General features: G+C 61.2%; 6 protein-coding genes across 17 annotated transcripts in view; 4 read left to right on the plus strand and 2 right to left on the minus strand.

Annotated features, from left to right (window-relative positions):
- Positions 19404 to 117575, plus strand: JAKMIP3 (Janus kinase and microtubule interacting protein 3). 6 transcript variants are annotated; one of them, XM_013981817.2, is made up of 23 exons: positions 19404 to 19632; positions 51751 to 51969; positions 64548 to 65045; positions 74372 to 74587; positions 75920 to 76039; positions 76567 to 76713; positions 76871 to 77002; positions 77831 to 77866; positions 78652 to 78711; positions 80499 to 80627; positions 81304 to 81432; positions 82276 to 82359; positions 83708 to 83770; positions 85767 to 85865; positions 86611 to 86709; positions 86784 to 86843; positions 89353 to 89418; positions 90139 to 90207; positions 90296 to 90373; positions 94046 to 94249; positions 95840 to 95905; positions 98175 to 99056; positions 115020 to 117575. In XM_013981817.2, exons 2-22 carry the CDS (start codon positions 51835 to 51837, stop codon positions 98331 to 98333), a joined length of 2649 nt encoding a protein of 882 aa, XP_013837271.1. In that variant the 5' UTR covers positions 19404 to 19632; positions 51751 to 51834; the 3' UTR covers positions 98334 to 99056; positions 115020 to 117575. The 6 variants fall into 6 exon arrangements, with proteins under 6 accessions (XP_013837271.1, XP_013837281.1, XP_013837268.1 ...); XM_013981827.2 differs by lacking the exon at positions 19404 to 19632 and adding an exon at positions 19732 to 19832; XM_013981814.2 differs by lacking the exon at positions 19404 to 19632 and adding an exon at positions 33463 to 35386.
- DPYSL4 (dihydropyrimidinase like 4) lies at positions 119715 to 133998 on the plus strand. Its single transcript, XM_003483576.4, has 14 exons — positions 119715 to 119968; positions 123049 to 123137; positions 123580 to 123764; positions 125618 to 125782; positions 127259 to 127320; positions 127402 to 127482; positions 128642 to 128710; positions 129023 to 129143; positions 129620 to 129776; positions 130041 to 130182; positions 130762 to 130932; positions 131115 to 131294; positions 132649 to 132814; positions 133146 to 133998. Exons 1-14 carry the CDS (start codon positions 119930 to 119932, stop codon positions 133235 to 133237), a joined length of 1719 nt encoding a protein of 572 aa, XP_003483624.1. The 5' UTR covers positions 119715 to 119929; the 3' UTR covers positions 133238 to 133998.
- Positions 134763 to 218392, minus strand: STK32C (serine/threonine kinase 32C). Of its 4 annotated transcripts, none has more exons than XM_021073875.1 (12): positions 216535 to 218392; positions 170442 to 170497; positions 147977 to 148128; positions 145769 to 145942; positions 144695 to 144732; positions 144516 to 144605; positions 144022 to 144125; positions 143351 to 143467; positions 142268 to 142393; positions 142062 to 142193; positions 136344 to 136411; positions 134763 to 135366 (listed from the first exon to the last, which is right to left on the minus strand). In XM_021073875.1, exons 3-12 carry the CDS (start codon positions 148093 to 148095, stop codon positions 135222 to 135224), a joined length of 1113 nt encoding a protein of 370 aa, XP_020929534.1. In that variant the 5' UTR covers positions 148096 to 148128; positions 170442 to 170497; positions 216535 to 218392; the 3' UTR covers positions 134763 to 135221. The 4 variants fall into 4 exon arrangements, with proteins under 4 accessions (XP_020929534.1, XP_003483625.2, XP_020929533.1 ...); XM_003483577.4 differs by lacking the exon at positions 216535 to 218392 and adding an exon at positions 213475 to 213745; XM_021073874.1 differs by lacking the exon at positions 216535 to 218392 and adding an exon at positions 212906 to 212993.
- Positions 221543 to 250077, plus strand: LRRC27 (leucine rich repeat containing 27). 2 transcript variants are annotated; one of them, XM_005654153.3, is made up of 11 exons: positions 221543 to 221678; positions 222766 to 223067; positions 225854 to 225984; positions 229508 to 229566; positions 237044 to 237196; positions 238870 to 239230; positions 239925 to 240068; positions 242403 to 242499; positions 245570 to 245688; positions 247111 to 247240; positions 248287 to 250077. In XM_005654153.3, the coding sequence occupies exons 2-11, from the start codon at positions 222828 to 222830 to the stop codon at positions 248431 to 248433; spliced, it is 1581 nt and encodes a 526-aa protein (XP_005654210.1). In that variant the 5' UTR covers positions 221543 to 221678; positions 222766 to 222827; the 3' UTR covers positions 248434 to 250077. The 2 variants fall into 2 exon arrangements, with proteins under 2 accessions (XP_005654210.1, XP_020929536.1); XM_021073877.1 differs by lacking the exon at positions 221543 to 221678 and adding an exon at positions 221727 to 222414.
- Positions 254293 to 267029, minus strand: LOC110256841 (basic salivary proline-rich protein 2-like). 2 transcript variants are annotated; one of them, XM_021073882.1, is made up of 2 exons: positions 259732 to 267029; positions 254293 to 255414 (listed from the first exon to the last, which is right to left on the minus strand). In XM_021073882.1, exon 1 carries the CDS (start codon positions 264007 to 264009, stop codon positions 263068 to 263070), a length of 942 nt encoding a protein of 313 aa, XP_020929541.1. In that variant the 5' UTR covers positions 264010 to 267029; the 3' UTR covers positions 254293 to 255414; positions 259732 to 263067. The 2 variants fall into 2 exon arrangements, with proteins under 2 accessions (XP_020929541.1, XP_020929540.1); XM_021073881.1 differs by having other exon boundaries at positions 254293 to 255691.
- The window catches only part of PWWP2B (PWWP domain containing 2B), a 21870-nt gene continuing 5259 nt past the window's right edge, over positions 258064 to 274674 (plus strand). Inside the window, exons 1-2 of one of the 2 annotated variants that reach the window (XM_021073880.1) lie at positions 258064 to 259376; positions 267036 to 268318. In XM_021073880.1, the coding sequence (XP_020929539.1) occupies positions 258634 to 259376; positions 267036 to 268318 (2026 nt within the window). In that variant the 5' untranslated portion in view covers positions 258064 to 258633. Of the gene's footprint in view, positions 259377 to 267035; positions 268623 to 274674 lie in introns of both variants that reach the window. The other variant, XM_021073878.1, reaches the window with a different exon arrangement.

Raw genomic sequence — 274674 nt, forward strand, 5'->3', positions numbered from 1 at the left:
ATTCCCAGGAGACGGACATCTGACCACATGCCTGTCCGTGCACAGGCCTCCAGCGGTCAAGCCATCAGCAACGCAGAAAGGCTGAGAAACGGTCACAGCCCGGAGGAGCCAAGAGACCAGAGACCGGATGAACGCTGGCGTCCAGGTCTCCTCCTGGGGCAGAAGGATGACATCAGGTAAAAAGGGGACAACAAGAATAAAACCTGCACTTTAACGGTAACGTGTCCGGGTTGGCTCGTTAATGATGACGCACGCACACCTCGATGGAAGCGGTTAGTAATGGGGAGACCGGACCCACGGCCATGCTTCGGATCACGTCCGTAACTCTTCTGTAGATCTAAGGAAGTCCTACCAAATGACAGTTATTAAAAGTAATACATGGCATGCCCCCTGTGGCACAGTGGCTGCAGGGTCTGGTGTTGCTGCAGCTGTGGCTCAGGTTTGGTACCTGGCCCGAGGTGTGGCCAAAAAAAACTTGCAGCAGGTGGAAGACGTTAATTACGTGATGAGCAGCCTGTATCCGTGACAGAAGCGCCTGCAATTCTGAGAACTGGCCTCAAGGAAATGGGACCAGACCCACCCTGGAACAAAGACGAGCTCTACCTGCAACAATCTGGGTGAGGCTGGTCAGACCACCCACAACCGACTTCACAGCGAAGGTCAGACTGACAGAGCCGTTTCTGCACGTAGCCCCTCCCTCCCGCTGGGAAAGCGCAGGTGCACTGGTTGTCAGTGGCGGAGGCTGGGGCAGAGGAGTCTGTTCTCAGCCCCGGATCCACCTTCTCCCCCGGTTGCCAGCTTCCAAGGTAAAGCGAACTTTCCTTTCCTTTCCTACCAATATTTGTCTTGTATTCTTTGAGAGTCAGCAGCCAGACCTGGGTTCAGTAACATAAGGTTGGTTTAATGGTATATGTATTCCCCATGTCCGTGTGTTTGTTTCTTTTCTGAACATAGGTTCATTTGTGCCGTATATTAGATTCCAGATATAAGTGATATCATTGACAGAACATTGTAAATAAACTACAATAAGTAAATAAATTTTTCTCTTCAAAAAAAATAAACCCAATAGTATATTTACATGTCGACGGCAGCGCTGGGGATCGAACGAACATGCGTCCTGGTGCTGCAGACACACCAGCAATGCCATTGCGCCACAGCAGAAACTCCAAGATTCATCATCATTTTAGATGCAGGTAATTATTCAGGGCACCTCCATAGCATAACACACCCACACACACCGAAAACAGGCTCGGTGAGCTGGCAAGGGGCAGACGTGCTGGCTGATTCATCTTTGGGTAGAAGACCGTAGTAGTTTTTGCTGACGGCTCAGCTCCCAAAGCCCTGCCTGAATCCCAACTTCTGGTTTATAGGAACTTAAAATGCCAGGTCTCTATCCTCAGCCTGTCTCCCGGCTGGGAGGGGAAGAGGAGCTCCAGCTTCCCGGGGGTGGTGGCAGTCGCAGGCTCCAGTGGCTGATGGGGCTCCAGGGCCCTGGCCATGGAACAAGCGTTTCCACTTACTAACTGGACCGGGAGTCCAGTCTGACTTCAGCCCTTCTGGCTGTGTGACTCCCCTCCGTCCCTCCCATTTTTCAGGGCTAGCCCTGGAGCCTTTCCAGCGATTCTGTGCACCCTCCAATATTCCTTCAGGAAATTCCTTTCCCACGGACATCAGCCGGAGCTGGTTCCCACCACTTGCTACTAAGAAGTCTTTACCAGAAGCATCATCCTTACTGTGAAAACTAGCTCAGCCCCTTAAGTGTGTGACAGGCCAGGGTGCCATGACTGTTCTGACCTGGAGGCTTGAGGCAACGCAGGAAGGCAGGAAAGAGAAACCAACATTATCTCTATTTCTTTGTGTGTTTATGTATTTACTTTTGGCGGCACCCATGGCATGCAGAATTTCCAGGGCCGGGGATCGAACCTATGTCACAGCTGTCACCGGAGCCACAGCAATGACAACACCAGATCCTTAACCCACTGATCCACCAGGGAACTCCAGAGAAATGAACTTTTTAAAAAATTTATTTATTTATTTATTTATTTATTTTGCATTTTAGGGGTGTACCGGCAACATACGGAGGCACCCAGGCTAGGGGTCCAATGGGAGCTACAGCTACCAGCCTACACTACAGCCACAGAAACGCAGGGTCCAAGCCACATCTGTGACCTACACCACAGCTCAGGGCAACGCCAGATCCTTAGCCCACTGAGCGAGGCCAGGGATCGAACCCGCAAACTCATGGTTCCTAGTTGGATTCGTTTCCGCTGCACCACAACGGGAACTCCCAGAAATGAACATTTTAAATGGCAAAAGGGAAAATGCAAAACTGTCACTGTTGACCCTCCTTCTGTAAGTTCCATGAGCGTAGGAATTTTTGTCTTTGAGGTTCCCTGTTACACAATGAACACCCAGAACCAGGCCTCACATTTGGTAGGTGTTCAGGTAACCTTTGCTAATGAAATCAATGAATGAACAAAGAATAATACAATTGTTTACCTAGAAAATTCAAGATAAGAGTTCCCTGAGGGCCTATCAGTTAAGGATTCCGGGCTATCAGGGCTGTGGCTAAGTTTCCATCCCTGGCCTGGAAACAAACAACCAGAAACAAACAAAAAAAAAATGCCAGACAATCCATGGAGTCTTTAAACAAATAGGAATCAGCAAAATGTGTGTTGTCAGCACATAAAAATCAGCTGCTTTCGAGCAATAAGCTGTTTGCAAATGGAAAGCGTTTATAAGAGCAACAACATAGCATCTAAGAAGCAACGTAGAATTGATCAAGATACAAAGAAAATCTTTGTATTTTGCAGGAAGATTTGAAAAGACGCTGTGAATCATTTGTAAAGACGCAGCCTGTGCTTCAAGGAAGACGTTGCTGGGACGCGCCTGGGAGAGCCAAGCCTGGGTCACCCTGCTGCGAGGCGCACGCAACTCCTGACCTTGGCTCTTCAGACCCCTCTGCTCTCACAACCACCCGGTGGGGGGGCTGCCGCTCGGTGGCACACGAGGGGGGTATGGGTCCCTGAGTGAGGGGAACCTGGGCGCAAGGGAGGGAGGGCCGCTGTGATGCTCAGAGCGGGCAGAGGGTCAGCCCGGGGAGCGTGGACGAGCCCAAGGCAGCCCCGGGGATGGGAGCCGGCTCCTCACAGAAGACAGACGCCAAAGCCGGCGACGAACGTTTGAGATGTCCCACGGGGAGGGGGTGTGAGGGGCCGTTTCCCACCCTCAGCCGTGACAGTCGCTGGGCCGGGGGTCTCTGTCGGTTTCAGCCCCGACCCCCGACCGCTCAGCTGCACCGTCATCTTCTCCGTCATCGGCCGCTGGTTCAGCCCCGCCAGTGCCTAGAGGGCCCTGGTCCCCTCCCAGCGCTGCGCCCACTGGGGGCCCCCCCCGCCCCCGCATCGCAGCAGAGAAGGGAGGGGGGGCCCCCCGCTGTGCTGTGCAGACCACCTCTCTGCGCCCTGGTCCCACGAGCCTTGTCAGCGCTGGGTGACGCTGCCCGCCCTGCCCCAGGTCGAGAGGGCCCGGCTGGGAGGTGTCTGCTGGCCAGGTGGGCTCTGGGCTGGAGAGCCCGCCTGGGCTGGTCTGGCCCCTGCCTGGCAGGGTCACAGAGGCAAGCAGGAGGCTGGAGGCAGCCGTCTGGAAGGACGGCACGCAGCCCTGGCCCCCGGGACCCAGGTGAAAGGCGCAGCCTCAGAGCCCCAAGGGACAGCGTGACAGCCTCAGGGGCCCGGGCGGTGCAGCCCCTGCGCTGACCCCGGGGAGGTCAGGCTGTCACTAGGGAGGGGCGGGAGAAGAGTCGCTTCCCCGAGGTGGAGGAGGGCTTGAGGGTCATCCCGGCCAGGGCACAATAGTGGCCTGAAGGCCGAAGGGGCCGCGTGACCCGCAGGTGACTAGAAAAGTCTTCTCTCGGGGAGGGGGACCGTCGCGGAGGGACTAATCAGGTTCCCCGCCTCCCTGGTGCCCTGGATGCTGCTGGGGCGGGGCAGCAGAATAGCACGAGTGACACTGACCTGCGGCCAGAACCTCAGGGAGGGACTGTCCCTCCCGCCCAGGGCTCCTCGAGGAAACGCCATCCTGGCCTCGGAGCCGCCCTCTGATCGTGCTACTGTTCCCGGGCCTCTTCCTGGAACACGCAGCCTTTTCCAGGAATCCCCAGGGACGCCCCGCTGTGCCGGGCTGTTTTTAGGAGCCACTGGTGATGAAATGCTTAGAGCCATAAACAGCGTGCACTCGCTGGGGCCAGTTTGTTCCAGCTCACGTCCCGAGGTTGAGAAACGGGACACTCCCCAAGGAGAGGGGGGCTTTGACGGGAGCCTCGCTGCACCGCGCTTGCAGAAAGCTTCAATCAGGGAGGGCCCGGAGAGGAGGCACCTCCAGGGTCCGGGCGGGGGGCTGGCTGGGCTGTGGATCTGCCCTTTTTACAGGAAGCAGGAGCTCAGATGCTTCTCTGCCGTGACCAGCAAGGTGGCCAGGGACCCACACGCCTTGCTCATGCGGCTTGGCAGCAGGCCAGCTGCCCCCACACAGCAGAGACCCTCTGATGGCGAACTCAGGCCCCACTCCAGGCCCACAGCTGGTAGGGGGCCCAGGGAAAGGGGGCTGGGGCCCCGTGAGGGCTGAGCTGCTGGGTCAGAGCAGCCCTAGGTCAGGCCCTCGCTGGGTCCTTGATGCTCTGCCCCACCCAGAGGGCAGAGGGCTTAGCGCTGGTGAAGCGCTGGGAGGCTTGACCAGGAGGAGCCTGAGGCCCGGGGAGGTCCAGTCAGGAGCTGCGGTTTGAGAACAGCCCTTCCTGGCTCCCGGGCTGGTCCCACGGGCTGGTCCCACTGCACGTTATCCCCACAAAGACAGGTACAGCTAAGGGGACCACTGTGAGAAGCCAGGGACCGCTGGCTGGAGAAGGCGGGGCTGCTTCAGTCAGACCAGGGTCAAAGGGCCAGAGCCAGACTGTCCTGGAGCAGCGGGCAAGGATCTGCCCCTCGCTGGAAGCCCCTGGCTGCCCCCTGGGGGGCAGAGTTCTCCCCAAGGCACTGAGACCTTGTCCCCAGGCTCCATCCCTGCATCCCAGCGAGTAGTGGGGCTCCTTCCAGGAGGCACTGGAGGGGCCCAGGTGGGGAGGTGCAGGGAGGCCACAGTGACATTCGTCAGCACAGTGAGGCAACGTCGCAGGGGACAGGGCTCCCAGGGGACAGGGCTCCCGGGAGACAGGCTGGGGAGCGGGGGATGCTATTTGTCGAATCTGGAGCCTATAGGAGCCGCTACGCAGGACGGGGTGGGGAGGCATCCCTCAGGGCTCAGGTGTCAGAGGTGGCTTGGAGCACGCATCCAGGAGCAGATGGACACAGACTGGGGACAGTCAGGACACAGCAAGCTGGGCAGGAACACAGCTGCTGGATGCTACTGGTGCAGGTCTGTCCAGAGGGCAGGTGGGGGACAGAGGCCAGGACAGGGAAGGGTGCTGAGGATCTGAGCCAGTGGCCAGACGCACGCAGGCAAAGAGGGCGGGCAGGGGCCCCCAGCCGTCCCCACAGCTGGCCCAGAACCCCAGCAAAGGCCGGTTCTTCAGCTGGAGGGAAGTGCAGAGGTCACGGGGACACAGTGGCAGTGCTGGTGGCCCAAGACAGACAACCTGAGGGCTTCTGTCACAGTGCACGCCAGGGAGCATGCATGCACAGGGCCTGGCGTGACGACGCAGGGGGCACGTCCACGCAGGGTCCTGGGAAAGATGCCTGCAGGTGAGGGGCCTCTTCCCCATCCGACCTTCCTGCGCGGCCTCCCTGGACCGCGAGGAACCCGCCACGCTTGGAGCCCGGGTGACATCTGCTAGATAAACGGCTTACTGACAAACCAGGTTTGTCCTCTGGAAACCGTTGACTCCACGGCAGGGTGACGCTGTCCCTGAGGTGGCTTCCGAGATGGAGGTGGCCAGAAGGGGGTGGGCACCGCGTGTGGGTGTCGACTAAAAAAATACAACCCCCGAAAGCCGAGAGTCAATCTTATTTGGGGTGAAATGAGGACGTGAGCCCAGGAGACAGCATCTCAGGGAGCCCCGAGAAACCGTCCGAGGAGGCGAGGGGGGAGCCAGGATCTAGGAGTTTTTGCACCAAAGGGAATGTGGTGGGAACAATGGGTTTACAGAAAACCCGGTTTATAGAAAACCCATTTCTACGGGAAGACGGACGGTCAGGGCCTCCTGGAGCCACTCCTTGGATGCGCCTCGCTGGGGGCCAGTCTCCTGGGTGCCTCCCCTGAGCGCCTCCGGCTCCCTGGCGCCCCCTTGGGAGGGGCCGCTCTCACGGATGACCCCGACAGCTTTTGTTTTGCCCACGAACTGCGGCCCAGCAGGCGGTTATTCGACAGCGCTCTGGAATTCCGCCCCAAAGAGGAGAGGGGGCCCTCGAGTCCGCTGTCCTGGGGGGGCTGCGGCCAGGGACGCGGGTCACAGGATCTGCTGCTGGTCTCGGGAAGGTCACTCCTCGTCACAGACCTCTGTCACCCGGACGGATTTTAGTGTTTCTCTAGATACGAGGAGATGCAAGAATTGGGCTCATCAAGGCTTCGCCTAAAAATGTCCAACTCTCTAAGACCTGCTCCTCCCGTTTTCCCAGAGCACAGAGCCTCCCTCCTCGTGTCCGCCCGCAGCTCCGCTCGGGGGCTGCTGTGGGTGGGCAGCGGCCGTGGCTCACGTCTTACTCCACGTAGAGGCTGATGGCAGGTGCCAAATGCCCGTTCACACAGGGACGCGTCCTCCTTCCTGAGAAAATCTGGTTTCCGTCCACCGGCTCCATCCTGTCCAAGGTAGAGGAGTGTCGACCGCAGTTTCGTTCATAACAGAGGCAGATGGGAGAGGCCGCAGCGGCCTCAACAGAAGGGAAACACACCATGGAAAATCCGCCCGCCAGGACGCAGTCCAGAAACAGACGGGAGCTGCCGGTCCGGGCCGCGGGCTGGAAGCCGAAAGACCACTTACGCGGCCTTCCAGGCTGGGCTCATCTGTGGTGAAAGATACCAGAACGGTGGCCTCTGGGTGCGAGGGGCAGCACCCAAGGGAAGGGGTGCCAGGGTGCTCCGGGGACCCTCTGGGCCCTGATAGGGTCGAGATTACACAGTGCAGCCCACCGGGGGTGCTGGGCAGACGAGACGGGTGGGGGGACAGGCAGGGGGGGCAGGAAGCCAGAGGGACACCGCCCAGCGGGGCCTGGGCAGAGGGCGGCGTGACTGCCCACCTTTTAGGGGCTCTCTGGCAAGGGTGGGGCAGGAGCGCTCCCCAGGGACAGCAAGAATCCAGGACAGAAAACCCAGCCAGGACAGAAAAGGTGGAAGCGTCAGATCTGAAGGCAAAGCCGTTTTAAGACACGCTGATAGATTCGTCACGGGGGTGAGAAAAGAAAGGAAGTCTCAGGACTGCAAGCCTGTGGTCTGTGCCACAGGGAGGGTTTCTGCCGGGAAGAGAGGCTGGGAGAAGCCATGAGCCAGCCTGGCCGGGGAGGGGCGGGGGCTGGAGGTCCGCAAGGCTTAGGCCCTGGGCGTCCAGGCGGGGCTGGAGGGCCGGATGGGCTGGGAAGGGCTGAGAGACGTGGGACAGGTGGGCAGGGTAGAGGCCGAGGCGTGGCGGGTGCGTGGGTTGCGAGCTGGGAAACGAAGAGACGTGTGGCAGGTGCAGACCGAGCTGACGCTGGGCTGGGAGGAGCAGAGAAGCCCCGAGCCGCCTGCGGGTGAGGAAACAGAAGCCTGGAATGGGCAGTGCCTGTGCGGAGGCCACACAGCACGAGGCAGGCTTCCAGCACACACCTGCGAGGGCTGGTACCCACCACCATGCCCGGCCCTGGTGGTGGTCCTGGGATGTTCAGCCTTTGACCCCACACGCCTCACCGTTCCTCTGTGTCGCTGGGTTGTGCAAGACCATGTCAGCTTTGACAGGTGAGCATACCTGTGACAACGCCCAGCGGCTCCCAGGTCCCTGCGCCTGCTGCCCCTGGTGGGGTGCTCCCGCCCCCAGACCCCTGCGTGGCCCCCACTTCCTCCTGCTCTCTCGAATGTGACCTGTCCGGTCAGCTGAGCTCCTTGTGGGCAGCACGACGCCCCTCCCTGCCGTGATGGCTGGGTCTCCTAACCTGCTTTATTTATCCTGCATCACTGTCTCCCCCACGCACGCATCAGCTGACCCTTTAAACACCTCTCTCACCATCCGTCTTTGCTGCTGGGACGGACGCCCCATGAGGGCCGAGTTTAGACTCGGTCAGTTCTCCAGCGGGTGTCGGAATGACCTGACATCCGGGTGTCTTCACTCCGGGGGCCGGGGGTCTCCTGTGTGGGGCTGGTTCGCTTCAGTTCATCTGTGTTAATTACAGCGAAATCCACTGCGAGATGGACCACCCAGAGCCTCTGACATTTGGTGTTGGAACAGACAGGGAACACGTGCGCAGCTCTCCGTGTTTGTCCCCGTGGACATCTGCTGTCTTAGCCGCCCACGGCTCTCCCTCCTGGAGTTGTTCTGGATACGCTCTGCTCTCCACCTCGACCACAGGTATCGTCCCAGAACCCCTGCAGACAGGAGGCGCCTTCGTGCTGGTGTCCTTGCGCAGTGGGCATCCAGGGGCTGCGACAGCCACCGCCCCTCCACCTGGAGGAGCCCACTTGGACAGAAGTCGGAGGGCGGGCGGGGGAGGGGACGGGGAGGGACAGCGTCCTGGGCGCCTGGATTCACCCACCGCCGGTCCTGCTCCTTAGCGTCCGGCCAGCACGTTTGCTCTTGAGCAGAGCACAGCTGAGAGCCACACCCTGACCCACAGCAGCTGCGTCCAGCTGTTGTAGCCAGAGGACCAGGTGCCCAGGGCCTGCGGGGGGCGGAGAGCTGGGGTGACCCCGCCTCCCCTCCCCAGGCTGCGTCAGCACCGCCCCAGCCCCCGCTCGGCCCCCCAAGCCCAGCCAGGCCCGCCCCAGGCGCTGGTCCGGGATGCTGCTCCAGGACGCTGGTCCCACGTGGCATGGCTCTGGTTTTAAAGACTCTGGCATTTAAGCTAATGGATTTCAGCAAATACATCTTTCAGAATAAGATGTCCACACTCGCTGCGTTGAGAGACTCTGGGCCAAGCCTGTACGTGGCGGCTGGAGGCAAGCCGCGCTCTCCTTGGGCCTCAGTTCAGCATCTGGAAAACGGGCTGTTTCTAAACTTCCCTCCATTCTGGTGATTCTTGGCTAGTGTGGAAGGTTCCTGGTTTTCCGCTGGCATTTTTCAAAAGTGGGATATTTGATGTAATGCAAAAAGTCTATAGATCATGCATGTACCTCTTAAAGAAGAATTATAAAATAAATACTCCTGCGGAGTTCCCGTCGTGGCCCGGCGGAATCGAATCCGACTAGGAACCATGAGGTTTCCGATTCAATCCCTGGCCTCACTCAGTGGGTTAAGGATCCGCCACTGCCGTGTGCTGTGGTGTAGGCCGTAGATGCGGCTTGGATCTGGCGTTGCTGCGGTGTAGGACGGCAGCTGTAGCTCTGATTGGACCCCTAGGCTGGGAACCTGCATATGCCACGGGTGTGGCCCTAAAAAGCAAAATAAATAAATAAATAAATAAATACCAGTGGGACCAGCACCCAAGTCTGGAAGAAAACCCAGGGGACCCGGAAGCCCTCTGTAGGCTCCTCCCTGGGGCCCCAGCCCCTCCTCCAAAGGCGACCACTATCCAATTCGGATGGTAACACTTCCTCGCATTCTGTGAGTCTCACGTCTGTCGCCTTATAAACCCGAGCAGGTTCACTGCGGCTTAGTTTTGACTTCCGTACGGTGCCCTGCAGCCGGGGAAAGACGGACACGATGGACGGCAACCCAGGACACACGGCAGGCATCGAGCTCCTCTCTCTCTTTTTAACTGGGGCACGTGACTCTCGCGACCGCCCTCCTTCGGAACCGGGATGCTTCGGTTCAGCAAGAAGAGCAGTGATGCTCGTGGGTTTGCCTGTCTTATTTCTCCAACCACAGGATTTTCTGTCATTTTATTGCGATGGTCATTTCACCCGGATGATCTTGCTGTGGCCTTTCTTCCTTTCTTTGGCCACGTCCTCAGCCTGAGGACGTTCCTGGGCCAGGGGTCAAACCCGAGCCACAGCAGTGACGATGCCAGATCCCTAACCACTGAGCCACCAGGGGACTTTTCTTTCTTTCTTTTTTTTTTGGTAGATACTTTTCACCAGCTTCCAAAAGTTCCTTTCTGAGTTCCTGTCCTGACTCGGGTAATGAACCCGACTAGGATCCATGAGGATGCCAGTTCAATCCCTGGCCTCACTCAGTGGGTTAAGGATCCGAGTTACCACACGCTTGTGGAGGTCGAAGATGCGGCTCGGATCCCGCGTTGCTGTGGCTGTGGTGTAGGCCGGCAGGTGCAGCTCCGATTTCACCCCTAGCCTGGGAACTTCCATGTGCCACAGGCATGGCTCTAAAAAGCAAAATGTAAATAAATAAATAACAAAAAAAAATTAAAACCATTCCCTTCTATTCCAAACACATGCAGGAGTGTTTGAAAGACCCACTTTGGGCTGAACTTACCCTGTCTGTTGTGTGTTTCCCCCATTTCGTCAAAGCTTAGGTCTTTGAAATTATGAATGGATGTTGAAATTCGTCCAGTTATTTTCCTGCCTTTATTTTCCCACGAACGTTGACTCAATCACAGACGTGAGTGGCATCGACCTGTGGTGCTTCTCTCCCTCACTGTGCTTATCGGGGTTTGTTTTTCTCAGCAAGTTCCCCGGGGGGGGTGACCCTGTCTTCCTGTATCCGGAAGAGGCTGTGGAAGATTTATCTTTTGTTCCTGCACTGTTGGTGGGAGCTGCTGTCTGTGCTCAGACTTTGATTTGGGAGAAGATTTTTTCTTTCATGACGGATTCACAGTGTTTTTAAGAATCCACTTTTTTCTGAGTTAATTTTGCTACATTTCCAGGAATTTATACATTTCACTTCCAATTTTCAAATTTATTGGCCTAAAATTTACATACCTTTCTCTCTCTCTCTCTCTCTTTTTTTATTTTTTTTCTGTCTTTTCTAGGGCCACAGATACATACAATCAATCCCACTTTACTAGAATTTTATTTTTTTGTCTTTTAGGGCCACACCCATGGCATATGGAGGTTCCCAGGCTAGGGGTCTAATCGGAGTTTAGATGCTGGCCTACACCACAGCCACAGCAGCACAGGATCCGAGCCCCGTCTGCGACCGACATACACCACAGCTCCCGGCAATGCCGGATCCTTAACCCAGTGCGCAAGGGCAGGGATCGAACCCGCAACCTCATGGTTCCTAGTCAGATTCGTTAACCACTGAGCCCCAACGGGAACTCCTCACTCGCTGTCTCTCTTTTTTATTTTAAATACCTGAAGCATTTAAATAACCGTGTCAGGGCCTTAGGAGTTGCAGGAATGTTTGAAAGACCCTCTTTTGGCTGAACTCACCCTCTCTGTTGTGTGTTTCCCCCTGTTTCACCGAGTTTATTGGGGCTTCTTTCCCTTTCCTTTGGGTCTGGTTTGGTTTGTTTTCTTCTAAGTTCCCGAGACAGATGCTTCGCTCCTTATTTTTCCACTATTTTCTCCTGTCATTTACAGTCAGGCGTAAAAACTCTGAGTGCGGCTTTCGCTGAGTCCCACAGGTTTGTTATTTAGGATTTTCGCCATTTCTCATTTAAAATCATTTTCTAATTTTTATCATGCTTTATCCTTTGACCAAAGTGTGTTTATTAATGTCCAACCCATGGCTATATTCTAGTTCTCTTTTTGTTACTGCTTTCTAGCTGAATTGCGTCATGATTGGAGAAGATATGTCCTGTATGATTTCAATTCTTCCAACACTTTTGGAGACTTGCCTAGAATATGGTTGAGCTTTATCCGTCTGTTTATTTTCAGGGCCGCCCCTGTGGCACATGGACGTTCCTGGGCCAGGGATTGAATCCGGCTTCCGCAGTGACCCAGGCCACTGCAGTCTGATTCTTAACCGGACCACAGTGGGAACTCGGCGTTGCTATTTACGGAAGGGCTGCTTTGGCTTGAAAATGATGATAGAGAACAGGCTTCTGTGGGTGTCTAGTAGACCAAGTGTGTTAATGAGATTCTTCAAATCTCTATGTGCTTACGGTTGATTTTTTTTGTTCTAGTAATTATTGAGGCAGGCGTGTTAATTTCTTCTACTATGGTACGGATTTTTCTATTTTACTTTATACTTCTGTCAAGTTTTTTTGTTTGTTTGTTTGTTTGTCTTTTTGCTATTTCTTGGGCCTCTCCTGTGGCATATGGAGGTTCCCAGGCTAGGGGTCCAATCGGAGCTGTAACCGCTGGCCTACACCAGAGCCATAGCAACACAGGACCCGAGCCACGCCTGCAACCTACACCATAGCTCATGGCAACGCCAGATCCTTAACCCAGTGAGCAAGGCCAGGGATCGAACCCGCAACCTCATGGTTCCTAGTTGGATTTGTTAACCACTGAGCCATGACGGGAACTCCTGTCAAGTTTTGACTTAGATGTTTTAGAGCTATGTTTTTACATGCACATACACTTAAAATTCATTTATCTTCCTGATGAATTGAACCCTTTATTATAAATGACTATCTTGGAGTTCCCATCATGGCTCAGCGGTTAACGAATCCAGCTAGCACCCATGAGGACGCAGGTTCGATCCCTGGCCTCGCTCAGTGGGTCAAGGATCCGACGTTGTTGTGAGCTGCGGCTGTGGTATAGGCCGGCAGCTGCAGCTCCAATTCGAGCCCTGGCCTGGGAAACGCCATATCGCGGGTGCAGCCCTAAAAAACAGTAAATAAATAAATAAATAAATAACCGTCTTTGTTTCTAATAATTCAGGTTGCTGTAAAGTCTATTTTATCATATGTTAATGTAACTGCACTGGCTTTGGGGGTTGGGGTGGTCTTTGTCTGGTGTGCTTTTTCCTATCTCTATTCTTTTTGTTGTTGTTGTTGGTTTTTTGTGGTTTTTTTTTTGTCTTTTTAGGGCCGCACCTACAGCATAGGGGTCAAATCAGAGCTGCAGTGCAGGCCTGCACCACAGCCACAGCAATGGCACATGGAACTCCTCTCTCTCTCTCTCTCTCTCTCCCCGAGCCCCATCTGTGGCCTACGAGGTAGCTCACAGCAATGTGGGATCCCTAACCTGCTGATTGCGGCCAGGGATGGAACTCGCAGCCTCACGGAGACTGGCTGGGTTCTTCCCCCCCCGAGCCACAGTGGGAACTCCGCTATCTCTGTTCTTCAGTTTTAGGATGTGTCTTTGGTCCTGAATAGTTTTCGGAATTGTAGTTTCCGTTGGTTGCTTCCCCTTGATGTCTCTTATCTACAGCAAGTCTGCTGACCACATGTGCTGATTTTTTCCCGTTATTTGGGGAGAAGGCTACTTCACTGTCTTGGTCTGTGCGGGACACTGACAGGTCAGGACCATAGACAGGTGGCTGATCTACAGCAGACGCTTACTTCTCACAGCTCTGGAGGTCAAGGTTCTGGCAGATGAGGGTCTGGAGAGACCCCTTCCTGGTGCGTAGGCTGGGTCCTCGTGGTGGAGGGGTCTCTGTTCTTAGGGCACCAGTCGCATTCATAAGGCTGGACCTCATCTCCAGAGACCCCTCCAAGCACCATCACACTGGGCGTTAGGTTTCAACAAGTGAACTTGGGGCCACGAACGATCAGCCTATAGCACTTGAATTCTCAGCACCAAAAAAGAAAAAAATTCCCATTGCATTCTTCTTTGTATTTTCCCTTTCTTTCTGGCTTTCTTTCAGGCCACACCCACTGCACATGGAGGTTCCCAGGCGAGGAGTCCAATCGGAGCCACAGCTGCCAGCCTACCCCACAGCCACAGCCACACAGGATCCGAGCCACGTCTGCGACCTACACCACAGCTCACGGCAACGCCGGATCCTTCACCCACTGAGCAAGGCCAGGGATGGAACCCGCAACCTCATGGTTCCTCGTCAGATCTGCTTCTGCTGAACCACGACGGGAACTCCCGTTCTTTCTATTTCTTTGCTTAGATCTTCTCCCTTCCCATTTTTCCGGCGTGTTTACTCGTACGTGTTGGAGCATTTCTGTAATGCTTGCTTTTGTCAGATGATGCGCTTTGTGAGACCATCCCCCACCTCTGTCGTCTCCGCACTGCTGACCGTCAGAGCTTCACGTTCTAGTTGAGATGCGGTCTCGCCAGGGTGGGTGCTTCAGGTTGGCGCCCTGGACGTGGTGGCTCTGCTGAGACTCCAGTACTGTTCACGTTCTATGGAGATTGTTGCCGTATTTCGTCTCATCAGGCGTTTGATGCAGGTGAGTTGAGACCGAAAGCTCCCTTCAACCAGGCCAGGGCTGCTGGGGTCCGACCCCGAGTGCCCGTCCAGTGGGACCCAGCCCAGCCCGTCACACTCTCCCGAAGTCTGTGGCGCACTGTCCCGGCCTGGACATGCCCGTGCAGCTCGGGGACGGTCCTGGGCACTCACGACAACTTCCTGAAGTGGCTTTTCTCTTTACGCGTCTCCCCAGTGCTTTCCCGCTTCCTGGAGCATCTCCTTCTGGTTATTTTTGCCAGAAACCTGGAACTGACTTACCTGCAGCATCCTGCACTTCTGACTTCTGCACCTGCATCCTGGGCCACGTGGGAGACAGGACAGAAACAGCAACTGGCTCAACCCTCCTGGGGCAGAGTCCATCCCCCAGTTGGAGAGGGAGATGCTCCTTTGGGGCGTGAGGCCTCTGTGGCCCCTCTTGTGCCGCCAGCCCCCGTGGGCGATGGGGCCAGGGCACAGCAGAAGGCAGAAAAGGGAGCCCTGGGGAGGGGGCACCCCTCCTGCTAAGCCCTGGGAGAGCCTCCTCCGACCGCGGAGCCAGAGCTCAGGCTTCTCCTGGAGTGAGACGGGGCCGCCTCCAGGGCAGGGGGGACTCAGGCCACACAGATGACAAGAGAAGCATGGAAACTCACCACCAATTCGGGGGGCTCCAAGCTCTGGCTGTTCCCCCAGTCTACCTGCTAGAGTTTCCTTTTCTGGGTCCTCAGAGAGCTGCAGCTTTCGGTCCAGAGTGTGCAGCTGCAGCCGGTGGGGAGCGGGGGGGTCGTGCTAACCCACTTTGCCCAGAGCCACGAGTGGTTTTCTCCCCCCAACCCCACCCCAGCTGGCTTTCCTTTTTTGCTTTGGGGGCAAGCCTGCAGCCTACGGAAGTTGCGAGGCCAGGGATCAAACCCAGGCCACAGCAGTGACAACCCCAGATCCTCCTCAACCCACTGGGTCACCGAAAAAGCCCAGCGTTTCCTTTTTTTCTTTTTGGGGCTGCACCCCTGGCACATGGAGGTCCCAGGCTAGGGGTCGAATTGGAGCTACAGCCGCCGGCCTGCGTCACAGCCACAGCGGCACCAGATCCTTAGCCCACTGAGGGGGGCCAGGGATCGAACCCACATCCTCATGGATACTAGTCGGATTCGTTTCCACTGAGCCGCAGTGGGAACTCCTAGGGTTTCCACTTTTAGGTACATTTTTAGCCTGGTAAATCCTCACATACATTTGAAGTGTGTTTTGTGTTTTATTGTCTTAATTTGCTGCTAGAGATCCTGGACTGATACAGTTTTATGTCACAAAATTTTGTCATGTTTCTGTACCTTCGTATTTACACTTTTTAACTCGTGTTGAACTAATTTCAAGGTTCCAGGGCAGTTGTCACAGCAGTGACCACTCATCTGCGCCTCGTCCTCGATGGCCTCTGCCTTCTCTGTCTGCAAACACCCTGCTCGTTTGTTGCAGGTTAGCTGCCGTGTTTCTGACAGCCACCCCTCATCAGAGTAAAGGCGCTCCTCCCCCTCCCTGCACCTCCCTCTAAAACGTGCTTCCTCCCACCTGTGGTGCGGATGTGGTGGCCGTCTCACTTGTCGCCTGTGTCACAGAGGCTGAAAACTTAAACCTGATGTTTCTCCGACGCCCTTGCAGCTAGGGTTCCAGATGCAGGCCTGTTCCCACTAATCAATGAAGTTGAACAAGATTTGGTGCAGAGTGGGGTTACGTGTGAGCATCCATTTAGCTGCTGTGGCTCTGGCAGGAGAGGCGGTGTTCTGGGACTGAGCGTCGTGGCTTCCCGGCCCCAGCAGTGCGGCTGGGGAGGTGCCATCATGGAGCCACATGGGGCAGTGGCTGCCGAGCTCCCCTGCTCCCTGACTTTGTGGTGTTGTTGCTGGAGGAGGCACTGGAGACTCAGCCTGGCCCCCTCTTCCAGCCCTTCAGTGGTTTTATAAGCACTCAGTTGCTTGGGGTAAATTCATCTCTGCTAAAAATAGAGTTATTTCTATTACATGCGACTGACCCGTGACCATTCTGCATCAGTGGTTCAGGCAGCAGTCCTCAAGAGTGGGAGTCCGACTCGTGACTCGGCCTGGCTGACTGTGAACGGGAGGATGGGTGAGCAGTGACTACAGCAGCTGGTGGTGAAGCAGCCACCTGCCGTCCCCCCTGCGATGACGCGGGGCGAGGCGGCAGCGGAAGGCAGGGCTCGGCAGACCCTGCGGCCCTGACCTTGGGCAGGTAGCACAGACACAGGAGTGCGAGGACGCGGGGCCGTGAACTGGGATGATGGCATTTGGGAGCAGCCGGATAATGCTGGGACCTGAGCCCCGAGGCCCCCAGCCCCCGAGTCTCCCATAACCTAATGGTCTGAAGAGCTTGGTCCCACCGGGGGTGGGGGGACGGCCCACCGTGGCCTCTCGGGAGGCGGTGGAAGGGCATCCCTGCCACCTGTCCTGGTCCTGGGCCCTGAGGCCCGTCGGGTACCAGCTCCAGGGACCGAGTACACACTCTAAGCTGAGCAGAGTGGCCTGCCACGTCAAAGGAATTGCAGAATTTGCTGATTTATTCGGCAGAATTATGGGGAATGTGTAGAAACGTGTTCTAAGGGTCCTGAGTTGTGGCGGGAGCCATAGCACGTTTTAAAAACGTCTGAATTTGACCGTTTCGGACTTAGTGAGACTTGTGAGCATGGTACAAAGAATTATGGCATACCCTTCACCTAGATTCCCCCAAATATTCATGTTTTTCCACACTGGCTTTATCTCTTTGTGTACACATTTGTGTGTGCCTAGATAATTTTTTTCTGAACCACATTAGAGTAAATTACAAGCCTGAAGCCGTTTCCCGGTAAATACTTGATTGTGTGTTTCCTAAAAACAAAGATATGCTCTTATGTAACCTCAGTATAACCACCAAAATCAGGAAGTTAACATGGAAAGAATGTTACTGGCTCGTCCAATTTTCTCCCTGTCCTAAGGACGCTTTTTTTTTTTTTAAATGGACTATGATATAGAAGGAAATTTATTAATAAGTGATATATTTTTTTAATTTTTTTATTTTCCCACTGTAAGCAAGGGGATCAGGTTATCCTTACATGTATACATTACAATTACATTTTTCCCCCACCCTTTGTTCTGTTGCAACATGAGTATCTAGACAAAGTTCTCAATGCTACTCAGCAGGATCTCCTTGTAAATCTATTCTAAGTTGTGTCTGATAAGCCCAAGCTCCCGATCCCTCCCACTCCCTCCCCCTCCCATCAGGCAGCCACAAGTCTCCAAGTCCATGATTTTCTCTTCTGAGGAGATGTTCATTAGTGCTGGATATTAGATTCCAGTTATAAGTGATATCATATGGTATTTGTCTTTATCTTTCTGGCTCATTTCACTCAGTATGAGATTCTCTAGTTCCATCCATGTTGCTACAAATGGCATTATGTCGTTCATTTTTATGGCTGAGTAGTATTCCATTGTGTATCTATACCACATCTTCCGAATCCAATCATCTGTTGATAGACATTTGGGTTGTTTCCATGTCTAAGGGAGCTTTTTGCAGGGAAAGTCGGCCTCGGTTGTGACTGGGGCTTGTTTCTCCTCAGTCTCCTATTGAGAATAATTCCTCAGCCTTTGTTTTTCAGGATCTTGAAGTTTTATTGCAAGATAACAGCTCTTTTGGAGAAATGCCCCTTGATTTGAGTTTGTAAGATTAGATTCTTGGGCAAGAATATGACAGACATGAAATTATGTGTGTGGTTTTCTTTTTCCTTCTCATAGTCTGAGGCATTTTTTTTTTTTTCTTGCTGCAGCTTCATGTGGGAATTCAGCTCCCAGACCCAGGTCTGAACCGGGGCTGCAGTGGTAAAAGCACCAAATCCTAACCACTAGACCACCAGGGACTTGATTTTGATCTGTTCCATTTCCAAGGTTAACGTCCATGTCGAGGTTAGGTTACTGTCTGCCTGGCTTCCTGCAGGAACGCTGCTTCCCCTTGGTGAGGGTTCAGTATCCTGGGGGAGACAGGTACTCGGTCACAGCTTAGTCTCCTACACGTTGATGGGTTCCTAGGGGGATGCGGATGCGACTGTTGGGTTGCGCGACACGGGGCAAGGACGTGCGGAAAGAAGTCGCTGATCGAGGACTGACAGGCCTTCTGGAACAGGCCAGGCCTGAAAAGATCTGCATTCCATGTGCACCCGCCCAGGTGTCCCCGCTGTGTAGGACACCCGGGACAGTCGGGGGAGAGGATGGCCCATTCTGCAGGTGTTGGCCAGCTGCCCTGCCCAGTCTCTGTCTTTGCATGAAAAGCCCACGAAGGAAGTGCGGGTGGTGGCACGGATGCAACAGCCCCCGGGGTTGACCGCATGGATCTCCCTGCCAAGCCCATCTGGCGCCTGCCGCTGCCCAGGGCTCAGACCACCAGCACCCAGACCAACACAGAGCAATGGGCCCCCAACCAGCCACCCAGCAGTAAATAGGTCTGTCGGACCTCACTCAGTAGATCTTACCCTGGGTGTGGCTTTCCTTCCCTGCCCACCAGGAAGACCAGCCCGGGACTTACCAGAGTGCCCTCCCCACGGTTACACTAACCCACCCGCAGCTGCCTCTGACCGAGGCACCAGGGAAGGGCGGCGGGGCCTGACATCCGCGGGGCCTCTGAGTCTTGGTGGCGTCCGCTGTCCAGGAGGCAGAGAGGAGGGACAGTCAGGTAAGGAGCCCAGGCTGCCAGCGGGGAGGATGCACCTTGAAGGCGCAGGCTCTGTGCTCCCGGAGAGGTTCGTAGCCAGCCGCCAACCAGTAAACGGTACTGGTTTTCCTGTGGCCGGAAAACTTGGGCTCAGGACAAAGTGGGAGAGGCCCCCTCGCTCCCTAAGGGTCCTCCTTGGCTCTGTGCGTGTGCAGCTCTGGGAGCCGCTGGTTCCTAAGTCTTGGTGTGGGGGAAGGGATTCATTCCCGGGGGACATTTCGCCCTGTACCCAGGGCTTCATGAATGGGACTGACCCTTCCTGCTGCCGCCCTGCTCCCTGCCTCTCCTCCAGCGACTGGGAGGAGTGGGTGGTATTCTTCCCACCCCAGGGATGGGCAGCAGGGGCGGTGACGCTGGGATCCCGGCGCCAGCAGGCCCCGGAGGCGCGGCTTAGCTGTAGATTTGTGGATCTGAGTCGCCGGCAAGGACATGGTTTGCTCCACGCGAGGCTGCAAAAGCTCCTCTCTGCCAGGGCGGAGAAAGGCGGCATCTGGAGATGGGAAGCCGCGAGTTAATGGTTAAAACACCCACGTGCCGCGATCCCATGCTTCTTCATGGCTGCTAATCTCCGACACGAAGTGTGGGTGAGTAATTCTCACCAGGTCCGGCGCCCGGGGCCGTGCGGGCCGAACCGGGCCGGCCTCTCCCCTCCCCCCGGCCCCCCTCCCCCGGCCCCGCCGCCGCAGCCGGGTTATTTGCAGCAACGCGGTTGGTTTCGCGATCTTCATAGACCCGCAAACGCGCTCCTTAAAAGAACAGGATGGGCAGAAGAGGAAAAGACGAGGTGGGGCCGGGGTGCCGCGGGGCCGCGCGCCAGGGCGGGGAGGGCGGGGAGGGCCGGGGTTTGGGGCGCCCGCCCGCCCGCCGTGACGCGCGCCCCCCGCCCGCCGCAGCGCCGCCGCAGCGGCTGAGCCGGGCCGTCGGACGCCGCCGCCCGGAGCCCCGGAGCCGCCCGCCCGCCCGCCCGCGGGGAGCCTCGGTGAGCAGCCCCGGCCGCCCGCGGCCCCGGCCCCGCGGCAGCCCAGCCCGGCCTCCGCGCTGCGCCCGCTCCTGGCACCGTGCGTCCCTGGCCGAGGCGCGCTGGGCGGCGGGGCGGCCGGGTGGCCGGGGGAGGGGGGGGTGGCAGCGCAGGCTCGTCCCCGCTCGCAGCCCGGAGATGGCTTGGGAGTGGCCCGGAGGTGGCCCGGGAGTAGCCTGGAGGGGGCTCGAAGGTGGCTGGAACTGGCCCCGGGGTAGCCTGGAGGTTGCTGGCGCTGGCCTAGGGGTGGCCTGGGAGTGGCATAGGTGGGCTTGAGGTGCCTCAGGGTTGGTGGGAGGTGGCCCAGAGGTGGCCTTGAGGTGACCCGGAGGTGGTCCGGGGTTGCCCGGAGGTGGCAGAGCGGCGGAGGGGCGGAGGTGGGAGAACAGGGGTCCTCTCTGCCTCTCCAGGCGCCCCCCGCGGGTCATCGGCCCCCTCCCTGGCTCGCGCTTGTTTCCTGGGAACCGGCGGGGCGCGGAGGCAGGGGCACCGGCCTGGGCGCGCGCGGGGACTGGGCCCTGACTGTGCGCGCAGGTGCTCGCGCCCGGGGACTTGCGCCTCCGGGGCCGCGACTCGGAACTTCCTCGTCGCGAACGGAGCCGCCGCCCTCAGGAAGGCGCAGCCTTTGCGATTTTTGCATTTAGTTTGATTTTTGTGTGTGTGTGTGTGTGTGTGTGCGTGTGTATGTCCTTTTTTTTTTTTTTTTTTTAAATCTCACACGTCCCCGTTCGCGGGGGTGGCAGCGTAGATGCCCAGAGAATCAGAAGCTACAGAATAAAGGGATTGACTGGGTGGCAGGAGTCAGAGAGGAGGCACCGGCCTCCACAGTTTTCCCCAAAGAACCTGGACGTCCCTTTGACCTTGCATCGCGGGGTGGAGCGGTTGGCGTTCCCAGCAGTTCCTTCCTGAGGCACATCATAGGTCTGGATGCATTATTCTACTCCTGCAGTGAGGGAATGGTGCAGGCGTCTCTGTTGGGTGGTGTCTGCAAATACAGGGAGTCCTGCTCGTACCGGCAGATCTGACGTGCAGAACAAGGCCGTATGGGAAATGCCCTCTCTGCCTTCGCTGCCCCTGGGGGAAGCAGGGCTCTGCGTGGTGCCCAGAGGACCACTCTTGGAGGCTGCTCTGCCTTGGGGATGGTGGAGGGAGACGGTGCCAGGTGTCTGCGAGGGCTCAGGACTAAAAGCCAGGACAGGGGACCATCCTAGCCCTTTGTGCCTTTCTGAAGGCTGACTGTGCTCATGGATTAAGATGCGACTTGGCCGCCACCTGCAGGGTCCCCCCAGGGTCCCCCCCCCCCCCCGTTAATGGCAGATAGAGCCCTGCTTACTTGCTTGTGAACGAGGAGCAGAATGTCTCCTTTAGAGTGTTTGCTGGAGGCACCGACACAGCATTGATGTGCTTGCAGGTGGCAGCGGCATCGCAGTCAACAAGTTTTAGGGTCTGAGGTTTTGGTTTACATTCATGATACTTATAAGATCTAGGCAATTGTGAACCATGGCATAATGATAAAAAAAAAAAAACAAACCTTACAAAAAAGATAAAGATGACATCCCCCTGTGGCTCAGTGGGGTATGGATCTGGCGTTGTCACTGCAGTGGCCTCGGGTTCCTGCTGTGGCTTGGGTTCGATCCCTATCCAGGGAACTTCCGTATGGCATGGGGCGCCCCCCCCCCAAAAGAAGAAAAAGATGAGAAAGAGGAAATTTGTGATAAAAAGTGACCCATTACAAAGCACCTGCTCTGTGCCAGGCACGCTTCTGATTTCTCTACCTGTGTTAAGGTGTGTAGGTGTGGCCCTGAGAGGAGGACCAGGCTGTAGGAGGCCCAGGTCAGGCCTGAAATAGAGGTGGCACTGGGGAACCAGGCTCGGAACACATCCTCAAGGAGCCTGCAAGGGAGGAGGGGCCAGCCTCGAAGTGACTCATCTGGAAGTGAGAACCCAGAGACCTGGGCGGGGAGGTCCTTGTTCTGAGCCCCAGACGAGCGAGCATCCCCTGGCTCCTCCCCTGTTAAAGATTTTTTTTTGGTAAGTTTTACGTTTAACTAGTTTTAGAGTTACAGAAAAGATGCAAAAAGAGCCTGGAGAACTGTAGGTTTCTCTGGCGTTAACATCTGAACCATCCTCCTGGAGTTTGTGTCAGAACGAGGAAGTTAATTAGCATTCACGGGACCGCAGCCCCTGCTCGCTCCCCACCAGTTCCCACTGACGCCGGGACCCCACGCTGTCCTGCCTCCTTGTGCTCTTCCGATCTGTGAGTCTCTCCTTGTCTTTCATGGCGTTGATGCTTTTGAAAACTAGGTACTGATTGGGCGTTTGACCAAATGCCCCTCCGTCTGAGGTTCTCTGTCTGGGAAGGAGGTTATGCGGTTTTGGCCAGATCCCTGCCCCCACCTCGCAGCGCCCACGTGCCCATCGTCACGAACCGCGTGCCCACGGCTCATTGGTAGTGACATCAGGCTGCGTCGCCAGGTCCTCCGCTGGGAAGTGGCTGTCTTTCCATTTGTAGACATGGGGCCTGCTCCTTGATGCCTCCCTGGCGGTGCCAGTGTCGCGTTGTCACGGCGGCGTTTGCTGTCGGAGCTCCCGTGCCGTCTTCCCTTCCTCGTTGCCGGTTGCCGTTGTCCCGGCAGAGAGGGCCGGGCCCTCCTCGTCCACGTCCTTGCTTAGTTGTTCCTGTCGGGAGGGACCTGTGGAATCAGCGGTGACAATATTCAGTCCAGCCGATGGTTCCGGTTCTGGCTCCAGGGACAACCCCAGAGCGCCCCTCCGCTGCTGGGCTCGCCACATTTTCTTTTTCTTTTTTTTTTTAGGTTAAAATATGTATATTTTTTTCATTTTCTCACTTTCTGGAACCACAAGACGTTCCAGGCTTGGCTGGTTCCAAAACCCTTGGTTCCTGGTTTCTTTCATTGAGGTTTGTTTCTTTGTTTTTAGTGTCTGCTGTTGTTCCTCTGCTTCTGCGTTGGTTTTAAATGTCTGGTCCTAGTCTGATTCTTTTTGGGGGGAGGGGTTGATTTAATTGCATTTTTTGTTTTGGCCGGGGATCGAATCTGAGCCACAGTAGCAACCGGAGCCCCACTGCAGAGTCAATGTCAGATCCTTAACCCTCTGCGCCACCAGGGAGCTCCCACAGCGTGCTGGTGGATGCCCTTATAAACTGAAAATGATCCCCACAGTAGCATCAGCTATTCTTTCCATCTTGTCACACGGTTGCTCTTTCTCTTCTGTGGTGAGAACACTTGCGGTCTGCTCACTTGGCAGTGCCCTGCCCTCTAATGGGGTCTGGGCCCTTTGGTTCCATGAGCCCCTTCCTGAGTTGCATGAGGAACCCTCCTGGCCTTCATTCCTGTACCAAGCATGGCTTTCGTCTTTCGGTGGCCGTCCACTAATTGGTGCCAGCCCCACCCCCTGGCCTCCCTGCGCTGGGTGGGGGCTGGGAGCAGGTGGGGGAACTCCTGGCATTTGCTGAGGTTTCTCCTTTGCCTCACAGAGCAGCTTTGCCTGCGTCCGGGTCCCAGCCCTCCTCTCCTGTGTTTTCTTCTGTGCCCTTTTGATGGGACCCTGATGGTCTCAGCCTCCCGTGCTCTCTGCCCTGAGAGGCTCATCTCACGCGCACCCCGGGCAGCCGGACCCGCCACTTCCCCTGGAAGCCCCAGGTCTTTCGGTGGGAACTGTTGTCTAAAATCCCACACAGCCTGTGCCGGGGGCTCCTGCTACTGGGTTGCTCACGACTTCCCAGACTTTCAGAGGACAAGACTGGAAACAATTCTAACACCAGATATCATGATTTTATACCAGAAATTTAAATTCAAATTTAAGGCTGTGGATTATTATTTCTTTCATTTGGTATTTGTCTCCTTTCTCTCAGGCTGGGATGCTTGGCTCCTGATGACATTTGTAAGGTTATTTCTTTGCTTTGTTCTATTAGTTTCAAGATAATATCAATGTGTTAAAACATTGTGGTTGGTAAAAAAAGTTTGAGGATTTCCTTGTGGTGTGTTTTTTTTTTTTTTTTGCATTTCTTTCTTTTTTGAAATGAATATGATTACTTTGTTGGAGATGCAGTTGCCTGCAGAGATTTTTTTGAAACATTTATTGAAGTCTAGTTGATTTACAGTGTTGTGTTGATTTCTGCTGTACGGCGAAGTCATTAGCTGCGCACGTGCGCACACATATATTCGTTTTCATCTTCTTTATTTTATTTTATTTTTTGCTTTTTAGGGACTCACCTGTGGCATATGGAGGTTCCCAGCTAGGGGTCCGTTCAGAGCTACAGCTGCCGGCCTACACCACAGCCACAGCAACACCAGATGTGAGCCACCTCTTCAACCTACACCACAGCTCACAGCAACGGATCCTTAACCCACTGAGTTAACCCCGGTGATCATGGATCCTAGTCAGATTTGTCTCCACTGCACCACAAGGAACTCCTTTCATATTCTTTTCCATTGGCTTATCAGAAGATACCGGATACAGTTCCCTGTGTTTAGGGAACAGCACGATAGGGCCTTGTTTATCCATCCTGTGCGTACTCATTTGCATCTGGTAACCCCAAATTCGTAGTCCACCACCCCTCCACCACTTCCTCCATCTGCCTTCCCCCCGCAACCACAAGTCTGTTCTCTACATTTCTTTGTGTTTTTAATTCTCTAGGTTCATTGGTTTCAATTTATTCTCACATTGTAGAAGTTGCTTTGGGGGAGTTCCGTCGTGGCTCCGTGGTTAACGAATCCGACTAGCATCCATGAGGACGTGGGTTCAATCCCCGGCCTCACTCAGTGGGTTAAGGATCCCCTGTTGCTGTGGCTGTGCCGTAGGCCGGCGGATACAGCTCCGATTGGACCCCTAGCCTGGGAACCTCCATATGCTGCAGGTGTGGCCCTAAAAAGACAAAACTAATGAAGAAGTAAAGAAAAGAAAGGAAAGAAAAAAAGCGATGGCTTTGCTCTTCTGTCCTGTTGATGCAGGTCTGTTTTAGTTCCCTGCTGAAACAGACCCAGAACCAGGAGCAGAAGGGCTTTCGGAGCAGACCAGCCTCATCTTTGGCTTGTAACCGGCTCTCTCTTCCGTTGGTGATGGGTTTAGGGCTTTTGACGTCGGTTTCCTTTCCCGGCCACGGCGGCAAACGCCCATGTCTTCCCTCGTCCCCTCCCCTGCCTGGCGATGGGGCGGCCTCGGCCAGGGCCCCGAGGCGCTGCTCGTGGGCTTCCTCGGGGCTGGGTCTCGGCCCGTCCTGTCCCCGTGCAGGCTCTCCCTCCCTGCGGGTGGGTTCCCACCCGTCCCAGGCTCTCTGCCCGAGGACCTTTGGCTGCTTTCTGGTCTTTGGCCGCGGGCCGCGGGTCTGCACGAGGGGTCCTGTCCACTCAGGGTTTTCGTGTATTTTCAAGCGTGTCGTGGGCCAGCGTCTTATAAGTGGGCTTTCTAGGCCGAAAGGACAGTGCGTGCGTGGCTTTGCCCAAGTGCCCCCGGGGTGGCCCTGTCCCGCGGCCCGTCCTGCCTGCTTCCACCACCTCCCAGGTGACAGTGTCGGCACACTGCGGGGGGGGTCCTGGGGGGGGTGGCCATCGCCGTGTGTTTGTGTCATGTCTCTCTCACCGGGGCGGAGCTGGGTGGCGTCTCGTCTCTGGGGCTCTGGGCCTCGGGTTCCACGAGGACGGGGTGTTCGCGCCTCGGGCCGGGTTTCCGCGGGTCTCTGGGCGGGTGGGGCTCTTTTCTCCTCGGTGTTCCGGGTTCCTGGTATCTGAGCCCTGACCTGTGAGAGCCGCGGCCCGTGTCCCCCGGTCTGTCGTGCGCGGTTAATGTGGCTGTGGGAGCATCGCCTCTTGTCGTTGGCTTCTCCCCCATGTGTCAAAGCACCTGCTTGCCCTTTGCCTGAGGCGGACCCTCCTGCGCAGGGTCCCGGGGCGGGGGCGGTGTGGGGAGAGTGGCCGGCAGGTCGAAGCCCCTCCTCTGGAGACTGGGCCCCGTTGGGGCTTCGACGGTGACGCCGGGAGGCACCCGGGCGGGTGGCAGTCCCAGATAGGCCCCTTGGAAGCCTTGCCCTCGGGACGGGTACCCTGGCCGCCCAGCTGCCCAGCCGCCCTGTGTAGGAAGCTTCTGGAGGGCCTCCTGAGCTCGCAGCCCCGGCCCCCTGCGCACCCCTGGCAGGGCTTGGCCTCCAGCTGCGCTCAGCCCACCCTCCTGACCACACAGCCCCCAGCGAAATACGGGTTCTAAGCCCGCACGTGGCAGGGGCGGGGGTCGTCTGTTGAGGCGACAGTTGTGATGGGAGGCGAGACAGAGCTTTGTCGTCTTTTCGTGGAAGATGTTTTGGTTTTTTGGGTTTTGTTTGTTCATTTCGTTTGGTTTTGGCTGTGCCCATCGCACGGGGAAGTTCCCTGGCCGGGAATCGAACCTGTGCCACAGCGGTGGCAATGCCGGATCCTTAACCCGCTGAGCCAACGGAGAACGGCCCTGGAAGACGTTTTTAATTTGGTTTTGGCTGTTGCGGAGTTTTGTTTTCTTTTTCTGGTCGCTCCGTTTGTGTTGAGAGGAAATTGGGGGAGGTTCCAAACGACGCGGGCCCTGCCCCTTGGCCTGCAGCTCAGAAGCGTTTTTCTAAATTCCCACCTAATGGCTCCCCTGATGGATTCGGGGTGAAATCTCTTGCGCTGTCTCTCCGGCTGTCGCCCCCACGTTCCCCCGCTCCTGCCTGCCGTGCAGTGACCCGGGCTCTTCCTCTCTTGTGTTTAAGCGCCGCGTGTTCTGTGTTCTGCTGTTTCCTGGTCCCCGTCGGAAAACAGGCGGAATTCACTTCTCAGGGGCTGCAGGGAAGCCGGACCCGCCTCCCACTTAACACCGGACTCGGGCGGCTCCTGCCCGCCCTGACTTGCCTGCTTTGTGTTTGGCGTCTCGTTTCTGCTAGTTTACCGCGTGGCACTGCCGGACCAGTGTCGGTTTTACCATCTTGGTTTCCCGTCTCTGCCCACGGTTAGCGCCCTGGCCGCCTTTCCGTTCTTTGGGCTCCGCGTGGGCCCTGGCAGACCTCTTGCCGCCTTTGTGGGGAGCGGGCACCCACGCTCTCGGGGCCCTTCTCCCTCTTTCTCATCTCCTGCCTTCCTTTCCTTCTCCTCCTTCTTTTTTTTTTTTTTTTGGTCTGAAAAGTTTTTTTCTTTCAAGAACGAGGGTGAAATATATTTTTACTGGGCATAGAATTCTTGTTTGACTGGGTTTGTTTTTTTGTCTTTTTAGGGCTCCACCCTCCGCATGCGGAGGTTCCCAGGCCAGGGGTGGAGTCGGAGCTGCACCTGCCGGCCTCCAGCACAGCTCAGAGCAGCGGGATCCTGAACCACCCTGAGTGAGGTCAGGGAGCGAACCCGCATCCTTGTGGTTCCTCGTTGGAGTCATTTCTGCTGTGCCACTCGGAGACTCCCGGCAGGTGTCTTGCGGGCTTGTTTAACCCTTTCTCCCACTGCTGCTCTGACGAGAAGTTAGTTGTCAGCCTCACTGTCTTCGCTTTGAACAGAGACTGTTTTCTTTTTCTCTTTGGCAGATTTTACTATTTTCTCTTTGTTTCTTTTTTCCTCGCGTTTCGTTACCATTTGTCTTGATTTTGACCTGCTTTGTATCGTCGGATGGCTGTCTGTCATCAAGGGCAGAGGCTTCTCGGTCGCATCTGCAAATTTGCATCCAAGTTTTTCCTCTCGTTTTCCTCCTCAGAGACCTTCCCATGCTGTCTCTCTCCTCTGTCTTGTGCATTCTGCCCTTCCTGGGGTCACTTCTGGGTCATTTCTTCCCAACTGTCCTCCAGATAACCAGTTCAGGCTGTTGCTTGGGATGCATTGTGTCTTTTTTTTTTTTTTTTAATCTTGCAGCATTTGCAGCATATGGAGGCTCCCAGGCTAGGGGTCGAATCGGAGCTGTAGCCACCGGCCTACACCACAGCCGCAGCAATGCAGGACCCGAGCTGCCTCTGCGACCTACACTGCAGCTCACGGCAATGCCGAATCCTTAACCCACTGAGCAAGGCCAAGGATTGAACCTGCAACCTCATGGATCCTAGTCGGATTCGTTTCCGCTGAGCCACGCTGGGAACTCCTCCGTTGTGTCTTAACTCCAGTCGTTGTATTTGTTTTCTAAAGGGCTCTCTGTCTTACTCAGGTTTGGGAAGTCATGTTGCATCATCTTCTACCCCACAAAGTTGCATCAAGCTTGTCACTTGTTTCTTTAAAGAAATAGAAGGAGCCCGTCACAGGGCACTAGGGGTGGGGGGTGGTGGCGCCCGGGGACTCTGCTCTCTGCTCCATTGTGTCCTGAACCCAAAACTGCTCCAAAAAGCAAAGCCTGTTTAAAAATAGAAAGAGCTGTTGTTTCGTACGTGGTGTTTGTTAATTCCCGTCTGAAGGTCGTGTGAGTCTCTTGCTATTTTTTAAACTCAGTTCTTGCTCATGTGCTTGGTGCGCTGGCTTCCCTGGTGTCAGTAGCTGCATGTTAGTCATTGCCCTTTAACCATTGTCTGTGGGTCTCTCTGAGGCCTCGGGGGAACAGCCCTTCTCAGACAGGGTCACCTGTGCCCCTGGCGGGCAGCTGGGCACCTGCTTGGCACCACTGCAGACCACTTCTCCACCCCGAGGCCCCTGTTCCACTCTGGGCGCACCTGCTCCACAAGGGCTGCCTGTCGGCCCCACTCCTCAGGGCTGGGGTTTAGGTGTTTTTTTGTTGTTTTTGGTTTTGTCTTTTTAGGGCCACACCTGTGGCATATGGAGGTTCCCAGGCTACAGGTCAAGTTGGAGCTGCGGCCGCTAGCCTACACCACAGCCACAGCAACACAGGATCCGAGCCTCGTCTGTGACCCACACCACAGCTCATGGCAACATGGAGCCTTAACCCACTGAGTGAGACCGAGGATCGAACCTGCATCCTCTTGGATGCTAGCCAGACTCGTTTCTGCTGAGCCACGATGGGGACTCCAGGACTATTTTCTTCCCCCTTTTTCTTCTTCTGCCACTGCTGCTTCCCACCATAGCAGCCTTCTCTTCGGCCCTGTGGAAAGGCGTGGGGGATGCAGGGGTGAGCACAGCTCTTGGAGAGCCCTGGGGCTTAGCCCTTCGGTCCCAGCTTAGTCCTGGGTGAAGCCCCACTGGGGCACGTGTTCTCTCATGTCCCCTCCACGGGGACTGATGTCTTTAGGCTTGTCCCCTCCATGGGGGCTGATGGCTTTTGGTCTTTCCATAATCTGCCATCCCTCTGTCCAGGCTGCCCTGGGACTTGGCTTCTCAGGGTCTTCGTGGCCTTTCGGGGAAGGCGCGTGAGTTGCAGGGGAGCCAGCCTGCCGCTGCCTGAGGAGCCTTCTGAAACGTGGAGTGTTGCACACCGCGTGGAGATGTTGCTTTTTGTCCAGAGTGGAGCCGTGGGAGCAAAAAGCTGACTGTCTTTTTTTTTTTTTTCCTTTGGCTGCACTTTGGATGCAGAAGTTCCGGGGCTGGGGGTGGAATCGGACCCGCAGCAGTGACGATGCTGGATCCTTAACAGCTAGGCCACCAGGGAACTTAAAAAAAAAAAAAGCTGGCTGTTCAAAGTAGGACTGCAGCCTTGAGGCCACGTCGTTGCGGTTTTTCAAGGTCATTTTTGGAACGACCATGGGTGGACCAGGGGACGGCCATCCGTGAACTTGGAAGAGCATGTGGGCTGAGGCGTCTGCACCCTGAAACAACCTCTAACCCCAGTGCCCAGTGCCGGTGTCAGCCACGACTCAGAAAGCAGCAGACCAGTTGGGGGGGGGTCAGTTAAGGTGGAGGGGCTCCCTGGGAGAGGCCTGTCGCCTTTCTCCCCTGAAAACCCTCCACCAAGAATTTATTTATTTGTATTTATTATCATTATTATTGTCTTATTAGGGCCGCACCTGTGGCCTACGGAAGTTCCCAGGCTAGGGGTCAAATCGGAGCTGCAGCTGCCGGCCTACACCACAGCCACAGCAACGGGGGATCCTTAACCCACTGAGTGAGGCTAGGGATCGAACGCGAAACCTCATGGATGCTAGTTGGGTTCGTTAACCACTAAACCACCACGGGAACTCCCACCAAGAATCTTAGCGATGGGTTGTGTGAAGCCACCGCGGAGCTCCCTCTGAGGACAAGCTCAGGAAGTAGCTCTGGGGTTAATGTTTCTTGCAATTGGTGGTCGCAGGGGGTGCAGAACAGCACATAGGGGGCTGGCAGACCCGGAGGCAGGTGATTGGGCTGATGGGCAGGCGGGCGGGTGAGTCCAGGCAGAGCCCCCACCGGGCAGCCCAGCCAGTGGCACAGGCCTGCAGAGCTGATGCCCAAGCCAGGGCACCGCAGCCGCCACTCAGGCCTGGTCAGCTGCCCCGCGGGCGGTCAGGGAGCTGTCACCCGGGGGCCCGAGAAGGAGCAGCGTCGCGGAGGGAGCCGCCCTTCCTCACCCAGGGTCCTGCACCCCCAGGTCGGCTTGGGGGACGGGGGACCCCTTGGGGCGCTGCAGGGTCCCGGCTGCCGTGGGGCTCACAGGGCAGGCTTCTGGGCACCACCGGCCTCTCTGTTGCTCCTGATTCTCCGGGAGGCGGTGCACAGTCTTGCTCAGCAGTGGTGGCTCTGCTGTGACCGCGTCCCCAGGAGTCGTGCGGGGTCACGCAGGTGGCCGTGCGTGCGGGCGCCTAGTCGCGAGAAGCCCCCGCAGAGCAGTTGGCTCGACCAGTGCGTGAAGCAATTCAAGTCCAACACCTTGTTTTAGGGCAGCAGTTGGGAAATGGAAGCAAAGCAGGTGTTGCCAGGAAGCCCACAGGCCGTGGGGGGAGCCGCCCGCCCGCTGCTTTGACCACGGCCGCTCTGCCTTCTCAGCCTGCAAAGAAGTGCCCTCTGAACTTGGGGCCCTGGTCGGCGGGGGCCTGAGCTGCCCCCTCGTTCCTCTCTGCCCCCAGCTCTGCAGCCCGCGGGGTCCCTCTGTGCCGGCCAGCAGCGGACCTGGCCTCCCCTGGGGGGTCCTGGCCTCAGACCCCCACCCCTCGCGTCTCTCAGACGCCCCCCCCACTGATGCCCGGGCGGCATCACACCCACCTCTCTGCTGCCACTCCCACAGGCCCTGCACACACCCCCACCGCACGCTTTTTCCGCTGGGGACCGTGGGTGGCAGTGCCCTGGGCTGCCCACCCCTGGTGGCATCACCTGCCCATCACCTGCTTGTTTGCGGTCAGTCAGCGCCTGTCTTTTCAGAAGCCCGGCTCAGAGTGAGGTCAGAGGGGGTCAGAGCAGGGTCAGAGCGAGGTCAGAGCAGGGTCAGAGAAAGGTCAGAGTGGGGTCAGAGCAGGGTCAGAGTGATATCAGAGCAGGGTCAGAGTGAGGTCAGAGCCAGATCAGAGCGAGGTCAGAGCGAGGTCAGAGCAGGGTCAGAGTGAGGTCAGAGCCAGATCAGAGCGAGGTCAGAGCGAGGTCAGAGCAGGGTCAGAGCGAGGTCAGAGCGGGGTCAGAGCGGGGTCAGAGAGGGGTCAGAGAGAGGTCAGAGAGGGGTCAGAGAGAGGTCAGAGCGGAGTCAGAGCGGGGTCAGAGCGAGGTCAGAGCGGGGTCAGAGAGGGTCCGAGTCAGGTTGGCCTTGTCGCCGGTGGGCGAGGTGACTCTGAGCCTCTTTCTCACTCGGGAGCCCGGCTGTGCTGGGCCAGGGCGCTGCGGGCAGGGCTGCGGGGGTGGGTGGGGGCTGGGCAGACCCGCACTTCCCTCCAGTTTAAATGCAACTGCGCACAGCCCTCCCCGACATGTTCCTGCGGAAAAACCGCCCTCGGGGGGCCTCGCAGTGTAGCCGCTGCGTCCATGAGGGTCTGTCCCGGGTGCCCCGGTCCTTTGACACTCCAGACGCACCCCTTCTTCCCCCACCTCTCTCTTGCCTCCCCCACCCCCCGACTGGTAGCCGCTGGTTTGTTCTCTGTATCTGTGAGTTTGCTCCTTTTTTGTTTTATTCACTAGCTTGCTGTCTTTTTTTAGATCCCGCATGAAAGTGTTATTATAGCGTGTTTGTCTTTCTCTGACTTACTTCACTTGGCAAAATGCCCTCCACGTCCGTCCGTGTTGCTGCAAATGGCGACATTTCATCCCTTTAGTGGCTGAGTGGTGGCCACTGCTGCACGGGCCGTCGCCTTTACCCACGTGTCCACCTGCTGCTCCCCGACCCTCTTGTCTTGATCCACCGCAGGGGCCTCATCCACCAGCAGTGGAGCCTTCACCATGCTCCACGGTGAGCAACCCACTTCTGGAACCCTGCCCTGGGCTCCAGAACGCTGCCCGCCCTGGGTACCAGGAGCCCCCGAGGCTGCCCTCTGCACCAGTTCTCTCGGTGAGGTCCTCCCAGCACCCACCCCCCGCAAGGCAGCCCCAGGACAGGCCCATGTCGGGGCGAGGCCCCAGGGAACAGGAACGGGGGGAGCGAGGCAGGGATGGGAGAGGCCCCGCAGCCGGTGTGAACACTTCGGGGTGTGACCCCACTGGAGCCGAGCTGAGGAAGGACAGACGGGGGCTTGCGGCACCCGGACGCGGCCGCACAGGGCGGTGTCAGGACCGAGTGGACGAAGCCCCGTGCTTGCACCTGCGCCCGCACGGAGCCCTGGTGGCCCCATCCACCAGCCGTCGTGCGTGTCCTTCCTGGCCTCTTCGTGACCTCACCCGCGGCCACCTCCTCCGCCTCCCCGTGAGGCCGGTGGTAGGGCCTGGCGCTGGGCGCCGGTGGCGGGAACAAGGCAGCTGTGTCCTGTCTTCGTACCATGAAAGGGGCGTCCTCTCTGGTGCAGCCTGGTCACCGCCCCCCCCAGCTCCCCAGCGTGAATGCGCCTATTCTTTGCTGTGGCTTCTGAGGACACACGTCCGTGACTGCCCAGCACGGGGTGCTGTGTTCACTTGCACACGGGCGCTGAGGGGCAGGGACAGGGCGGGGTGATGTCCCAGCCCGAGGACCCCCTCCGCACACCCGCAGCTGGGGAAGGTCCCAGGGCAGGGGTCGAGCCCCACTTTTGGTTCTTTTGTGTATAAATAAGCCCAGACGTGGGGCTGCTGGACCACGGGGCGATTCTACTTTCTGCGGAGCCGAGCGGCTGTTTTCCCTTCCAGCCACGTGCGCACAAGGGCGCCGCTGTCTGCACAGCCCTGCCGCCGCTGACCGCTGTTTTGACTTGCATTGTCCCCGAGGAGGAGTGATGCCAAGCATCTCGCCGTGAGCTTCTTGGCCGTTTTGCTGTTTCCTCTGGAGAACTGTCTGCAAGTCCTTTGTCCGCCTTTTGGAGCTGTGGCCTAGGAGTTCTCTGTATACTCCACGTACTAATCCCTCCTCAGAAAGGTGATTTGCAAATACTTCCCAGTCCATGGGTTGCCTTTTTACTCTGTGGATAGTGTCTTTTTTTTTTTTTTTTGGGCCACACGGAGGCAGATGGAAGTTCCCAGGCTAGGGGTCGAATAGGAGCTACGCCACAGCCCCAGCCCCAGCCACAGCCACAGCCATGTGGCTCCTTAGCCCACTGAGCAGGGCCAGGGAGTAAACCCACCTCCTCACGGATGCTAGTCGGGTTTGCTACCCCAGAGCCGTAGCGGGAACGCCAGTCGTGTCTTTGAGGCACAAACGTTTAACCTTCCTGAAGTCGACTTGTCGATTTTTCTTCTCACTCTGCCTTTGGTGCCACGTCCGAGAAGTCATTTTTAAGATCAGCGTCCTGAAGCTTTTGTCCTGTTTTCTTCCAAAAGTTCTCTTGTTTTAGATCTTACCTTTAGGTCCTTGATCTGTTTTGAGGGAATTTTTGCCTGCTGTGTGAGGCGAGGGCCCAGCTGCACCCTTTGCAGGTGGACACCCTGTTTTCCCGGCACTTTTTGTGGAAGACGCTGCCCTTTCTCTGAACGGTCTTGGCTCCCTGGTCCAGAGTGACGCGTCCGTGTGCAGGAGGGTTTATCTCCGGGCTCTGCCTTCTCTTCCGTTGGCCTATTTGTCCTTAACGCACACGCTTACTTTCAAAATTAGACATGTGAGCACATCCTGCACACACACACGTTGCAGCTGGCTTCGAAAAATGTTGATTACGTGTCGGGAGCCTAAGGCCGTGTCCTGGTACGTGTGCGTCCCTGTTTATGTAAATTGTCTCTTGGACATTTAGGAGGCTTCCCGTTGCTCACTGGTGGGTTATGGGCACGTTGTCACAATCGTCCTCAAATGGGCTCTACTTAGGGTTCTCAGCGCCATGCCTGGCACGGGGTCAGTGGCAGGAAAGGCACGTGTTCAGCAGCCTCTGCACAAACGCCAGTAACAGTGTCACTTCCTTAGGACACGTTCCTAGAGGTCACGTTTCCGGGCTCGAGCAGCGCACCTGCTGCCCCCCTCACCTGGCTCGGAGCCGCCCTGAGAAGGGAGGTGGGGCCTGGGCAGACCCCACAGACGGCGAGCCTTCCTGCTTCAGGGCCCAGCCGTGCCTGGGCATCGTGTAGGGTTTGGATCCTGGCTCCAGCCCTGCCGGGGGGGTGGCCGCGGCCACATCACCCGACCTCCCCTGGCCGGCAGTGTGGCTGCAGGGTCTGTCGTGCAGGGCCATGATCGCAAGGCCGTCGGGATCCCAGTCCTGTCTCCTTGGTCAGCTCAGAGGAGCTGGACTCCCAGGGCCTCCAGCGTGGAAGTCGGCTGGATTTACTGAGGCAGCCCCTGCGCTCATCCGTGCATGGGTGATGCTGGCCTCCTTGGAGTCAGGCTGTGTCTTGCTTCCCCAGAGATCAGTGCATGCCAACCCCCTCTAGCCCCTCACCGTTAAAATAAAAAAGCCCTTGCAGCGGAGTTTCATTCATGTGACTGAGTCAGAGCCGCATAACCGCAGAGGGGGTTCTCTAGGGAACTGAGGACCGGAGGGCTGTCCCAACGCCCCGGAGGCGGAGGGGCGCCCCGTGGCGGGGGTCCCCCATCCCGCGGCGCCCACCTGGCTTCTCCCGGAGGGTGAACACAGCAAAGCCGCCTTCGGATGCCCGTCTCCACGGCTGAGCCCTCCCAGCGGCAGCGCCTCCGCTTCCCTCCCCACCCGGCGTCGTCCACGCAGCCTCCAGGCGGAGCGCGAGGCTGGAGCCGCTGAGCGGCGCTGGGCCCGCGAGCCTCCCGACGGCGGCTGCTTAGAGACGCAGGCAGACGCTCCCTCCCCCGGCCGCGGCCGCCGCGTGGTAAATTCCATCGGAGAAGCGGCGGCGCGAGCGCTTTGCTGAGTCACAGAACCGGGAGCGACTGCCGCCGCCGGGCGGAGTGCGGCCGAGCCGAGGGCGTCCCGGGCGGAGGAGCCTCCCCGGGGCAGAGGCGCCCGGGCCCCAGGGGCTGCGGGAGTAAGTGCTTCTGGCTCGCGGCTGCGGGGGCTCTGCGGGGGCTCTGCGGGGGCTTCGCGGGGTCTGGGTTGGGCACAGGTCTTCCCGGAATCGGCTTCTGTATTTGGCATGTGCGCAGACGTAGCCAGAGGCTCCCGGGGGTGGGGCGGGGGCTGTGCCATCTTCTGTGTGCCAAGGACCTCACCGCCCCGTTTCACACCCAAGCGCCCGCGTGCGTTTGGGGGAGGGCCGGGCTCGGCTCAGGAATCTGGGTTTTTCTCCTTAAACCCAGGATTTGTCTGATCCCTGCTACGCGCTGGGGCTGGTTCTCACGCAGCCGTGGGGCGGAGAGAGGCTGGGCGTGGTGAGAACCGGGCACAGCCCGCAGGCCCCGCGGGGCCCCGTTCTGCTTCCAGCTGGTTTCTGTTTTAATAACAGGCGTGTTTACGCGCCCCCGCCCCTGCCCTGGCCCGCCTTTGGTGGGGTGCTGTCCTCTCCTTAAACCTTCATCAAGAATCTCAGCTGCCCATCGACAGACTTCAATTCCCACGCTTGGGGCTCGGGTGTTTGGAGTCATGGCAGCTTCTGAGCTGATTTCCAGCGCTTTTCCTTGAAGGAGGCGGGTGTTTCTCGTCATGCCCCAGTTTCACCAGTTCACAGGAAGTCGGGGTGCATCAGGGTGGCAGGCTGTGGTGGACAGAACACCCCAGGGAATTTGACGGCCCGTGAATTACTTTGATCGGAAAGGGATGTGGGTGAGATGAGCTGTCGCTGTCAGTGCGCCAGGCGGTAGGTGCTTTTGCTGCTGCCTCGGATCCTGAGTGTGGGGGGACCGGGCTCTGTCCAGTTCCAAACCCAGATCGGAGCTGTGGACCTAAGGCTGGATGGGCTCGATAGCAAATGCTCCCTTATTCCGAGGGGCGGCACGGCAGGAAGGTAAAGCCAGCCGTGGCACAACCTCGGTTTATCCACGGCGCTGCCAGCCAAAGGCCGGCCTCCGGGGAGCTGCCCTGGGGACTTCGGGGCGTGGTTGAGTACAAGCCCCGCAGAGGATGGCAGCTTCCTCCCTTCGAGGGCTGAGGGCACCTGGGCACCTGCCTGGGTATCTGGCCCCTCCCTCGTCGGGTGACTAGAGGGCGTGCCTGATATTCCATCCAGGCCACACGCCAGCTCCGTTCCTGTTGCCATGGAGACACCCTGGAAGAGCCGCTGCTCTGAGGTCCTGTCCGACAACAGGGACCAGTGGGCGGGAAGGAGGGGGGATTCCTCTCCAGCCCCCTCGTCGGGGAACTAGCCGCCCTGAGCTGGCGACTGTCCTGAGGGTGTTCTCGGGGGTTGACCTCGACCGCGGGCTTCTGTGAGCTGGACCGATGCTGGGTCTCTTTGGTTTTCCTTGCTCCTTAGTTTCTAGACGGTGACACCCGACGTGAAGTGGGGGTGATGCTCGCTCTGCATTCGGACCCAAAACGGCCCTGTTAGCCCAGGGATTGAAGAGGTCCAGGGCTCGGCCACAGCGACCATGTATCTTTTGGGACTGACACCCCCCATCCTCTTCCTTGAACCTGGCGGGTGGGTTTCCCGTCTCAGAAGCACTGGTCTCAGCGCCGCAGACCAGATGGGGCCCGTCCTGCTTGTGGAGGGACCCCCCTCCCCCAGCCTCCTCCCCGAGGGCCCCCAGGGGCTGGGCCAGGGCTGGCCGCCCCTTCTGACCCCTCAGGACGCCACCCCACAACAGACCCTAGCTGCCATTTTCCAGGTGGCACAGCCGACAAGCTGTGGTCGTGGGGACCACCTCGGGGACATAGAGGCCTGGACTCAAGGACCTCCTGGCCTCAAAGTGAAGCCGGGCCCCAGGCTGGCAGCGGGAAGGCAGCCCACGCCAGGATTCTGCCCCCCTTGGGGAGGCCCTGGAGGTTTGCAGCCGAGGGACTCTGTAGATCAGGCACCTCCCGGGTGGGTGGTCTCCGGGTATGGTGTTTAGCTGTGGCCTGTCCCTGCCCCTGTGGCGTCTGGCGCTGTGGGCTGAGCTGCGGCCCCTCCTGAGCCCCGGCCACCTGACGGGGGGTTGACCCCGTGTGCCGTGGACTTTGAGGAACCCCCTGGGTCTTTCCACCTGTGGAGGGCTCTGTGTGAGCGCCCGGCGGGGGGCTGGGGGGCTGGTGGCCTGGAGGGGCCCGAGCCTGCGTCCTGCCCCGGTTCACCTGGCCGCCGCATGGTGTCACGCTGAGCCCCGTGCTCCCCGTGGCGGCGGAGGGTCAGAACGCGAGGGCGTGGGAACCGTCACCCCCACACCCGGGCCCCCCACGGGCCCCTCCTCAGCGCCGAAGTCTTTGGAAACAGACTCTAATCAGGAAGACGTGCACTGGTCCCGAAGCACCAAGGGGCATGTGCCCCCGTTGGGCACCTTCAGTCTGAGGTTCATCTCAGCTTGGGGCCCCTGGGTGTGGCAGCTGCTGATGCAGTTCAGAAGTTTGTATGTTTGTTTGTTGTCCTTTTAGGGCTACACCCGCACCGCATGGAGGTTCCCAGGCTAGGGGTCGAATGGGAGCGGCAGCCATCAGCCTACACCACAGCCACAGCGACGCGGGATCCCTAACCCACGGAGCAAGGCCAGGGATGGAACCTGCATCCTCGTGGAGGCCAGCCGGGTCATTAACCGCTGAAGCCACGGCAGGAACTCCATTTCTGAAGTTTATTAAAAAGCAAAGGTGGGGAGTTCCGTTGTGGTGCAGCAGAAATGAACCCACCTGGTATCCATGAGGATATGGGTTCGATCCCTGGCCTCGCTCTGTGGCTTAAGGATCCTGCATTGCTGTGGCTGTGGTGTAGGCCAGTGGCTGCAGCTCCGATTGGACCCCAAGCCTGGGAACCTCCATATGGCGCGGGTGCGGCCCTAAAAAGACAAACAAATAAGTGAAAAGCAAAGTTGGCTTGTGCCGTGCTCTGCTCTCAGGGCGGGAAGAAGGTGAAGGCCAGACAGGACGGTGATGACGCTGGGCGGGGAGCCTGGTAGCTCCAGGTGCTTCCCGAGCCCTTTGCTAACCCGCGTCCAGGCGGCGCGCGTTCGCTGAGCCCGGCACGCGGGCTCCTGTGGGCTCAGGCCTGGCGGGCTGCAGGGGTGGGGTCCCAGCCAGTGTGGAGTCTGGCCCCACTGCAGGGTCCCCCGCCACCAGCCCCGGAGAGAGACTGGCCGACGGCTCCCCTGCGGTCGCTGTCCCCTTCTCCTGGCGCCCGCGTGCTCCACCTGTGATCCGCCGTCTAAACGGCGCTGTCCTCCTCTGAGAGCGCGGTTTCTACATCCTTCCGGTCACCCACGGCCACGCGTGCCCTCTGCCCAGTGGGGCAGAGCTGGCTGCCCCGGGAAGGCCTCTCGCTTCCTGTCATTCGTGCATGTGTTATTATTTCCTGCTCATCCGGAGCAGGAACCCAGCTCTGAAGCTGGCCCAGCCTCTGCCTCTTCACATGTTCAGGGCTGTTCGTTGGATGTAGGAAGAACTTCGTGCTCACGGCTTTAAAAAGTGCCCAGAGCCTCCGGGGGCATCCCTGTCAGGGCGGGACCAGCGCTCTGGGTTGGGGCAGTTGTAATATTTGCTGGAGGAAACCTGGAGAAGACAGAGCAGGTGGTGGGAACCAGAGCCCCACCTGCCACTGACGTGGGAGGTGAGGTTTCCTCCCCGTCCCACCCCCGGGCTGGCCAGCATCGGCTCCGTTACCAGCCCGCAGAGCCGCTCAGGGTCTTTTCTGGGCACTGGGGGGACATCGTGGCCAGGGATTGAACCCACATCCTCAGGGGCACTATGTCTGGTTCTTAACCCACTGAGCCACAACAGGAACGCCAGGATTCGGAATGGCCTCTTTGGGATAGAATCTGAGATATGAAATTCCTAGTTAGTAGCACTTTGGAGCTCCCGCTATGGTGCAGTGGGTTAAGAATCTGGCAGTGGCGTGGGTCGCTGCGGAAGCCTGGGTTTGATCCCTAGCCCGGTGCAGTGGGTTAAGCATCCCACGCAGCTGTGGTGTAGGTGGCAGCTGTGGCTTGGATTTGATCCCTGGCCCAGGAACTTCACTTTCTACACGTGTGGCCGAAAAAGAGAGAAAAAGCAGAGCACTTTAGGATTTAAAAATTCATATTATCAGAGTTCCTTTTGTGGCTCAGCAGTAGCAAATCTGACTAGCATCCATGAAGACATGGGTTCGATCCCTGGCCTCGCTCAGTGGATTAAGGATCCAGCATTGCCCTGAGCTGTGTTGTAGATTGTAGACACGGCTCAGATCTCGTGTTGCTGTGGCTATGGTGCAGGTAGGCAGCTGTAGCTCCGATTCGACCCCTAGCCTGAGAACTTCCATATGCCATAGGTGTGGCTCTAAAAAAGCCAAAAAAAAAAAAAATCATATTACCATATTGCTTTCCAAAAAAACCACTCTAGTTAACCTGTCTCATCAATGATACCAAAAGCAACCGATTAGCACATTCTTTATGGCTTTTAACCTTCCTTGTGTAATGTTTAAATATGATGCGTTTGACAGTTCGCACCTGCCAAACCATCGCTGCTGAGCTTCTTTTTCCTCTTTGCTTTCCTTCCCTTCTCTGTCCGCCCCCCCCCGCCCCCGCCCCAGGCAACCTCTGATCTCATAATACACAGTTAATATTTTCTGGAATTGAGGGAATTCCCACTGTGGCTCAGCGGTTACTAACCTGACTGGTATCCATGAGGATGTGGGTTCGATCCTTGGCCTCGCTCAGTGGGTTAAGGATCCAGTGTTGCTCTGAGCAGTGGTGTAGGTCGCAGATAAGGCTTGGATCCTGCATTGCTGTGGCTGTGGTGTAGGCCAGCAGCTGTAGCTCCAGTTCAACCCCTAGCCTGGGTACTTCCATGTGCCGTGGGGGCAGCCCTAAAAAGTGAAATAAATAAAGTAAAATAAAATAAAATAAATTTTCTATAATTTCACGAAAATGCAGTCGTATAGTATGGTTTAGTTCAGATCTTTTTCCACTCCGCATAATTTTCTGAGATGTATTGTTGCGTGTATCAATAGTTTATTATTATTATATGTATATTGTTTATTGTCTCCAGAGATTTTACTTCCACGTGTGTTAGAAGCCCTCTGGCACATTGTTCCAAGTTTCGCTTTGAATACTCTGTTATCTTTTAAAGGGACGGAAAGCGAGGAAGGGTCTAACACATACCCTCGTCTTGACCGCTTTGAACATCCTCCGTCCCCTTGCGTAGAGTCCGTTTTTTTGTTTTTTTGTTTTTCGGCTGTGCCCTCGGCCTGTGAAAGTTCCAGGGCTAAGGATCGGACCTGCGACACAGCAGTGACAACACCAGCTCCTTAAGCGGCTGAGCCGCCAGGGAGCTCTGACTCCGTTTTCTAACAGATGCCATTTCTTTGGCCCGAGCATTCCTTTTGCATGTTTGATGGTGCAGATCAGCCGGCAGCAAATACTTTCAAACGTTTGTTTGTCTGAAGTGGGAAGGTCTGTGGGGTGACAGCTTTAATAAAACATAGCTCGCGATTCGCAGAGCTGGGCCACTCTCACCGTGAATTTCCCTTCCCCCGGAAAGAACGCCTGTGCCTTTAGCAGCGACTCCCCGGCCCGTGTCGCAGCCCATGGCGACCGGGAGCCTGCTTTCTTCCACCGCAGATTCGCTGGTTCTGGGCCTTTCCTGTACGTGGGATCACACGCTGTTTGGCCTTTTGTGTCCGTCTGGCTTCCTTCGCTGAGCATCGTGCTTCCGAGCGGCGTCCACGGGGTGGCCGTGACATGCTTCCTTCCTTGTCACCGCTGAGCCGTCGATGGCCCGGGACTGCCGGGACCCCAGCGGACGGGTATTGGGGTGTTTCCACTTTTTGCCTTTACGGCTCCGAGGTCTGTGTGGACAGATTTTTGTCAGTTCTCTTGGGCGTATCTCCGGGGTGGCGTTCCTGGGCCACAGGGTAACGCTGTGTCTGAGTGTGTGAGGCCCCTCCGGGCCGCTGGCGGGAGCAGCTGCTCGATTTACTGTCCCAGCGACAGGGTGGCCCGATTGAGCCACATCCTCGCCAGCACTTGTTCTCTTGCGTTTTCTGTGGTTTGCTTTGGTTTCGACACTGGCCATCCCACCCGATGGGAGGGCATCCGTCAATTCCCGCATTTTTGAAAAGTGCACTTGCAGAGCCCAGGATTCGGGGTTGGCAGGTGTTCTGGTTTTCGTGTTGGGCTGGGGCTCGAAGCTGCCCCACGCATCCGAGGTGTCCTGCCGTCGTCTTGCCTGGTTTCTGGCAGGAAGCCTAATGCTCGCCTTCGTTCTCTGGGCGCCCCTTCCCCAACCTTCCTTCCTTTTAGGATTTGTTCTTTACTGTGGGTTTTCGTCAGTGGGTTATAATATGTCTGGGTTTAATTTGTCTTGGCTGCGTATGTGTGAGCTCCTTAGGCCTCTGGTTTGCTGTTTGGTGGATTTTGCGCAGCCCTCTGTCATTCTGTTTGCTTGCACACTTCCTCCCCGTTCTCTGCCTCTCTTTGCTCCGTGACCGTCGGCGCGTCCGCTAGGCTGCTGGCCGTGCCCGGGTTTCGAGGCTCTTTGTCTTCGTGATTGGCACTATGAGCTTTCCCTCGGCCTGGGCTCACACTCCCTGCCGTTCCTCGGCGCCGTCAGGTCCACAGATGAGCCGAACCGTCCGTCACCTCCGCTCCCGGGTTTATTTATCTCGTGTTGTCCGTGCGCCTTTCTCGCAGGTCCGTCTCCACTGTTGTCCATCTCTTGACCCGCCTGTCCGCCTGTCCCACTAGGTGCTAAATGTATTGATCAGAGCTACTTAGATCTTCTGTCTGGTAGTTGCAACAATGTCGCGTCTCTACTGATGGCTTTATTTGTTGACAATATGTGGTTTCCTTGCTTTTCTCTGAGTCTTGTCATTTTTTCATAGTTTTGTCTTTTGAGAAAAATTAAAGTGTAGGAGTTCCTGTTGTGGCTTAGCGGAAACGAATCTGACTAGCATCCATGAGGACCCAGGTTCAATCCCTGGCCTTGCTCAGTGGGTTAAGGATCCAGCATTGCCGTGAGCTGTGGTGTAGGTCACAGACACACTCAGATCTGGCGTTGCTGTGGCTGTGGTGCAGGCCGGCAGCTACAGCTCCCGTTTGACCCCTAGCCTGGGAACCTCCATGTGCCTCAGAGGTTAGACCGAAAAACAAAAGGATAGTTGATTTACAGTGTTTTGCCAATTTCTGCTGTACAGCAAAGTGCCAAGTCTTATAATTTTTAATTGAATGTCAGACATCGTCTACCCAAGAGCAGCAGGGGTTGAGGGGATAATACCTGCCTAGAAACGGGCCCACCCATCTGTGTGAGTGTGTGGGTTTGAGTCAACCCAGGTGGTAGCCCAGGTGGCTCAGGATTTGTTGTTTTTGTCGTTACCCCCCCTCGGTGGTGGCCTTTTGCTGCATGCGGTGGGGTGCCCGGTGGTGGGGAGGGAGGTTATATTCTCTGTTCCTGAGTCACCCTCAGCACCTGCCCGCCCTCCCTGCCCCTTGCTCCTCGCCCGGGTCCAGGCTGCTGCTGCCTGTTACAGGTGCACACGGCTGGCTTGTTCGGGCGAAGGGGCTCTCCCTTCTCTGGTCCAGCCTTAGGGTCAAGGCCCATGGGCCTGAACTGGAGGGGGGTCTCCTGGGCCCTCCTGCCCCTCCCCCAGCATCCAGGCTCTGCTTTGAGTCTGCAGGGTCCTGAGCCAGGGCCCCTTCCCCACCAGGGAAGGTGGCCTCCACGCCTACCCAGAGGCAGGCAGCTTCTCCTAGTTCCCGGGAAGGAAGGAGGTAGGGGTCCCCCCACCCGTAACCCTGAAGACAAGAGGTTTTGGCCAAGGCTCTTACTGGGGGTGAAGGAAAGGCCTGGGCAGGGGAGGGTCCTGTACCCGTCTAGGCGGCAGGACAGCCAACTGCCCCTTGCCCCCTGTGCCCGGGGAGCAAAGCCCATCTCACGTCTGGCGCCTGCAATGCCAGGCTGCCGCCCTGCCCCCGCTCCGCCCTCAGGATGTGCTGAGGGTGGACCCCCCCCCCCCGACTGCCCACGACTTTCCCCTGAGCTCCGCCCAGGCCACCAGCCAGGTGCCTTGTCTCCTTGGTCGGATGTGTCCCTGTTCGGTTCTCGGGACCCAGCCCCTTACGGGCCCACGACAAGATGCGATTTGCTAGACTCTGCGGCTCTTTCTTGTTTCCGGCGGGGGGTGGGGTGGGGGGCGGACGTTCTCCTGCGATTTTCTCCGTCTTAATAAACAGGGACTTCTCATACCTGTTCAGAACTACTTCTCTTTCCTTTTGTAAGTGACCTCTCTCGGTAGTTACCTGCTTCTCTCGTGAGCTCTCCGCTTCGCTGTTGAGTTTCACGATCTCCTAATACAGTCCAGACGCTTTTTCGCTGGATTTACTGCACACACATCGTCTCAGCTTGTTTTTAGCTGCTTCGCTGCGTCGCGTTGGTGATAACGGGTGGAAGTTTTATGCAGTGGATTCTATTGATCTTTCCTTGTGTGAATTCCTTTTATGGCCTTTACGCCTAGAAAGTCCTCTCTCTGGAGATTTGAGAAATGCTCATTTCTGCTTCTCCTCAATAGTTTTATTTTTTTATTAAAATTTTTTTTCTTTGCTTTTTAGGGCTGCGTCCTTGGCATATGGAGGTTCCCAGGCTACGGGTCGAATCAGAGCTACAGCTGCCGGCCTACCCCACAGCCACAGCCACGCCGGGTCCTTAACCCAGTGAGCAAGGCCAGGGATCGAACCCACAACCTCATGGGTCCCAGTCGGGTTCGTATGCACCGCGCCACGACGGGAGCTCCCCCGCAAAGTCTTAACACTTTGGCTTTTCACCCTCAGTTCTCCTTAGTCCATTTAGAATTCTACGTTAGAAAGGTTTGTTTTTCTCTCACGGAGCGTCTGCGTGTGACAGAACCGAGTGGCCTCCTGCTGCTTAGCGGAGACTGACATTCGACGTGGCCACCAGGAGCCGTGGCCCGAGCTGCCCGTTGGGACCCGGGTGCTGTCTGCCCCTCCAGCCGTTCGGTTGGGATGTAGGGCGGTGCTCTGTGGCCGGGGGCGGGGAGCGGGCAAGCTGCTGGACGACGCGGCCCCCGTGCCCACGGCCCACCCGGCGGCACCGCCTTCTCCCTCCTGCTCGCACGGTGGCCTTGGGGGCACTTCCCTGTGACAGGTGGCAGAGGAGAGAGGACTTGGGCCTGGCGTAGGGATGGTTCTGCCTACACGCAGGCGTTGCCTCGGCCCCCTGGGGACAGGGCTCGTCCGTTTTCTGTTGCTGCCACAATCAGCGCTACTGGGAGAGGCACACGCGTGTTACCTTACAGCCCCGGTCAAGGCGAAGATGGCCCTAAGCTGGAAGGAGGCAGGTGTGGCCCTCGGGATCTGGGCCCGTTTCCTTGCTGTCGCAGGACCGACGTGCTGTCTCCCCGGGCTGTGGTCTGGGGCCACACTGAGCTCCGGCCCGCTCAGCCCTGGGCGGGGCTGCCTTCTCCCTCTCGGGCGGGGCAGCGGCGCGGTAGGGCTTCCTCCGGCCTGGGCCCTTGACCTTGGTGGGAGAGGCTCTGCTCGGAGAACGCACGTGGTTACCTTCGGCCCCAGGGACCATCGGGACAGCCTCCTGCCTCCAGCCGTCAGCGCGTTCACAGAACCCCTTTGGTCGTGTAAGGCGACGCGGCCACAGGCTCCGGGAGGACGTGGACAGCGTTGGGACCACAACCTGCCAGCCACCCGGAGTGTCCACAGTGTCACCTCTGACCTTCTCCCCCGGATGAACAGTTTGTTCTGCTGGATGGAATGTCTTGTTTCTAAGAAAACGTAGTTTGAAATAAATGGTTTTCAAGGATAAAACGTCAGGGGGCTGCCGCTTTCAAGTTTGCAGGAACGAGTCGGTTTCCGCAAAAATCTCCCGACAGCAGCACTTTGAGAGTGTTTTTGCTGATACTCAGTGTACGCTGGCTAGTGGGAGAGACGAGCCCAAGCCTGGGGCTTGGAGTGGATTCTGAGCAGGAGAGCCTGAACCCACAGCAGGAGGTTCTTGGGCTTCCAGGGGAATTGAAGGTCCCTTGGCAGCTGCCAGAGCGAACAGACCAGCAGCACCTCCTGAGCGCTGGCCGCGCGTGTCCCTTGGGGCCGGCACTGGACGGCCCGCCTACGAATGCTAGTTCCCAGGCGGCTGCCCGGTGCCCACATGGGTGCCCACCAACCGCCCACACACCTGAACTCCTGGAAGTCCTGCCGTGGGAACGCATATCATTACCTGGGTACGTTAGACGCTGTCCTGTGCGTCTCCTTCTCGCCCTGAAGGGCCGTTTCAGGAGGCACACTGTCTGGCCCGGGCGGAGCTGGTCCCTCTGGGCTGACACGGCCAGGGCCCTCCGGCAGCTGTCTGGCCACCTTGTCCTGCTGCTCAGAGTCTTTGAGGCTTTTTGTTTCTGTGCTTCGGTCAGTCCACCGCCACCCCCCCCCGGCTTGTGTGGACATCTAGGTGCAGTTTTTCCTGTGCCTGCGACAGAACACTCGCCACCGGCCACGGTAGCCTTCTCCTCTCATTCTGCCGCAAGATGCTGGTGCTGAGGTGTCTTCCGTGAACGAAGCATTTCCTGAACTCCTCTTCTGGCTGCAAAGGAGGCTTGGAACTTGTTCTAGGAGCTCCCCGTGTGGCTGAGCAGGTTAGGAACCTGCTGCAGTGTCCATGAGGATGCGGGTTCGATCCCTGGCCTTGCTTAGTGGGTTAAGGATCCAGTGTTGCCGGGGTTGTGGTGCAGGTCACAGATGTGGCTCAGGTCTGGTGTGGCTGTGGTGCAGGTCACAGATGCAGCTCCGTTTGACCCCTAGCCCGGGAGCGTCCGTATGCCGCATGCGCGGCTGTCTAGAGAAAAAGAGAAAGAAAAAAACCTGAGCTTGCTCTACAGCCATTGAACCCTCGCGACTGGGTGGAGAGTGAGACGGCCTGGACTCTCGATGGCAGCAGGACTTGGAGGCCTGGAGACGAGGAGACCTGGGGCGGGGGTGGGGGCTCCTGCTGCTGCTGTGGGGCCCAGACGGCAGAGGTGATGGGGCAGGGCCCGGATGCGAGGGCGAGGTGGGCAGGGCCGGGGAGGGGTGTGTGGCCCCGTGGGGTGGCGTCACCCGTACCAGCCTGGGCCGAGCGGCAGCCCTGGCCCACAGGCGAGGGGGTAGCAGTTTTGCTGCGTCCCAGCACGCTATGACCACACGCCGAGCCCGTCGTTCTGTCCAGGGCTCTGGACGTCTCTGATGCGAGGTGACTGTTCAAGGCTCTGCTCATCTCCGATGGCTGTCCCACTCCGTTCCTGTTGGCCTGTCAGAGCCCTTACTGTGCTCTGGGTCCCCTCAGTCCTGGTGGCATCGCTCTGCTCTGCTCTGGGTCCCTGCCATCCTGGTGGCATTACTCTGCTCTGCTCTGGGTCCCTGCAATCTTGGCTTCAAGTCCACTTGAGGGAGGGCTGCTGGTCGGGGAGCTGACTCCTCTCGCAGGGACCTGGCCGTCCCCTGTGGTAGCCAGTCCTGGGCCATCGGAACGTCTGGGGGCCCTTGCTGGGCCTAGGCAGGATCGGCCCCCAGGGCGGTGTAGGCCCGTGAGCCACAAGGCTGGCCCTGAGCACCTGCATCCTGGGCCTTCTATGCGGCATTCACGGTGGCAAAGGCCCTGCTGCCCACGGGACCAGAGGGCGTCCAGCCGTGAGACGCGCCCCCGTGGGCACATAGGAGGCTCGGGCAGGAGTGGGCTGCAGAGACCACGGCGCCCACCAGCTGCCCCTTTCTCACCTCGGCTCCGCAAAGACAGCCCCCGCCGCCGGCAGGTGGCGGGGCACCCACCTGGGGAGAAGGGAGGGCTTTGGCCAGAGCCCCCGCCGCCAGCCTGCCGGCTTATGCGGAGATGCGTTTCTAGCACAGTTTCACCTTTCGTATTTAATGATTTATCAGAACTGGTGATGTATTAGTGCTACATCTGAGTCCCTTGTCTGGCCAGGAGAATCGCCACCATAGCTCAACCTGGAGACATTTTTATAGCCTCAGTGTGAAGATCACAGTGAAAAATTAAATTTCCTTTATAACATGTTCTCCTGCTCTAAAGATGTGAGCGGGCGATCCCTTAAAGGCCTTCAATTAAAAAAAGGATTCCGTCGGGGGCGCCAGGTATCCTTGCTTCGCGTTTTCCGCGTGGTCGGTAGACTTTCACAAAGGGGGGTCGTGTGAAGACCCCTTGGCGGGCGTTCTGGACACATTTTTAAAATGGACGATGGTGCGTTTCAAATCGCTGTCCCCTTTTAGATACTTTTTGTGGCTGTGTTTCAAGTTCGCGAACCTTTTCTCTTGCGGCGGCTCCTCTGCTGTGAATGCCACCCAGCGTATTTCTCAGTTCGGACTTTGTCGTTTCGTCTCCCTGTTACTGATTTGGTTCTTCGGAACTCATGCCGCGTCGCCGGGGCGTGGGGGGGGATCCATCCTGGCTGTTGTAACGTCCTGCTCTGTGGAGTCTTTTTTTTTTTTTTTTTTATCTTTTGTCTTTTTAGGGCCACACCCGCACATATGGAGGTTCCCAGGCTAGGGGTCCAAGCGGAGCTATAGCTGCCTGCCTACACCACAGCCACAGCCACTCAGGATCCAAGTCGCATCTGCGACCTACACCACAGTTCACGGCAGCACCAGATGCTTAACCCTCTGAGCGAGGCCGGGGATCGAACCCACGTCCTCAGGGGTCTCTGAGCGAGGCCGGGGATCGAACCCACGTCCTCATGGGTACTAGTTGGGTTCGTTACCACTGAGCCACGACGGCAGCTCCCTGGGCTGCGGGCCCTTACACGGTTCCCCCCTTAGGGCTCATTCCCAGCTTCTTCGCCTGCCTGGTGGGTGACCAGATGCCAGACGGGACGATTTTACCTTGTTGGGACTGAGGTCTTTTCGTCCTGTCGAGTGTTCTGAGCATCACGCAGGGTGCACTTGCGTCGTCGGGGAAGGGCTTTCCTGCAGGCTCTGAGTCGGAATCAGGTGGCCTCGCCGCTGCCACAGGGTCTCAGGCCCGCAAGGGGCGTCCCCCGGCCACGTGGTGCCCTGGCTGTGAGGAGAGCGGGCCTGGAGCAGCTCCGTGTCCTGGGGGACACACTCCCTTGGGACCCCAGTTCCCTGACTGAGAAGGCCTCCTGGGCGCGTCGGGTTGGCGCGTGGAGACGAGGGGACTGGGTGCGCTCCTGCCCCTTCTCCCGCACCCGGGGCTTCCTCAAGGGCGCACGGGCCTGACTCAGCCGCAGGGATCTAACCATCCGGAACTGTGACACAGGGTCTGATGACGGTGCCTCCAGGTATGAGGCTGCGGCTGGGGCACTGTCCCCGAGGCCCAGCAGACGACACGGCCCCTGCCCCCCCCACCAGCACCGTGACCCCTGACCTGAAGCTGAGTGGGCAGGAGCCCCAGGCTGCCTCTGAGTCTGGGGGCTGTTCTGCACCCGAGGCCCATGCAGCGTGGGCTGCGGCTCCTGTGCCGCCCTGCAGACCACCTGCTCCGACCCCGCCCCTCCTGCCCCCAGCCGCTGCTTCCAGAGGACAGCGATGCTTCCAGGCAGGAGTGACCGCCAGGCGCCAGAGCATTCAGCAGAGCCCGAGGGCTGCAGAGGCTCCCCGGAGGTCAGGGAGGGGCTGTTTGAGGCGGGGATGTGAGTTCGGGGCTGGGGATTGGGGGGTGGGGTCAGCCACCCAGAAAGGAGAGGAGCTGGGGGGAGCCGGGCCAGGGGGGAGGTGGCTGAGAGGCAGGGGGCAGCCGTGCAGCCCCGGACGTGTCTGCACTGAGCAAGCTGCTCCTGTGTCCCCACGGGAGGGACGGGCAGGCCCCCTGGTCCCCATCCTGACCCTCAGCACCGCGTCTCTGTGACCTGTGACCAGCGTCCCTGCCCATCAGCCTCTGAGAGGGGCAACCTGGACGGACAGCCGGACTTTGGAGGTGGCCCTGAGGGTCTCGGCCAGGGACAGAGAGCCCCCGGGTCCTGACCCAGGCTTGCCCTGCGCAGACGGTTAGCAGGTCTGTGCCCAGTGGACGACGCACTATGTCCCTCTCCGACAGCCTGCTGCGGCCGTCAGGCCTGCGCCCCCGCTGGCTCGTCGCAGGTCTCCTGGGGCAAGAGCACGCAGCCCAGGACGCTGTCCAGGTTTGCCTCAGGGGCCAAAGCCGCTGGTGTCCTTGAGGGGCAGGTGTGGGGACTCTGGCTGAGACCTCCACCCCCAAGGCCTCTGCCTGCCGCTGGCCGGGCTCTTCTGTCTCCAGGGTGGCAGGAAGCACGTGGGAGCGTGTGTTACGTACACAGCATCCGCAGGACTGGACACTGCAGCTGGTGCCTTGCCCCGGTGGCCGTGTGTGCGACAAGGCTGTGAGGTGCAGAGAAGCACATGAAACAGACCAGGAGACCCCAGAGCTTCCCGGACAGGGGGCTCTGTCACTCTCCTGGGATCGCATGGTGGCTCCATCCACCCAAGTGCTTGTCATCCGAGAGCACAGAGCTGGCCCCTTTAGTACAAACAGGACATGCGGGCGGGGGGAGGTCCCCTTTGCCGCCCTGCACAGTCGCCCAGTCCAGGGCCCTGCGGAACGAGCACAGCCCGGGCAGCAGGAGGGGACCTGGGGGCTCTGGGGGCACTTACGCTGTTCACACCCAGAACGATGACGTCAACACACTTGCCGTGTCGGTGCCCAATTGCTATTGGAGAAAACCATGAGCTCTGCCTTTGGGAGATGCCAGGCTGGGGCTGGAGATCCACCGCTCCTCGAAAGCTCTCGGTGCAGGAAGCTAGTGCCAGGGTGGGGCCTGGGGGCGGGCAGGGGTCCGAGCCAGCCAGAGCCGACATGTCTACAGAAATAAGTGAAGGTGGATGGGGGTCCAGACGGAGCCAGAGGCCAGGCTGGGGGCACGGAACCGGGGGGGGGGGGCTCTGCTGTCTAGCAGGGGCTGAGTTTCAGGGCCCTGGGGGCCCCCCCAGGGCATCTACCTCAAACATACCTGCTCTCAGTTACGTCTTAGACGGCTGGTGATGCTGCCCTCCCTCCAGGAAAGGCCTGCAGGGTTTCATTTTAAAATAAGTGAAAAATGGAGTTTCCTGGTGACGCAGCGGGGTAAGGATCCAGGGCTGTCACAGGGTTAGACCCCTGGCCCGGAAACTTTTGCATGCTGTGGACACGGCCAAAAAGGACAATAGAATCAAGTAAAAACTAAGAAGCCCCTTTGGAGGAAACGCTGCGTAAACAATAGCAGGACAGAGTGAGGCCGGCGGGTCACGCAGGCGAGCAGAATTCAGTGGGGGGGACGCAGGGAGGCGGGAGGCTGGGGCCAGGGGCGGCTCCAGGAGGTTGGTCGGGAGGCAGCTGTGGAGACAGACTGGAGGGGCCGTGGGGACCGAGGGAGCTGGGCCGAGGTCCAGGGGAGGTGCCGTGAGACAGGCCTGGGGACGCTGCGGGCAGAGGTGGGGCCAGGCCCCTGCTCAGAAGGCCGAGGGTGGGCCCATCAAGCCCCCGACCCAGAAACGCTGGCCAGTTGGTCTCAGTGGCCCCCCAGGACCTCCCAGACCAGGCCTTGAAGAGTCTCACCAGGTGGATGGGACCGGCTGCCAGCCGGGCTCAGGGTGTCTGAGGCACAAGATGGTGGCCTCGGGGGACAGGGACACCCTGGTGTCTCTGAGCAGCAAGCGAACAGGCCCAGGGATTCCAGGCAGTGCGTGAGGGCAGGACTCAGGCCCGTGCGTTTGGACCTGCGTGAAGGTGAAGGGCGCACACCTGTCCCGCACTTGGTGCTGGGCTGGGACACGGCGGGGGTGGGGCAGCCTGGCCCGCAGGCCGCGGGATTCAGCCTTGGTGCCGGCGGTGGATGAGCCGGCCTGGTGGGGCCTCGGCTCGTGGGGTGGCCGAGCGTGCGAGCTCGCCCCTGGCGCTGGCTCAGGTCCGAGGGCTGCGGGCGTGGTCCCTTCCGCAGTGGTCTGTGGGCCCATGTCCCAGCCTCCGCTCACTTCCATGTCCCTTCTGCGCCCTCTGTGTCCCTTCCTTGTCTGAGAAGCATGTGTTTCACACCCGTCAGGCGCCACATGTGTGAAAGCCAGGCCTTAAAGTTGGGGTCTTGTTCCAGAGGGCGAAGAACAAGTGCTTACTGTGCCTGATTACGTCGGGGCGGAAACAGGGTCTTGCCTGTGTGCACATGTGTGCATGCGTGTACTGGCGTGTGCATGTGTGTGCACGCATGGTCTTGTGTCAGGTGCCGTGGGGAGGGCAGGCGGCCCCTGTGGCCCTGGCTGTGACCGGGGCCCTCGGCGGCATCCTCGGGGCAGTGCCCGCCTGCCCGCCCAGCGCAGCCTGCCCACCAGGCGTGTCTCCCTCCAGGTGAGAGAAGATGTAGACTCGCTGCCGTGAGCACAGCCCAGCGCAGACAGCAGCCCGCCTGGGCGCCCGCGGGCCACCCTCACCATGTCCAAGAAGGGCACGGGCAGCCGAGGCAAGGGGGACAGGGCAGAGGCCCTCGCCGCGCTGCAGGCCGCCAACGAGGAGCTGCGGGCCAAGCTCACCGACATCCAGATCGAGCTGCAGCAGGAGAAGAGCAAGGTGGGCCCCTCCCCTGCACCTTCCTGGGCCCCCAGGGTCTGCCCAGAGCCCCCGGGGGTGGGCAGGTGTCGGGGGAGGAGCCCCCAGGTGTCCCGGAGTCCCTGGGGCTCCCAAGGCAGCTCAGGAGCGGGCAGCGGGCTCCAGACCACAGACAGGGGAGCAGGTGGGTGTGCGCCTGGCCCTGTGGAAACAGCCCTGGTTCTCAGCACCAGGCCCAGGGCCCTTGTCCAGCCCTGGAACGCGCTCTGGCCCCTGAAGCTCTCACAGTGGAATTTAACCCAAATATAACGCCCGGCCTGCCCCTCTGCTGGAGAAGAAAACAGCCAGGCCCTGGGCTTCCAGCCCCCAGGTATGGGGAGCAGCTCTAACTGACCTCAGAAACCAGGACCCCTGACCACAGTGGGACCCCCTGCCCCGAGACCTGCCCTCGGGAATCCTGGCAGCCTGCAGGGGGGCCAGGCTTGTGCTGAGGGGGCCTCTGGGGAGGAGCCTGGGGGCCTCCACACCGAGCACCAGGCCCAGCCTGGGTGGCCATCTCTCTGGCCCACACCTCCTTCCCGCCCTCCCTGCCACCCTGTCCACTCCGCTCAGCCCTCCCAGGAGCCCCTAGGATGTGCACGGGCTCCTGGTGTGGGGGGGTGCGCCGAGAGCGGGTCGGGGGAGAGGGCGGCCTGGGGGGGCTGAAGGTCCCGGGCTGCAGGCTGGCGGGTGTGACGCCCTGGCCTTGACGTCGGGAGGCCGAGGGGGGAGGGACCGGTGATGGGCGGCCAGTGGCTCCCTCTGAGCTACAGGACCTCCTGGCCGAATCACAGGGGTGCTCTTTCGAGACACGTGATGATTACGAAAGTTCAGATTTCAGTGTCGGTACATGAGCGGCAGGACCAGCCCTGGCCCGCCACTTACACGGCGTCTGCGGCTTGGTTCCAGAGGCGCCATCCGAGCCACTCAGCACGCGGCCTTTTACAGACAAAGCGAGCAGGTGGTCCTGGCCACTCCCACCTTAGGTCCTCTGCTCTGAAAAGGGGACAGAAGTTGGACCTTCTGGTGGTGCCAGAAAGGAAACGCCCTCGAGCCCCAGGCGCAGAGCCTCTGGCACGGATACTAGCAGGCAGCCGACCCCGCGGCCGCTCCCATGGCCAGGCCACCTCGATGGGCCTGCAGGGGAGTCAGAATCCACCAGGGACCCACGGTGAGGACCTGGTCAGCACTGCCCTGTGCCCGGCGGTCACAGAGTCCGCAAGGCCAGCCCGGGGCCCACGCTGCCTGTCTGGAGCGTGGGGTGAAGGCACAAATGTGGTGACCTGGGCCGGAGAGGTGTCTCCAGATGCAGAGGGCACCCATTCTGTGCCCTAGAGGCATTCGGCCCCCAAGCACTTTGTCCTGTGACCACACTGCAGACGCTGTGTGGCCAAGCCGAGGACGCCACGCTGGCCCTCCCCCTGCAGATGAAGGAGAAGAGGAGCTGGCTTGTTGAGACCCAAGGACAATGAAACCTCTTATTTTATTGGTAAAAATACAACAGTGATTACCTTTTCAGCGCAAAGAAGCAGCACATGCTGGAGAATTCTACCACGGAACCACCCATGCGCCAAGCAGCACGTGCTAGAAACCACTACTGGTCCCTTTTGCCAAAGCTCCAGATTCTGTGTGCCACTGGCAGCAGCGTCATGCGTATTTCACATGCAGCTTGATCAGAGCCCATCCCTCCCGCCGCAGCTCACGGCGGGGGCGCCGGCCCCTCACTGGTCAGCAGGCCGAGTCTGGCCGAGTCCGAGCTCGTGGCTCAAGGCAGACAGGAGCCCGGGCCGGCGTCTGAGGTGTGTTATGTACACAAGGGGACTCACCGTTATTTGAAAAGATGATATAAGCTCTTAGTTCAAAAGCCCAAAGAAAAGAAGAAAAGGCCCAGCTAGGGAGCGAGCCTCCTTTCTCTGAGCCTGCGCGCTCGGGTCCCAGCGGGGAGTGAGCTGCCGTTTCTTGAACACACCTGAGTCCCGTGTCCAAGCGCCAGCGGCACACACAGTTCTGCTCTCTTTTCCGGCTTCCTTTCCTGCGTGTCCGGGAGACCCGAGCTCCTCGGGCCCCTGCGTCCCACGACGAGCTCCAGCACACCTGGCAGCTGCAGGAGAGCATCCATGTCCACACATCCAGGGCCACGTGTGCAGGAGGGTGTGCGACAAGTGTGACAGCGATCACGCTGGGGCCCGTTGAGAGCACAGAGGGCCTTTCAGGGCGGCGGACGCTCCAGGAATCAGATCAGCCTCGAATCTGCGCGGGGCTGGTCTGCTGGCAGGAGGAAGGCTGCTCTGGCCACACCAGCCACCGGCGCTCCTCCCCGCAGACCCTCGTCGTCCCGCCAGGAAAGGACCAGATACCTTTTCCCCTCTGCCTCTGCTTCTTTCTAGTCGAGGTCCCCAGAGTGGCTTCCAGACCCCACTGTGCATCAGAGTTCCTTTGTCTCCTTAGAAACACGAGGCCCTGGAAGACAACCTACCAAATGGGAGGAAGTATTTGCAAATGATATGACTAATAAGGGGTTAATACCCAACAGATATAAACAGCTCGCACACCTCAACATCAAAAAACACACAACCTCATTAAAAAATGGACAGAAGAAGTTCCCATTGTAGCACAGTGGAAGCGAATCTGACTAGCATCCATGAGGATGTAGGATCGATCCCTGGCCTCGCTCAGTGGGTCAAGGATCCAGCGTTGCTGTGATCTGTGGTGTAGGGCATAGACATGGCTCAGATCTGGTGGTGCTGTGGCTGCGGTGTAGGTCGGCAGGCACAGCTCCAATTTGACCCCTAGCCTGGGAACCACCATATGCCGCAGGTGTGGCCCTAAAAAGACAAAAAAAAAAAAAAAAAAAAAGACCTGGAGAGCGCCCACTTCGGCAGCACATATGCTAAAATTGGAACGATAGAAGATTAACCTGGCCCCTGTGCAAGGATGACATGCAGATTCGTGATGCGTTCCATATTTTTATTCTATGATCCCACCGTCACCCTAATACCAAAACCAGACAAAGAGACCACGAAAAAAGAAAACTATAGGCCAATATCTCTGATAGAGTTGCAAAAATTCTCAACAAAATTTTAGCCAACTGAATCCCACAGCGTATAAAAAAGATCACACACCACGACCAACTGGGATTCATCCCAGGTTCACGAGGACGGCTCCACACACACAAATCACCGTCATCCACCACATGAACAGAAGAGAAGTCAACAACCACATGCTCCTCTCAATAGAGGCAGAGAAAGCATTGGACAAAGTCCAACATCCATTCATGGGCAAAACTCTCACCAAAGTGGGTATAGAGGGAACATACCTTAACAGAATCAATGCCATTTGCGACAAACCCACAGCCAATATAACACTCAATGGAGAAAAGCTGAAAGCCTTCCCACTAAAATCTGGAACAAGACAGGGATGCCCACTCTCACCACTTTTATTCAACATAGGACTGGAAGTCCTGGCCACAGCAATCAGACAAGCAAAAGAAATCAAAGGCATCCAAATAGGAAGAGAAGAGGTAACACTGTCACTGTGTGCAGATGACATGATACGATATACAGAAAACCCTAAGGACTCAACCCAAAAACTACTGGAACTGATCAACAGATTCAACAAATTAGCAGGATATAAGATTAACATCCAGAAATCAGACCCATTTCTGTATACTAACAATGAAATATTAGAAAAGGAATACAGAAATGCAATACCTTTTAAAATTGCACCCCCCAAAATCAAATACCTGGGAATACACCTGCCCAAGGAGGTAAAGGACTTATATGCTGAGAACTATAAAACATTCATCAAGGAAATCAAAGAGGATGTGAAGAAATGGAAAGATATTCCATGCTCCTGGGTTGGAAAAATTAATACTGTAAAAATGGCCATACTACCCAAAGCAATCTACAGATTCAATGCAATCCCTATCAAATTACCCATGACATTTTTCACAGAACTAGAACAAACACTCCAAAAATTTATATGGAACCACAAAAGACCCAGAATTGCCAAAGCCATCCTGAGAAATAAAAACTAAGTAGGAGGCATAACTCTCCCACACTTCAGGCAATACGACAAAGCCACAGTCATCAAGACAGTGTGGATACAGACCAATGGAACAGAATAGAGAAGCCAGAAATAAACCCAGATACCTATGGTCAATTAATCTTTGACAAAGGAGGCAAGAATATAAAATGGGAAAAAGACATTCTTTTCAGCAAGTATTGCTGGGAAACCTGGACGGCTACATGCAAATCAATGAGACTGGAACACACCCTCACACCATGCACAAAAATAACCTCAAAATGGCTGAAAGACTTAAATGTAAGACAAGATACCATCAAACTCCTGGAAGAGAGCATAGGCAGAACATTCTCTGACATCAACCTTTTGAATATTTTCTCAGGTCATTCTCCCAAAGCAACAGAAATAAGAGCAAAAATAAACCAATGGGACCTCATCAAACTGACAAGCTTTTGCACAGCAAAGGAAACCAAAGAGAAAACAAAAAGACAACTTACAGAATGGGAGAAAATAGTTTCAAATGATGCAACTGATAAGGGCTTAATCTCTAAAATATACAAACAATTTATACAACTCAACAGCAAAAAAGCCAACAACCCAATGGAAAAATGGGCAAAAGACCTGAATAGACACTTCTCCAAAGAAAATATGCAGATGGCCAACAAGTACATGAAAAAATGTTCAACATTACTGATTATTAGAGAAAAGCAAATGAAAACTACTGTGAGGTCCCACCTCACCCCAGTCAGAATGGCCATCATTCATAAGTCCACAAATAACAAGTGCTGGAGGGGGTGTGGAGAAAAGGGAACCCTCCTGCACTGTTGGTGGGAATGTAGCTGGTACAAGCACTATGGAGAACAGTATGGAGGTACCTTAGAAACTGATAAAAGAACTACCATAGGACCCAGCAATCCCACTGTTGGGCATCTATCCGGACAAAACTCTCCTTAAAAAAACACATGCACCCACATGTTCATTGCAGCACTATTCACAATAGCCAAGACATGGAAACAACCCAATGTCCACTAACAGATGATTGGATTAGGAAGATGTGGTATATATACACAATGGAATACTACTCAGCCATCAAAAAGCCAGAATAATGCCATTGCATCAACATGGATGGAACTAGAGACTCTCATACTGAGTGAAGTATGTCAGAAAGAGAAAGACAAATTCCACATGATATCACTTATATCTGGGATACCATAAGGCACAAATGAACCTTTCCACAGAAAAGAAAATCATGGACGTGGAGAACAGACTTGTGGTTACCAAGGGTGGAGGGAGTGGGATGGACTGGGAGAATGGGGTTCATGGAAGCAAACTATGGCCTTGGGAATGGATAAGCAATGGGATCCTGCTGTGTAGCCCTGGGAACTCTGTCTGGTCACTTGGGATCGAGCCTGATCATGTGAGAAAAAGAATGTACACATGTATGTGTGACTGGCTCACCTTGCTGTGCAGTAGAAAATTGACAGGACACTGTGTACCAGCTATAACAGACAAAATAAAAGTCATTATAAAAAAATGAAGGCATAAAAGCCGAAACGCGTGTGGATGGCCAACAGGCGCATGAGGAGATGCTCGTCACCACTCGTCTTCAGGGAGATCGAATCGAAACCACAAGGGGAGGTCACTTCACACCTGCCAGGATAGCCATCATCGAAAAGACCGCAGGTGGCAAATGTTGGGGCGGGTGTGGAGAAAAGGGAGCCCGCGGACACTGTTGGTGGGGATTTAAATCGGTGCAGCCACGTGGGGAACAACGTGGGTGTTTCTCCAAAAACTAAAAATACAATCCCATATGACCCGGCAGTTTCACTCCTGGATATATTTTTGGGAAATATATAATTCAGAAAGATACATACACCCCACTGTTCATGGCAGCGTTGTTTGCCGTCGCCAAGTTATGAAAGCACCCTCAGTGTCCATCAGCAGAGGACTGAGTGAAGAAGATACTGTTCAGCCGTAAAAAAGAACGAGATAATTGCCTTTTGCAACCACATGGATGGCCTTGGAGGGCATTATGCTAAGGGAAATAAGTCAGAGAAAGACAAACACTGTTTTATATCACTTATACATGAAATCTAAAATATACGACAAACTAGGGAAGAGAACCACAAAGAAGCAGGCTCACTGATACAGAGAACAAACTAGTGGTTACGGGGGTGGGGGGATAGGGTTAGGGGATTAAGAGCTACCGACTATTACGTATGAAATAAATGAGCTGCAAAGACACATCGTACAACATAGGAAGATGGCCAATACTTTGTAAAGACGGTAGGTGCAGTATAACCTTTAAAAATTGCCAATCGTTATGTTGTAAACCGAATCTACAGCAACTGTACTTCAAATTTAAGAAGAAGAGGAGGAGTTCCCGCTGTGGCTCATCGGTAATGAACCCGACTAGTATCCCTGAGGATGTGGCTTTGATCCCTGGCCTCACTCAGTGGGTGAAGGATCCCACGTTGCCGGGAACTGTGGTGTAGGCCGGCAGCTCCAGTTCAGCCGCTAGCCTGGAAACTTCCACAGGCCGCAGGTGCTGCCCTAAAAGGGCCAAAAAAGAAAAACGAAGGAGGAGAAGAAAACGAAGAAGACCATGCAGGGCCCATGGCCTCAGCTTGGACCTGCAGGATTGACCTCTCGGAGCCCCGGGCCCGGGTGTTCCGGCTGCCCCCGCTGCTCTGAGGCTGGGCCACTCTGGGCTTTGCTGCCTCGAGTCGCCCCCCCAGAGACTCAGCCGCCAGTCCCGCCTGGCCCCGCAGCCATCCTCCCGCCCTTCCCCTGCCTCCTGGCTGAGCCGAGATGCGGGTGGAGGGCACGGAGGGGCTGAGGGGGGACCTGCCATCCCAGGAGCACCAGGTCTCCTACATAAAGGAACACCCAGGCGCTGCAGGAGGCAAGGGCTGTTCAGTGGTTTCTCAGCCTCCGTGGGCTGTGTGGCGTCCAGAAGCAGGGTGTGGAGTGGGGGGCAGTGGGCAGGCGTAAGGGGTCCAGGTGGACCAGGCACAGCAGGAGCCCCCAGCCACGGAGACCCAAGCACATTCCCTGAGCCTCCCCCCGACGTCATTACCTGCCCCGGCCCCCACTCCCAGCTCCCACCGGGGCCTCCAGCCACACCTGCACCTTCCCGGCCAAGCATCATTTAAAAACATTCTGGGTTTGGAGTTCCCGCTGTGGCAGAACAGGATCCGCGGCGTCTTGGGAGCGCTGGGACGCAGGTTCAAGCCGGGCCCTGCACAGTGTGTTAAAGATCTGGCGTCGCTGCAGGTGGGGCTTAGGTTGAAACTGTGGCTCGGGTCTAATCCCCGACCCAGGAATTCCTTATGCTGTGGAGCAGCCAAAAAAAAAAAGACTCTAGGTTTTAAAATCTGCGTGTGCACACATACTTGTGTGCGGTGATAGCACAGCGGACAGGCCGGTGCCCAGCCCCAGGCATTAGCACACGCTGTCATCTCAGAGTCAGGATGAAGGAGCTGGAACCTGGCAGACCTGTGTCCACCCTTGCTTCCCGCCACGGTCCTGGGTCCCAGCCCCGCCTCGCCCCATGCCCACCTCCCTGGGGTGGGACGGAGAATGAGGGTGCTGCTCTCACAGGGCAGCTGGGACTGGGGTGCGGGCTCCACAATGGGCTCAGCTCAGGGGAGGTGCCCCGTGGTCCCCGATGAGGCCCAGGGGGCGGGGTCCTCCGTTCCCATCCCCGCGTCACAGCCCTTGGTCTCCTTGCTGGGGCAGGGTGGCGGTGGGGACAGTGCCCCGCCATGTTCTTTTCAGCTCTTGCCTGCATTTGCCTCCGAGCCCTACAGTCAGGTCCATGAGAGCTGCGCCTGATTAACCTCTGAGTCTCTCCTGGGAGGGTGGCTCTGGGTGGCTGCGAGCAGGGCCACGCCCAGCACTGCGGGGAGCACCAGGGAGCCCGTGGTTCCCTCTGCTCCGCCCAGAGACGGAAGCTTTACCCCAAACACACGGTGGATGGTCTGGTCCGTCTGCAGAATACGTGCCCACGCCGTCACGGAGGACGTGCAGGAATTGAGACCTGACAGCAAAGAATAAAATGATGAGGGGCCCAAGGGAGGGGCCTCATGGAAGCCCCACCCAAGGTCGCACGAAGTCGCCTAAGAGAGTGATGGGCTGGGGTAAGAGGAAGAAGAAACAATCGCAGCCACACGAGGTCACCTGGGTTCCGTCACAGGCTCCAGGTGGCTCCGGCAGAGGCTGGGCCCAGAGGCCTCACTGCCAGCGCCCTGGGTCCCTCCTGCAGGCTGTGCCCCAAGTCGCAGTGTACCTGGAACTGTGTGAGGAACAGAGCAGATACACCCAAGCACTACACCTGCTGTTAGGAAACACTCCAGTCCTAGCTGGGAGGAGGGACCTTGTGTGGGACTCCAGCAGCCCCTCCAACTCCAGGCATGGACTGCCCCTCAGGAAGGAGTCACCGAGTACCCTGCCCCCAGGACCACGTCTGCGTGGAGGGAGGCGGTTTCACTTCTAGGTAAAACCCTGCCCACTGCTTGGGGACCCCGCCCACTCCTAGGGGGAAACCCCGCCCACTCCCAAGTGAAATCCCTCCCACTCCCAGGGGAGGCTCCTCCCACCCCAGTGGGAAACCCAGCCTCTATCGGTTAGGCCCCAAACCCAACCCTAAATCCCAGTTAGGCCCCAGACGCCTGTGGGAAACCCTTCCCACTCCACTGCTCCTGAAGCGCTGGGCACCAGCTGGAGGGTGGCCGTGAGCGCCAGGCCTGCGGTGCCTCTGAATTCAACCTGAATGGTGGTTTAGCGGAGGGCTGGCAGGCATCGCCTGACAAGTTCAGGGGGACATCAAGAAAGCCATCGAAGCCACTGGAGCTCTTCGGGACAATCAGGTGGGCGTACAAAGGAGACGATGCAATGCGTCAGGGCTCCAAGAGCGCAGGGGCAACCGCAGGTGCAGACCGCGCCGCCGCCGCCGCCGCCACCGCCACCGCCAGGAACCGGGAGGGGACGGGCGCTGGCAAAGCCCGCGTTCTCAGGAGTCGCAATTCCTAGGCCTCCTGTGGCTGCTGAAGGCCTGTATTCCAGGAGCGTTGTGTGTCCCGTGCAGAGGAAATGAGTCGAGTAGACGGCCAATGCGGACAAAAGAGTAAGCAGGGAATAGCCTAAGTCTGTCACCTCCCGAGTTTCCTTGGGAACAAAGGTTCTCAGCGTGAAAATGTGGAGTCACAGAGGCCCTTCCGCAGAAGTGAAGTGGAGGCCCTGCGTTTGAGCTGGAGATCGTACGTGCCCGTGGGAACTTACGTGTAAGTAAGTTTTATTATGTATATGTTAGATACTCTGTCCAGCTCTGTCTCTGGAAAGGCCTTACAACCAAGACCACACCTGGAGCAGGAGCAGCCCTAGGGCCTGTGACCGTGAACTTCTGTTTCCCGTTAGAAGTGGTCAGGGCGGCCGGAGAACATTCGGGGCAGGAAATGCGCACGTGCGCCTGGAGCGTCCCGAGGGCCTGCTGGGGTCCTGTCTTGTCTAAAGGATTCACAGGCCTCGCTCGGCTTCCATGAGGGAGAGATTGGCACAGAATTGAAACATCAACCACGTTTAGATCCACCTACTCTTAGTGACACAGCTGGTCCGTTCCCTTCTGAGGCTGACCAGGAAGCGACACATCCCCTCGAAGACGCAGTGAATCCAGGAAAAGCCAAGCGTCTATCTGCCTTTGCACTGGGCAGCACCCAGCCTGAAGGGAGGAACCGCTCGGCCAAGCGCAGGCCGCCCTCTGGCCCCCGGCTGCCCCACCTGCTCGCCAATCATGTGGCAGCCTGCTGCCACATCCTCTGACCCCTGGAGGCATGAAGGAGGCGGTTACGGGATCTCAGCGCAACCTCCCAGCTGCTTCAGTGGAACAGTTTCCTTAGCAAGTTTGTACAGAAGCGCTGTGCAAAGATCGAGTTGTGGAGAAGCTCTTCAAGCTCAGCCGTCCAGGTCTCTTGGGTTGGTTCTGAATTTTCAGTGTCATCTGGGGCCAGGGGCCTTTGACCACCCTGCTTCCCACCCACTGGGTGACCGCCGCTCCTGCCCACTGGGCTCGTACACCTGCGTGCCCCCCTCAGCCCTCTCCACGCAGAGGGAGCTTGGCGGGTCAGCCTGGGCGCCGAAGGGGAGGACCTCACCGCCCCTCAGCGGGCGGAGCTTCAGAGAGGAGAGGCCGGTGAGCAGGTGGCAGAGATGGAGATGACAACCAGCCCACTTAGCCTCTCAGCGACTTCCCAGGGGGCCCCCGGGACGGGTCCTCACGCTCCAAACTGCAGGTGCGCAGGGCCGGCCTGACAGTCCCCAGCGCTCGGAAGTGGTTTGCTTGTCCCTCTCTCCGCCAGCCGCCAGCTCCCTTCCTGTGTAGCTCCCAGTCACCGCGCGCCGTCATGGAGGGTGCTGGTCCCAGGGGACCCCAGCCGTGCTGTTCATGCCCGTGCCCTCAGAGTCGACTCCACAGGGATGCCGCATTGGGCGGGAGGGCAGGGGTTCATTTTTCACCAGGCTCTCCTGCATGCGTGATGCTGGCTCTGGCACCTTTTCTGCAACAGAGTCACAGGTCCCCTGTGAAGGGCGACCAGGAGGCGGGTGTGGTCTCCACCTTTGCTCCAGCCAGCTTGGCTCGGAGTCAGGATTAAAGCCCATCTAACCCTGAACTGTTCTGCTGATAAGTTTCTTTCCTCCACTCCCACTGAAACACAGCAAAAACCCCTGCTCTGTGATACAGGCTGCATCCTTTTCCCTTTCTCCGCTGATTTCCCGTCCAGGGAGCCGTCGTGAAGGTGAGTGGTGTGTATTGACAGGAAGGAGGCTGGGCTCTGGATCTCGGATGCTGGTGGCATTTCTGGCTCAGCCACGTCCAGCTGCTGGACCTGCTGTGCCGACCCTTGGCGTCCCCGCCATCGCGGGGCAGCTACACCTCCCACCCTGAGCAGTTTCTAAAATGGCACCGGCGGTTTCCCCTAGAGAGTCACCACCCCACACAACTGAGAAACACCACCACAAATCTTGCTTTTTGTTGATGTCTTGAGCTGAATTTAAACTGGAGAAAGAGCAGCTCCTACAGAAGACGAATAAATGCCTGTCTGCTGTCAGCATTCGACCCCAGTCCAGCTCTCCCGACAGCCGGGCCAGTGCTCATCCCACCGTGTACAGGGGGACGGTCGGGGGCCCCAGCTACTAGAATTTCTCCAAGCACTGGTGGGCCCGAGCCATCCTGAGGGGGTCTCAGTCCTGAACCCCGCTCGATAGAACTGCCCACCAGCAAGCATCAGCTGAGTGAGTCGGTGTCACAGTCTGTCCCGATGGGGAATGATCACAGCCCCCGCCTGCTCCCGGGAAGCCCGCTCCGGCGGGGGAGGGAGAGAGCTCAGTCACAGAGAAAAAGAAATCAGACACCTTGGGGAGTAACTGCTGTGAAAAAGTGACACACAGTAATGGGGTCAGTGCAGGGGGCCCAGGGCCCGCCCGCTGAGACTGGGGGAGGATGCCCGGGGCAGCAGCCTGGCCTCCAAGCAGCATGAGCCAGATCGGTGGAGGAGGCGCACGTCCAGGGGCTGCGGGGTCGGCGTTTACACAGCTCTGCGGGGCAGGAACGCAGAGGCTCCGAGGAGGGGGCTGGACCCATGCCTCATTCTCCCGAGAGGATGTGCCCTGGGGGGCGGTGAGAGGTTGTGTGCATGGTACCCTTCCCAGGGGCCATGGGAGGCGCTGCTTTTATTCTAAATGCACTGGAAGCCAGAGAAACGTACACAGAGCGTGAGCTTCGTGCTTCCAGAGCTGCCTCCGTGGAGGGTGGACAGCGGGGAGGGGCGGTGGGAGGGGTGAGGCCTGGGGCGCAAGGGCACAGGAGTGGGTGACCCTGCAGGGGGCGTGGCAGGGCTGCAAACTTGGGTGTCCACCCCTCTGCCAGCAGGTAGCCCTGGGGTGAACCTGGATCCCAGCCACTCCTTCATTCCCTAAATAGATCGTGAGCACTGACCTCACGCCACATGGTGGCGGCTGGGTCACTCAGCCCCAGGGTCAAAGCTTTTGGATGAACATCAGCCATTCAGTAAAAAAAATCAGAGTGTCCCCCAAACCTAGATGCCAGACATCAGGTAGACAGACGCGCAGCTGCCTGCGCTGGCTTCTCGACCTGCCCAGAGTGTCGCAGCAGGTAAGCTGGCACCCCGTTATTTGGGCTGAAGGAGGTGGGGCCGAGGCGTGCTCCCCACAGGGCTGAGCCCGCTCCCTGGAGGATTCATTTGAGAGGTAAGGGTTTCACCCCCGGGCCGTCTCCTCCATCCTGCTCTCCCGCCAGCAGTGCTTCCAGGCTCGACGCCTGCGGGACTGTGTTCACACTCGCCACCGACGAGGCTCGACTCGGTTTTCAATCCACGTTTATTAAGGAGGCATTCTTCCGTGGAAGATGGCTCCCAAGGTTGCAAGAGAAAAAAAGCTTCCCCAACTGTGAGCTGGGCTTTCAGGGAGCGCAGGGCTCGGCTCACAAGCGACCCGGGTGTGGCGGGGCCCCTGTCTTGCAGGTCAGCCGGGTGGAGAGGGAGAAGAACCAGGAGCTCAAGCAGGTGCGGGAGCACGAGCAGCACAAGAACGCCGTCCTGCTCACGGAGCTCAAGACCAAGCTGCACGAGGAGAAGATGAAGGAGCTGCAGGCCGTGCGGGAGACGCTGCTGCGGCAGCACGAGGCCGAGCTGCTTCGGGTCATCAAGATCAAGGACAACGAGAACCAGCGGCTGCAGGCGCTGCTGCACGCCCTGCGCGAAGGCGCCCCCGACAAGGTGCGCACGGTGCTGCTGTCCGAGGCCAAGGAGGAGGCCAAGAAGGGCTTCGAGGTGGAGAAGGTGAAAATGCAGCAGGAGATCTCGGAGCTGAAGGGCGCCAAGAAGCAGGTGGAGGAGGCGCTCACCATGGTCATCCAGGCGGACAAGATCAAGGCCGCGGAGATCAGGAGCGTGTACCACCTGCACCAGGAGGAGATCTCCCGCATCAAGAAGGAGTGCGAGCGGGAGATCCGCCGGCTGGTACGTGCACGCGGGGCGCAGGGCGCGGCCAGGGCAGGGGCGCGGGCGGCAGCGTTGGGGGAGGGGCGGCGGGGACGCGGGGCGGGGCAGGGAGCAGGGGGCGCAGGGCCGCGCTTGGGCTTTGCTCGCAGGCAGGCGGGGAGGGGGGTTCCTCTGCGCAGAGCCCCTCCCCGCCGACTGAGGGCTCCAGAGAGGCGAGGCTGCCACAGACGGCAGGATGCGGTTCAGAACTCACCCCAACACCGGCTTTCCTCCCCATTTCCAGCGTGGCCAGAACCACACACCCAGGAGGGGCCCTCCCTCTGTCCCCCCCCCCCCCCCGGGGTTTATGGAAAGTTCCCTTTCTTACAGCCAGGGTGAGCCTAAGACAAGCGGGGCGGAGCGGGGAGGTGCTTGGTGGGGGAGTCGCACAGCCACACCCAGCCGGTTCTGCAGCTCTGCGCCCAGGTGACTCTGCGAGGGGAGGCCAGAGGCCCTCCTCCTGCCCCAGCTGGGCGCTCTCTGGGGAGGCCGTGTCCCTCTCGGCAGGTTGGGACGTCAGCAGGTGCATCCTCGTGGCTCCAGAGCCCAGGTGCCTGATGTCCTCAGAGCCCCTGTGCTGAGGGCGACCAGACCACTCAGCTTTGTGAGGGTGGCCGGGTTCTCCTCACTGCCTGGAGCCGGGACCCCCCCTCAGGCATTCGGGGGAGTGGAGCCAGGCACCTGCCAGGTGCTCAGAGACCCAGCTGGCGTCGCCACCAGCCACCCTTGGGACACCCAGATGCCACTCCCTGGGGTTCAGCCAGCTTTCCAACCATCAGGGCCGAGCCCCAGGCCACCTTCCCCACCTCTGGCTTCCAAAGACCATCGTGCCAATCTCTCAAAAGGTGGCAGCCATTCCGGACCCGCGGCCCAGAGGACGCGGGGAGCTCTGTGTGCCCGTGGGGGCCCTCACGTCGTCACCCTGGATGGTCCCCTCTCTTTTCAGAATGTCCGCTGTCCTCTCCCCCTGCTCAGCTCCCCATCCATCCCTGAGCCACGTGTTGGGCTCCTTAACCAGAGGCCGATTGCAGAACCTCCGCTCACTGTGGTCCCCCCGCCCCTGCCGGCAGCTCTTCCAGCTGGTTCTTCTGGGTTTTATTCCAGATTGTCAAGAACATGCTTCAGCGTCTCCCGCTTGATTTCTCAGGTTTAGCTCCTCCTCTGCTCCCCCGCCAGCCCCCCAAATTCCATTGGCCAGGTCTCAGCAGGAACCCAGCCCACCCCATACAGGTGTCTGGGGAGGCTTCAGGGAAGGCTCCGTTCACAGAGGGGTGGGTGGCCTTCTGGAGGCCCAGGGGCGGCCCCAGGGAAGGGGCCAGAGCAAGCGCTGTCCCCGTGGGCGAGGGCCACGGCCCAGGAGGGGGCTCGGGGGCAACGCAGCCAACCGGGGGGAGCAAACACCCAGAGCGCCCCCTCCTCTCAGCTCCGGCCGTCCTGCTCCCCACGGCCAAACCAACTAGGGGCTCGACACCAGGGCCAGCTTCCCTCCCGGGCACGGAGCTGAGGGGGGTGCAGTCCCAGGAGACCCCCAAGACGCATCTGGGCTGAAGTGAACCGTTTGTGCACCGCTTGCCGTGTAAAGAGCCATTCCCGTTCTCACACTCACCACACTCACCGTTAGGTCCCTTCGAATTGGTGTTTTCATTTGCTGGGTCCTCCGGGTGCCTCGCGCTGCTTCGCCCTCAGCTCCCGGGGCCCGGGTGTTTAGGAATCCGGTCCGCGTGCCTTTCCCCGGCGCTCCTGCTGCCTCCGCCCTCGCCGTCCTGGGAAGCCCTTGCCTCCCTCCCGAGTCGCAGCCCCCCGTCCTCCTGCTCCTTGATGGATGCCTCTCATCTTGGGCAAACACCTTCTCTAAGAGCTCCCTGGACACTGAGAGGACGAGAAATAAATTGTGTGTGTGAACGTTTTATTCTAACCTCTCAGTGGATGTTTTAACTCAGTATGGAATAAGGGATGGAAACTTGTTTTTATCAGGAACTTGACGGTATTTCTGCCTTGTCTTCTGACTTTTAGTATTGCTCTTTTTTTTTTTTTTCTCTTTTTAGGGCCTCACCTACAGCATGTGGAAGTTCCCAGGCTGGGGGTTGAATCAGGGCTGCAGTTGGCGGCCTACACCACAGCCACAGCAATGCGGATCCTTAACCCACTGAGCGAGGCCAGGGATCGAACCTGCGTCCTCACGAAGAGAGTGATGGGTCCTTCTCCCACTGAGCCACAACGGGAACTCCTAGTCTTGCACTTAAGAAGTCGGAAGGCCTTCTGATTCCTGGCCTTTCCTGTGGCCCTGTCTCCTGTCCCCACCCTGCCCCAGCAGTTACGGGGCATTGTCCCTGAGCTCAGAGCCTCACTGAAGCTTCGGGTGGATGTGCCTTTGGCATGAGTGTTCATCCAACATGCCAGGTGGCCAGGCCCTTTCTAACTGGAGCCACGGCCGTCAGCTCTGGAGGCTTTATTCTGCGTCCGCCTGAATCCTTTGCTCCCCTCTCTTCCTTCTAGAACCCGTTAGGCAGAGGTTGGGCCTTGAAGCTCATGCTCTGATTTTCTTATTTTTCCCTCTAACCTTGGCTTTTGGTTCTGTTTTCTAGGACATATTCTCAACTTTCTCTTTTAACTCTTCTGTGTCCTTTTAAAAGCATCTCTGCTAATATGCATCTCATTTTCCAAATGTTTGTTCTCTAAAATAAAATTTTTGTCATTCCCTTCTTACTCATAAATGTAATGTCATCTCTTATTTTTCTGAGGATAATAATTCCAATTTTTTAAGCGTTTGGATTTTTTTCTGTTCCTTTCCCTGTCCATTCTATCTCAGAGTCCTTTTTGCTTCTTTTCGTTCTGGCTGCTGTCTCCTCTCATTTCCTTGAGTGACAGGGACACCCCCCCCCGCCTCGCCCCCGGTGACTCACTGGCTCTGGGCCCTGGGTCTGTGTGTTTGGAAGCGGAGGCTTTACTTGAAGGTGAACTGGAAGAAATTCTGCCGTATCGTTGGGGACTTTCCTCCTTTCACCTTTTTTGGCCTTTCTCTACTGAGGAATTCAAGTCAGGACCCCAGGGCAAAAGAGGAAAGGAAAGACTTCAGATTGGAAAGGAAGCATTGACAACTGCCTTTTTGCAGGTGCCATGAGTTTGTATGTAGAAAAAGCCCCTGTTCCCCCAAATGAACAGTTGAATGAGCTCGGCACAGTTTCAGGACAAGAAGCAAAATGCAAAATCAGCTGTATTTCATTTCCCCATGCCAAACAATCCAAATGAAATTTGTGGCGATGCCGCTCATAATGCGAAACATAGGCAGCACGTGGGAGTAAGTTTGACAAAAGATGCGCGTACGCTGGGAACCGCACGCCGCGGCTGAGGGGAACCGAGGAGGAGCTGAACGGAGGAGGGTGGGTCCCCGTCCGCGGACGGGGCGCCCGGTCTCTTGGGATGCGCCTCGCTCCGTGGCACGTGACAAGCAGACACGCGGGGCCCCTCCAAACCCAGCAGCCCTCCTTGCAGGCTGGAGAGCGGGTTCTAAAATTGGCACAAACATGCAGCGTCTTCCCCTGGGGGCTCTGGGGGCCGTCTCTTTGCATCTCAGTGATACCTTGTGATCTGAAGCTTTCATTCTAAAGGAGTCTAATTTTGAGTCTTTTCCCTTGGGGTTGGTGCTTATCGTGTGCTGCTTGAGAAACCTTTTTATTCTGAAGCTTGAAGACTCATCTTTTTAAAACTTTATCATTTTGTCTTTCATGCATAGGTCTTTGCCCCAGTGCAGTGTGTGTGAGTGTGTTGGGGTGTGTGTGTTGGTGTTGGTGTGTGTGAGTGTTGGTGTGTGTGTGAGCATGTTGGTGTGCGAGCGTGTTGGTGTGTGTGTCGGTGTGTATGTGAGTGTGTTGGTGTGTGAGTGCTGTGTGTTGGTGTGCATGTGTTGGTGTTGGTGTGCGTGAGTGTGTGTGTGTTGGTGTGTGTGTGAGCGTGTTGATGTGCGAGCGTGTTGGTGTGTGTGTGTGTCGGTGTGTATGTGAGTGTGTCGGTGTGTGTGTGTCGGTGTGTGAGTGTGTGTTGGTGTGTGTGTGGGGGGGTAAAGGCCCAGTTATGTTTTTTCATACGGATACACAGTTGTCCTAACAACCCTCACCAGAAAGACCATCCTTCTGCCCGGTCGACGGTGCCCCCTCCGTCTCGCAGTAGGTGTTCGTATAGGACGGGGCTTTCTCTTTGGCGCCATCGTCTGTCCCCCCTCAAAAGCCCACCTTATGCGAATCACGCCCGCTCTCCCGCGAGCCTGCACTTCTGGAGGAGTGAGTCCTCTCCCTTCTTCAGGACTCAGCCCTCAGGTTTCCATGGCAACCTCAGCATCATTCTTCCTAAACAAAATACGGCCGGAACTTTCCCTGGGCTCATACGTAAACGGTTGAAGGATACATCTCAGTAGAGAGGGAGCACGATTCTCGGACAAATGGACCCGGAGCGCGTGCCAGAATCTTTATCTAACTCATTAACTGATGAGAAACAAGTAGGATGTTACAGCTGGTTCAAACAAAGATTTGATCCGAATGCGTTTAGGTCCCTCCCTGGCAAACAGCATCGGTTGCACGTCTGTGGGCAGGACGTGTTTGCGTTGCTGCCAGCTTTCCCCAGGGAAACGCCTGTCCCTGCGGAGTTGCAGGAGGGCCCAGGTCAGACAGCCCTCAGAGGGCCCAGCCCTCCTGGAAAAGGGACCAAACGTTGGTTGTTTGTTTCCAAGTCTTCACAGTTTTCCTCTTTAGAATTGTAATTACTTGGGGGAATCTCCTTTAGCCATCATTTCACGCGTGTGAAATGGTATATCCAGATCTAGATCTCACGGATCCGTCATATGTGTATTACTGAAGACGTCCATGCCTGAAAGCGAGAAAAACAATACCTCCCTTTTGAGGCCGCCCACCCCCTCCAAGAGGTGCACAGCTGGGGAGGCAGTGGGCCACCTGCTGCATTTCCCACCCTGTCCACCAGGTGTCGCTGTTGGAGGCCCGTCCCCAGGGTGCTGCCCTGCGGGACTGAGGACCAGAGCCCCTCTGTCCCCCTTGGCCACTGTTCCCATAGCCCAACCTATTACAGAAGATACAAAATAATTTCCCCAGCATTTCTGGCGTATCATTGACATACATCACGGTGTATGTTTAAAGGAGAGCGAGGTGGGTTGGCTTACATGTATGAGAAATGATTAACTCCATAGGTTTAGTTAGCATCCGTCATCTCACAGAGTCAATAAAAGGAAAAAACCCAAAGAAAAAAAGGAAAAATGTTTTTCCTTGTGATAAGAACTCTTAGGATCTACTCTCTTAATAGCTTTCGTGTATATCACTATATAGCAACGTTCTGTCTTGCGTCCTTTAAAGCAAATGATGAATAGCACTCGTGAAGAGTTCCCTGCTGACTCAGCAGGCTAAGGAGCTGGTGGTGTCACTTCTGCGGCTCAGGGAGCTGCTATGGCACTGCTGAGATGAGGGTTGCTTCCCTGGCCCAGGAACTGTGCCTGCCAAGGGTACGGCCAAAAAGTAAAAAAAAAGGAAAACCCGGGGGGTCTCAGCCGCTTGCCCGGCACGCAGGAGGCACTCCTAGAGGCGGCCACAGGGAGGGAGCCAGTGCCCCCACCCGCCACCCGTGAGCCCGGCAGCCCGGCCCAAGCTCCCTGCCTGGGCGCAGTGGCGGAGGAGGGTCGTCCCTTCCTTGCGGCACTGTTCCCAGGGGCCCTGGCTCCGTCTTCCGGCTCGGGGCTCTGGCTGGTGAGGCAGCACCCCGCACTCAGGGCCGACGCCCTGTAACCAGGCCCGTGCGCTGGCCTGGCCGCGGGATCTGGGAGCGGAGGCGGAGGCGGAGTCTGACGCCCCAGCCTGGGGCTTGGGGGGCTCGGCTGGGAGCTGGAGCTCCAGGGCTTTTTCAGAGAAGGGAGAAGACAGGGGTGGGAAGAGGGGGTGGGAGCAGGGCTGGAGCAGAGGTGGGGGAGGTGGTCCAGAGGCGCACCCGCCCCCCTGCAGGCCCGGGAGCGGGTCTGAGAACGGGACCTGGCTCAGAGGGGAGGCGGGCCGGGGGCTGCCAGCCAGCCGGCGTCGGGGCACTGGGGGCCGAGGCAGCATGCAGTCCCAGGCCCCAGGACAGCCACGGTGCCGCGGGGCTCACCAATGCGGGATGACGGCGGGCTCAGGGCTCCCCGTCAGAGAGACCCTGGCTGTGGTGGCCTGCGAGGGAATTTGACACCCCCGGCTCCTCGCAGACGTCGGGTACAGAGTCGCTGTTTCTCCGGCCGTGTCCCTGGCCGCCCTGGGTGGTGACAATGTCCCTGGGCTGGAGGAAGGCACGTGGCTCTGGAAGGTCAGGGTCCGCGGGTGCCCAGGGGACTCAGAACCCGGCCCCTGACCCAGAACCAGGGCGTGTGGGCACAGCCGCTGGCACAGGAGGGACCATGTGCCAGCCAAGGGCCATCGCAGGAGCCCGGCCATGGCCCAGGCTCGAGGACAGAGTGTGGGGCCGTGGGCAGCCTGGCCCGGGAGCTGTGGAGGGTGTGGCCATTCTGGGCCTCCGTGGCCATGTGTCGCCGTCTCCCAAGCAAAGAGCGCTGCTCGCGGAGGGGCCTGAAGCGCCTGCACCAAGGAGGGGGGTGGGACACGGGGAGCGAGAACACGGCAAGAACACAGCAACCCCCCGTGGCTGGCATTTCTGGCCAAGCCGCTGCCCGCTTGGCCCAGCCCTTCCGGCCCTTGCCCTCTGGTTCCAGCCTGTTGGGGTCTTCTCGGGTGTGGCTCGAAGGGCTCAAGGGGGAGGCTGTGGCCATCTGTGGCCACTCAGAGAGCCTGCAGCCACCCTGTTGGCCCTGGTGAGAGGTGAGACAGTCCCTGCTGGCCAGGCTTGGGCAGGAGCAAAAGGACCAGGCTGAGCCACCCGAGCCTGGAGTGCCATGCCCTGCTGAGGCCCTGCTTTCACCCAGGACCCCAGGTGGGGGGGGCACACAGGGGTCTCACAGGGAAGCTGCTTGGAGGGTGGGGATGCAGATCCAGCAGGCACAGCCCCCACAGAGCCAGGGCGTGCAGGTGGAGCGGCTTGCTCAGAGGCTGCTCAGATCAGGGGCGCCCCTCCCCGGGGTCTCTCATCAGCATGCCGGGGGTCTCAGGAGGTGACTGCGGCCTTAGGACCTCCCTGGACAGGCCTGGGCCTGTAGTGTTGGCTCAGCCCCGCAATTCTGCAGCGAGGCTCCCTCGGGTCTTACGGTAGTGGAGTCTGGAGTCCCCTCTGTGCCTGGCTGCACGGCGTCCCCGGAGAGCCTTGGTCCGGGGCAGCTCGGGGCTGCTGGCCAGAAGTTCATTCTGTCAAAGCGAGTGGGCAGGGCTTTGCTCTGGCTTCCTGGGTGAATGCAGGCAGGTCCCCGTGGCCCCAGCCTCACCTGGCTGGTGACATGCTCTGAGCACAGGGCTGCTGGAGGCGTGGAGAGGCTGTGACTCTGGGCCCCAGGAGCAGCTTCAGGCAGGTTCGTGCTGTGTCATTATGGAGTCTGGGGCATGTTAACGTGTATTCACTAAAATACAAGCTCAGACGGTTATGAAAACGTCTATAAACCTGAGGAAGTACAGGCACTATTTCAGCTTTCTCGAAAGAATGAGAAAGCTGAAATAGTCGGCCCCCACGGTTGTCTAGACAGTGAGTTAAAGGGGGATTCTGACAAACAGCAGGGATGGGACCGAGGCGGAGGCTGCTCTGAGCTGGCTGGGTTCTCGGAAGCTCGACTGTGGCTCGGAGGGACCGCCCGCCTCTCCCACACTTGCGTCTTCAGGGGAGATGGGTTCCAGGTGAGCGGCCGCAAGGCGGGCGAGTCCTGACCCAGAGTGGAGCCTGGAAGAGTCTGGACATGAGTCTGTTTCAGAAGCAGCGTCCTCCACCGTGGGGACCGCATCATCCCAGTCCCGGGGCCCAAGGTCTCCCCAAGGTCAGCCCCGGACCAGATGCGGCCCAGCCCTCGGCTTGCTTATCTGCTCTCTGGGACACGGCCTCCCGGAGCGGGGGTCCTCACCTGCCCCGTGGCGGGGAGGGGTCCCTGGGGGGATCTGCCACAGCATGGGTGGTTCTGCTGGGGTTGTCGATGGCGCCTGGGATGGGTGAACACTTTTCAGGGGGACCTCAGCCCTGGGCAGGGTGGTTAGACCGTCACGGCCAGCTGAAGGCCAGTCCCAGTCCCCCTTCTCTGCCTGCTCCAGGCCATGGGCGTTTGGCCACTAAGGCTTCCCGCTCCTCCGTGCAGTGCACTGCCTGCCCGTGGACGCTGTGGTCTGGGCTGACCAGACGTCTGGACTCTGTCCCAGGCTGACCTCGGCAGATGGCAGGCTTCTAAGGTCTCCAAACCTTAAACAGCAAGTACCGCAGCAGTCTCCCATCCTGCTCTGCTGTGTGAAAATGTGTTTTGCACAAGCCTCCCTCTGAATCTAGAGTCTGTCTGAAGAATGGGCGGTGTGGGGCCTGTTCTGCCTCCACCCGACCCCAAGGGCAGCGGCCTGTGCTTTGGCCGAGGTCAGGGAGGCGCTCGTGGAAGCGGACAAGGGTGCAGAGAGAGGGGCGGCGGTGTCTGCAGGGGCTGGCGGCGCTGGAGGGAGAGCGGGGAGGGCCGGGCCCCCCTCCCGCCTCCAGTCCGGGTGGGTCAGGTGCACTGGGCGCTCGCACCTGGAGCCTGGTCATCCCCGCCCCCAGCCCACGCCTTGGCTCAAAGGAGGAGGACGTAGAATGAGGCTTTGCCGGCAAGCAGTGGGCCAGCTGCCCTGCTTGCTGTCCTCGGAGCCAAGAGAGGCGAGTCCCACACACTGTCCAGCCGTCCTGGGCCGGGTGCCCGCGGATGGAAAGGGGCTTCTACTTCATATTCACAGCTGGCCTGTCTTAACACGAGCCTTGCTGATCCTATCACGGGGTATGGGGGCCTTGGGGAGTCCCCCTAACATGCAGCAGAAGGCCGGAGGCGAAGGTGGCCTCTCTGGACCCTGTGGGAAAGTGCCAGCCCTGTGCCACCGAGGGCCCCTGCAGGCCAGCCTGGGGGAGGGGGAGTCCTGCTACAAGCCCAGGGGGGCTGGGACAGGGTGCACGGTGTCCAGGCAGGAGCCTGGTCAGAGCTGGGGCGCTGTGCCGCAGCCTGGACAGTGGGGCTCGCTGCTCCGGTCCAGGGCCCCCTGCTTTGCTTCCGGTCTCTGAGCCCAGGATGCATCAGGGCCGCCCCTCCCGATGCTTGTGCATGTGTGTCTCTCCGCCTGTTTCTATGGTAACTGCAGATCTGTACCTGCCTGCGTGTGTGATTGTGTTCTTTCTCCTTGTAGATGGAGGAGATAAAATTTAAAGACAGAGCAGTCTTCGTGCTGGAGAGAGAGTTAGGGGTTCAAGCCGGGCATGCTCAGAGACTGCAGCTCCAGAAAGAGGCTTTAGATGAGCAGCTGTCCCAGGTCAAAGAGACAGAGCGGCACCTGGGCAGCCCCAGACGGGAAGTTCCTCAGGCCAGCGGTGCAGGAGACGCCTCAGACCACTCGGGAAGCCCTGTAAGCACCTCCCAAGCTTTGCCCGGCCGACCCGATCATGGTTGGTGCCGCGGGCACTCGACTCTGGCCCTACGGGCAGCCTCTGGGTTGTCCAGAGCCCAAGCCCTCCTCCCTGGGGACGCAGACCGTGTCTGCAGCCGGCCGGCCAGCGGGCCCCCAGCTTCTGGGCTAAGGGGCCTCGAGACTCCTGTCTCCTCCTTTCGCTGCTGATGTGGCCAGCACCGGCCTTCGCCGGATCCTTCCACGGCCCGAGGCTCCAGGCTTCCAGCTGCGCCCGCCTGCAGCTGCTGGGCCCCCCGCTGCCACGGGCCCGGTACCTGCAGGGGGTGTCGAGGCTGCCCTGCTCCACTGCCACACGCCCTCGGCTTTGCCTTGCGGCCCTGGAGGCCCCTGCTCGCTGCTGCTGGCCTTGACCCTCCTCGGTGGTCCCCAGTGGCCCACCCATCCGCCACTGTGACTGCGCCACTTTCCGCTGCTCCTGGGGCTGCGCGACTGGGTGGGGCTGTGGCACCCTCTTCTCCTCACAGCGGCTCCTTCCTCATTCAGAGCCCCCTGGGGGCTCCGGGAACCGGGAGGGGCGCAAACCCCACAGGCCTGGGGGGCCTCCCTCGCCTCTCCTGCACCTGCTGAATGAGGAACCGTCCCTTGTCCTCCCTGGACATGCGTCTGTTTGCCCTGAGGACAGAACTGCGCTGGCTGAGCCAGCCATAGGACAGCGACATTTTAAGACTAGAACGTGACATTGAATGATCCTATTACAGGTGGCTTGACTGAATTAAAACCCTGGATAGATCCTGTTAACCCCAGAGAGGTGCTGAAACCAGATCAAAATGTCTTCATTGATTTTTGGATGAAGTTCGAGTGGTCCCCAAAGTGACCTTTCGAAACTCAATTTGAGGGACCAACTCTTGACAGTCTTAAGCTGACCTCTGTCTGTGTGCACGTCACAGTGCCAGGGAGTCAGGCCCCCCACAGCGAGGGCAGGCCCCTCCCTGGAACCCGCTGCGGCCGTGGCCCCCTGAAGGCTGCTGCTGGTTTCTGCTGCCTTCTTGGCGTCACCCGCCCGCGGCCCCTGCCTCTGCCCGCCCTCACCCACCACGTCTGCACACTCCCTGACGTTTCTGCTCCTTCACTCTGTCCCCAGCGAGCAGTTTGCCGTCCCCACGGTGCTCAGGGCAGCAGGCGCCCGCCTCCAGGAGGGTCCACACCCGCCCCCAGCCATTCGGACTCGAGGGCGACCGAGGGGCCGTGGTGTCCGCGGTGTATCGGGATTTGCAGAGATTTGCATGTCTGTGTCTACGAACAGTTATTTGCAGTTGATTTTTGTTTTAGGAACAGCAGTTGGACGAGAAGGATGCTCGGCGCTTCCAACTTAAGATCGCGGAGCTGAGCGCCATCATCCGGAAGCTGGAGGACCGCAACGCCCTGCTGTCGGAGGAGCGGAACGAGCTGGTGAGCAGCCGGGGTCCGAGGGCCTGTGGCTTGGCGGCTGCGGTGCAGGGGCGCTGGGGCCTCCTCTTCGAATTCCCCTGCCGGGAGGCGGGTGGTGGCGACGGGTGGGACATGTGCCCGGGCCCCTTGGACGTTTCCTGTAAAACTTTATTAACCAAACCAGGTCGGGGGGCAGGTGCGGGCCTCAGGCGCGGGCTGGCGGCTTCCTGCTCTGCGTCACTGGGCAGAAATTCTCAGTCCTGGCACGTGAGAGGTCCTTGCCCTTCGTGGCACCATCGCCGTCAGTCTTATGGCCACAGAAGTTGCCTGGCGACCTGCGGCACCCGGCCGTGCGCGTCCCATGGTGTCCGGAGGGGTCACGGGCTGATCGGTTTACTGCAGCTTTATGGGCAAGCGTTGCGCTGGCCCCGGGCTGCTGCCCTTCGATGTTCTTGGGGCTTGTCTGCTGACTTTACTGCCGGGCTGGAGACTGCTGGTTCCTGGTCACTCGTAAGAAGCCCTGCTGCGTAACTGACTTTGTCTTCCAGCTAAAGCGCTTAAGAGAGGCCGAAAGTCAGTACAAGCCCTTGCTGGAGAAGAACAAACGCCTGACTCGGAAAAACGAGGACCTGTCTCACAGTTTACGTCGGATGGAAAACAAGTTAAAGTTTGTCACTCAGGAGAACATAGAGATGGTAGGGCCCCGCCCGTGACCGCCCCTCCCACACGGGTCCGGTGACCGGGGCGGGGCGGGTGACAGGGCCGCTGGGCCGTCGGGTGGCCGGGAGGACGCTGCTGCCCTTCGCCGGGTGGTGCTCACCCCACGCGCCCTGCGCTCTGCTTGGTTTTCAGAGACAGAGGGCTGGCATCATAAGGAGACCGAGCTCCCTGAACGACCTGGACCAGAGCCAGGACGAGAGGGATGTGGACTTCCTGAAACTGCAGATCGTGGAGCAGCAGCACCTCATCGACGAGCTGTCCAAGGTGCCCGCCCGCCCTGTCCCTCCCCACTCCGCGGCAGGTCCCCCGGCGCCCGGCCGGGCCTGCCCCCCGGCCCCGCCAGAGCGCTCCGCTTCGCCCCCTCTGGACCAGCGAGACCGCCTCGGCAGCCCCGGGCGGGACGGCGCAGAGGGGCTCACACCTCTGCTCTCTTTGGACCCTGCGGGCGCTGGCAGGGCCCCATACAGGGTCCTTGTCCCGGGGGACTTCTGGTGTCTCCGGCCCCTCCCTCGGCTGTCCTCACGGGGCTCTGGCTTCTTCTCTGCGCACTCGGCCACCCGGCTCCGGGCTGGGCTCCTGTCAGCGTCCATGTCGTCATGCCTGTTTCCAAACGAGCCCACGGTCCCGGGTTCTGGGGGCTGGGGTGTGAGCTTATCTTTCCTGGGGCCCCATCCGCCAGCCACGTCCTCCCCAGGCCCTCGTCAGCGGCATCAGCCCATCGTCCCGTTACCCAGCTCAGGGCGCTTTCTGCTTCCTCTTTGGGATCCGACCGACTCCACGGTCAGAGCAGTTCAGAACAAGCTGCCTCGGCACTCTGCGCCCTGGGGACACAGAGGGCGCTCTCGGTGGCTGGCGTGGCGCAGGGAATGTATGGGGGAGGGTGGTTACAGGGGCATGGTCACCCTGAGCTCCTGCAGGTTCTCGGTGCCCTTGGGGGCATCGGCTCAGGGAGGGAGCAAGGATGGGGGGCAGGAGGCGGTGGGGGGGCCCCCTGATTCGAATCGGGAACTGGAGAGGCTGGGGCCGGGGGGCTCTGGGCTCCCCGGGGCAAGGTCTGTGCTCTCGCGGCTCCAGCTCCTTCTCTCTCCCCAGACCCTGGAGACGGCGGGCTACGTTAAGAGCGTGTTAGTAAGTGCACCCGGCCGTCCTGGGCGGTGGTTCCTTCCCGTCAGACACTCGCGGCCGCCCTGCACCCTGGGTGGGTTTTGTGACTGCTGTGCTGCCAGCCAGAGGCTTTGCCTGGTGGCCGAGGAGGCTCACACAGAGGCCAGGGACATGGCAAACGCCCCGGTTGGCTTTTGGCGATGCCCGCGGGAGCTGCCACTCTGGTCATTATTCAGGGCTGGCTCCCCTCTCCCTGGGCCCTCACCCCATGGCTTCTCCACCCCCAGCATGGACCCTGGCCTGAGCCTGGCTGGCTCCCCCTGGTCCCACAGCTGCAGCCCAGCTCCCTGGAGGAACCAGCTCATTGGTCTCCTCACGTGTGGGCGAGGTCTCTCCACTGTGCCAATGCCCTCCTGCAGACACATCTGCTCTGAGAGAGCAAGGGGGGGGCTGGCCCTCCACCCTCCTCGACTTTCCATTTCTGTGTGTACTGCTCCACCCTGCCCTGGAAGCTCCAGCAGACTGCGGAGGAAGCTCCAGCACAGGGAGCTCAGAGCCACCCAACGTGCTGAGAGATGCCCCATCCAACCCTCAGCAAACCGCCCTGAGCAGACTCTGCGGCAGTGTCTTTGGACAGTGGGCCCGTCCCAAGGTCACCTCTAGTCCCTTGATGATACAGGCAATAGCCAGTCCCAAGGTCGCCCTTGGTCCATTCAGATGACGCACAAAGATATTAATTAACCTACGTGTTTGAAACAGACAAGAGCTGTTCAACTACTCAAAAAAATCTTCTCAACTGGTTTTTGCAGGAGCGTGATAAGCTTTTAAGATACCGGAAACAAAGAAAGAAAATGGCAAAACTGCCCAAGGTAAAGGAGAAAGCATTGACACGTGTATTTGAAAAAGCCGCTTCATAGGAATGAGACTCTTCCTTTAGATGTGAAAAAAAAAAAAGATTTTATTATCTCTAAGAGTTGTTATTATAAAATAACCAAAACAGGACCCAAAGTAATTATTCTGTTCATGTTTTAAATTAAAAAACCCTACCTTGTTTCCCTTAAATTCCCAAGAGAAGATGTGGATTCATGACAGTAACGAGAAGGAGGAGGCGTTAGCTGTGGGCCCCTTCCTGGCCTTCCCACCCCCCGGGCCGGGTCGGGTCTGGTCCTGGTGGACAGACCACCCCTGCCCTGTGTCCTAGAGAGGCCGTGAGGGGTGCGGGGCCGCGCTCCTCAGATTATTTAGGGTATTTAGGGAATACCTGAGGCCCAACGGCGCAGCTCTAAGAGTGGACCGACTGGGGGAGCCCCACCCTCTATGCCTGGGCCCCCGACGTCCAGGTGCCTCCGAGACGGGAAGAGGGAGAAGCCGGGTGTGTGGGGATGAAAGGCCGGGCACGGTCAGTGAGCAGGATGCACCCGGGGGCTGGGAAGGACGTTGGCCGAGGAAGCCTGGAGCTTCGGCTCCGGTGCCCTCTGGCCTCTGAGGCTGGTCAGCATCTGTGAGCTGGGACACAGGGGGCCGAGGGGGCTGCCGCAGGAGGAGGTCCAGCCGGGGTGGCGGGGGGATGCTGGGCCATCTGGTCTGGAGTTAGGGAGCACGTCAGGGAGATGTGTGCGGTTGTGGAGAGAGCAGGTGTCGGACACAGGTGACGGGGGGAGGCCGGCTGGCTGGCGTGCTTGGGGCAGGATAATCACAGGCCACAGGGCCCCAGGGGGCTGGGCTTTGGAAAGTCTGTCTGTGTTTGTTAGTCTGCTCATTTTCCAGCCACTTCAGTGGAGAAGTGGAGGCTGGGGAGCACTTCCGGGAGGGGCCAGGGCCCTGCAGGTGGGCGGTCAGCGCCCAGGTGGCCTCTGCACTCAGGCGGGGTGGTCCTGGGGAGAAGGGGAGGCTGAGGCCGCAGGACGTCTGGGGAGGGGTCACAGTGCCCTGCGCCGGCGTGGGGCCGGGCCCTCCAGCCGTGGTTTGTGCAGCCCAGGGGGTCCCGGGACCCCAGGCAGGAGTGTCGTTGGAAGGGTCAGGCACAGGAACCGGCGGGAGACCTGGCGACAGAGTCAGGGGCGCCAGGGAAGTGACTGAGAGAAGGTGGCGGCTTGGCCGGGGCCTGGGGTGGCCAGAGTCAGAGCTGAGCCTTGGGAGTGGCCACTCAGGCAGGGCTTCTCAAACTAGCTGGTGAAGGACCCATTTTTGCTTTGGTTTTTATTTTTATTCCAGTCTGTCCAGAACGGATCCGTTTTAGGTCCAGCAATGTTTTCTTTTAAGTGTAGTTGATACACAGTGTTGAGCCAATTTCTGCTGTAAGGAACTGATCCTTTTTAAACGAGTTACTGGAATGTGACCCGGTGCTGAAGCGCAGGCCCGTCTTCTCATCCTGACCGTGGCTTGGCCCCCTGAGACCGCTGAGAGGGTCCCATGGGGGTGCCTCGCCCCCACCGCGAAGGCTGAGCTGCCAGTGCGGTCCCCCCGGCTGTGTGCCACTCCGCCCTCCGCCAGCCCTTGACGGCCCCCCTGCCTGAGGCTGGGGTGGGGGGAGTCGGGACAGAGGCTGGAGTGTGCTGGGGGGCGCCAGGCAGCTGGCCCCACGCTGGGCAGCTGAGGAGGCCTCTGGGGAGCAGCCGGTCTGGGTTTGCTCTGACGCGGTTCCTTTGGCCCGAAGCCGGTTGTCGTGGAGACCTTCTTTGGCTACGACGAAGAGGCCTCCCTGGAGTCTGACGGGTCTTCCATCTCTTATCAAACGGACAGAACGGACCAGACCCCGTGCACCCCGGACGACGACCTGGAGGAGGTAACATTTGTTGACGACTCCTGGACGGGCCCTGCGGGCAGTGAGGGGCGGGCGGGATCCGGCCGGGGCCTGCTCTGTGGAGGGGGCCCTCTCCGCTGTGCCCCGCAGCCCACGATCCTGCACAGCAGGGAGCACTCCCTGTGGCCATGCCCAGTCTGCCCCCACCCCGCGGTCCAGAGAGCCCCACCCTCTCAGAGGGCCCAGCGCCGGGCGGGGGGTTGGCCCCCACGCCAAGGGTGCAGCCAAGTCCTGCATCAGGGCAGCCAGGCAATGAGGAAGACTGTCTCTGAAAGGAGCGCAGACCGGGTGTCTGGCCCCATCTCACCTTCCAGGAGGGACACTGGCCCAGCCCTGCGGCTGGGGGACAAGGAGGGGCTGATGGTCCAAGGCCCTGACCAGGCCTGGGGACACTGAGGCCATGGGTCAGGCCTCCTTTGGCAGACCCTGGCACACGGTCCCATGGCCAAGGACCTGTGTAGACACCAGGACACCATGGCACGGCTGCCACCAGAGAGGACAGGGTGGGGGGCTGGGGGCCTGGGCAGGAGTGGAGGCCCTGGGTCAGCCCATCCAGGCCTCAGAGCAGGCAGCTCTGCCTCCCGCCCCAGGGTTCGGGGCTCGGCTCCCAGTGCCCAGGCAGAGGCCGCATGAATGCTGTGTCTTTGTGCCTCTGCAGGGCCTGGCCAAGGAGGAGCCGGAGCTGAGGTTCCGGCAGCTGACCATGGAGTACCAGGCCCTGCAGCGGGCCTACGCTTTGCTGCAGGAGCAGGTCGGAGGGACGCTGGACGCAGAGCGAGAAGTTAAGGTCTAACTGACTTCCACTCCGCCACGTTCCGGCTCCCGCTGGGCTCCCCCGCTTGCCCCGCCTTGCAGGGTCTCTGGCACCTGTGCCTCCCGGGCCGGCCCATCTCTCCCCTGGTCATGGTGGGGCCGGTGCTGCTCACCCAGGCGACTGACTAGCAGTGTTTGGGGGGCCGGGACCGGGGGGGGGTCCTGCCCTCCCAGAGTTGGGGCACCTCACACCCTGTGCCCCTGGCCAGACACTCGCATCTGTGTCCCCTGGAGGCTGTTCCCAGGGGGCAGGAGCGCCCATCAGGATAACGTCCCTGTGGCTTGGACCCTCTGAGGGCAAGTTAACTCAAGGGAGGCCGGCTCGGACCCCCGGGAAGCCAGGTGGTGCTGGGTGGGGGCTTCCACACAGCCTGGTACAGGGGCTGGTCTACACAAGGGGCAGGCTCTGGGGGAAGAAAGTGACAGCAAAATGCAGAAGGGAGGCGAACCCGGGCGGGCAGGGACGGTGCCGGGCCGTGCCGGGCTGGGCCAGGCGGTGCCGGGCGGTGCGGGCTGATGGCTCAGTGGTCGTGGTCGTCCAAGGGCTACAGCAGAGCCCCCTGGCCGGCGCCCAGCAGCTCGGTGGTCCTCTCTCGTCCTGTCAACGAGGGTTTTCCCAGGAATCCCTCCAGGGAATCTGTAGATGATCCCCCGGGAGCGAAGCCAGGTCACCAAGCCCTCGCGTCCTCCTTTCCTGGCAAAGGGGCCGCTTCTCCTCTAGCTGAACCCAAAGGCAGCTGGTCCGGAAGGTCCCCCCATGCGGGGCGAGTCCTGACCTTTAGAGAAAATTTGATGTCTGTCTCCTGCCATCCAACAGACCCGCGAGCAGCTCCAGGCGGACGTACAGAGGGCGCAGGCGCGGATCGAAGACCTGGAGAAGGCCCTGGCTGAGCAGGGGCAGGTGCGCGGGAGGGTCCCCGGAAGCTGGGGGGCGCCGGGCCCTTGACGGGGTGCGTGTGGACGTGTATGTGGGTAAGAGGGACCCCTCTGCAGACTGGAGGGCGGCACCCACCCTGTGCTGTGTGCACATCACCCAAAGGATGTGTGTTTAAAGAGTCACACGGCGAGCCTCGAAGCCTGGGCGCCATACGCGGCCTTCTGGGCTTGCCCAGAGGTTGGGTCGTCCTCTTGGCTCAGGACCAGAATCGCAGGTCCCGGGAGTCTGTGGGCCTCTCCTCTCGCCCCCCCCAGGGCCAGCGCCACCTCTGGGCTCTTCACGTCCTGGGGGAGGGCATCCGTCCCGTGACCTGCTGGGTAGCACAGCTCCGAGTGGACCCAGGACGAGGCTGGAGGATGTCCAGCAGGTTGGGGAGGTCGGACCAGGTAGAAAGGGGCCTGGCTCACCACCAGGCGCAGTGCAGAAGGGGCCCTGGGGCGTGAGCTGCTGCGTGGACGGCTGGATGGACAGTCAGGAGAAGGACGTGAGTGACTGTCTGCTCAGCCGCCTCCTCACCTGCTCACGTGTGAGAGCCGAGTTCAGTGCTCAGGCATCTGTGGCCCATTCAGCTGAACACACAGGACTGGCCTGCATCCGCCACCTCCATCCATGGGCGCTGAGCCCCCAGGGCCGCCTCAGCCTGTGGGAGCTGTGCCCCAGAGCTGTGTGTGTGCGGCCTCTGCAGCCCGGACTCTGGGCCCCGTCTCATGTCCCCGCTATGCTGCTTGTGCCCAAGAAAGAACAGTGGCTGAAGCCTGGGATTCAAGGAGGGAAAACTCTTCCTTTCACTGAAAACAAAGCCCTCGACCTTGCGAAGAACTTCACAGATGGCTCTGCTGAGAAGAGATTTGGAGTCAAACTCAGTGTCTGAGATGCCTCCCTTTGTGACACGCTGCCAGTGGCGGAGGGAGTGCCAGGGCGTCGATCGGGGAGGGGCCGCCCGAGGTCACTGGGCCCCCATGAAGGGAGGAGGCCGCCTCCGCCCCCCTGTCCCAGATGTGAAGTGGACAGGACCCCCCACCCTGCCTGAGCCCCCCGGCTCCCCTGGCAGCAGGTCCCTCCCCCGGACCCGTGATGTCCACGCGGGCACCTGGCCTGGGCTGGCACAAGCCTGGGCGCCGTCCATGTCTCCCCAGGAAAACGGGTTGATCCTGGGGTTCACTGAGCTGCGTGGCAGAAGCTGCCGCTCGGTGGTGACGTTGGAAGCTGGGCGTTGCCTTCTTTGGTCAGATCCTCTGCTCTGCTGCGTCGCGGTTTAAATCACAGCTGTGTCCCGGGCGAACTGACTTCTCCGCTTCACCCCCTTTTCCAGGACATGAAGTGGATCGAAGAGAAGCAAGCGCTCTATCGGAGAAACCAGGAGCTCGTGGAAAAGGTGCACCTGCCCCAGGCGGCCGGGCTCTGGCTGCTGCCAGGGAGCAGGGTTCCTGTGCGCTCGGGGCGTGTGGGTCCCCGTGTCTGGGCGCTGCGGCTCAGCCAGAGCTCCCCCGACGACCCCCCAGCCGGGCCTTCTGTGCTTCTCCGTCCTGGGGGCAGCTCCCCCGCCCCAGGGTCCCCCGCCCCGGGCTCTGCAGCCAGTTCCCGAGTCACATTTTGTTGCCTGACTTGTTCTGTGCTTGGTGACAGTTAGAGGGTCTTTGTAACCAGCTGCCCTTTCGAAACCACTGGAACCCTCCCACCAGGAACCTCATGGGCCCAGGGCTGCACCGCCAGCAGCGTCCACATTAAAGCCCCGGCCTCGGGAGGGGCCTCCCCCAGGGTCACAGGAGGCTTAGCCGCCGCTCCAGCCAGAGGTGACCCCTCTGGATAAGCAGAGGCCGCAGGGTGCTGTCACCTCCCCGTCCCCAACCCCCAGGCTGGCCTTTGTGATTGGAAGATTTCGTCCAAAGTGAGGCGGGTTGGAAGACTCGGTCGGGATGGCTGGCTCTCTGCCCCAGTGCCCTGAGCTGCCCGGGCCGCCAGCCCTCCCCGCTCCCCGTGGGCAGGCTGTCCTCCAGGTCCCCAGCATCTTCCCTGCCAGGCCCTCCTGCATCCCAGGTCTCTGGGCGGGGCACCCAGGGTCACGGTCTGGGCAGTTCGTGGCCCACCTGGCTGGGCAGGGCCCTGCGATGCTGGAGCCAGACGTGTGCAGAGGGGCGGGAGGTGGTGGCAGTTGCGTGTCCAGAGGCAGGAGAGCCAGTGGGGCCTTATAGCTCGCCCTGGCAGCCTGGTCATGGCCCGGCCTTGGTGAGGTGATCCTGGTGGCCCTTCACCCGGCAGCTGGCCTCGTCTTCTAGAGAAGAGCCAGGCTGGCCACCACTCCTGAGCCTGAGGGCACTGCCACAACTTGCTTCACACAGACAGAGCCTCCGAGCCAGCCCAGGGCCAGAGGCCGCTATGCCCACTAGGAGTCACCAGGCCCATCAGAGCAGCACAGCGGCTTGCATGGAGCTCTCTGCACACGTAAACATTCTGTGCACACAAACACTGCTGTGTGTGCAAACCACTCACACACGTAAATGTTTGCACACAGAATAGCTTGTTACACTCAGACGCTTGTTACATTTACACACGTGTGCACCAACACTGAACACTTACACATGCCAGTTAAATGCTCGTCTGTGCACCTAACACACATGCACACAAAAATGCTCGTTTGCACACTTACACTCGCGTACACACTTCAAACCTGTGCATTTCTCTGGCACGATGGCCGCGGCTCACATCCCTGGCCCGCAGGTGCGTCCCTGCAGCCCCAGTGGCCCCCAACGGCACCGGCTCAGAGGCTGTGATGCTCCGCATCCGTCTGGACCCGGCCTCCCACCCCGAGCAGGCCCCTCAGCCCCTGAGTTCAAGTCGGTGATGGACTGAGCCGCCTGCCCATGGTGGGCACGAGTCCACAGAGGACACGTACCCTGGACTGCACTGTGCTTACCCCTTGGGTATGGTGGGCCCACACCTGTCAGTTCTGTGCCACACTGGACAGCCGTGGCACCGGCCCCTCCGTCGGACAGCGGTGTTCCTGAGGCTCGGGCCAGCCTGGGCTCCAAAGGGCCCTGTCCTGGCTGTGGGGAAGTGGAGGCAGCATGGTGACACCTTACTTCCTCTGCCCGAGGGGGGCCCCTTCCTCCCCCACCTCTGCTCAGACGGCTGGGTGGGCTGGGGCTGCTTCTGGCTCCAGAGCTCCCCACCCGCCCCACTGCACTGGGCCCTGCATCCCCACGTGCCCCAGTCTCGCTAGGACAGCCCCTCGCCGACTCAGGCTGCAGTGAGGCCTCTGGGCTGAGGGTCTGGGCCTGTCAGCTGTCCCCTCAGCGGCCAGCAGCTGTCAGGGGAGCTGGGGACTCGACCTCAGGTGACCTTCAAGGTCTCACTCATCTTTTATTTTACAGATTAAACAAATGGAGACAGAAGAGGCTCGGTTAAAACACGAGGTCCAGGATGCGAAAGACCAGAACGAGCTGCTGGAGTTCCGGATTCTGGAGCTTGAGGTGCTGGCAGGGAGTGGATGGTGGGAGGTGCTCTCACCCCAGCCGGTGCCATCAGGGCTGAGTCCCACCCCGGCACTTGGAAAAAAACAAATGCAGAAACGAAACACAACAAACAAAACCCAAGTCTGGGTTCGGCTCTGGCCCCCTTTGTCCTGGCCCCTCAGGGCTCATGGCCGTGACAGGTCACGCCTCACTGACATGGCTTGGTGTGTTTCTGCACCAGCGCCCCACCCGTCTGGCTTCCTGGTGTCCGCGCACACCTGACATGTGGGGAGCGGGGCCCCTCGAGTCCAGACGGAGCTGCCCTTCAGGGTCCTCCGGTCCCCTCCCTGCGTGTGCCCCCCTTGGCCCCAGGGCTTCTGCACGTGGGCCCAGACGAGGATGGTGGCAGCACTGCCAGCCACTGTCCTCTGTGCGCGGGGCTCCCTGAGGTCAAGCCCGTGGAGGACGCTGCTCCCCGAGCCTCCCAGCCCCCTAGGGGTCCTGATGGAGGGGCTCGTCCGCACCGGGGTGGCCCCTCGGTAGGAGGGCACGGAGCTCCGCTCGGCGTCAGCGCGGGGCGGTCCCTCGGGCAGGTCCAAGGAAGCTTTGGCTGCTGCGGTGGCAGCCGGGGCCTCGTGTTCACAAAGACCACGGGACCGTGTTCGGTGGACTCGGTGTCTCACTGTGTCCCTGGGCGCCCCCCCCCCAGCCCTCCCAGAGGGAGGGGTCGCCCCTGTGCCCAGCCGTCTGGTCTCTGTCCCAGGAGAGGGAGAGGAAGTCGCCGGCCATCAACTTCCACCACACCCCCTTCGTGGAGGGGAAGAGCCCCCTGCAAGCGTACTGCGAGGCCGAAGGCGTGACGGTAACGGCCTGCCCCCCGCCCCGCCCCCGCCCCCCGCGGGCTGCCCCCCAGCACGCCCTTCTCCTTGCCTCTAGGACATCCTGGTCACGGAGCTGATGAAGAAGCTGGACATCCTGGGCGATAACGCCGTAAGTGTAGGTCGCTCTCCTGACTTGTGCATGCCTCCCCCGCCACCCCCCGCCGCGGGCCGGGCCCCCCGAGGCCCACGGCCCTGCCCCCGCCTCCCGATGCCAGAGCTGGCTTTGGGGAGAAAGTCCATTCCTCCCCCAAAAGAATTGCCCCGTGCCCATCCAGGTGGCGCCCAGCATCCGGAAGTGGGGAATGCAGGGCCTGTGCTCTCACACCTGCTTCTCCCGGCAGAGATGCTTCTAGACCTGGGTTCTCATTGTGTGGAATCGCTCTCAGTCTTGAGGCTCTTCCATGTCTTCGGTGGGGCTTAGACACCCCAACCTCAGGGCGCCCGCCTACCTAGTTTTAGAGGAGGGCAGAGCCTGTAAGTCACCCTCAAACCTCACTCAGGGCAGAGTTCCAGCGTCTACTGCAAACTTCTGCGAATTGCTGAGTTTCTGCGCAAAGCAACTCCATCCCTTCGCGCCATCCGCCCATCCATCTGCCCTCCACCCGCCCTCCGCCCTCCATTCTCTCTCTACCCACCGGGACTGCACGTAGCAGAGGTGCCGGCCCACAGCGGGGATGGCTGTCGTCACAGGGCACTCTGGGTTCTCTTTGTGTATCAGCCCCCACCATGGGCTCTTGGGCACCCTACGGGTTGCCCTTTCAGTTCACAGCTGGAGAGACTGGGGCCCCGGATGGCACCCACCCAGGGTCACAGAGCTGCTGGAGAGGTTAGGACCAGCCTAAGTCTGTCTAATCGTACCCAGGGCTCCTCCCCAGCCCCGTAGCTGCCCGGTCAAGAGCGCCCGTGGGAATGACTTCCCTGGGACCCTCCCATGGCCTCAGAGCACAGGGACCCTCCCATGGCCTCAGAGCACAGGGACAGAGGTGGCTGGGGACTGGAGCACACGCTGCCAGCTTTATGCATAGGTGACCCCGTGGCAGGTCCTAAGGGGCTGTGGGGCGTCCCTTCAGGTCTGACCCTGTGCGGGCGGACACTGCAGACAGGTGACAGGGACAGCCCGGCCTCATCACCTTCTCAGCCAGGGCTCACTGATGCTGTAGCCACTGTCTCCAGGCCACTCCAGAGAGGCTGCTGCCTCCCCGCTGGCCACGGACACGTGACCCCAGACCTAGGCTTCTTCAGGAGTCAGGGTCGGGGGGGGACCCCTGTCCTGTGCTGTGGGCAGTGCAGTCCCTGCTGCTGCCCTGGACTGCAGAGGGGACTGGTCACCGGGGGGGAGGGGAGTGCAGGGGCACAGAGCAGATGCACGTTGCCAAGGCCGTGGTCACCGCCGGAGGGGGGAGGGAGCCCAGCCAGGCTGCTCACCAAGTGGCACGTTGCAGACCCTTCAGCCTGCTCTAACCACAGCCACGTAGATCCTCCGGTCACCCTGAAGCCCCTGACTCAGCCTCCCCCACTCCCCGTGCCCACAGCAGACACGCGCCTGACCCAGGAGGAGGGGCCGACAGCCTGGCTGGTTTCCTGGGACCAAGGGGTGAGGGGGACCCAGCCTTCACACTGTCCAGAGGCTCTACCTCTGTGCCCACAGCAGCTGGCCACTGGCCCCTCCCATGCTGACTGCTGCCAAGGCAAGGGGCTGGCAAGAGACCCCTGCCCTGGGCAACTCAGGCATTAATGAGAGAGGCAGGCAGGGCTTTCTGCCTCAGAAAGTTCTGGGGGCAGGCTGCCCTCAGCTCTGTCCAGGTGGGCTCCTCCCTGCCCGTCCCTGCCCCGAGCCTCTCTCCTGGTGTCCCACAGTTGGGGTCCAGCTGTGGAGACAGCGCAGCTCCCACCCTGGTGCTGTGGCAGGTGGCCCATCCTCTAAGGATGCCTATTGGCCCCAAGGCCAGAGTCACCTGCCCAGAAGGACCAACCAGGTGGGCCCTGCGGGACGAGGCATGAATAAAACATGCAGAAAAAAGGCAAAACAGCAGGGATGTGAACCATTTCATAGCCGCGAATATTCTCTCTTTGCCCCACATTCCTAGGTGAGGTTTTAATAATGCAGAGGCTGCATGTGCAGAGAGCTGGCTTTAAATAAAAATCCAGGAAGAGACAGAGTGGGGGAGTCAGGCTGCTCGTCCCACCACCCTCCAGCCCACCCGACGTCAGCTGGCTGACGGGGATGGGGTCACCAGCAGAGAGAGGACGAGAGGGCACAAAAAGGGGGGGCACCTTTGAGTCAGGATCAGAAGCTCCCAGGGGGGCCTTTTAGTGAAAGCGACCTTTAGCTGTCACCCCAGGACCCCCACGCCTGTCCCATCGGCCCCACCCCTCACCCAGCCCCACTGAGCACCCATCGCCCAGCCCCACTGAGCACCCGTCGCCCAGCCCCACGGAGCACCTGTCGCCCTGCCCCACTGAGCACCCAGCATCCAGCCCCACTGAGCACCCGTCGCCCAGTCCCACTGAGCACCCAGCATCCAGCCCCACTGAGCACCCAGCCCCACGGAGCACCCGGCACCCAGCCCAGCCACCCCAGAAGGCACCTCGCTGACTATACGTGTGTTCTGCTCTGGGTGCAGAATCTGACCAATGAGGAGCAGGTGGTCGTCATACAAGCCAGGACGGTCCTGACTTTGGCCGAAAAGGTGGGTGAGGCTGGACACGCTCAGGGGCGGGGAGAGGGCCAGGCTCCCTGTGGGGCTCCCTTGCCGGCTCATTCAGAGGGGCCGCTCTCCGGGGAGGGGGAATCCTGGCTGCCTCCCGAGGCCAGACACACGCACAGGTCCATCAGCACCAGTGCGTCTTGGCCAGACCTCTCCCCAGAGCAAGCGCTGCCTCGGTGCCCCCAGAGCCCAGGAGACGGGGTGGGTAAAGCTGTAAGACGGCAGCCCTCTGTTTGACCCGCCAGGACCCTCCTTGGGAGGCCACCAGGCCACCCGGACTCCCCACCCTTCTGCTTCTCTGCTCCCAGGGCAGCTGGCCTGCTCATGGTCGCACCCGGTAGCCAGAACCTGCCTGGTGACCTGCGGTCCGTGCCACCTGGGCCTCCAGCAGGACGCGGAGCGTGTTCCAGCAAATAGAGTTCGGGGCCCGGGCTTGGGGAGAACAGGCCACCCTCCCTGCGGCTGCTTCCGCTGGCCCCCACCTACCGTCCCTCTCCCGGGGAAGGGAGGGGACAGCTCTCCGGGACACGAGCTGTGGGGTGGGGCCTGGACCCGGCCTGCACACCAGGCGCCCGTGAGGTCGGAGCCCTCCCTGCCTGGAGGGAGAGGTCGGGGCGGGCCAGCCTCCCCAGGCTGACGCGGGGCCGGCGGAGGTGGATGGCTCTGGGGCTCACGGGCCCTGTACTTTCTGTCCGTGCCCAGTGGCTCCAGCAGATCGAAGAGACGGAGCTGGCCCTGCAGCGGAAGATGGCAGACCTGGAGAGCGAGAAGGTTGGTGCACGTCCAGCCACGCGGCCCGCAGCCCCGCGTCTCCAGGGCGGATGCTCGAGGCCCAGACGCGGTTCCTCCTGTGTTCCAGGAGCTGTTCAGTAAACAGAAGGGCTACCTGGACGAGGAGCTGGACTACAGGAAGCAGTCCTTGGACCAAGCGCACAAGGTAAGGCACATACAGCCGCCGAACCCCCGGAGGTGGGGGGCATGGAGGGAGTTGCTCACATGCCGAGGTGGGTGTCGGGGGCCACGTGGGCCAAGCCCCAGACCCCGCCTGGGAAGAGCCTGCGCCCAGTGTGACTGGCGTGGGGTCCCTCGGCCTCTCTCCCGCTGGAGACCCTGGGCCAGGCGAGTTGCCATCCGTCATGCCGCCAGGCTCCTGCTTCTGGCCCTCTCCACCCAAGCGAGCCCTGCAAGTTGGATGTGGCTTGCGTGTCTGTCCGCCCCGTGGGAAACCATTTCTGCCACGTCCCCAAAGGGCTGCCCGTTTGGGGTTAACCCCGAGAGTGCGAGTCTCACGGAGGCCAGCTGGGGAAAATGGAAAGGCAGCTCCTTGGAGCCCCAAGCAGCCTTTCAGTTTCAAGGCGCTGACACCAAATCGAGCGTTGCTTTAGCTCCTGTAGGTTGCAGGGCAGGGCGCTTCCTGCAGGAGCTCAGCCCGCACTTCCTTTCCGGGGGGGGGGGGGCAGCCACACCCCTGAGTCGGGGGCACGAGCAGGACCGTCCTTCCCGGCTGTGTGGGCGGAGCGTGTCACCGTGCTGGGTCGCAAGGGGCTGATCCGTGGCCCACAGGAGGCCGCCACAGGAGTGGCTGAAAGCGGCCGTGGGTCTGGAACTTGCCCCCTCTTTGCTGGGCGGCCTGGGCTCAGTGACCGGCCTCCCAGGGAACAGAGGCATAATTTCTGCCCCTGGGGGTGTTGGGAGGGTGGGGGGGTCAGGTGCACAGGGGCTTGTGCCCTGGTAGCCCATGCTGCCCAGCTAAGAGGTGGCAGCTTGACCTTTGATGCCCCCTGGGGACCCGTGAGGCAGGGCGGGGGGCTTTACCCGAGTTTACAGCGGGCTTCTGGGGGGCGGGGGCGGGGTGCTCCCTCTGCCAGGTCACGGTGGTGACGGCCGCCTGACACCTGCAGAAACAGCCACAGACGAGGCGGCCTCTGAGCTGAGCCCGCACGGGTGGGCCTTCGTGGAAAGCCGCGCAGGGATCCTCGTGTCCCGTCCCCCGGGCGCCAGGTGGGGTGTGGCTCGGGGCGGGGGCAGCCGGGCTGCTCTGAGCCCCACGCCGACGTGCTCTGTGCTCTGGTCCTGCCGGCAGCAGGGGGCCCGTGCACCCCTGGGCCTGGGAGATTTTCGGGTCACAGCCTCAGGAATGGGCTTATTGAATGACATCCGCGCAGATGGGACGTGTCACTGTAGGTGGTGCCAGAGAGCCAGCCACGACACACACGTATGCATGGACACGTGCACACACACGCGCATGTGCATGGACGCACGCACACGCAACACACAAACTCGCACATATGCTCGGACACCTGCACACCACAGGAGACACTGCTGGGGGCAGGTGGGGCCCTGCGGCAGCGCTGTGGATGCTGTAAGGGCCCCGGGTAAGGCTGGGTCCCCTCCTTGTGCGATGACCCTTGTGTGATGTTCTCTGGGGTCCCCTTCCTCCAATTCCGACGGGAGGGCTGCAGTTCTGCCGCCCCGCCCTGGCTGCCTAACTCCACACGCACACCTGCACTTCCTGCCGGACAGTCAGCCGTGCTCTCTGCTGTTCACAAAAGCCGGGAGCACAGCGGTGACACCGACAGGGTGACGCCTACCACCTTGGGCTGCCCTGGGGTGGGGGCCGCGGGCCTGTGGGAACACACGGGGGTCTCCCCCTGCTCAATAAGCACCGGAGCCACAGCTGGGTCTGGAGGGCAAGTGACCCCTGCCAGGCTGAGGGCCGTCCAGGCTGTTCACAGACGCACGAGGGCCGGGGCCGCCTGCGCGCGGAGACCCCTCGGGTGGCCGTGGTGGCCAGGGTGGCCGGCTGCTGCCAGCACAGGGCAGGTCAGAAGGGCTCCCCCTCCAGCCACAGGCTTGGGGTGAGGCTCTCGTGTTGTTCTGTCTGAGTGCCCCTCAGCCGCCTGGATTTCAGAGCTGGCGCTTAGCTCACGCGCCCTGAGCTGTTTCGCTCTAGAAGTGGCAGCTGATGTGGGGTGTGAACTGGCTGTGACAGCTGGGGACAGTTTGTTTTGTGGCTGCCAAGAACAATAAAATGTAAACGTGGCCCAAAGGGCTTTCTCCCTCATTTCCTAAAATGTCTCCTCAGCCAGAAGGCGTTCCTGCAGGCCTTTGCCTGAGAAAAAGGAAACATTTCTAAAGAGGTTACGTTTTTCTCGGGAAGATGGAAAGAATTGGGGTTTTTTCCAAAGACCGTGTCTATGACATGTCCCGAGGAGCAAGCTTTAAAAGTGCTGCAGATCAGAGTTCCTGTCATGGCTTAGGGGTAACAAACTAGGAGCCATGAGGACAAAGGTTTGATCCCTGGCCTTGCTCAGTGGGTTAAGGAGCCAACGTTGCCGTGAGCTGCGGTGTAGGTCGCAGACGCGGCTGGGATCCCACGTTGCTGTGGCTGTGGTGTAGGCCAGCGGCTACAGCTCCGATTTGACCCCTACCCTGGGAACTTCCGTGTGCCGTGGGGGCGGCCCTAAAAAGCAATAAATAAATAAGTGAATAAAAGTGCTGCAGCTCAAACTGCTAGGTGCTTAGGAATGTGTTTTGGCGGCTGAGTTGCAACTAAGGGATCGCGTCACCTGTGTGTGGGACCCGCGTGGCAGGCTGTCCACGTCGGAGTCCCCATGAGGCGGCATAGGGCCGTGGGCTGGAGCCCCCACAGGGCCCTGTGCCCTCCCCTGGGAGGCAGCCTAGCTCCTGCCTCTTGGAAGGTGGGCACCTAAGGGCTTCGCGGAGGTGAGGGCCTAAGCCCCTGTGGGCGGAGCCGGGCACCAGCGGGCATGGACGCCCTTAGGGTTACCATCTGGGAGCATGGAGGTGGTGGAGGCTGGGCATGTGGGGTCACCAGGTGGAGGTGGGGCCTGTGTGCAGCAGGGAGACAGATGGAAGGGAGAGGCAGGGGGCAGGGCAGGCGTGCCCCCACAGTCTCAGGGGGACCCTAGACTCCAGGGAGCGCCCTCCCGCCTCTTCCAGCTCCCGGGCTCGTGGCCACGTCACCCCGGGCTCTGCCTCCCTCATCGCACGGCGCCCCCTGTCTTCCGTGACTGTCTCCAATCCCCCTCTTCTCCTAAGGTCTCAGGCAGAGGGTCCAGCCCTCGTCCAGCCTGGCCGGGTCTGCACTGGCCCTGCCTCCCAATGACCCCGTGCACAGGCTTCAGGGGTTGGACCCGAATCTCTCTTCGCGGACGCTAGTGACCCTGCGCGGGAGGCACCAGGGCTGCAGAGCTGACGGCCTGGCCCCGTGGGAGCCGCACCCAAAGCCCGAGGGCACTGCCCTCCTTCCTTCTCTGTGGCACAAACGCCCGGGTCTGCTGAGGGTTGTGAGGAAGGGCCCTGCCGTTCTTTCCTCGAGGGACACCCAGCCTCCCGCCGCCGCCTGGGCCGCCCTCTGACTCTGGTCTCAGACGCTGCCGCCCGCCCGCATTGTCCTGCCCTTAACGGGGTTCCCGGCGGGTTTACATAGTATGGGGGGCGGTGCTCTTGAGAGAATGACTCGTGAAGCGTTTCCAGGCAGAGCCGCCTTCAGGGGCCCGGGAGGAAGCCGCGCCCCCCGAGGCCTGGCCTGGAGGTGTGGTTCCCCGGGGTTGAGTGGCAGGACTAACGAGTCGCCTCCCCCCAGCACATCCTGGAGCTGGAGGCCATGCTGTACGACGCCCTGCAGCAGGAGGCCGGGGCCAAGGTGGCCGAGATGCTGTCGGAGGAGGAGCGGGAGAAGCTCAGGGTGGCCGTGGAGCAATGGAAGCGCCAGGTCATGAGCGAGCTGCGTGAGCGGGACGCCCAGATCCTGCGGGAGCGCATGGAGCTGCTGCAGCTGGCACAGCAGGTACGGGCAAGGGGGGCAGTGGGAGCGGGGCCTGCAGCTGCGGGCAGGGCTGCCCAGGGCCTGGCCCTCTAATGGCCGCGCCGCCAATGACCGTCCCTTCCCATAGCCACGCCCCCAATGGTCAGGCCTCTTCCCAGCCACACCCCTGTGGCCACACCCACCAACAACCACACCCCCGGCCACACCCACCCACAACCACGCCCTCGTGCCCACGCCCACCAATGGCCACACTCTCGTGTCCAGGGCCTTCCACTGGCCGGGCCTTTCTCTTTTCTTTCTTTCTTTTCTAATTTTTATGGCCACACCTGTGGCATAGGGAAGTTCCCAGGCCAGGGACTGAATCCGAGCCACAGCTGTGCCCTATGCTGCAGCTTGGCAATGACAGATCGTTTAACCCACTGCACCCAGCCCGGAATTGAACCCATGCCTTTGCAGAGACCCAAGCCACTGCAGTCAGATTCTTAACCACTGTGCTGCAGCGGGAACTCTGGCTGTGCCTTGCTAATGGCATGACCTCCAGGGGCCATGTTTCCGTGGCCAATGGCGTCCAGTGACTGTGGCTGTGGCAGGGCCTCTGGCCAGACCTCCTGCCCATCTGGACCAGCCTTCCGGGCCATCCTGCCCAGGCCTCTGGGTGGCACTGCCCTTCCCCTGTGACCCCAGACTGCCCGGTCTTTTCCACGGCTCCTTCCTCAATGGTCAGATCCCAGTGACAGTGTCCTCAGGGGAGCAGCTGCTCATGCGCCAGGCACTTGGGACCTTCTGTTGGCCTACGGGCGCTTGGGGGCCTCAGGCCAGTCTGGCCTGTCCATTTCTAACTGGGGGTGGGGACCCTCGCAGACACAGCTCTGGTGTGTGGCAGGCCTGTACCCCCGCCTGTGCCCACGCGGCCTGGAAGGCGCCTGCGTGGCTGTGGTCCATGCTGAGGTAAACGAGTAACCCAGGTTTATGAGAATGTCCGTGGGCTCGTGTCTGACCAGAGGCCTGGTCAGCTACTGGGACCCTCGTGGCCAGATCCAGGTGGTCGGTGCGAGGCCCCCTTCCTGCGGCCCCTCACTCCATCACGGGCTCAGAGCCCAGCCGCTCCCGGGGACCGGCGTGGGCGTGCAGAGGAGGTCTGACCGGCATCTGACGCCAAAGTGAGGACGAGGGCTTCCACACGTGGCGTTCGCCTCGTCAGGAAAGTCCCCCCGAGGTGGCTCTGCGGCCCTTCCGGCCGCTCCTCCCGCCGCCATGGTGGTGGGACTTGGGCCGGACCCCTCCCGTGGGCTTCTGGCATCATGGTTTATGACCAGGACGGTGTAGGAGACCCTGGCCGAGGGACAGCTGTCCGCGCTCTCGTTGGAGCAGAGGACACACAGAGGAGGGCTGTGTCCGTCGGGGAAACTGGGGCAGGCACGTTGGCTCCCGGCCTGCGGCAGAGGCTCCTAGAAGTGTGCAGAGAGGGCAGCCTGACACCCGGCCCCGGTGGTGCCCAGCCTGGCAGCTGCTCCGGGGCAGGCGGTCCTCCAGGTACACGAGGGAACGTCTTTCCCGCGCGGTTTCCCAAATGTCTGATTATTGAAGATGTTCCTTTTTTCAACGTTGCAGAGAATTAAGGAATTAGAAGAAAGAATAGAAGGTCAGAAGAGACAAATAAAGGAGCTGGAGGAAAAGGTAAAATAAACGCAATTTTGGGGACTTGCTCTGTTAGCCAGGTCTGCACAGAATCCGAGCAGGTCACTCCCGACCTCATTAGCGCTCGGTCTGAGGTTGGGGCGTTGCTGGATAAGCAGAGGTTTCAGGGCCGAGTCTGCTCAGGATGGGGAGTCGGAGGCTGGGGTCTGGGAACGCCCTGTCTTTGACCGGCCTTGCCACCCGGAGGCCATGCCTCCCGCGGCCCCAGTCTCCCCAGCGGCCGCCGTGTGGCCGCAGATTTAGGAACCGCGGGTCATGGGGTCTGGCTGGTTTGGGGCTGTGGGGCTGGGGGCCAGGGAGGCTCCCAAGTGCAGGGGCAGGGAGCACGGCCAGAGAGCCGCCTGCCCTCTCCACGGGTGCTTAGCTCCAGGGAAGTTTGTCCTGCAGATCAGGATGTTTCAGCGACATCCGCTGCCAGACTGCTTGTTGAGGGCTTGTGATCCGTCTGCCCTGTGGTCCCGTGGGGCGGGTCTCACCAGAGGCCACTCTCCCCGAGCCTGCTGGCCTGTCCTGCCCAGAGAGAAGAGAGGCTGGGGTGGGCTGCCCGGGGGGAGCCAGCAGAGACTCTGTGCTTGCAGGACAGAGGCCCCCCCCCCAGGGAGGCCGGGCCTCCCCCTGCCCTACCCACTGCACCTTGGGACAAAATAGGCTTTCCCTGGCACCTCCCGGGCATCTGCAGAGCCGTCTTGGTGGTAACTTGCAAATCCAGTGCCCGTGGCAGGTCCCTAGAACCAACTGTGCCAGGCACAATCTGCAAAGCAGAGGGTTGCCTTGCAAACAAGGACGGTCCTGCCCCATGGAGGCTGGACAGGGGCAGCCTGCACCAGGCACACCCGAGGCACTGGGGGTCCGGGGGACGCTGTTCTCGGGGTCCCAGCCTTGCAGTCTCTCCCCCAGAATGAACGTCTCTTGCCTTTCGCATCTTAAAGTGAGACCATTTGTTTGCGTTAAGCAGCGGGGCGTTTTAATTGCATCTTCTCTTAGTCGCGCTGAGGAAGCGCTGCTCTTGCAGGCACCTGTGCCACGGCCAGATCTTCTGTCGGGTCGCGGTTGGCCCGGCCCCTCGCCCAGCCCAGATGAGGCTGCAGTGTGAACGCCTCGGCGTGGCGGTTGTGCTTTATCATTTACGATGGGACCAAGACCAGAGCATTGTCACGGGGTGCTGGTGTCCGCCTGGCACTTGGCACGACTCTCCCTAAGACTCTCGCCATCACTGAAGCCAATTAGCACCCTCACCACCGGCTTGGGCGACATGTCCAGATGGCAGGTCCCCCACCCCCCAGAGGCGCGGTGACTGGCAGGGCCTCCCTCTGGACCGTCGCCTACAACCTGGCCTCCGGGCGGCATCGGGTCCCCCGGGGGGTGGCAGCCCAGTGGCTCCAGACCCAGGCGCCCTCCCAGCCCCTCCCAGCAGGACCGCTGTACGGCTGGGCACCCGTGCGCCAGGATCTGCTCCCGACCCCCGACGGGCGGCTGCGCGGCGCTCTGCGATCCCACGTTGTGTCTTGCCAGAAGCTCTACAAACTCTTTTTTCTCTTTCTCTCCTTCTGTGTCTCCACCCTCCCCCCCTTTTTAGTTTCTATTTTTGTTCTTATTTTTCTCCTTAGCTTTCATTCTGTGGTCCTAGCTCGCCTGGGCACCCCGACGTGGTGAGTATGTCATTTGCGTCTGTCCCCCGCTGTTCCAGAAGCGAGAGGCGCTTCCGGAAGGCGAGAGTCAGGGCTCCCGGAGGTGCTTACGAAGCCCCCCGCAGCGCTGCCAGGGGTCGGGGCCCGGAGGTCTGCCGTGGTCGGAGGGACAAGGGAGAGCAAAGCCCCCCCAGGGGACTCCCCCGGCGGGAGAGGCGCCTGCACAGAAACCCCTCTGTGTCCTCTGCTCTGGGCATCTCGGCAGGAAGCAGTGCTGGTGGCATCCTGTCTTTCTGTCCTTCCCGTGGTGTGAAGCACAAGCGTGGGTCCCACAGGAGACTGGGCCAGAGATGCCCGCTTTCCCCACAAGGTCATCACCGTCCTGCTAGGCGGTGGCCTCGTCCCCGAGGCTTTCCGAGCGCGGCCGCACATGAAAGTCTGACCCCTGCTTCCTTCCCAACCAGACGGCAGTGGAGCAGGCTGTGACCTCGTCCTTCCTCTCGTCCACGTCCCCTGGCCCTCGAGCCCTCCCCTTGGAGGCAGGGCCAGGCTTTCCCTTCGGCCTCGTCCCTCCAGCCCAGGAGCCCCCTGACCTGCCTCCTGCGTCCCTTCTCTTCCAGCTCCCAGAGGAGCCAGAGCCCTTTCCTCCAGCTGGACCGGGGAGCAGTGGGCGCCCGGGCGGCCGCATGAGATGCTGCATCTCATCCTCGAAGCCCCGAGAGGACCTGGCCTCTGCGGACCCCCTCCCACCCAGGAGCAGGGAGAAAGGGGGTCTTTGAGCACCTCTGACGGGGGCTGTCCACTTCAGTGAGCTGGAGTTAGGACTCGCTCTCTGACCGGGGCTCCCTGAAGAGGCCTGGACTTGGCCGCAGGCCCTGGGCACCCTCCTGGGACACAGCCCCCCGCCCCAGACCCCTGCCAGGCAGCGAGAGAGCCGCTTCTGTGCTGGAGCCCCGCACCCCTGCCTCCTTCGTTCCTTTAACAACCGAAACGTGTCTCAAAGGAAGCTTCTCAGAAACACCTTGGGCGCCTGCAAAGTGACAACGAAGCTGCCACCACGGGGAAACTGGGGTGGCTCCCGGGGCCAAGGACGGATTCCCCGGGAGCCCCGGAGGCCTTCGCTCGCGGGTCCCGAGCGCCTGCTTGGCTGCCACGTCCTGCCGTCCTTCCTTGTTTGTGCTGCTGCGTCCCTCCTGGGAACAGAGCCCCAACTGCCACGGTGCCACCAGCCTCCCGCCCTGAGCCGCCGGAGGAGCAGGTGGGACCCACCAAAGGGAGGCCTACAGAGCATGGAGGTGGGACGAGAGGGACAAGCAGACTGGCAAAGGACCTGACTTCGTCAGAGACGCGGGGTCCTCGGGCTGCCGGTGAGCCCAGCGTGGCCGAAGCTGCCCAGTCCAGAGCCCTGGCCTCCGCACTCAAGGGGCAGCGCCCGGCCGGGGTGACAGTGCACCGCGGTTCCGCAGGTGTGAGAAGGGGCCCGGCGCCCAGGTGGCCAGCAGGTGAGGCACCGCCCGCATCCCGCAGCACCGGGTCTGCCCTCCCTCCCGCCGTTTGGGCCCCGTGGTGCTGACACAGCCCCTTCTGGTCTGCGGGATCCCGTCCAGGTCGGCCCGTGTGGTGGGGGTTCTCTTTGCCGGGACCCTGGCTGCTCCTGTGGCCGAGCCCCATGTGCGCCAATACGGGCGGGCAGGGCGGGCAGGGCGGGCTGGGCGGCTCACCTCCCGCCTGCCCTGGACAGTCTGCTCCCTGGGGGCTTCCAGTGTCCCTGCGGTGCTGACCCCATCGTGGTTGTCTCTGCCCCAACCCAGGACACCCCCAAGGCCAGCGCAGGTGCCAGGAGTGGGTCACAGGGCACAGCCCATGGGGAGGGCTTCTCAGAGGCGCCCGGCCACGTCTGCCAGCCTCGGTCCACCCCGCACCCCAGGGTCTGCCGGCCTCGGCCCCACCCCCGCCCCGCTGCCCCCAGAAATTCCAAGAGAGCTCCCTTGATCTTGACTCCTGGTGCCGCGGCCCCTGGGCTTGGAGGTCTCCCTGGGCCTCATTCCCAGGGATGGAGGATCTGGAAGGGGCCGGGCGCTCCATTGGTGAGTGTCCTTTCCAAGTGGAATTTCCTCGGCAAAGGACGTTGCTGTGGCGAGGCGCCAGTGGGGCGTGAACGGATCTGGCAGGTGTGATGTTCGGCCGAGTCTCCCCCACCTTCCTGGGCACGGAACTGCCTCAATCGGGGGTGGTGCAGAGGGCCCAGAAGGTGCACCCGCAGAGCCGGCCAGGGGAAGTCCCACCTGCTCCCTCGGAGGCTCGGGGTATGCTCCTTCACACGCTTCTCTGGGCGCCTGTCCCTGGAAGAGGCCCCTGTCCAGTCAGGGCTTGTGGGCAGCCTGGTGCGGCCCGGGCGCAGCAGCATCTGCCCCCTGCGACCCCCGGGGGTGCACAGGCCCAGCCTGGGGCTGGAAAGTTCACTTAGGGCTGTTCTGGGGCGAGCCGGGCCCCACTGGTCTCTGCCTGGTCCACCCCGGGGTGCCCCAGCCCGAACATGCTCCCCCCAGGCCAGTCCCTGGAGCTCAGGCGGCCCTCTGGGCTTGTGCCGAGGTCCTCGGGCTGTGCCACGTCCTGTGAGAAAGATGCCGAGCGCGGCACCACCGCGTATCTGAACATGCCTGGCAAGGATGCCCCACGGTTGTGGCCTGGCCTCAGAGCTCAGCCAGGGCGGGTGAAGGACAGTGAACACCGCCTGGCTATGTCAATACCTCTATTGAAATGCGTTGCCCGGAGCCCCCGGAAGGGCCCCATGGGTGTTGGGGTGACCTCTGCCCCAGGGCCTCGTCCCCACAGCCCTTCCCCCACCAGCCAGCCCCGGGGCTCCGGGGTCTGTTTTGTCTGGCCTGCCTGGGCCATGAGCAGGTCACACCTGTGGAGGGCACAGCTGGGAGCGTGACAGCCAGGCGGGAGGTGGGGGCGCGGGCCAGGCGCGGCCTCCCTGGGAGCCGGGTGGCCTGCAGGACCTGGACGTTGGTAGAGGCCCCTTGGACAGAGCTGTTTTGTGGGTCTGGAGACCCAGAGGCGACTTGAATCAGCTCCTGCTCCCAGGAACTCACCCTGAGCGGCAGGCGTCCCTTTTCAGGGACAGGACTGCGCTCTCCCGAGGGCGCGTGGCAGGCGGGGACGGGGGTGGGGGGCTCACACCTGGACACTGCAGGGCAGATGCTCTCGGGGCCCCACGGAGCACATTCCCCTCCCCCGGGGCAGGGAGAAAATTCCCCAGTGCCAGCCCGAGTAGGAGAACTCCGGACGCAGTTGGCGCCAGGCTGTCCTCATACCGGGGGCGGGGGGGAGCCGTGGCCCCAGACGTCCCGTGAGGGTGTCCCCGCAGCCACGCTTAACCCGCACAGGGCGGGCGGGGCGGGGGCGGCTGCGTTGCGAGGCGTACTTTGGATCCACTTGGTCTGGGGAGGTGGGGAGCCGAGAGCCTCCTCAGCTGCTTTGTGGGGACACGTACGGCAGCGCTGGGGGCTGGGGGCTGGGGGCCGGGGCACAGAGGGCAGCTCCTGGGAAAGGGGCCAGTGTTACCCTTCAGACTTCTCCCACCGTGTTCTGGTCTGTGGTCTCAGGGTGGGTTTAGGATGTCAGGCAAGAGCTGCTGTCTAAATCCAGGGTCTTTTGTGTCATCATCCCCTCCCAGCCCAAGACCACCAACCCCATCAGCTTGGAGAACAAGGCCCCTCACCCAGGCAGCAGGCTCGGGGCAGAGGGCCTTTCCCTGCGCTGAGACGTCCTTGGGGCGGCTGGTTCCACGCACCACATGCAACACGAGAAGTTACCAGCTCCCAAGCAAGCATCTCCCTCTCCCATCAGCCTTTTCTTTCTTTATTTCTTCTCCCTTCCTTTCTTTCTTTTCCTTTTTAGGGCCACACCCATGGCAGATGGAGGTTCCCAGGCTAGGGGTGGAATTGGAGCTACCACTGCCGGCCTACACCACAGCCACAGCAACGTGGGATCCGAGCCACGTCTGCGACCTACACCACAGCTCATGGCAACACTGGATCCTTAACCCAGCGAGCGAGGCCAGGGATGGAACCCACATCCTCATGGATACTAGTCGGATTCGTTACCACTGAGCCACGGCGGGAACTCCCCTCCCATCAGCTTTCTAAAATCCCTTTGTTTTAAAATAGATTCAGACCTAAAGGAAAGTTGCTACGATGGTATAAAGTTCGTGTGCACCCCTCCCCCAGCTTCCCCACGGTCCGATGGCCTCTCGTATCTCGTGTAATCACAGCACGCTTTGAAAGCTCGGCGAGTCCACCCACTCCGTGCAGACAGGCGTTTCCGTGCAGGACCCCAGGCTATGTTGAGTCCTTCTCCTGGTCCCTCTCAGTCGGTGACCCCCGTCCTAGCTTTTCCTCCTCACCCTTGACCGTGCGCCTGGACAGGAGCTGGTCCGTTGCTTTGTGGATTGTCCTTCAGTTTGATCCACCTGATGCGTGCGTGTGATTAGACGGAGCGACGCATTCGCGGCGCGTCTGCCCCCGGGCGATGCCGCCGACCGTGTGCGATCAGGGCGGCTCCATGTGCGCACACCTTGTCCCTGGGGCGTGAGCCCCGATCGAGGCTCCACCAACGTCTCCGTTGAAAAGGTGCCGTTGTAGGTATAGACATCTTGTGGTGCCGCTTCGCGACTGAGAGCCCAGATCCTCCCTCAGTGTCTGCAGGTGCGTGGAGCAGACTCAGTCCTGCCTCGGTGATCACCGCCTGGCCTTCTGGTTTTCTGTTCCCACGACCCTTCTGTGTTATTGCAATTTGTCTCTGGAGAAGACCTGTCTCCTTCTCTCATTTGTTTCTTTATCCAGTTATTTACATCAGTCTGGTCTCGTGGGAATTTCATTTATTCTGCGGGTTATAATCCGATACCGTCTCTAAGCGTTTTCTCGCTCAGATTGTCCCGCCGGAGCTGCTGAGCTTCCCGTCAGGCTGATGCCCGTCCTGTGAGCCCCTTCCGGCACCCGAGCCCTGTCTTCCTCCGGGGCCGAAGGTGCTCAGGCCCATCTTGCATTTACCCTGCTTCGCTCCTGAAAGCAACCACTTCTCCGAGGAGCTCTGGTTGCTGCCGTCGGAGAATGCGGTTGAGGAACAAACACCCCTGCGCGGGCCACGCTCGCTGCTGCTGGGGGACCGTGTTTCTGGGTCTCGAAATCACCCACGCTTACCCGCGCCTCTTTGTTTATCTATGCTTCTGTCTCTCACCTCTCCAGCCACGCAGCTATCATCTGCCTTCTGTCATTCATCTATCATCTGTGATCTAGCCATCACGTCTTTTATTTATGTATGTATTTATTTATGTATTTAGTCTTTTTGCCTTTTCTAGGGCCGCTCCCGTGGCATATGGAGGTTCCCAGGCTACGGGTCTAATCTACTGGCCTACACCACAGCTCACGGCAACGCCGGATCCTTAACCCACGGAGCAAGGCCAGGGATCAAACCTGCCACCTCATGGTTCCTAGTCAGATTCGTTAACCCCTGAGCCACGACGGGAGCTCCAATAGCCGTCTCATATCTATCATCTATCACTTCTCTGCCGTCTGCCACCTATCGTTGACCCATCCGTCTGTCTGTCCATCCATCAACGGTGTCTCTGATAAGGCCATGACTTCGTCGCGATGCCTCGAGCTCCAGGCCAACCCGCCAAGACCCGTCCCACCCTCCGCGTTTCCCTTCCTGTGACTCCGTGCTCTGGAGACGCGGCTCTGAGCGGATAAACTGTATTACTGATTTGCTCAGCCCACTCTCCACAGAAGGAAGGTCCAGAAGGGCTCTCACCCCCACGCCCTGCCAGCAGCAGGTGTACCAGCTGGAGGCATCGCGTGGGGTTCCTTTCATCTTTAGCGTTTACTGTTTTCCAGACAAAGTATTGCTTTCCAGAATGACGTTGGTTGGTTCTTTTCCTCTAGGACATGCTCCATTTGTGGTCATTCGGGTTGGTTTGTCACAGTTGGATTCCATTTGGGCTTCCCCCGCAGAGTGATTTTTTTTTTTAATTACACATTTTTTTAAAAATTACGCCCCCAAGACTGAAGTGCCATTGCCTCCAGACTCCCTCTGCTCCCCCAGCCCCACCCTGGGCAGCCCTGGTCTGTGCCGCCTTCTTTCAGTTTTGCCACTTACAGGTCTTCGAGGTGAAAGGTATGACGTGTGCCTTCAGTACGTAGCTTTGGGCTCTGGCCTGTTCACTTAGCAAGATGCATGGAGAACCCTGTGTGTTTCTGTATTTTTTTTTTTTTGTATATATTTTTTGTATTTTTTTTTTAATTTTTTTATTTTCCCACTGTACAGCAAGGGGGTCAGGTTATCCTTAGATGTATACATTGCAGTTACAGTTTTTTCCCCCACCCTTTCTTCTGTTGCAACATGAGTATCTAGACATAGTTCTCAATGCTACTCAGCAGGATCTCCTTGTAAATCTATTCTAGGTTGTGTCTGATAAGCCCAAGCTCCCGATCCCTCCCACTCCCTCCCCCTCCCATCAGGCAGCCACAAGTCTCTTCTCCAAGTCCATGATTTTCTTTTCTGAGGAGACGTTCATTTGTGCTGGATATTAGATTCCAGTTATAAGTGATATCATATGGTATTTGTCTTTGTCTTTCTGGCTCATTTCACTCAGCATGAGATTCTCTAGTTCCATCCATGTTGCTGCAAATGGCATTATGTCCTTCTTTTTTATGGCTGAGTAGTATTCCATTGTGTATATATACTACCTCTTCCGAATCCAATCATCTGTCGATGGACATTTGGGTTGTTTCCATGTCCTGGCTATTGTGAATAGTGCTGCAATGAACATGCGGGTGCACGTGTCTCTTTTAAGTAGAGTTTTGTCCGGATAGATGCCCAAGAGTGGGATTGCGGGGTCATATGGAAGTTCTATGTATAGATGTCTAAGGTATCTCCAAACTGTTCTCCATAGTGGCTATACCAGTTTACATTCCCACGACCAGTGCAGGAGGGTTCCCTTTTCTCCACAGCCCCTCCAGCACTTGTTCTTTGTGGATTTATTAATGATGGCCATTCTGACTGGGGTGAGGTGGTATCTCATGGTAGTTTTGATTTGCATTTCTCTTATAATCAGCGATGTTGAGCATTTTTTCATGTGTTTGTTGGCCATCTGTATATCTTCTTTGGAGAAATGTCTATTCAGGTCTTTTGCCCATTTTTCCATTGATTGATTGGTTTTTTTGCTGTTGAGTTGTATAACTTGCTTATATATTCTAGAGATTAAGCCCTTGTCTGTTGCATCATTTGAAACGATTTTCTCCCATTCTGAAAGTTGTCTTTTTGTTTTCTTTTGGGTTTCCTTTGCTGTGCAAAAGCTTTTCAGTTTGATGAGGTCCCATGGGTTTATTTTTGCTCTAATTTCTATTGCTTTGGGAGACTGACCTGAGAAAATATTCATGATGTTGATGTCAGAGAGTGTTTTGCCTATGTTTTCTTCTAGGAGTTTGATGGTGTCCTGTCGTATATTTAAGTCTTTCAGCCATTTGGAGTTTATTTTTGTGCATGGTGTGAGGGTGTGTTCTAGTTTCATTGCTTTGCATGCAGCTGTCCAGGTTTCCCAGCAATGCTTGCTGAATAGACTTTCCTTTTCCCATTTTATGTTCTTGCCTCCCTTGTCAAAGATTAATTGACCATAGGTGTCAGGGTTTATTTCCGGATTCTCTATTCTGTTCCATTGGTCTGTCTGTCTGTTTTGATACCAGTACCACACTGTTTTGATGACTGTGGCTTTGTAGTATTTCTTGAAGTCTGGGAGAGTTATGCCTCCTGCTTGGTTTTTGTTTCTCAGGATTGCTTTGGCGATTCTGGGTCTTTTGTGGTTCCATATAAATGTTTGGATTGTTTGTTCTAGTTCTGTGAAAAATGTCATGGGTAATTTGATAGGGATTGCATTGAATCTGTAGATTGCTTTGGGTAGGATGGCCATTTTCACAATATTGATTTTTCCAATCCAGGAACATGGAATATCTTTCCATTTCTTTACATCGTCTTTGATTTCTTTGATTAAAGTTTTATAGTTCTCGGCATATAGGTCCTTTACCTCCTTGGTCAGGTGTCTTCCGAGGTATTTGATTTTGTGAGGTGCAATTTTAAAAGGTATCATATTTTTGTATTCCTTTTCTAATGTTTCATTGCTGGTATACAGAAATGCAACTGACTTCTGAATGTTAATCTTATATCCTGCCACTTTGCTGAATTTATTAATCAGTTCAAGGAGTTTTGGGGTTGAGTCCTTAGGGTTTTCTAGGTATAGTATCATATCATCTGCATACAGTGACAGTTTGATCTCTTCTCCTCCTATATGGATGCCTTTTATTTCTTTTGTTTGTCTAATTGCTGTGGCTAACCCGTGTGTTTCTGGAGTGTGTCCTTCCTGTTTACGCCAGGTCATTGCTGCTGCGAGGAGGCGCCACATTCACTGACTCTTATCTGTTGGCTTCCCAGGTGAGTCAACGAGGACTCACAGGGCTGTGGACATTCGTGCGCAGGGTTTGTGTACGGACAGATGATGCGCATCTATGTGGACCACACATCTAGACGGACGATGCAAAGCCATGTGATGGAGAGATCACAGATTGTAGATAAACGATAGCGGTAGAGGCGTGGATGGAGAGATGATAGACAGAAGCAGGCGTCCGTTCCCAGGTAATTACCTGGGACCGCTGCGGGCTCGATTTTACGCAGAACTGCTGGGCAAGGTGGCCGCCCTACGTCTGGCGTCCCCACCAGCCAAGTGTGTGCGCGCCTGTCGCTCCGTGTCTTCGCCAACACTTGATGTGTCAGTTGTGTGTTTGGGGGGGGGTCCATCCTAAGGAGGACCCAGCGGTGCATTATTTTGGTCTCAATGTGCCTTTTCTCTAATGACCCGTGACATTGGGCATCGTTTTACGTGCTGCTTCTCCGTCCGTATATCTTCTTTGGTGAAGTGCCTGTTCAAATCATTTGCCCATTTTTTAAATTAGATTTTTTTTTTTGCTTTTTTTATTATAGAGTTTTAAGATGCCTTGGTCAGATATGTGACAAAAAAGAATTTTCTCCAGGTCTTTATCTTGTCTTTTGTTCTCTTAAGAGTATCTTTTGAAAATGTCTAATTTGGAGTTCCCGTCGTGGCGCAGTGGTTAATGAATCCGACTAGGAACCATGAGGTTGCGGGTTCGGTCCCTGCCCTTGCTCAGTGGGTTAACGATCCGGCGTTGCCGTGAGCTGTGGTGTAGGTTGCAGACTCGGCTCGGATCTCGCGTTGCTGTGGCTCTGGCGTAGGCCGGTGGCTACAGCTCTGATTGGACCCCTAGCCTGGGAACCTCCATATGCCGCAGGAGCGGCCCAAAGAAATAGCAACAACAACAACAACAACAAAAGACAAAAAAAAAAAAAAAAAAAAAGAAGAAAATGTCTAATTTATCTACCTGTAAAAACGGGGTTGTGTGGGGCTGGACCTAAGAAACTTTGTCTGGTTCAAAGTTCTCCCTTGTGTGCTCCTGGAACCGTGTGGCTCCGCGTCTTACATGTACACGCATGGTCTGCTTTGTGTTCACGTTTGCAGTTGGTGCAGGGTTTCTGTCCAAGCACATTTTCTTTTTTGTTTGTTTTTGTCTTTTTTCAGGGCCGCACCCGCGGCATATGGAGGCTCCCAGGCTAGGGGTCTAATTGGAGCTACAGCCGCCGGCCTACACCACAGTCACAGCAACGCCAGATCCTTAACCCTCTGAGCGAGGCCAGGGATGGAACCCGCAACCTCATGGTTCCTAGTTAACCACTGAGCCACAAATGGGAACTCCGAAGCACATTTTCTGGGTGGTTGTGTGGTCCTGTCTCCCCCACCCTCACGGGCAAGGACTCTTGCTCGTTTTGATTCAAATGCCTCCTGCTTGGCTGGACCAAGTCCCTGGTCTGTGGTCAGCCCCGTCCTCCGAGCATCCTCCCCGCCTCTGAGTCACCGCAGGCTGGGTGGCGGGGGGGACAGGGCGGCTGTTTGCCCGCGTCCTCCATGTTCGGCCTGCCTGGTCCCCACTGGATCCTGGGGGCAAGCCTGGTCTCCAGGGACCTCGCCTGCCAGCTCAGGGTCTGGAAGCCAGAGTTGTGCGAGATTAACTGTCAGCAGATCCAGATTTACGGCCCTGGGCCGAGCGGCTCTGAATGCCGATGAGGCCCACGGCCCCGAGCCCGGCAGGGAGGCTGCGCAGAGAACGGCGATGGGCGTTTCCAGGCCTCAGGGCCGCGCTGCTCTCGCTCGGAGCACGTCCGCGGTTACCAGCATTGCGCCCGAACGGAAGAGGAGCCTTCGTTAAAAAGCCCCGGAATGTTCTCCATCCCAACTTGATGGCGTTTTCTTTCCTCGTGTGTCTGTTTTATGTTCAGGAGCAGGTGTGAGAGGGGAGCCGCTGATGCTGCTCACAGGAGTGTGAACGCGGGCTCTTCGGGTGGGGGCTGCGCTGGGGACGGGTCCCCCCCCGAGGCGCTGCCTGTCTGTCTGTCTCAGGAGTGGGGAGAGTGCGGACACCGGGCACGGAGAGGCCCGTCAGCCCCAAGGGGTATGAGGGGCGGCTCACACCTGCCTGTCTGATGGCAGGTGACAAGCCCGGGCGCGGAGCCGGGGTGGCTGCACCGCCTGCAGGGCTGCTGCCGGCGTGCGTGGAGACGCGCAGCCCTGCCGCCCCTCCGCGGCTCCTCGTCACGGCGTCGTGGTCATCCTTGCTTCTTGGTGTGGAGACTCGCACGGGTCCTGACGCTGGCTCCCTCGTGATCCTGGCCCGGGATCGGCCCGCTTGGTTGCTTTGTCTCTCGTGACGTCTGTGGGTACACGGCGACGTCCGCCCGGAGACCCGTCCCATCGCCTGCCCCTCCCCCGGGAGGTGGCTGCCTCCTGGACCCGGGGCAGCTGCCCAGGCAGAGCTTCACGGCAGACACTTGTGTCTCCAAAAGGTGTAATTGTCGCGGCAAAGTCCTTGTACGAGGCACTGTGCTGGCCGTGCCTCCGCACGCACTCCTGCACTGTCACGGGCGGACACTCACCCGTCCAGGGACCTGGGAGTCTCGTCCCGGCCTGGGGCTCCTTCGTGGGACCTCACCTCCCCCGAAGGCCCCGTGGGTTTTGCTTCATGAACGTTCTGTGCTGTGCTGGCGCAGGAGTTTCTTCGGGGGTCTGCCTGGGGGTCGTCTGAATCCAGAGGCTGCGCCTCAGGAGGTGCTGACCGACTTCCCGGTCATGGTGGCTTTGGAGCGATTATTTTTGCTCTTTGTTCAGAATTCTCCATTGCTCTTGGGGCAGAAGTTTCCTCTAACGCTCCTGGGAGATTTGCACAGACAGAAACGGGCTAACAGGCTGGCAGCGGACGGTTTGGTTTCCCCTCCCCCGACGCGCCTTTGTCACGTCTGCTCTGTCCGGCCAGCAGCTCGTGGCCCGCGGCCAGCTGTCTAGCGCTCTGAAATGGCACCATCTCGGTGAAAGCAATAATGGATCTTTCCAGCCGCCTGACGGAGAGCCCATTAACAGAGATGCCATCATGAGAGAAGCTAGTGCCAGAAAAGAGAGCTGGATGCCCTCGGGCCGTGAGGGCAGCTCCTGGGAGCCAGAAGGAAACAAAACCAGAATCAGTGAGAGAAGACAGACATGCGTGCACGGGTGTGTGTGTGTGTGTGTGCGTGCGTGCGTGCACGGGTCTGTGGGTGTGGTTGTGTGGGGGGAGTCTGAGCTTTTGGGTGTGTGTTTGGATGTGTGCCTGTAGGTGTGTGCATGTGCTTGTGTGTGTGGGGGGGACTGGGCATGTGGTTGGTGTGTGTTGGGGGGCTGCGCATGTGTGCTTGGTGTGGAGGGGTCTGTGCGTGTGGCTGTGTGTGTTGGGGTCTGTGCGTGTGGTTGGTGTGTATTGGGGGGCTGCGCATGTGTGCTTGGTGTGGGGGGGGGTCTGTGCTTGTAGCTGTGGGGGGGTCTGTACGTGTGGTTGTGTGTGTTGTGTGGGGTCTGTGCGTGTGGTTGGTGTGTGTGGTCTGGTGACACCCGGCAGCCTCTAGGGAGCCGGGCGGGGGGCAAGGGTGTGGGGTCCTGGGGGCTCTGGGAGGCGGGCCTGGAGCTGGCGGCCTCTCTTGCCGGGAGAGTAGACGGCTTGCGCAGGGCCCACGGCGCGGGGTCCGTCTGCATCCACTATCTGTGGATGGAGGAGGGCGGGCTGGGGGGGCCTTGGGAGCCCAGTGAGGCTGCTGTGGGGCCTCCCTCCTGCTGGCCTTTCCGCTTGGGTCCAGAGAGGGCCTTTCTCTCTGTCAGGAGGCTGGCGTCTGGCCAGCACGAGGGGCAGAATCTCGCTGTTGAAAAGAGGCGCAAAGAGCCAAAGCCAAGCCCGTTTGCAGGGAGCTGCCTGCTGAGAAACGCACATTTTTAACTTGGGCTCAACACACAGACAGAGGTGCCTCAGCTCAGCCCCCGGAGCTTTCGTGCCCCATGCCCACCTGCTGCTGAGCTGGGCAGGGAGGGACACTGGCTCTCGGGGAAGCTGGTGCTGGCTGCGGGCACAGCGACCTTAGTGCCGGACGGGGACGGGGCTTCAGACACACACCTGGGTCTGCTCTGCCACCGAGCTGGGCTCCGGCCAAGGACAGACTGTGAGCCTGTGCCCAGGCCCCCTCGGTGCCCCGCAAGGTGGGAGTGCCCGGAGGTGTCAGGCCGGCAGGTCCCAGCGGCGAGGTCCCAGGCGCCGGGGAGGAGGCAGGCAGCATGCAGGGGCGCATCGCAGTCCTGGAGCCACCCCCACGGCTGAGGGCGGAACCCGGCCAATAGACTGTCAAGCTCACAGTCATTCTAGAAGATGACGCGAGGGGAAGAGGCATTTGGAGGCTCGGGGACACAGCTCCTGGGGCCTTCGAACCGGAGAGACCCTGTGTCGCCCGCAAGACTTATTAAAGCAGGCCCAGGGCCCACCCCCACTCCCCGAGTGCCTCGTTCCGCAGGGCAGGGTGGCCCAGGGCCTGCGTCTCTGACAAGCCCAGAAGATGCTGAGGCCGGGGTCCTGGGATCCGACGTTGAGACCCACCGGGTGTCCAGTGGGAGGGCCCCAGACGGGGTGGAGGAGACCACGTCGCCTGCGGGCTTCAAGGCGTTTCTTCCCTCGGCTTTTCTAAGCGGCCCTCTGCTGTGCTCTTCCACGGGGTCTCTGGTCTGTCAGGTCACGCGTGTGAGGCACGGGAGGGGCCCCTGAGGAACCCTGGCAGCAGCGAGGTGGGAGGAGAGCGCTGCAGTCCGAGGGGCTGGGTTCAGGTCCTCTCTCGGCCAGGTGGCCACGACAGGTGCCCTGACCTATGTCCCCGCGACCTCCTTGAGGTGTGGGGGGGTTATCACTGGTCCTCGTCGGGCTTCTCCAGAGAAGCAGAACCAGTAGGCTGGTGTGTGTGCGTCTGGCCGTATCTCTCTCCATCTGTCCGTCCACACAGAGAAGGAAGTGTTCCCAGGGAGGCCGACACGTCCCCAGGTCTGTGGTCGGCAAGCCGGAGACCCAGCAGAGCCCACGTTTCCTCCAAGTCTGAGCGCGGGAAAGGACCCACGTCCAGCACGGTGGCCACACGGGAGGTCCCTCCTTCCCGCCCTTTCGTTTATCCAGGCCTTCAACTGATTGCACGAGGCCCACCTGCCCGGGGAGGGCCCGCTGCTTCGCTGACCTATCGATTCGAGCACGAATCTTATCCAGACACCATCCCGGGCCAACAGAATGACATTTGGCAAATGTCCGTGCAAACCTGGCCCAGCTAGGGTGACTCAGAATGAGCCATCACAGCATCCGAGGGCCGAGTCCACGTCCCCACGTGGGACCAGCTCCATAAATGTGGCCGCTGCTTTGTTATGTGTTTCCAGGTGGCAGCAGAACCAAAACCAGGAGGAGGCCTGAGCAGGGCTCAGTGGAGTGTGGGCTGGAGTGGCCCGTCCCAGCGGCCGTGGGAGCTGCAGCGGAGCTGGGAGGAAGCTGCTCGTGGGTGGCTGGCGGCCCCAGTGTCACCATCTGTGGGGTTGCAGGAAAGGCCCAGTGGAGAGCTGGCGGAGCGGTGGGGAGCTGAGCCGGGTCTGGGCGAGACTGTCTATTTCTTGCTATTTTCCCCCCAGTCAGCGCTTTGGGGAAAGGAGACCTTGGCCCAGACAGGCTCATTGCCATCTGTGTCTGCTCATCTGAAAAGCTTTGGCTACAGTTTCCCAGAATAGTAGCACTTATGTGGGAAGGGTCTGGTTTTAGCTGATTCTCCATTGTTCCATAAGCCGATCACACGTGTGTTTGTGTGGGTTCCTTTCGAGGTCCTGGGGCCAGAGCAGGGGTGGTGTTTGGGGCCAGGGAGCAGGGATCTGGGCCGCAGGGCTGCACCCCTGCTCTTGCCCGCCCGTTCCTCTGCCCGGCCCAGCCCGTGTGCAGACCCAGCTCTCCTTGTCTTGTGTGTATTTCTGGAAACCCCACGAGGCCCCGTGGGCTCTCCGTGGCGCCCACCCCACAGCTGGTTTGGACCCAGGAAGGTGCCGCTTGTCCTGGCCACCAGTTTCGTGTCCCCAACACTTGGGTTCCCAGCAGGAGCCCCCGGCACAAACACAGACGGCAGGGCCGGCTCCTCGGGCTCTGTTTTGACACAGATCGGAATATGCTGCTTCTTGGAGTTCCCGTCGTGGCGCTGCGGAAACGAACCTGACTAGGAACCATGAGGTTGCAGGTTTGATCCCTGGCCTGGCTCAGTGGGTTAAGGATTCAGCATTGCCATGAGCTATGGTGTAGCTCGCAGACATGGCTCGGATCCTGCGTTGCCGTGGCTGAGGTGTAGGCCGGCAGCTACAGCTCCGATTAGATCCCTAGCCTGGGAACCTCCATATGCCACGGGTGTGGCCCTAAAAGGACCAAAAGACAAAAAAAAAAAAAAAAAAAAAAAACGCTGCTTCTCATCCACATGCACAGATGCATTTGCACGTGTTACTGAGGTTCTGCTTCTGCAGCTTTGCATCAGGGTCAAGCTCTGCGGGCCTGCTGGGCTGGGTGCCAGCGTGAAAATGCCCCTGCTGCCCACTTCGTGGCTGTGGTTATCAGTGGCTTTCTGTCCGCTACCCATTCTCACCCAGCCTCGGTGCAGCCAGTGCGCAAATTCTATCACGACCCCTCCCTCCTGAAGGAAGGGCGAGGCTGCGGTTCTTGCCACCCCCTCTGTCAAGACATCACCCCGTCACAGGGCCGTCGGCACCAGACGCTGCCCACCGGGCTGTGAGCGGGCCAGGCCTCCGGCCAGCACCACCCTGTGCTGGGAGTCCCCGCCATGTCCCGTGTCCCTCCTCCCATGTACCGCTCATTGGCAGCCCGCCCCGTCCCTCAGACGTGGGCTCCATGAAGCGTCGCACCCAGGGGCCGGCCGGCTCCCTCGCTGTGAGCCCTCAGGGTGTTCGCCGCCGCACACTCAGGTGGAGTCTGGCCCCTAACACACTGTCAGTTAAATGCTCGCCATGTGAAGGACCCAGCAAGTGGAACGTGTGCTCACAGAGTCTGGTCTGCAGCCTCCCGGCCTCTCCCGGCTCCTAGAAAAGGCAGGAGCAGAGCCCTTCCAGGTGCCCAAGGCCACCCGCGGGCTCGGTGGCCCCGTAAGGTTCTCAGGACTCAGCACATAGTGGTGACGCGGCTATTGCAGTGATGCCAACACGCTTCACAGCCGGCCCCTAAGGGCAGTCGACACGGGTGTGGTCTGGGGGGATCCAGGAGCGGGCCTCCTGCGCTTCCGCCGTCTTGGCGGGCCCCACAGAGCACCCTCCCCGGTTGCAGCTCTGCCAGGGACCGGGGGGGGCCGTCTGAGATTCGGGGATTTTGTCAGGGCTGCTCATTTGGGCACCTGCTGCCCGTTAAAATGCCAGCCCTCAGAAAGGAGCAGGCGTTTGCCATAAAGCGCACCGGCCCAGCCTCCTCGCTCAGGGAGAGCTTCCAAGCCAGCTTCCCTGATGCCCCTCAAGGGCCCACTTTGCCCGCAGGCCCTGTAGGGACAGCAGCTCAGCTCCTGCCCACGGAGGCCCTTGAACAACCCAGGTCAGAACCCCAGGGCCGGAAACCTAGCAGACACTTCAGAGGGCCCCACACTCCCCTCTCGCATGGCTTCCTCTTGAGTGAGATCTTGGGGACAGCCAGGGAGGTGGCCAGAAAAGGGAGGGGAAGGACACCACGTCCCCAGAGGAGGTGGCGCTGGGGGTCGGGAGGCACTTGGGAAATCTGGAAGCCTGGAGGCAGGACCGCACGTGTGCGCGCGTGTGTGTGCGCCTGTGCCTGTGTGTGTGTGTATGTGGGGAGCGTGGCAGTCCTAGACGAGGGCAGGACGTCTCTCCGCCTGGACACAGGGTCGGTGAACAGAGGACATTAGCAAGCAGGCAGGAGTGGCTCAGGAGAGGGGCTCCAGTGACCTCAGGGACTAAAGGCCATTGTCCCTTCAATCTGGGGGGTACTTTTTAGAATTCTGCACATGATTTTCAGTACGATTCTTGTTGCTCATTTGCATGTGCAGTGCTCATCCCCCAGGCAGCTGTTATCTGAGTTCAGGGAGGTGGTGACGTGGGCGGCCCAGCGAGCGGGTGGCCAGGACCCGGGGCTCTGGGCGGCCTCGCGGCGTGACCTTGGGGAATCCCTCTTCATCTCGGGGTTTCGGCTTCTCCGTCTGCAGAGTGAGAGGGTGCTTTCTAACAGGCTGGGAAAGCGTGGTTTGACTGGAACCTATTTAGAAATGGATCCGGCTGCAGGCATAAGGAGCCATGTGACTTTAAGGGTGCAGATTCAAGCATGATGCGTGCTGCGGGCCAGGGGTGCCTGAGGCTCAGCGCCCTTCTGCTGCGGCCCCTTTTCACTCCACTTGGCGGGATGCCCTTGTACTTAGCCGTGGGCTTAAAAGTTAAAAACCACAGACTGGGGAGTTTCCAATGTCTGTGGCCGTGGGGGTTCCACCCCTGGATCCCCCCCTCCCAGCACCTATGCGGCCGCTCCAGGTGCTGGTCCAGGACCCACCACCCTCTGTGTTAGAAGCAACCTGGGAAGCTCCCTCTTAACCTCCTCCAAATATTAAAGATGTAAAGAAAGGGCGAAAAGGGAGGACTCGTACCGGACAGAGGCCCATTTCCTCAGGGACGAGGAGGATTGAAAGTTGGGCAGAGGGGCACCCTCCCCCTGTGGGAGGCATGGGCAGGGCTCTGAAGCCCCCTCTGCACCTGACCTCGTGGGCGCACAGACCCGTCCTGTGGCCTCGAGATTCCCGGGAAGAGCCGTTTGCATCTCCAGGGCTGGGGCTCGAACCGCCGTCACCTGGCTGTCCCCCTGCAGAGCCTGCACTGGGTCAGCACCCCCGCCTGTGGTCTTTCTCCAGACCTTCCCCCTGGGAGCGCCTGCCCGTGTGGCTCGGAGGCCTCGCACTAACACGAAGCGTCCGTCTTCGCTCTTTTTCAGAGGAGAAGCGGCGCCGCTGGAGCCGGTATGGAGCGTGATGTCCGGTCCCGCGGAGCGCTGGGTCCACAGCCCAGGAGAGCCTTCCGGCTTGGACACTCCCTGCCTCTCGGGTTGGAGGAGGTTCTTCTGCTGGCCTTGCACCCTTGGGGATCTGAGGTTGCCCCCTCCGTGCTGAATTTGCAAGGGATGCTCGAGTCTGTGTGTGTCCACGCGTGAGTCTGTGTGCGTGTGTGCACACGCGTGTGCTCAATCAGAAGATGACACCCAGGATTTAGCTCTTTCGAGGCGCTTAGAAGTTGGCCCGCTGGGTAATGAGATGTGCAGCCACTTGGGGACATGACAAACCTTGTAGGAAAGGAAGGTAAATGGCTTTGCCCGGCGGCTGAGGGACGTCCGCCTGCGGTGTCTGGCAGTGTTAGGCTCATGCTGTATTTGTGTCGGGAGGAAGGTTCGACTCCCGTGCAGATGACGGCGGCGGCCGGGCCAGGCTTGATTCCCGAGGATGGTCAGGAGGAAGCTTATAGGATGGGACAGATCCGCTTTGTCGTGGGTGCAGGTTTTCCGCTGGGCAGCCGGCCGTTCATCAGCTCTCACCCAAGAAGGACGTCCTTTCTGTTGTCAATAAAGCCACAGTTACTAATTCACTTGGACAAGATAGGGGGCCGGTTCGCCGCTCGTCCAGCTGAGTCCGATGTCAGGGTTTGTATCTCGAGTGCGAAATCCTGTTTAGTCCTTCCTGCACACCTTCATCTTGTTCTAATGACTGCATTCTCTTGGCACATTTGTTATACTCAGAACCAAATGGCAAACGGAGGTCTTGCGTTACTAAAAGCCGCCAAGGAGCTAAACTCCTAGATGGAAGCCTGGTGGACCGTATGAGGCAGGCGTCCAGAAAATACTCCTTCGCTCCGGCACGCCCTGCGGGCCTGCCTGGTCCCTGCGTGCTGCCTCGCATCAGCAGCTATGCAGTTGGCCGTTTCAGATAAAAAAAAAAAAATACGCGCGTTTGAAACCGAAATTCACATCCCTCATGTTTATTTGGGTCATCCTGGTTTTACATGTTGTACGTATGTCTGCAGGCCTTCAGATGCCCGCCCCACACACCCCAGACACGCTTCATCACAGCTTTGTAATTAGAATGAGAAAGGTCGGCTCTACAGGAAAGAGAAGCATGTGAACATGTGCCATGCTCAGGAAGCTGGACTTGTCTATGTAAGAAGGATGTGCGCAGGAAAAAGAAAATGGGTCAAGGAATGGCTTAAGGAAAATGCCCCCTGTACTAGACCGCGTTTGGAACCGAGGCTTCCCCAAAGCACGCATTTAGTTGCAAAGCCAGTTCTTCTCCTTCGATGCTATCGTTTTTATTCATGTATCGTAGGTACCTTCTTTTCATCCGATTACAAAACCCAGCGTTTTAGGACTGGGCTTTTGCAAGAAAAGGGAGGGAGGAGGGGAGAAAGACAGAGAGAAGGAAAGAGCATCTGTCACTGATTCCTGCTGGTCCAGCGATCATCTGAGGAATTCAAGTGTTTTAAAATAACAAGTGTTTTCCAAATCCTAGAATGGACCTTTTATTCATGACCAGTGGGCTGGATTGAATTTCCTACAAGGATTTGGGCTTTTTTTTTTTTTTTTTTTTTTTTTTTCCTGCTGGCTCTTCAAACAGGGGAGGCGTGTGTGTGGAAGCATGTTCCCTAACGGAGGAGGGACCCGGAAAGGCGGACACACCGGGATGTCTGCTGTGTAACCGAGAGACGTATACAGCGTAACAGTTACCGCCATCGTCACTGTGTGCACAAGAGACCCACGACAACACAACTGTTTTCAATTGTCTAAACCACAAATCCATGTGAATCGCAGCTTCCTGGCTGACAACACGCGTGCCAGGTGCGCGTGCCTCGTCTCCGTGGTCTAGGACTCTAGTTGCTGAAGGACGGTGGCTCTTCCTTCATGTGCTCTGCCCGCGAGGAACCTGTCGCCTTCAGGACACCCCGAGTGCCTTACAGGGCGTGTGAGCACCAACGCTGGCCGTCAGGAGGGCGGGTGTGTCGGGACTGCGTTTGACACCCGTCTACACGGACCGTCACGGCGTCGCGGACCTTAAGGTGGATTGTGTGTTTTAACACAGTCGTGGATTTACGTTTAGGCTCAGGAAAATCAAGCTGTAAATATATGTATCAAATCATATATTTGTTTACCGTCTATTTTCTAAAAGCTTTATTGTCAATTTATGCAAAAATGAATTAGGACTTGTTTTCTCATGGCCACGTGCCAGGCCGTACCTGTGTTCCTGAAGCAACTCCTTAATAACCACTCTTGAAACATGCGATGCTCCGTTCAGTGCTAAACAGTATTCAGAGGCCCGAAAGAGGTTTGTATTGTGATCAACTTAAAATTTTACACATATTTTTGTATTGTGATTCCTATGATACATACCAGAGAATTTTTTACTCCTTTGTAAATTACAGTACCGTTTTTAATAAAAACTTGTTTTAAATCTTAGCATATCAGGGTTCTCCTCCTCACGAAATAGTAAAGTTTGGACTCACTGGCTGTGTCAGCCACGTCTGTGTTCTGTGTCCGTTGTCTGAAACGCAGTGCCTCTTTCTGCACCAGAAAGGGAGCCTAGGCCTCCTGCGCCTTGGGAGGGGAGCCGGGCTCCTCCAAAACAGCCTCATCCTAAATCATGGGAAGTTACCTGGAGGGCAGGCTCTGAAGTCAGAGTTGCAGCAGCACCTGGCTGAGGTCGGCCACCGGGAGGCCTGCTCCAGTAGCTGTTTATTAAAGGAGACCGGAAGAGAAAAGTCAGATAGTTGGGAAGTTAAAAGAATTTCTGAGAATGAACAGAATGCTGGGCAATGATCCCACATAGGTGAGCAAAGGCTGCTTGATCTCTTTGGGGAGTGGAAACCGGAGGGGGCGGGCGGGAAAGCTGCTGATTTAGCTCTGCGGCCAGCACTGGAGTGTCCTCGCACTGGCTCTTTGTTCCAACTTATGCTTTGAAATTCAGGCTTCGCAAAGGCTGGCATGTCTTTTCCTTAAAAACCGATCTTCAGGGCTGGGCAGAGTGACTCTGGGCGGGTCTGGAGTCTCCTGTCATCTCACTCCAAACCTTGAACTTGCTTTTGTAAGCGCAGTCAGGAGAAGTTCACACGAGTGCCCCGCCCCACCCAGAGGCGGTCTCCTTGCCTGGCGTGGGGTCACCCACAGGGTCTGGAAATGTGGCCGCAGTTCCAACAAACCGGTTTCTCGAGTGCCTGCTCCCGCCTGCCCTTCTGCGGATTGAGCCGAGGTCAGAATCCCCGTGACCTGGAGGGCCAGCGGCACCGCTTCGCTGGGACGAAGCGCGCTCCCTCGGCCCAGACCCCGCGCGCTCAGCACTGGCTGCGTGGACAGCGCAGCGCCAGCTCCCCTGGATGCCTGGCGGGGCAGGGGGCGGGCTAGGGGGATGGGGCGGGGGCAGCGCGAGGCCCAGGTCCGCCCCGTCCACGTCCAGGAGCCGCGCGCAGACCCCGCCCCAGGAGGCTCCAGGACCCACAGCCCCTCGCCCTCTCCGGCCATGGCAGCGCGGCGGCCGCGGGAGCCCGCGGAGGCTCTGCCCGCGTGCCTGGGGACGCGGGGCGCCGGCAGCCCCCAGGCCCGCCCCAAGCTCGGAGGGGTCTTCCGCTGCGTGGAGGACGCCTTTGAGAACAAGACGCTGCAGCTGGACGCCCTGGGAAGCAGCCGCCGGGGTCCGCACGCCGTGGAGCCCTGCTGCAGACCACACGGCGCCCTGGAGGGTCCCCGCGAGCCAGAGAGAGACAGCCCGGAGGCGGCGGCAAGTCTCCCAGAGAGACCCAGCTGTGCCGGGGCTTGCGGCCCTCAGCAGGTGAAGGGTCCAGTAGAGAGGCTGCGGCTGGAGGGGCCAGTGAGAGGGGGATGCCAGCCCTGGACTCCTCCAGGCGCTGCACACCTTCGTCCAGAGGCCACTGGGGCACGGTTCAGGGGCTCGTCCTCTTCCCCCACCCCCAGGTCCTCTAAGGCAGACATGCGGGCTGGTGGAGGGGCCTTCCTAATCCTGGCTGAGTCTGGGCCTGGACTTCCCTAATCCTGCGCCCCCTCCGCGGACCTCGTGGAGGTCCAGGCTCTCCTGCCCCAGTTCTGTGTCTCTGGTCTGTCCAGGGCTATGGTGGCTGTCTCTTTGTGTGTCTCCCCAAACTCCCTCCTGCCCTCCAGCTTGCAGGGCTGGCCCTAGGACAGCTTCACAATGAGGTGGCTCCACTGCTGGGTCCCAGAGCAGGTGCGTGGTCTGGGGTTCATGGTCTCCGAGGAGCCCATCTGAGACGTCTTCCTGGCCGGAGTCCAGCACCTGGAGCACCTGGGCCTGGACTTGAGATTGGATTCAAGCCCTGCGGCCTCGGGTGCCCTGGTCACCAAGGAGCTGGTGGCGGGCCCTCGGCTGACCGGGGCGACGGGGGCGCCCTATCGGGAAGGGCCAGACCTCTCTCGCTCTCCTTCTGGGGTGCAACTCGGCGCACACACACGGGCTAGGACCCGTCACAGCCTCCCCCTCCCCACGTAGCAAGCGTCTGCCACGAGGTCCTCGCGGGGCCGGGCGGGTGGCCTCCGCTTGTGCTTGGAGCGGGGGCTCTGGGTGCCCTGGCGGAGCCCGGCCGGGGCGGAGCTTGGAAACGGGCGCAGCTGCGGGCCGGGGGCGGGGCGGGGCCGGGGGCGGGGCCAGCAACGGAGCCGCGCGGCCCAGCGCGCTCCCACTCGGACGCCTGCCCGGCGCCCCCCGCGTCCCCGCCTGGGCTCCGCGCGTCCCCCTTAGGCCCAGCTCCTGCATCCCCCGCCGGGACCCCCAGGCCCGCCCGGTCCGAGCCAGACCGCGCGGGTTAACGAGGCGGCGGCTCCGCCCGAGGAGCTGAAAGATGTCCTTCCAGGGCAAGAAGAGCATCCCCCGGCTCACGGTGAGCGCCGCGCCTCCTGCCCGCCGCCCCGGGCTGGACCTGGCCTCCGGGCCCCAGGAAGGGCCCTTCTGGCGCCGCGTCGGGCCCCCTCCTCGCCGTGTCCAGTCCCCGAGCTGGCCTCTGTGCCAGCGCCGGCCCTTCCCGCCCAGCTCCTTCCCGCGCCGCCGGGGCTCCCTTACGGAGCCGGCGCACAGGCCCAGACCCCGCGGGCTCCCTCCTCTGCGCCCGGGTGGGGAGCGGGGCTGGGGGAGGCCTGCTCCCCAGAGCGCTTGCGTGTCTGGTCCGCGGTGGCCGGGCCTCTCGGAGAGTTCGGCTTGGAGGCCGAGGGCGCGTACGGTCCTTTGTTGACCCCGCGGTCCCGGCTCCTGCCTCGGGCGCAGAGATGCGGTTCCCCTGGCAGCCTGCCAGTCGGCCGCCCCCCTGGACGGTGCAGCCGCGGCACCGGGAGCTCTTTGTCCGAGACAAAGCAGCCCAGCCTCGTCGCTGGCAAGGAGCCCCTGGCGGCCGGACCCCTCCTGGAGGCCGGGTGAGGAAGGCTCATAGTCACTGAGGGACATCCCCGCAGCCCAGCTCTCACGCGCAGGGACCCTCCAACCCCCACACACGCCACCCGTGCAGGGGGTTGGACTGTCCACCCCGCAGCCACGGAAACAAAGCCACCCCCTCCAGGCGGCCAGGGCCCCTGTGGAGGGAGGGAGGCAGGGAGGTGCTCCGGCCAGCAGGACCTCGCCTGGGAGCTGGCAGGTTCAGACCCAACTCTGGGCTGGGCTGGGGGTGATCTGGGGGTTGTGCTTTCACTTCCTGAGGTGTTCTGGGAGGAAGGAGCCTCTCTCCTCCACAGACTGGCCCAGGGTCCCACCTGGTGCAGAAAGCCCGTGGGGCTGGCACAGGGGTGGGCGAGGGCAGTGACCCACCTCTGGGTGGGCCAGAGGCAAGGTGGCCGGTCCCGCCTGAGGAGCAGGGCGCCCCATCCCTGCTGTATTTCCGGCTTGGTAGCAAAGCCAGGGGAGCTCCCAGGGTCTCCGTCCGGGCTTCGGAAAGCCGGGGGCAGGGGACTGAGCAGGGGCCGCAGACCACAGTGTCCTCCTGCCCCAAGCTCCTCTTCCTCCTCTTGGGCTTCTTCGAGAGGGCACTCGTCCCCTGGGGCAGGGGGGTGGGGGCGGTGGTGGTTATGGGGGCACTGCAGGGGGAGGCAGGCAGGGGCTGCACACTGGCTCGGAAGCTGGGCAAGGTGGGTCATTGTGATGGGACCGTCAGGGTGGGTCTGAGGGCCCAGAGGACTGGGCAGTGTGCCTCGCAGGACCCAGCAGGAGAGTTTTGGGCCCTATGGTCGACGAGGAGTCGGCAGTGGGTCACACAATATGTGTTCTCCGCTTTGTGGGCCCTGCTGTTTCCGGTGCCACTGCTCGGCCTGAGCCGTCCCAGATGATGTGGGAACAAGTGGGTGTGACTCTTCCAGTCAAATTTTAGCCGTGGACATCGCAATGCACCTTTCACATGATCATTTTCATAGGTCTTGAAATAGTTTTCCAACCGATATGTAATCCATTCTTGGCTCTGGCTGTACAGGGACAGGTCGAGGGCCATGTCTGGCCTGGGGCACAGCTGGCTACCCTGTTGTAGACGGTGGGGTGGTGGTTTTACCATCAATCCATAGATGTCTGAGAATTCACTCCGAACGGCTTGGTGTTAATAAGAATAGACCGTGATGTAATGAGGCTCATAAGCAGTGAATTATTTATCCTCCCAGCAGCTTCTAGAGCCCCGCCAAGTGCATAGGTCAGTTCTCTGGGCATCAGACTGCTGGTGTGTGAAGAGGCAGAGCCCTGGCTGGAGCCCTGGCCTGGCCTCTCGGTGGGCCCCCGGAGCCCCGGGCCAGGGGCCAGAGCCCCTGAATGAGCCATCGTTGCTGCCTGGTCAGGCTGCAGTGCGTGGCGAGGGTCAGCCGCGGGCATGCCCCCCAAGGAGCTGGCCTCACTTGCTGACGCTCTGTTCACCCACACGGGCTACCTCCAGACAGCACCAGCACCTGCGGTCGCCCCATGTCCTCCTGGCCCCACACCCCATCAACTGCCTGCCCCCTCCCAGCCTCTCTGGAGTCCAGCTCTCATCCAGCCCACGGTCCGGGCCCCTCGTCTCACCGGGCTTCAGCAGCCGCCACTCCAGCCATGGCCCCGTCGCTGTCCTTGAGCGCCGGGATCTCTTTAAGATCGCTGGAACCCTGGCTAAAGGCCCCCGGTGGTGGCCCCCTGAGTCCCCAAGCCCGGTGCGCCCCACCCCCGTCACCCCCGTCCACGTCCCCTGAGAGGGTTCAGGCCCCCGTCTCTCTCCAGTCCTGAGCCTCTTTCCTGACTCAGGGCCTGTGTGTGGGCTGCTCCCTGGAGCACCGCGTCCCCCCAACATCAGCGCCTCCAACAGGCCCTCTCGTCCCTGAGGCAGCCGTGCCTTGTCTCGCATCACCCTGTCACGTCACCCTCTTTGTGCTCTCGCGTCTGTCACAGTCTGTGACAGCCGGCATGATTTCTCGTCACTGTCTGACTCCTTTTGCTGGGATGGGGCCTCCCTGGGGGTAGGGACCCTGCCGTAACCACCCACTCCCCGCCCTGGCACCATCTTAGCGGCACCATCTTAGCTGTGTGGGATGGCACACAAGGAGGGCGGGACTTCCAGACCAGCAGGACAGGTGACACGTCCACCTCCCCCGCGGCCGGGGCCCTATAAACCGAGTGCAGCTGTGACGATGTAAACCCCGCCCGGCACCCTCACTAACGAGGATTTGCCTCGGCCAAGCGGGAAGCCGGCTGGTTGGCTCGCCCTGTGCCTTTGGGGGCCCAGACCGCCTGACCTGTGGGCACAGGTCTGGGTTGGGGGCAGGGCTTGTGGGCAGCCACCCCCAAGGGCCCCCGCCTTGGGGCGCCCTCTGCCCACTCTCAGGGGCCGTAAACCCTGCAGGCGTTGTGCGAGATTGCACCCACACAAACCGTGCCCCAATATCTGGTCGTAACGCTGGCGTGAACTTGCACAAAGGTCCCTTGGGCCCCCAGTTTGGAGGCGACTCACCTGCTTTTGGCTCTTGGCAGAGCGACCGCCTTCTGATCCGAGGAGGGAAGATCGTGAACCATGACCAGTCCTTTCACGCCGACCTGTACGTGGAGGACGGGTTGATAAAGTAAGTTTCTGCCTCGGAGACCTCCACGCAGCCCACGCGTCCCTGTGGGTCGCCCCTTATCCAGGAGTGTGCTTCGGGGTGAGATCTATGTGCGTGTTCCTGGAAGCAGGTTTAACCCAAACGCAGCCTTCAGGGAGGCCTCCGAGAGCAGCTTCCTTGTTCCTTCTTCCCACAGTGCAGCCGGGGGCTCCCAGCAGGTGCTTAACAAACACTGATTGGCCACACGCTTGTTAGCGTCTCTGCTTGTTTGAGTCAGGCAGCACCTGCCTCTGGTCAGTGAACAGCACGGGCCCTCAGTGGTCCAGCCAAGTCTGGGCGGCGTTGCCCTTTCTCTCGGGGCCAGGAGCCCAAGTGCGAGCTTCCGATCGGCACGGCTTCGCCCAGGAGCCCGTCCTCAGCGGATCAGGCGCCTCCTCACCAGTGAAATCTCTGTCGCTTTCAGACAAATCGGAGAAAACCTCGTCGTCCCCGGGGGCATCAAAACCCTGGACGCCCGCGGCCTGATGGTCCTGCCCGGCGGCGTCGATGTCCACACCAGGCTGCAGATGCCCGTCCTGGGCATGGCCCCAGCCGACGACTTCTGCCAGGGGACCAAGGCCGCGCTGGCGGGAGGGACCACCATGATACGTGAGTGTCTCCTTGGGGCGTCCGTCCTCACCCGGGTCGTGTGAGGAGTCTGTGCGTCCCAGGAAGGGCATCACCCGATGGCCCTGCAGGCCTGCGTCCCTTTATCACGTCTGCTCTGGAACCCCCGACGCCTGCGCCGCCTGCGGAGCCATGCGGCCCGGCGGCTCTGGAATCTCCCGGGAACCCCCGGGGCTCACGGCTGTGCGCGCGGTAACGTCTCACTTCCTGGGACGCGAGCAGCTGGCCAAGGGCCAGGGTCGGCAGACCCCAGGGCCTCGGGCAAGTGCAGGGCTGGGGTTGCCTGAGATGTCAGACCCGGTTGCCTGATCCTCACGCCTCTGAGGCCCGGTGTGTAGAAACTCCCTGCTGTGTCTGCAAGAGCTAAAGATGGAGGCTTTCTAGAAAAAGGATGGCAAAACGCTGTGATCCTGCCAACGGCCCCAGAGGTACCGTTCCTCTCGGGCCGGCTCTGTGCCGGGGCGAGCACAGTTCCGACGGGCTGCAGCTCATGTGCTCACCTCGCAAAGCCCTGTGAGCTCAGCAGAGAAGCTCCAGTCCCCGCTTGTGAGGTGAATTCGCTTTGCCCACCGTGAACGTGCTCGGGGTCAGCTCAGGAGCCAGGACGAAGTACCAGCACGCAGCCCCCTCCCACGGCCTCGAGCACCCATGGCTCAGCGGGGCTGAGTGCAGACTCGTCCTCTGTGGATGGACCTGGTCTAGCAAACCCTGTGGGCCCTGGCTGTACGGCGTCCTGGCTGTGGGGCTTCAGGCAGATGGGCCCGCTTTAGAAGCCACCCTTTCCGGGTCTGTCGGCAGGAGGGGCCGCCCTTCTTAGAGGCAGTGAGGGCTGAGCCAGTCAGTGCACCGTTGCTTTGCACTCGTGCCGGGCATGTGCAAATGCTTCCCGCTGCCCCCGGGGCGCTGCTCTGGGGCTCTGGGCTGCTCCACAGGTGACACCCAGGCCCCGCAAGGTCATGGCCTGGTGTGTTTACCGAACTGTGAGGTGGAGAGGAAAAGCCAGCAGTGTCCACTGCTCAGGAGAGGGGTCATTTCAGCCCTGGGTCCTGCTCGTCATTGGCGATCTAATGACTCTTGGCCTTCATGGCTATGTCACCTGCTCCTGCTGGTGCCAGGGCATCAGACAAGCTGTGAGGTGGCCCTGTGAGGACAGAGGAGCTGTGGGCTGCCCAGAGTCTGAGGCTGGCCTGTGAGCAGCCTGCAGGGCAGGGTCCTGGGCTGGTGACCTGAGCCATCGGAAGCAGAGGGGCTTGCGAGAGGTATGCTGCAGAAAGGTGGGTGGCATTTGCCAGTGACCCCAGGGGGGTCTTCCCTCCCCCGCAAGCTCCTCCCCTGTGCTCTGCAGAGGCCGTGAGTGGTGTTCAGAGCTTGGACATGAGGTTGCCAGCAGGGCAGGGGGGATGGTGCGGTGGCCATGTGCCCTCCCAGGTTCCCCGGGGTTAGGGGCACCATTCAAGATGTGTGCGGTCAGGGAGGCACTGGGGACGCCAGGCCTTGTGGGCCGGCTCACGGTCCAGCACCATGGACAGCGGTGTCGTGCCTGCTCGGAGCAGGTGCCTCCATCAGACGAGGCTGTGCTGGAGGTGAGGCTTGAATGGCCACTGGGCTCTTTGGGGCGGGACCCTGAGGAGCAAGGCCCTCCTCTCTGCCCAGAGAGAGAGGCTGGGGACGACGGCCAGAAGGTGCCACTTTGGGCAGAATGGAAGGCAGGTCCCCGCAGCCTCAGCCCAGTGTGAGCCTGAGGCCCGTCTGTCCTCTGCTGTCCTCAGCCTCCCTCCTGATCTGCCGAGCGGAGACGGGGGTCGGGGGCTCAGCTGACCTTGCTGTCCCCACAGTGGACCACGTGTTCCCCGACGTGGGGGGCAGCCTGCTGGCGGCCTACGAGCAGTGGCGGGAGCGGGCGGACCGCGAGGCCTGCTGCGACTACTCCCTGCACGTGGACGTCCCCCGCTGGCACGAAAGAGCCCGGGAGGAGCTGGAGGCCTTGGTCAAGGACAAGGGTGAGCAGGGCCGGCTGGGCCAAGGGGCTGAGGGTCCAGAGCTTCCTTGGCCTTGGGGGGCCCTGGGGCAGGTGGCGGGAATTGGGGGGAAGCCAGACAGGAGCCATTCGAAGGTCTCCTAGGCGGAGAGGTCACCTGTGTCCACGTCTGGGACGCAGCCGGTAGCCCTGCTCCTCATGAGAGGACACAGCTGTCACAGCCGTCCCCCGTCCCCTCGTCTCCTGGTCCTGTTGTGAAGGAAAAGCACCCAGAGCCTTCTTGGACCTTAAGGTTCTCTAGAAGGAGGATGACTTAAAACCCGCGGTTCTCTATTGCTGCCCCCGCTGAAACAGGACAGCTCAGAAGCAAGGCTTTTCTTTTCTTTTTTTTAATCAAATGTCCTGACGCTAAAACCACATCAGAGCTGATAGTGGATCTGACAAGAGTTAGGTGGCCGTCTAACTGACCTCTGGTGACTGGGGTGTGCTGGCGGCAGACCCCTGGCCAGGCCCTCACCCCATGGGGTGGCTGCCGACCAGCTTGACCGCAGACCTGACGAGGCAGGGAGGTTACGTCCAGGCCATTTCCCAGAGGGACAGGCCTTACACTGGTGGCCTCTGCACTTAGGCCCCCAACCTGGGGGCGGGGGCTGGGGGGCTCTTGGCCTCTGTGCCTCATTCTGGGCAGTAGCTCTGCCACCCACTTGTTCTGTAGTCGGATCAGGAGGCCAGGGCCCAGCTCAGAGCGGAGGTGGAGACCAGGCACCTGCAGCCACCTCCCTCCTGCCAGGGCCATGGGTGGCATCCTGGGTCGGGCCTGCATGCTGCCCCGTGGCCTCTCCCAGATCCCCCGGGGCGGGTTGCCACCTGCGGGATGTCATGTGTGACACTGGGTGACTCGTTCTACCCCTTGTGCCTTTGCTCCTCAAGTCAGCACTCTGGACCCAGGAGATGCCAGGGAGGGTGGAGGGGCACAGGCTGGGGTTTGGGTGGTGGGAGGGCCTGGTCCCAAGTCCCCTTAAAAGGGGAGACTCGACCCCCTGATGGGGAGCTGGCGCCGGCAGCCCGTCCTCTTCCCTCTGCTTTTCCTGAGAGCCTGGCCGGCTGAGGAGCCCCCAGTCCGCCTCCTGTGGCCGGGCTCAGGGCATGACTGGGACCCGCAGGCAGGTGACAGGCTTACGGCCAATGTGAGGCCACCCAGGCAGCCCCGTGTGGGTGCGTTCCTATGGAGTCCAAGTAGAACTCGGGCAGCGGGCCTGCAGCTCAGGGCGCCCTCCTGTCTGGGGGGGACTCATGGGGGAGGGGAGGAGAGCTTGTGGGGCTTGGTGATGGGGTGGGGTGGGGTGGGGGCCGTGGGCTGCTCACCCCGCTGACCACGGGCCAGGCCGGGGAACAGCAGTGTCTTGACCCCGGAGCACAGGCCGGGGGGGCGGGGAATGGGCACCCCTGGGTGCAGGGCCAGTCGGGGAGCCGTGGTCTGACGCTCCTGCCTCCGCAGGCGTGAACTCCTTCCTCGTCTTCATGTCCTACAAGGACAGGTACCAGTGCACCGACGGCCAGGTGAGGTGGGGCCCCGGGGGGCCGGCGGGCGTCTCGGGCCGGGGGGACGCAGCCCCACGCGGCCCTGCGCCCTCTCCGCAGATGTACGAGATCTTCAGCCTCCTCCGGGACCTGGGAGCCGTGGCCCAAGTGCACGCGGAGAACGGGGACATCGTGGAGGAGGTGCGGGCGGGGCTGCGGGGTGACCCTGCCCCTCAGGTGGGAACGCTGATCCCACAAACCCCAGGGAGGGAACCCTGGCCTTGACCCAGTAAATAGCTTGCCCGGGTCAGAGGCCAAGCAGGCAGGGCGTTAGGGAGCCTGGGGGGCGCTTGGCTGAAACAGTTTTCCCACGATCATCAGCCTTCTTAGAAAAACTTCTCCAAAGCGGAAGGGTTGCTTCGTGGGGGCTGCTGAGACTGGGGCTTCCGGCACCCTTCACCCCCTGTTCTGGGGCCCCTCTGGAGCTGTCCCTTCGGCCACCAGCACACAGGCCCTGGGCTGCAAGGGGGGTGTCCCCAGCCTCGGCCCCTCACTCTTCGTTTTCCCATCAGCGCCAGTGCCCACAGGTGCAGGGGAGGCGGGTGCCGGGGAGGTTCTGGGCCCCCCAGGGGCCTGGTCCCAGATCACACACACAGCCCCGCCCTGACACTCCAGACCCACAGGGCAGCTTGCTGGGACCGGTCGGGCTCTGCGCCAGCCAAGCTCAAAAGGAGGGTGGTGACTCCAGGGAGGGCGTGCGGGCCCCGGCCATTGCGCGTGCTCAGTGTGGCACACGGGGGGCAGGGTGTGTGGGGTGGCACCGAGCAGTGCTGGGAGGCTCGCTATGGGGTCGGTGGGATTCTGCTTCTCCAGTGCTCTCCTTGCTGAAGCTCGTTCACGTGCGCAAGGCCACCCTGGCTCAGGGCCTCAGGATAGACAGGCGGGCAGAAGCAGTAGCCCTGCCCCAGCCGGGCAGCCCCGTGCCCACCCCGGCCACGCACCCCTGAGGGAGACAGCACGGCAGGCACGGCTTGTCCTTCACGCAGGGGCTCTGCGGCCTTGGGCACGTCCTTCCCCCCAAAACCCCGTCCCCCGTTCTGTGATGCAGGCAGCTGGTCATGCTGCCCGGGCCTTCCCTCTGCTCCATTCCGGGTGCTCTGCGGTCAGTGGTTCGGGCTTCATCTCAGGGATTAGGGCTCACCTGAGAGGCCAGGGGTCAGGAGCTGTCTTGGGGTCAGGCCTCACCTGAGAGGTTGGGGGGCTCAGGCTCACCTGGAGGGCCAGGGTGGCCCGAGCCGGGGGCTTCACGCGGGGCCCTAGCTGCGCCCAGGCTGGCACGGGCTGCCCTGTGTGTGTTTAGGAGCAGAAACGGCTGCTGGAGCTTGGCATCACCGGCCCCGAGGGCCACGTGCTCAGCCACCCGGAGGAGGTAGGTATAACCTGCTGGGAACCGGCCCCAGGCCGGGCCTTTGGGCGGCTAGACTGGGCCCCGAGGTCTGGGCAGGACTGTGGTCCCGCTGGCCCGGCCTGAGCTGTGAGTCAAAGCTCACGGCCCCCTGACCCCCGGGCACCCTGCGGCCTTTGTGAGACGGCGACAGTCGGCCCTGGTCTGCATGGGTCAGTCCGCATTCGGGGCCTCGAGCCGCAGGCTGGGGGCCTCACCTCCCCGGGGTGACCGCTTTGGGCTCAGGGTCCGCGGGGCATCCTGGTCCCCCCGTGGCCTGAGCGCCGCCCTCGCCAGGTGGAGGCGGAGGCCGTGTTCCGGGCCATCACCATCGCCAAGCAGGCCAACTGTCCCCTGTACGTCACCAAGGTGATGAGCAAGGGTGCGGCCGACGTGATTGCCCAAGCCAAGCGCAGAGGTGCGTGGGGCCGCGGGCCGCGACGCGAGGCAGGCTCCCCGGCTCCCTGGCACTGAGGCAGGCCTGACGTAGCTGCCACCCGGCTGGCCTCTCATGGGGGCCTTTCGTGGGCCCGGGGTGCGGCCTGTGGGCGGTGTGGGCGCCGAGTCCCTGGGTGGGTGGGCAGCCCGAGGGGCCCCTCTTGTCCAAGCAGCAGTGGATCAGCAGGGGGCCTGGAAGCCCAAGTGGGGCCTTTGGCCCTGTTTGCACGGAAGTGAGCATCAGAACCAACTGTTCTGTGTGTGTGTTGGTCTGAGTGCGTGCGTGTCTGTGTCGTGTGTGTCTGTGTCAGTGGCTGGCTGCCCCCCAGGTGGGGGACAAGCTGACCAGGGCCAGGAAATGGAGAGGCAGCGGGGGCGGCAGCGCAGCGCCGAGGCCTGGGCCCACGCGGGTCCGGGGCCCGCGGGCTGGCGGCGCCGCTCACGGCCTCGCCGCAGGGGTGGTGGTGTTCGGGGAACCCATCACTGCCAGCCTGGGCGCCGACGGCTCGCACCACTGGAGCAAGAACTGGGCCAAGGCCGCGGCCTTCGTCACCTCGCCCCCCATCAGCCCGGACCCCACCACCATGGAGCACCTCGCCTCCCTGATGTCCAGGTAGGGGCTGCCTCTGTGCCCCACCCTGCTCCCCCCGCACTGGCCCTGGGCTGGCACCCCCGTCCAGACTCCACCCCGAGGCCCTCGGTCTTCTGTCCCCCACCCCGAGACCCTGTGCTGCCCACTCCGGCAGCCTCTGGCCCGTGGGCTGTGTGGCCGTGGGGGGCAGCCTCTGGCCCTCTGGCTGTGGTGCTGGCGTGGGTGGGCCTTCGAGGCTCAGGAAGACAGGCCCCTCTGGGCTCCCCTGACCCCGGCTTTCCTCAGCGGGGACCTCCAGGTGACCGGAAGTGCCCACTGCACCTTCACCACTGCCCAGAAGGCCGTTGGCAAGGACAACTTCACGCTCATCCCCGAGGGCACCAACGGCGTCGAGGAGCGGCTGTCCGTGGTGTGGGACAGATGCGTGGTGGGTGCGGGGGCCTCCCCGGCAGGCGGGCGGCCAGGTCACCAGAAAAGGACCCCCGACCAGGAAGCCCACCGCGGGGGGCAGAGAGCAGAGCGCATGGGTCCCTGCATGTAGCCCCTCAGGCCCGCATCCAGGGCTCCCCGGAGGAGACGCCATAGCCGCAGCAGCCAGGCCATGCCCTGGTCCTGATGCCCACGGAGAATGCGCGCCTGCGCGGCGGGGCTGCCGTCCTCCATGTCCCCCCGGGAGGCCTGGGGTCTCCTTGGAGCTCCATCTCACGTGGACACCCCCGAGCCCCAGCCTCGCCTCCGAGCCCTTCCCTGGGCCAGAACCCTGACCCCAGACTCCCGGCCACCCCCAGGGTCTGTCACGTCCTTAGGGACACAGACGTCATCGTAGAAAGGTCAGCACTCATCTGCCCACGAAGTGCTTGGTGCCCAGGAAAGGCCAGATCTGCAGGCCTGACTGAGACGGAGCGGCCCGCAGCCCGGGGCTGGGGCACAGGGGCCACCCCCGCACAGCCCCGACCAGACCCTGAGAGCGCGGGAAGCGCCGCTCACCCGCCTCTTTGCTTCTCAGGCCTCGGGGAAGATGGACGAGAACGAGTTCGTGGCCGTGACCAGTACAAACGCGGCCAAAATCTTCAATTTCTACCCAAGGAAGGGGCGCGTGGCCGTGGGCTCCGACGCCGACCTGGTCATATGGAACCCCAAGGCCACGAAAACCATCTCCGCCAAGAGCCACAACCTGGTAGGGGAAGCCTGGTCCCCGCGCGGTCAGTCAGGTGGCCTCAGGCGGCGCGCGGGAGGGGAAGGCTCGCGGGCCGGGGCAGCGGGGCGGACGCGGCCACTTCCCTCTGAGTCGCGGCCCAGCCGAGCGGTCCAGGAACAGGATGCGGCCCCGGCGGGCGCTCAGGGGGCCTCTCTCCCCAGAACGTGGAGTACAACATCTTTGAAGGCGTCGAGTGCCGGGGGGCCCCCACCGTGGTCATCAGCCAGGGCCGGGTTGTGCTGGAGGACGGGGCTCTGAGCGTCACCCCCGGGACCGGCCGCTTCGTCCCTCGCAAGACCTTCCCCGACTTCGTCTACAAGAGGATCAAGGCGCGCAACAGGGTAAAAGGCTGAGCCGGGCAGCGCACGGGGCCTGGGCCGAGCTCCGGGCATCCTCCCGGGCAGCCCTGAGGCCACCTGACCCCACGGTGCAAGGAAAGCCCCCTCGGGGCTCGGCCCACGTCCCTTCCCAGGCAGCCCACGCTGCTGTGGGAAGTGCGGGTACGAGGCACCTAAACCCCTAGGAGCCGCCCCCACCCCGGCGACCGTCCACCAAGACCAGCAGGGCCCTCCTGGGACTTCCCGGGACAGGCGTGCGCATAAACGAACTGAGAGCAGGTGACCACGGTGTTCGCCAACTTAGAGGAGAGCTGAGCGCCCGTCTTCCCGCGAGCGCCTGGCCCGCTGCCCGCTGGGTCTCACAGACCCACCAGGCGTCCCCCGGCCCCGCGCCGCAGGCCGAGTGGGTCCCACGTCACCCAGGCGCACACGTACCCGCACACGCACGGTGGCCGTGCACCCCGGTTTGCTGACCCCCGCCCTGGTCCCAGTGTTCTGGAAGGGTGTGGTCTGAAATGGTGAGCAGGGGCGGGCTTCGGGCCCTTAGCTGGCAGGGCCCGCACGGTCTGGGGCTCGGGGACCTGCACAGCTGCTCCCCCAGACCTGACCCGGACTCACCGCCTCCCTCAGGGGTTGAGCCGGGCCACGAGGCAGGGGCCGGGGCAGAGCACTGGGCACCCCGCCCCGGGGCTGGGGTCCGGGGCACTGGTCACAGGCAGCTCCGTGAGATGGTGGGCCAGGCCTACGTACAACCGCCACCCAGAGCAGGCGGAGGGGACCCGCTCCCCATCACACACCCGCGTTGACGGGGGCGGGGGCTGGATGCAGACCCAAATCTTCGCAACTCCACACCCACCCCACCCTCACTCTCATCCTGTGCCCCTGCCCCCAGGTCCTCCTCCCCAGGGCAGGACAGGGTGGGAGGTCCTGGGGCTGGCTCAGGCCCCGTAGTTAAGAGCGTGATGCCGGCAGCCTAGGGAGGGGCCGCTGAAAACACGAGCGCCTCGAGGTTGTGCTCCAACCCTCGGCCATTCGTCCACCGCGGTGGCTCCTGGGAAAGGCCTCTGATTTGGGGGCCGTTTCAGGGAGGACAGGACCCAGGGCCTCCGCTTTGGGTCCTTGGGTACCGAGTAGGGGCGGCATCGGGGCCCAGGACAGAGGGTACCGAGGCAGCAGCGACTACGTTGGGGGCAGCTTCTGATTCCAAAAGGCCTCCCCTGCAGGCTGCCCTGCAGCTTCTCCATCCAGGGCACTGCTGCCCAGCCTTGAGGGAGGGGGGGTCCGTGCTCACGGGGTGGATGCCCCCCAGCTGCAGGGCCCGCCCAGTGCCCTCACGCCCAGCCCCCTCGGCCCGCAGCTGGCGGAGATCCACGGCGTGCCCCGAGGCCTCTACGACGGGCCGGTCCACGAGGTGGTGGTGCCCGCCAAGCCAGGGGGTGGCGCCCAGGCCCGCGCCTCCTGCCCCGGGAAGATCCCAGTCCCGCCCGTTCGCAACCTGCACCAGTCGGGGTTCAGCCTGTCTGGTGAGTTGAGCCTGGGGTCCCAGCCTCTGTGGGACCTGGGACCACGTGGGAGTCCACCCGCCAGCCCCTCACGGCCCGCAGCTGACACCCCAGCCCTGGCATCACGTGTGAGGCCCGTAAGGAAGGGGCCTGGAGGGGTCAGTGCGCAGCTGCCAGGCCTGGCCTCTGGCTGTGCCCCCAGGATGCTGTGGCACACGGATTCTAACAGAAGCACCCAGGTCTCCCTGCACACCAGAGCCAGGCCCCCTCCCAACCCACCCCGATGCCTCAAGCCGATGGGGCCGCGTGTCTGCGCCCCTTCCAGCAGCTCCCACTGCCGCCCCTTCTGCAGGATCTCAGGCCGACGACCACATCGCCAGGCGCACAGCGCAGAAGATCATGGCGCCACCTGGCGGCCGCTCCAACATCACCTCACTGTCCTAGGCGCTGCGGGTGCTGCCTGTTGTCCGCCGTGCCGCCCCCGTTCCATTCCCTTCACTGACCCTGTCTTGAACGGTGCTGGCCTTACCTTCCACCCCGGAAACTCTCCTCCTGGGGCCCCAGGTCCTGTCGCAGGGAGCCCCCGCAGGAGAGGTCGCATCTGGGGAGGTTTCACTGCCAGGGCCAGGGGGCTGGACGCGGGGGTGGGGACCGCTCAGGTAGCCCTGAGCCCAGGTGCTGGGTGCCCCAGGAAGACAGGGGCCTCACGGGATGCCCAGGGCAGGGGCGGCAGGCTGAAAGACTGGGGTGCTGCACCCTGGTCCCCACCCCTCATCACTGCCCCTGAAGCCCCCAGCTCTCCCGCCTGCTCCCACAGGCCAAGGCGCAGCCTGTCCCCGGCTGCCTCAATGCAGGGAGAGCCCCCCCACCCCCGAGCTGCTGTGACTTCAGGGACCCACCAGGAACCGTGTAGGGCAGCTTCTGGCAGGACTTTGCAGCAGACTCATCTGTACGCTTTTCCGAGGACCAAACCCCCGCTTGCGTCGCGCCCACCCCCAGGGAACTGTAGGCCCCTCTAGCTAAGGCGCTCCTTTTCCCACTGTGTGTGTTCGGATAGTTCGTTAGAGCAGCAGTTTTGAGTGGTGAGGGCACCTGTAGCCAGGACCCCGCATGCCACCCACAGCCCAGTGCCCCCCCCCACCCCTGGTGCTGTGACCCCGTCACCTGTGAAGCGGGTCAATTAAAGGCATCTGGGCTGGAAGCCACTGCGTGTGGAGAGCGCCGTCTCTGCCCCCACACCGTGCCCTGGGGAATGCCCTGCAGGACCCCCGCCTCCCTGGCTCCCTGCGACCTCCAGACCACCTGCAGGGCCAGCTTGCTTGGCCTCTGGGCTGGGCTGCGTCTGAGTCGTGGGGAGGGGCTCTGCCTGGGGGCGGGGCTGCTGGTCGGAGACGACTGGCCGTTCAGAGGGAGGGGCTGGCCGGGAGGACCCCCATGTTCTGACCTGACGGGCCTGTCCCCGAGGTCTCAGAAACACTCAGATGTAGAGGTGGGCATGAAGCCCCAACTCCCCCAGTTCCTGCCCCTGACGTCACCAGGTCTCCACGCAGAACTGTCTCTGTGGGTTGGCACCACCCACAAGACATCCTGTGATGCTTCCCCAGGGCACACTGGGCCCCGTGTCCCCCCACGGGCTCACCGTGCAGGGCTTCTGACCTTAACCCTGGGACCGGCAGCGAGCTGACCCCACCGGTCTGTGCAGTCCTGCCCGGGCCCCCCCGCCCCTAGCCTCCGTCAGCCGCCACCTCCACCCACCTCGCCCATCACGGCCTTGGGGCTCCCCGGCGGGAGACGGGCACCACTCAGGCCGAGGACCGGGCGCCGAGGCTCTGGCCTGGCAGGGGCAGCCCCGCCTCACAGACACGTTCTCTGCACAATGGCAGACAGAGAGCATGCAAAACGCCGCCCACACGGTGGGTCTCACAATGTGATTCTCAGGCAGAAACTATACAGAAACAGAAGTCACCAGAACAGTTTGTAAAACATTCTTCACACCCATGCCCCCCCCACCTTGATGTACAAGAACCCAGCAGACCCTGGGCCGGCCCACAGCTCCGGGCAGCAAGCTCACCCCGGGGGGCAGCCACGTCCAGGGGACCAGAGCGCCTGTGCCACCACGGCCCGGTCAGGGGGCCACCAGGAGGGCCAGGGGTGGGCAGCTGCATGCCTCCCTCCACCACCGCAGTCACCAGAGCCCAGGGGGCGCCCACCCTCCCTGCCCACCGCTCTCGGCCACATGACTGCCACTTGTCACCATGTTCCACCCAGAACCGAGGGCAGGCACGGTGGTCAGCTGTTCAGTGAGCACGTGGTCTGGATGCGCTGGGCTGCTCGGCTGGGAAAGGGCAGCCTAGGCTCGCCCGCCGCCCGCCCCCTGCAGGCCCTGAGTCTCTGACGTGACCTGAGTTAAGTCCAGGCCGGGGGCCGCCTAGCTGCTCCCAGCCGAGGGGCAGATGGAGCCGCACGTGGGCAGGGCGGACAGTGCCCCCTCGCTGTCTGCCGGGAGCTCCGCCGCCTCCCCGGGCTCGGGCGCAGGTGGGGGCTCACTTGAGGGGTCCTGGCTCCTCTTCAGCCTGGTGGGGAGACACAGGAGCCTTATGCAGCCTCCCCGGCGGCCCCGACGCTGCTCCCTGGCCCAGGACCTGGCCGGGGCCTCCTGGAGGGCGTCCTTAGGACCACAGCGTGGGCACCCAGCGGGGACACAGGAAAAGCCCCTCCAGCCACGCTGGCACAGCAGGGAGCTGAGAGCCACGAGGACCAGCCAAGGGCATGTGGGCACACGGGGCGTTTCAGCCCACACCCTGCCTGGACCTCGCTGGCCACCGGTCTCAGTCCGCTTCCAGCCAGGAGCTAAAAGGAGGCCCAGGGTAAGCGCAGGTTCTGTGGGTCGACAATTCTGGAACAAGGCTTTTCAGAGCGTGGCCGAGTCCGTTGGGACCCAGGCCTCTGATTCTAAGATGGCCAGTGTCCTAAACCCGGGTCTGTCCATGTGTCATCCTGGTCCCCGAGGCAGGACGGACCGGCTAACCCTGCTCAGCTTCCAGGCCAGAGTGCAGAGCCTCCTCCTCCAGGGAGTCCTCTGCACTCCCCCGCCCACAGCCCTGGCCCTCCGTCCGCCAGGGCAGATGCCTTAGCTCTTTGTAGCTTGTCATGTCTCCCCGCCAGCCAGCTCTGCCCTTTCTGTGCTGCAGTCCCCGGCCCTCAGTAAAGGTTCGCTGAATGACTGAGTGAGGGGTGGGAGCTGATGCGACTCCAGGGGCCGCCCAGGAAGTCATCCGCCCTCATCTCAGCAGCCCAGTGAGCGTCTGCCCAGGAGAGTGTGGCCACTGGCTGAAGAGGCCCAAGTTTAGAGCTGAAAGGTCAGGGGCCCTTCCCGCCAGCCTGAACAGGGACCCCCACCCTCCCCCCAGGGCTGCTGCTGACGCCCCCGGAGGGCAGCGGGTCAGGCCTCCCAGGCGCACTGCTGCCACGTGACTGCCGTGACCAAGAAAACCCGGCCCCTTCCCAGACTCCTCCCGCCCCCGTTACGGCCCCCAACATCCACACTCACTTTTCTCTGTTAAAAACCACAAAGTCTTGCTGGATGGCGTCGAGGCAGTCCTGAAGGTAGTCATTCTCCTGTTAGTGAGAAAGACAGACCTGAGAGTGGAGCGGACGCCATCGGTCCCCTCGGGTGGGTTCCTGGACACCCCTGGCCAGCTCCTCCTGTGTCCTGCCTTCTCCACCTGCAGCCACTGAGCGCCTGCCTTGGGGCCGTTGGCGAACCCTGCTCTCAGGGGCCAGAGCCCAAGCGGTCGGCCCAGGCCCATCCTGAGAAGCAAACTCAGATGGGTTCTGCACTAGGCCCTGCACTGGCCTGTCGCTGGTGGCACAAGCATGACAAAGGCCCTGGCAGACCCGAGACCCAACACTAAGACCCTGGGGTGCTGGGGGTGGTGCTGGGGGGTTGCGCTGGGGACCTCGATCTGGGTGGCTGAACCGCAGACTCAGGGCCACCCAGCAGCCCAAGGCACGTGTGGAGGTGCCCGTCCTGAGCCCTGACAGACCGGGCCGGGCTGTCCACGTAGCGGGACTTCGGAGAAGGCCAGACTCGGCCTGCAAGTTTCCTGCATCCAATTCAAGGCCCTGACGTGGAAGGCGCAGGACCCTGAGCACAGAGGGAGCCTCCAGGAGCGCCCTCTCCTGCTGGAGACGTGCGAGAGCCCCACCCTATTCCCGCTGACGTCACAGAGCTGCAAGCACAGCACCTGCCTCCAGGACCTGCCCCACCCCCAGCCACGTGCAGCACGGCCCAAGGGACCTGGGGGTGGGGGCTCCATGGCCAGACAAGGGGAGGGTCTGCCCTTCCGTGACCTGGGGTCTAATTCCTTGGCAAGAGCCCCTGGGGTGGGGCCTGATATACTGCAACTTGGAAACCTGGAAGAAATGATGCCCAGGTGAAGATTCCAGAATGAGAAGGAGGTCAAAGAAGTGGGAAGCTAGAATGGGTCAACAGACTCAAGACCAAAGACCCACGGAGTTCCCCTGTGGCTCAGCAGGTTAAGAACCCGACTAGCGTCCATGAGGATGTGAGTTCCATCTCTGGCCTCACTCAATGGATTAAGGATCCAGTGTCCCTGAGAGCTATGGTGTAGATGTGGCTCCGATCTGGCATTGCTGGGGCTGTGGTGCCGGCTGGCAGCTGCGGCTCCAACTGGATCCCAGCTCAGAAACTTCCATGTGCCACAGGTGCAGCCCTGAAGAGCAAAAAAAAAAAACCAGACCCTCAGGTAACCACGTTCTCCCGGAGGACCCAGACTCTCCCTCCAGCCAGCCGACGAGGAGGGGGCTTGTGGGGACAGGGCATCCGGGGGGCTCAGGGGGGGTCTGCCTTCTCCGAGAGGTTCGGCTCCAGAACCCCCAGTGGAGGCAATGGCGGGATCCACTCAAGGAGAAGCCTTCCCTCCGCCTCACCTGGCCCATCTGGTGGTGTAACCACTGAGACGGGCATCCAGGGTGGAGCGGCAAGCGGGGTGCCCGGCCCCAGGGTGTCGATAATGCCCAACGGGTCCCAGCGCTCCCACCTCCACCAACGCACAGGGAGTAAGAGCTGGGGTGCAGCAGCAGGAGGCTGACGCCGGCCTCTTGATGGAAAGTCACAGACCTTTTCCCGTTTTCACTGAATTCTGCTCTCAGACCTGGAACCGTGGCCTGAAGGAGGCGGGGCAGGCCTGGAAGGAAGGCCGTGCCACCCCAGCCCTTCTCAAAGGTGCCCTCGGCTGCGGCCCCACCCGTCTGCGGACAGGAGGTGGACCCCCAGCTGGGGGGCCTGCTGGGTGCAGGGTCTGGGCTAACACGCCCGCGCCCATCTCACAGCCGGCCCCCGAGGGGCCCACGGCTCACCCAGCAACTGTCTTGGCCACGCGTAACCAAGACGGACAGACGGCAGAATTCTCACATTAGTTCCTTGACTGGTGGAGTAACAGCTACTATCGTGGAAACACCCCGTGAGAGCCCTGACACTCCCCCCCAAACCCCGGCTTGAACAGGAAATGAACACACAAGCTCACGTGCAGACTGCAACGGCCGTGACAAGGGCCACCGTCAAGGGCTCTTGACGTCTTTGCCCGTCTGTGGGGACACGGGGACGCCGCTCCTCGTTTGTTCCCCATTTAATTCGCGCGCGTGGCCCCGAGGAAACCCCACGGCGGGTGGCAGGAGAGGAGACCTCGGACAGATGTCGCCTGGGGGCGGCCTGAGGGCTGCTGCTGAGCCCACGTGGACGCTTTGCCAGAAGAGACCACACCGCCGCTGGCGGCCGGCTCGGGGCCACCGACGTGCCCGAGGCGTTCTCGCCGGTGCCTGTCGGCCGCGAGCCCGGCCCTGCGATGCCTGACTTTGCGGGGCGCGCGAGGGCCGCGCCCACCCGAGAAACCATACGTCGCGTTTTGAATTGGGTTCTTTTCCGGGTCTAGTGTCCGCCGCGATGCCAGGCTGCCGCGGCCACCGCTCCCGTCGGCCCCGCCACAGGACGCCTCTGCGGACCCGCGGTGCCACGAACGTCAGCTCATCACACGAGAGTCTCCGCTTGACTATCCAGTCGGCTGTTGGGTGGTTTCGCCCGGCAGGAGGCTGCGGGGGTCTGAGCACTGAAGCGGCTGGGCTGGGCCGGGCGGGTCGGATCGCCGGGTCAGGGGAGTTCATGCACGTTCGCCTGCGGGTGTTTCCAACCCCCTGCGGTTTGTCGGGACGTGAGGGCGCTGTGCGCGGAGGACACGCACTTTCGCGTCTTGCCGCAGGGCCGGCTCTGCTCCTGTCCTCGGTCACGACACAGTCAGAAACGGCCCTCTCTCTGCTCGTGATGTCATCAGGCGAGCGGGAGGTGGCAAGTACTCTGGGTGCCCCAGGCCAGGGAGGGGCAGACACCCTCCAAGGACTCAGGAGCCTGTCCCCCTGGAGAGCTCCTAGGGACCCCGTGACACGGGTCTTGCCAGGACAGCCCCTCCAGGGCAAGGAAGAGTTAGCTGACCTCCCCTCCCCTCCCACTGAGAAAGCGGCACAGCACCTGGCAGAGCCGCTTGGATTTTGGAGAAAGCTGTTTCCCTCCAAGGACCCTGCTCAATGCCCAGAGGACCTCCTCTCGGGCTGGGGGTCGCGGCTACTCCCGGCTTTAGGTGGGCTCTGAGGATGGCTCCGCTCGCTCATCTGCTCCCTCCCCAGCGAGCACAGCCCAGACCTGTGAGCCCTTGGGGACTCTCGGCAGGTTCCTGGAGCTGTCCCTTCTCCCCAGACGTGTCCCCACTGGCAGGAGTAACAGGCCTTACTCATCACGCAGAGGCAGGGCTTCTGGGCCCAAACGCCAGGTCATCCCCGTAGCTGCGTCCACGTTCCCCGGCCCAGCGCGGATGATAAACGGAGAAAGGCACAGACGCTGCCCTGAGAAGCTACTGTGTCCAGAGGTTCCGGCCACTCGGGAAGAGGGCCAAGGGCACACCAGGAGGTGAGCCTGACATAGGGACCGAAGGAAGAGCAGCTGAGGGTGGGAGGAGCTAGAGTGGGGACGGACGTGGTGGAGACGCGGTGCCCGGGTGGGCAGCCAGGGGCAGGGCCAAGGCTCTTCTCATGACCCAGGTTCTCCCAGGACAACTGAGCACGTGCCCGGGGTGCCACTCAGAGGGTCTGATTGTGTTAGAGGTGGACCACGGGACAGCAACGTGCTCCTGGGCCCCTCCTTCCCCAGCCGCTGCTGTGCCTTCAGCGGGCAGCCCTGGCTGTGCCCCCCGGCCCCGTCGTCATCAACAGGGAGCCCTGGCTGTGCCCCCTGTCCCATCACAGCAGGCAGCCCTGGCTGTGACCCCCCCCAGCCCCATCATCAGCAGGGAGCCCCGGCTGTGCCGCCCGCCCCATTGTCGTCGGCAGGGAGCCCTGGCTGTGCCGCCCGCTCTGTCGGTGGCGGCAGGGAGGCCTGGCTGTGCCGCCCGTCCCATACGCTCTAGTGGCTCTTCCTTCTGAAGCGCATGCCTGTGGTCTGGAGCCTTCGGCCAACACATGGAGTTGGGGCCACAGGAATGCACGTCCCTGTGGGTCCCTTCACGGGCAGCCTCTGGGTGCGGGAGTGGGCAAGTCCCACTTCCCGGGAGCATAATCCAACTCGGTTCCCGCGGTCCGGCTGCTGTCCACGGATCTGCCTGAAACCCAGCCTGGCCAGCTCCTCTGCTTTGCGTGACTGTTCCAGGGGCACGTCCAGAGGAAGCCCGTTCGCACAGTCTGCAGGGCAGACGTCCCCAGGCCCTATCGATGCTGACACGGACCCCGGATGTCACCTGAGGCGCAGAGTGACAACGGGCGTGGGTGTGAGACCAGGCTCCACTCCAGTGGCCTGTCCAGTGACTCAGATAAATCCACGAACCTCTCAGACTCCCTGGAAACGCAGGGACCCGGGTACCTGAACAATCTAGAGAAAGACGCCCACTGCCTGCCCTCGAAGCCCCCGCCCCCGGGCATCCAGGCAGCTGGGCCACCAGGACAGACACACAGATCTGGGAAGCGAAGGTCAAGGGCCCAGCCAAACCCTAGATTCGCCGTCATGACTCCTCGAAAATGATCCCGAGCCATTCGGTGCGGAACGAACAGCCCTTTGAGCGACTAGCCCCTGACGACCTCACGTCCACAAGCAAAGGACTGACTGGACCCCCCGACGCCATCCACGAAACTGCTGAGCGCATCCTGGACCCAAGTGTAAGAGAGAAAACTGCACACTTAGAAGGAAACGCCAAGAGCATGTCTTCGCGACCTTAGGGTGGGCAATGGTTTTGGAAAGACACCAAAGCGCAGACGAGGAAAGAAGAAAAGCAAAGACTTCTGCTGCGAAAGGCACAGAAAGAGAAGAGAAAGCGCACAGACTAGAAGAAGGAGCAAACTGGGTCTCTCAGGCACTCATAGGTGGAATATGCAAATAAATAACGCCCGCCACCCAGTAATACAACCGAAGTGAAGAAAGCAGCTTTAGGCATTTCACCTAAAGACCCTCCCACCCCCCCAGCAAGCGCGAGCCTGACGCGGGGTGTCAGGGCCCCTCCACGCCTGCGATGCCACCGCCGGACACCAGGGGCCGCCGTCAGCCCGGCCCGGGGACCGGCTCCGCTTCAGGGAAGACCCCACCCGGCCCCTCACCGCACAACAAGAGGGGCTGACACACATCTCTGCCCAGACCACGCCTGGGGCAGCACCGGGCCTGCCAGGGAGAGAGGCTGCTCCCCAGGGCGTGCCCTCAGCCTCTGAAGGGTCCCGGGGCAGGGGAACTGCTGTACGTGTCGCCGCCGTGACCCCCGCTGTCCACACCTGCGTCCCTGGCTGCGTGGTGAACCCTAGCCACAGGCTCAGGGACAGGCTCAGGCCGGGTGGCTGCACCTGCTCAAACTCACGCTCCCAGGACCACCCACCTGCCTCCTGGGGCCGTGATGGGGCCAGGACGGGGGCCAGGCCAGGCTGAACCTTGTCCCCCAGGGGTCCCTGGCCCCGTTCCTCAGAATGTGAAGTGAGGTCCCTGCAGAGGCCCCAGGACGAGTGGAGGGCAGGTCTTCCTGGAGTAGGGGTCCCACCCAGTGTGGCCAGGGTCCTCGTGGGAAGATACCCACGCACACGCGCACCCACTGAGTTGGCTGGGCTCACCCTGGGGCTGGGCAAGGCAGGAGGCACCCCGAACCCCTGCCCGGGCTCCCACGGACAGCAGCCCCACAGCACAGCAGAGGGGGCAGCAGGAGAGCCCCACCCCCACCGCCCCGCTCACCGACTGGGAGCTGTCCCTGCTGCTGTCCCGCGACCTGTTCTTGGCCAGACGCTTCTTCTTCTTGTGCAGCGGCCGCGACTCCAGGATCATCTCCTCCAGCTCGAAGGTGGGGTCGCAGTGCAGGCGGCCTTTCTGTGGGGGACGGTGCTGAGCCCGCCGCTGGCCGCCCCGTGCCCCGTCCCCCGCCCCCAGGCCCGTAGGCTTACGTTGGGCACGAAGCCGGGCTCCACCTTCTTCTCGCTCAGCTCGGCCCACAGCACGTCGGCCAGCGCGGGGGCCGCCTGCACGTCCCGCAGGCTGGACATGCGGTGCTGGGGGTTCACGGTGAGCAGCTGGAACAAGGGCCCCGTCAGCCGGCCGGTGCGAGGAGCCCCGTGCGGGCCTCCCTGCGGCCTGGCCAACGGCTCGGACCGCAACAGGAGAGCAGCGTCACGGCCCAGGGCGCCTCGGCTCGCAAGCCCACGGGCATCATAGCGGCTGGGTCTCCCCACAGGCAAGGACCAGAGCCCCTGGCCGAGGCGTCTCCAGGCCTGACCCCTCATCTCCCACCGTGCGCCTGGGCCTCAGGGGGCCAAGGGCCACCGTGTCGCCACCTGCGCAGGGGTGGGCACCCCGCATGGGGCGAACACTGTGTTAAGAGCCCCTCTCGGGACTGGGGTGGGGAGGGCTCAGGTCTCTTGGCTACACTTCCAGGTCGCGTGGTCTGCAGGCAGGGCCAGGACCTGCCCAGGAGGACCCGTGGGCCAGGGGACAGAGCTGGGGTGAGGGCTGGGCCATGGGTGTCCAGCACGCCCTCCCACCCCCGGCCTGTCCCACCTCAACGCAGCAGCGTGTCTGAGGTGCGGCTTCCCAGTGGGGGCTGTGCTGTCCGCCGAGGAGCAGCCCTGGATCCCGGGGGAGCAGCTCCGACAGCTCAGGACCCACCCAGCTGAGGGCCACCCCGTCACATGCTCAAGACGGGCACCTGTACGGGGGTCTGGGGTCTTCTCTGCTTGTTCCCGGCAGAGGGGCCGGAGCAGAGCAGGCCCTCGCTCTACATACACCCCATGGTGTCCCCCCCCCGCGTCTGGGCATCTACAACACGGAACCCGGTGAGATTTCTGACCCAGCCCCGCCAGGGCTCACAGGGGCCGAGCTGTCACAGAGGACAAGGGGCCCGCCGCCCGCGGCCGGAAAGGAGCACAAGCTGCCTTCCCTGCTGGGGTCTCCGTGCTGCCCACCCTCGGGCAGGAGGCTGGGTCCAGCCCCTCGTGTCTCGGGCCCCGGGCTCCAGGCAGGGCAGGGCTCACCTTCCGCAGCAGGGCCACCGTCTCCTTGGACCAGGTGGGGACGTACTGGACGCTCACGGTGCTGAAGAGCTGCACCAGGGACTCCACGGCGTTGCTCGAGTGGATGTCATAGGGCCTCTGGGGGCGAGGACAGCACTGCACCAGGGGCCCCTGTGACCCAGGGGCACCCGGGCGGCACCCACCCCCCAGGGCAGGCCCAGGGACGAGACCGGGAAGCGAAGCCTGTACTGTGGCTGGGAAGGGACCCGCGAGGCCGCGGACCGGCTGGGAAGGAAACAGAGCATCCCAGGGGCCTGGGCCAGTGGGACAGCTGCAGGGGGCAGGGGGGCAGCCTCCCTCAGGGCCAGGGGCTCACGGGGGGCTGAGGGCGCAGTGCCTCGGAGGTCCCCAGGGAGGGGCGGGAAGGCAGCGGGAGACCCAACCAGGCTCCCGGCCTGCTGGGCTCCAGGCTGGCTGGACGTGGCGGCTGAGGGGCGAGTGCGGGGACCCGGGTGCACAGGAACCTCGTGGCCGGCGAGGACAGTTCTCTGCCACCCCCTCGGCCGGCATGCATGGGGCCATCCCTGAGCGCTGGGGTGGGGCAGCCCCACCCCTCCAGACACCCGGGCCACCCCTGGGGACACGGCCAGCTCGGTGTCTGGGGGCTCAGTGGGGCCGTGGGAGCTCCATACCCATCCTCGCAGCAGCTCGTAAGCCATCACCCCCACCGACCACCAGTCCACCTCGAAGGAGTAGCCGGTCCCTCCATTGACGAAAGACTGGAAGATCTCCGGAGCTTTCCGGGGGGAAGGGGCTGGTGAGCATCCCTGACGGCTGCCCCCTGACCCAGGCCTCGCGACCCAGGCCCAGCGCTGGAACCTTGGGCCGGGCCCCAAACCAGGCTGCCCCCAGAGCTGGGCTCGGAAGCCACCCCCACTGGCCGGCCTGCCCGTCCCTCCTGGCCGCCTGTCCCCACGAACCACCTGGTTCTCGTCCAGGACCCACAGCCTGGCGGGGGCGGGGCCTCCCACCATCAGACCCACAGCCTCTGTCCCGTAGGTCCCTCTGCCGGATCCAGCATGGCCGTTCCTAACAGCCTGAGCTGTCACCTGCTGCTGTTGCTTTAGGGCGGTGACCTGACCCCCAGCCACCGGTCAGCCGGGGAGCCAGGCGGGGCCGGGCTCACCCATGTACGGCTTGGTCCCGGCGAGCGCGGTGGCCCTCTCGCCGTCCCTTATGATGGTGGCGATGTTGAAGTCGGTCAGGTGTGCGTGTCCTGTGAGGAGAGAGGACGGAGCGACCCTCCGAGTGGGCAGGGCCCCCCCGCCCCCCCCAGCTGCCTCGGCCTCACTCGGCCCGGCTCACCTTGCTCATCCAGGAGAATGTTGTCGGGTTTCACATCCCTGCAGAAAGAGCAGGAAGATGAATCCAGAAAATCCGGCAGGCCGAGGGTCCCACGAGGGCCCCCAGCCCCCACCCAGCAGCACCCTGGGCGCTGGGTGAAACCGGCCATCCGGTCCCTGGGGGGGCTGCCTCGGCTCCCCACCTCCTGAGGCCGGACAGCAGGGAGAAGGCCTGGCACTGGACGCTGAGGGGCGCCACGGCCCCTGAGGACCAAAGCGGAGCCCCGCCCGGCCCGGCCCCCCGAGGTGGGCCCCTCCCAGAGCCCCGCACGGCACCGAATTGTTGACCGGGGTCCGTGGCTCCACCAGCGGCTTCAGGCCTCGCCTCCCCCACCCCCGGCTCTCAGTCAGTGTTCGGGCCTGGACTGAGCCCAGAAAACAGAATCCCCCGGGGAACCGCGGGACTCGGGGGCCTTTCACCTCGTACAGCGCGGGTGCTGGGCTGTGGACGCAGCTGTGCCTTCCTAATTTCATCTGCCTTCAGTCGTGGGATTTTTTCCTTTTTTTTTTTGGTTTTTATGGCCACATGCGTGGCACATGGAGGTTCCCAGGCTAAGGGTCTAATCAGTCCTACAGCTGCCAGCCTACACCACAGCCACACGGCGTCCAAGACCCAACTGCGACCTACACCGCAGCTCACAGCCACGCTGGATGCTTAACCCACTGAGAGAACCCAGGGGTCACACCCGCGTCCTCACAGACGCTAGTCTGGTTCACGACTGCTGAGCCACGACAGCAACCCCTGCCTTTGGGTCATGTTGAAATTAATTTGAATTTGCCGGGGACATGGCAGATGGGGAAAGGGCAGCTGCCAGGGGGTGCCAGGGACCCTGCAGTTGAACGGGCCAGGTGAAGGCCGTGCAGACGAAGGCCAGCGGCCCTCTGTGCTCAGACCCCCCGGCCCCGGGCGGACGTCCTCTGCGCAGGGCGGCTCCGCCCCGGGGCCACCCCGGGGCAGGCCTGTGGGCAGGGCCGGCGGGGCACACGCGCCGCGGCCTCGCCCGCCCCGCCCCTGCCCGGTCAGGTGTGCCCGCACCTGTGGATGATGTGCTGCCCGCGCAGGTAGTCGAGGGCCAGCGCCATCTCGCAGATGTACAGCCGCACGGTGTCCTCGGAGAACTGCACGTTCTGCTGCAGGTGGTAGCGCAGGTCGCCCCCCAGCAGCAGGTCCACTACCATGAACATGTCCTCCTCGTCCTGGAAGGAGTACCTGTGGGCACCGGGGGGGGGGCCTGGCACGCGCACGCTCGGGAGCCGGGGCGCAGCTCCTGCCACCCCTGCCAAGCCCCTCACTAGCCCCTGCTGGAGCGGGGCCTGCCCAAGGGGCTGACCCATCCCTGCTCAGGAAGACAGAGAGGCCCGTCCCCACGGGGATGCCCAGCTGGGGCAGAGAGGCGCCCGTCAGTGCCCCGTGGGGAGGGGAGGACGGCCCGTCTCTGTCACCTTCCCCGCTGCCCTGGCTTCCTCTTCTCTAAACGCAAATAAAAGTCGCTGCGCTAGGGGGTCGTTCACGCAGAAACGGAGACAGTGAGGCGGAAGGCTCCGGCCAGAGGCTGTGGTGACGGGGACGGGACGTGATGGGGTGGGTGACGCGGGTGCTGGCGACGGTGGCGGTGGGGCGCGTGCCAGGGGTGGCGATGGGATGAACGCGACAGAGAAGGTGTCAGTGACGACGGCGAAGACGTGGCGAGAGCAGAACAAGCGCTAAGGACCTCCTTCCACTTCGCAATTTCTGCCTTTTTTTTAGGGCCGCACCCGCGGCACATGGAGGTTCCCAGGCTAGGGGTCGACTCAGAGCTGTAGCTGCCGGTCTACACCACAGCCCCAGCCACGCCAGATCCAAGCCGTGTCTGCGACCGACACCACAGCTCATGGCAATGCTGATCCTTAACCCACAGAGCGAGGCCAGGGATGGAACCTGCATCCTCATGGCTTCTCATTGGGTCTGCTGAGCCACAGGGGGAACTCCTGTAAGCTCTTTTGTGTGCTCTCAGAGGTAACTTCTATTGTTAACCATCCGGCTTGTTTAAGACTCAAGTGACAAAGAATTCACTTCGTGCCTGATTTCACTTCCTGCTCCCCTGAAGCCACACTGCCCTCATTCCCCCCGCCCCCGGAGGCGGGGGCTGGGGAGAGGCATAGGGATGGGACCGCAGAACACAGGGGCCTGGATGCCAGGCTCTAGGACAGTCCGGGGGTCTGGAGGGGGGTGGGCATGAGCAGGTGCCTGCCCCCAGCGCCTGGAAGAGAGGCTGCAGGGGCCTCACCCTGTCTGGCCCTGGGACAGTGAGACACGCCCCGGGGCCAGCCTGTGCGGACGGGGACACGGGGACACTGGCTGCAGCAGGTGGGGAGGGGAAAGCTCCCCGCCCTGAGTCTCCCCACGCTCAGCGCTGGGCCTGTGCGACCACGTCTAAAAGGCGCAGCCCCGCCCTGATCCACGGAGGGGCTGGCGCAGGGCGGTCACAGCAGCATCTGCAGCAGAGCGGACGCCTTCACCCTGGAGCCTGTGCCCTGAGAGCAGCCACACGGCCGTCCAGAGAGGGGCCACGAGGGCTGAGGCCCCCAGGGAGAGAGACCCTGCGCTTCCTTCGTTGCAAGAAGCCCCAGAGACAGCACTGCGGCTGAGGGTCAACCGCAGATGGCCGTCCAGCCCCGAGGCCACGCGCTGGGGCCGTCCCTGTCTTCCCTGGCGAGGGCCTGGCTCGCCCTGGCTGTGGGGTGGGGGGCAGGTCTGGGGACTGGCTGAGCCGCCGCCTCCGCTGAGTGCACTCCGGGACACTCAGGCGGCAGGAGAGCACCTCAGAAGCTCATGCCCTGTGCCGGGGGCTGTGCGAGGCCCCTGGCTCAGCAGGCCTCCTGGAGGTGGTGGCGGGGGGAGGCTGGTCCCCCTGCAGCCCACAGGCCCCCCACGGCCGGGGCTGGTCTCTGTGACAGTTTGTGGAGGAAACTCAGAGGCCAGCCCTAACACTCTCCCTCAGTGACTTCGGTGCCAGTAACGCCAGGGGCCACAGGCGTCCTGGGTGGGGAAGCCTGGGCGTCCCGCCAGCTGGGAGCCCTGTGTCAGGGCCCTGTGCATGGGCAGTGGGCCGGCTGCCGGCCCGGGGCACACTGGGGGCGGGAGGGAGGGCAGGGCGGGCGACTGGCCCGGGGAGGGCACGGAGGGGCGCGGTCTGGGGAGGGCGCACAGGGGGCGGCGGGCCGGGGAGGGCAGGCCGGGGCGGCGGGCTGCGCGGCCGCTCACCAGAGGTTCACCAGGAAGACGTGCTCGATCTCCTGCAGGATCTGCAGCTCGCGGAAGACGTTGCGGACCTCGTCCCGCTCGATGCACTGCTGCTTGCTCATGTACTTCATGGCGTACATCTTCTCCGTGTCCCGCTTCTGCACGATGCACACCTGGGGGCAGAGGCCGCGGGTCGCGGGGTCGCGGGGGAGGGAGCGAGAGCCCCACCCCGCCGGGCACCCTGCCCCCAGGAGGCCTGTGAGCCAGCGGCGCAGTGCCGTCCAGCGCGGGCCCCTGTCCCCATCACACGGGGCAGGCTCCTCGCTGACCAAGTTCCCGCGCAGCCCAAAGCCCAGCCCTCTGGGCAGCGAACTGCCCGCTCACGAGCAACGTGGACGCTGCGGACGCAGCGCGACCTGCTTGGCAGAAGGACCAGGGCGAGGAGAGACACGAGAAGCAGAGAGCAAGGAGAAACGCAGGCTGGGGTCCCTGGTGGCCAAGGGGCATCAGAACCCGGGCAGGTCTCCAAGGGAAACAGGAGAGTGCCCACGTGCTGAGCGGCAGGGCCGCCCCTCTTTCATGCAGAGACCCCCCCCCTTCCGAGGACGGATCACCCCAAGCCACCTCCCGTGGTTTGTCTCCAGATCCTCAAGGAGTAGAAGCCAGGGGCCTGGGCGAAGTGGAAGATTCTGGACCTCAGGTGGGCAGGAGACTGTCCCAGGTGCCTCAGCCACAGGGAAAGAGCCTGGAGCCGACAGCGCATCTCAACGGGCACCAGATCTGGGGCCAAAGCTGCTGGATCCAACCCTCTGGGGAAAGCGCGTCCCTCAGGCAGGACGGCATCTCAGAAACGAAGGCCACTTTTCCCGGGGTGGTCTTCACAGCCGAACCAGCGGCGACACACTTTCAAACCACCTCAACGCCAGCATCCTGGCGGACACGGGCGAGGAAGTGCATTTGCTGACCCACCCCCTGGAATGACATTTACAAAGACTTCTAGTGACATGTGACAATTTAAAAAATGCCAAGCGAAAGGGTCAAGCTACATTATTTAATGCAAACAGCGTAGAGATGACACAGCCACGTGGGCGGAAGGCAGACTGGCGCTCAGCAAACAGAGCAGCAATGCTGTGGCGGGGGGGACGAGGACACCCCCCTTTGCTTTTGTTCCTACAGCATCATCTTGGGGACATCTGGTGGCAGACACTGGTGGAACCCCCCAGTTCCAGGCCTGCTCTCGGGGTGAGGCGCCCCCGGTTCCTGAACACCCCACGTCACCCCAGCACAGCAGCCTCGTGGGCACAGGCGTGGTTTCGAGGTAACTCCTTGCTCACCCCCATGCTGTCCACAGGCCCCGAGAGGCGCAGCTTGCAGGTGGCACCCATGAGCACAGAGGGTCTTTCACTGTCACGGCTAAGCTTCTGCACACCTCCAAGTCTGCCCAGTCCCCGCCTGGAACCTGCTCATGGGCGCAAACCCCACCAGGGGCCACATGAGCCACCAAGACGCCCATGAAGCTCTGCCGAAATCTGCCTCGCCTGGGCCGACCTCCCTGGATGGCCCCAGCCCAGGCACGCAGGGGGTGGCCTGAGGCCTGCGTCCCTTCGTGCCTCCAAGGACGTCCTTGACACTGTGAGAGTTGAGGCCCCTCCTGCCACAGGGTGGGCGCAGAGGGAGCCCTGAAGTGAGGGCCAGTGGAGCACTTCTGACGTCCTGCTGCATATCCCTCCCCAGCCAGCGGGCCCTGCCTCCTGGGCCTGTCTGCTCCTCACTGGCCCGCTGGTGGCCTCTGAACTCAGCCGACCCTCCGTTTCCCCATCTGGCTCGTGAGCTTGCAGGGGTCAGTGAGTAGCCGCGGGTGAGAGCCCTTGGCAAACGGCCGGCAGTCAGGGTCAAGTGCAAGCCTGTGCCAACATGCCCTTTCTGTGGCCAATGATGCCCAAGGATGTCCCCAGACCCTGTGCACATGTGACCTCACCACAAAAGGGACTCTGCACGTGTGGGTGGCCGGGGATCTCCAGGCGGGATGCGGCCCTGGAAAGTCCAGGCGGCCCCGGACGGGAGCACAGGGTCCCCGCCGGGGAGGCACCGCAACGAAATGCCTCAGGCTGTGCAGCTCGAACAGACACCACTTCTCTTGTGTTCTCTGGAGGCCGGAGGTCCGCGGTCAGGGCGCGGCAGATCTGGTCCCTGGCGAGGGCTCTTCCTGGCTTGCAGGTGGCGCCTGGCTGCGTCCTCAGGTGGCCTCTTCTTGGCGCGAGCACGAGGCGTCTGAGCCAGCCCTGGTCTGTGGCTCTTCTTGCAAGGACTCCACCCCGTCTCGAGTTCCCATCCCCACGGTCACAAACACCATCACCCTGGGGGCTGGGCTGCAACAGGGAATCTGGGGACGCAACCCAGCCCACGGCAGCAGGAAACGTGACCACTGGAGGGGCTGCAGCTCCAGGAGCCGGGAGTGGCCGGGAGGCTCCCCACACTGGCCTCCAAGCGAGCGTGGCCTCCAGGCACCTGGATTTCAGCCCAGGCCTGCGGCCTCCAAGTGATAGGAGTGTGTGTCGTTTTGAGCCACCAGGTGTGTGGACAGCAGCCACAGGAAACAAATGCAGTCACTCAGCGCCCCGGCCACCCCTGCCTCGAACCACGGCCCTCCCGCTGCCAGGGCTGCTCTGGGCCGTGAGGGGCAGCTGCTCACCGAGGTCACCAATTAAAAGCCAAATCACCTGCTTGTCACATCCGCTCTCCAAATGCCTTCTTGGGATTCCTGAGCTGGTGGCAGAGTTGGGGTTGGGGGGGTACCGGGGTCCTCCCGGCCCTACTGGCTGAGGATCTGAGGCGCTGAGGAGGGGAGCCGGCTGCAGGGCCCCAGGGGACAGGTGGGCTGCCCTTTGGGGATTCCCGGCCAAGGTCGTGAGGAAGAACCCCAGAGCCTCGGCCCCCAAAGCCTGCCTGGGGCCCCTGGGAGGCCTGAGGGCCAGTGCCTGCCCTTGGGGGGCCATCCCAGCTCCCTGGTGATCCCATCACGTGGCAGGAAGAATTACACCTCAGAAAAAGGCCCTCAGGCCCTTATAAGAGCAGAATTCCAGCCTCCCCTCCCATCCTGGGCCTGGAGCTGGGAGACCTGGCTACCTCAGTGCTGGGTGCCTGGGGCTACCTTTGCAGACTGCCGCCCAGGCATGAAAATGGGCCTGTTATGTAGACATCAGCCAGAAACAGAAGTAAAATTCTGCCACTGCTGAGACTCGAGGCCACGGGCTCCCTCCCCTCTAGAGCCCTGATGCGGAAGCTCCACGTCCCTGAACACGAGACCCACTCTGACTGCACAGACCAGCCAGTGCCACGCAGGGGACGCTGCCCTCGGGAGGAGGGTGCCAGCCTTCCCAGGGCTGTGGGTGCAGCTGGGCGGCACCTGCCTCATCAAGAGGAACTCAAGGCAGCTACAACGCAGCTCTGTGTCTGAGTTTCCAGTTGCAGTAAAATTCTGGAAGAGGAAGTCCGCCCCCCCCCATGTGCCCACCCTGTGGCCTGATGACAGAGGGGCGGGCCATCCAGGGGCTGGGGTTTGGTCCAGAGGAAGCTGCTGGGCTGGCCTCGGCCTGAGAATCACCTGCGTTGCCAGGACAGGCAGGGCCGCCTGCTGGGTCCCCACCTGCCCAAAGGCCAAGAGCCCCTGCAGGCGCCCGGGGCTGCCCCACGGAGAGGACAGCAGGAAGCCCGGAGGTGTGCCGCCCGCGTCCCCAAGGCTGCCCCACGACAGCGACTTTTTTCCCTGAGCTTCCACGTTCAGTAGACCACTTTTACCTTGACTGTTTTGAAAGCCCGTCGAAAGTTTCGCAGCGGAAGGAAGTGCGCGCTGTGGCGGGCCAGCAGCCCACCCCAGGGGCAGGCCCAGGGCCCTTCTCGGGCCGGGGCTCCACTCTGCCCTGAAGAGCTGCCCTCCCTTGGGTCCCGGCCGCACAGAGCAGCGGCCGTCTCCGAGCAAGTGCACGGCATCGAGTGGGCTGGCGGGGGACCCCGAGCACCCGCGGACGCGCTCACCCTGCACTCAAGTCGGGGGAGGGAGATGCCTCGGGCCCGGCATGCAGCCCTGGCCTCCCTCCTGCCCGGCTGCCCTGCACACTCCCGGGGCCACGGTGGCCGGGCCCGGACACAGCTCCGGAAGGTTCCTTCTGTCTCCTGCCCGGGAGGGGACGTGGAGGCAACGTGGGCTCCGAGGGCACCGGCACCCAGGGGCCCTGCGGGCCAGAGGGAGGCCCGGGGCGGAGCAGGGCGGGACCGGGTCTGCTGGATCCTTGGGCTCTGCGCTGTGCAACGTGCTCAGCTGGACTTGAATTACAGCCGATAACCCATGAGGGCAGAAGCCAAATCTTGCCCCCTCGGGTCTCTGGGGGCACAGAGGGCAGTAACAGGTGGGTGCCCGGGCGGGTCCTGGAGCTGAGAGAGCTGCGCATCCTGTGGCACAGCTGTTGGGAGGGAGGGAAGGCCCCGCCTGGCTCCTCTGGGGACTCAGGCTGCCCTGGGCTGAGCTGGTCTGTGAATGTGCCTCCGGGGCTGGGTGTTCGGAGCCCGCTGGTCACCCACACACAGCCTCCCAGGGACGGTCCCCGCTGCCCCATCTGTCTTCCGTGTCATGGTCATTCTGCAGCCATGCAGGCCTTGGCCAGCCCGCCCCTCACTGCCTTGTCTGTGCTGGGAAAGCTCGGCGCGGCCTGGCCAGCAGCATGAGCAGGGGTCAGCAGGTGCTCAGCTCCCAGGACCCGGGACACGAAGGTCTCTGCTCTCCTGGGCGGCCTCTGGATCTCAGGGAGGACCGCGTCCTTTGTGTCCTCCTTGGGGACGCCTCTGTGTCCACGGCTGCGTCACAAAAGGCTCACTGGCTTAGAGTCACACTAAAATAGGTATCCACGTAAAGATTTAACTTTTATCCACCAAAGATTATCCCAGCTCACATGAGCGTGAAAAACACTTGCATAGTTCCTATATTTCTGAGTTTTAGAAATACTCAGTTTACTAAGTGTTTATTTTTATTTTTTATTTCTATTTATCGTCTTTTGTCTTTTTAGGGCCGCACCTGCGGCACATGGAGGTTCCCAGGCTCGAGGTCGAATCGGAGCTGTAACCGCCGGCCTCCGCCAGAGCCACAGCCACGCGGGATCCAGGCCACGTCTGCGACCAACGCCACAGCTCACGGCAACGCCGAATCCTTGACCCATTGAGCGAGGCCAGGGATGGAACCCACAACCTCATGCTTCCTAGTCGGGTTTCCACTGCGCCCCGACGGGAGCTCCTTTCGTGCTTATTTTCTATCCCTAGGATTAGCCGCAACCCTCTTCGCATCCGCTTTCGATTTAATCTTCCCATCGTGAGACACACAGAGCGTATTCATCAAAAAGAGGCCACAGGAGTTCCCGCCAAGGCACAGTGAGTTAGGAATCCGATTGCTGTGTCTCAGGCGTGGGGTCAACCCCCCGCGTGGGAACTTCCATATGCTGCAGGTGCAGCCAAAAAAATAAACAAAAAAAAAAAAAAAAAAAAAGAGAGAGAGAGAGGTCCTAAAAGGTTTTTATTCACCTTTTGAGTAATAATTTGCCTAGAAAACAAAGATTCTGTGTGTTATCCAAACATGTCTTTATCAGGTCTTGGATTTCTTAGGAAACTGAGTCTTCTCAACCTTGAAGGAATGAAGTGTTCTTATTTCTCAGGTATGTGACTTCCTGTATTTGCCTTGAAAATCTTTGTCACTTTGGATCAATGGTTACATATTGTTTCACCGTGACCTGCAATCTTGTTTAAGTATGCTTTCAACCTCTTGACGTTTTTTCCAAACTTCCCAAAAGAAAATCTGAAATAAAGTATTTTTGACCTCAAACTGACTTTGGGATTTTCAAGAGGGCCCTTGAAGAATGTCAAAATATTTGTTATCTTGCCTTTTATTTATTTATTTATTTATTTAGTCTTTCTAGGGCCCGACACACAGCATATGGAGGTTCCCGGGCTAGGGGTCTAATTGGAGCCGTAGCTGCCAGCCTACACCGCAGCCACAGCAACGCCAGATCCAAGCCGCGTCTGTGGCCTACACTACAGCTCACGGCAACACCAGATCCTTAACCCACTAAGCGAGACCAGGGACCACACCTGAGTCTTCATGGATACTAGCCAGATTCGTTTCTGCTGAGCCACAACGGGAACTCTTTTTTTTTTAATCTTGCCTTTTAAAAATAGAGATATTAAACTGATTATGCTTAGTTGACATGTTAAATTACATAGGAAACACTATCAAAGAGAAACTAATAACTGAAATAATTCATTTATAAATCTCTAAATCATATTTGTGTGGATAGATGTGTTTCCAAAATTATAAAAAACGGCCAGAAATTTTTCAATGTCCTCACTGTCTATATAATCAGTCATAATTCTAATTATTATCTTAAAATGTAACGTGCCTCAGAAATAGCCACATTTCTGTGTTAACTGTCCCCTTTTTTCAATAACCTCATCAGCCCTCTGACCCCGGCTATTTTTCAGTCTTTCATCACGTACGGAGTGTTACTGCTTTTTACTCGGATGGTTGCCTGAAAGCTTTTACAACCCGCCCCACACAAACGCGCCTCATCTTCCAAAAGCTCCCAGAAAGGACTCCGGCAAAGGACCCTGGACACAGGTTTCTGGTAACCTGAAATCACGTCGCTTAACCAGATCCTGAACTCCTCGTGGGAAAGCGGATCAGTCCAAGGTCAAGCTCAACAATTAATCACTGATGAACCCATGAAGACGGTGAATCGCTTTTACGACTTCTCGTTTGAGGCTTTGCTGGGTCTGCTTCGTCTGGCAGCTTCGGAAATTCTTTCTCTTGAGCCATCAGAGCTTACAGAAATCTGGCAAATTACCCCTTTGTAGACAGAACCCGGATACTCATCTCTTCTGCCGACCTGACCCTCCCCAGTTCCGAAACGCTCAGTAAGTACTCGCTTCTCAAGTCCATGTGTTATCACATCGGGTCGATGAGAACACGCCTTGTCACAGGAGGCGCTTTAAATCATTAGCTATGTTCCCAAGACTTTGACTGGAACGTCACAGCTTAAAATGACGTACAGGGAGTCCCCGTCGTGGCGCAGCGGAAACCAGGCCAACTAGGAGCCATGAGGTTTTGGGCTCGGTCCCCGGCCTCGCTCAGTGGGTGAAGGATCCGGCATCGCCCTGAGCAGTGGTGTAGGTCGCAGACGCGGCTCAGATCTGGTGTGGCTGTGGCTCTGGTGTAGGCCGGTGGCTACAGCTCCGATTCGACCCCTAGCCTGGGAACCTCCATATGCCTTGGGTGCGGCCCTAAAAAGCCAAACAAAATAAGTAAATAAAATAAAATAAAATGACATTCCTGGAATCAAGTGGGTCTAGGCATCTCCCCATAAGAATCTCTGACACAAGCAGTTTCATTGCACAGCTCCTTGGCCAACGACCATTTTGCCGAAGAAGAGAAAACAATGAAAATAAAACAGACGTTGAAAGGGACTTAAGAAAACATGAAAATTAATAAAAATGTTTCAAGATTTTACTGTGGAATGAAAATACTGAAAGACGTCGACGCATTTAAATGTGTGTAGACTCAAGGTGACAGGTGTATCTGGTTACGTCTTGGAGAAAAGGGGGGCGACGCCCCTTCTCAGAGCCGACCGCGCACAACTCAGGGTCTACCTGACCTGAGCCGGAGGTCAGTTCCTCTCGCACTGAACAGCCCGCTCTCCGTCTCCTCCGACGTCCCCGGACATGAAGCGAACAGTGGGAGGTGCCGCTCTTTCTTTACTGACGCACGGAACTCGTCTAACTGGTACCCGCTGGGCCGCACCGAAATGCCCATCGCCTGACCAGACCTGGCGTGCCATGCCACCACCTAAGCCGGATCCCGGCCAAACACCGGCCTTCCGCCTATACCATGGGTCCCACCATCAGACAGCAAAAAGGTTTCATCTTCTCCGGGAAACGTAGACCACCGGGAATCACGTGACCACGGTTTTAGGGGAAGAGGAGGAGCTGGCGTCTCCTTTTCCCGCCAGTGTCTGACCCCGCAGGTCCGTTTGGGGAAGGCGGAATGAGACGGCGTTTCTAAATCAGCTACAGCATCGATAATTAATGCCTCCGAGACTGTGACTCACTCCCCGCCTTTTTACGTTTGCTGCAGTTTGGGAAACTTTGGGTTTGCCCGGGTAGGAGGGACAGCTGTGCCCGCGCGGGATCTGCCGCCTGACGTGTGGTTTCTTGCACTGAGTGATCTGCCTCTTACGGCACTGAAACCCCACTGCCGAAGCCCGTCGTCGACCAGGTATTTTATCCCTCACAGCCCATGAGATGGGCAGGGGAACTGCTTGGCACACGGATGTTTATGGAGAAAATAGCAGGCCCTCAGCCAGGTGTGACCGGAAACCAGGGCGGACTGTACAGACGAGGTGATGCGGGGCGAAGCTCGGGCCTGGGGCCGGCCTCCGGGCTTCCCGCCTGTGCACAAGGAAAGGCCCCTTCTTGGCCGGCCCAGGGACCTCAGGGACATCGAGAAGAGAGGAATTCATGCAAATTCAAGGGCACCGAAAGCACAGTCTGGTGACACATTGCCGATGTGGCCTTTTGGCCTCGAGAGCCTTTTAAAAGTCTAATCTGGAACTCCGTACAAAAGTTCCAGCAAAGTGGACTTGAAAGAACCCACATGGAGCTCCTGCCATGGCGCAGTGGGTTAAGAACCTGACTGCAGAGGTGCGGGTTCCAGCCCCGGCCTGGAGCAGTGGGTTAAAGGATCCAGCATAGGTCACTGCTAGGGCTCAGGTTCAAGCCCTGGCCAGGACACTTCCAAAGGCGGTGTGTGCGGCCCTCAAATTGTTTTAAAAAGAAGATCCTACGTGTTTGCTCTTTCTGTACTTCTGTCGGTAACAGGCGAGGTTAAACGAGACGAGACTTATTCTGCAAGCAAGTCAGCCTTTGAGTATCTTTAAGAGGAACGGGGTGACTGAGGCAGAACCGTTTCAGTGAAAGTACAGCCCGCCCTGTGGGTGTCGAGCTGCCACATCTCTGTCAGCAAGTAGCATTTCCAATCGCTCCACGCTTCAGACTTGGAATCACGAAATGTGAAAAACTGCCCTACCAGCTGAAGCATGGTATAAACATCAGAAAAGGCACCACAGATGACGCGTGGACAGCCGCCGTGCCCACGGTGGGGGCCGCTCAGAGACCCCAGTGCCCTCACCAGACACCCCCTCAGGCCAGGGCACCAGGGCACCCGGACTGCCAGCCCACCTGCGCCCGCCCTCCCAACGCCTCAGGGTGACCGACTCGGGACTCAGACCCAGGCTGGGAGTTCGCTCCAACCATTCCCCCCCTGCTTTGCTTCTGTTTCCATAGAAACGCCGCCTATAAACTCCGATGGCTCAGACCTCACTCACTTTGGTGGGGGCTCCACCCCCAGCGCCGCCTCCGAAAGTGACAAGGCTGTTAACGAAACCGACCTGCTCTCGGGACTCAGAATGGGTTTGCTGGCGCTCTGCTCCGGGCCGTGACACTTCCTGGGGACGGCAGGCCAGGCCGAGAGAATTCTGTGCAGACGCACCTGTTAAGACACTTCTCCTCATCCTTCAGCCCCCACCCCCGGGCCCCCTGCGGGCTCCGGGTACCTTCCCGGCTGCCACACTGTCCAGCCCCGGCAGAAACGGTCAGCCTTCGCCTCCTCCCTGGGTCTCTGTTTCCGGACGAGGCCCGGGTCATGGAGAACTCACACTCAGCCCGTGTGCACACTTTTCTCCTGCTCACCTGCCTCGAGTCACCTCACCGCTCAGTCCTGCTGAGAACCCGGAGAGGAGCCGCGAAACCGGCCTCCCCCGCAGCCCCCAGGAGCGCCCGCCCCAGTCAGCTTGCTTTCGGACTCGGCCCCAGCTGGTGGGAGACGGCACCTCCGCCGTCTGAAGCCCCTGGTCACGGGGCTTTGTCTTGGCCGCTCAGGACGCATCTTCCAAGGCAGCCTGGCCGCCAGAACACCTGCTCCCTCCAGGCGTCTGTGACAGGACGGCGGGCACCAGCCTCCGCCCGGCTGAATGCCCGCCCCCCCTCCCTCTGCAAGTGGCCCTCCCTCTGAAAGCCTGGCCTCCCGACCCCCTTCACCAGCATCCAGCCCAGGCCCAGGGTGGGCAGTGTGGTCCCAGGCTGGCCCCAGAGCGGCTCTCGGAGGCCCAGGGCTGGGACATCACAATTGTTTGGGCCGGTGCCGGGTCCCCCTTAGAGTCCAGCGCATCAAGCGCTCTCAGGGGCGGCTGGAAAGGGCTTTGGGCAGCCAGCGGCCCGGCTGGAAAAGCAGGACCAGACCCGGCCCTGCGGCTCCAATTCGCGGCGGTTTGAAGAGCCCGGGTTAGTTGAACGCTGTTGACGGGGTTTGCAGATTCAGGGATTCACCGCCAAGCGCGTGTTCTTTCCAAGTCATTTTTTTCTTCAGAAACCAAATGCCTGACCAGAGGTACAAAAGCCTCTGAAATATAATGAAACCACTTCCTGGTCCCGCCCGGCAGCCTCTGGACCCTGAGAGCCTGAGGCAGGGCCCCCGTCGGCAGGAGCTGGATAGCCCCCCGGGGGCAGAGGGCCACCTCACGCCCATCGTCCTTCCTGTTGGGTCGGTCCTGCCTCCCGGCCCCTTGCGTGCGTTTGAACAGCCCCAGAGGGCCTGGGATGGGCCCGCACAGCTGCGCGTGGTATCTGTGTGGGGTCCTGCCGAGCCCGGGTCCCGCTGTCTGTGGACACCGACCCCGGCCACCCCAGGCCGTTGAACAGTGCACGCGGATGGGCGGGCTGGACCCCCTCCCAGGCGGGGCTTCAGGAAACCACCCCTCTCCCTTCACAGTCGGGGGCACAAGCGGCAAAGCCACTGGGGCCTCGGACCCTCTGGGCTGAATCGTGAAGGAGGGTCTGAGCTCCTCAAAGACCACCCTCCTCCGTGAGGGGCGCCCTGAAGGAGAGGGGGAGGCCCGCCTGCCAGCCCAGCTCAGGTGAGCATGCAGCACCCCCACAGCAAACCCCCCAGGGCAGAGAAGACCCCCCCCCAGAGCCCAGCAGACACCTCAGGGTACAGCGGACCCTCTGAGCACAGCAGACGCTGTACTGTGGACCCCAGGCACCGTGGACCAGGCCCCCCAGCAAGCAGGCCCCGCCCCAGGCACCAAGGACCAGCCCCCCTGCAAGCAGGCCCCGCCCCAGGCACCGTGGACCGGCCCTCCAGCAAGCAGGCGCCGCCCCAGGCACCATGGACCAGGCTCCCCAGGAAGCAGGCACCGCCCCAGGCACCATGGACCACGCCCCCAGCACAGCAGGCCCCGCCCCAGGCACCAAGGACCAGGCGCCCCAGGAAGCAGGCCCACTCCCAAGCACCATGGACCAGGCCCCCTGCAAGCAGGCCCCACCCCAGGCACCGTGGACCAGGCCCCCAGGAAGCAGGAGCCGCCCCAGGCACGGTGGACCAGGCCCCCAGCACAGCAGGCCCCGCCCCAGGCACCGTGGACCAGGCCCCCCAGGAAGCAGCCTTGCACCCCTCCAGGCCCAGCACAGGGAGGCCCACAGCCCTGAGAGGCTGGGCCGGCAGCTCCCTCTTGGCGGTTTTGACGTCGCCCCCCACTCCGCGACAGCCGGCGTCCCCCGGGGTGCGTGTGCACACCAGGACACTGGAGGGCCTTAAACCCCGCAGGTCTTCCCAGGCTGCGGGTCTTACTCAGATTAGGGACATGGTGGGTGTGTGGTATTTTAATCGTAAGAAACATAAGGTATTTATAGCACAGAACACGACATTCCGAAAATCTTTCAGAGGATGTAGGAGCCTCGAAGAAACTTTGGCTTGAAGCAGGCTGCTCCGGGCCGTCCCCAGGCCCCGCCCTCACACCTCTGCGGGGACCCTCGCTCCCTTGGGCCAGCTGGAGAGGAGGCCGGGCCCTGGCCTGCGTCACCCCCCCCCCCCAAGCTCAGGGACCAGGGTTGAGGTCCCCAACCCAGGTCTCAGCCCCCAGCTTCAAGGCTGGCTGTGGAGTCAGAAGGAGGGGCAGGGGGACAGGTGTACAGGGACTGAAAGGTCCTGGACACATGCCTCAACGCAGGACTCGCTGCCCAGAGGGGGACCCCAGGAGGTCCCAGTTCCTCGTCAGCCCTAGGCGGCACTCGTCTCTGCAGAGGCTGGATGTCCACACACCTGGATACTACAGCGGGGCCTTCCCGGAGTCGGAAACCGGCAGCTTCACACCTGCCCTGGGCTGAGCTGTCAGGGCCTCATCTGTGCCACAGAGAACTTGGCCTTGGGGCCCTTTGTCCAGCTTGGAACCTGGATAGACGCTCAGAGCCCCCCAGCCCCCGAGGCCATGAGGGCCCCCTCCTGCAAGCGTCTGGCTGCCCCGACACTGGGACCCCCATCCAGACCCCACGGCCAGGAGAGCTGGGGCCGGTCCCCCGTGGCCTGTGCAGGAGGAGGAGGCCGTTTCCGCTCACCTGAGGCCGCCCCGCCACCAGCGGGCAACAGCCACAGCCCAGCTCCCCGGACCTGCCCGTGTCTCCAACAGACCAGCCCCCACGGAGCGGGGAGCCCGCCTGGTCTCCGGGCATCTCCGGGCGTCTCCGGGTGCCCAAGGCTGGCACAGAGTGACAACTACCCAGTAAGCGCCGGGAGCAGAAAGGCCCCAGCACCAGCCAGGGAACCTCCTTTCCAGGCCGAAGGAAAAGGTGTGACGGACCCCACCCCAGAGGCCCCCCAGGACGCTCGGCGAGCCCACCGCAGGCAGCGCGTGGCCACGCAGGCCCCTCATCTGCTGACAGGTCACGGGCCCGCTGTCTGCGTGCCAGGCAGGGGGCCCGGGGCCTTCCTTTGTCATCTCTCGCCCAGCACGCCTGGGGGCGGCCTCCTACAGCTCCAGCTGGCAGGTGAGGGGACAGGACCAGAGCACCCTGGGCCCCACGCAGCCCCATGCCAGCCAGCGGCAGGGCCCAGAGTCATGGCCAAAACTGAGACAGAGTCGCCTCTGCTTGCAGAGGCTCTGGATCCGCAGAATCCAAACAAGCAGTGGAAAACTACACCAACCTCAGAAAAGTCAGTAAAAACAGGTGGTTGTGAAATCATACGGAGAGCCTTCGCACAAGCAAACCAACCCCACTTTGAAGATTTAATGAAAGAGGGGTTCCCGTCGTGGCTCGGTGGTAACGAACCTGACTAGAATCCGTGAGGACTCGGGTGCGATCCCTGGCCTTGCTCGGTGGGTTAAGGATCTGGCGTTGCCGTGAGCTGTGGTGCGGGTCCAAGACGCCGCTCGGATCCTGCGTGGCTGTGGCTGTGGGGCAGGCCGGCAGCTGCAGCTCCGATTCGACCCCTAGCCTGGGAACCTCCACATGCTGTGGGCGCGGCCCTGAAAAAAAAAAAAAGATTTAATGAAAGAGAAAATGCTTTTATAAAAGCAAAATAAGTAAAATACAGCAACAAAACCCTCGTGAGGGAAAAGGTGACGCTCTCTGGAAGGGTGACACAGCGTCCCTTGGGCAGAGGGGAGGCACCACGGCCACCACGCAAACCCTTCCCACGCGGCTTCCTAACCTCAACACGTGGGTCCCAGTAAAAATACCACCAGGGGTTTTCCTAAGCTGACAGCTCGGTCATCCAGTTCACAGGGAAAGACAATCAGACAAAAATCACCCAGGGGGAAAAAACAAAAAAACCCAAAAACCTTCAAAGGAGCAAGGCTGGAACGTGAGCCCTGACGGGTACTAGAACACGTGACATAAACTTCCAGGAAAAAAGGTGTGGTCCTACAGCCGAACAGCAGGTGAGCCAGCAGAACAGACGAGAAAATCCAGGAATAGACCCAAGCGCACGGGGACATGTAGCGTGTGACAAAGGAGCGTCTCAAAGGCGTGCGGGAAACGGACTTTTCATGCAGTGAGTGGGGCTGGGGTGACGGAACAGACGAAAGAGACAAAACCTGGTCCACTCGTGACAGCAGAAACCAGAATAAATTCTGAATGCACGATGGTTTCAACCTGATTCAGGAAACACAGTCGTGGCGAAGGAAACAGGACGGTCCTTTGTGACTGAAAGGGGGACACGTCCCTGAGCCCCGGAACCTATAAGTGACAGGGAGAAAGACGACAGACGCGGCCACGGAAAAGTCAAAATGTTTTAAACGGGAAAACACAAACCAAGCTGAGAGACAGTCGATAGTCTGGGAAAAGTATCTGCAGCTTATTCAGGAATAAAAGGTTCACGTCTTTAACCTACAGCGAGGCTTTAAAAATAAGAAACCATCAGCCCAGGGGACACATGGGTGAAGGACACACAAATGGCCTCTAACAATTTCGGAAGATATTCAGACGAGTTTATCCAAAAAATTCCACGTAAAGCTCCAGGAGACACCGTTCCCTGCCTGTGGGGCTGGCAGAGACCCAGCCTTGGCAGCAGCCCCGTGCAGGCGCCGAGGGGGAGCCTGAGCCCCACGGAGGGAATGGTGCGTCTGCCAGCATCACACGTGCCCCCCCAGCCACGCAGCCCGCTTCTGGGAACCAACCCACAGATACAAAGATCCACTGGCTCCGTCGAGAGACGGATACCGCGGTCCCGCCTGTGATGGCCAGCGGGAAGCAGCCTGGCCCTGACCAGGAACACGTGCGGTCGCAGGACAACGATTCTGCATGCCCCCGTGCCAACCCTGGAACCTGCGAACGCGTCACCTCTTGTGGCAAAGGGGTCGTGCCAATGGGGCTGCGGGAAGGGTCTGGAGATGCAAGATTCTGGGTGATGGCAGGTGGCGCAGGGAACCCCAGGTCCCGGGACCGAGGGAGGCAGGAGGGCCAGAGTCAGAGAAGGGGTGTGACAAAGGATCAGACGTCTAGGAAGGCAGGGCCACTAGCCAGGGAACAGAGCCGCCCCTGGAAGCCGGCTTCTCCCCGAGCCCCCAGGATAGCCCGGCCCTGCCCTGCTGTGACCCCAGCCCAGGGCCGGCCGGTCTTGAGACTTCTGACTCCGCAACTGTCGGATGTCATTCCTGCCACGTCTGTGGCAGCCATGGAAGCTTGTGAGCACGCACGCCCGGTGGCATGGCGTGTGCGCAGCAGCCAAGGGCAGTGGCTGGCATTGGCTTTGCGGGTACAGCGTGACATCCAGAAATACCGTCAAGTCAAAGGCGGGGTGTGGGGAGAGTGAACGGTAGGTAACCGTGTCTTCAAGAGGCAGGGCACACGAATACCTTACCAAGGATTCGGGGACAAATAAACCAGTCTTTTTCAAAAGGGATGTTTACAGGAGCAAAGTGGAAACAGGACAGAAGGAACAGCAGCCGAGGCTAGACTTTCCTGAACGTACCTTTGCCTCAGAGACTGGATTCTGGCAGCGCTCAAGTATCTGTGGCAATCACTGCATTTTCCACAGAAGGCAGTCCCTGAACGCGGAGACCGAAGCTGAATATCCGGTTAATTGTGCGCCTGGGCCGCCAGCGCCCGGGGGCTCCGGCAGCCCCACTGTGCCTTTGGTCCCACGGGGACAGGCGGTCAGCTCAGCACAGGAAAACTCCAGACCCGGTGCCCCCATCACCTGTCTCCCAACCAACACACAATCACAACTAGAAGAAGCAACACGACCTTGAACAAGACTGCGCAATGTAGAGAACGATCCAGATTGAGCCTAAAAGGAGTTGAAATCCTGAAGAGGCCAATAAACAGGGAGTCTTTATTTTTTTAACGGCTGCATCCACAGCACACGGAAGTTGGGGACAGAAGAGGGGCCATGCGAGGAGACGGGGCTGGGACAGAAGCCAGAGCTGTGTGGCTGTGAGGGCAGCGCCTGGCGAGAAAATCTGGGTGTGGGTGTGAGCAGTGACCCCCAGCAGGCAGGCCAGCGGCCATGGGGCTTCTGCAGACGCTGCCGGCCATGGAAAATTTGGTGCCACCGCTAGCTTGCTTCAGCGAAGCTTCTCGAGGTCCCAATACCTCGCGCATGGTCACAGTCAAGGGTGGATGGGAACATGGCTCCTAGGCCTGATGTCTGCAGCCCGGCACACAAGCACGGGTTTCTAAAACCCAGAGTCGAGATCTGGCCCCTGGATGTCTCAGGAGAAGGGGCTTCGAGCCCAGTCAAGGAGCTGCACATTGATGGCAGGGCCAGAATGCAGCACTCGTCACCAGTGTAAACACCAAAGAGCACACGGAGCCAAGCACGGGCTGCAGGCAAAGCTGTCTCCAGCAGCCCCAGCAGTGGCTGCTGATGGCCAGACTCAGATCCCAGAACCCAAGGCTTCTGAGCGCTCGGCCACAGCTGCTCTCCCCCTGCAGCGTTTCCGCTGTAACGGAGGCACGGAACCCCAGAACGGCCCTCCTGTGTTAACTCAGCGAGGTGTCACGGCAACGCGCTGGGGGGCTGATCCTTTGCCATCCTGTGAGGCGTTGCCATAGCAACTGCAAGCACTGGCTTCTCGCTCAGCTGGCAGCAGAGGGAGGGAGGCCCGGGCAAGGTGGCATCCCTGCGGGCGGGCCTTGAAGACGGGGTCCACAGGAAAGAGGCGAGGCCAAGAGCCCCCGGTCTGTACTTGCTCCGCCTGCAACCACTGCCTGGCCCTCGGCCAAGTCTCCGACGCCCGCCTCAGGACCTGGGGTCAGGAGGTTCCTCGGGGCGGCTGGGAGCATCCTAGTTCTTTCCCCGCAAACCGGAGAAACACGACCGCATGTGCCTGGACTCTGGCTGCCTCATCCCGAGCTGGTCGGTGCCGTCCTCCCCCCAGTACCCGCTTGGCCAGCCCTTCCGCAGGAGCAGGAGGCTGGGGGAGCGTCTCACCCCTGGGCAGGGCCCAGGTGACCCCAAAAGGGTCCCCGGGCCTCTCAGCTGGAGAACAGCCCCCATCCTCGCCCTGGGTGTAGGAGGCCCGCCTACGCACACGGCAACGGCAGCAGCACCTGGGAGCCCCGTGTGGGCTCAGCCTGGCCTTTGTGCCGGTGTGGGGGGGGGTGTGCATGGGGCGTGGGGTGCAGGGGGAGGGGCAGGCCCCGCCAGTGGGGCAGAGTCCAGACCAGGCAGGGGGCCAGAGGGGCTGGGGTGCAGGTGGGGGCCTCTGGGACTTGGGAAAGGACCCCCAGCCCCAGCCCAGGTGACGGCCTTCCCTCCCTCCGCCATCTGGACATTCGTTCACTTCCCGACGCCCCTCTGACCGGTGGCCTGCCCACCGTCGGGGGCTCTGCAGATCCAGCCTCTGCTCCCAGACCGCATCACGGAAGCCCATCACCTGCAGCTTGAAGGCTACTTCGCCTCAAACACGCTGTTTAAGCCAGAAGCAGGCTCACCCACAGGCTGGCAAAGCCAGACCCCACCCTCCGCCCATGCCCACAGCCAGGGACCACCCACGTCCACGCCAGGCCACAGGCACAGCACCCCCCTCCGGCAGCCGAGGGGAGTGTGGTAGGTGGGGCGGAGCCACTTTCCAATAAACTGGAAAAGAGTTGGTAAATAAACCTATTCACAATAACAAAAGGATAAAATATAACAGCTTAACAGAAAACAACCGTAAGAGCAACGTATAATAAACACGACAGAGCCCGAAGGATGCCCAGGTGCGTGACATACCCACCTTCCTCCCGTTTAATCTGGAAGTGTCATTCCTACCCAAATTTCGGTGAGTTTATTTTTGATCTTGAAATTTATTCTGAAGTTCAACTGGAAAAATAAATACGTGAGAGCAGCTGACGGTTTGGAAGAGCGCAGGCGGGCGGCTGTCAAAGCTCTGAAGGCGCGTGGATCAGAGCAAAACCGAGCCCCTGGGTGAGGGCGGAGGCCAGGGGAGAGGAGGACAGGCGGGCAGATGGACGGAGGGGGCAGCCGGGCTTGCCGAGGGAAAACGTGACATTCTAAATGGAGTGAAGTCCTTTTCCAAAACAGAATATTTCCATTGTAAACAGAGGCCCAGGTGAGACAAAGCCCCGGGCCGCACGTGCAGATGGGATGGCCTGGGGTGGGGGGTCCAGGGCCGGGGGGAGGGGGGCGGGCGGCTGCGCTGGGGCACAGGCAGCAGGTTCTGTCTGGAAAGACCGGGCACTCGGTTCTTGCCTCCGCCCGCCGCCCACTCCAGGAAAAGGCAGGGAGCTGAAGACCTGCTCTGAGAGGGAGACGTCTCCCACGTCCCAAGTCACCAGGGCCCTGGGAGGGTGGCCTGGCCAGCAAAGGCTAGGTGACACGGCCCCCGCACAGCAGGTGGGCACAGACCAGGACAAGCCCGTGCGCAGGCGTGAGCCCCTCGGCCGAGCCTATCCCAGGTGGGTCCTGGGGGCCAAGCCCCAGCGCTGGGCTGCAAACACAGTTGATCCCTGGGGGTTGGGCCGGGTCCAGGCCCACCAACAGGTCCTACAATAATCCCGTGGGGCCTGCAGCTGGAATTCAGTTTCCTGGATGCAAAACCCGCCTGGCTGCTGGTGCCGGGGCAAGGCCTGGCTGCACAGACACACACGGATTTGGGCGTGGGGGTATATCTTAGGGCTGGACGACCCCCGATGCCTGCGGAAAAACTGATTTTTCTCTAAGTCTTGATCATCCCACCTGAATAATCTGCCTTGGAATAAACTGTGGCCCCATCGTCCAGCTGGACAGAGCTGGGGGGACCCAGGCAAAGCCACTGAGTGCAGGCTGCGTGCCGGGAGCCTGGACGAGGCCTGGAGGACCCACCGGGCCCGCCTAGGCTCCTTCCGCAGCCCCGCCACCGGCAGGGCCCCCCTAAGTCCCAGGGTCCCCAGGGCCAAGCACATGGAGGGCAGGGCGGGGCCGAGCAGAGGGACTGGGAGGGTGCCCACGTCAGGCTCGACCGGGCAGTAGCCAGGGTGACGAGTGCCCAGAGGGGGGACCGAAGTGAGGTCCAGGAAGGGGCCGAAGCTAGGACACAGCAGCTCAGGTGTGGCCAGAGCGAGGCCGAGACTGGACACGTCGAGGGTGGGGCTCGGCAGTGCTGCCCCCCCCGCCAGGGGAGCAGGAGCTGCTGTGGGGTTGGGGGCCCACATCCCCTGTCCCCATGTGGCCCCTGGGGTCAGCACGAGCACCCTGTGTGGAGGTGGCCCGGAAAGCCAAGGGTCCAGGCCCCGCCGAGCACCAGCTGCAGGCTGAGGACCAGCTGCGTCCACGGGCGCTGAGGGCCCGGGACCGGCGGAGGGGTGCTTGGTCCGGCGACAAGTGGGAGTGGGGGGCTTCTCGGAGCCAAGGATTGGGGAGCAGGGGCTGTGGACGGGGTGGCGTGGGGTCTCAACCCCAGCGGACCCCCAGCTGGAAGGAGGGGGAGGGCGTGTCTGGAAGGAATTCTGGGGCAGCCGGGTGGCACCCGGAGGGGAGGGTGTGGTCCTTTCGAGGAAGTGCCCAGGGCGGCAAGGAAGACCTGCCTTGGGGGGAGGGAAAGGCCCGGGGGCTCTGCTTGCAGGCGCCCCTCCCTCCCCCACAGAACCCCGGTCTGGGGCCGGAGCCCGGTGTTCCCGAACCAAGGAGAGACAGAGGCACAGGAAAGGCCTCTGGGAACTTGGGTTTTATGGAGCCAGACCCCGGACCGGGGGCAGAGGCGGGCACGGCCCACATGCCAGCCCCGGCGGCAGGGAGCGGGCACAGGCTGCGCCTGGAGCGGGCACAGGCCGGGGCTGGCGTCCCCACACGGACCCAGGGGCCAGCTGAGGTTCCCAAAGGCAGCCAGGCTTTGTGGGAAGTGGAGGAGGGGGCAGGAGGGGGAGGGGGAGGGCCAGGGGTGCCCACAACGCAGGCCGGCCCCGCTGACATCTCTGCTTCTGCGGAGAGGGTGGTCATCTGCCAAAAAGCTGCTGTGTTCACAGTTTACCCTCTTAATAACCTCTTCTTTGCAGTGGGGGTCCTCCCTCCGCAGACCCGATGGAGGTGGCAGCTGGCTGAGTCCAGCTGAGCTCAGACCCTGTGTCCCTCCCCAGGCTGGCTGGGAGGCCCCCAGAGGCAAAGGTCTGAGAGCTCCCCCCGCACCGGGCTCCCCTCTCCATGCACCCCGCCAATGCGCCCTGCCTTCGAACCCCCCCCCAGCCGCTGCTTCTGCTGGGGAAAGACCCCGCCAGCAACGCTCTGTGCAGGCGGTGAGCGCCAGGTGCGGGCTGCCTTGTAGCAGGGACTGTGGCCATGACAGCCACACCTACGGTGACTGCGGCTGGGAGGAGCACGTGCCTACGCCACCCCATCAGAGCTGCCCTGAGCCAGCTCAGGCTGGGCCGTGAGGACAGCAGGCTTATCTCCCCACTGTGGCATTCAGAGGGGTCATCCAGGGCTGAGCCAGGGACAGAGGGCCTGGGTGGAGAGACACCGTGAGCCCTGGCGGGATCCCAGCCCACCCGGCCACCTCGGGGGCCGGCCACCCCGCCCTCCCCCGCCCAGGTGACGTTAGCTCACATGTGTCCCTTTCTCAGTGCTCCTAAAGCGAGCGTCCATCACCCGCAGTCTGAGTTTCCAGGCACGACAGCGGGGATGCGCTTCGGGCCGCTGAGCTGTGCACTTAAAAACGGTTCAGGGGTAACCTTTATGCTGCGTGTCATTTACCGCCGAAAAAGCTGGCAAACACCATCTCTGGTCTGTTCCCAAGGCCAGTGCGGCCGGTCTGGATAATCCATCTCCGGGAGTCAGCGCCCCTGTGGGCACCGCCACGAGGGAAATGGCCCTCTCCCTGGGGACAGACTGCTCATGTCACACACACCAGCCATGGTGCCTCGCTCATGGGGAGGGCCGCTAAACGTCACAGCCGCTTGGCGAGAGCGGCCCCCAGCAGTTCCCAAAGCTGGGCTTCCCCGTGTGTCCAGGTGCCCCTGAGCCCGTGCACAGCCTCTGGAATGGGCCACGTGTAACAGGTGCGCGTGTGACCCAGCCGCGCGTCCGGGGGCTGCCTCCAGATCCTGTTCCCTGCCCTCCCCACTCAGCCGCAGGGAGGAGTGGAAAGACCAGAACCACGTCTTGCCCACGTTCTAAACACACCCCAGCACGGCAGCCCAGGACCCCGAGAGGCCTCACGAGGCCGCCCAATGAGGGAGCGGGAAGCCGCCCTCCGACTACGCCCCAACGTGCGCACGAAGATAAAACCCTGGCAGGAACCCACGCTTCCTCTGGTCACCCCTCTCGGCTCAGCCGCGTTTCTGGGGCCCTGCAGCCAGCTGGCTTTTCAAAGCCAAGAACCGGTGGGAGGAGCCAGAATCCTGGGCTCTGCAGAGCCTGCGGGGGAGGGGGGGGGCTGCCCAGCCGCAGGGGTGAGGAGCGAGGACCACCCCCAGGCAGGGGTGCAGGAGGCCCAGCCCGGGGGGTGGCGGCGATGGTGCCATGCACGCCCGCCTCGCTGCCCCAGCCTCCCTCCCACTTGTTGTGGGAACACCCGGCTGACCCCACCCCTCCCCAGTCTGGGCCCCGAGGGGAGGAGAGGGCCGCTTCCCCTAAGCAGCTCCCGCCCAGGCCTGCCCAACTCGCCTCCCACACCCCTGCGCCAATGGGCAAAGCCGGGCAGCAGCAGCCGTCTCAGGCACCCTCTCCAACCAGGGACCTTGGCCTTTGGACCCGCCATCTCAGCGCAATGGACAGAAAGCCCGGGTCCACTGGCTACTCCGGACACGGAGACGTTGAAAACACCCTCCCCCGATGCTAAGCCATCTCAGTGGATTCGTGCAAACGGGCTAGGCTGCTCAGGCTTCTAGTTACCCCAGGCCCGTAAGCTAAGGCAGCGCACACCCTGCTACAGCGAGAGGGAGGGACCCTCGCACTGAAGCCTGCACGGCCCGCTTGGCAGCACAGCCCTCCCGGAGAGGCTCACGGCGCGACGGCAGCTGGGCGGCCAGGGCCTGAGCAGCCGAGGCCTCCGAGCTGCAGAGAAACTTGTCTTCAGAAGTGATTCACTCACCACAGGCCCAGCAAGGCCAGTCCTGGGCGCCCCCTCGAGGTATAATTACCCCCGAGCTCCAGGCAGGACAAGGCAGCACTTCAGGGAGTTAGAACCGGCCAAGAGATGCTGAAGCCAAGTGAGGCACGGGCTCCGGTCAGGCCTCCTCAGGACAGAGCAGCCTCCACCCTCGGTGTCCCCCCGGCCACATGGCCTGCAGGAACCGGCAGGGCGAAGCCTGGCCTCGGCTCCAGCGGCACCCAGGACGTCCCGGGGTCACTGTGGCTCAAAGGCCGTGTATCAGCCGCACCACGGGGCAGCTTCTCCAATGCTCCCCTCTCAGACCTCGACAGGCTGGTCTCTAAGGAAAGCTGTTCGGCTGCAAGACGGGCCTCGGCAGGGAGGGAGTGGGTGTCCGGGCTGTGCCATCTGCAGCCTCAGCTCCCGGCGGAGCTACAAGACCCCAAAGACCTGGGCCAAGAGACCCCAACAGGGGTGAGCTCGGCTGGCAGCCACCCCGAAGCCCCCAGCCTCACAGGCAGGCTGGGCGGGAAGCACACCCACACCGGAGACCAGGGGCCGGCCTTTCCCCGGGGCGGGCCAGCCCTGCCCCACCGCCGCCTTACCTTGCCGAAGCTGCCCTTGCCGATGGCACGCAGGATCTGGAAGTGGTCCAAGTTCACTGCAGAGAAAACAGAGGATGCTGGGTGAGGTGGCGGAAAGGCCCCGTGCCCGCCCCAAGTCCCCGGCCGGAGCAGCTTCTCGAGTGCCCCCCACGCTGCAGAGAGCCCAGTGCTACAGGGAGGCCCACTGCAGGGACCCCCAATGGTTCAGGGAGCCCCCAGAATGGCATCCCCCAAACTGCCAGGTACCTCCAACACTGTGGAGAGCCCAACACTGCAGGGACCCCCAATGTCTCAGGGAGCCCCTGCAGCCCTCGGAAGATGGTCAGCATGGCGCTGGCTGGAGGCTGAGTTCAGGCTGGGGCGCCCCTCTTCCAAGGCCCCTGTGGGGCGAGGCCAGGCCGCAGCTGGGATATGATCGGACCAGACGGGCCCTGGAGCTGCTGAGCTCAGACCCAGGCACCCAGCAGCCCCCAGGATAGTGGCCCCCAACCCAGTGGGGACCCACAGAGAGGCCCGCAGGACCCTCAGAAACACCGCCCCTTCTGCTGAGTCTTGGGGGGCCGTGCCCTGCCCAGCCCCTGGCCCCCGGGGTTGTAACAAGCAGTCCACAGCTTGAGGAGAGCAATTCCAGGCCCCGCTCCCAAGGCCTCACTCCACAGAATCGGCCAGCGAGGCCCCGGGAGAGAGGTCGTGGAACCGTAGCTTCCTAACTGTTCCCCCCCCGCCAGGAGCCACCCCTGCGGCCCCAGCAGCCTGTCAGCAGCGTGCCCCCTGCAGAGGGAGGGGCGCGGACAGGTCCCCGGGGCCCCTCCTTTTTCACACCCGCCGCTCTCCTTAAAACGCATGTCCACACGCTTCTCCACCTCGTTCTGCTCAGCGCCCCCGCAGGAGCCGGTCTCTGCCCAGGGCCTCCAGGTCTCTACTCCAGGGCTGCCTGGAGGGTGGCCAAGAGTGGGGGGCCCGAGACAAACAGGTCCCCATGTCTCCAAAGAGCAACGGAGGCGGGGGTGCCTGAGCTGGCCCAGCCCCTGTGAGGGCAGCTCCAGGCCGCTCCCGCCATCACCTCCCCGTCCCCAGCGCCCACCCGGCTCAGCGGCTGCCTCCTTCCCCCGCTCTGACACGCAAGCACCGTGCTCCATGTGGTCCTGTGTGCCCACTGCACCCCAACACACTGAAAAGGACACAGCCCCCGAGAACAGCCAGGACGAGCCCAGGTCCGGCCCAGTGGGCCCTTCGGGGGCAGGGGAGCTTGCTGGGGTGCGCCCCCCACGGCCGCAGCAGCCCGCCCGATGCCACGTCCCAAGCAGGAGCACCCGGGGCCGTGAGTTAGCGGGCTGCTCAGCAAGAAAACCACGAATTCTGGACTTGAGTCCTTCCAGCAGAGGAAAGGTAGGAATGAACCTCATTAACAGAGGCCAGAAGCGCGGCCTGTCCGGCCCTGCGGGAGCGTATCTCCCGGCTGAATGGACGGGGCCGAGGGAGAGGCGTCCGGAAGCCTGCAGGCACCGAGCCCGGGCGGCGAGAGCACTGCACTGCGGGGAGCCCGGCCCGGCCGCCCTGCGGCCTCCCCGCCTGTGGTCTGCGCGAGGCACCCCCGCAGCCCTGTGGTTTTGAGCACAGCGATCCCCACTTCCTAAGACGCCGGCGGGGCGGCCGCAAGACGGGATCCCAGACAGTAGCCGTGGCCGGCGGTCAGGGAAGATGCAGGGGCGGAACCTGGCCTGGCCGCCAGCCACCTCGATAGCAGGGGGGGGCCCAGTGTCCAGGCCGGTGCGGGGCTGGGAAGGGAGCCGCGGCCAATGACCATGCAGAGGGTGGCGGCCCGGCCACAGTGACCCTGCTCCAAAGCTCGGCCCACCTGGACCCCTTCAAGTTGGCCTCGAGCCCGCGGCCAAGCAGGGTCTCTCCCCTCCAGCTCTCAGCCTCCTCTCCGTCGGTTCTGGATGGAGGCAGAACGAGGGGGGAGCCCACCGGCAGGGATCTGTCCAGACAGCGGCAGGTGCAGACAGCAGTGCTGCCACTGGGGGCTGTACAGACGGCCATGCACGCCGCACACAGCGCCGTCACCCGGGCGTCTGCCGGCTCCTGAAGGCGCACTGGCAGAGTCTGTCAAGTTCACCCAACCCCGAATCTGGGCGCCTCCCACCACCGAGGGAGGGGCTGAGGCTGTGGGGGGGGGCAGGGGGAGGTGTGTGGGAGGGGGGATGGGGGTCCCAGGGCAGAGGAGTCCGGGCACATTCAGCTCGTCGGCTCCCCGACCCAGCTTTCCAGCCACTGCACAGAAGTCACAGCCACTTCCAGGCAAAGTTCAACCCTCGCTGTCAGCGACCCAGGGAGGGGCTGGGGCCACCAGGGTGCCAAGATGGAGACCAAGGGTGTTTTCACCCTGGTGGGGGGCAGACCCATCAGCCGGAGGGCACCGCCCCTGCAGTGTCGGGGGGGGCAAGCCTGGTGCTAGCAAAGTGGGGTGGGGGCAGCGAGCCCCATCTGTTCCCCCCCAACCCAGGCTCAGCCCCCGACAGACCTGGGCTCCAAGCTGCCTCGTGGGTATGAAACCTCCGTCCTCTATGGCCCCGCCCTGGGGGCCCCACTGCTGTGCAGGCGGTACCAGGAGCTGCCTCAGCCCTGGGGTCCCTCAAGCACCCACCGTGTGGGCACTGCTTCTCCGAGGCCTTGGAGCTGGACCTTGGCTCTGTCTACGGAGGGCTCGGGCCACAGATCTGTTCAGGAGGCTGAGCAACCCCAGAGCCAAGGTCAGAGGCCGTGGCAAGAACCAGGGGCCAGGCCTGTCCCCGACCCTGGAAGAAGGCAGGAAGGTGCCCTCCGTGGACACTGGACTGTGGGAGACGGGCACTAAGCCAGCAAACAAAAGGGTGCCTGGCGCCTGGAGGAAAGCCAGGCAGGAAGGGGGGCAGGGTTGCTTTTTCTTACAAGGTCATCGGGGAGGCAGCTGGAAGCTGACAAGCTGACTTGGGGGTACAGAAATGGGGCGTGAGCCGGGCTACCTGGGGGACGGTCACGGCGACTCCAGTGTGACTCAGGCTGCAGCGGGGGGCCCTGCCCCCACACCTCGGACGGCAGCGCGGGGAGAGGAAAGGTCCCACCCGACCTTCTGCGTCTCTGCCAGGGGGGCCCACAGGACCCCGCCACATGGCCACACGAGCAGGGGCAGCTAAATATTTAAAAACGAGGGCTTAAAGAATATTTCTTCAAGAAGGCCTTTTATTTTGCAGAGAGGCCATCGGAAGCACAGCCACTGCTATGAAAATAGGTCATCTTGATTCAGCCAAGCGAGCGAGCACGAGCGAAGGGAGGTTTTCATTCTGTTTCACGAGGCTCCCTTGGGGGAGCCCACCCAGGTCCCCTCCGCAGGCCACTTTCTGAACAACGTGTCTCAGTGCTAAACCCAGGAGCCCAGACAGCTCTGTGCCCCCAGGGAGCCTGCGGCCGTTCTCATCCCAGCCCAGGGCTTCCCAGAAGACGACCCCCTGGGGAAAGGCAAGGCGCACTTCTCTGGAGGCTGGTGGGCCACCGACAGCTTTGTTCCCAGGGTGTTTCCTGGTCGCTGTCCCTATGCCGTCCGGACGCAGGAGCCCCTGGCAGTGTCACACTCAGCCCACGTGTGCGGATGCTGCCAGGGCTGGAGGGCAAAGCCAGAGGAGGGAGAAGAGGGAGCCGCTGCTCCTCCAGCACCTGGTGAAGGCACCACAGAAGCCAAACGCTGGCTCTCATGCAGGGTCCACGCGACCCAATACAGAAAGCAAGCTGGGTGACATCTGAACGCTTCCCTAAAAATAAAAAGATCTGCCCTTCGTGCCTGGTCCATCCCTCTCTCCGACTGGAGGAGCAGATGCTTGGGCCCCGACCGCTGTCAGAGCCCATCCCCGGGGCCGAGGGCCCTCCCAGCAGGGCCACGGTGGGAGGGCAGCGTCCTGGTGTGGTTTCAGTGCTTTCCTAGGCCGGCGCTCTGCTTAAAGCAGACAAGCCGCTTCCCCGAAGAGGAAAGCAAGAGAGAAGACGGGCCCTGAGGGTAAAAATAGCCCGGCTGACGAGCTGTGAGTCACTGCGAGGGCGGGAGCCGCGGGCGGAGGTCTCTGCAGGCCTGGGGGGGCTGCTCCCCACCCCACCCCCCGAAGGCTGCATGTGGAGAAGCCTTGCGTGCCCACAGCCAGGGGGCAAGTCCGGGCACGGGCTGGACCCAGAACCCAGACCAGGCCTGCCGCTCCTGCCCGTGTGACCCGGTGCCCGTGTCCCCATGAGAGCCCAGACCAGAACGACGTGGAAGGCTACAACATTACCGTGGCCTTTATACCAAAGGCCACGAGCTGTGGAAATCCACGCAGAAGTTGCCTGAATTTTGTCCCCCAGACACTCCAAGTAAATCACCCCGTCCCACTGAGGCGTGTCCCCCGCGGGGCCGTGTGGCCACAGGCAGCACAGCGTCACTCCGCCTCCTACGGTGCACGGCCAGCGCCCCCGTACACGGGACACCTGCATACACGGGGCAGCGGTCAGCAGACGGGCACCTCACAGACACACGGAGGCTGGAGCTTGCCAGCAACACACGTCCTCTGAGGCCGCAGGTCCAACAGGCCGAGAGCCGCAGGTCAGGACCAGGCCCTCTGCGAAGGGCAGGTGTCCCCGTGTGCCGTGGGGGTCCAGCGGCGCGTCGGGCAGGCCCCTGTGCGGGCCCAGGGGAGGGAAGGGACAAGCCGCCGCCCCCCCCAGTGCTCGACGCCCGGGGGGCCTCCACCCCGGGTTTCCTTGAGGACGACTCGAAACCCCTGGGAGGAAGGTCAACCACAGCGACTGGGGGTGCGGGCACTGCCCCGACCTGGCGGCCTTGAGGTCCTGCCTGGGCCCCAAGGGCAAAGCCCACTGGTCAGGGCGGGGCCGTTAGGCGCCCCACCCACTCCTCATCATCCTGCCAGTCAGGCCAGGCAGCAGGCCCCAGGGATGGGTCGGGCATCTAAAGCTGAGCCCCCGCGGCCCCTGGCCTCCTGGCTCCGTCCCTCCCTGGGGGAGGGGCAGGCAGGGCCGCTTCCCCGTCCCCTCCCCCACAGCGGCGGCCCGCCCTCCCCGGAGGCCACCTGCCGGACCACCCCGCGCACCTTCAGGCTTCTCCCAGGGAAGCCTCTGCAGGCCCGTCTGAGGACCCCACTCCGCCCCGAGCCCCCTGCCCCTCCGTGTCCCCAGCCTGTCCGTGGGGCAGCCCCGGGCCCTTCCCATCACAACGTCCGCCCCCCCATCCCTTTGGAGAAGCACTCAGCCAGCATGTGACAGCAGCCAAGAAAAGGCAGAGGCTTCGGGGCCCAGGTGCCGGAAGAATCTGGCTTCTGTGCCCAGGGGTGTGCCCGGAGCCATGGGGGGGGGCCCTGCCTGGCTGCAACCCACTCAGGCTGGACCGGGGGGGGGGGCTCTGTGGGAGACCCCCCCAACACAGCTACATCCAGATAGAGCTCCAGCCCATAGAACACCTCAGTGCTCTGACTGCTCATCCCAGACCCCGCCTGGTCTGAAAGAGTCGGCAGCTGCGATCCAGTGCTTCCTATCGACAGCTCCAGAGGCACCGGAAACGCTCATAAATTAGGGATGAAGGCAACAGCCAGATCAATAGTATCGCCGGCCGGCTGGGCCCAGCTCCTCCAGGCCTGCAGGGAGGTCGCGGGACAGTCGCACGGCAGGGAGCCAGCCCCCCACCTGCCAGGGGTGGGAGAGTGGGGGCCTCCCTGGGCCGTCCAGAGGGTCCTGCCGTCCCAGGCTCACCGCTGGCTGCTCCCACCACTCGGGGTGTTCAGCCCACCAGAGCCACCTGCAGGACAGCCCTCCCGGACCCCAAGGCCACTGGGCTCCCCGTGGAAACTGCCCCGGGGGGCTCCTGGTGCAGCTGCAGGAGTGCATGGAGGACCCGCAAACAGGGAGGGCGGGTCCTGGCTCAGGTGTCAGGTGGGGGCGGGGGTGGGGAGAAACTGCCCTGGGGAGCAGCCCAGCCCCCAGCCCCACAAAGCACACTGACCTCCACCCCCAGCACTGCTGGGAGGCCCTGGCATACGCGTGCGTGCACACACACATACAAACACACACACGTAAACACACACACACATATACATACACACAAACAGGGGAGCCCCGAATTCAGGGTGTGTGCTCCTGGGAGCTGGAGGTCAACAGTGGGAGCTCAGCAGGGGACCCACCAGGGAGGGCCGGGCCCTGGCACAGCCCAACGGGAGAGGACCAGAGCGCCACCTCCTCGGAGAACACGGCTCCTGGGCGCCTGTGTCAGCAGCAGCCCAGCCCCCAGCCCGAGAGCGCGGGGCAGGCAGGCCCAGCAAGGCCTGGACTGGGCGCCCGCAGGGTCTTGGGGGGGACGGGAGGGTCGCACCCCTAGGTCTGTGGGGAAACTCCCAGGTCAGCAGGCCCAGGGCTGCACGAGCCTCTCCTTCTTCCCTCGTCTGCCCAACCGCAGCCTCTGCTCCCAGTGCAGCCTTGCCGCGCCCCCCGCTGCCCCCCAAGAGAAGGACAGAGGGGCCTCCGTGGAAGAGGTGGGAGTTGATGACCGCTGCATGGAAGGGAGCAGCAGCTGCCAGCAGGCAGCAGTGCCAGGAAGAGGGGTCGCGGGCCAGCGGGGGCAGGGAGGGAGAACTAACCCAGCACTAAAGAGGGGGCCTGGGGGTTGGGGAGGCCTCCGCCCTGTGGGAGGAGTGACGGCCAGAAACGCCACAACCCCGTCAGCCAGCAGGCCACGTGGAGCTGCCACAATGGAATTCTGCACCTGGGAGCTGGGACAGGTGGGGTGGCAGGTCCCCATTCTGTGCTGGCCCAAAACCAAATCCCCTGGCCCACTAGGTCCTGCTCCCCGACCCCTCTCCACCTCAGTCCCCGGGGGCTGCCTCTGTGAGCCCAGGCCTGACACCCCACCACCCCAGAGCCAAGGCCCCACCTCCCCAGAGTACCCACCAGCTGCCCCATGGACGCCCTTGATACCCGGTGAAACCCACATGGGCCCCCAAGTTGCAGGCCTGGGCTGGGGGTCTGCTGCACCTGTAGCCTCTGGGCCCCCAGACCAGAACACGCACCCGCTGCCCACAGCCCCCGCCTGGTCCCACAAGCCCATGCAGAGTCTGCAAACCTCAGCCCTGAGGACGGAAGCAGAGGAAGCAGAGGCTCCACGAGAGGCCCCAGGGGGCGGCGGGGACCCCAAGGCCACACAACGTCCTCCCCCGAGGCCAGGGTGCATGCGCTCCTGGCTGATGACTCCCCTGATCCTTGGGGAGCTGGGTGGTCTTTTCAGAGGTCACCCCGGGAACCACTTGGGTCTGGGGACAAGAGGGAGGCAGTGGGCAGAGGGCAGGGCACCGACGCCCACCACCGCCCCCAGGCGCACCTCCCAAGCCGGTCCTGCGCATCAGCGGGGAGAACCGCCCTGGGGAGACGGGGCTCTGAGGTCCTAACTTCAGAACCAAGTCCCGTCCCTGAGACTCGGAAGCCCGTGGGCCATGACCTTCGCGTGACCTCGGCGAGCAGCACATCAGAGGCACCCATGGGGCCGAACCAGGCAGGGGCCGGCGTGGTCGCCAGGGCACACCGACCACACACGCATGCAGTCCACGTGTCTTCGCCCGCCCCACCCCGGGCCGGGCCTGCCTCTGAGGAGCCCGGCGCCCACAGGGGCTGGAGGCTCCAGGGGAGTGGAGGGCCAGCCCGGGAGCCACTCTCAGGAGAGTCCGAGAAGGCTTCCTGGAGGAGGTGCTGCTCCTGACTGAATGCTGGGCCCCCAAACTTGCATGTGGACCGTGCTAGCGGCGGGTCTTCAGGGGGTGCTCAGGTGCTGAGGGTGGAGCCCCATGAATGGGATCGAGGCCCCCCCGAGGAAGCCCCACAGAGCCCCCTGCCCCTTCTGCCCTCGGAGGACCCCCAGGAAGTCCGCGGCCACACCGGCGCCCTGACCTCAGACTTGCAGCCTCCAGACGCGAGAGACAAGAGCTTCTGCTGTTTGTAGGTCACCCAGGCCGTGATGGGGTTTTTCAGTTATTTTGTTGTGGAGAAACACACACATAAACCTACCATCGAGCATTTTCGAGTGTAGGTTCAGTGCAGTAAGCGATTCTGCTGTGAGCCTGCATCCCGCCCTCATGCCCTTCCATCTGCCAGACCGAAACCGTCCCCTCAAACTCCGACGCCCCAGCGCCCCCAGCCCTGGACCTGCCGTCTACTTTGCGTCTGGGTCTGACTGCTGGAAGGACCTCCTGGAGCTGGGGTCAGACGGTGTTTCACTCAGCACTCAGTCCTCGGGGTCCTCCAGGTCCAAGCTCGTGTCCGCGTTTGTTCCCTTCTCAGGGCTGAAGGGCGTCCTGAGGGGCAGAGGTCCGAGTCTGCCCGCCCTGCACCCACGGTGGACCCCGCGAGCCCCCCGCTCCACTGCGGGAGCGCCGAATGCAGAAACCGCGTGGGACCTGCTCACAGGGAGTTCCCGTCCTGGCTCATCCGTAACAAACCCGACTAGGATCCATGAGGATGGGGGTTCAATCCCTGGACTCACTCAGTGGGCTGATCCGGCGTTGCCGTGAGCTGTGGTGTAGGTCGCAGCACGGCTCAGATCCTGCGTTCCTGTGGCTGTGGTGTAGGCCGGCGGCTACAGCTCCGATTCAACCCCTAGCCTGGGAATCTCCATATGCAGCAGGTGCGACCCTAAAAAAGCAAAAAAAAAAAAAAAAAAAAAAAAAGACCTGCTTATAGTGCCTTCGGATAAATACCCAGAAGTGGAACTGTTGGGTCATATGATACACACACACACACACACACACACACACACACGTGTAGATGTAGATGTTTTTGAGGGATCACACCCTCACCAGCATGTTGTTTTCGGGTTTGGGGGAGGGGCTGCATGGATCCATGAGCAATGAGCGCTTGGGTGCCAGGGTGGGGGCGGCACACGCTGCCTGCTCAGGAAGGTGTGTGTGCGTGCACGTGTGTCTGCACTTGTCTTTGCACATTCACACACACATGCATACACAGTTGTGCATGCAAACATGGACCTGTGGCCCGAGCCTGGTGGGCCCCCCACCCACTGAGTTCCAGCCCCCCAAGGCTCCCATGTCCTGAGGCCTCGGGATGTGCTGCCTGCAGCGCCGTGTGGACATAAAGCTGCTTCCGCCCCCTCTTTCCCACGTGGGGCCCCCACCCACAGTCTGGGAGATCACCCTGACCCCACCTGGGCACCTTCCCCGGCAGCCTCGCCAGACGCCCCAGCCAGGTGGTAGCACAGCCCTCACACACTGTCCTCGTGGAGGCGGGGGCGCCACGGACGGGAGGCACAGGGGACATCAGAGCGCCCCGCGTTTCCCTGAACTTCCCTACAGACGCTCACATGGACCTGAGGCCCCCGCTGGGCAGGCAACCCTGGGGCAGAAGCAAGTCTACACCTGCCCTTAAGAGGCATCGGCCTTCGCACGGTGGCTGGTTAACCACTGATCCCGCCCTGCTGGCGGCCTCGGCTGTTGCCATGGTTTCCCGTGTCTGGACCAGGCAGGGCTCACGTCACCAAGGCCCAGAGCCACGCACAACACAGCACAAACGACATTAAGTTTAATGCAAGAAAGAAAAAGTGCATGCAGGGCCCTGGTGCCGGGAAGGAGAAGGCCACAGGCTGGGCGCCTGCGTCTGCGCTGCCCCTGGCAGCGCTCCCGCCACCCCGTCCCCGCCCTGCAGACCCGGAGACTGCCCCGCCCCCACCCCCGCTGCCAGCCTCGCGGGACCTGCCTGCGGAGCCAGGAGAGACTCACAAAGGCCACCTGAAAGGCCAGACGGGGTGGGGACAACAGCAGCTTCCGAGCACACGGCCGGCTCAGACCAGCCGTGGTGTCGGCAAGACTGACCCCTGGGGGGCCGGGCGGCCTGTCTCTGCTCACCATCGCCCAGCCTGTTCCCGCGGCCAGGGGAATGGCACCACCCAAGCCCGGCCCCGCTGCACGCACACAGGCCCCCACGCCAGAGGGCCTTTCGATGGGCAAAGTCCCACAGTGTGTGGGCACAGGACCTGGCACCAGGGCTGCTCAGGCCCCCTCAGGAATCCGGGCCCCCACCCAGCCAGTTGGTCCCAGGTGGCTGCTTCCCACCCTCACCTGGGGGAACTGGGCCACCCAGGGTGCACACTGGGGTTCACGCTGACACGGGGGCCATCAGGAGCCAGGGAGGACAAAGCCCTGCTCTCCCGAGAGTACCCAGCTGGGGGGATGCAGGCACCGGAGGCGAGGCCCGCTGCACTCCTCACTGGCCACACCAGCCATGTGGGACACTGGTCATCGTTGTCGTCAGGGGCATTTTAATCAGGGGATGATGCATGTCATCGTATGGGGAGGGGGGTAAGACCCGCCTACATGTGCGCCACACACCACACAGCGCCCGCGGGCTCCACACGAGGCCGAGGCCCAGAGTCAAGACGCCCAGGGGACTGGCCAAGCCCCTTCTCCTTCCAGACCCCCCCGTCACAGGACCTTCCCCCTGGACCCACCTGCAGGCTCAGCCCTTGTGCGCACAAGGACAGGGGCCAGACCATGTGGGCATGGGGACAGCGGCCAGACCGGCTTCTGCCCCTTCAGTGGACCTCAGGGCAGCCGTGTGCACACGTGAGCCCCGGTCACTGCTTCCCTGGAGCCAGCAGGCCAGCCCAGCGCCCATGTGTCACACGCATGGCCTGATGTGTGGCTGGCCTGTCCTGGACAATCCCCCAAGTAACCTTCCCCTGAGCCCTGCATCCAACACCACACCCCACCCCAGGCTGGAGCTGGACAAAGTAGAGGCAGGCGTGTCCTGCACTGCCAGGCTCCACCGAGAGGACGCAGAAAGGGGTGGGCTTGGGGCTTCTCAAGGGGAACTGGCACACACGCTCCCTGGAGGCTCCCCAGGCCCATCTGAGCCACACGGAGGTACAGGACTGTCCACGCTGATCCCGAGAAGCCTCTGACTTGGAGATGAGAAGGCAGGTCCAGGTCCCGGTGCCTGGTTCTGTCCCAGCGCATGGGGGCACCAACACCCCATGACCCCGAGGCTGGTCCCTGAGCCTTCGGGTGCCTTGCTCTCCCGAGTGCAAAGTCTGGAGCCCTGCCCGGCCAAGACAGGGAAGCCTGGGGGCCGGCCCTGCCCAGGCCCAGCTCCTGGTTCCCCGGTGGGGACAGGCGCCCTCCAGCAAGTCCCAGGAGATGACGCACAAACAATGAAGGCTTTCAAAACTTAAGGGGTTTACAGTCACAAACCCGGCTGGGGACTGCCTCGGGGGGCGCACAGGGATGGGGTCGCTGGTAGGGTCCAAGGTGAGATAAGACAGAAAACAGGACATTCGGGAAGCAGGCGGGGCCCGGAGGCGGTGCTGGACTCGCTGACACAGACGCGGCTGCAGGTGGGGCCCAGCGCCTGGAAAGGTGGTGGAACAGAGCGAGCAGGGAGCCCCGCGAGCGGTCTGGAGGTGCTCCTGTCAACACAGACCCCAGGGGGACCACAAGCCAGCCCAGAGTGGACCTATCAGCTTGGGGACATTATTCAGCCATGAAAGGGGTGCGGCTGTGACCTCCACTGGGGCAGGAGAACCTTGAGGGCACTGAGCCGAGTGGGAGCGCCCCCCACTCCCCCATGAACAGCACATGCCAGGCTCAGGCGCCCCGGTATCCAGAACAAGCAAACCAGAGCCGGAGAGGACGGCCTGGAGGGGGTGTGACCGCTGTCCTGCAGGTGTCCCTTGGGCGATGACCAAGCCCTGGACGTAGGTGGAAACGGCTGACGGCTGCCACGTGGGGCCCCCCCGGGCCTCCTGGGTGGGCGGCGGGACGGTCCTTAACCCTATTCTCTCTCCACGGGTGAGGCGAGAAGCCACGTGTGGGGCTGAGGCAGCTTTGTTCTGATATTAAACGATGCTAAATTCATAAAAATCCAGGCCTCATCCATCAAATCTGCATTTTATTTATATTCAGCCTAGTTTCAGAAAAGGACCAGAGGCAGAGTCCCACTTCCCGGCCCGTCGCAGCCACCGAGCAGCAGGTTCTGCCGGAAAGATGTGGGAGTCGACGGTGACAGCCCGCACAGGCCCTGCCCGAGGCCCCCCGCTCTCAGGACCCAGCTGCCCGGTCACACACTGCCCGGGCCTGGCTGTCAGACTGAGGCGGGGCTTCTGGACCCTGCATGGCAGGGGCTGGGGGGGGGCAGTCGCCACATTCCGAGAGCTGGTCCGAGTCCGAGGCTGGCAGAGGAGAGCTTGGCCCCCTCCTGGGCCAGTTCCCCCCGCGCCCCCACACCAGGGCTGTCTAGTTCTCTGGCCAGGACTGCTTCTCAAGGGGGCCTGTGAGTTAGCATCCCTGAGGTGAGGGGCCACCGGTGGCTGGTGTGGCTGGCATGGCTGGCCCTGTGCCTTCCCTTGGCTTGCTGTCCATCCTGAACGGACACCAAACACCCTCAGTGTCCTCGTGGTGACGTCCGAGAACATCCCCTGCGCACCGAGGCCCCTCCTCTCCAGGGGCCGGGTCCCTCCGCACAAATTTTCAACCAGTCTGTCAAGTTCCACCAGAGCTCCGAGGGTTGTTTTTCCTACGGAAGCCAGTGACTCTGCACCACAATTTGGAGGAAACTGACATCTTTTCCCGTCTTTATATCCTTCACTTATTCAGGGCCCCATTTCACCACACAGACATTAGTTGTTGCTATTGTCTAGGTATTTTAAGAGCTTTTCTGAAGCATAAGTGACACACAACCAGTAAACATGCTGAGATGTAGGACTGGTCAGCCTGACATGTGCACATGCTCTGGGACTGTCACCACCATCGGGAGCAGCTCGCCACAGGTCACCATTATGAGAGTAGAGGGCCACTCCCAAGGGGAGAATGTACTTGCCACATATATATATCCACAATATCCAGAATATATAAAGAGCTCCCACAAATCAATAAGAAAAGGACTAAAACAATAGAAAACCAGCAAAAGTCCTGAAAAGGCACCTCATGTAAGATGATGTCCAGATACCCGGCCAACTGGAGAAGGAGCTCAAGGCTTGTCACGAGGGATGTGACACCAGACCCGGGTGGACACCACCCCACCCACCAGAGGGCCTGAAACTACAGAGGTCAACAACGCAGAGCCTGGCCAGGGTGTGACCAACACGGCTGCTGGGAGTGAAACTGTGCAATTACTTCAAAAACCATTTGCCAATAGCTGGTAAGGTCCTATGGCCCCACCAATCCACCCAAAAGTAGACACATATGTTTTCCAAGACATGCACAAAAAATCTGGAATGGCCCCAAACTGGGAGGTCCCCAAGATGCCCAACATCAGCAGAACAGAGCAACAAGGCGAGATCAATTCACACAAAGAATGCCCAGCAGGAGGGAAGGGTGGACTCCACTTGCAGCCAACAGCTCAGGGGAATCCACCTACTGAGACAAAGAGACCAGACATATAAGACTAAGAGCCCATTCAAATAAAGTTAAATTTTCGGAGTTCCCATTGTGGCTCAGTGGAAAGAAACCTGACCAGCATCCATGAGGATGCAGGTTTGATCCCTGGCCTCGCTCAGTGGGTTAAGGATCTGGCGTTGCCATGAGCTGTGGTGTAGGTCGCAGACGCAGCTTGGATCGCGCATTGCTGTGGCTGTGGCGTAGGGCGGCACCTACAGCTGTGATTCGACCCCTAGCCCAGGAACCTCCATATGCTGTGGGTGTGGCCCTAAAAAAAAAAGAGAGAAAAAAAATAAAGTTAAATTTTATAAACATTCCTTGTTTGTTTTAGGAAAATACATATTTTCCAGTTATTGGATGCAGAATTCTACAAATGTGCATTGTTGCTTTTGCTGTTCACTATGTTTTTTTATTCGCTTTCCAACTTGTGTTTCCTCAACCTGAAATAATAGAGATATACTGAAATCTCCCACTACAGTGTCAGATTGACCGATTCTTCTCTGCAGGTCCTTCACACATTTAGAGGCTATTTGGTCAGGTAAACACAAACTTGAAAGCAAGACATACGAAAATGCGTAGGACGGAGCCAAAGCGGTGCAAAGAGGAAAATTCAAGCTCTAAGTCCTCACATTAGATGACAAGACCACAGAAGAAGAACAAAGTATACAAAGAAGAAGGAAGAGGCCAGTAAAGAATGGAGATGCGTGAAATAGAGACGAACCACACGGGAACGGCAACAACGCCAAAAGCTGCTTTTATAAGATGCATAAAATCCATAAAACCTTTGGCGAAAACACAAATATTCAGGATTTTAGAAAGAAGACGTCACTGCTGAACCTGTGGGCATGTAAGGAACGGTGCAGGAGTATCACCCACAACTTGACGTCAGCAAATCACACTTGCAGATGAAATGGGAAAATTCCCGAGATACACAATTTACCAAGCGAATACCAAAGTAAGCACCCACCTGAACAGCCTTATGTCTTTTTTTAAATAATGAGCTCATCATTGAAAACCACGACATGAAACAAGAACTCCAGCGCAGCGGCTTTAGCAACCAAGTCCATCACCTTTCTAGGGAAGGAACGATATCAACCTTCTAACTGAAGGATTTCCGAGACTAATTCAGAAAATAGAGAAGGTGGGCACTTCCTAACGCATGTTAGGAGACCAACATCCCCAGACGCCAAAACCCGACGGCGATGCGGCGAGACCAGCACCCGCCGGGAGCGCAGACGCAGAATTCCTCAACAAAGTATCAGCAAATAAGCAGCAGGATGTGAGAAGCCGAACCTGCCATGACTGAGGGAGGCTTACGCTAGGAAGGCAAGGCTGGTTTGACTTTGAAACTCCATCCCCGCGAGGCGCTACACCAGCAGAGTAAAGAGGCAAGGCAGCGGATCACGACCAGAGCCCCGGGAATGTGGGAAGGGGCCGGTCTTGCCGCAGGAGTACCGCTGCTGCAACACCCCGCACATCGGACCAGGCACACAGCCGCCCACGACAGAGCCTGTCAGCCAGCGCCCGCAGAGCAGAACTTCTCTATGGCAGGACAGCCCTCTGCAGGACGCCAGCAGCTGAAAGCACGTTTCCCAGCGACACAATGAACACCTGCCTCTGAGATGCGAACAGGGCCGGGCTGGCCGCTCACCCCTCCTCAGAACATCGTGCCACCCCAGCCAAGGACAGGAGAAAAAGAGGTGTCTTGAAAACCTGGGCAAGAACACGTCCAAGGTCTTGCTTCACAGCGGACATAGCTATCTACAGAGAAAATCTTAAAGAAACAGCAAGTGTCTTCTAGAAGTAATAAGTGAATTAAACAAGGTCACAGGATACGAGGTCTGAACAAAAACGTACTGGACTTCCACTACAACAGCAAGAAGCCACGGAGATGTGTATTGATGGATGGATGGATGGATTTTTGATTTTGATTTTTTCATCACAGCTGGTTTACAACAGTCTCAATTTCCCACTGCACAGCAAGGTGACCCAGTCACACACACACCTACACGTTCATTTTCTCACATGATCAGGCTCCATCACAGGGGACCGTGTGCTACGCAGCAGGACCCCATTGCTTAGCCGCCCCAAAGGCAATGGTTTGCGTCAATTGACCCCAAATTCCCAGTCCCTCCCACTCTCTCCCCTCCCCCTTGGCATGGCCACGATTTTCTTTGCTACTGAGATTCTTAAAATTCCACCTACAGTAGCACCAGAAGCATCAAACCCTTAGGAATATAGCTGAAGAAAAGCGTGCAAGACTCCCACTTCACGCTCGCAACACTGCTAAGAGGCGGTGAAGACCTGAGCAGGCAGCGCGGAGATGCAGCTCGCCCCAGGACACTGAAAATGCCACTTCTCCCCGGATTTATCTGCAATCCCAGTTAGATCCCAGCAGCCTCTTTGGGTATAGAAACTAGCAGGCAAATCCTAAAATGGATGTGGAAATGGAGAGGTCCTAGAAGAGCCAAAATCATCGCTTTTTTAAAAAAGGAAGAGCGCAACCAGAGGACTCACACCAGCTGATTTGAGACTCGAGACTGCGGTGCTGCGCTGAGAGACCCAGAGCAGAGGGCGGGCGCGCTGTTCCGCAACAGCCCGGCCCACCCACGGCCAACCGGTTTTCGAAAAAAGCCCCAATCCAGGTCTACGGGCAACACACACCTTCAACAAACGGAACCAGAAGAGCCAGGCAGCCACCGAGAAAAATATTACCTTTGGCCACATCTTCTACTGTGCCCCGAAATAATTCTCCAGGAACCGCAGGCAGAAACACAAAAGTTGAAAGTATAAAACTCCTAGGAGCGGACTCATGGCCCAGTGGCTCAGGTCAGTGCTGTGGCCTGGGGTCCATCCCTGGCCCGGGAACTTCCACATGCCTCAGGTATGGCCGAAAAAATAAATAAACAAAAAACAAAACTCCTAGGAAAACTCTGCTGTACAGAAGAAATTGGTACAACACTGTCATTCAAAAAAAATCCCCCCCAAAAGAACAACAACAGCAAAACACTCCTAAGAAAAAACGAAGGATAAAATTTTTGCAAGCCAAACTCAGGCAAAGATTTCTTAGACATAATGCCCAAAACAACCAAAGAAAGAAATGACAAGTTTTGCTGGATCAAAATTTAAAACGTGTGATCTCCGCAAGTCGCCATGAAGGAAACGAAAAGACCAACGGGGAGAGTTCCTCACCTTCCCTGCAAAGGACTTGTGCACAGATCACATAAGGAACGCCCGCAAATCAGTAACGAAATGACAAACACCCCACTTAAAAATGGGCCCCGACGAGGAAGGCAACTCGCACAGGAGGACGCACAAAAGGCCATCAAGGAAGGCACACTGACATTGCGACATGGTGACACTGTGACACGCCCGGCGATGCGAATCACCCCGACAGCGTACCGCTGCCCCCCAGCAGGACCACCGCGATGCCCCGACACACCAAGTGTCACCCTGGACACGGAACAGCCAACCCCACACCCTGGGGGGGGGGCGCACGGCAAGTGGCTTTGGAAAACTCGTTGGCAGTTTCCCACAAAGTTAAATATACACTGACTGTGCTGCCGAGCGATTCCGTTCCTAGATATTTACCCTGAAACCAAGCAGATGTCTGCATGGGAGGGTTCTTTGCAACCTCACCCCTCACAGCCACATCCTGGAAACAACCCAAATATCCATCTGCAGGAGAGGGAGAAGGAAACTGAGTGACACTCATACAACACCGAATGGTACTCAGCAACGTTCTTCAAAAAAAGAGCAAACTACGGACGCATCACAGGACGGACAGACCCCACCACGGCTCTGACGAAAGAAGCCAGACGTGAAGGCGCGCGGGGAAGGGCTCTGACTAGGTACGCGCAGGGCAGGAAAGCCGCGTCCGCGAGGAAAGAAGCAGGATCAGCCTGGGCCGGGGGAGTGGGGGTCGCTGCCGGCACCGAGGAGGAGGGACCCCAGGACGAGGGAAAGTGGGTCTGTGTCGCGCAGACACTCGTTTGTCAAAACCCATCGGCTGCGCACAGCTCTGCACACATTTCACGGGTCTTCTGCAGAGGGGCCTCCTAGTATCCCACTACCTCACCGCAGACACAGGTCTCCCCAGCGAGAGCAGCCAACAGGATCAGAGAAGCTGAGCGACCTGCCCACGGTCACGGGGCAACGAGCAGCGCAGTCGGGATCAGAGCCACGGCTCAGGATCAGGGGAGAGGCGCAAAGGGAGGCCAGCTCCGGGTGGGGGGGGGACGGAAGTGCTTTCAGGGCCAGGGGTACTGGGAGTGGGCTCAGCTGGTGGGACGGGGCTCCGAGGAGCTCAGGCCATCACACCATCTCATCAGCATCTCATCCTGTGAGCAGCCTGGGGTCTGGGGCTGGGGGAGCGGGCAGGGCACAGGCCAGGAGGGGCCTCAGCTGCTGGCTCTGTCACTGGCCGAGGAGCACTGGGAGGGGCAGCTGGGCCGGATGACCCCCCACCCCTATCCCGCCACCGCCGTGGAATAACCACTGCCGGCCATGCAGCCCACTCGGAAGCCGGTCCACCCTGAGGCTGCTCTGTCAACAGCAAGCTGGGCCATCACTCAGCCTCAGGACCAGCTTGGACCCATGCGGAACCACTGCCCTCCCAACCCCATCCCGAGGGCTGTGCCCAAAGGATGTCGCACATGTGGGTCTTGCCAGCCCAGCCCAGGCCTGCCCGCCCCTCCCCCCATGTGGCTTCTCCGGCCAGTGACGCATGTGCCCTGGACTCAGTGTGCACCGACCAAACGGTGAACCAGGGAACCGACCCCCAAGAAGCAGGGCACTGGTCTGCTTCTGGGGCCCCGGGAAACCTGGCCGGGGGGGGGGGAGATCTTGCACAACACGGCGTCCGCTTTTATTCTGGAGCCCAAGCACGTGCCTCGGAGCACACCTGTGTGTGCGCAGGCCCGTGGCTGCAGCTCCCTGCGTGAGTGTGCACCAGGCCTGCCTGGTGTGCGTGTGCGCACGCTGTGGGGTACGGAGGCCCCGCAGGTACAAGGCCTCTCCGAGCGGCTCTGCTGGGCTCAGCCCCCGGTCTGACAGACCCATCCTGCGGCCCCTGGGCCTCCCTGCGGTGCCTGCAGCTTCCAGGTTGTGAGAAAGAGATGCAGCCAGAAGCCACACGGGAGGTGTGAGGAAAAGGCGGGTGTGGGGTTCACAGCCATTTATCACCCCCGCCAGCCCGTGCCACCAGCTGCTGGGCCGCAGGCTGGTGGAGGGACTGCTGTATCCCCAGAGGCACCAAGGCCACTCGCAGAGCTGACAAGAGGGGGCAGCCTCACTCCTGTGCCAGCTTCCAAGTCAGGAGCTGCCAGACTGCCGGCTGTCCCCAGGCCCCACCCCGTCGAGAGCACCTGCCTGCCTGGCAGAGGTGGGGCTCACAGCTCCGGGCGTTTATCATCAATTACCCCTGCTATCTCCCCAAGCGCGAGCCCACTCCCCTCTACCCAGCCTCCCAACGCCCCTCCAACAAGCGGATGGGAACGGGACGGCCCCACGCAGGGGGCGGCCTCCAGTCAGACAAGGAAGCTGCTGGTCCCAAAAGGTGCTCTGAGGCTCCAGCTCCAAGTCCCTGGCACGTCCAGGTAGGGGTGACTGCAGTGCTGTCTGAGCAACCGGCAGAGCACCCCTGCAGCACCAAGCCTGCGCCTCTGCACGACGGCCGTTTGTTGAGTGAAGGAGTGAGTGAGGGAACAGGTGTGTGAGAGACACGTCACAAAGCTACCCCACGCTGACCTGGGCCCCTGCCCACCGGGGCTCTCCCCCAGGTGGGCTCCTGCCGGACAGACCCTGGGCCTCGCTTACTTGTTTGTGAAGATCCGCGGGATTCTGGCGCCTGGCAGGGAATCCAGCCGTTTGCAAGATGATGCGCGTTTAGGCTGGAGTCAAGGAGCGAGCGGCCACGGCTCTGCAACCCTGAGGGTCTTCGCACGGGACGGGACGGGACGACGTGGGCCCAGACCTCTCCAGGGCCACGCAGGAGGGGGGATGTGGGGGGCTAAGACCGTGCAACCCCAGAGCTGGCTCCCTGGTACAGCCCTGGGGGTGGCCCCCCTGGGGCTGTGACTCTGACCAGGCTGGGACTCAGTGAAGGGGACAACTCCTGTGCTGGGAAGGCCATGAGGGCAGAGGGCCTGGCGTGTGCGTGCCGCCCCCCGGGGCGGGGGGGAGCGGCGGAGAGCCAGCCCCACAGCGTCACCTCCAGCAAGGGCAGCTGGAGTCTTAGTCAACGCCAGTCCCACGCTGCGTTTGGATAAATAGAAGCAGTGCTCACTGTGAAGGAAAAGTTGCTATTTTAAATTCCACCTCACAGTAAGTGCACGGTTTTATTTCAGACCTCTTCTTGGAAAAGAAATTTGCATAAGCTTTTGATGGAAAGTGGATGTTTAAGACAATAAATCGCACGGCCTCTTATGCAGATAAGTGGTGACAGAGCCTTTAGCAGCCTGTGGCGGCCACGTCACCTGACGGACACGTACCCAAGGCTGGGGACCTCGCGGGGCCCAGCCACCGAGGGTTCCTGCCCCTGGCCCGACTGAGCCCTGGCCAGCCCCGTGCCACTCGATCCCGCAGGCGCCAGCCAACCTGTGGACTAAACCTGGGCAAACGCAGACCGGAGCGCACGCCAGGCCGGAGGCGTCCTGGGCCAGCCCCTGCGGTGCCTGCTCACCGGGGGACCTCTCCCCCTCCAGGCCATCGCCCGCCGGGACCACCTGCCCTGCCGCTCCCCAGAGGACATCCAGCTCCATCTCCGAAGACAAACCAGAGGCGACAGCCATGGCAGGGACCCTAAGAAATCAGCCCTGGGCCCGTACGCCCCGAGGACCCAGCCCTCACACAACAGGACAGCTGTGACCGCACAGCCACAACGCTGCCCAGAGGCGGAGGGGAGCCCAGGCCCCGCGGGCGCCGTCCGGGTACTGCCCCAGCGCCTGCCCGGCGCACGGGGCAGGTGCCACACGTGTACGTCCCGGGAAGGGTGGGATGAGCGACATTCGTAGGGGGACCTGGGGGCATGAGGGCCAGGGCCATGGGTGGGTTTGTTCTGTCTGCCCTTCGGGGAGCCACGGCCGCCCTGGCCTTGGAGAGTCTAGACTGGGCGCCAGGAACAGGCAAGGAGAAGCCGTCCCTTTATCGGAATCTGAGCTGACAATGGTTTTCTCCAAAAGCAATCAGAGCCTCAAATCCGCCTTCTATTTCCGACCCGTCTGCCTTCCGATCTCCCCACAACGCGCTCTCCGGGAGCAGCAAACCCCTACGCCAGCGCCCTCCTGGCCAGGAGCTCCTGCCCCAGGCTCCCATCGGAAGCACCTGCGCCTTCTCAGGGGTCAGCCCCTCTCCCCCCAGCAGGAGACCCTCAGCCGACCCCTCCCACTAGAGACACCAGCCCAACCAGTCTCCCCAGGGCCCGTCTGTGCCTCCCCGGCATCTCCTGAGGAAGCAGATGCTCTAACTCTGGGGGGAGACGAGAGATACAGGGAAACCCAGCCCCTGCCCCCTGGGGCTGCGGCCTCTCTGATGGAAGCCATGAAGACTGAGCAAGCAGAGCAAGGTGGGGAGGGCTCGTGTGCATCCAGGAAAGCCAGCCCCCCATGTCCCCGCTACAACCTACCCCACTACAGCCCCCCCCAGTCCCCCGCCCCGAGCCTCTCCAGTTCCACCCAGAACTTCTCCCCAAGGCTGGACACCATTTTCTCTTCTCTTTTCCTTTTTTTTTTTTTTTTTCTTTTTTGCTTTTTAGGGCCATACCTGTGGCCTATGGAGGTTCCGGCTGGGGGTCGAATTGGAGCCACATCTGTGACCTACACCACAGCTCAGGGCAACGCCAGATCCCTAACCCACTGAGTGGGGCCAGGGATCGACCCCGAGTCCTCATGGATACTCCTCAGGTTCTTAACCAGCTGAGCCACAGTAGCAACTCCTGGACACCGTTTTCCAATGACCAACCTTTTGGACGCCAACTTTCCCAGGGTACAGACATTAGAAGGTGCACAGCCGGAAAGCAGCACAAAGACAGCCGGGGGAAGGGTCGAGAAAAGATACAAGGCGGTGATTTTTGAGTCATGAAATGCCAAAAAGCTCCGTATTCTGGGGTGGGCCTGTGGGAGCCCACGATTCTGCAGTGGGACCCTGGCCAGCAGCCCGGGCAGGATGGGGTCAGGGCCCAGACCCCAAGCTCGTGCCCAGGCGCCTGAGTGCCAATCAGAGATCCGCCACACGCACAGGCAACAGGGCGCTGCTCTGAGGGTGGCGTCCTGGGCCACCGGGCGCAGTTCACGAGCCCCGACCACACAGAGCGCACCCAGGGCTCAAGGCCACAGCCCTGCTCCCAGGGGCCACAATGCCCCCCGCTCTGCTTCCGGCTCAAGAGGCTGGATTATCCCAGAAAAGGGGTGGGTCTATTTTTGGCCAAACTGAACAGAATTAAGGAAAGACATTATTTCGAGACGGAGCCCAAGACTTCTGTTCCCTTTTACGTTTCCAAAAATAAGAGTCGAAGCACCGAGCAGAGTTGGGCCTGCATCCTCGTGGGCACCCAGGTCTGTGGTTTCCAGGATGAGGGTCTCGGCCAGGAGACAAAAACAGGGTGACGTTGGGATGAGGGGGCCGGACACAAGGCTCCCTCCGAAAGCCACCGGGGAGAACGCCGGGCCTGCCCCCTCCCAGAGGCCGGGGCACAGTGACAGCTACGAACAGAGTCCAGCCCCACACGGGCCCTGGCAGGGAGGCTGCAGGCGGGCTTTGCTGGGATGGAACCTGGGCCTCTGGCATGCAGGACCCCCAAGAGCCTCCGCTGGATGGAGGCCTGAGAGCCTGGATCGCCTGCTGCCCGGGGGGCCCTCGGGACTCACATGTGACAGTGAACCCGTAAGAGTCCTAGGGGAAGATGGGTGCATTTATTTGAAACTCTGGAGTCAGAGGGGCCTTTCCGAGGAGGAAGCAAACCCAGAAGCCACAAAGGAAAGACTGTTTTTCAGATGGATACATTTCACCACATAAAAACTGAAAAACTTCTGTATAGAGAAAAAATGAAGTTTTAAAGACATCAAAATGCTGCAAACTGGGAGAGGTATTTGCAATAAATATGGCCAAACTCGGGGTACACTCCTTCGATTACAGCAAATCCACACAAATTAGTAAGAAAGCCAGCCCGGCAGGAAAGGGCAGAGGCCCTGATGGGCAGGTCCACCCGGAAACAGGGGTCCGACGTGGGGCGGCCCGGCTCACAGCCATCGGCACAGCAAGGAGGCACACAGGACTTGGCACCCGGGGCTGCAGGCGGCCAGGAGGCTGATGCCCACCCCACCCCCGTCGTGCTGGTGTCCTTGAGAGCGGCCCAGCCTTCCCGGGGCCGTAAGCGCAGGGACCGGCGCCAGGATCGCCCACCCCAAGGCCACAATGACGCGCCGAGCAGCCCCACACTGACAAACTCGCAAAGGTGCGCCCAGACCCACGTGCAGCGTCGTCCACGGCTCATAACTGCAAAATCCAAACAGTCCGGCGCCCGGGACCAGGGGCCTGGTCGCCACCGCCCGGTGGCGGGTTGTGTGGACGCTCAGCACCAGGCAAACGGAGAGACAGGAAAAGATTCTGTAACCGGACAGCGGGCCCTGTGCACACGCTCCTTCCATGGAAACCAGAACCTCCACGTCGGCGGCACACGCGGAGACGCACACGCGCATGTGTGCGTGTGTGTGCATGTGCGCACGCACGTGTTAAGCACAGGTGCGCGGTGTGTGTGTGACGCACGTGCACGGGCGTGACTCGGGGCCTCCACTCGCCACTTTCGGTCGTCTGCGGAGTGTTCACGTCTGAACCCGGCTTGGGAATGTGCTTTTTTATGCCCATGGGGATAACCCGAGCACGAGAGTATGGGCTCCGTTCTGCCTTCTTCTTTACGTGTCCCTGTTTGTTTCTTTTCAAGGTCCTTTCACATGAGATATAAAAATAGCCCCAGCTTCTCCTACGTATCACCCACCTCCTCTACCGGGTCAAAGAAATGCACCTGCCGCCACCTCAGGTCTTAAAGGGTCTGGACCCATGTTTCTCATGCTCGGGACGAATGCTTGTTTTTTTGAGAACAAAACATACTCACACAGCCAAGAATATGCTCCTGGAACCCGGGCTGGAAAGCACTGGAAACGCTGCCTCGTGACATTAAAATCCTCCCCCTGAGAGAACGGCTTCCAGTGCAAAAGGCCGCCTGCGGGGGGGAGGGTCTCTGCAGCGGGCGCGGGGCTCCCCCAGGCCGCTGTCCAAGGAGACCACCTGTCCCCGCACCAGGGTCCTTCGGGGGCAGCTCGGGGACCACAGATCCCCGCCCAGCAGGAGAGGCCGAGCATCTCCTGGGGCTGTTCCCGCGGCCAACGGCCCAGGCCAAGCGGGGAGGGGGTGTGAGACCCTCCACGAGCCTGGAGCCAACGTCTGAGCCCTGGGCCCGGGGGCATCCTCCCTCTCCGCCTGCCCGGGTGCGAGCACATGCGGCACGGCCGGCAGGGCAGGCGGGGAGAGGCGCCAACCTGCACCCCCAGCCCGGCTGTGCTCAGAGCTCGCGGGCTTGCGACGAGTTCCAGAGGTGCCTGCGACTGCTGCACCCGCGAGGGCTTTGCACAACCACCCACCACGGCTCCCAAGAAAAAGCGGACTCGTGCCACCCCCTCCCCAGGCCACGTGTCCCCTGGCAGAGCCAAAGCGCCAGCTGGGACTGAAAAGGCTTCCGTGTCACCTTCCCCAGGTGGCAGGAACCGCCGCCCCCAAACGGAGCTCAACACCCTCTCTGAGACAGCTCGGGGATCGCGGGCAGCGCTGGGTGCCAGTCACCGTCTACGTCTGTGCCCGTGAACCTGTGCCGAGCGGTTGGCCGGCGACCGGTTCCTAACCGATGGCCACAGGCGTATGGGGGTGGGGGCGGGATAATGTCCTAAACAGCGCACTGAAGCCCCCACTTGAGGACCAACGAAGGTGCTGACTGTGCCCACAAAGGGCATTCTGATCACGCAGCTGCCCTATGATGAGACCGGGGCCATCGGTTAAATGCGGTGACCACCAGCTGCCACTCCTCCAGGGAGCTCGGCCCGAGGAAATGATTCTGCTGCTCCTGCCTGTCGCCAGAGGGAAGGTGCGATCCCCAGGAGGATGGCATGAGTGCAGCGACAGCCCGGCTGCTCCTTTCTCAGGCCCTGGGCCCCCCTTGGACGCGGGCCCTGCTCCGAGTTCTCTGGGTCGGGGCACTTACATCTTACGTGTCCCCATGAAGGGCCACCACCAACCCGAATGCCCCCCCACCCCGCCACAGGAAACCAGGTTGGGGGGCACCCTGGGGAAAAACGGGGAGGCCTGGGCAGCACGGGTAGGTGCCACGAGGGTGGGTGCCACGCGGGGTGGGTGCAGGCAGGGCCAGACCAAGGCACAAGGGAATCTGGTGTGGCTGTGGCTGTGATATAGGCTGGCAGCTGCAGCTCTGATTCAACTCCTAGCCTGGGAACCTCCAAATGCCGCGGGTGCAGCCCTAAAAAGACAAAAAAAAAAAAAAGCAGCTGTTTTCAAACTGGATTTTACCATGCAAGAGCCCAGAGTTCTCTGGTGGCCTAGGTCAAGGATTCAGCTTTGTCACCTGCTGTGGCTTGGGCTTGATCTGTGCCTTGGGTTAGATGCCTGGCCTGGGAACTTCCGCATGCCACAGGCACGGCCAAAAAATTTTTTTTTTCTCCTTTTTAGGGCCAAACCGGCGGCATATGGAAGTTCCCATGCTAGGGGTCAAAAAGGAGCTGCAGCTGCCTGCCTACCCCACAGTCACAGCCACACCAAATCCGAGCTGCATCTGTGACCTATGCTGCAGCTTATGGCAATGCTGGATCCTTAACCCACTGCGCAAGGCCAGGGATGGATACTAGCTGGGTTCTTAACCTGCTGAGCCACAATAGGAACTCCCCCCAATTTTTTTAATAAAAAAATTTTTAAATACAAAATCAAGGGTCAACACCCCGTGCTATTTATAAAGGAACCGCTTCCCACTGGAGGTGAGAGGTGAAGGGTAGAAAAATGATGGATCGAGCAAAAGCCAAGCAAACAAACCAGGCGGCCGCACCGATGTCAAGGCAGGCTTCCCGCCGAGAAATGCCATCAGTCATTTCCCAGGATGAGCGGTGCCCGTCGCCCCAAAGACACAGCAGCCTCCCGTGTGGATGCAGCCGAAGACAGACCGGCTGTAGGAAGCAAAACCAGCAGAACGAAAGGAAGAAACAGACTAACCACAGGGCTGGAGATTTTATCGTCCTCTTTGTTACGGACAGAAAAAGCGGGAAACCATCAAACTCAGACATCAGGAAAGAAGGTGAGGCATCGCGACAGACACTGAAAGAAAAGCAACACTTTATGCCAACAAACTCCACAACGGGGATGAAAGGGGCAAATTCCACTCCCTGAAAAACACAAATTGCCAACGCTCGCGTGAGACGAAACACACCATGTCCATCCAAGAAACCGTTGGTGAGGAAAATCCTCCCACGAAGACAACTCCAGGGCCCGTCGGCTTCGCTGGTGGCATCTCCTGATGTCTGATGGAGAAGTGACACCCACTTGACACCAGCTTTTTCCGGAAAGAAGGCAGAAGCCCCACTGCATGAGGCTGGCGCAGACCCGGTCCCAGACCAGGCAAGGACACATCGAGGAAGGAAAATCCAGACCAACGTCCCCCCCCCCGCCGCCCCCCGGTGAGTGTGACGGTAAAACCAAGAAGTGTTAGTAGACTGAACTCAGCAGAGTCTGAAAACAAACCTGAGGATGTGCCATCGGTGCCCCCTCAAAAGCCAATCAGTGCCGTTTACCTGGTTGGCAGAGTGAAGGCCATTTCCACAGAAACGGAAAAAGCATTTGACAAAATTCAACAACCACTTTGACGGAAAAACAAAACACTCGGCACACTAGGAAGAGAAAGGCACGCCCTCAATCTGATAAAGGAATCTCTGAAAAAGCTCCGCTGACACACTTAATGGTGAAACGTGTGTGTGTGTGTGTGTGTGTGTGTATCTTTTTAGGGCCACACCCGCAGCATATGGAGGTTCCCGGGCCAGGGGTCTAATCGAAGCTGCAGCTGCCGGCCTACACCACAGCCACAGCAACGTGGGATCTCAGCCACACCTGCGACCTACACCACAGCTCACGGCAACATCGGATCCTTCACCCACTGGGCAAGGCCAGGGATCGAACCTGCATCTTCAGGGTACCAGTCAGGTTCGTTACCACTGAGCCACGATGGGAACTCCAACGGAGAAACTGCGAACGCGTCCCCCTTTTTGGCTCTCAGGAAAAAAGCAAGGATGTCTGCTCTCAGGGCCTCTATTCAACATGTGCTGAGCTCCCGGACAGTGTGCGAAAGCACGAAGCTGTGAAAGAGGAAGAAGCAAACCGTCCTGATTCACAAGTGGCGTGACAGTGACATAGGAAACCCTAGAAAATCGACCAACAAGCCGCTGGAACAGGCACGTCCAGCAGGGTTTTAGAATACAGTCAATAGGCAACAGTTTAAAAAGTAAAATATCTAGGGATTAGACGAAATACGTGCAACCCCGCACACTGAAAGCTACGAAACCCTGCCGACAAAGACTAACAGGCAAGAACAAAAGCAGGACACGCCACGTTCATGACCTGGAAATCTCAGCATGCCAAGAGCTTCGTTCCTTTCTAAGTGAGCAAAGTCTCACTCAGTTCCAGTCCACATCGGCCGGCTTATGTTAGGAACTGAGCCACTGCTTCTAAAATATGCAGAGAAAGGCAAAGCTTCTAGAATAGTCAAAACAAGTTGGGAAAAAAACAAACAAAGTTGGAGGGCAAACATCTGCTCTCAAGACCTATTTTAAAGCTACAATAACCACTGCAGCGTGGCACTGACGTAAAGACAGACAAAGAGACCCACGGGGCAAAACAGAGTCCACAAGGAGCCCCACGACCGCAAGTTCAACTGACGTTCAAGACAGAGGCTGACAAAGTCCGACGGGAAAGGACGGCCGTTCCAACCGGCGGTGCTGGGTCCAACAGCCACCACACCGCCCGGCCAGGGGCAGCGGGGGAAGAGAGCACCTCGGCCCTTCTCATCGCTACGAACTTCAGCTTGCAATGGAGCATCAGCAAAATTGAACTTTACGGCTAAAATCATAGAAATTCTAGAACAAAGGGGAAGAGTACCTTTGTGGCCAGGAGCTGGGCAGATACTTCCCAGAAAGGATCCCAAAAGAACACACCACAGAGGAAGAAACGGATCAAGAGCTGGACTCCACTAAAGGAAACACCTTCCCCTCCAGAACCACCGCGAAGAGGGAAGGAATGACACGGGCACGCGGCACGGGCGCCCAGCTCCGGCACGGTGGTCCCGGCACGGCGGTGCCAGCACAGCGGGGCCAGCACATCAGCGCCAGCACGGCGGGGCCAGCATACGAGCGACCGGCCAACAAGGAGACAGGGAAACTTCCTGAAATGACAGAGCTCTTCCCGGCTTGACTGCAGCAGTGGCTCTATGACTGGATACATTTGCCAATCTCATGGAGGCACATCCTTAGAACTGCTGAGTTTTGTTTTATGTTAATTAGACGTCAATAAAATTGACTTTAAAAATTAACTGTATTTCAGAGTTCCTGCTGCGGTGCAGTGGAAATGAATCCAACTAGGAACCATGAGGTTGCGGGTTCCATCCCTGGCCTCCCTGGCCAGCTCTGGCGTTGCCGTGAGCTGTGGTGTAGGTCGCAGACGGGGCTCGGATCCCCGTGTTGTTGTGGCTGTGGTGTAGGCCAGCAGCGGTAGCTCTGATTCGACCCCTAGCCTGGGAACCTCCATATGCTGTGGGTGTGGCCAAAAAAAGCCAAGAAAAAAAAATTAACTGTATTTCTATGTAGCAGCCCTTTAAAAAAATCTAAGAATCAAACTATAAAAATGATGCCACTTACAAGTGCATTAAGTAAACATCAACTACTAGGGACACATGAAGCAACAGATGCATAAGACTTGCATGCTGAAAACCGTGACCCAACTGCGACCCACTGCGGAGAGAAACTGAGGCAGATCTACGTCAACGGGAAGGCGTTTACGCCGTGTTCGCACATTGGAAGACCCCGTGTCGCTACGACGTCATCCTCCCTACAATCAATGTACGAATTTCACACAATCTCAGGCAAAATCTCAGCAGACGCTTTTTGTAGAAATGGACAAGCTGACGCAAAATGCATAAAGGAATACAAAGACCCAGAATCACCCAAATAAATGTGAAAAATGCACAAGCCGGAGGACGTAGGCTACCTCACCTCGAGTCACTCTAAAGCTACAACGATAAAGATGACGTGTCTTCCATCAGTATAAGGACGTGTCACCAGTTACAGCAGCATCAAAGTTACACACATAGGTCAAGGGACTTCGACAAAGACCCCGAAGTTATGAAGGAAAGTCTCTTCAAACCATGGTGCTGAAATAACAGGGAACCCACACAAGGGAAAAGGAATACCCCTACCTCACGCCAGGCACAAAAATTAATTTGAAATTTCTCCCAGACCTAAACTTGAGTTTAGGGTAGACGGGCATCTCCAGGCAATCACTAAACACGGCGCAGAGAGAATGAATGCGAGGAAAAGTCCACGACGCGTCCATCCGCCCAAGCACTTGAGCCCAGAAGGTTTAAAGAACCCCTGCGACTCGACGTTAACAGGACACACAACACAAAACAGGTGAGAGACCCGAACAGCCGCTTCACAGAGCAACTGCCCACACGGCCAGCAGGCAGACGAAAGGTGTCCCGGCCTCCGTCGCCGGGGAAACGCGCTGTTCCTGCACCAACATTTCTGCTGTGCTCGTCACTGTAGGAAATGCCCCCACCTGCCAACATAAGAGGCGTAATTTTTATTTTTTTATTTTTTTGCCTTTTTGCCATTTCTTGGGCCGCTCCCGCGGCATATGGAGGTTCCCAGGCTAGGGGTCAAATCGGAGCTGCAGCTGCCAGCCTGCACCACAGCCACAGCAACACGGGATCCGAGCTGCATCTGCCACCTACACCACAGCTCACGGCAACGCCAGATCCTTAACCCACTGAGCGAGGCCGGGGATCGAACCCACAACCTCGTGGTTCCTAGTCGGATTTGTTACCCACTGAGCCACGACAGGAACTCCAGAGGCGTAATTTTTAGATACCTGTATAGTCCCCCAGAGCGACCGCTATGTCGCCGTCTGCTGGACGGCCTCTGGGATCCCAGCCGTCTGCCCTGCGGTCAGCAGATGCCTTCACCCTGGGCCCCATGAGCACCCCTAGGACCCAGCCAGAAAGGACAGCAGGGCTGGGCCACACCTGCCCCGCACGCTCCAGAAGGGTCCCTAGAGGAGAGGGCGCATGCGCCATCCAAAGCCACCCCGTTGCCCCGGGGCGGTCTAAGCAAGGCCACCTCCACTCCTTGATCAGTTTGTTGAATCCAGTGAGCACTTCTGAGCTTCTCGCGTGCAGGGGCCTGTGGCGTCCAGCGTGCACACGAGGAGGCCTCACCCTGTGTCTTTCCTGGCACTGGAGACAGACCCCTAGAGACGGCATCTGTGCCACCCGGGACCACTCACCCGGGACCACCACACTCCCAGTCACCCACACCACAGCCGCCTGCTGGGCCCCCAGCACCCGGGCGGCCCTGGGCAGAGGTGCGACCGCGTGAGACCCGCCCCCGCCGCGCTCCCTCTAAAGACCCTCCTTCCCAGAAGGGTTCACTCTGCTGAGCACGTTTCATCGTTGGTTGTCATTTGTCACCTTCTGTCAGCTGACAAGAAGGAAAGTGACTGCACTTGGGAGAGAAGGGCTGGCTGGTGGAGGGTAATTAACACACCTTCCCAGCCTCTCAATTAACACGATCTGCACACGAGCCGGGCGGGGCTCTCTGGAGCAGAGCTTTTTTTTTTTTTTTTTTTTTAATTAAAAGCTATTTGAGGAGTTCCCGCTATGGCAGTGGGTTAAGAATCCAACTGCCACGACTCAGGTCGAAATGGAGGCACAGGTCTGATCCCAGCCCCTGGCAGTGGGTTTTGGATCTGGCGTTGCCATAGCTTCGGGGTAGGCCAAAGCTGTGACTTGGGTTCAATCCCTGGCCCGGGCACGTCCATGGGCCGAGGGAACTGCCAGAAAAAGAAAAAAAGCAACTCAAGGTCAATTTGCAAAGGCTTCTCGAGGCTCCACTGGACACGTCCACATAGGTCCAAGGCCGGGACCAGCCCACCTGGCTCCAGGCGACTGTCCCCTCTGCTCTATCAGCCCAGGTGCTCAGGCTGCACGCGCTGAGCCGGAAGACCTGCGCCACCGCAGTGAGAGGGGCCGGCAGGACCGTCCCTGCCCTGGGAATTGGCCCCCAACCAAGCCGTGATGAGCAAACCTTACTTCCCAGCCCAAGGCACAGCCCTGCGACCCCCTGCCCCCGGCTCTGACCTTGCGGGCAGCTCGGCGTGAGACTCCAGCCGGCAGAGCTGATGGACTCAGCCAGCTGGCCTGTGACGAGATGGCCATTCCTCACCTCCAGCCCCGTGACTTGCCTCCCCCCGAAACCCTGGGTGTTTCTCAGGCTCCCAGGCTTCCCCTGCAGGAGCCCACACGGTCCTGCAGAGACGGGACGTCCCAGGGCCCCAGTGACTCCAGCTGCTTCTTCAACAACAGCAGAGGCAGCAGCCCTCGAAGGCTGCCCCCAGCCCCTGCCCTGGGGAGGCCAGCACCACCAGGGCACCTGGGCCCCCTCGGGGACCAGGCAAAAGGGGAGCAGCCAGGGCAGCACCGTGTGGATCCAGTCACGGCGTGCACGCCCCAGGTGCCACATTCATATGCCCGCTGTGCTGCGGGCACACGCAGGTCAACCCAGATCCCCAGCAGAGCCCAGGCGTCCTGAGAGCACACTCCACACCAGAGCCCCCAAAGCAGGTCCTGGAGGTGGCAAAATCAGCCAAGTGAGGCCAGGCTGTGGCACCCCAGGGACACCCGGGGAGGGAGACCAAAGCTTCTCTGAGCCTCTTCCGGCCCATCTGCACCTTTCTGGCCCAAGAAGCCATAAAGCCTGGAGCGCCAGCCAGGGACGGCACCTCCCGGAGACGCTCTGGAAGTGAGACCGACTGCCCCAGACCGGCAGCCACAGCCTCCACCGCCCTCCCCAGCTGCAGCCACAGAAAAAGTGTTCTCACTGCTGGGGACACTGTCACCCCCAGGGGACATGTGGCAAAGTCAGAAGGCATGAAGGGTTGTCATGAACGTGGAGGCAGCTGTGCTGCCACATCGGCGTCAGCTGCTGACCCCCAAGATGGTCCAAGGCCTGATGGGAGGCAGCCCCGCGCTCCGGGCCTGGGGACATCCCGGGGTTCTGGGGTCAGAGCCACACCCAGCCGAGGCCTGGAGCCGCCCACATGGCAGCCGCGGCCCCAGGACCCCGGCGCTCTGTCAGGGAAGGGCCCTGGCCCTGCACGCGAGGCTGGCATCTCCCATCGGCCCCTCTCCTCTCCGCCCTGTCAGGTGCGTGTTTCATAACCAGACCACAAGCAAGTTTCCAGCCTCATTCGGGAAGGACTTTGAGGGCAGCGGCGCCTGCGGCCGCGAGAGCCATCCATCACGTCTGGCCCGAGGGAAGGTGCCGCCAGGCCTGGGCAGCCTCCCCGGCCCCACAGCTGCTGCTCCCCAACGTGACCTGAAACCAAGCATTCCAGGCCTATTTCTACAACTGACCCGCTGGGCGGGGATGGGGGTGCTCAGGGCAGGTGGGGAGGGCCAGGACACAGGCGGCCCAAGCTCTGTCAGGCCGAGCCAAGAGGCCATGATGGCTAAGCCTGTGCCAAGTGGAAGAAGGTCCACGGAGGGGTCAAAGGGCATCTGAGAGGACAAGGTCATGGAGGTGGGACTGCAGGGTTCCGGAGAAGGGGGTGAGAACTTGATTTTGGACATTCTGCATGTGAGGCGTCTGTGCGACGCAGGAGTCAGAGAGCAGACAGAGAGTCTGGAGTGTGGGGGCAGGTCCGGGCTGGAGGGACAAACGGGAGTCCTTGGCATATGGCTGATATTTGAAACTGCAAGACTGTCGGCGTGAGCGCAGCCGGAAAGGGAAGGGCCGGCGCTGCAGAGGCGCCCAGGCGGCAGAGGAGGAGGGTCCGCAGAGGCGCCGAGGCGCTGGGCGTCCTGGAAGCCGCAGGAAGAGAGGGGCCCCGGGGTCCAGAGAGTCCAGCTCTGCGGTGGCTCAGGGTGAGGGGCTGTGTCTGCGCTTCGGACTTGGCCACATGCAGGGGGACTGGGCCGCGCGGACACATCCTGGCCCCTACACGGTCAGGGAGAACTGGAGGGCAGGACCGCGGACCGCGAGGACAAAGTCTGCTGAAAATGGGGGGCAAAGGTTTCTCCGAGGGGACTCGGGAAGCGGGCTAATTCCACCCCCAGGGACCCAGCGCACGTTTTCCGAGAGCTGGCCTCGAGTTCCACGTGTGGCTCACCCCGTCCACCCTCAGGAGACCGCGGCGTGATGAGTCCACAGCTGGGAGGCGTGGACGGGCTCAGCGCACGGCGCGGGCCCAGCCCTGCAGTCTGGGGCCAGGCCCCCGCAGGCCGCGTCCTCCCTCCCACAGCCCGCACCTTGGACAGCTCTGGCCAGGCCCAGGCTCCCAGGGGCCTGCTGCGGCCGAGGGGGTCCCGCCCCAGCACTGTGGAGGAGTCCTGGACAGGCAGGGACAAGGGGCAGCACCTGGCCTTGGCTGGGGGGGTGGCCCAGAGGCCAGAATTCTGGACGTGAGGCGGAGGGGGCGCTCAGGGGAGACGGGGCACAGGAAGTGGGACCAATGAGCCGCTGGGCACCATCCGGGCCGCTAGAGAAGAGTCTGCAGCTGGGGACCCGGGTTCCTGGGCCCGGCCTGCGCGGTGCGCCCTCAGCACGGGCCCTGCAGCAGCCCGCGTCACGAGGCAGAGGTCGGGGGTGGGCGCTGGGCACCGGTGGTTTCTTTGACATTCTCGGAAACGCTCTCTGAGAGCATCGCGAACCTGCAGGGAGAGCGCACGTAACGGAACAGGGGGGCGAGGCCTCGCACGCCCCCGAGTGCCACGCCCTGGGGCCACGAAACTGATTCCACCCAGCGAGGCCCAAGACTGAAGGAGGCCTGGCGTCCAGTGACCCCGAGGCTCGCGAAGCAGGCGAGGTTGCACGGGAGCATGAGCGACACACACACGGGCACCAGGACACGTCCGAGGCCGACTGTGGAAGGGCACGAAGGGGACAGTGGCCTCGTTCCTGGAGCCCCCGCCCCTCCCCCAAAGAGCTGGACTCACCCTCCCGCTCCTTCGCCTCTGAAATCACCCAGCCCATGAAAACCCGCACTGCGGGGCCTCCCACCTTCCACGACAGCTGGCGCTGTCTCGTTCGCTCTCTCAGTAAATCCACTTCTTACCTATCACGTCGCCTCCTGCTGAATTCCTCCTGTGCTGACACCTAACCAGACCTTTCGTAAGTCCTGGGACCAGGTGTGTGATTTAACTAGAAGACAGTGGGTTCGAGTCCCGGTCTGGGCTGGGTGGTTTCGGCAGGCTGCGGGGCCATCAGGAGGCAGGGCGGTTTACGGCTGGGCATTTAACCCCTTGATCGGGGTGAAGGGCGAAGCGAGTCGAGAGCTGCGTCAGGCGACGCAGCAGCCGGGACCGAGCGTCTGGTCACCCGGGCCTGGACAACGTTCAGACGGCAGAGCCTAGGGTGCGTCCTGACCCACGCGGTCAGAGGGCTCTGCTGTGGGCTCTGCGGACTCGTCTGCGTGCGACAGGAGAAGGTCAGGGCCAGGGGTCAGCGCCGGGCCGGCTGCCGAACCTCAGGGCTGTGCTCGCTCCCAGCAGGTGCGGGCGCGTGCCAGGCCGTCCCCAGGTGGCTGTACCCACGCGCCCACCCTCCCGCCGGCAGAGGCAGGGCAGGCACGCAGAAAGCACGTCCCACTCAGCGAAGCAGGCGACAGGCAAGAGCGGAGCCTCCAGCCGGGCGTGGCGCGTCAGCTCTGGGCTGAGCCCGGGCGCTTCCCGTCCCAGAGAGAAAGGGCAACAGCAACAGCAGAGAACAGAGAGCTCGGCGGCCCCAAGGGACACAGAAGCCACCCGAAGGACGCCCACGGGCCAGAGCTGGACCGTTTGAGCCAAAAATTAATAAATAAATACAATAATATTGGATTGTAATGGAAAGCATAAAACAAACATCCACGAGTGGACATGGGGTCAGTTGACCATCTGAATGACCACATACTGGGCGGAACCCACGCATCGTCCGTGCAGAGGAATCTAGATATTTTTATAGACCCCTCCCCCTACAGGAAGTGGACCTTAACCCCCAAAGTGTGGCCACGCAGGGTTAATCCTTCCGAGGAGCACGGTGGGGGGTGGGGGTGGGGGGATGAGCTGCCCGTGGGTGCACCTGACAGGTGGGACCCCGGCCGTGGTCGAGGCCGACCTTGGCAGCAAGGAGGCCCGTGGAGAGTCCGTGCCGATGACAGCGTGTGGGGAGAAGGGCACGTCTGCAGGCAGAGAGCTCGGGGGTCTAGAGGACGGCGACCAGCGCGCTGCCATCGCCGCTGGGGCACCCGGGGGGACACGTGTGCGCATCAGTGACAGAAAACGAGGCGCGGGATATGGAAGTCCCTGTACCAGCCTCGTGACTTCCCTGTAAGCCAACAGTGCTCTGAAGCAGGTTTGAAAAGGTGCAGGTAACATGCATTGTGTCCGTATTCAACTGAGGACTGGAAGCTGATGTGAAAAGAGCAGCGGTTGTTCTATCAGTGCTTCGATTACAGAAGACGCCGAATTTCTTAACGTTTTTCTTGTCACTTTTTGTTCTATAATAAAAAGCGCTAAAGGAAAGAAGATCATCTGGCAACAGTGGCGGCTGGAGGGGCACAGCCACACTGTCTATCATGCAAACTGGGCCTCGTCTAAGAGTGAAAGGACGCCCTGATAACGACGCCGGGTCACCAGGAGGGGCGGGATGGGCAGCCACGGCAGTTGCGCGGCCACGTAGGAGCTGCAGGCCTGCGCCACCGATTCCAGCCAGGGCAGGGACGCCGAACGGGAGCCCAGGGCCGAGGGGCGGCTGAGGTGAGGGCCGGGCAGCCTGGGACAGCAGGAGTTGACCCCAATTCTCACCCCTCCCACCACGTCCTACAGCACAGGGTCTGCCCGACAGTGGAGCCCTCCTTCTCCGCACGCTCCAAGCGCCGTGGCTCCGAGAAAGGGCCTCAGCATCCAAACAGCTGACGATCCAGCTTCGGGCTCTGCGTCCACCAGAGCCACCGTGGGAGCAGCACCTGGGCCGCCCTTCTGTCCCCCCAGGTCCAGGTGACATCCCCCCACCAACCTTTACAACTTTCTGTAGCTGTATTATTTTGGACATGACGCCCCCACCCCCAAGGGACAAGACTCTGCCAAGGGACATGACTTTCGGGAACCTCCCAGCAGCCTCCCAGCCCCTGAGCTGACAGGACACGAGCCCCGAGCATCATGAACTTGAATGGGGAGCCAAGCATGTCCCGCCCACAGTCATCACAGAAAGCGCCGGACCGTCCCGACTGGCCCTGTCCGAATGCCCGGAATCATTAGAAAGAACAAAAAGGCCGTTGTTACGTCACTAAGTCGCAGGGTTGTTTATTACCAGTAAAAAAAACACAAACACACGGGGCTGGTTGGAGGGACCCGGAGCCCAGACCCGCCTCCTGCCCCCAGGGCCCAGGTGCTCGGCTGACAGGGGGACCCAGGCTGGGCCTGTGCAGGAGCCCCCATCCCTGAAAAGGCCCAAAGGTCCTCTGAGTAAGTCACAGCCACATCTCTCGCTTTTGTGACACGTCCCACCGGGAGCCTGGTGTGAGCACAGAGACCTCTCCAAGTCAAACGCTGAGACACCAGCGAAACTGCATGTGCTCCGCTCCTATTTTTAATAAATTGGGGGCAACGCTGACACCCACCTACACCAGCTCCTTGGCTTCGGAACTTAAATAACACCAAGCCGGTTTGCACAGGATCGACTGGGCCCGCACTGGCTCTGGCCGCGCACCGGAGGCCACCGCCAGCTCCGCGTCACACCTGGGGAAACGGCTGGCAGGGGAAGTGACCTTCTGGAAGCAGGACAGGCCACACGGCCCTCGGTCAGCTGCCTTGGTTTGTACATAATAGATTTCAGGTCAATGAGCAAAACATTTTCTAATAAGGCAGGCATCCTGGTCTTTAAAAATAATTTTATTTTATTTCATTTTTTTTTTTTTTTTGTCTTTTGCCATTTGTTGGGCCGCTCCTGCGGCATATGGAGGTTCCCAGGCTAGGGGTTGAATCGGAGCTGTAGCCACCAGCCTACGCCAGAGCCACAGCAACGCGGGATCCGAGCGGCATCTGCAACCTACACCACAGCTCACGGCAATGCCGGAACCTTGACCCACTGAGCAAGGGCAGGGACCGAACCCGCAACCTCATGGTTCCTAGTCGGATTCGTTAACCACTGCGCCACGACGGGAACTCCTAAAAATAATTTTATTAATTGCAGCTTCTCCCAAACGGTCTCCACTTCACACCATTACAATCATTCAGGGGCGCTCCCTGGTGGCCCAGCCGGTTAAAGATCCAGGGTTGTCACCGCTGTGGGCACGGGTTTGATCCCTGGCCGCGCCCTCGCCAAAAGCAAACAGCATGTTGGACCCAGCCAGGGTCTAGGGGAGACAGAGGAGCCCAGCGGGTCCCCTGGGCCCGGGCAGTGTGTGCCCACACCCCGGGCAGGAAGGGGGGCCATCTCCGGACGACTTGTTGACCCCGACCAGCGGGTAGGGAGCGAGGCTGGAAAGAGTGTGTTTCCAGCCTCTGCTGGGAAAGCATCACCGGGTAGAAGGAGCGGCCACCAAAGCCCGGTTCTTCCAGTTACACGGAGGGAGACGCGTGAGGCAGGCACAAAGAATTGGTCTGCGTATTTTTTCCACAACGAGGAAAAATCTGATTGGGAAGAGGAAAATGCCAGCAGGAAGAAGGCCTGGGCCTACAGCACGGTGACTGTCAAACCTGGTTCTGAGCTCCCAGCCCCAGGGCCACGCGCACAGGCCCCGGGCACAGGAGCCTGGGGCGCAAGGGAGGCCTGCAGGGCTGGCCTGGGCCGGGGAGCCTCCGAGAAGCTTCCGCCTGCAGGACCGAGAGCCCCGGGGGCACCCCACTGTGTGTCCCCCAGGGAAGGGCTGGACTCCCCAGGCGGCTCTGGGACAGGAGGACACAGGACCAGAAGTGGGTGTCTAACAGCCCTGGCCACCTGCCCCTGGCCACAAGTCCTCGGCCAGGCCTGGGTGGAGTGGGGGGGTGTCAGAGGCACCGTAAAGGCAGAAGTTCGGGCGTCAGGGGAAAGGCAGGGTGCAAACCGGGGCTTACATTCTGGCGAGGCGCAGCAGGCTCTGCCAGAACAAAGGAATACACAGAAATAAAAGCAAAACTAGAAAAAAATAAAAAAATAAAATTAAGGAGTTCCCGTCGCGGGGCAGTGGTTAACGAATCCAACAAGGAACCATGAGGTTGCGGGTTCCATACCTGCCCTTGTTCAGTGGGTTAAGGATCCGGCGTTGCCGTGAGCTGTGGTGTAGGTCGCAGACGGGGCTCGGATCCCACGTTGCTGTGGCTGTGGCGTAGGCCAGGGGCTACAGCTCCAATTCGACCCCTAGCCTGGGAACCTCCATATGCCGCGGGAGCGGACCAAGAAAAGCCAACACACACACAAAAAAACAAAAAACAAAAAAACTAGAAGCGACCCCTGTGCAGGAAGAGCCAGCCTGTCTCCAGACAGAGGGCGGGCAGTAAGTTGGAACCTCCCGTCCAACGCCGCTGCCATCGCCCGGCTGAGCGCCCTAGCGGAGGCACCCTTCTGCTCTCTGTACACTGGGGACGGTGCCGGGGGACCAAGCCCCGGGCGCCGTCCCACCTGCTGGGTCCTGGCTAAGCCCCCACCCCAAGCCAGCGCTCTCTTGCCCGGCGGCGCTGGCGCTGCCGGCACCGCCCAGGGATCAATGTGGGATGCAGCCCCTGAGCCCCACTCGAGAGCCACAGAATCAGAATCTCGCCTTTTCGCCAGGTCCCCAGGGGCCCCGGGCGGGGGCGACAGTTTGGAAAGCCACCTTGAGCTGCCCTGACCCTGCTCCGGGTGACGCTGGCCCGTGGCTTTGCCTCCCTCAGACCGTCTCGGAGCCTCAGGGCCTCACCCTCAGAGAAGCTGCAGGAAAAGCACCTTCGGTGCATCTTACATCACTTCTCAACTGCTAAGATGGGCGGTTAAATTTTTAAAAGAAAATCGACTTATTTTTAGCATTTTAAAACACACAACCAGATGGATAGACATGCAGAGCTGACATTTGTTACATAAAAAAGTCCTCCAGTGGGTCCCAAGTCCATCCCAGACCAGCCCATCAGCCCGGGAACACATCAAGCTTGGTGCTGCCCCAAGGCCCCCAGGGGCACCCGGAGTGGAGGTGCCTGGCCCACGGGGACCACTCGCCTCCTCCCCCCTGGGACCCAAACACCCACCCCTGCACCAGGGGCCTCTGTACTACTTCTGCCCGCTGATAAAGGACCCCAGAGTCTGCAGCCACCAGGCCACAGGCCTCCAAGGCCCCAGGTGGTGGGGGAGGGGTGTGAAGCGCCATCAGCTGTACCACACAGAGAGCCGATGCCCCCACGCCCTCTTCCCAGGGCCAGGACGGAAGGGAAAAGGCCCAGCCATTCCCTGGTGGTGCAGCAGGCTAAAGATCTGGCGTTGCCACTGTTGTGGCTCGGGGTGCTGTCGTGGTGAGCGGGTTCAATCTCTGATCCGGGAACTTCCGCCTGCCACAGACACAGCCCAAAAAACCCGAGGTCCACGCACCACTGGACAGAAACTCAGCAAATGGGGCTAGACTGACACTTTAGCAGCACGGCTCCATCAGCACCATCGGGTCAGCCCCCCACCCCCCAGCCCGCCCCCAGGCGCTCCAGCTTTCCTCTGCTCGCCAATCCCACTGCTAATCAAAAAACTGAAAGGGCGAATACAGACTTTACACCTTTCAGACCGTCAAAAAGCAAAGACATCACTAACACCCAAAGGTGGTGAGGACAGGGAAGGAGGACTTGCGAGCAACCCGAGAGCAGGCGCTCAAGGCCCCTCCCGCCGTTCACTCATCCACTGCAGGTCTCCCCGCCTCCCCCTCTGTCCGGCACCCCACACCCGCAGCAGCCACGTCCATTCGGTCACCAGCACGTAACACGCACCCAGGACAGCGCTGGCTCGCGCAAGGACGGTTCACCTCCCAGGAAGCTGGCCAGAGGCGCCAAGCTACTCCACGTGCACACGCTGGACTCAGCAAGCAATCCTAGGGCTGGATCCCAAGGAGATAAGGTCAAGTGTGCAGAGATGAGCATACAAGGATGTGGACGGCTGATGCCTGAGCCCCAGCCCCCCCAGCCCCGCCCCAACAAATGCCACCTGGATTTTGGCGGAGGGGCGGCCCCCACAGTTTTTAGGCCCATCCATTGAGTCTAGTCCACAGCCGGGGTTGAGAACGCTCTTGAAAGTTAGCCAACAAAGGGCGCTGTGGATCCTAAGACAAAACCGTGCACGCAGCACGACCCCATTCCCATATCAGTGACCTGCAGTTTCTGTGCGGCTGCTGTGTGAGCGCATCCCTAGAAGACAGCGGGGGAGAGGCCCTCGGAAGAGGTGCTGGACTTAACGCGTCTTGGTTTTCCGATTTAGGACAAGTTTAGGAAAGTATAAACTTTTTACAAATTTACACACTTTAATGCGTCTATAATTCGAAAAAAGTTTTATACCTTTTCAAAAAGCTTATGAATCTGGTACCTCGTGTCCCACTTAGGCCCGCCCCACACGACGCGCCCCGGCCAGGCCGCCCGCGGGCGCCCTCGCTCCCGGTTCCCTGGGGAAGGCAAACCCGCTGGCAGCTCATGCCACCTTAGGTTGGAGACCAGCTAGACCCCTGAGCAGGACAGGTGCCTCACTGGTCAGCAGTCACTGAGCTGCTCGGCGGAAGGTACCGGAACGCTGCTCAGCACCCTCAGCCCTCTGGCTTCACATGAGACAAGAGGAAGGAAGGGGCCTGCAGACGCCCCGCCCGCTGGGGCGGAGAGCAAGCTCCACCGGGAATGCAGCTCTCCTGGAGTCCGAGAGGAACTGGACGGGAGGAGGTGTGGGCAGCGGGATGAGGAGACGACGGAGCCCCTGGTTCCGCTGTGAGGAGGCGCGCCTGCCAGGTAAGGGCAGCGGCTCAGACACCACGGGGCTAACGGGGACCGGGGACGCTTCAGGTCCCATGTGCCCCAACTCTGCTTTTTAGCTGGATTTACCTGACCCGCTGTTGAACTCACTCTTATTTCCTTTTTTCTTTTTCTCTGCATACCAGCTCTGATCTATTAATTGGGTGTTTTAATCTAAAAAATTCATCAGAAGGTCTCAAGTCACCATGGCAACCATGCAGTCCCAGTAAACGCACAGCCTCTTTAGCCCACCCTGCACGGGGCCGAGGGAGTGAAGGATCCGGGGGGGGGGGGGGTGACTTCACATCCGGAAGAAAGGTGGGTGCGGGGCCACGGCCCCCCTCCCGAAAGACTGGCCTTCCTCCTGTCCTGACACCTCTCTTTCCATCTAAAGAACCCATGGCCTTCAGGCCAAAGCCGCACGCACATTCTCTGCAAACAGGGCCTGTGACGCCCTGACGGTGACACTAAAACATGGAATGAAGATAAAACAAAGTGCCCCTGCCCCAGACTCCACGGCCAGGCGTGGCCTCCTGAACTCACCAAGCCGAGCCCAGGTAGGTCTCGCCCGTGTCCAGTTGGAGGCACGCGGGTGATGAGCACGATCGATGGTCACGTGCCCTAAAGAGCAAAAGCACCTGTAGCCACAGCCACTACCACCCCTCACAACCCAGAACTGCCGGCGACTCCGCCAACCTGCCATGGGCAAGCGGCGGGGGAGGGTGTCACTACCCCTCAGACCAGACCGGCAGCATCCCACACAGACCCTGTGCTCTTTGGCCTCTTTCACGATGCTCAGATTCCGAGACGGAGCACACTGCGAACAGGCAGAAAAATCCCACCTTACTGGAGGCAGCCACCATGCTACACCAATTTGTCTCTTCCTGCATCATCAGCCTCGGAGAGCAGAGCGCTAAGGCACGAAAGAGTGGCCAGCTTCTGGCCGACACAAGCCAGGGCTGAAATCAGATGTTCTCAGACATTCTCTCATCAGGCAGGCAGAGCAAGACGCCGATCTGCTCCCGATGAGTCCCTGATTCACACTGGGCTCTCCTCACTTGGAGTGTTTACGTTAAAAACACACACAGATAACCCGTGGCACATTCCCAGCAGGAAGCTGCGTCCCCAAGTTCTGCACACAATGCGGGCTCGCCCCAGAACGCACGGCACGAGGGCGGCCACGGGTCCTGAGTGTTCCTCCGCCACGTCCAGGCACCCAGGCCGCCGCCCACCGACCGTGACCAGGCCCGTCAGAGCCCAGGCCCCCCTGGCCAGCACCCCGGCCAGCTCCCCATGGCTGCCCGCAAGCCCTGCCACATGGCCCGCACATCGCCAACAGTGGCCGGAGCTCGTAGCATTGGATTGTAATTTCCTATAATGCTTAAATTATTTATCAGAAATAAATAGCCTGGGCTCTTTCGCTGAGCTGTGCCGTGAAATGATAAAAGATCCATCCTACCTCTGCAGGCTGCCTAAAAATGAAAAATGCATATTTCAACTATTTTCAGAAAATGTCAAAAAAACATCAAATGTGTCATCTTGTAGCATTTAAATGAGCTGCATGACATCTGTAGAGAAGAGCTATATGTTTGCCTGTGAGAGTATCACAATGGCCCCTGCGTGGACACTGCCCAGCCACCTTCCCCCAGGGTGCTAAGTGAAAGGTCTCCATGCCCAGCGCGGCTCCAGGAGCTGTGCCCGCAGGCCTGCTGCCAGTCTCCTGCTTTCCACCCGCGCCCACCTCCGGGTCACTACTTTACCTGTGGGAGGACCTCAGAGCAAACCAGTTCCCCCAAAGGGCAGGTCTTTGCACAAAGGCAAGCCTCCACCGCACATCTGAGTGCAAAGGTTGGCACGCTGGCAGCCACGCGGTGCCGTCACCCGCACTGTGAGCGCCGAGGACCCGGCCCCCGCGCCACCTGTGGGGCAGGCATCTCCCTTAGAAAACTGAGCACACTACGGTGCGGAGTGAAAACCGAGCCCGCGCACCGCGCAGCAAAGGAAAATGGAAACCGCGCCCTCGCTAGAGCGGGGGCTTCGCGTCTGAGCCCGAGCCGCTCTGACCGCCGACCCTCACGCCGCAGGGCCAGCCGGCCTGCTCTGCCCGCGGCGCCTCCACTGGACTCGGGGGCCGCGGGCGCCCTGGGCGCGCGTGGCACCGCAGGCACAGGCAGCGAGTTTCTGGGAAACCGAGACGCCCCGACACCTTCCCAGCGGAAATCCCCCGACCGCGGCCCCCTTGTTAGAGCGCAAGGGGTTCCCACGCGGCGCGGGTCCCAACGCTGTCCCGGCGAGCAGCCCAGAGGCCCCGCCGCGCGCCCGTTCTCACCGTCTTCCTTGTCATCAAACACCGGCCTCCGCGCGGTGGCCGCCGACATGGACGAGCCCATCCTTTTCTTCCACTTGCTCCACGGAAACAGGGGGCGCGGCTGCGCGCGGGCATCTCCCGCGTCGCGGGCCCGGGGCTGGCCGGCGGCCGGCGGCGGCGGCGGCGGCGGGGCCGGGGGCGCGTCGTGGCCGGCGGGGCGCGCGCGTCCGGAGGGCGGCGAGCCGGGGGGCGCCGCCGCGCTGCTGCCCCTGCGCTCGGCGCCGCTCCTCATGGCTGGGCCGGGGTGCGCGCTGCGGCCAGAGTCCGGAGCATGGCCCGCCCGCCGGGCGGAGAGCGGGAGTGGGACGACTAGCAGCGCCCGCCTTGCGCCCCAAAGCTCGGTGCTCGCGGGTCCTGGCCGCCCGGCTGGCTCCGCGGACGGCGAGCGCGCGGGGGCGGGGCCGGGGCGGAGCCGGCGGGAAGGATCCGGGGCGGGGCGAGCCCTGGGGGCGGAGACGGGGCGGGGCCAGAGCGGGGTGAGGCGAGCGGTACCGGGTACCCGCGCACAGCTGCGCGGTGCAGGGACCAGAGCAAAGGAGAAGGTCCGCTTGGCCTTTGCGAACAAAGGCGACCCGCAGACTGCTCCCGCCCAACCCGGGGGAGCCTTAAACCTCGTCCTGCGGCTCTGCGCTCCGCGAGGCCGCGCGCGGGCCCCAGGATGAGGCAGTGGGCCGAGGCCGCGTCGGCGTGAGGTCGAGCAACCCCCGAGCGGTCCGGGTCCCGCGCGGATGCAACCCTCTGGCCGCTCCCTGGGAAGGAGGGTGGGAGGTGGCGTGGCTGGGGCGGGCCACTTGCAGGAGCCCCTCCCCGCTTGGCCAGCTCAGATCCCGGCTGCGAGCGGGCGCACACGCACTTACGGGCGACGCTGAGCACCTGCGCCCGCGATCTCGGGGTACCCACAACTGAGTCTCGGGTCCCGCTCCCTGGTCCCGATCAGAAGCCTCTGGCCTGAGTTCGAGCTTCCGGCCCGCCCAGAGGCCTTGTGCAGCGTATTTGGGGTGGAGGGGGTGCCCGAGGTGCAGTTTGACCCTGCGCCTCCCTGCGTGGCCCAGGGAGACCTCGCTGGAAAAGCGTTCAGCAGAGCCAACACCCCAGGAGGGGATTCTGAGTATCGTCTAGCTCCCTGTGCTTAATACTTTGGCACTGAAGACTCGTTTTTTGTTAAGGATTTTCTTTGATTTTTGGAAACCTTGCCTCCTTGAGGAGTTCTGCCTGCAAAGGTGGCCCATGAAAGACAGCAGACCACCCACCTGGCCTGCAACCAGGCACCAGGCCCAGCCCATCTCTCCCGCAGCTGCCCCTCTGTCCGTGGGCCTCCCTCAGCTGCCCTGGGCTCTGTCCTGCCCTCGCAGCCCCTCATCGGGCCCAGCCCCACCCTAGGTTGTGGTACCCAGGTGAGGCTGTTCCTGCCTCCCATCTCCTGCCACATGGGATGACACTTGTCCTGCACCCCACTTTTGCAATTCATTGTAGCCCCCTGAGCAGTGGGGCCGGCGCGACCAAAGAAAGCAGAGCAGGTTATCTGTCTCTTCTGGGCCACACGCTGGGAGCCAGCGTCCAGACTGGCCATACATGCCCCCTTGGCTAAGAGGGAGTCCTGATCACTGGGGGACCACCTGCCCTGAGCTTGGACATGTAGTGCCAGGGAGAAATCAGCCACTGTGGTGAGCCATGGAAATGCGCTCACCTTTTTACCGCAGCAGGACCTGGCTGCCTGCCATGGGTCTCCCTGCCTGGCTGACACGTGCATCCAGTCTTGAGTTAAACTCCATGGGCGCAAGTTCCTGGGCTCCCACGTCAGGCTCTCCGAACACGGCCCCTCTTACAATTGCCGTTTCCTAGCCTGCACGTTGCAGGCACCGTGCTCAGCGCCCGCACGGAGGGGGTGCCCTGCAGACCTCCGTCCTGGGTGGCAGTGGATGCAGGAATGTTGCCGAGAGGGGAGCCACCCAGGCAGGCCAGAAGCTAGGGGCGCAGCGGGGGGCAGGAGACAAAGCCGGGGTGGCCTCAGAAGAGACCACCCCCCACCCCCCAGGACCTCACCTGTGAACAGAGGGGGCCGGTGAGGACAAGAGCACATGCCTGTGCTCAGGTGCCCACAGGACCAGGAACATCAGAGGTGGAGGACAGGGAACCCTCCACCCTGTTCCAGTAACAGGGGAGTCTCAATGACTAAATGTGCCCGCAACGCGCAGCACATGGGAGCACCCATGCGGGGTCAAGGCGTGGACGATCACAGGACGTCCGCAGCTGGAGTGCTCGGCAGGGGGCCAAGCAGGTGACCTTGTGGAGGCCTGGGGCCCAGGAGATGGGAAGACACTGTGCCTGAGATTGAAATGAGCTAATGTGTGAAGACAGTGTCCGTGGGGGATGGCGCGTGCCTGCTGAGACAGGCCTCCGCAGAGCAGCTGGGGTCTGATTTGTATGCGAGGCCCCGTCCCTGAAACCCAAACGCCACACACAGCAGCCTGTAATTAGCCGCAGAGCCAAGCCTCCTCAGAAGACAGAGTGGTCAGATAAGCGGCCTGCAGCAGAGTCTCCAGCTTTCCCGAGACTTGCCTTAGAGCATCGTGCACTTCAGTGAAGCTCCCCTCCTACTGCCCAGGCACGTGCTGCTTCCTGCTGGGAAACTGACCAGAGCTGGCCCCAGGGAAACAGGAAGCAAGCCCACATGGGGTGCCCATCCTGAGTTGCCAGAAGTGGGGAATCCAGGAGCCCCTTCCCGGCAGGAAATGGAAAACCGATCATTGCTGGATGTGGCCCCATCAGACGCGGCCCTCGGGGGACATGGGCCAAAGTGTATGCCGAAGGCAAGAACGTGGGAACTCAAACACGGGTGCTGGGTGATGGGTGATGGGATTGATCCACGAGGTCCTGGGGCTGCCTGGCTTCTGATGACACCCGAGAGCACAAATGGGGGACAGGTGCACAGAGGAGAACAGGAGCCTCACGGCCATGAGGAGGGAACCCCTGCCCTCTGCTGTGAGGGCAGCAGGGCTGAAGCGGGAACCCACCGCTTACCTCGATCAGACTCAGGCGAGTCAGTGTCCAGGGCTGCTGTGACCAGCCCCACGGGCTCCCCCCATGTCTGGAGCCCAGCAGTCTGAACTCAAGGTGTCAGCAGGGATGGCTCCTTCTGGAGGTCCTGAGACGCCTCTCCCAGCTTCTGGAGGCTCAGGAAGCCCTTGGCATGGCTCCAAGTTCTGCCTCCATTACCACGTTGCCTTTTGTCCACATGCTCCCCTTTCTTTCCCTTATAAGGACGTGTGTCGCAGGACTTAGAACTCACCTCAATGCGAGAGGGCACTATCCTGAGATCTTTCTACATCTGCAAAGACCCTCTTTCCAGATGAGGTCACGTTCACAGACTCTGGGTAGACATATCTTTTAGGGACCGCCACTAAACCCATAGTCCACCCGTCTGGTCCCTCAAATCCAAGCCCATCTCGTGTGCAGAACATGTTCACTGGAGCCCAGCTCCCCAAAGCCTCACCATTGGAGCTTTGACTTTCAGTCCAAAATCCCATTTAAGTATCATCAGCTCAAAAGTCCCAAGTTCCATCATCCGAATCAGGTACAGGTGACACTCCGGGTATGACCCATCCTGAAGCAAGAGTCCTCTCCATCTGTGGACCCATGAAGCTAGAAAACAAGTTATCTGCTTCCCAAATACCATGGTGGGCAAGTGTGGGATGGACGGTTCCGCTCCAAAAGGCACACACTCGAGGGAGTGGCGGCGTCACCCGTTGCCGGCAAGTTCACAATCCTGCAGGGAGGGGCCCATTGAGTTTCAAGGCCTGAGAAGAATCTTCTGAGACCCGATCCGCTACCCTCTGGGCCACACCGGCCCCGGCCTCACTCTCGGTCATACTTCCTTTTGCCTCGAAGGGCAGCACATGTTTGCAGCTGGCCGTGCAGGGTGGGGACCCCGTGGGGTGAATCATTGCTTCGGAAGCAGCTGTATACAAATTCTCCTGAGGCTTCAGACGGAAGGGCCGCCTTCTCGGTTTCCAGGTTGTGGGCTTCCATCTCCCAGCCCTCCAGAGCCGTTGCTGAGGCCAGTCTTGCAGCTCCATGCCCGTCCTTCTGGGCCCTGGACAAACATTGTCTGCTTGTGGGAAGCCAGCTGCCCTGCATGGGCAGCTGGGGTATCTGCCCTCCAAGGGCAGGGCTGCGCGTCCGTCTCTGCAGGCGCCTTTTGCTGCGTGCTTCAGATGGACGTAGCCCCCACCCGGCCGGGCAGCCTTTTGGGTGGAAGGGCCAGGGCCTGGAGCAGAGAGGTCGGGTCAGCGGGAGCGCTTGCTCAGATTCCCCCAGGACAGAGCACGTGCTGGGCAGGGAACGCATCCTCAGTGTCGCTGTGGGGTCTGCTCTGCCCGGGCACGGCGGGCCGAGGGGCCCCGTGGAAGTCAGACCCAGGCCAGGGGCCAGCGAGTGTCATTGTTATGGTGGATTTGTCATCAGATTGTCAGGCTGCTGTGTCTGCGGCCCCAGAAAGGTCCCCGGGAGAGGTCACCTCTACTCTAGAGTCTCGTTGTGAGGTCGGACCCCACCTCCTTGTCTCCCCTCAGATGTGTCTGGAAGGAGCAGGTGGCCCGAGGCAGGGGGCCCGGACCCGGGTGTGACTCTAGTTCCTCCCCGGGCGCGTCACCCCCCGCTCTCATTTCTCTGGTGCAGAATCGAGGTAACAGCCCCCCTCCTCTCCGCATCGAGATGAGCTCTGGGCGTTTTGGCCCATCGGGCCCTGCGCTCTGCCTCCTGCTGAGCTCCTCACTCAGAGCTCCCAGCCCCCCGACAAAACACCTCTCGCGACCGTCTCACATCACGGACGTGTGGCCGGAGGCCTGGGAGGTCATAACTGCCCAAGGTCCCGGCTGGAGCTCCAGGACGCCTCCCCGGGCCCAGGCGTGAGCAGGAATGAGGGTAAGGACACCCCCCCCCCGGCCCCGCTGCCACCACTGCAGCTCTTCTTTCACTGTGTAAGTGGCTGCATTCAAAGTGACACCCACTACATCCGGGTGTTCTGAAGGGTAACAGTGATATACCCCTTAGGGGCCACCCACCTCGCCAGCACCCAAGCTCTGACCCCACCACCCACACCCCAGCCGGGACCGAGCGACCACCTGTCCTCTGACCCAGCTCCTGGGGCTGCGGTGACACATCCTGCAGACAAGGCAGCCTAAGTAACCAAAGCCCGACGTCAAGGAGTCGGCAGGCCTGGCTCGCCGGGGCTTCTCTCCTGGGCGTGCGGACACTGGCTTCTCCCATGTCCTCTCCTGCTTGTCCCTCTGTGTGTCTGTGGCTCAGAAGGACACCAGTCGCACTGCGTAGGGGCCACGCGAGGAAACTACTGAGCATCAGCCACCTTCGTAGGACCCTGTCTCCAGACCGATTCCAAGGCTCAGGGCTTGGACTGGGGGCACAGCTCAGCCCGCCACACCCACTGGGTGCAGCCCTCTCCTGCCTCCCCGGACTCAGATGATGGGCAACTTGTCTCTGGATTTTTTTCTGCTTAGAATTTTATCATTCACGGCTACGACTTTAGTTTTTCGTGGGTGAAAAACATTTGGAACTCCACGAAGTCTACTGGAATTTGCTTTTTTTCTGTGAAAAGCTCTAAGAGTCATCCTTGAGGTTGGGAGCAGCTGCTCTTCCTCTTATCCTGCTTTGTCCTGTCTTGGCCTCTGGGGGCCTCTCCAGGTTCTGCTAAAGTGCTCAAGGCTGCTGTGAATGTCACTGCCCACGAGTCCACAGGCATTTCTGATTGTCTAGAGATGGCAGAGGGAATGCTGGGGTCACTGCACACAGAGCCCAACCTGACCAGGAGAGCAGGCTGCTTTCCCAGATGCCCCAAGGTCAGACGGACACCGAGATGGCAGAATAAGCCCCGGGCGTGAACACAGGCGCGCCCAGCCTTCTTCCTGTTGGCCAGTTGAGCAAAGGTAAAATGGTGTCTCATTGTGAAAAAAAATTCTTTTTCCCTGATAGCTGGTAAACTGAGCGTCTTCTTATATCTCCATTGGCATTTTTTCCCCTTTACCGGGAGCTGTTGGTTCATACCTTTTGTCTATTAATCTAAATGTAACTACTATCTTAATCTTAAAAAACCTGGCTCATAGGCATTCTTTATATATTCTGCATGCTAGTCCTTATTGGATTACAGACTGTGAATACTAATCTTTATGGGATATAAGAATGGTTAGTTCCCATCGTGGTGCAGTAGAAACGAATCCGACTAGGAACCATGAGGTTGTGGGTTTGATCCCTGGCCTCGCTCGGTGGGTTAAGGATCTGGCGTTGCTGTGAGCTGTGGTGTAGGTCGCAGACACAGCTCAGATCTGGCGATGGCCAGCAGCTGTAGCCACGATTAGACCCCTAGCCTGGGAACTTCCATATGCCGTGGGTGCGGCCCTCAAAAAGACAAAAAAAAAAAAAAAAAAAAAAAGAAGAAGAAGAAGAATTGCTATTATCTTCTCTCATTTGGGGCTCAACTTTTAATTTTCCCATGGTGAGTTTTAGGCAAACAGGGGTACTTTTAATGTAGTGACTTTATCAATGTTTTTATGCTGTTTTTATATCTGGTTGAAGAAATTCTTTCTTGGCCTAAGAGCAAAATAAAATTCACCCACATTTTTTTCTAAGAACGTGTACAGAATAAACTCTAGTATGGGCCTACAGCATGCACCTGGGAAACATCCCTCCCTTGTACGTGGGAGGGTTGGTCTGAACAACCCAGCCCGCCGTCACACAGCAGAAGCCCAGAGTGGTCTTTTGCACGCTGGACCTTATGTTACAATCTGTGTGACACTCTTCAGTGGTTCTGCAGCTGACTCTTGGGGTTGCCTGCTCAGTGACCAGTCGCCCCTTCCCTCACCTCCATTTATTTTCAGGTATTGTGGTGGCTTTGTGACACCAGTGTGGCTAGGCTGAAAGAGAGCTCAGGTTCCCAAACTCAGCCCCAAGAGGCATTTTTCCTGAGATTTGGGGGCCATGGGGGGAGAAGTGAAGTAGCAGCTGGAATGTTTTCATACTTGGTGGTCCGGGCAGGGGCCTCTGGGGGTGGCTGCTGCTCACACACCCTCTCCTCTGCACCTGACCTTCTGGTCTTTGTCTCTTAGCTTCTCCAGCTCCTGGGCTAGGCCTGTGTGTAGTTCTCTGCCCATCGGCACCAGCCTCTCCTTCAGGACATCTTCCTGATCCATCCATCCTGGTGGGCTCCAGCTGGGGCCGCTGGCATCCAGTTTGCTGCTGGTTCATTTGTCCTCACCCCCCCTCCCCCACCTCTATCTTCCCTTCCTGGCTACCTGATCTGCACGCCACAAGCTGCAGCAGCAGGCGCAGGGCAGCAGCCTTCAGAGACTGTCAACCAGCCCCGCGACGGCAGGGCAAATCCCTTAATGACGTCATCCCCTAGTGGCTCTGCAGACCCTCTACCTGAGGGCTAGAGGAGCGGGCCCAGACCCGAGAGAAATCCTGGTCGGTCCGAGCCAGGGCGGTGGTCTCATTTCCCATCTGGCGATTGGTCTGGGTGACCCAAGCGATTCCGGGGAGATCTCAGGGGCAATTACTGGGGGGTCGGGGGTCTGAGAAGGATGCTTCCTTCTCCTCCTGGGTGATGGGTGTCCGAGTGACGACCACAACGGGGACAGCCATCCTGTGACCCCAAAGGGAAGCAGGTCTGCCTGCTGCAGACAGGAGGTAGAAACTGGGAAGGACTCTAGTTCTCGACGCCGGCCGGTTAACCCGAAATGTGAGCGTTCTCAGGTGTAGGCTGCGCTCCACCCGAAGGGCCCGCCGGCCGGTGCCCCGCCGCCCCTCCCGCAGAGACGCTCGCTCGCGCCACCCCGCGACGCCTTCCTCCCGCATCCTGACTCGGCACACACGTGCCCTTTGTCCGGGACGCTCCAGTCTCTGTGTGTGTCACCGAATGCCCGGCAAAGGAGGTCCCAGGCTGCAGGTCGGCGCCGATGCCCGGGGCGGAGCGGCGCAGCCCGGACAAGTACCGCGTGCGCAGGCGCAGCTCACTCCCCGCGCGGCTTGGCGCCCGCGGGCCCCCGTACGGCCGGCGTCTCCATGGCGACCGCGTGGGCCCGGCGGCCTCCATTGTTGGGCCGGCGCTTTCCGCGCCCCAGGCGTGCAGGCGTGGTGGTGGGCGGGCGCCGCAGGTGAGGCGGCGGGGCGGCGGGGCGGCGGGGCGGCGGGGCGGGCTGAGGAGGGCAGGCAAGGCCCCCCGACTGACCCTGCGCGGTGGGGAAACCGAGGAAGGGGCGGGGACCAGAGCAGCCCCCAGACCCCGCCCCGCCTTCTTTAGGTGCGGTCGTTGGGCTCTTGGTTCTGAGACCTCCCTGCTCAGAAGGTCTTAGGAGGTTGAAGCCTCCCTCCACGTCGGTTCACAGGAGAGGGCCCACCCGGGGCGGGACAAGGTCTCCAGGAAGCGCGGGCCGCCTGAGGGGGCACCCGCGGGCTCGCCCCCACGTGTTAATTGCTGGACCTTTGGGCAGTTCCTTAAGGAACCCTCACCTCACATGCCCCATCTCTAAAATGGAGGTGTGTGCACACACACGTGCCAGTTGTTGACTGTCCAGAGTTCTGTAGCAGTGAGCGAAGGCTTCTAAGCTCTGAAACGTTCCAGTGTTGATGGTCATCGCTGGATACGTTGAGAATTAAACGTGGAAGTGTGTCTCTCCGAAGGAGGTTTTGGTGGGCTGCCGTTCTTGGTCTTTGTGTTGATCAGAAGTATTGCTGAAAAACTAAAATTCAGAGTTCCAAATTGACCCATTTCCCCCAGTGCCTGAGTTGGGTGCTAGCCAGACCCAGTGCTGGTCACTGAGCCAAATGGTGAACTGGACTGTCAGGACCGGGCGGATGGAAACAGCACAGAACCAAGGCGCAAATTAAAAGGTGCGAACTTCGGAGCCCCCACTGCATCTATGGGAGGTTTTGCTGGCTTGTGGACTCTGAAAGTTCTGATCTGTTTTCATCTCTAAAATAGCCGTGTCTATCTTGCATTTTCCAGGAATTAAAAATTAAAATCTTGGGACTCCATGATGCAAAGGGAGGAGCAGAACATTTTAATCTGGACCTTCTGGCAGTCCAGTTCATGTTAGAAAAGTCAAACTTATGATACCGTTTGTTAAAAACCACGGTTTTTGTAAGCAAGCGCAATCGCTGCTGACCTGCCACGCAGCTGGCGTCTGGCCTCGTGAATGTGCCCGTGTGCTGAGCTGTTGCTTCTCTCCCTCCCGGCTCCAGGTGACTCCAGACGCAGGAGGATGAGCCGCGTCCTCAGAGAATCGTCTCCTCCTGGCTGACGGATGGAGGGAAGCAGCGCCTGCAAGGATCCCGGCTGGGCTGCAGATGCCGGGGGCGGGGCTTCCGACGCCGGGGGCGGGGCTTCCGACGCCGGGGGCGGGGCTGGTCAGGCTAGGAGCAAGCCCGCACTCCCCTCCAGAGGCGCGCCCGAGGGGGTCGTCCTTTCGTCCGCACCGATTTTAGACTTGAGTCAAAGTGGTCTTCACCATTTAGGAGAGATCTTCAAAGTTCCCACCCTCAAAGTAAGTGGGGCGTTCTTCTGGGCCCTGTGCCCACCTGCTGCGTAGCATGAATGAAGGCTCCTTACGTGTAGGTTTCTTTTCAGAGAAGGTCTAGAATGACACGAGCCTTAACTGGAGGTTTCCCGTGCTGCTCTCAGGGGAAGGAGAGCTTCATGCCTGGGACCGGCCGCTGGAAGCACCACGCAGAGTCAGACTCTGGCATCTTTTCCCCATCCTAGCACCCAAAGCCGGTGATGTAAACCAATGCCGAAAGCACCTTTGGGCGCTCTCTCGCGCTGTCTTTTTTTTGATCTTTTTAGGGCCTCACCCACGGCATGTGGAAGTTCCCAGGCTAGGGTCCAATCAGAGCTGCAGCTGCCGGCCTACACCACAGCCACAGCAACCCAGATCTGAGGCACATCTACCACCTACACCACAGCTCATGGCAACGCCGGATCCTTCACCCACTGATCGAGGCCAGGAGTCGAACCTGCATCCCCGTGGATCCGAGTCGGATTTGCTTCTCCTGCGCCACAAGGAGGGGAACTCCTCAGCCTTGGCCTCTTAATCAGAACACAAAACTCCTTAAAAATGCAGTGACACTGTTCCTCCCCCACGGCTTTCCAGGTGTTGTGTCTCCCTCGGGCCCAGTGCCTTTGTCTGCTTCGCATCCAGTGGGCACTGTTTCCTCCCGTGGTTTCTAGAATACGTTTCCATCAGAGCACAGCTCTGACGGAAGCCAGTCGAGAGGGCTCCCCAGCTCTGCTCTCGCGGCTCAAGAGTCGTGTGGTTTCCTCAGACCTCCCTTTGTCTCCCTCTGGAGGGTCCCTGCAGGTCCCCCTGAGAACGAAGTGCAACATGTAAAGCACAGTGTCCACAACACAGCACACACCTCAGCCACCCACCGGTACGCTGTTGATGGACAGCTTGGGGGCTGTTTCAGAAGCCGTGTGCTGAGATCTTCAGTGGCAGCTTAATTCGCTGGGCCCGGAGTTGTGTGACCCTCCCTGGCCTCGCGGCCACGCCTGCGCGGGTCTTGCCGGGTCTTTCCTGAGCGCTGACCTCTCTGGCTCTTCCTGCGTGCGCTGCTTTGAAGGTCACCCGTCCTCAGCTCCGAGCGAGGAACCGGCGGAGTCATGAGGCTCACGGTGCCCCCGGGCATGAAGGAGAGCAGACATTCCAGAGCCTTCTTCAGGCTTAATGAAGGAACTTATTTATGCCTCTCAGAAAACAGAGATACCACTGTAAATATTACCGTGGCAATGAATCATTGAGGGAGGTGACCGGGCAGGGCCGTGGACTTTTGGGGGTACGGGCTCATTTTGCAGCCATGGCAACAATCTCCAGGGCCACCGGCAACACCTCCAAAGACCCTTGTAATCACGCCCCAGGCCCTCATGCTCACACAGCCTCATGGAACCCAGGAGGAAAGCTGGGCTCAGCTGCTGCGAGCTCCCAGCATCTCCGTGGAGACGGCTCTGCCCTGTCTCTGCGAGCTCCCCTTTCTGGTGTTGAGCAGGATCTGTGGCCTCCACGCTGAGCCCTGAGGGGAAGAGCAGCCTAAAGCAGACTCGGGGGCTGGCCGGAGGGCCACCTCGTGGGAAGGTACCTGCATGTTGTGTCCGTCGTGGGCACATTGCTCCCAGGGGCTGCGCTGGCCACCAGCAGGGAGCGATGGTGCCCGTCTCTGCTGACCCAAGATTGTGTTTTCATGGTATTTGTGGAGTCCGACTTCACGCCAGTGTCTCTCAAGTGGCTCCTGGAAACGCGAAGGGACTTGGGAGGTGGTGCTGGCCGCAGAGCTGGGAGCTGAGAGGGTGGGATAGGCAAGGCATGGCCCTAATAGAGCAGCACAGTCTCCATGGCTGCTGCTCACCTGGTGCCCTGTGGGCTGTTGGGCCTGTGACCCATGTTACAGGCAAGGATGCTGGAGCACAGAGAGGTTCAGGAACTTGCTCAAGGCCACACAGCTCATGGTTTTCAAAACTTCAGTTTGAACCCAGGCAGCCTGGCTCCCAGGCCAGGGCCCTTGACAGCTGTGCTGGTAAATGGAGCTGTGTAAGCGAGTGTGCAACATGCGTGCTAGGAACCTGCGCAGCCTAGAGCCGCAGCGTCGGAGGTCATTTTTGCAAGACTGTGAGATCTGTATATTTTTCATAGGTGGCTAGAGTCAGTGTGTGGTCATTTCATCCACTGTCCTGCCTTACTTATGACAGGGACCTAAGGGTCTGCTGAGTGGACGTGTCACCCTTCTTGACATAATGGTTGCTGGCCATGTTTGCGTGGCCCGTTCTTACCCCAGGTGGCACCACAGCCAACAGCTGTGTCTGGGTCCTATTGTCTCCTTTTCATTGTCTCCTTGGGTGACAGCGGAGGCCCAGAAGTGGCTCCCGCCTTCATCCTCTGGGCTGAGGGGCTGTGGACGCTGAGAGTGGCATCTTAACTGCCAGCCGGGAGAGAAGCAGCGTCTCCAGGTTGGAAAGCGGCTCCAGAGGCTGCGCAGTGAGGCCTGGCCTCGTCTTTCTACTCTCAGTATAAACATCACGTTTTTTCTTAACCTGTGGGATTGCAATCATTAGTGGTTCTCTTGGAAATGCTTTGAAGGTGTATCCTTTTTTTTTGGCTGTGCCCATGGCATGCAGAAGTTCTGGGGGCAAGGATCGAACCCGCACCATGGCAGTGACCCGAGCCACCGCAGTGACAATGTCAGATCCTTTACCTGCTGAGCTACCAGGGAACTCCAGGGTATATCGTGTTTTAAAATTTAGTTGGTTGACAAAACATTCTCTTCCCCCCCTCCCCGGAAGCAATTGCATCTTCAGCGAAATGCCCTCTGCACGATTCCTGAAGACTTCTTTCAACTATTGCCAAACCTCACGTGGCTGGACCTTCGCTACAACAGGATCACAGCGCTTCCTTCCGGGATTGGCTGTCACAAGTGAGTTGCACGTCTGCTTTCAGGTGGGGGACGCGTCCTCTTCCTGAAGTTCTGACACCTGTTCCTTGTCTGCTCAGTCCCCGCCCCAGTGGGATCCTGACTTTAGGGTAGAAGCTCGCAGCGGCGTTTTAAAAGCCAGCTGGGAGGTGCGCTGGCTGCAGGTGCAGATGCACGCGTGTGGGTGTGAGGGAGGGTCCCCCATCCCGGCGGCTGCCGGTGCCTCTGCAGGACGGTCCAGACGGCTTTTGCCACAAGCTGGTTCCATCCCTGCCTCCCGGACCCTGGAGCTGCCTGAAGGGTCAGAAATACTGTTAATGAATTAAAACCTGTGGCTTTGCTCCCAAGGGCCCCTGTGTCTCTGTACTGGTTCCTGGTAAATAGAGAAGTTCTTCCCATTTTGGAAAGTTGGAAACTCCAAAGCAGGCACTGTGTGCCGTCCTGCCCAGCCCGCCCTCGGATTCCAGGCCTTTCCTCGCAAGCCTGCTTCCAGACCCTCTGCCGAGCGGCCCCGCCCCCTGCTGCCTCTCCCAGTAGCTGCCCCCTGGGAGCCGTGCGCGCTGAGGCCAGCCCTCATCCCTTCCCCTTCAGGGCCCTGTCCTCTGCCAGCTTCCTGACCTTTAGAAGACGTGAGATGCATTTCACACCCCGCTTTATCGTTAATGCATCCAGGGCAGAGGAGAGGGCAGGTGCTAGGCCCTCTGGTGGGCGTGGCCTTGAGTGGAGGGTGTGGCCTCGAGTGGAGGGCGTGGCCTCGAGTAGACCTGAGACGCGCGTTTGAAGCAGGTCCAGTGGCCAGAGCTTTAGGTGTCGATGCCCTTTGGGTTTGTAGTCAAAGAGCCGGGGGTGCACCGAGGGTTTGCGTGGAGGGGCAGAGTTTGACTTGGTTCTGTGTCACGCTGCCAAGAAGGGAGCCTGGCTGCCCACGCGGGAGCTGGTGGCGCTCCGCTGCTGTAGGGCGTGGTCAGAGATGGGGGTGCCCTCCCACCATGTACACGCAGCAGGGCAGAGGGTGCAGAAGGCCCTCCTCCTCAACCACGGCTCACTGTTTTTAGAAGTGTTTTTTAAGGAGTGAGGGTTTTGGAGTTCCCACTGTGGCCCAGTGGGATCCGTGGCGTCTTGGGGCGCTGGTTGGATCTCTCGCCTGGCACCACGGGTTAAGGATCTGGTGTTGCTGCGTCTGTGGCTTAGGTCCCGAACGCGGCTCTGATCTGATCCCTGGCTGGGGAACTGCATATGCCTCAGAGAGGCCAAAAACGAAAAACAAAAGTGAGTATTTTGTAACATGTAACAGTGAGAGGAAACCTCCATGGATCACCCGCTTTCAGGCTCTGCTGGGTGGCAGCCGATCCCAGCGGGTGGGGACCGAGCCAGGCCCTGTCTGCCTGGAGCTCCTGGGGAGGTGGGTGTCTGCAGGGTGGACTGCCCGCTGTGGGCCTATCCCCGGTCACCTGGTGCTGTGTCTTCAGCTCCAGCCAGGTGTCCGCCCGCACGGGTGTGGCAAGGGTCTGTGCCTTCTCTGGGCCTTGTCCCTGCCGATGTGACCCAGGCGGCCGCGGTGAGGTCCCAGGTGCTCCTTGTCACAGGGTCCTCACCTGCTGGGTTGGGAGCAGCTTAGTGCTTTGTGTCCATAAACTGTCTCAGCAGTGGCGCTCAGCTCTGGAGAGTAATTGCCACTCGGGGTAAAAATAAACTAGTGCTGTTCTTCTGAGCACCCTTCTTCCTTCTAAAATAAGCACACGTCTCAAATTTTGGAATTCTGTGATTTTGCCAGTCAAAGCCAGCTGCTTAATGTTGTCTAAGATATAATTTTGCATGTGATTTATAACCTGTTATATCATTAAAATTAGACCAGCTTGCCGAAGAGCTGAAACATATTCATTAGAAATTTTCAGTAATTATGGGCTTATTAAGAGCCTTAAACTTTCCAGAAAGCCTCATGAAAACAATGCCAGTGTTCATATTCACCCCTTCTCAAGGCCTCGGCCACGTGGGCTCTGGCAGCAGGCAGCGAACGTTAAACAACGGGCATCGGGAATTCCTGTCGCAGCTCAGTGGTGAACGAATCCGACGAGGAACCGTGAGGTTGGGGGTTCCATCTCTGGCCTTGCTCAGTGGGTTAAGGATCTGTTGTTGCCGTGAGCTGCCGTGTAGGTCGAAGACGAGGCTTGGATCCGGCGTGGCTGTGGCTGTGGGGTAGGCCGGCAGCTGCAGCTCCGATCCGACCCCTGGCCTGGGAACCTCCACATGCCGTGGGTGCGGTCCTAGAAGAAGACAAAACACAAACAAAAACACAAAAAAGCGGGCATTGGTAGACGTGCTGCTTTGGGCAGAGCAGCTCCAGTCCAGCCTGCAAATGCGTGCATTCAGCTAAGAGCCAGTGAAAGGGCGTCATCAGTGATTTACTGCCGGTGTTGGTAACGCACCACTTACAAGTATCCACAAGCCGCTGTCAAGCGTCATTTTACAAGGCGGGAAGATCCCTTGGGCACGTCCAGGTTAGCAGTCGGCTCACATGCCCCCGCCCCACAGACAGACGCGCGGACGCGGGGGCCAGACCATCCCTGCCTCTGACCCGAGAGAGGCGCTCGGGGAGCGGAGGCACTTTGCCGCCGCAGCTCCTGTGGGTCTCGGGAGAAGCAGCGCTGTTCTCCGGGCTGCTCTGCTTCAGCGGAATTAAAAGCGGGCCCGAAACATTAGGCTGAAGTAACAGTGTTTCAGTAATTTGTCTTTGTGTTTATCAAGGAAAGTTTAATTCACAAGGTGTACTTTTTAAGAACTTCAGATAATAGGAAAGCCGAGACATTAAAGGGAATGGAAATTGCCCAACCCTCGGGCAATCCGATTTTCCTTGGGGGCCGCCCGTCCAAACGTTAAAGTTAGTTTAAATGAATACTTACTAGAACTCTCAATCCCGTGTCTGTGAAATTGTATTTTCTCCCTTCACATCTCGGGGTGATGCCCTGGGGAGCGGGGTGTTGATTTGAACCTCTTCACCTTCCAAGGCGGAGCGAGGCGTGTGACAGCACCCCCCGCCCAAGCATCGGTCCCTGGGCACTGGGAGGGCGTTCCCCGCACAACGGTACTGGGGAAGAAGCCGAGGATGTGGGAGGGTGGGCCGACCTTCCAGGCTGCTCTGTGCCCCGCTGGCTTCCTGGAGCTGCTGTGGGCGTGAGCCTCGGGTGCCAGCGCTGCAGAGAAGGCCGTGGGCAGCCGTGTCCTCTGCACTGTGGGCCTCGGGGTGGTGGCCCATCCTAGGGGTTACACAGGGCAGCGTGGGGTGAGGCTGGGATGCCGCCAGACTCCCCACGGGCACAGGCTGGTCCCCGGTGTCCGCAGCGCTGAGGCCCAGGGCTGAGGCTGGAGTCCCGGCCGGTGGCGGCAGAGCGTGCGCAGAACGTGGGCCCGTCTGCATTGAAGCTGCTGCCGTAAAGGGACAGCAGCTGGAGAGTCTGGAGGTGTGTCAGCGGGATGGTCATTTGACTGTTTGCTTTTTAAATTACTTACTTTTGGTTTTGTTTTAAAGGCATCTGAAAACTTTGCTCTTAGAAAGAAATCCTATCAAAATGTTACCTGTGGAGCTGGGTAAGTGTTAAAACGACAACCTGCAGATGGTTTAAATGTGGCTTCTGAAGTTACTGGAGCCTGAGGTGGGATGTCAGGCAGGACCTGGCAGGGGAGGCCAGCTTCTGCCCCGTCCTGCTCAGGCCGGAGGTACCAGGCCCTCAGGAGCTGTCCCTGTTACGATGTGGCCCCGAGTGAGCCCAAGGCACAGACAATGCAGATGACGCCCGGGGAAGGTGAGCAGCCAGTGTACCTGGGGGCCCCGGTGTGCTTCCCCGCCTCCCTCCCCAGGGGCCGGCGTGGAGCTACGCAGGCTTCACAGGGTTCCCGGAGAGCCTCGCGGCTTCCTGGCCCTCAGCAGCACCTGCTCAAAGTTGCATCGTCCCACGTGTATTCTCGGTGCTCTGGCGTTTGGGGATCAGCACTGTGTTTTGAGGTTCACCCACGCTGGCCTGGAAATCTGGAGCACGTTTCTGTTCATTTTCCGGCTGTGAGTGCTGATGGGGGGCGGGGAGGTTGGTTTCCTCTGTCCTGCGTCCGTCTGTCCTAGAGTTTTGCTCGTTATTATCTTTGTTTTCTTGAGGTTGAGTCACTGTGCCTTTTTTTTTTGACCCAGTGAGCTGGACGCTCAGATCATTGGGGTTTTTGTGGTTGTCTTTTTAGGGCTGCACCTGTGGCATGCGGAAGCTCCCGGGCTGGGGGTCGAGTGGGAGCTGCAGCTGCCGGCCGAAGCCACAGCCACGGTAACGCTGGATCCAGGTTTCATCCGCGATCTGTGCCGCAGCTTTGCAGCAACGCCGGATCCTTAACCCACTGGGCGAGGCCAGGGACCCAGCTCAGCATCCTCACAGAGACGGCATTGGGTCCTTAACCCACTGAGCCGCGGTGGGAACTCCTACATCTCTCTTTTCTAACCCGGGCAGTTGCAGCTCTGGTTCTCTCCATTGCCGCCGAGGCTCTGTCCCAAGGTTTTGGCGACTGGTGTGTCTTCATTCAGCTCAGATGTCTTCTGATGTACGTTGCCCCCTGGACTCTTGTAAGTTTCACTGACTTTTCTAACAAGGAGAGATTTGCGACGCTCCTTCTGTCACTGGGTCCTAACTTCATACCACACGGACCTGGGATTCTGGCTACTGCCACGTGCTGAAGCTTGCTTTCTGGCTCAGGATATGCTCCGTCTGGTAAATGGAAGCTGCCCTTGAGAAGGGCGTGTGTTCTCAGCGTGTCGGGTGTGAGGTCCGTGTGTTCAGTGGGGCAGCTCGGCTCGTCTGAGCGCTGGGGTCCTGCATGTGCCTGAGCCTTCCTCGGCCCGTCGGGACCGGGGAGGTGTGTCGAACCTCGTGCTGCTGGTGGGTTTGTCTGCCTTTCCTTCTTCGTCTGTCAGCTTTGCGTGGTGTACTTTGATGCTGTGTCGTTGGTGGAACACAAACGTAGGATTTTGCTGTTTTCTTGTCGTTTTTGCTCTTCTGGTGTGTGGGTGGCGGGACCGCATCGTAGCGCACGTTCCCGATGGCGGGTGACGTGGGCTGGCCCTGCGGTGGGGCTGAGTGGATCCACTCGCTGCGCCACGCGTGTGTTTTCATGCTCGCTCTCCCAGCCTCTCCGTGTCCGAACGGCGCTTGCAGCCCGCCGGCTCGTGGCGGCGTCTTGCTCGTTTCCTGCCCGACCGTCCCTGCCTTTTACCGGAAGCGTTTCGGCCTTCAGTGTTAACGCGGTTACATGCGTGCACGGATTTAGGTCCATCATTTGATGTTTGTCTTGTTTGCTTCTCGTTCATTCGCGTTACCTTTGTGCTGGTTGGATGTAATTTTACTTCTGCTGTAATTTTTTCCCGACTTTTTAGCTACGTCCTTTATGTTCCTGTAATACTTCACTAGTCACTCTCGGGACCGCAGTGTCCCCCTTTGAGGTAGTGCTGCTCCGGGTCCCAGAAACGTGGTCCCGGCTCCACACCCAGCTGCTCGGTCCAGTCTGCCTCCCGTGCCCTGAGCCCCGCGTGTCGTGTCAGCCTGCAGACCCACAGTACAGTATTACAGCTCGGGTTTCAAGCAGTCACGTGTATTTTCTAAAAAACCGAGAGAGGCGTTCCCGTCATGGTGCAGTGGGAACAAATCCGACTGGGAACCATGAGGTTGTGGGTTCGATCCCTGGCCTTGCTCCGTGGGTGAAGGATCCGGCGTTGCTGTGGCTGCAGCTCTGATTTGACCCCTAGCCTGGGAACCTCCATATGCTGCAGGTGCAGCCCTAAAAAGCAAACAAAACAAAACAAAACAAAGAACAAGCGAGAGAGAGGAGAGACGTTTTCCTGCTGACTCGCTGCCTGGCATCCCTGGTGCCCTCACTCTCTCCCGGAGACCCGGCTCTCCCTTTGGCCTCGTTTTCCTCCAGTGGAAGGGCTTCCATTTGGATTTCTCAGTCAGTCACTAGCCAGGGATCCTCTCAGGTGGCCTTTTTCCTGCTGATCATCTTTGATGGCACTTGACCCCGGAACAAGGCGGGGGTTGGGCGCCCCGCCGTGTGCGGTGGGGAACCGGGCGTAGCTGTGCCGTCTCTGCGCGCGGCCTCTGCCGTCGGAGCCCGCAGGGTCGCCGCCGCCCTGCGTGGGGTCCGGCTTCGCTGAAAAGAGCCTGCGGGCAGGCGGGAGCGGCGCACTTTGGCCCGCAGTGTCCGGGGCCAGCCGTGCCTTCAGGATGTGTCTCCGCATGTTGGCCCGTGTGTCATGTCTTTGTATTTGTCTTGCTCGGGGTTTGTCGGGTTTATTCACTTTTAAAATCTCTTGCCAGATTCGGGCTGTATTTTGGACACCCCTCCCCTCGGCGCCCTCACCCCGCGTGGCGGGCCTTTGGTGCCAGGCCCCCAGCGCCCGGAGGCTCTGCATGTTGGCACAGCCGCCCTCTTCCTCCTCAGAGGCTACAGATACATACCTCCGAGTGTGACCCTTTGCCCCAGTCGCCTCCAGGGCGCTGGAAAGGGCATCTAGATGGCTTTTTTCAGATACTGTGTTTTCAGTCCTGGGATTTTCATGTTTTAAAAAATTCTTTTTTTCTGCCGAGAGTTCTTATTTTTTCACTTGTCGCAAAGATGTTTTCCTTATGTCCTTGGCATCACGACCGCTGTGTGCGTTGGTCTGCCGGGGCTGCCGGACAGACGACCCCGGACGGCCCCGGGGCTTGGGTGACAAGTGGACTTCCCGCGGTCGCAGAGGCTGGTCGTCCACCATGGAGGTGCCGGGGGCTGGCTCCTTCCGGGGTCTCCTCGTGGCTGTAGGCGTCCCTTCTCCCTGTGTCCTCTCTGTCCTCGGTGGCTCCCTCTTATAAAGGACATCAGTCAGGTTGGGTTAGGTCACCCCTTAATCTTCAAAGGCCCGGTGACCTTTGGCGGTTCTGGCTGTTAGAACGTGGACCTGAGCTTGGGGGATACAGTTCAGCCCATAAATAGGGAAGGTCTCATCTGCTGACCCGGCTCAGCTCAGGGTTGGTCTCCACCGTCTGCCCTTTCTCTCAAATATGGGTCACCTTTTCCTGTTTCTTCATATGCGCAGTAATTTGGGGTCTTTCCCGGACGTCGTGGTGGATACAGTTGGGGTAGAGATTATGGGTCCATCGCATTCCTCTCTAGAGTACTGATTTTTAAAAAATAAGCAGTTTGGTTCACGGGACTAAGACTCCAAACCCTGCCCTCCTGCGGGGAGCAGGGGGTGACATCTCTGCTCACTTCTCACAGCCGTGGCCGTGCCGTCGGCCGTCTGTCCCCTGAGCGGTCAGCTCAAGACTGCAGAGTTCAGGGCTCCCTCGGCAGCGCTCTCCCTTCTGGGACATGCCCTTGGCCGTTAGCTCTGGAGGCTGTCCTCCAGCGCCGCGGGCATTGTGACTGTAGCTTCCTCTCCACGTGGTGGCCGCCTGTGTGTGCCTCATTCTGGGGCCTGACGTGGCAGGAAACCTGCACGGATGCTCACTCCCCTGCTGTCAATCTCTCCCTGAAGTTGTCCGCCCCCAGTTCACCTGCCCTTTTTTTCTTTCTGGCTGCACTTGCAGCATGTGGAAGTTCCCAGGCTAGGGGACCAAGCCTGGTCCACAGGAGCGACCTGAGCCGCAGCAGTGACAATGCTGGATCCTTAACCCACTGCACCACAGGGGAACTCCTCTGCCTGCTTTTTGCTGCTCTCCTGCCTGCAGGTGGTTTGCGTTTTGTTCCCTTTCTCGTTGTCTGCAGAGTTGATCTGATTGGAGCTGCAGCAGCGCTGCTGGGGGCAGAGCCCCTCCCGGCCCCATTTGCATCAATATCTTAGGGCTTTGCTAGAGTCTGAGCTGCGCGTCCTTGACTGAGTCCTGTCCACCTGCAGCAAGCGCCCCTCCTCTTCCCGACGGGCGCCGTGTCAGCAGTGAGCTCCCGCCTGCTCCCTGCCTTTGTGCCGTTGTCACGATCTCGCTTTTACACGAGCTGGACACCGTCAGGCTGTCAGGATGCACGTGTCCTCACATGCTCCCTGCTGGTGCTTTTCACGCCATCTCTCAGTTCCAGGTTCGCAACTGGGGAGACCGTGTTGGCCTGAAGATGTGTCTTGTGCTACGTTGAGTCTTCCGGTAATGAATTATTACAGGGTTTTAAAAAGGTCAACTTTATTTTTCCTTCGTGTTTGAGAAATGCCTTGGCGGAGTAGAGGAATCTAGACTTTGGGGGTTGTTCCTACTTTAGAAACGTCTCTTGTCGTCTGTCATCTGCTGAAAGGTCAGCCGTCAGTCTTGCTGCTTTCTCTTCGGAGAAATACATCTTTTTTCTCTGGCTGCTTTAAAGGTTTTCTCTTTAAGTTTCAGCGTTTGTAGGTGGCGTGTGCTTGGGTGTGGTTTTCTTTGAATGCGCTCTGCTTGGGGCTCACGGAACTTCTTGAATCTGTTAGTTAATGTCTTTCGTCAGACTGGGGCAGTTCCTGGAGACGCAGCTCTTCTCTGGGTGTCGTGTCTCCACTGTTCTCTCCTCCTCGCGCCCTAGGCCTCCAGGTCCGTGTGTGCGGAGACCTTGCTTCTTCTCCCTCCTCGGATGCTGCCTTCGCCCACACTCTCTCTCCTCTCTGTTCCACTTGGGGTGATTTTCTGTCCACCTGCCTCTGAGCTCGCAGATTCATCTCATGCTGTTTCCGGTTTAGTGTTAAGCTTTTCCATTTCATTCATCGGTTTTCACCTGGACTTGAGAGTGTGTGGGGGTAGGGGCAGGAGTGGAAGATAATTAGCAATGCTTTTTTTTTACTTTTTAGGGCCACACCTGTGGCACACGGAGGTTCCCAGGCTAGGGGTTGAGTGGGAGCTGCAGCCGCAGGCCTACAGCCCAGCCATGGCAACATGGGGTCCGAGCCACATGTGCGACCTACACTGCAGCTCACAGCAACGCCGGATCCTTAACCCAGTGAGTGAGGCCAGGGGTTGAACGCACATCCTCCTGGATACTAGCCAGCTTCATTACTGCCGAGCCATGACGGGAACTCCACTAATTCATTTCTCATATTGTTATGGGTCAGTTCGCACTCTCTGTTTCTCCCTGACCCAGCTCGAGAATTTCTTCCTTTTACGGGACAGGTTTGCTGGATTCTGGTGCCTGATGAGCAGGTTTCCCCGCACTTTGGCTGCTATTCTTCCACTGTCTTCTGGCCGCCGTTGTTTTGGACAAGAAGTCAGATGTTAGTCTTATTGGTGGTCCCTTTACGTGGTGACTTGTTTTCAAGATTATTTTCTTTGTCTTTCAGTAATTTCACTGTGATGTTTCTTTTTTCTTTTCCTTCTTCTTTTTTTTTTGTCTTTTTGTCTTTAGGGCCACACCTGTGGCATATGGAGGTTCCCAGGCCAGGGGTCCAATCAGAGCTGTAGCCACCAGCCTACACCAGAGCCACGGCAACACGGGATCCGAGCCACATCTGCGACCTACACCACAGCTCACAGAAACACCAGATCCTTAACCTGCTGAGCGAGGCCAGGGATTGAACCTGCGTCCTCATGGATGCTAGTCGGGTTTGTTAACCACTGAGCCACAACGGGAACTCCCCTCCCCCCCCTTCTTCCCCTCACTCTGATGTTTCTAAGTGTGAATCCCTCTAAGATTCTTACTCGTATAGATCAAGGCGTGTCATCAGCCGTGTGATGTCTTGGGCCTTGGCTTCGCTCATGTGCTTGCCGCTCGTCTCCTCCCTCCGTTGCTGCTCTTGTCACGTGTACACCAGCACACCTGCCGTGGCTCCGAGCTTCCTCTCGGGACGAGTCTCTTTTCCTCTCCGATCTTCAGATTGAACGCTTTTGTTTATCTCCACTGTTGTCTGCTGTTTTCTTCCGCCATCTCCTCTCTGCTACCGAGTCCCGCTAGTGAATTTTTCATCTCAGTCCTTGTCGTCCTCAGCTCCAGGATAGTATTTGGTACTTTTGTGTCGTTTCTTTTTTTTTTTGATGTTCTGTGCTGGTTGTGTCTTGGTTTTATATCTTCCTTTACTTTCCTTGAATTTTCCCTTAATCATTCAAACATGGGTTGGTTTTTTTCCCATTTATTTTTTTAATTTTATTTATTTATTTTTTTTGTCTTTTTGTTGTTGTTGTTGTTGCTATTTCTTGGGCCGGTCCCGCGGCATATGGAGGTTCCCAGGCTAGGGGTTGAATCGGAGCTGTAGCCACCGGCCTACGCCAGAGCCACAGCAACGCGGGATCCAAGCCGCATCTGCAACCTACACCACAGCTCACGGCAACGCCGGATCGTTAACCCACTGAGCTGGGGCAGGGACCAAACCCGCAACCTCATGGTTCCCAGTCGGATTCGTTAACCACTGTGCCACGAAGGGAACTCCTCCCTTTTATTTGAACCTATTTAAAATGACTGTTTGGAAGGTTTTTTCCTACTTGAAGACCGCTTCTCCCTACTGCTTGTTTCCTGAGTTCAGGTCACATTTTCCCCTTCTTTGGATGGCCCAAGGTGTGTTTTTGTTGTTGTTGAACTGAGGGTAGTATGTTCTAGCAACTTTGTGTTTTGATTTTTACCTGAGGGCTGTTATTGCTGCTTCTGTTTGTTTAATTTTGTAACTGCCCCGGTCTCAGTCCACAGAATCTGTCTTCTGTTTTGTTTTTGTGGTTTTTTAAGGGTTACACCCTTGGCACATGGAGGTTCCCAGGCTAGGGGTTGAATCAGAGCCTCGGCTGCCAGCCTACACCTCAGCCCTAGCAATGCGGGATCTAGGCCGCATCTGCAGCCTGCAGCACAGCTCACAGCGACGCCAGAGCCTCATCCCACTGCGGGAGGCCAGGGATCGAACCCGTGCCTTCATGCATCCTAGTCAGGTTCTTTACTTCTGAGCCACAAGGGGAACTCTTTTTTTTTTTTTTTGAAGCAAATCACAGTCATCTGTTATGACAATTTACCCCAAATTCTGAACAGTATTTTTTCACAGTGCTGGGCACTTGCTGTCCTCTCGCCCGCGTCTCGGCTGCACAGGGGCACATAGGTCCTGATGGGTCTCTTCTCCTCGCAGGGACTGTGACCACCCTGAAGGCGCTGAACCTGAGGCGCTGCCCCCTGGAGTTCCCCCCGCAGCCGGTTGTGCAGAAGGGCTTGGTGGCCATCCTGAGCTTTCTGCAGGTCTGCGCGGCCAGGCACGCCCCCGCCGGCGACGTTACCCCTCGAGGTCTGTGGAACTGTTGGTAGGACAACAGTGTCAAAGCCCAAGTGAGAGCTTTCTGACGTCAGGGCCCCGGGCGCTCTGCTGACTCAGGCAGCGCTGCGTCTTCTCCTGGTCCTGTGCGTGGTTGGCACCCCCATTGCCCATTAGCCTGTCAAGGGTGGGTTTTGGTAAAAGTCCCCGGGGGGCAAGCAGTGGCATAGCCGTCACCATGGAGCCACCTGGCCGGTTTGCAGCTCTCTGACCTCCAGCACGGTGTCCTGTCCCTCGGAGGTGAGGCCCCCCTTCACTGTGCTCTGTGTGGCCACCTTGGTGGTGAGGGCTCACCACGCACGTCCGGGCCGTCAGTGCGCTGACCAGCCAGCCGTTCTCCGACACTCACCGTACAGTCTGCTCTTGACTGAGCCGTCCGGTTATATTCACGCAACGTAAACTCGAGCTGAAGGAGAATCACAGTCGATGGCTCGCCAGAGAAGGAAGCGTTCTGAGTGTTAGCGTCAGAATATCTGGATGTTTACTAATTAAAACCTAGCTTCCATAATTAAGAAAATGTATACACTGGAAACACTTAGCCAAGATACTTAGACATGTGATTAATGTAAATAACTAGGTCTGTTTCAGCAGGACGTAGGGAACAACCAGGGTGATCAGGAATTGACAGCGTACCTCGTTCATCTTTCGATCTCAGGCCCAAGCAGACAGCTCCAGAAGCCTCATTTAAAACACTGATTAGGAGGAGTTCCCGCTGGGGCTCGGGGGCCGAGAACCCGACCGACATCCGCGAGGCCTTGCTCAGTGCGGGGGTCCCTGCTGCTGCGGGCTGAGGCATAGCTCACAGACGCGGCTCAGACCCAGCCTTGCTGTGGTGTAGGCCAGCAGCTGTAGCTCTGATTCCGTTCCTAGCCTGGGAACTTCCATATGCCGCGGGTGTGGCCCTAAAAAAGTCAAATGCTGATTATGTTGTAAGGTGTCTTAGCATGTGTCCCCCGGAAATAACTAAGTAAATTAGGCTGAAAAGCTGAAAACGCATTCACTTTGTACAAGAACGTACCTTGCAGGGGACGTGCTGGTTCCCTGTTTCGGGGCCCAAGGGGTCACTGTGTCTGGAGAGCACGGGCGCGCAGCTGAGGCCGGGCGTGGTGGGCGAGCCCCACAGCCCGCAGCCCATCCAGCCCTCGCTGTTTGTTGTAGCGTCTGTGTGCCTGCCTCCCCAGAACCAAGGCTTGTTAAGCCAGGTGACACGGCGGGGGGGGGGGGGGGGTGGCCCTAACGCCTGATGAGGGATCTGGCCCAGCAGGTGGATGAATGGCTTTGGGCCCGGTTTCCTGTCCTTAACTTCCCTAGAGATCAGTGTTTCAAAGTCACCGAAAGCATTGCCTTCAAAACCGACAGGTGTGGGCTGAGCATCAGTTAGAAGCAGATGCTGGAAGGTTTAGGTGGTGCAGAAAACTATCTTCATTTCTGTGGATTTTGTGGGGCACAGGGACCCCCCAGGACTTCCCTGCACAGGGACCCCCCCTCAGGCCTTCTCTGTACAGGGCCCCCCCCCGGCCTTTTCTGCACAGGGACTCCCCCGAGCCCCGGCCTTCTCTGCGTAGGGAGCCGCGCTCCAGTTGCGAGCGCCGCGGGCGTGGAAGGGCAGGGCACTGAAAGGGCCGCGTTCCCCGTCCTTTCCCCAGCTGCGAAGTTGACCGTGAGCGATTTGCCTGAAACCCGGCTGGATTTGCCAGAAGACTGTGTGTCTAACGAAGCCCCGAATTCCCAGGAGCCAAGCGGAACTGCGGTAGCAGAAGAGGCGGGCTTTCTCCCGCCTCTTGGGAAGCTGGACCTGGGTGACCTCGGAAAGGCCCCCGACCCCCTGGAGGACTGGCCGAGCCGGGAGGAGATCCAGCGCTTTTGGAAGCTGAGGCAGGAGATCGTGGAGGACGGACAGGCGGGCGTTCTGGAAAACCAGCTCTTGCCCGCGGAGCTGCCCCCAAAGCTCAAGGCGGCGCTGAGCGCCGGGGAGGAGCAGCCCCCCGCCCGGAGGCCTGTCCTCAGGTACGGGCTCCGCTCGGGGAGGTGGCATCTCGTGACGCTCTGCCAGGACGTCGGGAGACGCGGCCACGTCACCGCTGTTGTTCTGCGGCAGATGCCAGCCCCGCCTTGGGGCCAGAGTCGCCCAGCCCAGGATTACAGGGGCCCAGGAGAGGCCCAGTGGAGGGGTTGCAGGAGAGAAGCTCCAGTCCTGTGTGTGTGTGCGCGTGTCTGTGTGTGTCTGTGGTACGCGTCTGTGTGTGTGTGTGTGTCTGTCTGCTGTGGTGTGTGTGTGATGTGTGCACATGCCGTGTGGTGTGTGCAGAGAGAGCCTGTGCCCCAGTAACACTTGCTGATGGACGCAGCTCATCTTTCGGCCCCCGGGGGTGATGCCGAGTCAGGGTGCAGCAGGGTCTTGGCGGTCACTGAGGCCCGGGGACCGTGGGAGCCACACCTCGTGGCTGTGAGGAGCCCGACTGAGGAGCCGCGGTGCCAAAAGCAGGTTGAAGAGCTTGGAATCTGTGAGCAGCGTTCAGGTGGTATTGCTGTTGTGTCGCCTGTTCTGTGGATTTGGAAGATTTCGAAGCAAACCCGTGTCCCGGCCCCAGGGTCCTGCAGGCCTGCGGGCGGGTCTCCCCAGCAGCTCCCGGGGTCCGCGGGGTGCCGCCGGCCAGCTCGGGCTGTTCGATGCTCAGCTGAAGGGCCTGTTTCCTCGCAGGACGAACACGCCCCGCTTCAAGGGCGTCCTGCCTGACCTGGCCTCGTCGCACCAGGCCCTGGCCCGCGCCCGGCTGCAGGAGAACCGCAGCCTGGCCCTGCAGGGGCTGCGGGACCGGCAGGCCCTGCGGGCGCAGCGCAGGAGGTGAGTGGGGCCGCGGTCCTGGGGTCCTGGGGTCCTGGGGTCCCGGCTCTGGCCGAGGCCATGGCGCTGCCCTTGGGGGCCCTCCGCCGGCCTCCGCCTCCCTCCTCCATCCGCCTCCTCCTGTCGCTCCCCCGGCTCAGGTCTTTTCTAAGGGAAGGGACCGGAAATAACAAGCCCTGTCCTCACTGTCCCTCTGTCCCCAGCCCCGCTGACCGCCCGCCTCTGCCACGCTCTGAGCCCAGGAGGCCTGCCCGCATGGACAGTGTCCGCCGCGTCCCAGCGCCTCTCAGCTCCTGGTGGGGTTTGGCCAGCGGGGGCGTCCAGCAGGAGGTGGGAGAGAAGGGGGCGGGCAAGGTCTGTCTGCACCCCCCCCCCCCCCGCCCAGAGCCCTGGTGGCGACAGGCTCTCCCCTCCCCCTCCTGAGAGCCGGCAGTCGCCTTCTGCTCGCCCCAGGGGCCTGGGGTGGCCGCGGCCCCCTCCTCCTAGGGCTCGGCTCCGCCCCTGGGGTCCTCCCCCTTGTGAAGAGTCCCTTCAGGAATACACCCTCCAAAGTCGTCCCACACAAGTGTTCTCGCTCGGGCCCGAGGACGGCCTGCACTCCGGGGTGCAGCATGGTGGTCCCCGACGGCAGACCCGGCGGCAGCTCTCAAGTCCCTGCTGTGGGGCCGGTGTCCTGACCACAGGGAGGGCTGCTCCTGGTCACGCAGTCACTGGCCACAGGCCTCCCCCGCCATGTCCCTAGAGTGTCCCTCAGTGGAGTCCGGGCCGCAGGGTGGGGTGGCGTGCGGGCGCAGCCAAGGAGCTTGCGCTGCTCTCCCCTGTCCCCCGCGTCCTGTGGGTCCCACTCCCACCTGGCATCTGTCTGCGGGGGCCCTTTTCTGAAGCCCTCCACCCCTTCATCCGCGCCTCTGCCCCTGTTGCTCAGCACGCGCCCCGAGCCCCACAGCCACCTTCCCAGATGGCGGGGAGCACCGAGGGGCCACGGGCTGGGCTGGTGGGAAGGGCTGCCCTCCGGGGCCAGGCTCTTCCCACCTCCGCTGGGGGCAGCTCTCGGATCAAAGGGGAGCTTGGGCTCCCTTCCTAGTTGCTCCACGTGGTCCTGGGACCACGTTTGTGGCCTCCTTGGCCACGGCATGGGGGCCCCTGTCCTGCGGCCCAGACCCCGCACAGCCCTGGGGACTGTTCCGCTGCCTCCTGCAGCTCCGAAGAAGCCACCCTGTGCCCCTTCAGGCAAGGGTCCTTTCCAGCTGGCGCATGAGGGGGCAGCGAGAAGATAGGTCCCCCACGGCCGGCAGGGCCCTGAGGTCCCAGGTCACACAGCTCCATGCGGGGCACTGGCCAGGGGCTGGGGGCTCGGGAAACAGCCTCTGTGGAGGTGGGGAGGGGGTGCCTGCACCCCCCCCCCCGGCTCTGAAAGAGCAGAGGGCTATTCCAGAAACGCCAAAACCCCTGCCTCACTTGGGCCAAGCCCAGGAGGACGAGTCACCGAAACCCTGCCTCAACCCGAGCCCAGGACAGAGGCCGTGGGCAGGGAGGTGGCCAGGAGCCCAGGAGGACTGGCCACTGTGTCCCTGAGGGTGGAAGAGCCCCCAAACGGGGGAGGGGGCGCCGGGGGAGCCTGAGCCGTGACGGAGAGCCCGTCCCAGGGCGGGGACAGAGGGCCAGACCTGGCGGGGGAGAGCGGTGCTGACAGAGACTCAGGTGGGAGATACAGGAACTGGTCCGAACGGGCACAGAGACCTCCCCTCGGCTGGACAGACGGCAAGTGCCGCGTCCACGGCGGGTGAAGCCCCGGGCCCCATCCCATCCCAGCGTGGGAGCCACAGCCCGCACGGGGTGGGTGCCCTGACTGCATCCTGGGCCCCAGGGTTTCACTGGCACTGAGCCAGTGGTGGCTCCAGGTGGCGCTGTGGGTGGCAGGGCTGGAGAGTCGAGGCCCACGCTCCAGAGCAGCTCAGGCGACCGAGAGCAAGTGGATGAGTTGGCAGCCCTCTCGGAGCACGTGCAGACCCGTGAAGGGCTTGGATGTGGAGCTCGTGGCTGTAGCCCCAGCCGGGCGTCCCTGGAAAGGCCTCGGGCCTGTGTCTGGGCAGGGGCTGGGAGGCCTGGCCCGTCCCCGGCCCCAGGGGGCTTGGGATGGGCTCAGCTGTGCCTTGCTTTGCCCAGAGCTGTGTCCAGAGCCCCCAGGACGGCCCGTGTGTTCAGCCAGTGCCCGCCCTCTGGGCAGGGGCCGGGGGTGCAGGGCTTTTGTGTGAGGCCTTAGAAGTGGGTCGAAGCCCTTGTAAGCTACACCCGCAGCTGCTTCTTGCCACCTTAACAATCCTGTCTCCGCAGAAACGAGGGGGCGCTGCCAGACTGGCGGGAGCAGACCCTGGCCGCCAGCAGGAGGAGGGAGGGGCTCTGCCGACGCCCACCCTGGCTGAGGAGCCCGGTACGTGGGGCCCCGCAAGGAGAGGGGGGTGCTCGCGTCCCGAGTCACGGGACAGAGGCCACTCGCCTGGCAGATCTGACCACTCAGTAGCCTGTGTCATTCAGCCAGCAGAGGCCACCAGCAGACACCCCTGCACTCTGGCCTCACCGACCCCGGCCTCCACTGGCACCCCCTCTGCAGCCCCATGGTCCTCTCCTGGCCTCCTGGGAGCTTCCTTGTTTGCGGCACTCAGACCGCCCCCCGCTGCCCTTGGTGCATCCTCGTGGAGCGAGCATCACTCCCCACACCCTCCTCTGGGGGGGAAGCCATGTCCGCCTCCTGGGGGCTCCCCGACCACCTTGTGCCCAGGCCCAGGGAAGCCGTCTGTCCTGGCCTCCCCGGCCTCACCCCTGGGCCTCCCCAGGCTTTGTCTCGCCTGCTGCGGGCAGGAGCCCGTGAGTGTCCATCCCGACCTGCTGCAGTGTGGGCTCCAGCCAGCCAGTGCTTTTAAGAGAGATTTTCTAGGAGTGGATGCTGGGACCTGGTCCCCGTGTCCCGCTGTCCTGCGGCGCCTGCAGCCTCCCTCCCTTCGCACCTCCGGCAGGGGCCCCGCGGCGGGGAGGTATGGACTCCGGGCCCTGGGCAGCAGCCCGGCTCTTTTCTGTATTTACCGCCCTCTGGCCCCCGCTCGGGAGCTCCGGGAGCCGCCTGCCCCGCCCCGGTCCAGTCCTCTACCTCATTCTTCGAGTTAGCAAATCCGTTTGAGCTTTTCTTTACGTTTCAGGTGTTACCTTTTTGTCACAAATGTGTGTCACAGTGTCTCCCCCATATTTGGACTTTGGTTGCAATACCTTAGGCCACATTAAGCATTTAGTACGTTCTTTCTGGGGCCGCACCCGTGGGACATGGAAGTTCCCAGGCTAAGGGTCTAATGAGAGCTACAGCCGCCGGCCTACGCCAGAGCCACAGCAACGCGGGATCCGAGCCGCCTCTGTGACCTGCAGCACAGCTCACGGCAACGCTGGATCCTTGACCCACCGAGCGAGACCAGGGGTCAAATCTGCATCCTCATGGGTGCTCCTCAGGTTCTTATGCCACTGAGCCACAGCGGGAACTCCTGCCCGCTTTTTAAAAGCATTGCATTTTCATTTTCACGGGGCCTCTGGCCCAGCAGCCTGCCTGTGACCTTGGTGAACCGGTTTTATTGGCCTGAGGAACATCGCTGGTGAGCTTGACCCTTGACGGAAGGGCCAGCGAGGCCCCCCTCGCGGGCGTCTCCCTCCCTCTCCTGCTCCTCGTGTTCACAGCCCCTCCTCCTCCTCTGGGCAGAGGAGGCTGTGGCTGTGGGTTCCGCCCAGATCACACGCTTTTAGTGTTTTAAAGATGAATGTCTGCCTTTAAAAAGCAGCCCTGCCGGCTGCCACGCTTGGTCTCTTCCCTTTGGCACAGCCCCAGAAGAGCCCTGATTGCGCGGAGTTCCTGTTCCGCTGCCTCCGCAGCCTGGCCCCCGGGGAGGCTGGAGGAGGTCGGGACCTGGCCCCCCACCCTGATCTTAAGCACCTCCTGGGAGCGGAGCCCGTGCTGGGCTGGAGCGGATGACGCAGGTGGCAGGTCCGCCTGGTAATCCACTCAGAGGCCACCTGGCAGATAAGCCCGGAGCTGATGCCCGCTGGCCTCCCGGGAGTCCCCGCGCCCCCGCTTGCCCTGCCGCTGCAGCAGCTCTGCAGCCCCACACGGGCAGGTGCCCTCTCTCACACACGTCACAGCTCCCTGAGCGGCGGTGTTGGTCTGGTTCTCAGACGGGTCCAGTCGGGGCAGCAGCGGGCCTGGTGGTTCCCGGGGGGAGAGTCCCAGCTTCTGGCCTGAGGCAGAATCCCATCAGGGCCCCGTGTAGGTGCGAGGCCTCGTGGAATGGCCGGGCTGGCAGGTGGCAGAGGGCGCGATTCTGCAGACGCCCAGGGAGAGAGCAGAGCATGAGAACACGCCAGGCAGGCCTGCACCCAGCAGCACAGGTGTCAGGTACCCTCAGCGGTGCCAGGCCGTCTCCAGGGGGATGTTTGAGACGGGCTCACCGGGGTGGGAGCTGAGAAGGTGGGGACGCAGGAAAGCACTGGCCAGACGTCCAGACATGCCCAAGGTGGGAGGAGGGGATGGAAGGTTCCTGAAAGGCAGACCCAGGGACAGCAGGGGAGGAGGCAGTGGAGGAAATCCAGGCGCAGCCCCCCAGGTCCAGGTGACCAGAGTCCAGGTGCGACATCCGCAGGCCCTGGACCTCATGGGTTTTCTAGCATTTGTAGGGCTATTTAGACATTTCGTGTAATTCTGTAACCGAGAAGTTTTAGGGAATTTGTTGTTTTCAAAGTAAATTTGAGGGCTTTTTGCTCTTTCAGAGAACCCCGCCTGGGACGTGCCCCCATTCACAGTCAGCCTCAGGCCACCTGCACCCAGTAAACCCAGCGCTGCGGCTGCAGGGTCGGGTCGAGGGAATGTCCTGTAGGAGATGCTAGACCGTTGCCCGGGGCCGCCGTCGTGTGGGGGACCTGCCAGCCGCGGCTCGTGGGGTCCCTGAAAGCAGTTGGCGCTTGCCTCCTTTTGGCGCAGCGGGCCGGCTGGCGGGACACCCCTGCGCTCTAGCCTGGTCCCTGCAGGCTCAGGAGACGCCGACCTCGCTGGAATCACAGCGCTGGGCTCCTTCTCACACGTTTTCAGAGTCTGTTTGTGCCGGTTTGTCAGCAAAGCGGGCTCTCTTTCTGCAGCACCTTTTCTGCTTGCACCCCCCTTCGTCAGCTGGGAGTGCTTCCGTGTCAGCGTGGCCTGCTGGCTTGATGCAGGCAGGTCTGTGAGACACTCAGGGCCCCTGGAGGTGTGTTTCTGCCCTGGGCTGGCCCGGGCCACTGCAGGAGCCGCCCACCTGCCCCGTGGCCCAGGCTCCAGCCTCGCCCTCCCACTGCCCGGCCAACAGAGGCCCAGGGTGGGTGGCAGTGAGCCCAGGCCAGGGGCTGGTGACACAGACGTGCTGCAGCCGAAGGTTGGCGCAGCGTGGATGGCTGTGTCTTCTCGGATCCCTGAGAACATGGTGTGTGTTTTCCAGGTGGCGTCAAAGATTCCTTTTGCCACCGGTCTGCTAGATAATGAGAAAACGCCCATGAATTTGCCCGGAAAAATGAGACAAAGCAAAGAGAAATCATGGCACACAAGTCCGGAGGCAAGGTGGGTCACGGGTCGGACTCTGTTCCAGACTCAGCTTCCACCCGCCCCTGCAGGTGCCTCTGCACTGCCCTGTCCCCTGGGCCCCTCAGCATCCAGGCGCCAGGGCGCTCGGGAGGGGGCAGCGCTGAGCCGGGGAAACAGAGCTCCCTGCCTTCCAGTGAGCACGTTTGCAGTGTCCCCTCGGCCCTTGAGGCCCGGCCCCCGGACAGCGGCGCCCAGGGTCCTGGCAGGCTACCGCCTCCCGCGCTCTTGGCTCCATGCTCAGCCCACGTCTGCACCAGGAATGGTCCAGCGAGGCTTCCCGCCGCCCTCCCCGCCTTCCTGGCCATGTGCTCCAGCTCTGGTCTGAGGGGCTGGAGGAAGGCTGTCGTGGTGTGACCCGGGGACTGGGGTCGTGGGTCATTCTTCCCACCCGCCTGGAACTGGGAGAAATGCCGCAGGCCTGCGTTCAGAATAACCCATCCACGTAGGGGTGGATTGAAGCAACGTGGATGGTGTTGGGGTGTCCTCTCACGTGCTCGGGGGAAGCCACGTCCCCCATGGGCCCTCAGCAAGCCGCCTGCAGACCACGTCTGTCCACCCACAGCCCCTGCCCTGTGGCGGGATTTACTAAGGGCAGGGGTCGAGGTGCTTGGAGGGTGCGGGCCGTCCCCTTGAGCCTGCCCTGCAGGACTCAGGAGGCCACGGTGCTGGCCTTAGGGTCTCAGGGGGCCACACCCAGGCTCCACGCTGAGCTGGTGCCAAGGGCTCTCCTGCCCTTCCCGCCACAGGCCCCAGGTAGGGCTTCGGGCCACACCGAGCGTCGAATTTATACGACACGCTACCAGCCGAGGTCGACAGCCTGCGAGGCCCCACTGCGCAGCACAGGGAACTACACTCAACACTTTGTAATAACCAGTATTTCATAATAACCTATATTCCTTCCTTTCAGAAGGAACCTGAAAAAGAATAGACACGTGTGTGTAACTGAATCCCTTTGCTGTACAGCTGAAGCTAACACAACCCTGTAAACCAGCTCTGCTTCAATTAAAAATAAACCAATAAGAAAGAAGAAAAATCAATGTGTACAAACCCAGAGCTGGAGCCCTGGTGCCAGCAGAGCAAGATATGTTTAAGGTCCCACATAGTGCTGTGCTCTGTTCTGTTTAAGGACTTATCAAAACTGGGCATTTCACGTGAAAACAAAGGCACATCCTCTTCCTTCGAGTGGCGCGTGTGCAGCGTCCTGGAGTGCAGCGTCTTCCGTGGATGTGATGTGTTTAAAGCAGAGCCGACGTCTGGTGGCTGCGAAGCGGGGCGGGGAGGCTGGAGCCGAGGGAGGGGCGGCCTCGGGAAAAGGGAGACCTCTTCCCGCTTCTTGGGGTGGAAACGGCTCCACCGCCTAATGCGCAGCATCACGTCCTTGTCGCCCTGTTTCCCCAGCACCTTCCACGAGGGGAATTTACAGGAAAAGCTGAACCAGCACGTCCAGCAAAGGCACGACCGCAGGAGCAGGCCCCGGGGGCTGGCGCCTCTCGGGGAGACGAGGAAGGCCGTCCGGGACTTGCAGACTGTAAGTGTTTGTCAGCTCGACTCGAAAGTAACTCGTTTTATTAAAAATCCGAGGGACGCACACTGTCTCTCCGAGCACCCGTTCTCTAAAACTGGAGGGGCCTCACTGAACCCCCGGTGGCAGAGGGGGCGGCACGTTCTCCCGAGAGAGAGGCCTCAGGCGCGCGCGGCATCCCCCGAGAGGCCTGACCTCTGAGGTACTAGAGCCTCACGGCGGAGAATCCGGGGAGGTTTCCAGGAAGTTTCCAGGCTGTTTCCCGGTTGGAGGTGGCCACGTGCCCAGACCACAGCTCGGCGTCCTGAATGGGCTCCAAGGTCCAGGAGCTCCCGGGGAGGGGCCGGATGCACAGTCACATGCAAAGGCCAGGCAAGGGGTGGCAGTGGCCCTCTCGAGGGCAGGGCCAGGCGCCCCCCCCGCCCCACAGCCCCCTGGAGCCGGCAGAGCACGTGCCAGGCTGGGGGGACCCTGGAGGAGGGAGCAAGCCCCAGAGGAAGGGGAGCCGGGAGCCCAGAGCCCAGACGGAGGGTCTCCCAGGGGACAGGGAGGACCTCGAGTGGCTTCCCTGCCTGGGGACTCCAGGACAACTTGGGGGACACGGAGAGCTAAGGACGTGATGTTACAGGAGCACAGGCTTCCCTGGGGGGCAGAACGGAAGCAGAGGGTCCAGGGCAGCAGAGCCCTCCCTGGTCCTCACGACACAGGCCCGGGTGTTGGCTCTGCCTGGGGGGACGGGGACCTGCCTGGGGGAGGGGGGTCTGGGGTGCTGCCCCAGGGAGTCAGAACTGAGGGAGGAGGGGGAGGGGAGGGGGGCTGTCACCACCTGCTGGCGGGGGGGCTCTGCCTGGGGACACACCTGCCTGCCCTGTTCCTGTCCCCCTGAGGCCCACGTGCCTCCCTGTCCACCTCCTGGTTTTCTGGCCCAGCCGATGGGGGCGAGCAGGGGCCGGAGACGTGCACGCCAGGCCCTGCGGGACGGGCACTGCCCACCCCACGGCACCAGCCCGGGTCCTGCCGAGCTAACCTCTGCCCGTCCTTTCTCCCCAAAGGCCAGGAGCCTGCAGGCCGAGGTGATGAAACTGAAGCTGAGGTCGACCCTGAGCAGGAACCCCCGATGCCCGGCACTCTCTGGAAGCCACTCGCTCGGCCCGGCGGCGTCACAGTCTCGGAATATATTTTTTAACACGAAATATTGAGCATCCGAAGACGTGTACACATCCTGACAACAGAGCGTCACTCTCCCGTGAGCAGACGGCGGCGTCTTCTCCCGTGGGGAGTTGGGCTGCCACTCGCTGCCCTTCTGGGGGGCGCCTCCGGTGCGCTGGGGCTGCGAGGGTCACGTCTCCGCCTGCTCTGCTTTGTCCGAGGCCGCAGGAGGCTGAGCTGCATTAAAAGGACAATATTGTGAGCAGCTGCATGGCTTCCACTTGCAGCCCCCCTTCCCCAGCCGCCACCCAGCTCACTGGGGCACCAGCTTGGCCGCTGGTGAGCGACCCCGCCCCCCCGGCCCAGCGGTGCTGTCCCCTCACCCTGTCCCCCCCGCCAGGCACCCAGCTCTCACCAGGCTACACGGCCTCGGCCCCACTTTGTCTCTGGCGCTCAGCCTCTGACAGCAGGTGAGATAAGGGCTTGACCTTGAAGAGGTCTTTGACTGCATTTCTTTAACAGACGGAAGAGAATTCAAACTTTCTGTTTCTTCTTGTGTCGCCTTTGGCGAATGTGTCTCCAGGAGTGGTTCCGTGTTGGGTTTGTCCGCATAGACTTCACCGTACCCTCCCTTCTCCTCCGACACCTGGGCTCTGACTCCGGCGCCTTTCTCGCCGCCGCAGTTGGCGTCTCCTTTCTGTTTTCCTTGCTCTCGCCAGGGGTTCCTCTTTTTTGCATATTCGAAACAACCAGTTTGTTGAGTTTCACCACCCCTGCTCTCTGCCAGCCTTTCTACTTTCTTTGGGCTCCCTTGGTGCTTCTCGGGAATGTCACCACTTTCAGACACGTGTGTCCGAGAGGAAGGATGAAATGCGTCACCTGGGCTTCCGACTCGGGGAGCCGGCTGTGTGGGTTACTGCTGCCGCCCGACAGGTGGCTCCAAGACGTGGCAGCTGGAAAGGAGAATCGCCTCTTAAGATTATTCTCGTGGTTTCTGAGGGTCCGGGAGGGGAGCGGCGTGGCTGGATTTCTGGTTCAGGGTCTCACGGGGCTGTGGCATCCGGAGGCTCGCGGCCGGAGGATCTGCTTCCCTGTGGAGCGCGCAGACCTGCCCTTGGCCGCCCTTCGGCCTCCTCCGGAGAGCGCCCCGAGCGCCCGGGACCTGCTGGCTGTTTTGCACACGTCGGGCCAGCCAGTGGCCCTGGCGCTTGTCCGCCTTGTCTGCTGGTGGGCATTCGCCATCCGCTTGGTTTTGGACTTAGCGGTCTCCGCAGAAACACCAAGAGGTTCTTTCATGTTAAAAATATCAGACTCGCCTCTAGGAGAGAAGCCGTGAGCCAGCGGAGGCTCACACGGGGTCTTCCTTCTTGGCAGGGGCGTGGGTGCCTTTCCTCACCCTCGTCGGGTGCCTCCTGAGCCGTCGGGAATCTGGCAGCGTGACCGTCAGGTCTGGGGTTGCTGTTCGTTGCCGTCTCAGCCGAGGCCCCTGTCCTCTCACACCTGCACTCGGCCTGCCCGCGGAGGCCTTTCACATTCAGCAGGATTTTTTAAGATCAAGTTTTTAATTTCGATCAATTTTAAATTCCAGATATATTTTTCTTCACCTCCAAAATGCCAGTGTGGCTCTTTTATAAATAATGTTATATTTGTATATATAATATGTAAATGTAAATATTAAAAAACATGTATATATATTTGGCCTTGCCCAGGGCTTGCAGAGGGTCCCTGGCCGGGGATCAGACCCCCGCCACAGCAGGGACCCCAGCTGCAGCAGGAAGAGTTCCGGGTCCTTGTCTCGCCGAACCACCAGGGGCCTCCTTTTTCCTCGCCGCTGCTGTGTCTGGCTGTGGCTCCTCTGGGCGGTCAGACGCCAGTTCTCTGTTGGGATCTCCCGCCTCACGCCCTCATCCCGCTTCCTCTTACTCCACCGTCGCGGATCGCGCATGGGTCGTGGTTGTTCGTCGGGTGCCTGACGGTGTGTCTGTTTGTCAGGCACGTGGGACTGTAGAGGTGTTCCCCCCCCCCAGGACCAGCTGCCCCTCTGATGGGCAGGTAAGGATTCCATCACCTGACCCGGTCAGGCTCAAACTGGCCGAGCCTGCCTGGCAGCTTCAGCTGGACTCTGGTCTCTGCCTCCAAGGGACCCAAGGGTGAGAGCGGGACGCGCTCTCCTGGGCCAGCCCCTCAGCCACGCTCAGCACGTGACATGGCCACCAGCCGAGCACCTGGTTCGTGGCTCCAGGCCCCCCACTGCCCTCCCTCGGCCCCGTCTCTGGAGCCTTCAGCAGCCTCTGTGAGGTGGGGTGTGTGTTGGAAGGTTTCCAGTTGCTACAGGAGCTGAAGCTCCCACTAGTTCTACCCGGAAGTTAAACCCACTTTTAAATCCCTGCTCTGGCGTTCCTGTCGTGGTGCAGCAGAAACGAAACTGACTAGGAACCATGAGGTTGCGGGTTTGATCCCCGGCCTCGCTCGGTGGGTTAAGGATCCGGCGTTGCTGTGGCTGTGGTGTAGGCCGGCGGCTATAGCTCCGATTCGACCCTTAGCCTGGGAACCTCCATATGCTGCAGGTGCGGCCCTAAAAAGCCAAAAAACAAAAAGACAAAAAAAATCACTACTCTAAGCATGACTCAAATTCAGTAGTGGGTACACGTCAAGGACTGTCAGACTGAGTTTTAGAAAAAAGAGCTGAGGGGACGGTTCGCTCGGCCGTTCCCCCCACCCCCCACCCCATGTTCACGTGCGTCCGGCTTGGCCTTCCTGCCGTTTTGCTCGCTGCTCACTTGGAGCGCCCTCCACCTGCATCCCGTCAGCGTCACGGTCCCTGTGCCTTTCTTTGGCTTTGGAAGGCCAGCCTCGCCTCTCCCTCCCTGCTTCCCCAGCCCCTCTCCACTGCCCTGCCTGTGACCTCCCCACCTTGTCACCCGGCCACCTGACGCCTGTGGCTGGGCGACTCTCTCGGGCTCGGAGGGCGACCATTTGTGTCGCTCATGACCCCCGGGTGACAGAGCTCAGCGGGCTCGTGTTCCCTTGTGTGCCGTGGGCCTCTTCCCGGCTCCGGTCCCCAGTCCCCGGTCCCCAGCGTGGTCTCTGGGGCAGGTGCCATGCCCTCCTCCGGGGCCGCCTTCACGAAGCTCAGGCCATAAACCAGCACAGCACGCTGCCTCCATGTGCCCCAGCGGTTTGTGTGGCGGCCGGCACCCGGCCTGCCCTGCGAGTGTGCCCAGCCCCGCCGGGAGCCCCCGGGAGGAGCCGCTACGACAGGGTCCCTGCGTGGGCAGCTGGGCTGACGTCCCCTCCGAGCCCATCTCCTGCCCCGGGTGGGCGCTGACCGCAGGGGGCTGCCTCTGGAGTGGATGCCAGCGTGCGACCTCTCCGGACACCCAGTGTCTCTGGGGTCCGTGTCTGTCTGTCCTCTCAGGGGGCCTTGTCACCGGCCCCCGGATCAGGGAGCCCTGGCTGCAGGCACGGGTCTCCCCGCTTCAGGACCTGTGTCGGCCTCCCTCCTCCCGTCCCCCCGTCTTCTGGGGCCCTTCCTGCCCTCTTGTCAGCGCCCCCGGCTCTGTCCCCTTCCTCGGCTCAGGACCTCGAGACGCTTCCTGGAGGACCTTCTCCACTTGTCGTCTGCATCGCACAGAACTCTGCTCTTCATCAGCTCCATCCTGATGTCCTGGGGAGGGCCTCCGCGGTCCACCCTGGAGGTCTGGGGGTCCCCAGGGCCTGGCTCTCCTCCCGGGAGGTTGGCCCCCAGACAGGGTCAGTCTGGCCGCCAGTGATGGGCTGTGACCGCCCCTCCTCCCCCACCGTCGTGCGGCTCCTGCAGAAAGTGCTGGGCCTGGCCTGCTTCCTGATGTTTCCCAGCCTCGGGAGTGTGGGCCTCAAGCAGCTTCTCAGCTCCTTCTTGGTGGGGGGAGGGGGCAGGGTTGACCAGGGACCCTGGGCTGTTGTCCCCAACCCGGAGGGAGCAAGCACCACCCGATTTCTCGTCCAGGGGCCCAGAGGACCCGATGGCCCCTGTCCCGGCTGCCAGCCCCATATGACCCAGGTCGGGGAGCCCAGGGCCGTGGCCTCTGCCCCCAGATGACACCCCCCCCCTTCTTAGGTGGTTTGCCTCTTCTCTGCCGAGAACAGGCTGCTGGGTTCCATCCTGATTCTGTCACGACATGACTGCTTGCGCCTGCCCTCCCGTCACGAATTCCGACCTGCCCGAGGGACCCACCTGCTCGGAAGGTCGCTCGAGCTGAGGGTGGGGGTGGTTCTGGAGGCCTGTCGTAGCGCAGCCCTGCTCCCCTGGCAGACTGGGGATGTCTAGGGTGGGTGGGGGTGGCCCTTGTCACTGTCACCTGTCTCCCCTCTGCTGCTTTGTCCTCTCTCCTTCCTTCACCGAGTGAGAGCATCCCGCAGCCTGACTGCCCAGATCTGCGCCCCCGGAGACGGGGGGGCTCAAGAGGAAGAGCCCCAAGAAAGGCGCAACCCCTGGGGGGCAGAGACTGCTGGGGGCAGGGACTCACCTGCGCACAATTATGGGGGTGCCCCCCAGTTGCTCCCAGGTGTCGGCTGTGAGCCGCAGGCGACACCTCAGGCAGGACTTGGCCTGAGCACATGGCCCCGCGGGGCTGCATGGCCGGACCTGGACCCTCCTCGTCCACAGCCCAGCAGCTGCCCCTGCTGGCACCTCACGCCTCGACCAGACACCTGCACCCTCATCAGACGCCACTAGTGGGGGTTCCTGAGTCTTGGCCCTGAAACGAGTTCCAGGTGGGACGGTCAGGCCCGGCCAGTGGCCCCAGCCCCTTCTCCTCCCACAAGCTGCCTGTGGACCATCGAGCCCACAGCTGCGCCCTCCGACCCCCACACACTGGCCAGCCCGGGGGCACCACCCCGCCAGGCCCTCCGTATCTCAGAAGGATGCGTGGTGCGGGGGTGGCGTGGACACCCGGCCTGGGGACACCTTGCCTGTAGGGAGGCTCGGGGAACAGGGCAGGCTGCCCCCAGGGCCTGAGGGAGGTTGCAGCATGTGCTCAGGGGCTGGCTGTGCCTCCCCACCTCTGCCTCCTGGGGGTCTTGCTGTCCCCTCAGGGCTGGGAGCCTGAAGCTCAGGGAAGGAGCAGACCCCACTTGGGGCTGTGTGTGTTGCTGCGTGTGTCCAGCCTGCAGGGCCCAGTGTCCTCACGGAGCAGAGCTGGGGCTCCGGGCAGCCTGTGCCACAAGGAGGGCAGGACTCGGGAGCAGCACCCCCAGCACAGCCGTCGCCCTCCACGTCTGCCTGGGTGGGGCTGAGAGGTAGCAAACAGCTCTGGGCCTCCCAACCCTGGGGGTGGAGGGTTGTCCCCCAGGCCTGAGACCCGCAGCCCCGTGCTGGGTTAGGGTTGGGGGAACCTGGAGCACAGGGTCCCCCAGGCCTCAGCAGGCACTTGGGCAAGACTGAGGCCTGCCCCAGTCCCTGCGATTGGCAGGACAGGCTCGGGAGGTGGCAATGAGCTGTTCCCTGACTTGGCCTCCCTGGCCCCCTGGGCGCAGCTCGGGGCAGTGAGGCCGCCAGACTCTCTGAGCCTCCGCTGCCCGGCCATCTGCTGTCCCCCTAGAGTTTCCCCCTCCCGAGTTATTTAAAGGTATTTGGTGCCTGCGCTTCCGGGGCTGAGTGGGGCCGAGCCCCCCCACCTCCCAGTGATGGGCCCCAGCACCCCCCAGCCAGTGGTCAGGGGACAGTGGTGATGGCGGGGACACACCTGCTTTTCTGTGCCTCATGGCCTGTAAGTCCGAGTTTCTCAGGCACGTTTCCACAAGGAGCAGCAGCCCTGGGACTGGAACCGGCTCCGGGCTGCTGTGTATACTGCCCTGTGCACACTGCCCTGCACACACCGCCCCTTGGTACAGGTGGCCACTGGAAAAAATACATGACCTACAAGTTGAGATCTTTGTTTTATTTGGTGGACAAAACAGGCTTTGAGCCCAGGACACGGCATCTCAGGTCCATCTGAGAGACCGCGCCTGAGAGGCAAGTGGGGAGCCAGGATGTACAGGAGTTTTTGGCAACAAAGACCAGGAAGTCAGAACATCAAAAAATCACTGCTAATTCGAGAAAATCAGACATGCAGGCGACGGTGCTGCGCACTCGTCTGCGTGGGGAGACGCGAGGTCTGGCCGCACTGCAACCGTCTCTTTGGCGCGCCCCCGCGCTCCGGGCCGGCGGCTGCCCTCCTCCTCCCAACCCCCTTCGTGGTGGGCATGAGGTTTCCACCCTGAGCCCCCAGGTTCACGGTGGGCCGTGACGCTCCGGCTCGATGCCTGCAAGGTGCTTTGTCTCCGGATGCAGGAGGCAGTGCTGCGCAGTCTCACGGGGCTTCGCAGGAGCACTGCCATCCCGTCCAGCTTCGCCTCTCACAGGACGGCGCACCCGGGGAGGGTCCTCTGTCTCTGCTCCGGGACGTCAAGGGCGGGCAGCAAGCCCGGCGCGGTGAGGGCCGGGGCGGGCTTGCGGGCGCGTCCCCGACACCCACACTTCTCCGGGACCCGGCCCCCGCCCGGAGCGCGCGCTGTTTCTCCAACAGGAGTGATCAGGCTCCGCTTGGAGAGGACGCGGCCGGTTCAGAGAAAGAAGGGCTGCAGACCGACTGTTCTGAAACAAAAGCGGTCACTCGAGGAGGAGAGTCCCATCCTAAAGACGTTCTGCTTCCGGTGCCCGCGACCTCTGGCCTCTCGTTCTGGGTCTGGGGGATTCGGGCTCCCGGCGGAGAGAGCCGCCCTGCTCACGGGGCTCCCTCGCCCCTCTGCCGAGGAGGCAGGAGGGTGGGCTCATGGGACGCTCTCTAGGAGGCACCAGACCCTGACCGGGGCCCTTGGGCTCCGTGCTGGCCGGGGCCGATGGGGCACCGGGGATGGCCAGCTGTGGGGAGGGCCGTGACGCGGGGTGCCGATGCGGGTGGTGATGACAGCGTGAGGGTGAGGATGCCGAGAGCAGCGAACTCGCAGTCCCCACTGGCGGCTGGTGCCCTGCGGAGCACATCACGCGTGTACAGCGCACTTCAGCGCCGCTGTAAGGAAACAACTGGCGTCATTTCCCCTTTGCAGACGCAGACGCCCAGGCGCAGGGCAGGTAGGCCAAGCTCAGCCAGCAGGACTCCAGCCGTCTGGCCCAAGGCCACGCTCACAACCCCCTCTCCCTATGAGCCCGGGAAGGCTTGTCCTCAGCCAGGCCTGCAGATGTGACAAGGGCAGCGGCTGAGGCTCCAGGCCTGACCCCGTGGGGCGGTCAGACAGAACACAGGCAGGCCTGCAGACCCAGGGCTTCCGTCCGACAGGATCTGTGGCCTGCAGGGGGAAGGGGACAGTGACAAGCACGACCACCGCGAGGGCTGCGCACCGGCTCCAGCCTCAAGGAGCCCCGTCGGCGCAGGCACCACACTCGGCCCCGGAACTGGGGTAGCCGAGCACGTGGTAAGTGGGTGCTTAGTGAGATGGGCACCCTGGCCCGGGCCCTGTCTCCTCCCTCCCTGCAGCTGGGGGGCTGACACGCCCCGCGGTGGCCTGGCCTGAGCACCCGGCCCTCACACGTTTTGCTCTGGGCGCTGGCTCTGGAGAAACCGCGACTTCTGACCCATGGCCCAGGCCCGAAGTCCCCTGACCCAGCAGCCTCGGTTCCATCTCGGAAGCACCTGTCTCTGGAAGACTGGGCTGTGCTGCAAAAGATCTGCCTGCCAGGCTGCTCTGGTGAGCGCCAGGGAAGGCAGTGGGAGCAGGCCGGGCTTGGAGAGGGGCAGGGGCAGGGCCAGGACAGCAGCCGCCTGGCCAGGCAAACCCGGAACAGGCTGGTGACGGCGGCGGCTCTCGTTCCGGTCAGAGGGAGGCTTCTGGGAGCCTCCCATCTCATGTTGAGTCAGAGGATGACAAAGGCATAATTCTGTTCTTGGCGCTGGGCAGGCTCGGGGGCTCTCCTGTGGGTGAGGGCCCCAAGGAGGGACGCTGAGCTGGGACGGCCTCCCCTGCCCTCCATGCCGACGCCCAGCCCATCTGACCAGGCCAGCCAGCCCTGGTCACTCTGCTGGTGCCCTGAACGGGCCAGGCCAAGGCCCCGGTGCTGGGTAGGCCTGGCAGTGGCCGTGGTGGTGCCCGCAGCCGGGGGAGGGCTTTAGGGCCGAAGTCCAGAGACCCAGGGAGAGGCCCAGGCTCCTCCCAGGCCCTGCCCGTGGGCAGCTCTCAGAGGGCTGCCGCGCAGGGGTTTCCCTCCAGGATCAGCAGGTAGAGGCCAGCCCTGCGGGGGCCGTGCAGGAGGGGGCACCAGGTCAGGAGGGGGAGGCAGCGGGTGGGGGCGAAGTGACCAGGCCCCTCTGAAGGACTCTGCCCTTTAGTCTGCGAGTCTGGAAACTCCCCAGGGCTCCCGGAAACGGGCTGGGTGGGGAAGCCGCAGGAGCAGGGGTGGGGCCGGGCTGGGAGTGGGCGGGCCGCCGGGTGAGGTCCCCACAGCCACCCTTTAAAATGCAAATCCGTCTCCTGTCAGCTGACTCTTCTCTCGCTATTCTAGCTCCTGGAGGAGGGGTTTTAAAAATGGCTCCCAAAGGAGGTTCCACTGTCCGCGCCAGGACGGCATCCCCTGTCCTGTAACAAACACCAGCGGAAGAGGCGATGGGCAGGCCCTGCACGTCCGTGGGCCGGGGTAACCTTGCTGAGCCGAACACAAGGTTCAGGCCAGCTGCGTGTCAGTAAATTAAAGATTGAAAGAAAGGGCTTGCAAGTTCACGCTCAGAGTTCAAGACACACAGCAGGCTGGGGCCCAGTGCTCCCCTCTGGGCTCTGACAGACCTCAGGAGCTGCAGGGTGGTCCCTGCCCCCCCCCCCCACACAAAGCCCAGCTGGTCGCCAGTGTGTTTGTCCTCCTACCCAAGCTGGTCCTGCAGACACCTGGGAGCCACCCCCGGGGACCCCCTTCCTCATCTCAGCCTCTGCACCTTTCAGGGCCCCTCCCCAGCACCCCCACCCCCGCCTCTGCGGTCCTGCCAGTACACATTTCTCTGGTGGTCGCCTGCTCTCCTGGACACCCCCCTCTGCACACAGTTCCCTGTGCACAACCCTGACCGCCCCACCCGGCTCCCTAGTGTGTCCCCAGCTCCCGGTGTGCTGTGTGTCCCCAGTGCCCAGGAGGAGTGGTGCCCAGCAGGCATCTCCAGCAGGCTGGCACCTCTGCTGAGCGGGTGGACAGGCTCTGACCAGTCCCCCCTCCCAGGGCCACCAGGGGTCCCTGTTGCCTGGCCTTTCTGCTCCAAAGTCAGCCTGACAGCTCGGGAGAGCTGAGGTCCAGCAGTCACCGGCAGGGCCGGCTGACCCTGGAGAGGTGGCTGTGTCCAGTGCTCAAGCCCCCCACCCCTTGGGGTCCCCTTCTGCGGGGTGGGGGTGGCTGGTGTCTGCGGTTAACTCAGGCCTGGCCGAGGGCAGGCGTTCTCTCCCCCTGCGGCCTCCTCTGGGGCTGCTTGGGGCCCCGACTCCGATTTGTAGGGCCTCGGTCCCCAGCGGTGTACAGGGCACGGAGGGGGCGGCGAGACACTGCGAGAGCCCCGGGGGGCCCCTGGCTCCGCCCGGGCTCCTCTCGGCCGGCTCCCCGCGCCGCGCGGCCGCCGGAGGGCAAGGCCGCGCGGCGCGGAGGCGGCCCCAGTGTCCGCGGCGGCGCCAGGGGTGGCGGCCCCGGCTCAGGTCCGAGCCGGGCGGGCTGCGGCCGGCTGGGAGGGCGGGGCCGGGCGGCGGCGTCCGAGTCGTCAGGACAACCGGCCGCCCGCGGGTCTCCCGCGCCCAGTCAAGCGCAGTGAGGCCGGCGTTGGGGGCCGGGCTGGGCCGGGCGGCGCTCAGGGCCAGGTCGCCGCAACCGGCCGGGCCCTGCGGGCGGCCCGAGGGGGTCCCGAGCCCCGTGGGGGGCGCGGAGGTGCTCGGGAGGGTCGGGAGCCGGCCCCGGCGTTAGGCCCCCACGGCGGCTCAGCGCCCCCCACGCCCCCCACCCGCCGGCCGGCTGCACGCGCCGGGGAGCCCCGCTCCGGCTCAGCGAAGGCAGGCCCTTCCATTGTCCACTGGCTGTGTGGCGCCCCAACCCCTCCGGCCGCGGCCGGGTCGCAAGGAACCTGCCATTTCCCGGGCGCCCCGGGGACACGCGAGCGAGATCGAGGACCGGATAACCCTCCCCAGCCCTGCTGCGGGCGGGCCAGGGCCGGGCGCGCGCGCGCTCTCGTCACCCGGGGAGTCGCCGAGCCCGCGGGGGTCAAGTGCCCCCCATGCGGCGAAGGCGAAACTGGGCCGCTGCGGCGCGCCCGCTGGTGTCCCCTCGGCGCCCGCGTCTCCTCCGCCCGGCCTGCCGGGCTTCCTGCTCGCGCCACCGGGACTTCCTCCCCGCGGTGCCCGGGTGGCCACTCGGCGCCAGACCCAGAGGCGGGGAAGCCGGGGCGATGGCGAGGGAGGGAGGGCCGCGGCCGGGAAGAGGGGAGAGTAAGGAAGACACCCTGGGGCCGGGAGCGCCCGGCGACCCGAGTGGGCCCCCCGGCAGCGGAGGCGGGGTCCCAGGGGCCGGGCCGTCCTCCCTGCGCCCGCTCTCGGGTCCTTTCCGCGGGCGCTCGCCGCCAGCGTCGCCGGGGGTGGAGCGCAGCCCTGCCCCGTCCTGCCCCGTCCTGCCCCGTCGCGGTGGGGCTCCGCACTGCGTCTCCACGCCGGGCGTGGAGGCCGCACGGCCCGGCGCGCGTCTGCGGGCGCCGGTGGCCCGCGCGCCCCTCCCCGCGCCCCCGGCCCGCTCGCGGAGGCCGCCCCGAGCGGAGCTTTGTGACGTCAGGCGGCCGGCGGGCGGCGTCACGCGCGGGGCTGACCCGGCGCGGGGCGGGGGCCGGGCCGGGACGCGGAGCATGGAGCCGCGGGTCGGCTGCCGGCTGCCCGTGCGGGTGGAGCAGGTCGTCAACGGCGCGCTGCTGGTCACCGTGAGCTGCGGCGAGCGCAGCTTCGCCGGGATCCTGCTGGACTGCACGAAAAAGTGAGCGGGGGCGAGGGCGCCGGCCCTGGGACACCCCCGGAATCCCCTGGGGACCCCCCCCTCCCTGCTGGCCCCGGGCCGGGACCGGCTCCAGGGCGGGGCGGCGCGGGGCTGGCGCCCGCTTTCGGTTTCCCCAGCCCCGGTTTCGGGGTGCGCGAGCGCGGCCGCCACTCGGGGGGCAGAAGTGGTGCTCAAAGTCGTCGCGACTTTTCGGGCGGGGGACCGGCCGGCCGGGCGCGGAGCGCGGCGGTGGGCGCCGAGCCGGAGCCTGAGCGCAGCGCGGGGAGCCCGCGCCCCCGCGCCCCCCGCCGCGCCTCCGGCTCCCAACTCCGCAGGTCTGCCATAATTAACTCACTTTTCTTTGTTCAGACGCACTGTTGAATCCGGCTGTCTTCGGAATTGTCATCCGTTGGGGTGGGGGGAGTGGGTTCAGATGCGCGGCCGCACTTGCCCTGTCAGGTACTGACGAGTGGGGGTGACGTGGCTAAGGTCAGGGGGGCCTCGGGCTCCCGGGAGGAGTGGGCGCCGAGGCTTGGCTTGGTGGCCCGCAGTGGTTTCAGCGGCGGGGTTTAAAAACACTGTTTCAGTTTGAGGAGCTCTCCGTGGAGCAGGAATGGAAAGACACAAGTTGCAGAGCTGCAGGCTGCGGCCGGGAGCCGGGTTTCTCCGGTGGAGGGGTGCCCCCCTGCAGCCAGGGGCCAGATCCATCCTGAGAGGCACCTGTGCTCCGGCTGCAGGGATTCTTGCAGCGGGAAAGAGTCTCCTGGATACAGTGTCACATGGTCGTGAGCTGTCGCCCAGATAAATGATTAGGCATTAATCAGGCACTAATGTCTCTGGGCTTTGCCTGGGCCTTATTTTGAACCGGCTTTCTTCGCAGAGGCCCAACTTTTCCCCTTAGTGGAACCCAGATTTTGTACCGGCGGCGTGGATGTGGCAGGCACCCTGCTGGCGTTATCTCTTCATTAGATGTGCAGAGCCATTTATGTGCAAGTCATGTGACTAAACATACGGCCGTCCAGGTGGCTGTCGCCCTGCTCCTCCTTGGCTGCTGCAGCGGCTGTTTGGTGGGACGGAGTGACCCTCGGGGGCTGCAGGAAGCTGCCGAGCCTGTGCCCTGGGGTGGCTGGGGTCCCCGGCCACTGACGGCCACCACGTCCTCCCTCAGGCAGGGTCTGGGCCTGGGGCTGGGTGGGCTGCCCTCCTGCTTTCCTCCCCAGCCCCCCTGGCCTTTGCGCCTCGGACAGGAGCACTTGCAGGAGAGGCCGCGTCACCCCCGGTTCTCTGGGCTCCCTGACTCAGGCCCCGGGAGGCTGCAGCCTGGGGGTGTCAGCCAAGGCGCAGGCTCCTTGCTCTCTGCCTCCCACCGGGGCCCCCGCCCCCGAAGTCTGGGCACAGCCTGGTTTGGAGATGGACGCTCCCCCACCCTCGTGAAAGGCAGCAGGCTCAGCTGGGATCCCAGCACGGGAACTGGGAGCCGTAGGCCTTGTGGGCGTCACCCCTGCCGTGGCCACATTAGGCTGTAACTGGAGCCGCCACGGCACCGGGAACTGGGCCTGGGACGGGGGTGGGGTGGGGGGTGGGATAGTTCTGCTCAGCAGCGCCTCTTTCTGACCTGAGTTGCCCCCCCCCATCCCTGCAGAGAATCTGAGGGTCAGCCTGGCCTCTCCCCAGCCCTCTGGTTGTCCAGGGCTTCTGCCTCTCTCCGTGGTCACCTTCGGCTTCCCCCCGCCCCCGCGGTCCCTGTGTCTCACCATAACGTCATGCTCGTGTTTACGGCCTGCTTGGTGGGCCGGGGCCAGGGCCCGCTGGCACACGCTGGCAGAGGGTGTCCAGCCCCAGGCCTTGGGGTCTGCAGCACCCAGCCCCCTTCCCAGGGCCAGTGTCTCCTCAGCGCCCGCTCCCCTCCCCCCGTGTCACGGTGGCCGGGCCAGTCCGTGAGGCCCGTCCTGTCCCGGGGGGACACTGACAGGCAGGCGGGAGCAGCTGGGAGCTCTGAGGGCAGGCAGCCGCCCCGCTCTGGGAGCCTGCAAGTCCCAGGACCTTGAGCTGGTGCTGGGGCTGTTGAGGCAGCTGCCGTGTGCCCGCGCTGCTGCAGCCGGCCGTGTGCCAGTGACTGGCATAGGTCAGCACGTCTCCAGGGCGAGGGCAAGCCCGGGGCCTAGGGAAGCAGAGCAGTGCCCCAGGAGGACTGCAGGTTCCCAGTTCTCTCCTGGGGCACCCCCCCCCCCGCCACCAGTGTTAACTGTTAGTCATGGGGCGGTGCCCCTCCCTCGGTGCTCCAGGAGGCCAGGCCAGGGTCCCAGCAGGTGCTCAACACCCCACCCCTCTGCCCAGCTGCTATGTGAGCTGAAGCAGGACCCTGGGCTGCTTGGAATGCCTGCTGCCCCGTACCAGGTACATTCACTGAGCACCCACTGTGTGCCAGGAAGTGGCCTGAGTCCCAGGCGCACTGCTGCTGTGAACAGCCCTCTCAGCATGCCTGCCAGGTGGTGGTTCCTTCCGACCTGCAAGGATGCCAATGGCTCAGGCCCGCCCTGACCCCACAGCTGCTTCCCTCCAAGCTGGGGTGCCGGGCGGGCGTGGGCGTTATTTTGTGGGTGATTTGGGAACATACTTCTGCTTGAGGACCTCAGGTGGGATAGCCCTGGCTTAGGGGTGGCCCAAGGACAGCAGAGGGACAGTCTCACAGACAGTGGGCATGCGGGCCATCTGCCCGTCAGGGCTGGCCAAGCCCAAACCTCTGCCCCAACCGCTAAGCTGACCGGTCTTTCTCAAACTTCCCCACTGAGTCACCCAGGGGGCCGTAACCACACAAGCACCCCGGGCCCCTCAGTTGGAGCGGCTGCGTTTGGGCCTTTGTGATCCATTCCCCACCCTCGGGGTGGGGTGGGGGCTGGGCCTCTGGAGATTTGGCCAGCCAGGGGTCCCAGCCACAGCCTGTTCCTGGCCAGGAGTGCTCCCCTGCTCCGTCCCAGGCACACCCCTGCCGGTGGAGGCTTGGCACCTGGGCCAGGCCCTGCTGGGCTCGTCCTCTCTGCCCCCAGAGAGATAGAGGGACCAAGAGAGCTGTCCATTGCATCGTAGGGTGGCATGACCTGCTGCCAGTGGGCTGATGCCACACAAGGGGACCTGGCCCGTGTGGCTGGTCTCGGGAGCTGCCCCACCAGAGGGGGAGGGGTGTGAGGGCTGGAGGCCTGGCTTGTGCTCCTGGGGTCCCCTTGGAGGGCTGGAGAGGAACGCAGTCTTGGAGTTTGATCAGCATGTTGCTGATGCTTCTTAAAGCTTTGCCCCGGGACTCTGGGGGGCAGCCATGACGGCATCGCCCCACGCTCTCCCCTCAGACGCTGGTTGATATCTGTGGGGGGGTGCAGGGTTCACGGGCGGCCCACCCTGCCTTTCCTGCTGCAGGGGGCTCCAGCGCTTGGCTGTCTGTCTGCAGGGCTGAGGGACAAAGAAACTGCTGTGTACTTGCTAAACACGGGCGTGTGGCCCGGCCACAGGGTGGCCTTGCCGGCAGCACTCTGGCCAGTCTTAGGGCTGCTGGGGGTTTCCAAAGGCACCCGGCTCCAGGTCTGGTCTCTGGGATGTCTCTAGTCCCCATGCCACCATCCTGTCTCGTCTTTGCGGGACACCAGGGTGGCCCCTCCCCTGCAAGGGAGGTCCCAGGCAGCCGGGGACCTGGCTGAGGTCAGGCTGCCCTTGGGCACCAGAGACCCTCAGGCTCCGGGCCTGCAGAACCAGGGGCAGGGAGGCCCCACGCTCCAGCAGGTGGTGGGCTGCGCTCCTGGCTGGGGACCCGCCCATCCGGCTTCTGGGGGGGCTGCCAGGCCGGACGCACACTCTTGAACCCCAGAGACGTGGGTGAGCTGCGGCTTGGCTCCGGGTGTCCCATGGAGGCCCGAAGGCCAGGCCACTTCTCTCTGGGCCCCTGTATCCAGGCTGGTGACCGGGTCCTCACCTGGGTAGAGCAGTGGGCGCCCCTGGGGACTCTGTCTCCTGTCCTTTTGGGGACAGAACTCTTTTGCTCTGGGTCTGACCCCTGTGAACGCTGAGGGCCGAAGCTCCCACAGGAGGTTCTCATCCCTGGCTCGGTGCCCAGCCTCCCCTCGAAGTTCAGCTCCCCTGCCCCTCCCCCAGGCCCTAAGGCCGCGGCACCGAGCTTCCCTGTGGCCGCTTTGTTTCCAACCGGGGCTGTTGGCCAGCCTGGCACTCCCCGACGAGGCTGGGCCATTCTCACCCCCGGGCCACCCTGGTCCCCTGGTCCTCTCTGTGATCTGTGTCTCCACCCTTGGGTAGGGCCCAACTGGGGGGCCCAGCGTGTGCAGCAGAGCGGGGCAGTGGGCCTGGCAGGCCATCTCTCTGGCCCCAGGGCCTCCTCAGCCCTTTGCTTAGCAAGGCCCTGCAGCAGCCCCGGTGGGGCCCTGTCCCTGGGTGCAGGCGCCGTGGTATAGCCTGGCCTCACCGAGGCCCACCCACAGGCCACAGTGGTGCCACGCCTTGTTCCCCACCTGGGACAGGTCGCTAAGGTCCTTCCCAGAAAGAGTGGCCTGCCCGGAGGCAGCAGAGCTGGGATACGAGCGTGGCTCCCTGGCCTGCTGGGCCTCTGGTCTCCCGCAGCCTCACTGCCCATCCGAGAAGTGGGCCTGCAGTGACGGGCGCCTCCCAGGGCCGTTGGCCTGCAGCCAGGAGCTGGAGGTCCTGCTGGTCCTGTTTACCCACCCGGCAGGCATGGGTGTGGCCTGGGCAGGGCGGTCCCTCTGGGAAGGAAGTGCCAGAGTCATGGGGCCTGTGTGGCGGCAGGGGTGCCATTGCACCGGCCACAGCTGCTGTCTGGGGGACAGGCTGTAGCCTGCAGCCCTGAGGCCCACTGCAGGGCTCTGACCATGGGCCTGTGTCTTTCGACCCCCGAGGGGCTTGTGGGGTGAGCAGGGCAGAAGCCTCCCTCGTGCCCCAGCTGGGTTGAGGTTGGGGAGCTGAGGGAAGGGGCTGCTCGGGGGTCTGGCTCCCGGGGTCCCTGGGTCCCAGCTGGCACTGCAGGCTGTGTGGGCTGTATGGAGACTCCTGGGGGGAGCCCGAAGAGGGGAGATGGGCTGGGTCCTAGTGGGGTGACAGCATGAGGGCAGGGGGTGTCACGGTGACCCCCCCCAGTGCACGACTGAGGTGGCCGTGATGGTGGGCAGCAGGTGGGCTCAGGGGAGGCCTTGGGACAACCCTCCAGGCCCCAGGCTTGTGACCCCCCCGGACCATGGAATTCCCTGGTTGGTAGGACCTACTGGTGTGTAGCTCCCCCGAGTGGGTGGACCCCCTGCCCTGCAGGCACCCCTGGTCTGTGGCCCTGGTGCCCGTGTGCACGTGTGGGTGCCCTGTACATTCACGAGCCTGGGCCTCTTTGCCGACCCCTCAGCCTGTTCTGAGTGGCCGGGGCTTGGTAAAGGGGACGAGCCAGGTGCCAATGCCAGTGTGGGGTCCAGCCCCGCTCAGATGCCTGCGACTCTTGTGAGGGTTGGTGACATATCAGCCTGTCACGACCCCAGCTGGGACTTAGCTCCCAGACCTGGACTGGGGCAGAGTTTTTTCCGTAAAGGCTGGGACCATTGCAGTTTCAAGACTGCTGGCCTCGCAGCGCCTGCCCCGTGTACTCAGCAAAGCCTCGGGGGCAGTCTGCGGCCGGCTGGCAAGCGGGGCTGTGTGCCCGTCACACCTGACTTACCAAAACTGCTGACGGCTGCCTCAGCCGGTGGGCTGTGGGGCGGTGGGCTCTGTGCCCAGTGCCCATCCGGATGTGGGTCATGCCTGCCTTGTGAGGTGGCCGCAGGGCCCAGCAGTAGAGATGCGCCAGCACGTGGCCGCCACTCACCACGACGACTCTGTGGTGGTCCCGCTGTTGGTTGGCTGGGACATGGGGGCCTGAGGCTAGGGGGACTGCTGGGGGTGCCGGTTGGTTGGAGTTGGCTTGGTCCTTGGGGAGAGGGGCTGTGAAGAGTCACAGGCCTAGCAGATGGGTGGGGGGAGGGATTGCCCCCCCCAGAGCAGAATCCCACCTCACAGGGAGCGAGGTTCCCTGCTGCTGGCCTGTGGCTGGTGCTGTACCGCCCCCTCCCCCATCTGCACCCCCCCCCCCCCGTCAAGGTTCCAGCTTCCAGGTTCCAGGTGCATATTCTCTGGGGCCAGGCAGAGGGCAGGGGATCATGACCCTGTTTGCTGGACCCTCCGGCCACTGGAGAGAGGAACTTGACCCCCCTCCCTGACCTAGCAGCTCCACCCAGGAAGACTTTGGGTTCAGGGGAGGTGGCCTTAAATGCAGGGAATTTGACTTGATGGGAAAAAGAAGTGAAATGTGTTTGTGATTTGGAGGCTTCTGATCTTGAATTAAACAAAAATTGGGTGGTGTTCCCACGGCAGACACGCCCTCTCACATGGGACCGTTGGGGAGTGACAGCCCCTGTGGCCACTGTGCCTCCTCCTCGAACCCACGCACAGGCCCCCGCCCGGCTCTGTGTTCCGAGTGTCTCAGGTAACCTGCACGCCGCTCCCGCGTCCCTGGGTGCCTGTGCCCTGGAGGGTCGGGGAGCCTTCCGGCCGTGGGCACCCAGGGCACCTGCTGGCGACCGTCTGTCACGGCTGGCTGGCCCACGTTAGCCACCCCAGGTTCTTCTGGAGAGCAGTAGATGCAGACGTCACGTGGGAATTGAGAAACGGCGAGGCTCAGGTCGCGTGGCGACTCTGATTATGCTGCTACCAAAGGGGGAGCCTGAGGGGCCGCACTCTCAACCTCGATCCTCTTGGCTCCGAGTCTGGTTTTGTGCTTGAAAACCCACAGCTTTCAGCTAAAGCAGCCTCGCAAATTAAACTGCGTGCGTTTGAATCACGTGTGTCAGCCCTGAAGCAGGTGCAGGCCGTGGGCTCGGTTCTCTGTGCTTGGGACCTGCGTGTTCCTGCCACACAGGAACAGCTTCTTGGCTGGAAAGGGCATCCGGGCGTTCCCAGCCCGGGGGCCTGGGGTGACTGTTGGCTAGAAGGGCACTGCCACCAACTTTTGACGGCAGACCCCGAAGCCATTCATTCAATGGCAGGACATCTGAGTGGAGGCTGCTGGCCCCGCGCTTCCCAGGCACAGGGTCCTGGCTGGGGACCCCTGGGGCAGATGGGCTTCCCGCCTCCTCTGGTCCCTTCCTGTGGGTCACGAGGTTTTATGGGTGCCGCCTGGCCGACCTGGTCCTGGAGCTGGAGGTCCTGCTGAGGGAAGGGGCTGGGGGCGCAGGCAGGAGGAGGGTCCTTCCAGGTGGGGTGGGCGGGGTCAGCCTGGGTGACACCCTCCCAGGAGGGCGGTGGAAACGGAGGCCCACGAAGCGTTCAGGAGGGAGCGGGCTCCTGCAGGTCCAGCCTGCCCTGGGCCCTGGGAGGCCCGGTTGCCATGAACTGAGGAGTGACACTCAGTGCCCGTCAGAACCAGACGGAGAAGTGGCCGCGATGCTGGTCACGTGATCTCAGAGAGCCGAGGCCTGTCCCTGGGAGGTCCCCCCGGAACTCCGGGGTGTTTGCCCCAGTGTAAGGCCAGGACCTGCTGGGCCCTCTGGGGGTGCAGGTCGGGTCGGGGTCAGGGTCGGGGTGGGGGCCTCGCTGTCCTGACCTCCCTTTCTGTCTGCCCACCCCCAGGTCCGGCCTCTTCGGCCTGCCCCCGACGGCTCCGCTGCCCCAGGCCCAGGAGCCCCCCGTCAACGGCTGCCAGGGCCCGACCCCCACGGAGGGGGCTGCAGAGGCGATGCAGCCGGGGACAGGCCCTCCGCCACCTCCCACTGGAGACCAGCCCACCGGGACCGCCAGCCCTGAGCTGCCCCCGCCCCTCGTGCCCCCGCTGCCCGCTGGAAGCCTGCCCCCGTTCCCGCCCTATTTCGAAGGCGCCCCCTTCCCTCCTCCGCTCTGGCTGAGAAACACGTACCGGCAGTGGGTGCCGCAGCCGCCCCCCCGGGGCATCAAGAGGACCAGGAGGCGCCTGTCCCGCCACCGAGACCCAGGCTGCCTGGCCCTGAGCCCCATCCTCCTGCGGCCGCGCCAGGTGCTCTGCAAGAAGTGCCAGAGCGCTCTGAGCCCCCCGGAGGCCAGCCCCGGCCCCCCCGCCGCCCCCCGGCCGCGCAGGGAGCTCCGCAAGCCCGAGGACCCCGACGGCGGGGGCGACACGGCGGCCGCCGGGAAGAGGAGCAAGAGGGAGCGGCCGGAGGAGGCGGGGGCCCGGGTGCCCCGGAGCCCCGTCATCAAGATCTCCTACAGCACGCCCCAGGGCACCGGCGAGGTGGTGCAGATCCCCTCTCGCGTGCACGGCTCCCTGGAGCCCTTCTGCCCCCCGCAGGCCCTGCCTGGCAGCCAGGACCCCGAGGCGCCCCGGGACAGGCCCCCCGCCGCCATCCCCAAGCTGAAGCTGACGCGGCCCCTGCCCCCTGGCGCCTCCCCGCCGCCCCCCAAGATCCGCCTGAAGCCGCGGCGCGGGGGCGCGGGCCAGCAGGAGCCGGTCTACAGGGCGGAGCTGGTGGAAGAGCTCAACGGCCGTGGGTGCGGCGCCCTGGCCGACGGCCCTGCCGGCCCGGGGCTGGCAGACCTGTCTTCTGGAAGCTCGGGCGAGGACGATGACTGCAAGGGGTGCCCCCAGGGTAAACGCAGGCGCCAGGGCCTGGCTTTTCTCGCCACCTGCCCCAGCGGAGCGGGGTGTGCCAGCGAGTCCTTGTGGAGCAGCGACAGCCTGGACGAGTCCAAATCGTCCAGCTCGGAGGTGACGTCACCAGACACGTGCGACCTCTCGTCCGGCGATGGCGCCTCTGCGCCGTCCTCGTCCAAGGACGCGCGGCCCACCGTCCCGCCGCTGACCGTCAGGCTGCACACGCAGAGCGTCTCCAAGTGCGTTACCGAGGACGGCAGGACCGTGGCCGTGGGGGACATCGTGTGGGGTAAGGTTCATGGTTTTCCTTGGTGGCCAGCCCGTGTCCTGGACATCAGTCTTAGCCAGAAGGAGGATGGGGAGCCCTCCTGGCGAGAAGCCAAAGTCTCGTGGTTCGGGTCTCCGACGACGTCGTTCTTGTCTCTCTCCAAACTTTCCCCTTTCTCCGAAAGTTTCAAACTGAGATTTAACCGTAAGAAGAAGGGGATGTATCGGAAAGCCATCACAGAGGCGGCCAGTGCCGCGCAGCACGTGGCCCCGGAGATAAGGGAGCTCCTAACCCAGTTTGAAACGTAACCCGGGCTCCGGACCAGGTGAGTGGGTGCGTGGAGGGTGGCCCCTCTCCCGCGGCCGGAGCCCGTGTCCGTGTCCGGGCCGTGCCTCTGCCCTGGGCCTCCGCGAGCCGGGGAACCGGGTGCCACCCGGCTCGCGGCTGCAGAGGGTCTCGCCTGGAAAGCCGCCCAGCTTCCCTGGCAGCACCGTCCAAGCCTCCGTGCACAGAAGAGCTGCCGTGCAGGCGGGCGGGCTGTCGGCCGCTTGCGCAGAGGACGGAGCTGGTTTGGGTTTTGTGGCCATTCCTCGAAGGCCGTCAGAGAGCTCCTCACTCTGTCATCAGCCTCGTGGGGAAGGGGAGCGTCTTAAAGACGGCAGCTTTGGAGGGCCCGTCGTAGTGCGGTGGTTAACGAATCTGACGAGGAACCATGAGGTTGCGGGTTCGATCCCTGGCCTTGCTCAGTGGGTTAAGGATCCGGCGTTGCTGTGAGCTGTGGTGTAGGTCGCAGATACGGCTCGGATCCCGCGTTGCTGTGGCTCTGGCCTAGGCTGGCAGCTACAGCTCTGATTCGACCCCTAGCCTGGGAACCTCCACATGCCGCGGCAGCGGCCCTAGAAAAGGCAAAAAGACAAAAAAAAAAAAAAAAAAGGATGGCAGCTTTGCCTGATGGGGCGGGTGAGCGTGGGGAGTCCTCCTCCGTTGCTGCCTCTGCAGGGAGCACCTTCCTCTCTTCCCGGAGGAGGAGGAGCCGGGCCTCCTGCCCTCGCCCCTGCCCCCCTGCCCTGCCCTGCCCTCCCCCTCCCCTCCCCTCCCCCCACACAGGTACCTTCTTAGGATCTGACTTTGCAGGAAGAGGAAGGCCTCGCGCTGCCTGCCCTCGGATGTGGCGCCTACGCACACCCTCCTCCCCTGGTGCCAGGGCGGGCTCCCCTCTGTCAGCAGGCACGGTGCCGGGTGCTCCAGGCTCCCAGGGAGGCTCCGGGGTCTGTCCCCGGGCTGATGCCTCACCTCGGTCTCCCCCAGGAGAACTTTGTAGTATCTCTGGCCACAAGCCTTAGCTGGAGCCTCTGTGGGGTTGGGGCGTCACCACGTGGACTTGGAAGCGTCTCTGTGGGGTTGCCGTGTCACCAGGGGGCATGGCTGCTCCTCTCGCAGGCTGTCAGGACACAGCCGAGGGGCTGAGGCTGTGCTGTGAGCCTCCCTTGGCCCTGAGATGCAGGGCAATGGTGGACTGTGCTGCCTGGCGCAGGAGTGTGCCCAGCCGGCCATGGGCCCTCGTGGTCACCCTTCCCAGTGCCGGCTCCCCTCTTTCCTGCCCTGGTTGGGCCCCTGCAGGCCTTGGCCGGAGAGGCAGGATGGGATCTCCTGTGCAGGCAGCGAGGGCTGCTCCCTGGCCCCGTGGCCCCTGCCCCAGCTGACAGCAGCAGGCAGGGTGGAGCTTGTGCCCAGAGACCGAGCGCAGTCATCCGTTCCAGCTGGGCTTCTGCCTGCGTCTCCAGACCTTCAGGCCTTCCTTCTGCTCACCCACCTGTCCAGTGGTGCCGTGCCTTCAGGCTTGGCAGGGTGGCTGACATGTGGCTGGGGAGGGGGTTGGTGGGGTGCTTGGTGCCCCTCGCTGCTGTTCCTGGTGCAGCAGGGGTGCCAGGATTGAGGGAGTGGCGATGAGGGGTGCATCTGGGCAGGGGTCACTGCCAGGGCTCTTTCGACCTTGTCCTCACCCCTCCCCCACCTGCTCATGCCACCCCCTGAATCGCTGCTGGGTCTTTGGGCACAAACGTCTCTCGGGAGCCAGGCACATAACATCCCCACCAGTTCTGGGCCTTTGTGCTGGGGTGTGGGAGTGGCACCAACCTGGTGGCATCGAGCCAGCGAGCATCTCAGTTGAGGGCCTCCTGTGGGCGGAGGTCCACAGGAAGCCCCTATGCCCTGGCATCGGGCTTCCCAGGTGTGCCTGCCTGGCTTAGGGGCGCCCTGGCTGCAGCGGTGGCCCGGGGGCCACTGTGGGGTCCTGCCTGTCTGTGCCTTGGCTGCTGCTGGCCCAGCCCCTCTGTGCACCCCCAACCCCACCTGGGCCCGGCTTGGGGCCTGTGTGGAGGGAGGGCCTCTCACGTGCTCCTGCCTGCGGGGACCCCAGGCGGGGAGAGAGCAGCTGGGGTTGAGGGCAGGTTCTGTTTCTCCGGAAGCAGCGCAGAGGAGGAATCTCGCCGGACGGGTTTGCTGGCTGCAGGGGCCTGTGCCACAGACGCAGGCGGGCAGGCGTCTCTGGGCTGGGGGCTGTGCCCGTGGCCCCCAGCCGTGCAGGGGCTCTGGGAGCCTGGGGTGCTGGATCCTTTTGGCGCCGAAGCACCAAGTGCTTTTGCCCGATGGACTTTTTGGGTTTATTCTCTTGAGGATTAAAGACTGAGCTGAGGTTCGTGCGGCCAGGTGGTGGATCTGCTGGCGTTGGCGAGCCGGGGTCTCCCTCTAGGGTGGGGTTGGCGGTCTCCTGGTGACGAGTCTGCTTTGAAGCGTCGGCCGTCCTCCTTGGAGGGGAACCTGCCTTCACTGGGGAAGGTGGGCCTCGCCCGCCGGCCGAGGGCTGCAGGGCTGGCGTGGAGGAGGCCTGCAGAACTACAGTGGGACCAGCGGGTGCCCAGCAGTGGTGCTGAGAGAGGGGCCGTGCTCGCCGGCACCTGGCACTTTCTGGGAGGAGGAGGCTGGCATGGGGCCACCGGGCCCCCAAAGGAACAACTGGGGGTTGGCGCAGGGGCCTGGAGCCTGGGGACGGACGGCCGAGGCCATGCCAGGAGCTCCTGCTGCCCACAGGATGTGTCAGGAGAGTCTCAGACCTGTGAGGCTGCGCCCCTCCGGGATGTGCGCCCAGCGTCCCTTCCCTGAGCCACCCCCCCCCCACCCCGCGCCACAGGGCTGCTGGGGGCTCAGCTGAGAGGTGGGCGCCCACGTGGATGTTCGGGGAACTGCTGAGCCCATGGGTCTGGCCGGGCACACGGCCCCTTGGTGCTCCAGTGGGCACCATGGTGGGGTGGGGGTGCTCCCCCCAACAGAGGCCTGACCCCGCCCTGGCCCCAGCAGGCCGGCATCTCTGGGCCTCAGGTTCCTGCTCTGACTGGTGGTGGCAATTACCTGCCTTTCGGGGGGCGGGGTGAGGGGCTCATTAATGACCTGTCAGCAGCCGCCTTTCTGGCTCTTTCCTGGGGCTCCTCCCATGTCCCCCATATCGGGGGGGGGGCAGGACCCCATGGGGACGGGCGTGGGGGTCACAGGATCCTGCTCCTGGCTGGCTGGGCTGGGCAACTCTTGCCGCCCCTGGTGCAGCTCAGAGACCCCGCAGAGAGGGTGCTGACGGGCCAGGGCTCGTCCTGCAGGTGGGATGGTGCCCGTGGGTGCAGAGCCGGCCCCCAACCCTGACGGGGGTGGTGTGAGCCCCAGGGCCCCTTCCTCATCTCCCTAGTCCACCTGCCCACCAGGGACACATGCTCTGCTGGATGGGGACAGAGGGTGCAGTCACTGAGGCCCTCACCTGGGGCTCGCGAGAGGGCTGTGACTCACAGCCCCCAAGTTCATGGATAATCACACACGGGAATGTGCTGAGAGGGGGTGAGGACCTCCCAGCAGAGTGTCTGACATGGAAGTGGATTCGGACTAGGGATCTGGGAAGGCTTCTTGGAGGAGGTGACATGGAGCCAAGGTTAGAACAGTGAGCTAATCATGACCTAATAGGGTAGGCTCAGCATCCTAGGCGGCAGCAGGGGCCTGTGCCGGGCCAGTGGCAGAAGGAAGCCTGGCATGACCTCAGGGCCTGAGTCACCTGTGGCCTTATCCCGAGAGTGGGGTCATGGCTGAACGGTCGTGTGCTGGAAAGGGCCCAGGGCCAAGGGGCAGCATTGAGATGGGGGCCTGGAGGCTAAAGGTGAGGCGTGAAGACGCGGGCCCAGAGGCTGGAGCCTGGGGGCCAGAGGGGCTGCCGGGTGCTCCCAGACCTTGGGGGCCCTCTCACCACGGAGGGTGGCCCCAGTTCCTGGCATCTGAGCCTCAGGAGCCCAGGGCCCGTTCCTTCCCCTGCTCCCAGAGCGACTGGGCTTCCCGCAGGCAGGCAGCTTTCTGGCCACACAGCAGAACCGCTCTGGTGCTGGGTTCTCTGCGCCACTGAGAGGAGGGCACCCTGGGTGGGCCTCGTCCCCTGGGGGCTCCCCAAGGCCACTGCCACAAATGACGTCACACTGGCCAGCGGGAAACAACAGAAATTCAGTCTCACGGTTTGGAAGGACAGAAGCCTGAAATCAAGGAGCTGGCAGGCCCGAGCTCCCTCTGAGGGCCCCGGGGGAGGGTCCTTCCTGCCTCTTCCGGCTGTGGGGGCTCCAGCGCTCCTGGACTTGGGACTGTGTCGCCCAGCCTGGCCTCGTCCTCGGGCCTCTGCAGGGTGGCCAGTGCCCTGTCCTCTCACAAGGACCCCGTGAGCCATTCGAGGGCCACCTGCCCAACCCTGCGTAATCCGCTCATCTCACGCCTGCCGCACTTCCCCGCAGAAGGTGGCGTCCTGGGGTCCAGGGGCCCCTCCCGCTCATCCGCCTCCCCCTCGGCCGGCCCACCTGGGACCTGAGTGCATCTCGCCTCCCAGCCTCTTCCTGGGCCGACGGCCACCGGGCTCGGGGGCAGCTGGTGTGACGTGGCCGGAGGCTGCCGGGGTGCTCCAGGCGAGGAGGGACCCTTGTTCAGAAGGACGCGCTGCCCCGCGGGGTGGCCGTGCACACGGGTGGGGTCCCGCGGCACCAGGGCCACCTGCAGCTCCGTGATGCACCCTCCTGGGAGGGGACCAGCCCAGGACCCGCCCAGCGTCCCTCCCGGCGGCCGGCTGCGCCCCGGGTCCCTGAACGCGAAGCTTGGCGGTCCCGCGGGTCCAGGCATCTGGGCCCGTCTCCAGGTTCGGGCTTTTCGTCTCTTTCCTCCTTTTCGAGCCCACACCGGCCTCTCCTCCAGCTCTAAGCAAAACGGCTTCTGCTGCCCAAGTCGGCTTTCTCCGCCGACTTCCTGCAGCGCTTGCAGGGAGCTCAGGTCCTCTGTGAAGAGGCTGTAATTATTTTGTTCCAGAGGAAACTAAGGCCTGTAATTCCGAGGCTGCTGTGGGGGCTCAGTCCCCGTCCCTGCTCCCGGGCCGTCCCCACGGCCTCCCCAGGTGGGCGCGGGCAACGGGGCAGGAGCAGGGGCCCAGTGGCCCTGCGGCACAGGCCTAGGGGTGTGTGGTTGCTCTGCTGGGGTCCGCACTGGGGTGCGGGGGGCTTCTCCCGGCCCGGGGGGGATGGCTGCCCTGGGCCCGGGCCTCCAGGCCACGTGCGGCCCCTCCCGCTGGCCGCATGCCTTAACCACGCTTTGCCAGCAGCCTAGCGTCAGCTCCAGATACTCGCCCCCGGTCCCATCCTGCTTCTGCCCCTGGACGGGTCACCGGGGTCAGAGGTCCAGGGCCCGTGGGAGATGCTGAGCTCTGCACGCCTGCACCTGCACTTGGGCGGGCTCCTCCAGGGAACGGTGGTCCCTCCATGGGACCTAACCTGCCCCTCAGCAGCCCTGCAGTGACACTTCGATCACTTTTAGACGGAGTCTTACAGAAAGGAGGGCAGGTGTCCCGGCTGCTTCCCGGCACCCTTGCGGAGTGACCCGTGTGTCTGTTTTGAAGGTAGTTGACTCCCTTCCGCCCATGCAGTGTCCTTTTGGTGCCTAGATGTCCCTTCCTTGGCCGCAGGCTCACTGCTCCCACGTCCCCCTGATGGTCACAGCCTCTGGGGCAGCGGCCTTGCTTTCTGCTGGGATGTGGGACTCTGGGTCTCAGGGGCATTCCCTGCCCAGGCCAGGGTCAGTGTTTCCCAGGAAGTCCCATGTCCTCACCAGGGGACAGGGATCCCGTGACCCTGCCTGGCGCCAGGCCTGCCAGCTGCTCCTGGGGCCACGTGGTCTCCGGGCCGTTTCTTAGCCGGTGCAGTTGGGGGGCCTTGGAACTGCTTTCTTGCAGGAGGAAAGAAGTCACGCCTTCACGCTGATGTCTTGAATTCAGATGTTTTGTTTCCTTGACTTTCCTCCTGCGAAGGTCTCTGGCCTGG

This window comes from Sus scrofa, chromosome 14 (assembly GCF_000003025.6).
Source record: "Sus scrofa isolate TJ Tabasco breed Duroc chromosome 14, Sscrofa11.1, whole genome shotgun sequence".
Classification (NCBI taxonomy): Eukaryota; Metazoa; Chordata; class Mammalia; order Artiodactyla; family Suidae; genus Sus; species Sus scrofa.

Coding starts and splice junctions, on each gene's coding strand:
- JAKMIP3 (XM_013981817.2), top strand. CDS start 51,835: ATGTCCAAGAAGGGCACGGGCAGCCGAGGCAAGGGGGACAGGGCAGAG. Junction 51,970..64,547: donor TGCAGCAGGAGAAGAGCAAG/GTGGGCCCCTCC, acceptor CCTGTCTTGCAG/GTCAGCCGGGTGGAGAGGGA. Junction 82,360..83,707: donor CCCTGGCTGAGCAGGGGCAG/GTGCGCGGGAGG, acceptor CCCCTTTTCCAG/GACATGAAGTGGATCGAAGA.
- DPYSL4 (XM_003483576.4), top strand. CDS start 119,930: ATGTCCTTCCAGGGCAAGAAGAGCATCCCCCGGCTCACG. Junction 119,969..123,048: donor AGAGCATCCCCCGGCTCACG/GTGAGCGCCGCG, acceptor GGCTCTTGGCAG/AGCGACCGCCTTCTGATCCG. Junction 131,295..132,648: donor GGATCAAGGCGCGCAACAGG/GTAAAAGGCTGA, acceptor CTCGGCCCGCAG/CTGGCGGAGATCCACGGCGT.
- STK32C (XM_003483577.4), bottom strand. CDS start 213,745: ATGAGGAGCGGCGCCGAGCGCAGGGGCAGCAGCGCGGCGGCGCCCCCC. Junction 144,126..144,515: donor CGGGACCAAGCCGTACATGG/GTGAGCCCGGCC, acceptor CCCCCCGGAAAG/CTCCGGAGATCTTCCAGTCT. Junction 143,468..144,021: donor ACGAGCTGCTGCGAGGATGG/GTATGGAGCTCC, acceptor CCTCGCCCCCAG/AGGCCCTATGACATCCACTC.
- LRRC27 (XM_005654153.3), top strand. CDS start 222,828: ATGGAGGGAAGCAGCGCCTGCAAGGATCCCGGCTGGGCTGCAGATGCC. Junction 225,985..229,507: donor TCCGGGATTGGCTGTCACAA/GTGAGTTGCACG, acceptor TTTGTTTTAAAG/GCATCTGAAAACTTTGCTCT. Junction 239,231..239,924: donor GCCCGGAGGCCTGTCCTCAG/GTACGGGCTCCG, acceptor GTTTCCTCGCAG/GACGAACACGCCCCGCTTCA.
- LOC110256841 (XM_021073882.1), bottom strand. CDS start 264,009: ATGGGCAGTGAGGCTGCGGGAGACCAGAGGCCCAGCAGGCCAGGGAGC.